General features: G+C 41.2%; 12 protein-coding genes across 25 annotated transcripts; 6 read left to right on the forward strand and 6 right to left on the reverse strand.

The window, feature by feature from the left end:
• The first annotated feature begins 3,604 nt into the window (after window positions 1–3,604).
• cpo (carboxypeptidase O) lies at window positions 3,605–14,093 on the forward strand. Of its 2 annotated transcripts, XM_085264668.1 has the most exons (9): window positions 3,605–3,760; window positions 5,091–5,130; window positions 5,846–5,947; window positions 6,028–6,132; window positions 6,585–6,701; window positions 6,988–7,081; window positions 10,512–10,714; window positions 13,259–13,343; window positions 13,460–14,093. In XM_085264668.1, the coding sequence occupies exons 1-9, from the start codon at window positions 3,693–3,695 to the stop codon at window positions 13,723–13,725; spliced, it is 1,080 nt and encodes a 359-aa protein (XP_085120794.1). In that variant the 5' UTR covers window positions 3,605–3,692; the 3' UTR covers window positions 13,726–14,093. The 2 variants fall into 2 exon arrangements, with proteins under 2 accessions (XP_085120794.1, XP_085120795.1); XM_085264669.1 differs by lacking the exon at window positions 5,091–5,130 and having other exon boundaries at window positions 3,620–3,760.
• Window positions 14,094–14,207: 114 nt separating this feature from the next.
• Window positions 14,208–15,837, reverse strand: nudt15 (nudix (nucleoside diphosphate linked moiety X)-type motif 15). Its single transcript, XM_085264670.1, has 3 exons — window positions 15,535–15,837; window positions 14,575–14,768; window positions 14,208–14,470 (listed from the first exon to the last, which is right to left on the reverse strand). Exons 1-3 carry the CDS (start codon window positions 15,681–15,683, stop codon window positions 14,361–14,363), a joined length of 453 nt encoding a protein of 150 aa, XP_085120796.1. The 5' UTR covers window positions 15,684–15,837; the 3' UTR covers window positions 14,208–14,360.
• Window positions 15,414–27,495, forward strand: trim25l (tripartite motif containing 25, like). 4 transcript variants are annotated; one of them, XM_085264667.1, is made up of 17 exons: window positions 15,414–15,563; window positions 18,863–19,466; window positions 19,864–19,959; window positions 20,088–20,321; window positions 20,732–20,891; window positions 20,972–21,004; window positions 21,124–21,159; window positions 21,252–21,296; window positions 21,416–21,469; window positions 21,551–21,598; window positions 21,706–21,768; window positions 23,194–23,418; window positions 23,555–23,668; window positions 24,573–24,608; window positions 24,732–24,800; window positions 24,930–24,995; window positions 25,754–27,495. In XM_085264667.1, the coding sequence occupies exons 2-17, from the start codon at window positions 18,867–18,869 to the stop codon at window positions 26,311–26,313; spliced, it is 2,439 nt and encodes an 812-aa protein (XP_085120793.1). In that variant the 5' UTR covers window positions 15,414–15,563; window positions 18,863–18,866; the 3' UTR covers window positions 26,314–27,495. The 4 variants fall into 4 exon arrangements, with proteins under 4 accessions (XP_085120793.1, XP_085120792.1, XP_085120790.1 ...); XM_085264666.1 differs by lacking the exon at window positions 15,414–15,563 and adding an exon at window positions 15,592–15,721; XM_085264664.1 differs by lacking the exon at window positions 15,414–15,563 and adding an exon at window positions 16,856–17,471.
• A 524-nt stretch (window positions 27,496–28,019) lies between these two features.
• On the reverse strand, window positions 28,020–48,655 carry trak2 (trafficking protein, kinesin binding 2). The gene is made up of 17 exons (XM_085263685.1): window positions 48,527–48,655; window positions 43,481–43,682; window positions 42,175–42,363; window positions 39,364–39,423; window positions 37,193–37,269; window positions 36,978–37,094; window positions 35,914–36,129; window positions 35,747–35,825; window positions 35,509–35,639; window positions 35,344–35,418; window positions 34,782–34,919; window positions 34,037–34,116; window positions 33,743–33,883; window positions 33,374–33,666; window positions 32,645–33,136; window positions 32,459–32,558; window positions 28,020–32,379 (listed from the first exon to the last, which is right to left on the reverse strand). The coding sequence occupies exons 2-17, from the start codon at window positions 43,533–43,535 to the stop codon at window positions 31,599–31,601; spliced, it is 3,024 nt and encodes a 1,007-aa protein (XP_085119811.1). The 5' UTR covers window positions 43,536–43,682; window positions 48,527–48,655; the 3' UTR covers window positions 28,020–31,598.
• Window positions 48,656–48,660: 5 nt separating this feature from the next.
• Window positions 48,661–57,458, forward strand: stradb (STE20 related adaptor beta). Of its 3 annotated transcripts, XM_085263687.1 has the most exons (13): window positions 48,662–48,908; window positions 49,294–49,386; window positions 49,547–49,613; window positions 50,218–50,298; window positions 53,066–53,168; window positions 53,260–53,381; window positions 53,474–53,582; window positions 53,735–53,858; window positions 53,979–54,150; window positions 55,291–55,395; window positions 55,487–55,743; window positions 55,858–55,900; window positions 56,033–57,458. In XM_085263687.1, the coding sequence occupies exons 3-13, from the start codon at window positions 49,602–49,604 to the stop codon at window positions 56,192–56,194; spliced, it is 1,290 nt and encodes a 429-aa protein (XP_085119813.1). In that variant the 5' UTR covers window positions 48,662–48,908; window positions 49,294–49,386; window positions 49,547–49,601; the 3' UTR covers window positions 56,195–57,458. The 3 variants fall into 3 exon arrangements, with proteins under 3 accessions (XP_085119815.1, XP_085119813.1, XP_085119814.1); XM_085263689.1 differs by lacking the exon at window positions 50,218–50,298 and having other exon boundaries at window positions 48,661–48,908; XM_085263688.1 differs by having other exon boundaries at window positions 49,294–49,613.
• A 3,821-nt stretch (window positions 57,459–61,279) lies between these two features.
• Window positions 61,280–122,426, forward strand: nbeal1 (neurobeachin-like 1). 4 transcript variants are annotated; one of them, XM_085264678.1, is made up of 55 exons: window positions 61,280–61,360; window positions 61,877–62,268; window positions 79,421–79,512; window positions 80,694–80,855; window positions 81,003–81,084; window positions 84,610–84,737; window positions 86,992–87,077; window positions 88,063–88,148; window positions 88,575–88,938; window positions 89,164–89,270; window positions 90,740–90,826; window positions 93,967–94,050; window positions 94,450–94,548; window positions 94,723–95,294; window positions 95,717–95,849; window positions 96,121–96,240; window positions 96,397–96,706; window positions 96,824–96,909; window positions 97,060–97,149; window positions 98,198–98,375; window positions 98,474–98,607; window positions 99,865–100,024; window positions 102,476–102,578; window positions 102,655–102,814; window positions 104,019–104,177; window positions 104,677–104,836; window positions 105,183–105,271; window positions 106,909–107,511; window positions 109,386–109,561; window positions 109,653–109,941; window positions 110,019–110,327; window positions 110,414–110,563; window positions 110,653–110,810; window positions 111,271–111,395; window positions 112,345–112,471; window positions 112,577–112,725; window positions 112,820–112,953; window positions 113,043–113,144; window positions 113,338–113,433; window positions 113,543–113,667; window positions 113,764–113,904; window positions 114,042–114,172; window positions 114,325–114,434; window positions 114,861–114,978; window positions 115,083–115,180; window positions 115,262–115,378; window positions 115,479–115,568; window positions 115,684–115,793; window positions 116,338–116,510; window positions 116,785–116,879; window positions 117,256–117,372; window positions 117,628–117,789; window positions 118,232–118,380; window positions 118,640–118,775; window positions 119,756–122,426. In XM_085264678.1, the coding sequence occupies exons 2-55, from the start codon at window positions 62,218–62,220 to the stop codon at window positions 119,858–119,860; spliced, it is 8,277 nt and encodes a 2,758-aa protein (XP_085120804.1). In that variant the 5' UTR covers window positions 61,280–61,360; window positions 61,877–62,217; the 3' UTR covers window positions 119,861–122,426. The 4 variants fall into 4 exon arrangements, with proteins under 4 accessions (XP_085120804.1, XP_085120803.1, XP_085120806.1 ...); XM_085264677.1 differs by having other exon boundaries at window positions 118,640–122,426; XM_085264680.1 differs by lacking the exon at window positions 90,740–90,826.
• A 55-nt stretch (window positions 122,427–122,481) lies between these two features.
• Window positions 122,482–130,817, reverse strand: LOC146547699 (uncharacterized). Of its 2 annotated transcripts, none has more exons than XM_085264684.1 (7): window positions 130,693–130,817; window positions 129,770–129,807; window positions 126,588–126,677; window positions 125,433–126,097; window positions 125,207–125,344; window positions 124,622–124,733; window positions 122,482–122,674 (listed from the first exon to the last, which is right to left on the reverse strand). In XM_085264684.1, the coding sequence occupies exons 2-7, from the start codon at window positions 129,804–129,806 to the stop codon at window positions 122,601–122,603; spliced, it is 1,116 nt and encodes a 371-aa protein (XP_085120810.1). In that variant the 5' UTR covers window position 129,807; window positions 130,693–130,817; the 3' UTR covers window positions 122,482–122,600. The 2 variants fall into 2 exon arrangements, with proteins under 2 accessions (XP_085120810.1, XP_085120809.1); XM_085264683.1 differs by lacking the exon at window positions 130,693–130,817 and adding an exon at window positions 129,925–129,945.
• Window positions 130,818–130,859: 42 nt separating this feature from the next.
• On the forward strand, window positions 130,860–136,514 carry LOC146547700 (adrenodoxin-like). The gene is made up of 4 exons (XM_085264685.1): window positions 130,860–131,572; window positions 134,529–134,653; window positions 134,765–134,894; window positions 135,401–136,514. Exons 1-4 carry the CDS (start codon window positions 131,448–131,450, stop codon window positions 135,507–135,509), a joined length of 489 nt encoding a protein of 162 aa, XP_085120811.1. The 5' UTR covers window positions 130,860–131,447; the 3' UTR covers window positions 135,510–136,514.
• On the reverse strand, window positions 136,229–168,050 carry LOC146547701 (rho GTPase-activating protein 20-like). 2 transcript variants are annotated; one of them, XM_085264681.1, is made up of 16 exons: window positions 167,518–168,050; window positions 163,584–163,669; window positions 154,341–154,514; window positions 153,992–154,141; window positions 152,087–152,128; window positions 151,913–151,997; window positions 151,683–151,760; window positions 151,194–151,260; window positions 150,738–150,911; window positions 150,478–150,647; window positions 148,817–148,981; window positions 145,105–145,217; window positions 144,824–145,016; window positions 143,961–144,075; window positions 141,656–142,560; window positions 136,229–139,066 (listed from the first exon to the last, which is right to left on the reverse strand). In XM_085264681.1, exons 1-16 carry the CDS (start codon window positions 167,587–167,589, stop codon window positions 138,284–138,286), a joined length of 3,372 nt encoding a protein of 1,123 aa, XP_085120807.1. In that variant the 5' UTR covers window positions 167,590–168,050; the 3' UTR covers window positions 136,229–138,283. The 2 variants fall into 2 exon arrangements, with proteins under 2 accessions (XP_085120807.1, XP_085120808.1); XM_085264682.1 differs by having other exon boundaries at window positions 141,671–142,560; window positions 167,518–168,048.
• Window positions 168,051–183,854: 15,804 nt separating this feature from the next.
• Window positions 183,855–201,669, reverse strand: pspc1 (paraspeckle component 1). Its single transcript, XM_085263915.1, has 10 exons — window positions 201,065–201,669; window positions 200,676–200,825; window positions 200,426–200,577; window positions 199,072–199,167; window positions 198,732–198,928; window positions 198,310–198,394; window positions 197,923–198,028; window positions 191,455–191,512; window positions 186,905–187,041; window positions 183,855–186,475 (listed from the first exon to the last, which is right to left on the reverse strand). Exons 1-10 carry the CDS (start codon window positions 201,443–201,445, stop codon window positions 186,287–186,289), a joined length of 1,551 nt encoding a protein of 516 aa, XP_085120041.1. The 5' UTR covers window positions 201,446–201,669; the 3' UTR covers window positions 183,855–186,286.
• An 18,927-nt stretch (window positions 201,670–220,596) lies between these two features.
• Window positions 220,597–233,152, forward strand: lypd6 (LY6/PLAUR domain containing 6). Of its 2 annotated transcripts, none has more exons than XM_085265070.1 (5): window positions 220,597–220,682; window positions 226,606–226,755; window positions 231,379–231,477; window positions 232,247–232,377; window positions 232,428–233,152. In XM_085265070.1, the coding sequence occupies exons 2-5, from the start codon at window positions 226,638–226,640 to the stop codon at window positions 232,545–232,547; spliced, it is 468 nt and encodes a 155-aa protein (XP_085121196.1). In that variant the 5' UTR covers window positions 220,597–220,682; window positions 226,606–226,637; the 3' UTR covers window positions 232,548–233,152. The 2 variants fall into 2 exon arrangements, with proteins under 2 accessions (XP_085121196.1, XP_085121195.1); XM_085265069.1 differs by having other exon boundaries at window positions 232,448–233,152.
• mmadhca (metabolism of cobalamin associated Da) lies at window positions 233,145–238,739 on the reverse strand. Of its 2 annotated transcripts, none has more exons than XM_085265068.1 (8): window positions 238,664–238,739; window positions 238,133–238,175; window positions 236,904–237,045; window positions 236,572–236,789; window positions 236,176–236,281; window positions 234,515–234,636; window positions 234,351–234,437; window positions 233,145–233,968 (listed from the first exon to the last, which is right to left on the reverse strand). In XM_085265068.1, exons 2-8 carry the CDS (start codon window positions 238,139–238,141, stop codon window positions 233,750–233,752), a joined length of 903 nt encoding a protein of 300 aa, XP_085121194.1. In that variant the 5' UTR covers window positions 238,142–238,175; window positions 238,664–238,739; the 3' UTR covers window positions 233,145–233,749. The 2 variants fall into 2 exon arrangements, with proteins under 2 accessions (XP_085121194.1, XP_085121193.1); XM_085265067.1 differs by lacking the exon at window positions 238,664–238,739 and adding an exon at window positions 238,398–238,641.
• Between the last annotated feature and the right edge of the window lie 49,619 nt (window positions 238,740–288,358).

Genomic DNA, 288,358 nt, shown 5'->3' on the forward strand with positions numbered 1-288,358 from the left:
GTGACGTCATCATGGTAATATAAGGATGCGGGACGGTCCATTCGCGAACCAACCTCAACAAAAGCAAACAACAAAGAGCAACATAATAAAAAAAACAGCACCATCACAATAAACTAGCTAGCAGTAGATATCAGTAGATACTAAATAATAAACGATATTGTGCAGCACGCAAGATAGACAGTGCACAATGTGCTTTGAGGCAGCAGCCAAGAAAGCTGTAGTCTGCGTCTGTGAATACCCGTGTGTACACCTGAGTGCATACCTGTGTGGATCAGCATGCTTGCATTCCAAAGGTTTCACCATGTAACGATCTGCTAGGGAGTGTGGGGGGGCCACAGCCCCTTCCTCCAGGGTATGAAGCAGGTACGGAGGAGATCAAAACTCCAGACATCCAGAGGCCCCCAGAACACAAGAGACCAAGGAAGACCAACAGAGGGGCAGCCGCGCCACTGTCCCAGTAAGAGCTGAGGAGAGTCCCAGATGAGGGCTCACTCAGCAGCCGCGGAGCAGAAGCCAGGGGGAGTTGCAGTGACGCGCCCGTGAGCTCCGCCGGCAGCCAGCCGTGCCTGAGTGACCGAGCCCCAGGCCGAGAGGCCGGGGGCACCCCACCTCCGAAGTGGCCCGAGCGAGCCCCAGGCTCCAGGCCCCGATAAGCGGCCGCCAAGGAGTGAGCCGGTGTGTACCCGGACGCCCACCCCCAGACACAAAGAACCACCAACGCACCGATACCTGAGGGAGTCCGCCACTGGCAGGGGAAGTGGTGGTGGATGGAGATAGGCCCCCAAACCTTGGAGGGCCTGAGATGTCCCCAGAGAGGTGGCGTCTGATACCCAACCTGACATATAGACACAGACATACAGGCACACACAGATACAAACATCCATTCCCACCCTCATGCTCTCATATGCACTTACTCCACACTCAACCAACGTGGAGACAGACATGAAGAGACTCTGTACACACGATCACACTCCCCAAGCGTACTCTACAAACCGGGTCTAGGTACCCTTGCCCCTGGAGGGGGGAACTGCACCCAGACCCACGTGGTGTTACCCTTTTCCCTGCGGTGGGGAGAGGCAGACCGCCCCGACTCCGTAGCAGCAGGGAGGCCCCACACTACAGACCGCAGTCGAACGGCCAACTCCTCCTCCTAGACCCCCGCTCCAGCAGGCCGCAGAGAATGGGGGTGAGAGAAGACTCCAAACCTATTATTTTCTTTTCTATTTCTTTTCCATATGGGTCTGTTCAACCTTTCCAGTTTGAACCAGAGCAAACCGAGAGAGAGAATGAAAATAGTCAATCAGTACTTAGTTTAGATGAAGATGAAAACAATCCGTCACACGAGGACGCGAGAGTGAGGGAAAACTATTCAATTCAATTCAATTTTATTTATATAAATCACAACATAAGTCGCCTCAAGGCGCTTCATAGATACAGAGAAAAACCCAACAATCATATGACCCCCTATGAGCAAGCACTTTGGCAACAGTGGGAAGGAAAAACTCCCTTTTAACAGGAAGAAACCTCCGGCAGAACCAGGCTCAGGGAGGGGCGGTTGGGGTGAGAGAAGGAAGACAGGATAAAAGACATGCTGTGGAAGAGAGACAGAGGTTAATAACAGATATGATTCAATGCAGAGAGGTCTGTTAATACATAGTGAGCGAGAAAGGTGACTGGAAAGGAAAAACTCAATGCATCATGGGAATCCCCCGGCAGCCTATGTCTATTGCAGCATAACTAAGGGAGGATTCAGGGTCACCTGGTCCAGCCCTAACTATATGCTTTAGCTACTGGTGTCTATGCGGCTGCTTGCCAATGGCAACGGCGACTGAGAGCGTTTGTTGTAAAGAGCTCAATTTTATGGCAGCAGCTATCCATGGTATCACATAACTGCATGATAAAAACATTACTAGAATTCTAAGTTTTATTATACAGTGAAATTACGATATCGTTATTTTTACAGATTCTCCATGCAACATAGTGCACCAAAACTTTGAAGCCGTCGTGCCAAACTAGGTATCCCTGCCAGAATTTGTTTCCCCTGCATCGGGAGCATACACTGGCCTTTCGAAATCATGGACTATCAGTATCCCACGTTCGTGATTTTTAGTTCTTAAACACTTCTTATAATGACTAACTACTCCAGAAATTTGGGAGATGTTAGCTCTTTATACAGTAAAGTTACAGTGGGATACAAATAATATCAGGCTGATCATGCCACAAATTTGTTCCCCTGTTCAAAGACTTAACGCTCCTGAAATTTGGGAGGTTTTGGCTCAGTACAGTGTTGTACAGTTACAGAAAGATATAAATAATGATCAGTCAAAATGTCATTGGTTTATTTAAATAATCCCGTCTGATGTTGTGCCAAAGTCCCAACGCAGGGGAAACAAATTCTGTCGGGGATTCAAAATTTGGCACGACACCTGTCGCCATTGACAAGCAGTAGCGGCATAGACACCAGTAGTTTTCCCTCACTCTCGCGTCATCGTGTGACGGATTGTTTTCATCTTCATCTAAACTAAGTACTGATTGACTATTTTCATCCTTTTTCTCAGATTGCTCTGGTTTAAACTGGAAATGTTGAACAGAAGCCATTTCCAGTGCGCTGCTAACTGTGAACTCGATGCGGTGGATTTCCAGCTCTTTTTACAGAACCGGCTCTTTCGGCTCGGCTCACTAAAAAGAGCCGGCTCTTTCGGCTCCGAACCGGCTCTTCAGGTTGTTTTGTTGCTTAATTAATTTATTATTAACAATAATATAAAATTATGCACAAAAGGAATTACTAATGTAAAAAAAAAGTGGTTTTATTTATTTCTGAAGACCTTTGCTCTGTTTTTTTATCAGTTTGTAGCGCCATTACAGTTTCCAGATTGTTATCATCAGTATAGTAAACCTTAACTCTCAAACTTCTTGATTACACAATGACATTCAAGCAGCTCTCTGCCAGACTGACACATTATAACCTGTTCTTAAAGAGACAGACACAAGGTAAATATATAAAACACCAGATACTAGTTTTACTTGTTTTCTGAATTATAACAGACGAGACACCTGCCAGGTGTGTGTAACACTGTGATCCCACTTTATACCTGAAAGAATGCTGACCTGATTCTTCATTCGGCCTCTACAAAGGGACTCGAGGGCAATCTAGCTGATAACTCACTCTGTTTCTTTTTCTGTAGGATTAAAAAGACTCTGCAGGAAGATAAACTTTGGAAGACAGACAGTTGACATCTAGTTATATACATGTATATGTCCTAGATATTTCTTTCTACATCTCATTATTACTTCTACAGGGGGGTGAATTTCATTCAGTTCCATCGTGTTATATTTTTTCCACATAACTTCCACAAATGTGTCAGTTCTTGCAGAAAATATGCAGACAAAACATGACACTGGCCAAGATAATAAGGCTGATAGCAGCAGTCAAGAATGAAAAGTAAGAAGTTTGCATTTACAAAAGAGAGCGACTTTACATGTCAGCACAATCACCGAATTTTATGGCCATGATCATGGGCAGTTAATGATATAAATAGATGACGGATACATTACTTTCCATTGTAAAGTAATTCACTTAGTCATTTCAGATCAAATATTAACAAGTAGTAGAATGTATCTCTTTACTGGGCTTCCCTGGGATCAGTAAAGCAGACCAGTACAGACAAGGACTTTACTTTCACAAAGAGACAATGCTTGACTGTGTGGGAATGAGTTTTGTGTTGCTGCTCTCAGCAGTGGGAGCAGCAACAGTGGAGAGGTGAGTTTTGTTCATTAAATAGATCTGATCAGGGGTTGTTGTTTTTTTAAATAGATAATTACCTTCAAAATATTCTTAGCATACAAATCCTTGTGATGTTGGTATAAGTTGGACAAAGCTTTCACTTTTGTTACTTCCTTCATTTCTGCTACTCTTCACTATTTGCTGACTTTCATTGTTTAAAGTGGTACACTGAAGATTAACGGCTGGGAAGCGTTCAAGACGTTAAGATGGTGTTGAGAATTTTTAAAGAGTAAAAATGATCTACACATCGACACATCTGCACATCATCAGCTACAACCTGTTTAACTAAAAATAGCTTAAAGACAAATAAATATTAAAACTGAGATCATTTTGTATATTTATGTGTACACAAACAAGGAAGTTGTCTTGATGTAATTTTTTTATTATTATAAATACACATATATTCTAACTATATACAAAAGGGTTTTGAATTGGGGACAGGGGTCAATATGGGCTATGGGCTGAATATGGGCTATTGTAAGACAGTTGAGCAGAGAGCAGGGCGTGGAGGGTTGTAAAGTATCCAATGGCCTAGTGAAAGAAACTTTATTGTGCTTTTAAATATATAATAATTTTTCATTTGGTGGTAGCAAGATTTTTTTTAAGTTTAAACATGCTCATCTTCATCCTTCTTCTCTGTAATAATATGGAGGAGGCTGGCTGCTGTAGTCTATAGAGCAGGGGTCCCGGGAGCAACTTGCAGCCCACGTCACCCCTACTTGCGGCCCGTATATTGACATGAAGAAATATAATTCAGTTTGGCCCTTGAAGTTACTTTTTTTGTTAGGGAGGATTTGTTTGTTGTTGAGTGCAATGTTAAAATAAGTTTTTTCTTTTTTGTACTACTTGAACACTTAAGTCGCCCTCACATGAGACGTCAGCGCCGGCAGTGGCCCACAGCTCATTTAAGTTTGAGACCCAGGCTCTAGAGCAAAGCATTTTCCTATTATAGCACTTCAGCTGCTCAGTAGTTCATGGCACCTTTTCTCTAATTTTTTATTTCATAATGTGTCAAACATGGTTGAACAGATTCCTTTACTAAACACCTATGTTGCTGTAATTTGTGCAGAATGTGGTTTTGTGAAAAATTTGACAATGGACCCTTGTACCATCACCGATGCTGGCTTTTTAGCTTGTACTGACCAACAGCTGGATAGACTGCCTTTGAAGCAGTTAAAAATTGATTATTGCAGGCTTGTAATTTTAAAAACTATTAACTACAACCCAGATAAAAGAGCATACTATTATTGAGGTATGATTAACGTCAACTGCTTCTCAAGATTTTCGTGTATTTTTTGTGCAACAGAGCCCAGTATGACTACTATAAATACCACCCCATGTCAGAGGTGAGACACACATAACTCAGATGTCACATCTCTCTCACACACACACATTTTCTAAAATATGCTGTTTATACAGCACTGTACAAAAGTCTTGAGCTAGCCCTCATTTTGTTAATGTTTTCCAAGAAAAACAGGAAACAGATGCAATAATTTACTGGAATATGCAACATTTATGGAAATGTGATAATTTTGCACCTCGCCCCTGACTCCTCCGTACAGATTGATCCCGATTTGAACCAAATCAACCTCATCACTCCATAAGACCAATTTTGGTTCAATTCAGTTTTATTTCTATAGCACCAAATCACAACAGTTGGCCAAAGGCACTTTCTTTGCTAAGTTGTCTATTATAGCGATGCAACACCGGTTTATCCCTTTAGATATGTGACTTTTTTAACTTCATATTTCCATAAGTTCATGGTGATTTAACAGTTGTTTAATGCACACACACACAAAAAAAAACAATACTCTTCTTGAAATGGCCAGATACAAGAACTGGACTGAAAATGGGTGAAAAAGAAGCAAGTTACCGAAGAAAAACTTTGAAGGATATCCAGAAAATCTGCAGAACTATTGCTAAAGACCCTAAGTCTGGAAGCAAATTATCAAGAAATGAGGGGTTTGATACATGTTTGTGCGTGTGTGGATATTAGAGAAAGACAGCTAACCAGTCAAACGTTTGTAAGACTGCAGTATATGTTGGTACTCCATTTTACAGATCACTAGCTGGATGGAACAGATGGTAAAGGATCACCCTGATGTTGTAACCGTGGTGAAATATGGAAAGACCTATGAAAGCAGGGATATTAGCTTGCTCAAGGTAAACAAAGTTTCAGATCACAAGCTGTCATATGCCAAACGGATACTGATGCACACGGATGTTTGATATTTGTTCTCCAGATTGGCCTGAATACTGGAAAGGAAAAGAAAGCTATCTGGATGGACTGTGGAATACATGCCAGAGAATGGATCGCTCCAGCCTTCTGCCAGTACTTTGTTAGAGAGGTAAGAGAGCTGCTGTCAATATACCTCCACCAGGACTCATAGGACCCTTCTAGGGGTAAAGTTAATGCTAGGGGATTTTGTTAGCCACATTTATTCTAGAAACAAGAACATTTCATTTTAAATAACGTATTTGGTATTGTAGTATTTCTTTTTAACTATTTTAAGTTTGAATTTTCCAGAACACGCATAAATTCTATTAAAAAGGGTGGAGATTAACCTAACCCTACCCCTAGTTTGATTGCCAGTGACCTGACCTGAGTGTGATTGATGTTAAAAGGCAATAAATATATAAATAAAATTAAGATTTACAGCAAATCTTCTAATTTGTTGTCCTGATTGTTTTCTGTTGTGAGGAGAAAACATCCTGTCTGACAAAATGAATCTAATTTAATAACTAAATGTCCTCCAGTGGGTCAGCCTGCCCCTGATGTGTGTTCGTCTGTTCCAAACAGATTCTGCAGACATACAAAACAGATGCCAAAATGGAAGAGATGATGAAGAACGTGGACTTCTACGTCACTCCAGTGCTCAATATAGACGGCTACATCTACACGTGGGAAAATAAGACAGTCAGTCCTCGTATTTGATAGATATATTAAATTAAATATTAAATAGATAGATATTTATCCAATTACATTTCTAGGGTTGTGCACTCAGGATCTCAAACCACAGATGAACAGGATATAATAGGATGATTATTGCTCAAAAACCTTCAAGTACAAAATAATTGAATGTTTTACAGTAAGACACATGGAATAATAATGAACAGCATCAATCACAGGAAGCATTTAATATCTACAAAAATGTTGTGCTGCCATTCTATTTATGACTGACTGAACATTTTGCTCCACTCAGACTCGACTGTGGAGGAAGAACAGGTCACCAGGTCCTGAGGACTGCAGCTGCTATGGCACCGATCTCAACCGCAACTTTGATGCCAACTGGGGAAGTGAGTGATGTAGCTGTTCTTCAGTGAAAGCTGATCGTTGCAGTCTTTCCTTTTTATTTATTTTTTTATTGCTGTTTTTGAAATTATGGCCAAGCATGAAACTCTCCTCAGGTCTTTGGAGAACTTTTGGCATCTTTTACCTTATTTCTGTGACTCACTGGTTTTATTAATGAAACTCTTTTCCACCAATCTGTGCTTAAACCATATGCATCACAGTTTTATGTACAATTCTAAGATTCATCAGTGTCTTCTCAAAAGAACTGGTTCCTAGCTAAACTCAGACACTACATAAACATCAAAAATGAAAGACAGACTGCCTGAGATAACTTAAATACACATCGTAGTCTAAGGAGCTTAGAAAGAAAAGCGTCTGGACTTCTTTAAGCTGCTTGAAGACATTTCACCTCTCATCCGAGAAGCTTCTTCAGTTCTAAGAGCAACTGGTGGAGAGTCCCAGATTTAAGCCCTATGGGAGTGTCCCCAAGAGGGTCATGGACCCCCTATTGATCCTCTACCTAATCACATGAGTGAAGGTGTGAAAACGGGTGTAGGTCACAATCAGCCAAGGTTTCAGGTGTCCTATCATGTGATTTCCTGAGGTGAAAAGGCCCAGGGTGTGAGTGGGCATTAAACCATCTGGGAAGGGATCACAAATCTGGATTATAGATGGCAGACAGTTGGTGTCGTAAACCACCTCCTCTGTTCAAAGATGGTCGTTCACAGTGCATATAAATGGCTTCTTTTACTCCTCTTTCAAACCGTCTGTCTTCTCTGTCCAAAATGTGAACATCGGCTTCCTCGAAAGGTCCTCTTGTTTGAGGATGCCAATGTTAATGCCCACTCACATCCTGGGCCTTTTGACCTCAGGAATTTATGATAAGGTGGGGCTAGGTTTCACAGCGGTTCCACCCAAAACCTTGGCTGATTTTGACCTGCCTACTGGTGATGGTCAGAGGGCCCGGTGGCGCCAGTGTCCGGCAGCCTCGCCTCTGTCAGTGCGCCCCAGGGCAGCTGTGGCTACAATGTAGCTGCCATCACCAGTGTGTGAATGGGTGGATGACTGAATGTAGTGTGAAGCGCTTTGGGGTCCTTAGGGACTAGAAAAGCGCTATACAAATGCAGACCATTTACCAAAGAAGTCCAGATGCTTTTCTTTCCAAGCTCTTTAGACTACGATGACCTGGATGACTGAGAACCTTCACAGACTTAAACACACATCTTTAAGTGTGCATTACTCTTATTCCCTATATACATGACAATGAAGTGCACACATTTCATTAATCAGACAACACTGTCACAACACAGGAGTCATGGTAAAGTTCTAAGTTATTACATGTCAGATGAACAAAGCTGACTCAGTGACTGCCAGGTTCCCAGGTCCTGTGGCTGCCAAAGAAGCCCAAATCATCACCTCCCATTTTGTAATGAATTGGCTGGGATGTCCTGGGAAGATTGGCAACGGTCTTGAATGTTTTAACTTGTGAATAATCTCTCTCAGTGTGGAATGATGAGCTTCAAACTCTCTGGAAATGCTATTATAAGCTCTCCCAAATTAATGGACAGCAACTATTACTTCTCTAAGAAGACTGCTGATGTCTTTTGTTCTTGGCATTGTGGTAACACACACCTGAGTTCTCCAAACCAGCAAACTGGCAACTTTTATAGAGGGGCTCAGACTTGCTGATGACCAATTAATGTAGTGAATCTGATTAGCAGGGCCTGGCTGCTACTTACTCTCTTAATTCTTATGTTACCAGGCAGGGTGTTCTAAAATTTTTAAAAACTCCGCATCTGCATTTTGGCTTACGTTTTATAAAATAAATAATGAAACAATGTAAAATGTCATGCATCGTTGTTCATCTAAGGGAGTATCTATCTAGTTTGAAGACCTGCTAAGTACCAGATTATATGTATTTTATTATACTTTGATATGCAAAAGTTAGAAAACCTTAAAAAAAAGACTACTTCTGTCAAGCGAGGGTGTGTCGCAGGCAGCGAGAGGACCCAAAATGTAGGACTTGGCAGTCAGGCTTAATTGAACTCAAACAGCTTTAATGCTGCAGCTCGCAAACAAAATACAAAACAACAAGACACACGACTTAAACTGACAACAGGAATGATGACATGGCAAAGATCAAAGGGAAACTGAGGACTTAAATAGACATGAGGTTTATCAGGGAAAGAGACAAAGCTGGGGAAAACAAGGCACAGGTGAACAGAATCAATTAAAGAGCAAGGGGGAACACAAAACCTGAAGGATAAGAGACTATCAAAATAAAACAGGAAACTAACACTAAGATTAAAACACAGGAATTTAGCAGGCCAAAGTAAACACGAAGACAAAACTGACTAAACACAGACATATCAGAAACACAAGCTAGGCCTGGGGAACATAGGAGGGCTCAATACAAAATCAGAATGAAAACCTAACCAAAGGTAATATTTGAACTGAACACTACAACAAAGTCAAATGGGAAAAATCAAACAGAAAACGGAGTCCCAAACAGAAAACGCTGGGTACAAAACCCAGGATCATGACAACTTCCTTTTTACAGTGACTGTATCTACATACATGCTAGTATTGAAGTTCAGTGTTGCTTAGTGGAGAAAGACATGCTAAAAGTAAAGATGAAAGCAAAGAAAACACTAAACTTTGCTTCCTCCAATTTGCCAAAATCAAGATGCTAATGCTAATGTAGCTTTAGCTTATCACGCTATACAAAAACCATTAAACCTCATCCGTGAATAGGAAACAATGTTAACAGACTCATATTTTGTTTGATGTTTGAACCAAGTAGCCAAAAAACGTTTATAAGTTATAGATATATGCTCCAAAGGTCAAAGTGTATATCATGACATCACCTAGAGACTTTGGATTCCATTTTGAAGCCTCAGCATTTGGTCACTTCCATTTTGTTTTTTTTAGAGTCACAAGTATTTGAAGATGAGGGTAGAGTGCAAAGTTATCTGCTAAAGCTATTGGCTTTGTTAGCAAGCTCCATTAAGTATAGACACACATATCTGTCAATTATTACTAAGCAACAAAACTGATAAAATACCAGAACTTTAATCACCGCTCATCCACGTACCAGGCTACATTACCTGTTAGATAATTCCATTGCAAATATCGCAACAGCAACAAACAGCAAAAACAATAGAGATATCCAGTTCAGTGACTTGAATTAGCAATGGTGAGACACTGTTTAACTACTTGTCTATAAAAAAAAAACAAAAAAAACAATTAAAACAGGAGTCTATGAGGTTTGACTCACTTTGGGAAGCAGCCTCAAGAGGAACTGTAATTTGTATCCTAATTCTTCAGTCCAGGGGTTACTACTACTTCAAAAGGTAAACTTGTGTTAATAGAATGTGAAAATAATCATGTTAATATTATATGCAATTCATATATTGTCCTTCTTTGCCTGCACAGCCGTTGGGGTATCATTTGACTGTTGCTCAAACACCTACCCTGGAACCAAACCAGCATCTGAGCCTGAGGCCAAGGCTGTAACTGACTTTGTAGGAAGCCGAAAGGACATCTTCCTGTGTTTCCTCACCATCCACTCCTACGGCCAGCTGATCCTGGTTCCCTATGGACACCCCAACTACACTGCCCCCAATTATAATGAGCTGGTATTTATATCAACAAATATAGTGATGCATTTTTTTACACTTTTCTGAGACACTCTTTATAGCTTGACAATGGTTATATCTGTGTGCATTTACATTAATAAAGAGGATAGCAAGTAAGGAAATGGGTAAATGCACTAGGACATTAAATTCATCCTCATGTGCCAAGAAAGAACAGTGCAGATGAGGTATTGGGTCAAAAATCTGGAGCCAAAATACCAAACTTTGGTTGGTCGTTTAGGGATTCAATTCTTCTAATCTTGTTAGGAATCCAAAACACTCAAAATAAATCACTGATAAAGACTCTCATCTTTCCCAAAGTAGTTCCCAGATTGACAACAAGATGCATGAGATCTTTTAAGTCCTGTAAGTTCCAAAGTGGGGCCTTCAAGAATTGGACTTGTTTGTCAAGCTCATCCCACAGATGCTTGATTGGATTGAGATCTTGGGAATTTGGAGGCAGAGCCCAAACCTCAAACTCATTGTTGTGTTCCTCAAGTAATTCCTGAACCAGTTTTCCATTGTTCTTCCTGAAAGAGGCCAGAGCCACCACGGAATACTGTAACCATAAAATGAAAGGGTGTACACGGCCTGCAACAATACTTAGGTAGGTAGGTAGATAGTACTGTCAGTCCTTCCATCCATGTGGTAGAACCCAAGGTTTCCCAGCAGGAAATTGCATCACACTGCCTCTGTCTGCCTCTGCATCCTGGTGCAACATGACTGGTCTACAGTTATGCCGCCCCATACAAAAGAAACTGTGATGAACCGGGTATTCTGACACCTTTCTATCAGAATCAGCGTTACATTTGTCTAACAATTTGAGCTACAGTAGCTTGTCTGTGGGAGCAGGCCAAACAGGCCAGCCTGAAGCCACATGCTTCAGTGAGACTTGGCCACCGATGACCCTGTTGCTGTTTCACCAATGTTTTCTTCTTGGACAACTTTTGATAGATACTGACCACCGCAGACCAGGAACACCTCACAAGAGCTGTAGTTTTAAGATTACCCAGTTGTGTGGCCAGTTACTCAATTACTCACTTAAGCTTGCCCACTTTTCTGCTTCTAACACTTCAATTCTGAGAACAAATTGTTTACTTGATCCCTAATACATTGTACCCACAAACAGGTGCCATGATGAAGAGATAATCACTGCTATTCACTTCACCCATCAGTGAATCGCAGATATATAGAACAGCTACAAGGTTTTAAGTTTTTGCTGTTAAATAAAAGACATATATATAGCATTCTGACAAGTTTCATTTCATATCAGTCTTGTATAATGGCAGCCTAGTGGGGCAGACATTAGTGTTGTCACACTCATCCCGGTGCCTGGTGACTGGTTCCAGCTTCCTCCCACCCTCCAAAGACATGTAGGTCAAGCTGACTTTAGATATGGGTTAGATAAAGCTTTTAGCGGTCAGTAATATTGTGAATGAGCTAATATAAACACTAATCTGTTTCCAACAGTATGATGTATAATATTTTTTTTTAACTGTATCAAAATAAATTAATGCATTGTCATGTAACCAATTTTCTACTTTAAAAAAAAAAAAGAAAAAAGATAGAGTTCATTGTTTTACCTTTACTTTGTGGTACAAAATTGTCAACAGAGCTTTAGGAAAGATCTCTGTAAAATACAAATAAGTACAGCAGTGAAATTCTGCATTACCTCTTAAAAGGTACAAAACTTACTTTGGTTTTGGAGAGTGTATTTTCTGAGATTACATATAATTTTTAAACTCCTGATGCAGATCGTTTGTTGTGATTAAGATGAATCTAGTAGGACCATTTTGATGTGGAACATTTGCAGGTGAAAAATAATCAATCACAATATAAACCATGTGACACCATGTCCCATGCACACTTGTTATTTCAGCCATCCCATACCAGATAATGTAAAGACATTTTTATATGTCTGGCTTTGCTAGATTTTATTTAGCTAGCTGATATTAAAATTACACGACTGAGTTATAGTTACCAAAAGAAAATATAAAGAAAAATAATGCTCTCTAACTTGCGTTGATGATTCAGTACTTTTAATTGCTTTTAACTGAGTAGAGGCTGGAAAGCAGCCATTATAGATGCATGAAAACTCAAAGTCCACAAAGAACAGTAAATTTTAAGAGGAGTAACAACACAGCTGAACTGATCACAGCCTGTCCAATAAATCTACTGGAGCTTACAGTACAAATTAATTTGGAAGTTTTATTAACACTAGTCTGATTTCAGTATATCTATACTTGGGTATCTTCACTTTCCAAACCCAGCATTAACTTCTGTACAAAAAGGATTAAGATGAACCATAAATCATGCAAAGCTACTCCAGCAGAATCAAAGGATAAACATATAGAATAGGATAAGGGAACAGTAGGTCACAAATACTCATGGAGCACCATAACTTTTAAAACAGTATTGATTGCCTTATACAGTTAGTGGCATCTCATATCTTTCCTCTGAACTTTTATTAATGAAAACATACACCTCCAGATTCTGTGGACTCATGTTTAAGTGACTGTATGCAAAAATTCCTTTCTAATTCCTCAGATGATGGTCGGAAAGGGTGCAGCAGAAGCAATTTGGAAGGTTCATGGGATGAACTACACTGTAGGAGCCTCGCCTGATGTACTATGTGAGTTTACAAATCAGCTGCTAATTATAATAAAATAAACTGCCCATATCTTTAAATATTATGTTTGAAGGATTTTTAGGTGGTTCAGAAATGTAACTGCTAAACTCTTTCTCCAGACGCCAACTCTGGTTCATCCAGAGACTGGGCTCGAATGCAGGGGATCCCCTTAACCTTCACCTTTGAGCTCAGAGATAACGGGACATACAGCTTCGAGCTTCCTGAAGACCAGATCCAGCCTACCTGTGAGGAGGCCTACAGCGGGGCTCTGCACATCATCACCTATGCCCACGACAAGACCTTTAGCGGTGCTGTAGCCAACGCTGCTGTGACCCTTTGGTCCATACTGTTAGCAGCGGGTGTCACTGGAGCCACCCTCATGTGAGGTGGAGAGCTGTTTGATTTCAGCCATCCTGCTGTATAAGGCACTCATATTTAGTTCTTCACCTCAAAGTCAGATTTAGAAACAGGATAAGCTTTAAAGGTTCAGTATTTGCTGGAAAGAAAAAGAACAGTTAATGTAGAATTCTTGTACTCAAATTTTCTTTTATAATAAATAGAATAGTACTTACAGAGCATCTCCTCAGCAAATGTCCTTTTTCACAAGGTTTAAAGAAAGTGATTCTCCCCAATAATATTAGGACATAAACATTGTGTAAAATGCACTTTTTTCTTGCATTGTTTGTTTGTCAAGGCTAACAAACTGAGAAACTTGAATGCCTTAAATAAAAATACTGGCAGTGGCGAGTGCAACCCCTCAGCCTCCAGTAGCTGCACCTCTGGTATGAATTTCAAAATCCTGCCTTGCCTTTTTCTCAAGTTATTGCATTCACGAGATTTTCACAAAACTTCACTCTGACCTTGAGGTCAGGGTCACTGAGATTTATTGCATTATTTCAGAAAATACAGTATGTAATGTAAAAAAAAAAAAAAAAAAGACATGTGAGACAACAGCAGTTTTTAAACAGTGTTCCTGTTCCTGATTAACAGTTTTTCATAATATAACTGGAAGTTTCAGGGTCAACTGTCTTTGTTCCTGAATGGTTGAAAGCCTTGTTGCCTCAAGCGGGCCAGTGGCATGAAGAGCTGCTGCTCTGGAGGAAAATCATCCCAGCGTGTCCACGTCCAGCCTGCAAAATGAGAAAGCAACACATTTTGTTTCATCAGCTGCTCACTGGGTGCTTAGTGGAGGTGCTTTCCCCCCACTGAAAAACAGCAGTCCCACTTCACATACCTTCATTTTTGTCTGGTTCCAGGTTTTGTGGCTCTCCTGACTGCCTGTCCAACTCTCCTTGCATGAATATGGTAACATAATGGTACTGTTCCTCCAGCTTGATGGCGTTAACTACTGATGCAAAGTGGGTGTTCACCAAACCCACCCCAGCTTCTTCCAGCACCTCTCTGTGGGCACATTCCTCCCAAGTCTCCCTTTGAATGAAATAAAAAAATAACATCTTATTTAACATTAGCTAAAGTACATTAACGGGCTTCTAAGGCTATTTCAGCTCTTTCTGCCTCCATTGTCTGCATGCATGGGAGTGCAAAAAAAAAAAATTAGCAGCACTCCTGAGTTGTTTTGTTTTCATTTTTATACTGAGAAAATGTAATCTGTTCACAATTTCCAATTTGCCAAAAAAATGTTTTTGTCCAAAGTTTGGATGTATATGGAAGAGAGAGGAATTGCAGAGCAAGCTGGATGAAGTGGTAGAGATTGTGCTCCCAGGCAGGAAGCAAAGAGGAAAACCACAAATATGACTGGTGGCTGTTGTGAAGGAGGATATGCAGAAGGTTGGTATGACAGTAGACGCATTTATGCTCAAACATTGCGTCAGACGTTAAAGTGCAACAAAACATATTGGAAATGGGTCCAGAAACCATTTTTAATTAAATATAACGTAAAAACTATTTGATAAATGAAGCTAAAAATTTAGCAGCAATCATTACATAGATCAAAACTTTTCACCATAAAGTTTTAAGGCAAATCTGAGCTGATCAAGCAGAGAAGAATGCCCCATTAGCATATATCACAGGTAATGGGATAAAGATGGTGTGGGACCTCTCGTCCCCATATTTCAGCCGGTTAGGGGACGGAACTACACCTGGTTGTCGCACGCCAACCACTTTAATTAAAGAGAAAGAAGAAGAAGAAAACTATGTCAGATTTATGAATGGAGTCTACAACGTCAATGTATACCCGAACTCCAGGTGACCTCCTGGGAGCTGGTATGTCCCTTTTCCCACCGCACTCTTCCGTTTGCCCAAGAGTACACAGCCTGGGTGAGCAGAGTCCGTTACCAGCACCCCGACCCCGACTCCAGGACGTTTAACGACATTATTTGGCATCTGAACGAAACTGAAAAATGGCTCCGAAATGAAAACAAGTTAGTTCAAATCACGCAACACCGCTATGCTACACAGTAGAGAAGCTCTTTGGATGACACAAGAAGCGTCTCCACCTTGTACTTCCGTGTTCGCTTAAAGCAAGCCGTGTCTGTTCTTGAGTTAGCGTTAAGTCGTTTTTATTCCGTCAATCTGGGTAGCAACAGCGATAAGCCGATATACTACCTTATATTATTAGTTCTATTTATCCGCTTCTTTTTAATTTAGTTAAATAGAAATGACTCGCACATTGTTCACTTTTGTCAACATTCGGCAAGTGGAACGGGTTATTTACAGGCTATTGCTTTAACATGAGTGCAGCACTGCCATCTAGTGAGTGGTTGTAGTTACACTAATAAAAGACCTGAGTTCAGGTATAAAAGTGTACAATAGTGGAGATTAGGGGCTCAGAAACTACTTTATTCATGATAAAGTTACAGTTCAGCAGTCTTTATTTATTTAAAAGATTTCAACTGACAAATAGTTCAGTTATTTGAAGGCAAACACAATGCAGAGAAAAGGTCAGGAAGATAATAGTTGGATATGTGCAACAGCAGTTTAAATCCTCATGTGGAGAGGAAAACAAATATATTTAATGGGTTTTCCGATTATGGTACAGGCTCACACTGTGTTAGCGTTGTAATTACCACTGTTTTTCCAGCATGTAGACATCAATCATGGTGTGAAAAGTCATCAGACTCTGAGCACAAAACATTTATATTAAAGAAAAAAAATTTTTACTGCCCAAAGATACCCACCACATCCTCTCTCCTGCCTACTGCTGCTTTAGCTGACATGTTCCTCACCCAAAGTTAAGTCTTATTCAAAGATGACCGTGCAAACGTGTCGGGTTTTTTTTTTTTTTTTTTTACTTTCCAGTCTGTTCCCGGTGAAAATTTGTTGGTGAGTATTATTTGTAGTGTCACATTTACTGTCTGATCAAAAGGAAGTCTGTCATTATCCAGTAAAAGCTTTTGTGAAACTGCAGATTAAAAGGAGTCAGAGCAACCTCCCAAATAAATGAGGCCAAAATAAACAGTGCATAATGGGCAGAAAGGAAGCTGGTTAAAATACACAAATTAGCTGGATTTGGATTTGCACTATTTGTGCCTATTTTCAAGGAGGCTGATGCTGGTAGTGAGACATTTTGGGAAAGTAACTGTGCCCAGTCTTTTGGACAGACACCTGAAAGTTGACTATTTTTCATTGTTTAATTGCAACACCCTCCATCAGATGTGTTCTATAGCTGCTCATGAAACTTGCAGAAAGATGCTGATATATTTTGGACAGTCCTACAAAACTATTTTAGGTTGTCAGTATTTCTCAGATGTCTTAATTGAACATGCCACAGTGCTTCAGTGGGTTACCCCCTGTATCATTTTTGATACATAGAGATTTTATGTGTTTTTGAGACTTCTACAAGTATCTTTTTTTTTTTTTTACTCCCTTGACCTTTCCTTAAAGCTAAACTGACGTGTTGCCTTTCACAAACAAAATATTTCAACAGCAGGTGGGCGGGGCTTCCTAAGATCAGGGGTGGGGGAACTCCAGGCCTCAAGGGCTGGTGTCCTGTGGGTTTTAGATATAATCCTGGGTCAGCACACCTGAATCAGATGATTAGTTCATTACCAGGGCTCTGGAGAACTTCAAGAGGAGGTCATTTAGCCATTTAAATCAGATGTGTTGGATCAAGGACACACCTAAAACCTGCAGGACACCGGCCCTTGAGACCTGGAGTTCCCCAACACTGATGTAAATATTAGAGCTATCCATCTCACTGACGTACCCCAGAGGTAACTATGGGGGAAAAAATACTGAAACTGAACAGTCAGCATGAATTTTGCAGGGATTAATTGAACATAACTCATTGTAGACACTTTCTGTGTTCAAAGCTACTCATTGGTTAATGAAAACTTTTACCACACTGTTTTACTAACAAACAATATATTCTGTCCCCAGACAACTTTCAGCTATTCTGACATTTCTATATTTATTTTTTTAATAAATATCCTGTAAACATTTAGCAATACAAATAACTTGAATAAGTGATAGCAACGTGAACACTGTAAAAATGTTGAGTCTCAGGTGGACTCGGGGAAGACAGGACTAGCACCGTTGAAATGCAAAGCCCTGGCCTTAATTCAGCATCAGTTGATATCTCAGCAACACACGAATGTCTTGGAAACAAAATTTAAATGTCTTGTTTTTATTTATAGATGTAGTTCATTTTATAAGATGTTTTAATTCATTTTCTTTTAAAACAAACTTCTACATCTAACATTCTAACTGTATGTACACTCACTGGCAACTTTATTGGTTGCACCTTGCTAGTACCAGGTTGGACCCTCCATTTGTCTTCAGAATTGCCTTAATAGACCATGACATAGATCCATCCAGGGGCTGGAAAGTCTGGTAATACATGGTACGGCTCATCAACTCTGGAAATCCTCCAGATATTTTGGTCCCTGCTGACATGATAGCATCACACAGTTGCTGCATTTCTCTGTATTTCTGTGGCAGAGGTTTTGTTGATTTGTCTGATGATAGGTCAGTTTTTTCTATATTGTAACCACATCTATTCTAATGTTTACCACAAAGCAAGGACTGAATTTTTCAATTCTTCTATACCAATAATAATCTCATTTATCTTGTGGCCGTATAGGGGGACTTAAGCGCAAGGTCATGTACTACTAGACTGAAAAGACTAGAATTAAATAAGAGTAATATGCTGCTTAGAGTTTAATACCTCAGCGTTACAATCTAATAATGTTAAATTGTCCTCATAATAAAGGAATAATCTACTCAAGTAGATTTTGCTACTACATGTAGTAATATTTACTTTCATAAAGAGCCCGAATATCTGTGCCATACTTTGTGATGTGCGGATTTGTCCACTCACACCTTTGGTTTCCTGGCATTCCACAGTTGTCCACCGACACCCGTTCTCCCCGCTAGACCTGCCTGGTGGCTCTGGTCCCGCCCAGCTCACCTGAGAGTGACAGACACTTTCCTCCTGTGAACCCAGGCTTCACACTACCTTCTGAATCTCTGGAGCTTGTTCTTCGATTCTTTGCGTGTTTAAAAGTCTCTGACTTGCTAACCATTTTGACTCTTTTTTTTTTTTTTTTTTTTTTCATTAACAGCATTATGAGTGCAAAGCTGTGGACAGAGGAGCAGTTTAACTGCCCCGTGTGTCTGGATCTGCCAAATGATCCTGTCACCATCCCTTGCGGTCACAGCTACTGCATGGCCTGCATTAAGGACTACTGGACTAAAGATGACCCCAAAGGGATCTACAGCTGCCCTCAGTGCCGTCAGACCTTCTGCCCCAAGCCCTCCCTGTCCAGGAACACCATGCTGGCAGAGGCTGTGGAGCAGCTCCGCAAAGGAGCCCTCAAATCTGAAGTGCGTCAATCCATGCGACTCGCCAAAGAGAAGCTTTCCTCCTCGGTCGTACCATGTGACATGTGCAAAAATGAAAAACGAGCTGCAGTCAAGAGCTGCCTGGTGTGTATGAGCTCCTACTGCGAGGCCCATCTGAAGCCTCACCAGACAAAGAAATCCCTAAAGCAGCATGAGCTCATCCCACCGACAGGCAACCTGGCCGAAAAGATCTGCACCCAGCACAAATACCTGCAGGAGTTCTTCTGCCGACAGTGCAAGATGTTCATCTGCTGGCTGTGCACCAGCAACCAGCACAAAGGCCACGAGAGCGTGTCCACCAAGGTCGAAAGGCTGGAGAAGCAGGTAAGCAGAGGATGGGTGCTACATAATGACTGGGGCCAGTCAGACAGTTACCAGGGTGATCTAAAGTAAAATTAAAATGACTGGTTTGGGTGTTGGGAAAAATCTCCATAATTTTGTAAATGGAAGTTTACAGTCAATATTCTATAAATAAAGCATATCCGCCCTTCTCTGTGCTGTCCATTATTGTGTATAAAAGGTTTATTTGAAAGAAGTCAGTTATTTCCTTTTGTGTGTGACGCCGGGTGCAGCCAGGCTGAAGACATTCCTAACAACATTCCTAGCCTAGTCATTCATAATGCTCCACCCTCTCACGTTGTCTTCTGTGCCACCTACACACCTGCTTCCTTGTCTGTGGGATTGTTTCTCTGATCTCGTGTCACGGCGTGCGTCTCTGCAGAAATTGCTGTCCGACCTGCAGTCAGCGAACCAACAGAAGCTGAAAGAGAGAGAGCAGGAGCTGAAAGACATGAAGAAGATGATGGAGCAGATGAAGGTTGGTCAGCGGTAGACAATTTTATTTTTTTTTCCTTTTAAATGGAAAACAGGTTTTCTGCAGGGTTTAAATAATATGATGGTGGTTGAGGGGCCTTAATTAGTTTTGTGTTTTCCTTGTGTGCGCAGCGTTCTGCTGATGTGGTGCACAATGAAGCGGAGCAGGTGCTGTCGGAGCTGCTGCGCTCCATGGAACGTCTTCAGGAGCTGCTGGAGGAGGTGATGGATCAGGCCAACCAGGAGAAGATGGGCCATGCACAAGAAGTTACAGATAGTCTGGAGGCTGAGATCAAGGAGCTGAAGAAAAGGGACACTGAGATGAAGGACCTGGCAAGCTGCGAAGACAACATCTACTATCTGCAGGTAGGCCGGACTGTGAAGCTCACTGAGTGGAAATATTGATCATGGACACAGCAGTGATTGCTTATTCTTTACACGTCTTATGACAGAAGGATAACAGCAAGAGTGTTAGGGAAAGTTTACTAGATGGTAATGAAACCTTTGGAGACAATGGCACTGTGGAAACGCTAAGGTTTTTGTTGGGAGTGACATCACATTGAGCATTTTGGAGACAAAATTAAAGCGACATGGTTAAGGTTCAAAGGTGACAGTGGATATTTTGAAGGATGTTAAATGGAGAGTTTGAGGCAGGTGGAAAAGAGCAAGACCACAGAGCAGGATATACAGTCATTTTTTTCTGAATCTCAAGACTCCTGATATCCTGATTAAATAATTTTTGTTGTGTTTTTTAACTAACTGCCATGTTTCCTCAGACGTACGAGTCTATGTGCAGTCCTCTTGAGTCTGGGGATCTGCCAGCTGTGAAAGTCAATCACGAGGCTTCCTTTGAGCCTGTACGAGATGCCATCCTGGGTCTCAGGGAGCGAGTGGAAGATCTATGCAACCAGGAGCTGGGCAAGATCACTAAACAAGGTCTGTCCAAAGAGGCCTTTTGTTCTTATTCTGTCTTATTTTGTACCTCATTTAATGTAATTATCTGTGTTCTTTTAAAGTGAATGACACAACACTGTTCGCTCTGGGAGACTGTAAGTTCCAGGCATTGTTTATAGTTTGTTTTTGTTTTTTTCCAGCGTAATTATTAATGCATTCAAGTTTAGTGTGTTTTTTTTGTTTGTTTTTTTAATTGAACTTCTTCTAATCTTAGCCAACCGAAGCGGACAGAAAGGAGGGATTTTAAAATGTAAGGTTTGAATTTTCTTATTAAATCCAAATAAACGTTTTCACATTTTGCATGATGTTGGCAGAAAGATACCGATTTTCCTTTTTCTCTAGTGTTTTCTGGTCTCAGTGCCCGCAACACAAACGCCCGTCCACAGGGTATGTTTGGTGTTTTTTTTCTGACCACATTTTGTCTACCATGACTGCATATTTACATCTTGTCGTCCAATCTTGTTTAAATATTTGAAATAATTTGTAATTTCATTCTTTTTCTACAGCTTCTACACCCACTATCTCAATTGGAGGGCGAAGTACAGACAAACGAGGACTTGGTACTGTACTCTGATGATTGTTAAGCTTCATTTGACAACGTACAAAGGATTTCCCTGACATTGTCACTTTTTTTTATTCAGGTATAGGACTCAGGACTCAAGATGTGAGGAGCAGAGACACAGCACGGGGTGAGAGTTTGTATTTGTGCCGCTGTTTAAGCATTAAATTTCGCTCACAGCAGGGATAAAGTAGAGAAAAGTTTGTTTCAAAAGTCAGTTTCTTCCTTGGTTTTTAGACAGAGCTAACACAAGCTCACCCAGACTGCAGGACAAACAGAGGAGAGAAGACAGAGATGCATGTGAGTTGACACTGGCATTAATATCATCACCCTTCATGACAGTAATCTGGTTTTTACTTCCTACTGCAAGGTGTTTTTTCTGCTTAAATGACAGTTCTTCCTTATTTTTAGTCAAGGCACATTGTCTTGAGTTACTCGACATTTGCATTTTCTGTGGCTCAGTTTCTCTTTATTAGAGTCACTGGGCTAACAGTATTCTCACTTAGGCAGAGAGTGGCTGTCTACAGGTCAGTCCTGGGTGGTGGTTCTTCTGCTGCTTAATCTTGCTAGCAGCACACCGTCATCTGCACCTGTTCTATGCTAAAGGCAGATAGCGTGTACGCATTGCGATTGCCACACACAGAGCTATGCAGATGACACTCAATTATACATACTTATTACACAGGGAGCACTTTCTTATTAGACTGGAAAAGCATTATACTAAATGCCAGTCCATTTCCATTAAGCCTCATCCACAGTGATTTGGATGTCAGGTATGACTTTGTAGCTGCTTTGTTGCTAACAGGAAGACATTCATACGCTAATACAGTAAACCTGGTGTAAATCTGGTGAACAGAGTACATCGGCTAAACATCAGTGTGTTGATATTCTCATTGTAACACATGTAAATCTATTTCATGTTGCACCATGAACGCGTTAGTAATTGTGAGGTGGGCCTTCTGCTGTTGAAAGACACAAAACTATTGTTGAAACTCAAACAGAACTTAAACAGTTTGTATTCAATTGCATTTAAGAAATATATATAACAGTAGTTATATTTAAGGATGTCTGATTACTCAGGCCTCACTACGTACCTTTACTTCAGTCTTTTCTTTTTTCATTTTCAATGTCAGTTTTAATTCTTGAACTATAATCATTTGCGTGATTTTTAGATTCCTAAAAGTCTTTTTTTGTCCTTTGTGTTGACATTCATTGTATCCACTGCCTAATGACACTATTTTAGCTTTCATTCCTATCCCCTTTTTTAAATTGGGGGCCTTAAATGGCCATGTCAGCGATATCAGCTCTCATAGTCTCTTTGCTCATACAAAACTTTGAAACTTTGTCCATGTTTAATATGACCATACCCCATCGTAACAAACAGAAAACAGGGAAAGATATAATGGTCACCTTTAAGTGACATTCTAAGATGAGACGTTTTTTATAACAAAGAAGCACTAGTGACTAATATTAAATCTCAGTGTAAACTCTGGACTCTGTGACCACTGTGAACATATTTGAAGTGACGTTAAATCAGTTGTGCATGAAGTACCATAGATAACCGATAAAAGCAGATGATGTTCTGATACCATACTGATGTTGTCACCAATCACTTATATTTGCCATAGACACTTTAAATTTTGATTTAAAGTTTATGTAAACACTTAATTTTCGTATGGCTTCGATAAATTAAACTCAATTTTATTTCATGTGTCTTCCAAAAAGTGAGGGAGCCTAACCCCAGAGCCAGCACCAGATCCAACATCAGCATCGGGTCCAGCATCAGCCACAGACTGAGCCCCAGAGCTAGCCCCACCCCCAGCCGCAGAGAATCTCAGTCACTCTGGAGTAGGTCTAGCCAGAGCCAGGCCACAACTCCTACTCCAGTCCCAGCCAGCCTCACTCCTGCTCCTACGCCTGCTCCTGCTCCAGCACGGGCATCTACTGGACGTATGTTTGGATTGTTTCCATTTCTGTTTCCATTTCCATTTCTGAAAAATAAGTTTTCAAAAATTAATAATAATATTAATACAGCTTTGACAAACACTATGACGTGGATTTGACATCTGATTCTTGGTATTCTCAGATTTTAGTCGAATGGCGTCGATCAGCAGCATCTTCCGCTCCAATCGCCGTGGCACCAGCCAGGCTACTCCAGCCGCACAGGCCAGCAACACACCGTCCGCAGGAGGAAATCCATGTAGGACCTGACTCCAACAACACTCATACTCTCTTTGCAATCTCAGTAACCAAACCATTAAGTGACTAGTAGATGGGGTGTTTCTGAAGAAAAGATGAAAAAGTGGTTAACATGGTTACATTAAAAAGTTCACTTTTTATAAAAGAGGTTCAAATTAAAGTAAAAGTAGTTCAAGTGTCAGTTTAAATGACGCTTCGTTTCAGTTTAGGCTTTGATAGGTTTTGGTGTTGATCATGAAAATGAAGGAAGACATAAATGTCAGTGCTGAATAAAGCTGAAGTGTCAGTTTGAGTTAGAAAAAAGTGCAAGCAACAAGTGAAGCTGGGAATCAGCTGAAGTAAAAGTGCTGAAAAAGTCGATCATTTAAATAGTTTAGTTGCAGTGACATTGAAGTGTAGAGAATAAAGCAAGCTGGATGAGAGGAAGAAAAGGAGTTACAGATCGCTGTGTACTTTACAGGACAGTGAGTGGAAGTGTCAGCTGATGTGTAAAAACTGAAAGTTGGAGCAAGTGTTGTTCAAAGGAGGAAGCCTGAAATGTTTTGAAGTCGAGGTGTGAGGAGTTGGAATGACGGCATGAATATCGTTTAGCATGTAAGCAGTGAAAGCATTGAAACATCAGTTGATGTTGAAAGATCCGAAACTCAGTACCAGTAATAAGGGGGGGGGGGGGAGAATCTTGCTGTTTTATGGTTATTTTTCTGCCTTTGCTTTTGTGGGAAACAAGATGATGATGATGATGATGAATGAGAAGTTGGCTAAGTGCTAGATATTTATAAGTTATTAGATGGTTTTACATTTAAATAGACAGCTTTGACTTCTAGTTGAAGTGTTTACTGACTGAAGCACTCAAGAGCAATTAGTGACATTAACAGAAGCAATCACTCTGTCTCTGCATTCAACAGGGGGCATGGCTGAGCTGTCTGAAACTCCCACAGAAAGTAAGAAGATTGCCCTTCTATATATAACATGAATGTATTGTCCCATCAACTGTTCAACCGGTTGAATAAGTTAAGCAATATGCGTTTCAGTGACGTCACTAATGCTGTTTTCTCATTGGTCAGTTAACCCCGGTCTCTTTTTGGATACGCCCACTCCGGACTCCATGAATCACGCTCCGGCTTTCCCCGCCTGTGAGTCATTCAAGCTTTAGTCATTTTGGTATTGAGAGAAGAAACATAAATGGAAATCAAACTATTTGATGTACAGTAAAAAAAAAAAAGATGCATTTAATTTTTTTTGTTGTTGTTGTTTTTTTACAGTGAGAGAAATCAGCCTTGACAGTATTCAAGCCCCGGAGCCGAGGACTAGAGAGGAGTTCCTGCAGTGTAAGTCTGTACAAAATGACAGATCTAAGCACAAACTGGGACCACAAACTGTCACTTTTTAACCATTCAGTCAGTTTATTCATTCAGTCACAACATACTACACAGACCATACAAATAATATAGGATCAGATGCTCATATATAGGTCTGGCCTGGGTTCATATCATTAAAAGTACCATATGTTCCAAGAAGAGGGGGGGAAAAAAGTAATGACAACAACAAGCAGATAAACAATATTCTTAAATGAAACCTTCAAAAACATATTTCTCGAGCATTCATTGAAGGCCAAAACTCAGTTACACATTTTTGTTCTCATATAAAAATCTTTTGTTTTGTATATAAGTGAACTGTAGTCACATAGATGAAGAACTCCTAATGACTGTGATGTTTTTCCTTTAATATAATGAGCATGTTACCAGGTGAATTTGTGATCAGTCACAACATTGAAGCATTTTTAAAGACAATGAGCTGCTCAGGGTGCTGTTAGTGAGAAATATACTGTAGTATCATATTATATAATAAACTCAAGGTATTCATGTATAGTTATTTAGTATCCATTACCATTATTTTATTAAACATCTGTCATGCTACCTTAAAATTAACACTGCCCAGAGAGTGAGCCAGCTTGGAGGAGGTTTGTGCTCTCGGAGGGCATCTTGTTCCACTGTAGTGTATCAGAACATAGATGTTGACGTACAGAATTGGCCGTGATGTCATGATAAGTTGTCAAAATATTTTGTCCTTGAAATGTCTTTCCTAGACTCGGTGAGCTTGACCCTCGACTCCAACACGGCCCACAGGCAGCTGACGCTCTCTGAGAACAACACTAAAGCCGCCCTGCAGGGGACAGCCCAGCTTTACCCCGACAGCCCCCAGCGTTTTGATGGCTGGACCCAGGTGATGTGTGACAGTCCGCTGTATGCCCAACGCTGCTACTGGGAGGTGGAGTGGAGAGGCCGGGGCTCCTCAACCGGCATAGCTTACGGGGCGATGGCCAGGAAGGGCTCGGACGCCAGGTCAGGCCTCGGATACAATGCCCAGTCCTGGACCCTGGAGCTGTCGGACACCTGCTGCACAGCCATGCATGACAATCAGAAGACGGACATTCCGGTCGTGTACTGCCCCCGTGTGGGCATTTACCTGGACCTGTCCGCGGGAACGCTGTCGTTCTACAGCGTCGCAGAGAGCATGACCCACCTCCACACCTTCCGAGCCAACTTTACGCAGCCGCTTTATGCCACCTTCTGGGTGGGGAGCGGAATCGGGGTTGGGCTAGACTTCAGTTCAAGTTCTGAGAGCATCAAGATCTGCCCCCTGTGAAGACCAGAGAGTTGGTAATTCACTGACTGACTTCAGAGCTGAACACAGGAAAAACACAAGTGTTCCTGCTGATTGTTAGAATGACACACTGACTGAAATTATTTGCAAAGTCATCTATAAATATATGTATGTGTGTATATGTGTACATAGCTTAAATGCACTTAGTTAGCTTCTACTATTCACAAAAAACAAAGAGTGCACTGTTTTTAGCAAACAGGAGATTTCAATGCCACAGATTTTGGGTTGAGGCTGTCACAATATCAGACTGCATAGTTATCATGGTGCTGATGCCATGTCTTCTATAGAAAGAGAAAATAATCTTTAACTTTATTTATTCCACTTTTGTATTTAGTTTTGTTTTGTTTTTTGGGGGGATCAAGATGTTTGGGTAACCAGGTGGGTGCAGGTGGTGGTTATGACTGAGATATCAAATGAGTAAATGTCATTATCAGAATGTAAAAAGCATCAGCAAAGTGTATAAGGGCTAAAATATTTTTTAAAAGATGGTATTTCGATGTTGTGCCTAATAAAGAAAGTAATAATAATGCTTGACTGAAGTGTGATGAACAAATGCCACTGATATGTGCATATGTGGATATCTGGCACAGGACACGGTGCTGCCTGTTAACAAAGTACCAACTGCACTTCAAGCATGCAAAAAGTCGTTTATCTAATGTAGTCAGCCATCTCCTCCTGGTGTATGACCTTTTGTGTTTTGGGTTGTTTGTTTGTTTGTTTGTTTTATAAGGCATGTTGGTTACTACTATTGCAGTTCTTCTAATGGCCACTTAAGACTGGTTTCAAAAGTAAGTCAGTCCACATGTACATTCATGTTAAAATGTCCCAATTTGATTGTTTGTTTTTTAAATATAACTCTTCCATTTGGGAACTACTAAGGCTTGGAGTTAGGGACGTGGTTGCTTTGAATTACAGGTGAAAGAGAATCAGGTGCCATATTTATCCCATATTGGCTTTTCTTCATTGGCTTCCTGTTTATCCACAATCAAATTTTAAATCCTTCTCCTCACATAGTCTTGTCTTGTATAATCAGGTCCCATCTTATATTAAAAACCTTGTTCTACCATATCAGCACTTTGTTCTCAGACGGCTAGCTAACTTTGCAGAGTATTTAAAACTAGGATGAGCGGCAGAGCCTTCAGCTTTCAGGCCTTTCTTCTGTGTAGCCAGCTCCCAGTTTGGATTTGGGAGACAGATGCTTTCTTTACTTATAAGACTTTTTAAAAACTTTGTTTTAATAAAGCATAAAGTTGGCACTGGATAAGGTCACCATGAATCCTCATTTAGCTCTGCATTTACTCAATATGTATTATTACTCTGGCTCCCTTCCACAGCCCGTCTCCCTCACCTCACCATCTGCCAGTTGTGTCAGATGGTGAGGTGTTAACTAAGCAAGTTAGCATTAGCTTAGCACTTTAGTCTCTCTTCCAAATACGGTCATTAACCCAACTATCTTTTATGTACAGTCTATGGAATCCACTGAAGTTAGATGGCAGTCTTAAAAAAAAAAAATCAAACATTTTAGTCCCAAACTTTTAATATCCCATAACTAACAGAGAGATTGTCACGAAATTTGCAATAGAATTAGTGTATTGCATACAGTGGACTGAATTTACACCCAACTGCAAACCATTTGTCTGGAATTTAAGTCAACTTCCATCAAATCATAACAAAACAGTGAGACGGGCAATATATATATATTTTTATTTATTTAAAAAGATAGACATGAATAATAGGCATGAGACATGAAGGAATCGCAGGACATTTTCTCTTATAGCCAGAGAACCTCCTGCTTCAAGGGGATGGAAGTTATCCAACTTTATGAATGTACCTTCCTTCCCCTCTGCAGTCCTGCTCTCCTATTAAACATTCAGCTGAAGCTCTTGTTGCCCTTTAAAGCATTATTGTTAATTAGCTGCTAAATGCATCACAAACACATGTATAAGCCAGAATATTCAAAATTAAAAATAATACTGAGTTTGGATTCCCTTCATGTGAAAAGCACAACAAAATGCTACTTATCCAAATTTTTATGGAAAGATGTTAGCTGATATTGTTACAACATTCACAATTATGCTAAATGTCTCTTATTTATGTAGATCAAACTCTTTCATCAATAAAATAAAGGTTAAACACAAAAAACTAAAAGTGCAGTTACTGGAGATGGGGGGGCGGGGCAAGGTCTGGTTGGGAACAATAGCACTGAAGGGTCACAGGGATAAAGCACAAAGCTCTAAGTTTCCTTATTTTTAATGCTATAGCCTGTCACATGTACGGAATGATGTCAGATGTTTTCCTACAGAACACTACCACCTGCTGGCCGATACACAAACTGTATACATCCATGAGATAAAGGAGAAACATATTTTGATCAAATCTTGATCAAATCTGAATTAGGTTAACAGCTAAAATAATAAGTGAGTGTTTTTATTCCCTCTTTACAGCCCAAACCTGAACATCTATTGTCAAAGCAAGCAGTGACCCTTAAACCTCTTAATCCCACTAAGTGCAACTCATGTCCAAATACAGCTTAAAAAAGGAACTCAAACTAGAGCAGTGCTAGTTTCCACATACGGCCTCATACCATTAAAAACACACAAACATAAACACGCACGCACACGCAAAACACAAAGACCTGAAGGAAAACTTTCACCCTATTTGTTTTTTTGCCTGATGTCCCATTTGGTTTTGTCTTTGCCTTCATCATAACTGTCTGCCAACAGGTGCATGCTGGGACCAGCAGACAAGGTGGTGTTCATGCAGGCGTTGGGCATGGTGCATGGACGGTCACTGGACATCCGTGCAACACTGTAAAACTGTTACAATAATACTGGCATGTTCAGCTGCTAAACCAGCGAGTGGTTGAAGTCTCCAAGCTTGTCCTCCTACCTGTATGTATGAAGAAAGCAACTGCTACGCTATGAGCTAGCAGGATGTTGTTCTATAACTGAGAAGCCCTTAAAACAGCAAGACCCCAGAAGCCCCCCTACCCCCTCTCCCTTATTTTCTTCTTCTTTCATGTTTTAGGGTTTCTGCCAGTGTATTACAAGCTCCTTAAACACCAGATATTTTTGTTTTTACACAACAGCTCCATATATTAATTTAGCTAATACGTCATTAGCCTACTGTTACTGTTAACCACTTTACACACATAAGACCAGCCCGAAAAAAGTTGTTCAAATTGAATAGTTTTGCTTTCTAGTTGGTATCCATCCACTTATGTCCACTAATAACAGAACTGCTAGGCTTTTTTACTGTATGCAAATGATGTTTAGCATGATTGGTGCTCTCGCTTTTAAAAGCTGGAAAGCCAAAAATAAACTCTACAGTCTCTCGTTACCTGTTGTGTGCACAGGTGTGTCACAGCTGGTCAATGGGAAACGGTGTGTTTCCTTTTAATCCTACTGTACACAAAGTGCTTGCAATTCAACTACGGCTGCAGCAGGGGGCGCTCATGGCACAGTCCTTAATGAATAGGAATGAATGCAGGTAATGCCAAAATAATTGTTTGTAGTCAAAATTATGCACATGTATAGGGCTGCCACAAACGATTATTTTGATAGTCGACTAGTCACCGATTATTTTTGCGATTAGTCGACTAATCAGATCGTCATCCATTGGACGTAAAATGTACAGCTTATTGCACCAGCATGCATCTGCTCTTATATAACTATCATTAGCTTATAGCTTGGAGTGTATAAAGTACGTGCTAACTAAAAATAAAGACAAGATGATAGTTTATTAAATTTTAATGAAATTTGCAGATTGTTTCGGTGGAGTTTAATAAACTCCTTGCTATCTAAAATATAACAGGACACCGGAGAATATTCTCGAGCATCTCACACTTCTGATAATCAGCTGTCTGCCTGATGTTTATTCAGCTGTGTAAAAACTTTAATCTCAGCCAAACCGATTTACTCAGGAACAAATAAAATACTAAAAAAAGCCAAACAATAACATTTTTAAGTTATCTAAGTGACTTGTATATGTTTAACCTGAGTAGCGAAAGACAGCGGTGGGTTTGAAAACGATTTGCCGGGAGTCCGGTGTTCTCACGGGCTCTAGTGAGCCTTGCCCCCGGCTAGCTATCGAGCTGGTGGGTAACAGACGTCTCCAAAAACGTCGGAGCACTTTTGAAAGTATGTGGTGTCTTAATAAACTGAGCAGATATTTGAGGTTTACACAGCTACATTCTCGCCTCAAAATATGTTAAACTTTATTTTGTGACCCAGAAATAATAAGAGTAATATTAAAACTAACTAGCTGTCGCCATTGTTGACAAGTGCGCTGGGCCGCACTATGAATTATGGGACACAGCTTCTTCTTCGGGGTTTAACGGCAGCTGGCATCCTTGTACATGCAGTGCTGCCATCTTCTGTTTCAGTCCGTTATTACACTCTTAAATCCTACTACTCATTCCTGCGTCCTTTGTGATCTTACAAAGCTTCAAACGATGCGTCGACTAATAAATTAGTAGTCGACGATTTTAATAGTCGACGTAATCGTGACTAGTCGACTAATCGTGGCAGCCCTACACATGTATGTTTAAACTTTTGCACACAATATTGTTAATATGTACAAACTGAATCGAACTGAACAAATTTATGACTTTTTGTTTTGTTTTTTTACAGTAAAGCTAATTTTGCCCATAGCATTCTTCTAGTGTATGCTAATGGGTCGTTAACCAAAACTTATCAATTACCAAGTTTGTACAGTTATACATTTATTACAACAATATAGATTTTCTGAACATTTTTTTAATGACAATTGTGAGAGAAAAATGCCTGCTTTCCAGCCTGGGCTACTTGAACCCCCTATGTTAACTGATATGGCGGAAACCCCGTCTTCTGACATAAACATACTGACACCCTTTTCGCCCTTCTTTCACTTCTTCCTTTACTTTTCTCTAATCAACTTCCACAAACCTTCGTACACTTACATTTTCCTTTCTTGCCCTCCTCTACCCATGCCTAACATCTAGAGCCTCACTGGAGAACTACTGAGTCTATTTAATATAAGACTGAGAAGAGGATGACCCACTCAGAGGCAAGCTAAGGCCTTTTTAACTATCAGCATGGCAGACATCCACATACACAGAAAATGCAGGGTGGCTAAAACAGTCAGTATCATTAAATTGTGCTTTAAAATTAAGTTCCAAAAAAGGACGGATTGTTCTGCCCACCGCTGCCCTGACTTCTCTCTCCAAAGGCAGAAAGGAGGAGAGATGTGGTGGAGGAATAAAGGAGGGGACTGATGTTCTGTTAAGTTCAACGGTTGGCCGAACTTGGGTAGGAGATAGAGGCAAGATGCCGCCGTCTTTCTTTTAGGTTCCCCCATGGAGGTGGGGGGATAGCCAGGGTCCTGGGGTGAGGAGGAGGAGCTGAGTGACTGGCTGACTTTCCAGCTCGGGCACCAATCATAGCCGGGAGGCTCTGGTTGCGCCTCAGGCCATCTAAAAGGCTCCCTCCACCTGCTGACACAAATGTGGCAGAATCCTGGCGTGGCATTGAAGCATCAGACTCAGAACCATGCAACACCTTAGTGAATCCCAGCTGCCGGAGCTTCTCCACCAAACCAACACTGGCCGGGTCGGGCCTGGATCTGCCTGATTTGGCGGATGAGATGAGGGCTGGGGTTTCTTGGGATGGGCTTGGTAGGTCAGGATGCGGAGCGCGGCCCAGGTTTAACCCATAAACGTCTTGGAGAAAAAGCTCTGCGGGCCGCGAGGCCAGGAAATTGTCAGCTGGGTGTTGGCGGGGCTCTGTAGGCACTGGGGAAGGGGCAGGAGAGTGGGAGGGGGAGTTGGGGGGCGTGCTTGGCAGAAGCTGGAAAAGGGGCTGCCAGGGGGCGGGTCTCGGGGTTGGAGGAGGGTTGGAGACTTGTGCAGAAATACCCCTCTCTAGGACCAGCTTGGTCAGGCCACTGGGGGGTGCAGGCAGACGTCGAGGGGGGAAAGAGTCACCCAGACTGAGTCTGCAGGGAGTCACAGGGGTGCTGGGACCCGTCCTCATGGAGCTAGGCGTGTTCGCCATGTGGGATGACTGAGAACTGAAAGCAAGAAAAGGAGAGTCTGTGTTAGAACAATAACAGTGTTTATGGGATGCTTATTTTCTTGAAGAGGACTCACCTTGGGGTGACCTGTGTGATGTCACACGGGTGCAGAATGCGGCAGGTAGTGAAGGTGTAGGTGGAAAAGGTGGAGCTCTGACACTTCCCTGGGTTTTGGACTGAACAAACAAGAAAACTTCAGAAAACCAAACACGCGCACCTTGGAAATGATGAGCAATAACAAGCTACAAAAAGTGATTTTTACCAGAGGAAGATACTGCTGTCGATGTCAAGGTTTGGCTTTGTGATTGGAGTCCTGCTCCAGAGGCTCCTGGAATGGGCTGAGGCGATTGGCCGGGTTTCTCTGTGGCATGAAGGGGTGTAGGGCAGATGTCTAACCTGATGGAGGAGGAAGCAGCTGGACTCCCAGTGGAGAGAGGTGGCACTGGGACAGATGATACCGCATGCTTTCTGTCCTTTTTCTCCTCGGGTGTAGATGAGCAGCGCACGTTAAAGGTGATTCCGCCTTCCTCCTCCTCATCTTCCTCCTCCTTACTCCGCTCTGCTGCTCCTTTCTCCAGGATACCATTCCTTCTGTTTTCTTCATCTTCTTCATCCTCCTCCATGTCAGACAGGTGGTACACAGCGTCCTGAGCCAATGGACGAAAACCTTTAGTCACTACTCCAGGGTGTGGGTCCAGGATGGTTCCCAGGTGAGGTTTGGCCAGCTGCTGCCAGTGGTGCAGTGTCAGCGAGCCTGAGAAAGAAATGTCAGCATGTGTTACTGCATACTCTGCATTTAATTATTAGTTATTAATAATCTCTGGCTCTCTTCCACTGCATGTCCTTGTCCTGTCTTCCTCCCCTCACCCCAACCAACCCCAGCAGATGGCCACCTCTCCCTGAGCCTGGTTCTGCTGGAGGTTTCTTTAATTGGATTACATCACCTTGTAGTAAACGATAACCTTCGAGGTGTCAACAAAGCAAACATTACCTTCCATGGGTTTGACAATCTGGAGCTTCTCAGGCAGGAAAGTCTTAAAAACAGTGGAGGCGATGGAGAGATCCGACAGGTTGGAGAAAGACGAGACTGCACTGCCCATTGGTGAGCTGCAGCAACTGCCTTCTCTTTCCACCCCTGCCTGGGCCTGCACCTTCTTTTCCCGCTCCGCCTGGAAGAACTGTCGCTCGGACAGGAAGTTCTGACGGCGCAATGACAGGCGGTGGAGTGCTCTAGTGAGGTCGTTTCCTCCCGGACAACCAGGCTGGCCCACTCGGCCCTCCTCCCTGCAAAACATGCATGTTATGACCTGAAATCGAGCATAAATCTCTTCCAAAACAGAAAATGCTCTTTGAAACTTACCCCTGTGTGGACTGAAACGGCTGCGCTGTCATCACCAGAGAGCTCTGTCCGGAGCCAGGGATTGGTGGGTTTGCTGAAGCTGATCGTAGTACTGAGGCATTAACGGAGCGGACTGTTTGGAAGACTCGCTTCTGGGAAATTCTATAGGAAAATGAGGTGAAAGGTCAGAGACTAGACCTAAAATATAATGCAGACACCTAAACTTTTCAAACCCATGAAAAGTCTGGAAAAAAGTACGAGTTCTCCAACACCAACTGTCATCCTCAGCAGCAAACACATTCTGCAGCTTTTAACCTTTGGTCCTGAAAGGCGGTCTCCTCCTCTATACTCAGCTCCTTCCTCATAGTTCCCTCAATCTCTGCTGCCAAGGATTCCTGTAAAAACAGGACACATACGGAGGATTAAAAGTATGCTGTGGATTCAACAAAAGTAATATTTACAGTCACTGTTCAGTTTAATTCATCCAAGCCTAAAAAATAAATGCACACAGGCCAAAAACTGCAGCTCCTCAAGTGGCCACTTCAGGCTGGCTCCCAAAAGCAAGCCAATATCAGCACGCCCCAGGGCAGCTGTGGCTACAGTGTAGCTTGCCATCACCAGTGTGTGAATGTGTGTGTGAATGTGTGGATGACTGAATGTAGTGTAAAGCACTTTGGGGTCCATAGGGACTAAGTAAAGCGCTTTACAAACACAGGCCATTTACCATTTACATTTACCAATATCCTACAGACTCCCACATTATACTCAACAAAAACTTTAAAGAATATGTCTAAAGCCAGATACGGTTACCTCCTTAAACCCTTAAAGCCTGAAATATGAAATGTGTTGTGCAGTTTATTTAGGTTTTTCAAGGGTAAAATAAAAATCTCACCGATGTTGTAGAACTCAAAAAGTCACAAAAAACTTTATGTAGCAAATACAACACACTGGGTGTTAAAGGGTTAATAGCAGCTGTATGATTCCTTGTGAACACATGTGCCAGGGACTGTATCTTCCTCTGTGTGCTCCAAATAAAAGTTCAAGGGTGCGTTTCTCTCACCATGGGGTAGAGGCCGTAGGGAAGGTGCCGGCGCATCCCAGCTGAGGGGCTGTTTTTACTGCGCAGCTCTTTGATCTCCTCCTGCGACTCATGGAGCATCTCTACACACTCAGCATTCCTCTCGGCCAGCTCGTTGAGCTGCAGCAGACACGTGCAAATAATCGGGCAAAATTACTCACAAGTTTGTATATTTATATGAATTTATTTTAAAAAGTAAAATAAAACTGGGAATAGGAGGTGGTTAGTTTGTGATATTTCTCAATACTCTGACCTAAATTTACTGTTTATGCTTTTAGGACACAGTTTTTAGGGAAACACATCATTTTCCCTTGTATTAGGAATGATGTTAGGAATGAAAATCAGATCAGACTGACAGATTTGACAACGTTAAAGCTCTAAATTGCTGTAAACCGGCTCCAACACAAACCATAAGTGTGGTTTCTTACAAAGGCTTGACATAAAAGCTACAAACCTACATTATATGATCACATTTGCATCTTTGTAGAATAATTAAACTGGTCTTGCTCTAAAAAGGAACTTGAACACTCGTATGAGACTGTACCTCTGCTGTGAGCTGTCTCTGAGCATCTTTGGAGGCCTGCAGGTGGATCCTGAGCTCCTCTTTCTCCAGAGCCAGCTGGAGATAAACAGCATCACACCAAGAGCGTTCACACACTGTGCCAGCATCTACAGTAGGTAATCAGTGCTAGCAGTTAAGCTTGCCCACCTCCTTCACTCTGTGTTGCAGCTCGACTATTTGGGAAAGCAGCTGAGCGATTTCCTCCTGGTGTCTGAGCAGCTCCTCGTTCTTCTGAGATAGATCTTCAGTCAACGAAACCATCTGGCTGTTGGACTCGCCTGACCCCACGTGTGATATACACAAACACACCAAAGATTAAATTCAGATGCCTGATCTGTAAAAGTTCCTTTTGAACATAAGTTTGCAAACTTCAAGAAAAACTCACGGAGCTCTTTGACACAGTCGCTCACTAGCTGCTGCTCCTTCTCCTCATAGGTGATGGTGTCTCTTTTGAGTTGACAAGCCTGGATAAGTCAAAAAAGCTCAGTTTGCAGCAGAGATTATACTTCAACATCTGCTTCTGATCAATTTGCTTCCCAAAGAACGACATACCTCGGTTCTCAGTGCCAGATTTTCTTCCTCTAGGTCCTGCAGCTTGCTCTGCAGGGACTCCAGCTGACTAAGTGCAGCAGCGGCGGTTCCCCCCGGCAGGTGAGGTTGCCGCAGTGGGGTCGACACGCTGGAATCGGTCTCGCTCTCCTCAGAGGCGCTGGCCACCATCCGCAGCAATTCATCCTTCTTACTGAGCTCATGTTGCAGCTGATGAACCTACCAATGTGGACAGTTTAGGAAAAGTGATTGGTGTTTACAGGATTTTAACATTTTAAAGCTCTCTTTTTCTAGAGATACAAAAATCTAACTTTCAATTTTTTTGGTTGAAGTTTAGTTTAAAGCTGGAAAGTGAATGGAATATTTGTATGTATACAGCAAACATGCATGACTTGTGGCAGAAATACCATTTTATTGAAATAAAATGGTATGTTATTTTGGCTGCAGATGCATTTAAAAAATAGTACATTATTAATGTATATCAAGCATTTTTTGGTCCATTAGATATTCAATTCAATTCAATTTTATTTATATAGTTCTAAATCACAGCAACAGTCACCTCGAGCCGCTTTATATAGTTCGGTAAACACCCTACAGCAATACAGAGAAACCGCAACAATCAGAAGACCCCTATAAGAAAGCACTTGGCAAAAGTGGAAAGGAAAAACTCCGTTTTAAGAGGAAGAAACCTCTGTCAGAACCACGCTCAGGGAGGGGCAGGCATCTACCGCAACTATTAACTAGCTAACTAACTATTAGGAAAAGGTGTACCACAGGGATCTATTTTAGAGCCCCTTTTTATTATTCAAATGTCTAAATGCTTTATTCTATTTCTCTTTTAAAAACCTATTACAACAATATCACTAGATCATGCAGACATGTTGAGGAGGTAATTTAGCCTTTAAATCAGCTGTGCTGGATCAAGGACACATCTGAAACCTGCAGGACACCATGCTCTTGAGGCCTGGAGTTCCCTCACCCCTAATTTAAATTGATCATACTATCACCCTCTCTTTATGTAGCACAAAACATTATTTACACATTTTAAAGTGAATAAAAACAGTTACCTGATCTACAGACTGTGCTATCTGCTCCTCTAAGGCCTCATTTCGCTCCTGTAGCAGGTGGTTCCTCTGTAGAAGTGACTGACCAATCCGAGCTGCCAACTCCAAATCTCTGTCCCGCTGTTCAAATAGAACACAAGGCACCCAGGGTTAATCAGTTAACTGGCTGTTGTTTTCTTAGCTGAAAAAAATTATCACAAATGAGGTCAACGCCCTACCTCAGCCAAAAGGTGTGTGACCACTTCAATGTCATTGTACGTCTTGGTCATCTGTTCCACTCGATCAGCACTGAGGACTGGCCAGAGGGAAAACGTTAACTTTTAGGCAGCAAACAAGCAAAAACACACACACACACACATCTAGGGATGGGTACCGGTGTCGGCACCGGTTCTGACATAAACGGTAGTAACCAGACCAAAAAGCAGCGCACATTTCGGTGCTTTATTTCGGTGCTTTTTTTTCCTGAGCTGTGATACACTTCTAGCCAATCATTTTACGTTTCCGAGGATAGTAGGCGGGGCCAGGTACGTACGTTCTTTTATGCAGAGCTACAGATTAAAAATGTCCAAGGCGAAGCGGTCAAAAGTCTGGCTGTACTTCACAGCAAAAGATGCAAACTCAGCAGCCTGCAACAAGTGCTTTAAGCTGATACTGTGATACTGACAAAGGAGGTAACTCCTCAAATCCGATGAAACACCTGGCGACGCATAGCGTTTTTTTTCTCTCCAAAAACCAAGAAATGCGCTGTATTTGATAGCTTGCTGCGAGACCTCACACCGAGCACATCTACTGCGGTGTGGTGCCTGTTATCGGACCCGGAGTTAGCAACATACCCAAAAACACGAAGAGGAGAGTCCTGGCCCCTAGCCCTGCCAGTGTAGCAGAAATGATGACGGATGATGATGGCAGCAGCAGCCGTTCTTCTCTGCGTGAGTAATTTACGTTGAGTAGGCTAACCACGTTATTAAATTAATGCATGTAAGGTGAACTAGCAAACATCATCATATCTACATGCGGCTGTCTTCTTGTTTGATGGCAGATACTCCCTTCACCCTGGCCAAAAAGGCTAAAATGACCAAAGAAAAAGTGGAAAACAGCTAAACATGAGAGGTTTTTGGACAAAGTTTGTGTTTTTTCCATTGATTAAGCACTGCTTCCAGCCAAGAGTGATACCATATATGCCCTATAGCTGCAGAAAAGGCTAACATTGTTATCTTTTTACAAAAACCAAATCAAATCAAATCAAATCACTTTTATTGTCACATCACATGTGCAGGTACATTGGTACAGCACATGTGAGTGAAATTCTTGTGTGCGAGCTTCACAAGCAACAGAGTTGTGCAAAATACAATAATGTAAACAAGCAAAATACAAGAATGGCTACATCTGAAACTAATAAATATATGTACAATATATAATAGTATATGCATTTCTGGATGTGTATAGTAAATATTTTCCTACGTGTGTGTGTGTGTGTACACATATTTTACAAATTAAATAGAGTAAACAATAAATAAAATATATAAAATATACAGAGTTGAGACATGTGCAAAACAGTGGCATTACTGTACAGTATGGAGTGCATAATGTTAAAGTTCCAGTAGTGAAGCTGAGGTGTCTATGACGTGTTCAGCAGTCTGATGGCCTGGTGAACCAGCTGAACATGAGAGGTTTTTGGACCAATTTTGTGTTCTCCATTCTTTAAGCACCGGTTCGAGCACCGTTTAAGCACCGGCACCGTTTCAAAAGTACCGATTTGGCACCGGTATCGGATAAAACCTAAACGATACCCATCCCTACACACATCTAAAAAAAATCTAGAATCCACACTCTGGCATGCACACTGTGCATCCAAGCAACTCCACACAAACATGAAAATAAAATCAATTACTGGACACGTCTTTAACATGCATGGTCTACTACATAATAAAGAATTCTGACCACAAGCAACGTTAGGAGCTACTTGGCTATTATAGCCACATAACATCACCATTCTTTACACTTTTTAGCATCTGATTATGGACGCGTGGTCCAAATTATGTCCACTAAATTGCTAAATGATTATTGCTGGAGCAATAATTATGCAACACGTGCTAGTGGTCTGAATTTAAAAAGAACACTAGCTTTACAAATTAATAACTGTACTACAAGCTGACTACAGTACACAGTACAGTACTACAGTTGGAAGCAGAAGACCTTTAATTTGCAAGTCTCTTGTCTTATTGTTTACATGCAAAAAGTGGAGAGGGGCTCCCAATCAGTGGCCTAGGAACGGATCCTAGATCACATCCTAGAAGTGTGTGGCCACACTTTTGACAGAAGCCCCTCTCTCACACTTGAGTTAAATGAAGTTCCAGAGAAGAACAGGCAAGTAGGAAAAGTAGGATACCTTTGGAGAGGCTCTGAGAGCCTGGGTGGGAATAAGAAGGAGGTTCCAAAGCAAGATATGCTAGTGAGAGAGATGCAGAGAGAGAAAAAGAGGGGAAAGTTCAGATGGTGTAGAAGTAAACCAGCCAGTTTTAAGACAGATGGAAAAAGAAAGGAAAAGGAAAGAGACAAACACTGGCAGAAAAATGAAAGTTTCAATAAACCAACATCATGTAGAGACATTAGTTTGTTGAGAGTCAGAGAATCTACACATCGATTAGTCTGGTCTGCTTTTAGCACCTGAGTGGGTGTCACCAGCGCTGCACAGTTCAGCGTTCCACCTGTTCAAAGAAAAGTGGCAACCCTAATCAATGAGCCATCTGGTTTCAGCTAGAAGCCCTTTAACAGAGTGATGCGTGTCCCCAACACTCATTTAGAATATTTACTTCTGTTGGTTTGATCAAAAACTTACAACCTTATTACAACTTCTTTGTGCAATCCCAGTTTACTGCTTACTGTACAAACACCTACAACTACAATAACAAAGTGTAATCCAAGTACTGTTAACGATAATCTAACCTAAAGAGCGATCGCTTACTATGACACAGCGTTGCACAGATTCACATCGGACTCACTATCTTTTTTTCTGAATAAATGTAGTGTAATAAAACAGTTTCAGCAGGGATTAAAAGTAACAAGCTGAGCTAGGCAGCTGCTCAAATGGATGAGAGCATTCATCCAGTAATCTGAAGCCTACAATGACCTCTGAATCTGGACACTGCACTCCAACAACCAGCGGGTAAAAATAACCTCTGCCCAGCACGGCTATCCTTGTTACAGTTACAGTGCATACATAATGCATATAATGTCTCAAGTTACTGTTCCACACACACAAAATCACAGACAAAAACATACACTAATACCTTTACCTGCTGCTGAAAGCATGCCATCATTGTATGGGTTATGTATGTCCATAGTCTGGCTTGATCATGATCAGATGCTGCATAAATAAATGAAACTGTTTACACCACATGCTGATCGCAGGGTGGGAAAGCAGTGCAGGTTGTATTGACTTATACAAGGCAGTAACTGAACTCTGGCCGCAATAAATTTCATAACAGCAAAGTCCAACCTCTGTTTCATTTTGACATAAATTCATGAACTACAGACACACAACAGGCCAATGGGTGGTCAATGTGTTACTTGTTAAGTAACATGAATCTCCAGAGTCATGGCTGCTTGAACCTTTGGCATCAATAAACTCAACATGTGATTATACAACAAACTCAACTTCAAAATGCAGTGTGAGGAATAAATGGTAGAATCATATGGACGCACCAATATGACACCTGGATCAAACTCAAAAAGCTTATCTCTTTCAAATCAACTCTAGGTCGCTCTATGTTTGCTCCGTCATGAGCCAGCAGAAATGCACAGGTTAATAACTCGAGTTAATAACTCATGCAAAGCTACTGGAATTGAGCATAAGTACCCTTTATTCACAACTTTGTCTTTTCCCAGACAAGAAAGTTTTACGACTCAAATCCTGGAGCGTAAAAACACTCCCAGCTCTTGTTGTCAGGCTTTGAAAAAGAGATGGGACATCATCTCGTCGAGCCAAATGACAAGATCCTCAACAGCCATTAAATTACAGTATAAACTCTTCAAATTTCACAACATGACACTAAAACCAGGATACTTGATACTCGTATAACCATAGTGGAGTACTGAAATATTTCAGCGTCAACTGCAAAGTCTAAATATGAATGTCAAAATCAGACCTCTCTAAGTGTTTTCACACATCTTAACATGCCATGCCCCAGCACATGTTATTAATAGGCTGTGTTTAACTTTGCAGAAGTGGAGCAAACAGCACCATGAAACTGAGACTCCTCCAATGTCCAATTTCCTCACATGTGCAACTAAAACACTTCATTCATTACTTGTTTTTTTTTAAATTACTATTTATTTGAGAAATGCTCAAATTGTTGGTTTGATCAAACATTAATAAAAGGAAATGACGAAACATTCAGTGAACTGAAACAATCAAGATCTGCTCACGTTAAATCAAATAATCTTCAAACGCAGGAAACAAAGCGTTGGCAATTATGAGAAAAACAGGAAGTTTATCCTGTCTCGTTCCAGCATACTGCAACCTGTTTAAATGTAAACACACCATCAGATTTGCCCACTTCCTTTCTAGTAACACACACAGACACTTTGCCCTCTACGCTGTCACGTTTTGCCTGACCTTGCTGACATGCTTACTGAAGCTGGATGCCTGTCTCTCTCTCTCTTTCTGTCTTTCAGACATGTACTGAGGACTGAGCCCATGCTCACCTTCCACAGGAAACTTATCGTACGCCTCCTCATTGTGGATGTTTAACACTGGCATGTTGTGTCTCCTCTCTGTGCTCTCTTGTCTTCATTCTCTATCTATCCACACCGCCTCTCTTGTTACTGTCCCGTGACTCACTCTGGCTTTGGTTTTGAACTCCGCTGCACTTAACTGTGCTGGATCTTTCTCTCTCTCTCTCTCTCTCTCTCTCTCTCTCTCTCTCACACACACACCCACACACACAGTGCCACAGTCACACAAGCAAAGACAAACAGACACAATGACGAACGCTGTGCGAAATAATGTCCACACTAAATCCCTGCGACTTTAATTGAACGGCGCCACATAAAAAGAATCCCTCACATGCCTAATGCACTCACACATACACACACACACACCATCTGCTCGGTTCTGTTGTACAAGGCTTAACCAATCAAAAGGACGTCTGCAAAAGGAAGCAGCTTTGCAAAAATATACCAAAATGTACACACTTACTCATGTAGCGGAAAGTCTCCTCAGCCAGCATGGGGGAGATGGCGCTGTTCCGGGGACCTTCGTCTGGGGAGCAGCTCGGGGAAACCACCCAGTCCTGACTGTCTGACAGGTACACGGAGCCAGAGCCGACCGAACCGGAGCCCAGTGAGCCGGAGCCATAATTCCTCCCGCTGCTGCCCAGCCCCTCGTCTGGAGGAAGACAGACAAAAAAACTCATCACCAACAGCTGGTGGAGCAACCATTACTGTCATTATTGTTGGGGGTTTTTTAATGTTGTTGTTTGTTTGTTTTTTGTTTTTTTATTAATCTTCTAGTCAATAATAGTTGACTAAGTCTCTGTGTCTCCTATGACAACTGGGACAGGCTGCAGCACAGGCCCTTGAATTGGATAAATGGAAGGTGGATGGATGGAAAATCTTCTAGTCTAAAATTGTCCATAATGGCAGGCATATGATGAATTCCTTACTTTTTGAGAATTAAACAATAAAAAAGTCAAACAAAAGAGCTGCTCTATCACAACAAGGTGCTTAGGCTGATTTAGAAATAGTATGAGTCCATTGGTGGGCCAGCAGAAGTTCACAGCACTCCTGGCAGTGCGTGCAGAACAAATAGCAGATGGCAGTGTGGAGTCAAGCAGCCCTTCCCATCTTGTGTTTTCCCTAACACCTGGCTCACTGGCCAGCCTGCCCTTGTAGCAGTTCTCGATACCAACTAACTGCTTCTCCAGTGGATTTCCAGTGAGTTGGATGTACTCCAACTGTACCAACTGGGACTGCAGCTCCCCTTTAACCCTAGATAGATCTCCGATTTGAACTAGAGAGATGTTCAATGTCACTAACCGCTCTCTAAGATGGTGCAGATATACTGATTATGCTGTTTAGTTATTTATTCCCCACAAAGCACTTGAAAAATCAATTATTTGCCACAAAAACAGACAAAAAGTGTGTGGGCTGAGGTATTATCATGGCACAATGGCATTCCATTAAGTTGATAAATGAAGAGGGAAGCTTTTATTTTGGCAAAGCTGTGCAGCTCCAGTGAGATTTGCGTGTGGGTTGATGAACAGTGTGTGTGTGTATATTGTCTTGGCTCAGGCACTGTACAAGCCGATGTCCTTCCACTCGAACAAATATGTGGTTTACTAGGACAAACAGAGCTAACTATAGCATCAGGCTTAAAGGCACCACATACTGTACCTCAGGGAGACCTGATACTCACAAAGCAGTATTTAAAAATGTGCACAAAGCAAATCGGTGGCTGTACTGCAGCTTTTGATATATGATATTTATACAGAAGACCATCTCACCTGTCTCCGTGCTCGACTCTTTCTTCTCCACCGCCCGGGGTTTGACTTCAAACATATCCCGTCTTTGGAAAGGGGGAGTGAGGAGGGGAGGCTCTCCCACTCGTGAAAAGAAGAAGCTGGACAGAACACAGGAGCTGCTACTGGCATGACATCACATCCTGTTCCTGTGCTGACAGGGCGGTGTGCCCATACACACCGCTACCTGAAACAGAAGAGAGAAGTGTTAGTGGTCTCACAGATAAAGACGTGACCTCCACAGAGGCTGAATGAGGGGCAATATTCATGTCCAGGTAACGTGTGCAGCTGGTAATAAAGCAGACTGACTCATTTCCTTCTTATGCTCTCCATCACACCTGTTTTATAACATTTAGAGCCACCCACAGTGTTTGATTTTTGAACCACAGATATCGTTTTCAGGCAAGGACAAATCTAAAATAAATGCTAAAATGCTAACGCTAAAAGATTTCTTCTACTTCTACTAAACAAACTAAAGGTGAGGCTCTGAGATTTTGATTGAAGAAATGTTGTGACAATAACTCCACATACAGTTTTTAGGGAGGGGTGACATTGAGCCAGCCCACATCCTGTTGCCTGTCTCTGTATGAACTCTTCCAATGCTTAAAGGGATGACCGAAGGTAGGGCTGTTCCATATAACGATATATATCGGACGACGAAATAAAAACGTCTATTGTTTCATTTTACGCTATCGTTTGTTTCGTGATGTCGCAAAATAAACTGTTTACGGCAATATTTTTTCACCGTTTTGATGGTCGTGGCTATATAAATTTCTTAAAGTTCTCTCTTTCTCTTATATTTAATATAACCACACTACCGACGACAAGAGCCTGTTTTTATGCGTTGTCGTTAGCAACAACGAGGGTAAAACCATCGCGTGTCCGCTTGTTTATTTTCTACATAAACCTTTCACAATAAAGCTCAAGATCCTGTTAAGACCTTTCAAAATAAACTGAATCACGTGAAAGAGTATGCAGAGTATTTACGGATGAGAATTTAAAAAGAGCCGCCAGGTGCTAAAAAATAAACCTCAGACTCAAACATTAGAACAGGCTTTTCCCCGCAGCACGCCGTGTAATAAATACCCACAAAGAAAACGGCAGCCGTTACAACTTATGTCTAAAAATGTGTCGTTTCATGCATCGGTTAAAACACTCAACTCCAGGTACATGACGCGCAACTGGAAACACTTCCCGCAAGTCGAGCTGCCCGAGATTCACAGAATTTACAGAAAATGTTAAATTTTTGTGATTTATATCATTATCGGGACTAGAGCCAGGCGATATGAGATTTTTTCATATCACGATATGTTTTTTTCATTTCAGGCAATAACGATATCTATCACGATATAAGCCAAATATATTTGTAAGATTTAAATGTGCCGTTGCTCACAAGTAAAATGTGAAATAATCAGCAGCTTGTTTTGATTTAAATATTTATTTCCCATAATAAGTTCAACAGGGTAGATGTACTTAAGGAACATGAGACTTTTTCAGATAAATAAAGGCAAATATTGCAAACTACACAAAAGGCAGCCGCTAAAGCGTTTAAGTTTCAAAATAGAACAAACAAAACAGGCTACTAAATTGTCAATTCCACTTAGAAACAAAATTTTAATTCTAAAAATAAATCTTAGTTTGTTTTACAGAAGAACAGACAAAATTGACTAACTTTTGTCAATATCAAATAAACTGAGAACTAAAAGGAAATTCTCAATCTCTCCTTGTTGTGTAGCTTAGCTTTTCAAACAGTTTTAACAGTTACTTTAGTCTGACAAAAGCCGAATGACGAATTAGCGCTTCCAGTCAGAGATTGAGCATGCACCACTTTATTGGATTTCCTTGTGCTGTACGTAACAAGTCACGTGACGTGACGCTGCGGCTGTGATTGGTTTGGCTCTGCGCTACTTAATTTGGATTGGCTGTTCTGTTTTTTTTTAAGAGGACAAGAGCGGCGAGGCCTATCGCAATAGTTTAATTTTTCTATCGAGAAAAAGTTGTTTCGCAATACATATCATTATCGTTCTATCGCCCAGCTCTAATTGGGACGATAGATGTCTTATATCGGGATATGAGATTTTGGTCATATCGCACAGCCCTAACCGAAGGAATGAGACAGGATGTGATGTCTTAAAGGGATGGGACATGTGCCTCTAGATATATTCTTATTTCCTTACACACATCTTTAATCTCAATTAACTGGCTGCTGTTGGAGTCATGAAAAACATAAAAAAGTCAAAAGTTTTTCAGTTTGCCAGACTACATTTCCCATGATCCAGTTTTCTTGATTTATATAGACGTTATATAAAAGGTGAACACAAATTCAAGCTCTAAAATGTGAACACAGGATCTCTGTTAACAATATGACTATGACGTCATCAGGGTTATTTCTGTGGACTCTAGCCCTCTACAGTGGACAAAGGAGATGTTATACAACTCTTTCCACGAACTGAGCAGCACTTCTGTCCAGTCAAGTGATCATCATGTGTAAAAGTACATCGGTGTTAGTACATCTTAGTAGTTTTCAACATGACAAGCAATTAGAAAGAATCTAGGTTTAAAGAAATTGCACATTGCCTAACTTTTCAGATCCAGGGGTTTCTTCTATCTTTCACATACAGTCTGTGAAAGAGACATGCTAGGAATAGGCTGAGTACCTTTTGCATCAGCAGCCTGTGCATGCAGATGCACACAAACTCTATGTGGGTGTTTATCAGAGAGCATGCCTGTGGAAGGACAGAATCCTTGGGCAACATTCATACACTCCTTACATAACAGTGACGCTTAAACAATCATCTCCATAATAGAGGAGATTAAAGGAGATGAGATGCATGCAAGCCTAAACTTGCTGCTTACCACTAAACACCTGGTAGATATACTGGACCTACCCATTAATGACCAGTTGACTCATCCTAGGGTTCAAATGATCACATTAGGCCGTGAAGCAATTTTAAGCACAGAATATTGCATGTGTCAATCATTAATATGAATCTCTATCAAACAAATGCTTCTTATTTTCTCTCCCATTTAAAATGCCAGGACTGATGGTGTCCAAGTGCCTCTGAGTCACTTCATGACTGTCACAGGCAGACAGCTTCCTGACTAAGCACTCAGAAATTAAATGGAAATTTGTGGTTCATTGGCTAGGCTCATACACACAAACACAACACTCTCTGGCTTCACTGTGACCACTGCTACTTAAGAGAGGCGACGGTATAAAGATGTAAAATCCACAGCAGTAAGGAAGCAGCCCTGAAAGTAACACTTAAACAGACTCATCACCGCATCACTACACATAGCACGAGTCTGTCCGAGCTCTTCCACAGGGACTGTCTGCTTACATCAGCCTTTCGCAGGCGTCACCTCCCTTCATGTCTGATCTACACCTTCAGCTCAATGCTCAACCTGACTTTGTTGAAGTTAGCTTAGAATGATATCTCTTTTGACATTTTCCCTTACCGGTTATTGGCCTTGCTTTTTAATCACAGCATCTGCACTGAGCCCGTGATAGAGCGGACAAACTAGGGAGGGCATGTGCACAGGGGAGGCAGCGCATTTGATTGACTGCACCAGGGGCTTTAGATGCATAACCAGAAATCCCTCACAGGAACATCAGCATTCCTTGTCATGACTGGCCAAAAGGAATTAAACCAAGTCACATACAGCATCATAAAATACTAATCTGATCTGATCTGACTGTCAACTATAATCTAGATCTGGACAGATATACTCATTGGCTGATACTGGCAAAACGTATGTCATCCAATACGCAGTTAAAAGATAATATTATCTTAACCACAACAACATGCATTAAAAGATGCTTGGGATTATCTAGAGAGTATTATAAAAAAAAAATCTCACTGAGTGGCTCCACATCCGTTGTTTACGATGCGATGTTATCAGCACTGTCTGCACCACACGGAGCAGAGCAAGATCATAAAAACCTCACCACAATCACAGCAAGCAGTCAAGCAGTGTAAAATAATGCAGAAAATTTTTAACAACGACCCCACAAATAGCCTTGTCAGTGCATTCTCGAACAAAGGTTATGGATATATATGTAAACTTTTTTTTTGCTTATATCAGGTTCAGATTCTTTTAATACCATAAAACATCGATAAACTCATATAAATCCAGTTCACTATGACCCCAAACAAACTCAGTATCTAATGATTCACCATGAACACGTTAACTAAGCAGAACTTAGTTTGAAAATAACCTTTAATTTGAAATGTTTTGCTGTTTAGTAACAGCACAGACTGCCTCCCCTACAACCCCACGGATTATGTGTTACACAAGGTGCTACATGAATTTGAATTATTATTATTATTAATAATAATAATAATTCAAATTCAAATTATTAATAATAATAATAATAATAATAATAATAATAATAATAATAATAATAACAATATTAGTAGTATTAAAATGTTTAACCACATAAATAAATGTGAAAAAGCTACGGTATTCTTCAATTTGGCATCATTCATTCAGCTGATAGCATTTAACAGGGAGTTGCTGGGATAGTTAGTTCAGCCACTGCAGACATGAAACTCTCTTGCTAGCCCAAGCTTTCCTGATATCAAGTACTTTTTCTTGGAACCTTTATCGGCTGAACTCTCCAGAGGATCCAGACACATGAAAAAAAAAAGTTAAGCTAGCGAATGAACCGTAAGATATTGCACACCTGTCTGTTTGTTGAGCTGACCATTAGCTAAAATTTACTCACTCCGTTCTTTAGTTATACTTTTGTAATAAAGGCTAGTAAGAAGGTTATAAGAGATTTATATAAATAAATGCGAACTAAAGTTAACAAAATGTTTTGCATATCGGCTAACAAGAAAACTAACAACCAAAAAAACTGTAAATACGTTAGCTAGCTTAACCATCCTGTGGCTGGCTGACAGCTTCACTGTTGCTCATATCGCGTTAGCCAACAACCGCGAGCTTAAACAATCAGCATCCCTTCCGCGTTGACCGTTATACATTATACAGCTTAAAACACATTTTATTAGTTACAATGAGGCTTACCCTATATCAGTATTATTCCAAATCATGGGCAGTTCCAGCAATACATGCGGTGTCTGTCAATCCCTTCACCAAAGCCTCAAACAATGGAGGGGAAGCGAGGGGAGGGAGGGCAACAAGCAGTCATCAAGTGGCGACAGAAAGCCTAATGACGTCTTTATTCAGCGTCAGCAGTCTGTGTCAAATTAAAAGTCCTCTCAAAACATTTTCGCTGGGGCTTATTTTGCGGTTTGTCATTGACAGTAAAACTCGTTACTTTTCCCATAAAGTTATACAAAATGAAGGAGCGGTGTGAGCTGTAAACGCTAAGTCTTTCAGTATAGCGGGGTGTCCTTGGTGTTTTTGCTTTGTTTATGTGAAAGCGCGGAGCTGCTGTGGGGTGAAGGTAAGCTGCTCCGTTTCTTTTCTCATATAACTGCCAGGTTTTACTTTAATGCTCAACCAGCCAAATATATATATTGTATGAATGTTCTTCGCTACCAAAACAAAAGCTCCCATAAATGTCCTGATATTTAATAATTTAATATTTAATCCGTGCAACAACTAATTATCTAGCTAAAATGTGACAGTTAGCTTAACATGCATATTAATTAATGGACGACAATAGAATAATAATCATCCACTGCTTTTACTGAAATGGCTGCAGTGAATGTAACCTTGAAGTGGGGATGAGTTTGATTGCGAAATATGACATGAGGACGACCTTTAAAAAAGAAAGAAAGAAAGAACTATAAACAAAGACGTTAATAACAGAGCACTCTGTTTTCCAGGATCACCCCCAGCCCTCAGTTTTCCCCAAAGCTAAAACAGCGACTCTCCTGAACGGGGACACTCTTTCCATTTCCATCAGCTGATGCAGCCAGGTAAGCTGCAGCCTGGATGGATGAATGGCCGAGGCTGGATGTAATGCTGCTGCTGGCTGCTTTCTAGTCTAGTGGAGGTGTGGGGTGGTGGGGGGGGAGATTCTCGGTGTGTCTCACATTACATTGCTGCTCTCTCTCCATCGCGATCGGTCTCCTGCAGCCTGCGAGCGGATGAATGCCCGAGTCTGTGGTTTTGCCATCGCCAAAAGGACTCCATGTCTTTCTTGGTAAGAATATCGCTCCGCATGTGGTTTTGCTTGGTTGATGCCCTCTGGTGTAGCTGAATGGGTACCTTGTTACTTGTATAGTCACGAATCAGTTGTCTCAAGCCGGTGCTGGGACATTCTGAGTTCAATCAGTCTAATGTATAGACATTCAGAAATGCATTTGGCATCAGCCGATTTCAAATCAGTTTTTTGTTAGTTTGTGAGTAACACGAGCAGTCAGCCTGTTATTATACATGTAAATCTGAGAAGGTTAGATATTAATACTGGCTACCTGTGCACATCCCTCACATCTAAATGGTGCATCTGATTATGTATGCAGCTCTTCTCTCACTCTTTTGGGACACATAAGCTGCCTCTTTGCTGCCTGTTACCATCACTCTAACTCTCTTTCTCCATTCACCATTTACGATAAAAGCCCCGGTGAGAGTGCCTCCATGGCCTCTACTTCCCCTGTGCTTGCTTCTCTGCCTCATTTCACTCTGACCCTATCCAATCCCCCGTGCTGCCTGGCAGCACATCACCCTACACTTTCCACCCCCCTCCTCCTCCTCCTCTTCCTTTAGAGCATGTCTCACATGTGCTCCTCCTCCCCCTCCTTCACTAGGACTGTTCCTGCATCTCCCACGCTCAGGTCCAGCCCATGGACATAGAGGAGCGCTATGAGGACATCAGCCACCAGTTCCTGGTCAGTAGCCAAGACTCTGTCAGCATGGAGACAGGCGTCACACTGATGCTCTTTCATCGTATTATCATTTGTCACCTGTCTGGAGCTGCTTATTACTTACTCAGTCTTGTTAAAGACAGTTTTAAAAGAGAATGAAATCATTTTAAAGATGACCTATTAATAATAATAATAATAATGGATACTTTATTGATCCCCATGGGGAAATTACTTGTTTTTCTCTGCATTTGACCCATTCACTCAGTGAAGCAGTGGGCAACCCACTAAGCAGGCACCCGGGGAGCAGTGTGTAGGGACGGTACCTTGCTCAGGGGTACCTCAGGGTAGCCGTTAAGTGGATTCGAACCGCCGACCTTCCGATCATGGGGCGACCACTTTACCTACTGAGCTATCCCTGCCCCACTTATTATGACCTATCATTTTTTTCTCTTTGAAGTTTGAAATTAAAATGAAAGATTAGATTAGAAAAATTAGGTCTCAATGTAATTATCGTTGTAGAACATATATATATATATATATTTATATATATATATATATAAAAAACAGGTTGCTTTAGGACTACATTAATATGTTTAGACTGACTAGACCTGCAGAACGGTACAAGTGTGCAGTACAAGTCCCTACACCACATTATACAACACTTCAAATATTTGTATACCAAGCTAGTAATTATGCCAATTATAACAGCCTAAATTTACATATGATTGACTTAAATTTTTATTCAGCATTTACAGCAGTCTGAAGATTTGTGCCTCCTAGACGGCCAAAAATACACTGATAAGTGTGTATGCACTCACCACATTATTAGAAACTTCATTAGACCGTATTTAATGTGGTCATTCATTGGTGAATCAATATGTAGCTTAATAGGTTCCCTTTAATTCTAATAATAATACCTGAGGCTCCAATAAATTAGCATCCTACGATTCCCATGATGCAACTTTTTTTTCTTACATTTTGAATGCTCTGCTATATTATACCCTCAGGTTTTGGGGCGTTACTATGACATCATCAGACTTTACTCCAAAGCTCCTTCCCCCACCCCTTCACCAAAAACATTAAAATTTTCCAGTCTAGATGCTTTCTTCTATATTGAGTACTTTATATTTAATATATACATTATTAGCAACTTAATAATAATTATGAATGTACAGCTAATGTGTGATATCACTTCCTCTTGCTGATGCAGAGTAAATCCTGGGGTGGAGTGTGTATCCCTGAAATCCGTCCAAGACATACACAAGTGTCTCTGTGAAACAGACATCCCCAGAAAGCCTCTGCATCACTAATACTCCCAAGCATCCTCCCCTCACTCCCTCCCCTTTGTTCCTCTCTGTGTTACAGCGCCACCTGCTGGCAGCCACCTCACACAGTGTGGAGCAAAATAGAAACCCAATGTCACTGTGACACTTCATCTCCTTTGAGGTTGTAGCTGGAGAAGATTGTAGGGTTAAGTGGCAGCTGGTGGCTCAACAAATGGAGGAGGACAGGAGGAAATCCTGCCCATTGGTATTATTTTACATTAGCTGCTTGCTTCCAGTTTGTGAACACAACTGGAACAATTTCAGTGCAGTCAGTACAGAAATTAGTGGGAAAATGTTCAGTGAACACATCGGTGCTGTGTTCACGGTAAACATATTTGAGACTCGTCAAATATGTAAATGAATGTTTCCTTCTGCTCTGGGCTCGACTGCATTCCTTTTAAAACCTTACAGATATTTAGTTGTATGCAAAGATGGGATTGCTTGAATCAGGCAATCGTTGCATTTAATTTACATTTAAATGAAATAATTAGGAAAAAGTGAAAATAACAGAATAATGATGATTCTTTTTTGCAGAAGAGATGCTTTCAAATATTACAAAGTAATGAATGTTGTAAATTGTGAAGACTGACTTTGATTTGCTCTATTTTTTCAAAGCAATTGTTGCATTTTTTACTACACAACATGTACTTGATGTCTTTAGCTGTGGTGTTCCAGGATAAACCATTGTTCCGTCCCTGCTGACCTCATACACTTCTGTTGTTATTCAGAGACTTTACACCCTCGGGCCTTATTTATCTTCTCTCGCATAGCTGTTTAGGCATGCTAGTATCAACAAAGGTAGATTTTATTCAGTGCTTAAACTCTGATGTCATCTGAAACAGAACAGACATACTTCCAGGGATTCCTCTCTTTAGTATTTTAGTCTGCTGTTTTTTGTATATTGATGGACTATCACAGTGATTTAAATACCTTAGATATGAAGAGACACTCAAAGTCAGACTCTTCAGGATAAAATGGTTCGGTCAAAAAGCTTTTTAGTCTTTCCATCAGGCTTGTTCCACATTTCAGCACCAACACTGCTTCATAAGCACCAGAGAACAGGATACAGTCTGTGTCGATTACATGTCCGTAAGGTTAATAAGACTCGCAAGTTTATAAAATCTTCAACAAACTAATTTTGTTAGCAACATATACACATTTGTGCTTATAAACACTAATGATTTATTTGGGGAATTTGTGTATTGCATGACTTTTCTTAACCTCTTAAATACATAGTGGCACCTCTGCACTATTTGAAAAGCCATTTGCCAAAAAAAACCTTAGACTTTGCACGAGTTATGACAGAAACAGCATATAGTGTTGAGAGTGAGGAGCCAAATATGAAGACAGTCAGGACTGATGAAGGTCGCAGATGATTTCCTGTACATTTTAATCTGTGTATGCTCTCTCCTGAATCATGTTTGTTTTCTGTTCTGCTGGCCTTGTTTGTGTGTACGTCTCTGCAGAGCTGTGACGGTTCTGAGTACACTCTGCAGGGCCCAGCGGGTGGCGATGACATCACAGGGTTGTCGGCCGAGCCGGCCCACTACCAGCTACTGTCAGAGCTGGGTAAGGACACACATCTAAGCATAAAAATGAGTTAAAGATCTTTAAAAAAATTGCAGTGCAATTCACTTCATGCCAACTCACCGTGTCACAGGACGGGGCTTCAATAATCTGAGCCAGGTGAACATGGCTCGCCACATCCCTACTGGCCAGCTGGTGGCCGTCAAACAGACCAACCTGGACGAGTGCACTGAGGAGGAGCTTCTGCAGCTCATGGTGATTGCAGCCCTACATGCTGTCATGTATTTGAGATATACGCGGTTGTACACGTGTCTTTATCCACTGGATATTTCTATATTAAATCCCAGAATGAGGTACTGCTGTCCCGTCTCTTCCGTCACCCCAACCTGCTGACTTCTCGCCTGGTTTTCAGCTCCTGCTGCCAGCTGTGGGTCCTGACACCGCTCATGGCCTACGGTCAGCCACAACCACACATCCACAGCTTTTTATCCTAATGTAGAAGCTTTCATGGCTTTTTTTATTTTTCCTGTGCTGTGATTTTTATAATTCTAGCACTAGCTCCATAATTAGCTGTTCGACTGGTCTCTTCCCTCTGCTTTGCTGTGCAGGTTCTGCAGATACTTTACTGAGGACATATTTCCCAGATGGAATGAGTGAATCCTTGATAGCGTACCTGCTGTACGGTGTGCTCAAAGCATTGGAATACCTGCACCGGATGGGCTACATTCACCGGTCAGTGGAATGTACAAGACACTATAAAGCTAAACTATAAGACAACATATGTGTTAGAAGGGGAAGAGTATTTGTATCTTTTGTAATGTGTATTTTTTACACCTGTATCTGTCCTCTCAGAGGGGTGAAGGCCAGTCATATCTTGCTGTCAGGGGAGGGGCGTGTTTACCTCTCAGGGCTCCACAGTGTTTACAGTATGATGCGTGAGGGCAAGAGGATGAGGACCGTGTTCGACATGCCCCACCACAGCCCGGCACTGCTGCCCTGGCTCAGCCCTGAACTACTGCGACAGGTCGGTGTCATGCTTCCCCTTCAAAGTGAATTCTGCACATCCCCAGCTCCCCAGATTTTTGCTCTGCCATACCTTGCATGATTCATACTTTAAAATAATTCAATAGTCAGTGAGACTATCTCATGTCTCTATGTTGGTGTTGTTAAACGTTGCATCTGACCAATACGATTGTATGGAGCCTTTGTTTATAGAAAATTCTCTTCTGGAACAAATGATTTCTGGTGTTTTCTTTATTAGTTTATACAATATGATACAAATATTATCAAGTTAGGTTCCTGTTAGCCAAATTTAGGTTATTCATGTAGGTTTGCTAATGATGGCTTTTCAATTCAGTTCAATTTTATTTATACAGTGCCAACTTACAACAACAGTCACCTCAGGGCGCTTTATATTGTAAGGTAGACCCTACAATAATACATAGAGAGAAAAACCGATCATATGACCCCCTATGAGCAAGCACTTTGGCGACAGTGGGAAGGAAAAACTTTTAACAGGAAGAAACCTCCAGCAGAACCAGGCTCAGGGAGGGGCGGGGCCATCTGCCACGAGCGGTTGGGTTTTTAATAGCATTAGCTAACTTCTTGGCTAATCCTAACTGAATAGTCAGACAACATGATTGGTCAGTTAAAATGACCAATGATGATGCAGAAACAACACCAACACAAGGATATCAGATCTTACTAGTGCAGCACTTTGGGAAGACTGTAAACATATGTTTTATTAGCTAAAATTTGCAGATGTTCCCTAGGACAGGTGAGCATGCCACTTCATCAGTGAGTTCCTCGCTTGTTTTCTAAACACCAAGATAGTCCAGTGGTCAAAGTCAAAGTGGCTACATATAAAGTCCCCACAACAATAGCCAAACAAACGTGTATGTGTGTGTAAGAGGGCTCCTCACCCTACACACATGCTCTTTTTTTTAATTCCATCTCCATTTAAGCCGAGTTTTGTTCTATTGGCTGATCAGTAGGATGGTTGAAGGTTCTGTGCTAGATGACAGTATTTAGAGGACCAAATACTGGATCAAAAACATCATCAAAAATTATGTTTGTTTGTTTTTTCTTTCGCTTTTGTTTTGTTTGTTTTTTTAACTAAAATTTAGCCTGTTATACGTCTCCTCTTTGGTGTTGTCCTCAGTAGGACCTGCACGGTTATGGAGTCAAGTCAGACATCTACAGTTTGGGCATTGTGGCCTGTGAGCTAGTCAGCGGCAGGGTGCCTTTCCAGGACATGCCACCCACTCAGGTAATCAGCTATACCCAAACTGCTCTAGAAGAATGTGTAGCTACACATCGTTGTCTATAGTTTGTGTCAGTGTGTGAATCTTGCCACTCAGATGCTGCTTCAGAAGCTGCGCGGTTCCCACTGCTGCCTGCTGGACGTGGCTCCCTTCCCGCTTGGAGAGCTGGGGGGTTTGAAGGTGTCGCGCTCTGGGGTGGACTCCGGCATTGGGGAGAGTGTGGCCACGGGGAGCCTGACGCACAGCACCACTGCTCCTCCCACGGACCGACCTCAAAGCCCCGGACCCAAAAACCACTCTGCCACCCTCCACAACCTGGTCCAGCTGTGTCTGCAGCAGCAGCCTGAGCGCAGGTGATTTCAGTGAATCAGCAGTCAGATGGAATTAAAAAGAAATACAACCACATTCACCTACAGCACAGACACACAGACTTTAATGCTGGTGTTGGTTCTGTTTGTCTTCCAAAGGCCATCAGCATCTGAGCTGCTGACCCACGCCTTCTTCAAGCAGGTGGGTTCCTTCAGTCGGACGTCTTCTTTGAAGGCAAAACTCCAAAAACAGAACAAAGGCAATAAATTTAAAAGAGTAGGCTTTTATTTTGAAAACTTTATGTTTGAGCAGGGACTTTCTGTTCTGTTACAGGTGAAGAGGCACACCAGTGACTCCTTCCTCAGCCTCATGTACCCAGCAGTGCCCCTCGCCAGTCCTGAGGACCCTCCAGTATCCAGCCCCCCCACCCCTTCCTGTCACACTCCAGCGTCAGCCACCGCCGACTCCACTGAGGCCGTTTGGGATTTCTCCTAACTGCAGCATCTACACTTCCATTGACTAGCAAGCCAAACACAAGACAATCAAAGAAAAGCAATGAGGCCAAATTCTACTGTGCTTTTAATTTTTATTATTAACCCAACTCTCTGAGCCTTTTTAAATTGTTTTTGTAGCTTTTTTTTATGCTTTTTGAAGGCGACTTTTTGGGTCACAGAGTGGTGAGGCAATTGTGAAAGTGCTGAAACAAAGAAGCTGCTCTGATTTTATAGTAACGATAATAATGGGCCGTCAGCGAGCGAAAGGAATAAGAAAAAAACAAGTTGCTTGCTAATAATCACGCACTTCCTCTGAGATAAAAGCCCCCCCTGTTAACAGTTGTTCATATGTTTGTGAGCATTTTGTTGTTTTTAAAATGTTATATCCATGTTTGCATTTTTTCTTTCAGGTGGGTGACTCTGGTACAACCAAGAAGTTATTTCTTAATAGTAACCACTTTTTGTAAGATATCATGTTTGTGTTGAATTTTCTTTAAAGTGGACCTATTATGCTCTTTTACAGCTCCATAGAGTTCCACTGCATGATTCACAGTTCAAAGTCTCCCTTATTTGTCTCATCCTGGGCTTTTGTGCTACTCCTCTGTTCATGTTGTGTCTACAATTGACCATTTCCATTCTACTTAAGCCTATTTTGTTCTGACTGGCTGCCCTTTGTTAACTCCTCTGTGTTCACAACCTGGGATGACGGTATTACTTTAACATGATACAAATCCAAGAATAGAAAAAAACAAAATAGGTCCACTTTAAGGCACTGTGTTTTTAGACTGTGAATAGTGAAAGGTACACTACGTGAGATTTAAACATATGTGCATATATATTCATCTGTGTTAGAAATGTTCAAGTTTTCTTCAGTGACAAAGTAAGGCAGTAGAAGTTGCCTTTATACTCATGCAAACAGAAACTGCTGATATCTAATCCGGCAAGCTTTTAACGGTTGTTTTGCCAAAGCGTAAAAAATACTGTACAGCCAAAAAAAGATTAGTCTGCATACCAGTTAGCTTGCCTGCAGCGAGCTAGTTTGTTTCATGGCAACTCTTTATTAAATGTTTTGTTGACACCAAATCTTATTTTTTTATATTCAAAAATTAAACTCTTTGGTTTTACCACAGGTTACATTGTTTAAAGAGCAGAACAACAAAACAACACATCCACAATCAGCTGTGTAAATACATTCCTGCTGTAGGCTTGAACATATATGCACATAGAGTTCCTGTATAGTATCCTTAAAACCTGTCATAAATCGGGAGGGGAAGGGGGGGGGGGGGGGGGGACTGTGCTATGAACAATAGAATACATGAGCAATAGAATATATCTAGTGTTCCATGTAGTAGTTAGAAACCATAGGTAGAAATAGAAAAACAAAGTTTCCTGTCCCAATCATGGAAAGAAGATTTCTACTGTGCTCTATGACCACTTCTCCAATAATGCCTTTCTGTTTTACTGAACCGTGCATTTAGAATACAGTGATCTCTCTGTAACTGTGATTAAGTGTACTGTGTATGAAAACTGTGACTTACAGTACATATCAAATATGGTAGCTGTATGAGCCTTATATATACATGTGTTATAAAATGATACCGAATGTTTTGCCAACTTGTGGTCATAAATCTTTTTGCAGTTTTTGTCTTTTGGTGGTGTGATGGTTCGCACTGTTGCCTCACAGCAACAAGGTCCCAGGTGGGTCAAACCTACCAGCTGCGGCCTTTCTGTGTGGAGTCTGCATGTTCTCCCTGTGCCTGCATGGCTTTCTTTTAGTACTCCAGCTTCTTTCCACAGTCCAAAGACATGCATCTTAGGTTAAGTGGTGATTATAAAATATGTTATGTGTATGTTAGGTAGATAAAGTGCTTTAAGTCATAGAATAAAGCACTGTATGAATGTATGGTGAATGCGACACTCTGAATGTGAGTACGCTGCATTACGTTGTGAGAGACATATTTAATACTAACAAATAAATTTAGATGGTTATTTTTCAAACTTCAAGAAAATTGAGTAGCAAAGTGGTCTGTTATTATATGCAATGCTCTCTCAAAGTTAGGTAGGTACTAGAGGGAACTCCAACAGGTCTCATAGATGTTCTGCTGATCATCTTGGAGGGACGCTTGGCAAGTGTGAGGAGAAAGGACTCCCTTTTAACAGGAAGAGACTCCCAGCAATGCACAAGCTACAGACGTCTGTGAAGGTTCTCAGTCATCCAGGTCATCGTAGTCAAAGGAGCTTGCAAAGAAAAGCGTCTGGACTTCTTTAAGTTACTTGAAGACGTTTCACCTCTCATCCGAGAAGCTTCTTCAGTTCTAAGGTCAAATGGTGGAGAGTCCCAGATATAAACCTAGTGGGAGTATCCCCCCTGCTACAGAAGTAAGAAGCAAACGCAAAGCAGGAGATGAAGCATGGCTGAATATGTTTCCAAACCAACTTCATTCTAAGCCAAAGACTAGAAAATATGGTGAAGCATATCTTCCCTTTGGCTTCACCTGCACACAAGTACCAAGGTAGGTCTCCCCTGCAGAATTGGTTTTCCCTTCATCGGGAGAAGCACTGGGCTGTTCAAATCACGGACAAACAGTATCCCACATTCTTGATTTTTAGTTCACAAACACTTGTTGTAATGACTAACTACTCCTGACATATCAGGCTGATCCTGCCACGATTTGTTCCCTCGCTTCAAATCAGGGACAAACATTATCCCACAGTTGTTTGTTTTTAAACCCATCTTGCACAGAGAGGCATTTTTTGAAAAATGTATTATAGCAATGTTGAATATTATTACACAGGAAAAAAACAACTACGCTTAAAATAATTACACCGTGACGCCTCTGCCTTTCTAAATGGAGGGACAGTAACTGCGTGTGTATATGTAAGTGTGTAAAACCTGCAGATAGTCAGATTAACAGTAACAGTATTTTGTCTCTATCTGCCATTCTGCAATTCATCTCATGTAAACAATAACGTGGCGCACAGCGTGACGTGAAAAAAGGCACATACCTTTGGTGACCAACTCTGTATTCCTCGTCCACGTGGAGTTTTAAAAAAAAATCTCCGTTTTCTGTGATTGGAAACGCCGTTTACGTGTGGACGAAACAGCTGCGTTTTCAAAAATACCCGTGTAGGTGTGGACGTAGCGTAAAAGAGTTAGTAGTTTACTTTCTTACTACCTGTAATTTATTGCAGATTACTTGTATTTGCTTAATTGTTTGCTAAATGTTTAAGTTGTGAAATAAACCGCAATGGAGCAAAATATGGGTGTGTGTGGTTGGAGGATGTGTTTGTGCGTGTGCGTGCGCACGGGGGGGGGGGGGGGGGGCGAACATTTTTATTGTAAAACAAAGGGGGGCCTAGCAAAAAAAGTTTGGGAACCACTGTATTAAGCAAATCTGTCCACAGGATCCATTTTTCCATTCCAACCTCTCCACCACCACGGGCAAGCACAAAGGGCTGTCAAAGGATGTCAAGGCCGAGATTGTAGTTCTCCACAAGGCTGGAATGGGCTACAAGACCATCAGCAAGAAGCTTGGTGGGAAGATGATCAGTGGTCAGACAAAACCAAAATGCTTGGAGGAAGCAAAATGGTGACTATGATTCAAGAAACACCATTCCCACAGTCAAGCACGGAAATGGAAATATTATGCTTTGTGGCTGTTTTTCTTCTAAGGGTACAGTACAGCTTCAATCCATTGAGGGAAAAATGGACGGAGCCATGTACTCTTTAATCTTGGATGAATACCTCCTTCCCTCAGCCAGCATGACAATGACCTAAAACATACCTCCAAGGCCACAAAGGAGTGGCTAAAGAAGCACATTAGGGTCATGGAGTGGCCTCAGGCCTGACCTCAGTCATGCAGAATTTTCTGTGGAGAGAGCCAAAGCTTTAAGTTTATGACAGCCAGGAAACCTAAAGGATTTAGAGAGTTTCTGGAAAGAGGAGTGGGCCAAAATCCCTCATGAGATGTGTCCAAACATGGCGACCAACTACAAGAAACGTCTTAGAGTTGTGCTTGCTAACAAGGATTTCTCCTCCAATAATAACTCATTTTTGCTTGGGTAGCCAATACTTATTTCACTCATTAACCCCCCACGACGCATTTAAGTGACAGAAGGAACATCAATTATTATTGCTATTACTACTATTACTATTATTATTATTATTATTATTATTATTAGTAGTAGTAGTAGTAGTAGTAGTAGTAGCGGCAATATTAATTCTTTCTGCATATGACCATTTCTAGAGGTCTGAAAATTGTAGTTTTTCTCTGCTCCACTGGGCGGCAATAGAATATCAAAACAAACAGACCGTAACCCAACCCCTAGCAACCACGTAGGTCCACATCGACAACGTAAGTGAGTGAAAACTGTCGCAAATACTCTGAATAGTGTCATATACATCAGAAGCATATTTCGTCACTGTTTAACAGCTTCATTTTTAAACGATAAGTAAAAAAAACACACCCTTGCCTTCATGAACGCCTTCGAGTGGCTCGTTTTTGTATTTTCGTGCTAGACGCTGCAGTCTCTTGTTTATCCGGTTCCCCCACCAAATTAAAATCCCCTTTTACGCTTGTTATACTGTACACAGTATATGAAGTACTGAGAAGTAAAGTCTAGTTTAATAAAAGTACAATATTACAATATTCCTTTTTACACTTGCTTTTGCTTTGGACTACATATTAGGCATGTCTTTAGTTCTTATAACTATAGGAACATGTTGTTATTTCGAACCATTACACTTTCCTAAATGGTACTATATGCCTACTATGACAGCAAGATAGACCACAACCCTCCATTTAGGGAGAGTAAAATTGTGGCTCCCTTGAAATAAACATCATATAAACTTAATAAGCTCCTTATAGTGTTATATTTAGCCTTTTATGTGTAATTATTTTAGTTTCATTAAAGTATTCTACTTTATTTATGACATTTTGATTATGAAGGTGTTTACAGTTTTGGCAGCTGTAACACCGGTGTTTTCCAAATTTTGGAGCTAAATAAAATATGTTTATTTTATAGAAATCAGTCGACTCTTATTTTTGAAATAAGTCAAAGCGTTAGTCCACAGGAAGTCGCTGTGCGTCCTTGTTGTCGGACGCTGGACGTAAAACCAACTACCCTGGAAACGGTGTCAGTGACAGTTGGTCTTTTCTTTGCACAGGTGAGCGGTCTGCAAGTTATCGATAGGTCTATTTTTATTTCTGGTGTTTTTATCGGTTTATTACTTTCATGTGAACCCTCTGTAGCCGGGCAGGCATTGGCGGATGAAGCGTTTGTGTCACATGAGGAGGAGGAGAAATGGTGGCTTAAAAAATAGAAAAAGGCTTCTTTTTTTTGACAGACAGCTAGCTTATAGCGAGCTTGGTCAGGTAAGGTTAACTACACAGCAGTGTTTGCCCAGGGTGGCCGAAGAGACTGTACGGAATACGCTAGTTATTCAGCTTATCAGAAGAGCACACAGTAGAAAATAGGCATGTGTATATGTATGTGTTTTGTCGCGTAGTTGACCGCCACAGTACATCTGAGCTCGGAGCCAGCTGGGCTGCTCAAAGTACACAGGGAGTAACGTTACTGAAAGTATTTTGTTGCTTGCGGTCGATAGCCTTGCCATTTGGCTTACAGTGACCAAACATCCGCCTCCATCATATGCAATTGTCTGTGTTGTTATCCTTCATAGCGCAAACGCTGCTGGGAATACCTCCAAGAAGAAGAACCGGGAGGGGAAAAAAAGTGGGAGTCGAGGCCCAGCTGCTCCAGAAATTCCAGCTATTGCACTCCGGGGGCTTCACATTTCTCCTTTGCCATGGAATATATTTTTTAAAAGTCTCCCTCTATCAGGCTGTTGCCTCAACACGTTGCACAGCTTTCCCCACTCTTTTTAAAAGGACTATCACACCTTTGTCAGAGTTGGTAAGTCATGAGCAATGAAGCCGTTTAGCTCATGACGGGGAACCATGAAGCAACCAGGGAAGTGACCTCTGTGGACACCGCAGCCCGAGGGTGCCCCTCACTGGCACCATGGCATCCAACGAGAGACTGTATGAAGTCTGGATGCTCTACTGCACCAAGGTAAGGTTTCTCCTTTTCCACACACACTTCCCCTGTGGAAATGTCATTCGTGTGAAGTAATGGACCGAGTGAGGGCATTTCCTCCCTGGCAATTGCCAGGGGGGGGGGGGGGGGGGGGGGTTATTCACTCATGCTATTTATGTTTTTTGAAGTCTAGCAACAGATTAAGCCCATTTGCTCTGACAGGCTGTGGTTATGAGAAAGTACAGCCTGTGCTGACAGACAGGTTGAAGGCAAAGACAATTAGTGCATTGCGGTAAAAGGCAGACTAATGAAATTGCTTGTAGATCCTGAAGGAATTATTGCAGCGAGACACATTATGTTTATAAATGAATAATTAATTCACTGAGGACAAATTTTGTCATAACGTCAGGTGGATGTGGTTTCTAATGAATGTTAAATTCAACCCCAGCGAGGATGCATTCTTAAATGTATCATGGTCGTGATATGTTGTTAATGCTCCCTTACTTTACCAGTAGAGATGAATGAAGGCACGCCAGAGTAGAGACAGCACCCTTTGAGTCAGCTCTTGGCAAGATTTAATTCACCCTGTGATAAAGCATGCGCGCATCCTGCCATCCAATCAAAACGGGCTGCCTGAGCCGCTCCTCACGTGAGCCTGGCTGCAGTCACACTACCTACCTCCCACAGTAATCCCTCACAATAACGCACCGTGCATAGCCCTCTGAGAAGTGTGGAGGGCTGTGAAGCTGTTACACTTATTTTTAGATTACGACATCCAATAATCCTCATCCTGAGAAGTAAAGCATTTGAATGCTGACACACACAGAGTGTTTAATACCAGCGAGCTGGGTGCCTGGGGTCTCTGAGATTGTTGCAGTCACCTGTGAAAAAGTGAGCATATACATTACATTTGCTCTAGCAGGACTTTTTCTTTGCATTGACTGCGCATTATATTGCAGGGAAGGATCATTTCATTCGAGCCTGGCTTTCAGCCAGAGTCCACTGAGCTAATCTTTATGTCTGCATGAAGCAAAAGAGATGTGGCGAGAGATGCATTCTAATATATATGATATACATGTGCACGTACAGGTGAATTGAATCATTGTTGATCTTGTTACAATGCTGGGATACACTGGAGCTTTGCATTCATACTAATGCTATTTGACAAGGACACCTCTGAAGCCCAGAGCCTGTTAAATCAACACTAGGGAGATCTACACAGTATGGGGCAGACCATTTTAATGATATGGTCTGTGTGTGGGTGTGTGGGTTGTCTAGCCTTTAGTCACATGGTCTAAATTGGTCAAGGAATGTCTCTTTCTGAGGCTTGACTCTTGTCTGAGCTCTGAGACCAGCCACACTGTCCCACCAAGTGGTCAACTACGACCGGCCTCTTATCACAATTTTCTCTTCCCAACTCTTTCTCATTGCAAAGTAGCGAAACAGTTTCCTTGTTTTCAGGGCTTCTGCAGGTCATTAGAAAATCTTAAACGGTTTGAAGGGCAGACGGTGCTCTGCCCTTGTTTTTATTCAGTGAGCTCTGCAAAAGCTTTGCGCTCCTTTATGAAATGGTGTAGGAAGCCTGATCTTAAAGGAGCTCTTATTAATTTATTAATAACACCCATGGCTGCTAAGTGAAGTGGTCTTTGCGGGCAGTTCGTTCAAACCTTTATTGGCCAAAACGGTGGACACACTCAAGTCTGCCTTTGATTATTATTCATGTATTTTTCCAGAAGCTAGGAGACCAGCTGTGTGTATATTAAGTATCAGTAAAAGAACAAGGTTGACTTGGATGAAGCAACCAGGTAGGCACTTGCTATGTAGCTAAGTTACATCTAGCTGGCTGACTGACTGCCCCCATGTTGGCTTTCAATGTGAAAAGTCGATACTATTTAGCTTTATGACTTTACATCATTTACATCCCCAACTGCCATTTCAACTCATATATGACTTTGCTAGTCACAGTGATAGCATGGCAACAGCTTGTTGAAGATGACCAGCTGAGGTATGAGAACGAGCCACACATTAGCCCAGAGACAGTATAAAAGATTCAAAAACGTAGCTACTGTGATGTCACCCAATGTCCAGTTATGAAGCCTTGATATGAGTGTTTCCTCTTTCCTCATCTTTATTTACACAAAAACAAACAAACAAAAAAAAAAAACAGGATGAAGAAGTGCAGCTCTGACTGTGAAAGTGCTCCTCTTTTGGCTAACATCTTATAATTGACAAGTGATTACCCAAAGAACATCCATTCCAGATCCATTCTGAAAAACAATTTAAGCAAGATTTACAAAATGATTATAAACTCAGGAGTGAGGTCACTACAGAGAACTATAGGTCTCTAACTCTAAATAGTTTTGTCCAACAACAGCTTATGTCATTTGGTGGTCTTCAGGATAAATTTTTCATTTATTTATTTCAGTTTTAGTTTTGTTTTGTTTTTAAATCTCTTCCACATTAACTTCCTTTTTCTGACCCTTAAGCTACAACTGTCCATTAGCCAGAAAGATGACTCGGGCATCAGGTTTTGGTCCTGAAAACCAAACAGTTTGACTCGAACACTCTGCTGACGCTAACCAGCTTTCCCCTGATGGCCAAATTCCAGGATGGGCTTTATTACATAGATATAGCTATTTTATAGCCAATTTCACCTAACTTATCTGCAAATCCACACAAATTACATAATGCCTAACTAGCAGCTAGTTGGCTAAACCTAGTTTGCTTTCTCACTAACGGTGTCACTAGCTAAGTTCTATCTGATGCCACAGCCTTTGTGTTTGTTTTGTTGTCTGTATGTGGAGCTTGTGTTGAATCGTTGTGCTGGGAGCCAGAGTAAGGCAATGGGAATAAGCATAAACGTCACATTCTTTGGATTTTCATGGAAAATTTGACTCAAGTCCTTGACATTGAAATCAGACCACATGCTGTTAGAGGCAACAAAGAGCGTCAGGGAAAATCTACTGTTTGAATTTGGTTGGAGTCCTTTTAAACATTAGCAGTAAAAAACAATTAATACATGAAACAACTGCCTAATTTGCAATGAAATGCTAGTAAAACACACAGTACTGCATTTAAGCTATAGTTTAAACTTTATAATAACCTCTAATTCAACTTTCAATGATAATGCAATTTATCATAGAGTTAGTAATTTGCAATATTATAACACTTTTAAGACTTAATGATTATCCTGAATGCTGTAATCCTGAAACTTGACTATGTGACTCAGTTAGATGACTTTGGAGGCATCTGTCATATTTGTGTACTCATCCTGATACACACCTCTTTCATGTGCCTTGCCTGGTTAATCACTGACAACAGTAGAGTCATGGCAGCCTTTAGTGTCAGAGGTTAATACTGGCACTGTTGTCTAAGAAAGAGTCATTCAGGTGAGTGGTGTTGACAGTAGAAACTTTTACAACACAACCAGCCCTCGGCTCCATTGGGAGAACCAGCTCGTCCTGTTCTGTCAGTCAGATGTCTGCTTTCTGATTATCTCTCTCTGAATCATTATCATTCACCTGACCACTTGGTTCCTGGTACTGAAAGAGGAAGAGGCAATTTTGTGTTTAGACAGACGTGTGTCTCTCCTAGAAGTTTGACTTATGGCATTAGAAAACTGCTTTTGAATACACTTTAAGCCAGAAGTGGCAGCTGGCCTTTTGGCATAATGATGAAGTCAGAAATTGTTGGTTGAACAGCTGTAGCATCAGTTCCAGTGTGGAGAAGTGTGCAGGAGTTGGTGTTTGTGTATGTACCAGGTCATATTAGCCATATCTGAACACAGGCACAACATCACAGCTTTATACATCATGTTTATTCTTTGGGTAGGGTAATTTATGAAAAAACAAATAATAAATTAGGTGCCTTCAGATTACACTCAGCACCATATGTTGCTGGTATACTGGCCTTTGTTTTCCCTTGTTGAATGACAAATGTGTGTTTATAGTGTTTTTGTTTTGTTTCATTCATTTCCTGAAACGGTTGTCGACTGTAGTTTATAACAATTGTTAGGACTATTTGCTACCACAGATTGATGCACATTTGGTGCTGTTTTCAGTATTTAGGGAAGTATAGGTGAGCAGAATGTAGTATTTTGTCCTCCAGTGTAGTTTCAGGCTGTGCACTCTAAAGTTTTGAACACTATTATGTAAAATAATATTTACATTAAAGTCAGAAGGTCAAAGGAATGCTTACTGTATCTTTGACCTTTCATTATATATTGCTAGTAGGGAATAGTTGGGAAACATAGTAAAAGCTTAGTCTGTATGATTACATTTACATTGTTTGAAAAGTACTGTTGGTATTCATTATTTAAAGCTTCTAAAGCTTCTAAATTAATGTATTGGTAGATGTCAGTTATTATGTTGTATGCATTTCAATGAGAATCTGCAGACTAGGGCTGGGCGATATGACCCAAAATTCATATCTCGATATTTTTTAGCTGGATGGCGATATAAGATGTATATCTCGATATTTTTTTTAAGCCATAAAGTAAGAACAAAAAGAGAGTTCTTAGTCAAAGCTGTGTCCCAGATGTCACACAGGCACTTTTATTAACATACAGCACAGATGTACATGAAAAATTACTCAAAATTAAATTATGAGCATTCATTAAATAATAATGCTCCATAAATAAAAGAAAACAATGTTGTTTTTGTGCTAAACAAAGAGCTCACAATTGTGCCGTCAAAATGTAAACTAAAAGACGCTGAGCGTAATAACAAAGACAGACAGATTTCACAGCTGCTCGGTTCCCAAGTTTTACTGTGTGACTGATAGCCTGGAGTTTGAAATCCGCTTCATAACCACGTCTCTTACAGGTGCCATTTATGGTCCTTATACACTAGTGATGGGATTTCCGGCTCTTTTTAGAGATCCGGCTCTTTCGGTTCGGCTCACTAAAAAGAGCCGGCTCTTTCGGCTCCGAACCGGCTCTTCAGGTTGTTTTGTTGCTTTAATTAATTTATTATTAACAATAATATAAAATTATGCACAAAAGGAATTACTAACGTAAAAACAAGTGGTTTTATTTATATATGTTTATATATAAATATATGCGGTGGCCCCTAGAGACAAAACACGTACAAACTCCAAAACACATTTCTAGCATGAACTGAACTTCCAAAACAGAGCTACTAGATCACTTAAATTACACAATTGAAAGCATGTGTGTATTGTTTGTGTATTTATACACAGGCACTCATATATATATTCAAATAATTTAAAAAAAAAAGTTCATTTACCTGTTATTACCACACACCAAATCCGGTCGTTGGTACTTGCTGGCTTGTGTAGCCACAAGATAACAAAGGCTCAACACTGCGCCCAGCATCCTGGAGCACTTCTGTTGTCTTTTGTACGTGTTTTGAGTTTTTATGTGCTTCTGAGTTTTTATATGCTTCTGAGTTTTTACGTGCTTCGGAGTTTGTACGTGTTTTTACATGTTTTGGAGTTTTTACGTGTTTTGGAGTTTGTACGTGTTTTTACGTGTTTTGGAGTTTGTACATGCTTCAGAGTTCGTGCTTTGTCTCTAGGGGCCACCGTAAATATACTTTTATTTATTCACTCCACATAAAATGTAATAAATAAATCATATAATACAAAAATCAACTATTCACATTTCAAGTTTTAACTATTTAAATTTTCAGCTTTTTCCTTTCACAAATTTAAAGTGAAAAGAACACAAAACACTGCAAACCACAACACAATTAAATATAAATTATAATATGAAAACTAAAAGAACATGCATATTCTCTGTCATATGGACCTGCATGAATAAACTTTCTCAATCCTTTATCATCTGCAACCGAAAATAGTTGTGGATGATTACTATACCTTTCTAATGTTGTTGTCCCTGCCTCTGTTCCTGTGCTACTGAGTGTAACTACCGCCCCTCCCCCCTCTGCCCAGCGTAAAGCACAAGGCCCGCGTGCAGAGTGAAGCGGGAAAAAAGTGCGAGAGAGAGGCTGAGAGAAAGAAGAAAAAAAAAAAAAACCCACGTGACGGCTCGCGATAAGGAGCCGGCTCGCGTCGTTCACGTCAAAGAGCCGGCTCTAAGAGCCATTTCGTTCGCGAACGACCCATCACTATTATACACACACACAATACGGTAATATTACGTTGAAGCACAGTACGTATCACTCCGCGAAGCTCCTCGGTAGCCGTAATGCGCCGACAATCTATCAAGCGGTGCAGCTCCGTAGCTTACCAAAGTCGTACTCAAACATTTTTGACAGATTGCTGAGCGCCGTGTACCACATAAAATCGGTTCGCGGCCATCAAGCACAACCAGAATTCATACATAAGGCGCGCTGTCAACTTTTGAGAGAATGAAAGGATTTTAGGGTTAGCGCGGTTAGCTCGTTAGCATGGTTAGCTCGTTAACACGTTGACGCTGTCCAGCCCCACGCATGGGGCGATGCACAGTAACTCGTTAACGGAGATTTGCCGTGTCCATCTTGTCGCTGCCTGCACGTGAAGCGATGGGGGAGAAGGGGGAGTTGTCTTCAGTGAAGGCGAGGCGGAGTAACGTTGCGTAGAGACAAAAGTGGACGAAAGAGAGGCAAACTTGCGGCTCCACAACTATAATTATAACGTAACATAGACTATATCGATATAAAGGATATTGTCACATCGTATATCTCGTATAAAAATATATCGATATGTTTTAAAAACTCGATATATCGCCCAGCTCTACTGCAGACTACCTCCAGTTTGCTTCTCTGAGTTATAGTGAAGCAGAGAGGTCACAGACAACAGCCAAGATGCTTATGTAACGAGCGATCCTCTTCGCTGACTGTCATTGGTTCGTGCCATAGTGTTGTCCCCCAGCAGCGGCTGGTGGCTGCCGGCATACAGTGGCGCAGTAGCTCTGCTCTCTCGCCAGTGTTTTATCCAGAAGGGCTTGTCAGACAGTGGAGGGTTTAGCAGATTCCTGAATCGTGCCAGTTCCGCTCTTAAGGCCATTATGTGCTGCAGAAAAGCCTTTTTGATTTAACCAAGCACAGGGAACATTTTACCCTCCTGTGGCTTTAAAGTTGACTCTGGTAACTTAAGAGGAACAGTCCTCACTCTCTTTTTCAACTGTCCACAACACAGGGGATTCACAGAACCATCATCCTGTGTGATGTCACCCCACACCACCCTGCTTTTTCACTGGATTGGAGCAAATGCCAGTAATTTGCATAAACCCTTGCTCTTATGGGAATCAGCATGCAGTGAAAGCATTGGTGGAAATCGGAAGCAAAAGAGTCAAGCTGGAAATGGTGCAAGGTTTCAGATTTTCACATATTTGGTCAAGTAGATTACCCAGTCTAATTTCTGCTGACACACACACACACACACACAAATAATCATGTGCATACGCCATACCTCATGCAGTCTGACAAGCTCATGCACTCAGGCTTCGGTTTACTGAATGAACTGCTCCGTGAAGTTTGCTCCCTCAGGCTAACTTTCTTCCCTGGTGCAGTTCTTGCTTCTCATTTTCCCTCCATGCTATGAATATCTCTGGCATAACACTGATGTCACTAACAGGGTGTATCAGACGTGCCTCGTGCAGTGTGGACCCCTATGCACACGCACGCACGCACACACACACGCACACACCCACCCACCTCTGGCACTTATGTCATGGCCAGAGGAGTTGTCACAGAGTGACGGGTAGTGCTGTAAGCCTGTATGGCAGCAGAAACAGAAAAACCACAGCCGTCTATTAAATCTAAAGGGAGGAGGCCTTTAAACATTGTGGTTTCAGCGACTCTATGCCACTTCCACCTAACCAGGTTCCCCTGAACTGCCACCCGACCAGCTGGCTAACCACGCCTGTCTAGCATCTCATAACAGATCAAGTCAAAACGATGCAACTAAAGATCCTGGCAAAATGACGACATACAGTTTTAGAGTTATAGAGCATTGACAGAAAAGCAGTATTTAATGCCCTAGGAATGAAACAGCTTCCCTGGGAACGCCTTGGATTCCCCACAGTGGAGCTGGAGGTGGTGATTGGTTGAGTGGCGTCTGAGCATGGCTGCTTAGACTGTACCTGGACCCAGATAAGTGGTAGAAAATAAATGGATGGTCAAGAATGAGAATAGACTCCAGAAGGAATCGTTTTGTTGTTGTTGTTGTTGTTTTTTTTGTTTTGTTTTGTTTTTAAAAAATGAGTAACAATTAGAAAATCCAGCATTGGTCTCTCTTTAGCCCTTCAGCTTTTTCTTTTCGTTCATGCATGTCTCTGACATTCGAAATGACTGAGAGCTATTGATAAATCCAGTCTGGGTCAGTGGGGATTTCTCTGTTAAGAAGGACGTGCATTGGTCTGTGTTGCTGTTGACCTTGGAAGGTTTACAGAGGTCAGTTTAAACAGATATTTGGGATTGTGATGTAGCTGGGCATAGAATTTAATATGATAATGAACTAAATCATAGAGGCATGTGATTCTCTCATGGGAACTGTCTGTATACACATTGGGACACAAGAATATTGTGGGAGTCTGGCTGGACAAGGTGTGTGTGTGTGTGTGGGGGGGGGGGGGGGGGGGGCTGTGATGAAGGCTGAGGATAAACAGGGCAATGTAGAGCAGGGTGTGTCCCCTGCCTGCCACAGTACAAACCCTCAATGGGCATCTGTGCTCCCAAGCTGCTGCCTAAAAGAGGACATTCTTTAAGAGACATACACACAGTCATTCAGTGACAAACTCACTTGAGAGGGAAACTACTGGCTTAAATCTTCATCTTCTAATTTCCTGGCAGCAGCATTCATATGTACATTAAGACAATAGACTGTTTATTGCTCTGGGCAGAGCAGTGTGGGCACCATCCAATAGGGCTGGGCCATATTATACCGTTCACGGTAATACCGGTACAATGTTAGGCAACAATAGGAAAATGAAATATCGCGATAGAATATGAGTAAAACGCACATGCGCAGTGCCTTTGTTTTCATACGCACATGGCCGATTGTTGAGTGAAACAGATGAACCAGAATTGGTTTGTAAAAATGGTGCAACTTCAGTGATGTGGAACTGGTTTGGTGTTTGTCCGTCAGACACACGACAAAGCACATTTTTTTGCAGAACATGCAAGCGGCTGTCGTTATTGTCGTATTTGTCGGACTTAGGCTACGTTCACACTGCAGGTCTTAATGCTCAATTCCGATTTTTTGATCAAATCTGATTTTTTTTGTCTGCTCGTTCACACTACAAATAAAATGCGACAGCAAACACGCTCTAGTGTGAACGCTCAAAGCGGCCCGCATGCGCAAAAGAAGATGTCACACACAAAGCGCTCTGTTTAGACCCAGAGCAACAGTATTGTTTGACTGATGGCCCTTAATAAAAAGACTTCGGAGTTCACGTTTCCCAATTTTTGCTTTAAGTTATTTTGTTATTTACATAATAATGTAAATAACCTAATAATGATCCTTATTGCTGTTTAAGAGAGGAGCGGTGCTTCAAAGGATAGCTGCAGATTTCTGTCAGAATCTGTAGATTATACAGTACAAATAAAATGTTTACGTTGTCTTCCCAACAGTTTCACTGACATCTACACTGGATGGCCAGGAAGCGTTCGCGATGTCTTCTCGGGCGCTGATAATTAGCTTCAGTCTTGTGTCGGTGACGTAAAAGGCGGATTTAATGCGACTTGACCGTTCAAACAGCAGTCGCTTTCTAAAACATCGGATATGTATCGGATTCAGTACCACATACGAAAGTGACCCAGATCGGATTTGAAAATATCGGATTTGCGCCGTTCACACTGTCATAGCATGATCGGATATGGGTCGCATAGGGTCAAAAAAATCGGATTTGATGCGCTTTCGCCTGCAGTGTGAACGTAGCCTAAGATGCTCGTAAATCTGGAAGTAATCTGGGTCCTAAACTCCGTATGCTTCAGGTCAAAAGAACACTGCAGCATCACTGAGAGTTAAAAACTGTCTAAATTCTTTCATCTTTAATAAAACGATCAGCATTGCTGCTTTACCAGGTGTAACTATGAAGTTTAACTTCCAGGCATCCATGAAAACAAAATTTATTACATTTAACGGAGTTAGAAGTTAGCAGGAAACTAGCGGAAGTTAGCTCGCTAGTTTCACTAGTTACCTAAGCATGATATTGCATGTTCTGACTGAGAGATTTCTGAAAAAACTCGAACGTACAGCTCTGCTATCACTTCCAACATAAATGAAGACAGGAAACTAAACAGCAGTGACGTTTGTAGGGTTACTGAAGTTGGGCTAGCTGGTATATAATGATGTGCTACGTGATCGCTAGCGACACAGCTATGTTAGCATAACATAAACAGTGAAGCTGGAGGACGAACACTAACACTTTTCCACTTATAAAAGTTAACGTTAAGGTTCCTGATAGAGACAAATGCAATCGCATGGCAGGATGCTGTAAACGGACCAAACTTCAGTCAGGAGAACAACTGAGATAATCCATCCACAATACAAGGTTAGTCATTAATATACTGCAACAACATGGGAATAGAGCAGTGGCCAGAGAATTCAACATTAATGAATCAATGGTACAGAAGTGGAGGAAGCAAGAAGAATGAGTTTAATAAAGTTTGATTTATCTGACTGCTTTGTTTCGCTTAATGTGCCTTATAATCCCGTGCACCTTATGGTCCGAAAAATACGTACTGCACACTGCAGTTTAATGTTGCAAAGCACCTCTTTTTAACTTCAGTGGATATTATACATGGTTATGCTCAGGATATGTCAGCCCATTTCTACTGGAAATGCCTTTTGGTTAAACTTTCAGCAAGGAATTTGCATTTGCACTGTTACATTTTTATAAAGCTTCAATGTACATAAAAACCAGCTTCTTGTTTAAGTGAAAATAAATGGAAGGTTGTGTTTTTGCGCTAGTAATGTTGTGGAGTTGTATTTTGTCTGGCATCAATTATATCGTCAGTTATATCGTTATCGCAAATTTTCAAATATATATCGTGATAAATATTTTTGACCATATCGCCCTGCTCTACCATCCAATAATAAATGTTTTTCTCTGTCATTGTAAGTGACGGGGTAACACGGGGAAAGAAGCACACACAGAAGACAGACCGTGGCCTCCTAGCAGAACATATTACACACGTGGTTCCTGCTGAGTTCCAGTCCGACATCTCTCTCTCTTTTCTTCTTTTTTTGTCTCTTACACACACACACACACACACACACACACACACACACACACACACACACACACACACACGCAGACGGAGGTCAGCGTCACAGGATTATTCTGATGACTTCACTTGGAATAGCACAGCGCTGGCTGATTCCCACTCTGACACGCAGACAGAAGCAGTCTCCCCCTCTGTAGCCAGGGGCTGTGCTGGCTAAGAAACACTGATTCTATTTTTTCCAGCTAATATTTTTTCCTTAGTTCTGAATTAGTAGTCTGCAAACTCTTTTTGTTTATGCAGTGATTTGATAAGGAGTTTTGTAAATTGGTTTATGAATTGCCTTCTCCTTCACCGTTTCACGAACATAGGTTTTATATGGGCTGGCTGCCTGTATGAGTATATTTTGTGACTTATTTTAACCCCATCCTCAGTATAATATAATTTTAATGTCCCATCTTTCTGTCACTCATAACCAGCCTCACGATTTATGTGTCAAGTTTTACTTTCCAGCTGCAGCTGGTTTGGCTAGGTTACAAATCATAATATTCAACTGCTTCTCTAGGTCTTGTGGTAGCTTGGACTACAGCTGGCAATGACAACTTCTGGCTCCAAAAAGCTAAAAGGGTGGCAGCCGAAATGCTAATTTGAGGCTTCAGAATGTAGAGTCCAAAACCAATGGGTGGCGTCATGGTAACGGCATCAGTCTTTAATATACACTCTGGATAAAAGTCACTGGAGTGAATTATTCCATTATTTATTTGTCAAGTCGGTCTTCCTGTTTGTCGGCCTTTGGAATGATGGGATGTTTTCTGAGCTCCCATATAAGTGAAGTCACAGCAATGAGAAAGTGCCAAATACAGAGTTACTTAACATCCAATCAAAATCAGTTTTATTTTACATAGGGCTGCTCGATTATGGCAAAAATGATAATCACGATTATTTTCACTGAAATTGAGATCTCGATTATTTGACGATATTTATTTAACCCTTTAAGACCTACTATAGAACCAAGTCCGCCAGAGCTTATATTATTTTTTTACATGTTGTAGTGCCATTTGTGGGAGCATTTCAAGTTGCTATACAATTGTTATAGCCCATATTTTAATAATATGTATGCATTAAGTCCATAGTAACTACATTAATTGCAAAAAAGTGCAATAAACTACAAAAAAATTGAAAATCGTTTTTGTTTTTGTTTTTTAACATATATTTCTACTTGGAGAAATTTAAGAGGTTTATCCCTCAAAACTTTAAATACAAAAAAGTTGCAAAAAATAGTTTATAACAACAGGAAATTTATTTTGAGTGTCTTCATAGTTTTATTTTGGAGATACAGCAATTTTTATATACTGCAGGAAAAACAAAAACAATCCTATGATGCAAATTTGCAAAGAAAACAGCAGGTGCATCAAAATAAACTATTTCCAGCAGTGCAATTCGAGTTCTAAGCATCCCAGCAACTATTCAGAAAAGTCAAACATGACCAGTATAGGCTTTTAAGGCCTACAAGTAAAAGAAACTACATTTTCCGCGAAAATGATGTCACTTCCGGTTTCGGGCAGGAAATGGCGGACATGTGATAGTTAGCGGTGACGTTTGTTTCAATGTGCGAAGTGTTACGAGCAGCTGATCGGATCGGCAAAGCGTGTTTCTGGAATATTATGTTTTTGTTCCTGCAAGCGCTTTTTATGCCATTTTTGCAAAGCTATATGTGGAAGGAAACCGTGACTGAGGACAAGCTGATGGCATAAGATGTAAGTACAACTCCTCCGGTTTATTGCGCTAGCTTACACGGTTCAGGTTCTACAGGGATTTAAAAATAGTTACACAAAACAGAGCGTGCTGCTCTGACCGGCTTTAAAGGGTTAACAATAACAATGTATTGAATAATGACTTTAAAAAATAATATAAAATAGTGTGCACCACCACTGAAGTTTTTTTTTTTTTTTTTTTTTTTTACCTCTCTTTTCAACCAACGGCAGTCACTCTCCTCTCCAAATAACTTCTGCTTAGCTTTCCGAGCTTCCCTCGGGTCCTCTTAATCAGCGGTCTCCAACCTTTTTTGCGCCACGGACCGGTTTATGCCCGACAATATTTTCATGGACCGGCCTTTAAGGTGTCGCGGATAAATGAGGGAGGGGATAATAATCGGCTCAGTCATTTTTAATGATTGTTGAAAGCCCAGATCGTAATCGTGATTAAAATTCGATTAATTGAGCAGCCCTAATTTTACATATATTGCATACGGGCATTGTATGATGTGAGTTCTTGTTATAGCTCCCTTTGTACAAATTTCGTTAGGCAGAAGCAACAGAACGAGAAGAGGAGTAGCATTACATCGCTTCAAAATTCTTGTACTTCCTCATGGCTTGAACGGGCTCAAACTTTTACCTCTCACACAGTTTTCACTGGATTGATTGTCATAATATCAGTAGGCAGTTCCCTAGAGAGTGAATGCTAAGGCCTTTAAAAAGCTCCGGGCTTTTTAGTTAACTCTATAAAGGGGGTCAGAGGGGTTACCACCAAATCACGATCTAAATATTTAAAGACCTCTGAACGAGTAGGGGTCAGACTACTCTACCAAATGCTCAATAAACCGAGTGTTGCTATAATCTGCCATGTTTAACTCTTCAGTTTTCCTTGACCTAGATTGCTCACTCACACCCTCCAAATGGCCCAAAGTCCTTATGACAGCATCTGTTAAGAGTGCTTGAACAAGAGATAACTTGTGTATGATGAATCAATGATGCTTTCAGAGTTACGTCTGTGATACAGAGCTGAAACGATCAGATTTGTGTGGGGGTTTTATGTTGTTGTTTGGGGTTTTTTGTTTGTTTTTTTCATTTTAGTAATTTTCTTAAGAGACATTGGCAAGTATTTAGTTGTTACAGCTCTGGTTTTTAAGCAAACAAAACACTAACTTGACATTTTCTAAACAAAGCACTTAACCAAGCATGAGCAGTAGATTAATTAGAGACAGTAAATCATCCTTAGTTGAAGTCCTGTTGCAGTGTCTGCTGTAACAACACTACTTGCAAATGCTGTTACTGCCACACACACCCATCAATTATGCTCAATGTTCGGAGATTATATGAACAATGTGAAAAATATGTTTCTGTACGCGTTGCTTGCAGCCATTCATTTTGAGTGTCCTCAGGTCAGACCAGTTGGCATCGATTTTGTGTGAGCAATGGGGAGGGACACAGTGAAGGCTTTGGATGTCCTCCGCCAGAAATTTTGAACATCAGACTTTATTTCCTGAATTCCGGATTATTACATTCTGATTATGATACATAGGTCTTTCTTTATATAAAGCAAAACAAACAAAGTCAGGCATTAGGTAAGGAAAATGTAATGTTATAGTGCAAAGGATGTAGCAGTGACAAAAAAATGCATTGTTCTAAATATGTTACATTTACTAATGCAACATATTACATGTAATACTGCATGTCACAGTAATAAAAAAATTTCCGGAGTAATTTATTGTAGCACTGTCACTTGTGTGTGTTGTCTTGTTTGTTCCTGTCTGGCCAGTCCTCATCTCCAGCTGATGCTGGTATCCCATCTTTCTCTGGGCATTGTTCCATGGAATTTAGGAAATGCCGGTCAGCCGGCTGCTAGAAATGTGACTGTTAGGAACACTGCCGGGCCTGTTTTCCATTCAGTCAGGTGCAAGTTTTAGCTTTCACACCCTAAGAAAAACGCATGTGTGTCACCATCAGTTACAGGAACCACGGCCTCTCATTCTTATTTTGCTTGTATACACTAAACCTTAAATTCAAATTCTGTTGCTTCTGAATATGAAGCAATGCTGTGAAAAGAGGTTCACAAAAGTCTGGTCAAACATTGCAGCTTGTTGTGTGAACCACATAATTTACACACACACACACACACACACACACACACACACACACACACACACACACACACACACACACACATAAACACACTGCTTGTATAAATATGAATCTATTGATTTTTTTTTTTTTAAATAAAATTTTAATCAATTTCTTGTTTTCTCCAAAATCTAGGACATGATTATATACAGGAAAGCTTGACACAGTATGCAAAAGAAAAAACAAATAAATAAACAAGCAAAAAGTTTCATAATTGTCAGTTTCATAATTTAAAATTTTTCTTTGACTGGGAACCTCTGCAACAGATATGGGAAGAACTTTCTGAAGAAGATTTGATCTCTGTTGTAGAGTGAATGCCACTGGTGTGTTCAGCTATTATATCTGCCAAAGGTCGCTACTTTGATTAGTCAAAAGTTTAAAATACATTTTGGTCTATAAATTGATTCCTTGATTTATTTTTTAACTCCAATTGCTTATTTGTACTATGCTTTCATTTCAGAGTGCAATGAGATTTTAAACGAGATGTTTTCACGTAAAATATGGAAAAACTCGGGTGTTCTAAAACATTTTGACCAGAAGTGTATGTATGTGTTTTTCTTGCTTCTAATATAACCAGAGCCAAATGTAGAAAAGGCACTGGGAAATATTTACTCAATCCTAAATGATGTGGGGTGATTAGCTAAATCTGATGTGCACATAAGCATAGAGGTAGTGTGCTTAAACTGAAATCAGCTTAGTTTTATTCTTGAGATCATTCTCCTTCTGCTTGTCTAACAGCATAGGTAAACACAGAGGCTAACAGCTAGTCCTCTCCAGCATCAGTGCTCTAGTTCAACAACCAAATCTGCGTGAGATTAATATCCTTTTTTTATCCATGTTTCAATTGAAATATCATCATGCTACATTATGTCTTTGGACTATTTTTCTAAGGGCAATTGTCATCTTATAATGGGGTGACCGTGCTCAAGGGGTTGGGAAGCGTATATGTAACCGGAAGGTCACCAGTTCGATCCCCAGGCTCTCTGTCCTGGTTGTTGTGTCCTTGGGCAAGACACGGGGTGGCTGTAGCTCAGGTGGCAGAGCAGATCAACCCCTAATCAGAAGGTCGGTGGTTCGATCCCAGGCTGCCCCCTGCCTGCATGCCAAATATCCTTGGGCAAGATACTAACCCCATGTTTGCCTACTGGTGGTGGTCAGAGGGCCCGGTGGCGCCAGTGTCCGGCAGCGTCGCCTCTGTCAGTGCGCCCCAGGGCAGCTGTGGCTACAATGTAGCTTGCCATCGCCAGTGTGTGAATGTGTGTGTGTGTGTGAATGGGTGAATGACTGAATGTAGTGCGAAGCGCTTTGGGGTCCTTAGGGACTAGAAAAGCGCTATACAAATGCAGGCCATTACTTTACCCTACCGCCTACTGGTGTTGGCCAGAGGGGCTGATGGCGCGATATGGCAGCCTCGCTTCTGTCAGTCTGCCCCAGGGCAGCTGTGGCTACAACCGTAGCTTGCCTCCACCAGTGTGTGAATGTGAGAGTGAATGAATAATGGCATTGTAAAGCGCTTTGGGTGCCTTGAAAAGCGCTATATAAATCCAATCCATTATCATTGTAAAGATTTTATGTATCTGTCTTCCGTAGTTCCTCCTACATGAGAAAACCAATCTTGATGTAACTTTGCAGAAGTAAAATTAAATATCTAAATTTCATATACAAATATTTAATAGGAATTCCACAATTGTATAGATTTGTACATCAGCTGAGTATAGAATGAAATGTCAGACTAGAATGGTGACCCCCCCAATATAAGCATACACATGTTTGCTGTTTCCTATCCCTGTGAGGACCATTCACTGGACAGTGAGGAAGAGTGGAACTGCGAAACAATTTTGAGGTACAGTTAGGAGGTCATGGGGCAGTGTTGGGGAACATTGAAAGAACTACGAAGGGATGCATGAGGTGCCAGGATTCAATGGTATTCCAAAAGTCAGAAATCTGATGTCGACCTCACATTTACCAGCAACTGCTTCCTGAAGTTCCACACAGAAAAGTCATTAATGTCTCACACATACACCACACAACAATAAATTCAATCAAATTACAGTCTGTCTGCTGTCAGCCATTTATTTATTCTAAGTATGACACATTTGTCTACAAAGGTAACTAAAAATACTGTTTCCTCTCTGCACCCTTCTGTTCTTTTCTCAGAGGGATCCAGACTACTTGAAGCTATGGCTGGAGATTTTCATCAGCTCCTACGAGCGATGTCTCGATGTAGACTTTGAAAAGACACCTTCAAGGTAAACTGTGGCAAATTGCAATGCTGAGTTCCTGAAGCTTTCTTTCAGTATAACATATATAATGGTCATAAACCGGAATTAGCATTTACACTGAATAACCCATTCTTATTCTTGTTCTTATTCTTAACACTGACAATGACTTGTCTTCTTGATGAGGAATATTTTAATAGGATGGTAATTTACGCTCTTATTTCTAGCATGTGCACCATTATTAGCTAACAATGTTTTCATTTATCAGCAAATTATTTCAAAGTAGATTGCCAACACAATTTGTGTTGTTCCCTTTTGGTACGTGCACTACTAACGAAGCCTCAAGTTTGGTATTTTGGTTGCTGCTATGTTTTGGTTTGGGTTTTATTTAAATTGTATTCAAACGAGATGTTAATATGCTAATATACTTAATAATACACCAGTGCCATCTAATCAGTTGTAAGGAGCGGGTTCAGAGCTACCTCCTCTTGTATGTCATCCACATCATGACCACACACCGTGGAGCTTTCCACAGTGCAGCCTGAAATAGCATGGCCACAACAGATGCTTTTGTGCAGAGTGGTTTAATTTTGTTGCAGGTGATGCTCTGCATCAAAAGCACCATGCCAACACAAATCAGTTAAGTGAGAGACACCCACTCATCATTGGAGAGCGTGTATCTAGGATTTTAGAGCAGCTTGGTTAACACTGTTCTGCCACTTGTGATCGCATGAACCTCAGATGAAGCCTTATGAAGTCAGTCACATTTTATGAGCAAGGCAGAGCCACAGGATTGGGTGGAGTAGGATGGCAGAATATGGGTGTTTCAGTCTAATTGGCTAAGGTTTTTATCTGCCAGCCTGTTATTTGCTTTTTTCGTCCTTTGAATGATGTCATGTTCTTCTTCCTCCTTGCATCTTTGTCCTCTCTTCCCTCCATTTGTCTTCTCCCCCATCCTCTTCATCTCATTCCCTTCCTCTGCAGCTGTCACATCTGCTTCCCTACCATGGGATTCTCTCTCACATATATGAACAGAGTGCAGCAGTCATGCAATTTTTTTCTCTAGTAATGAATGCCTGAATGCACCAGGCATGTGTACGACGCGGTGAGAGCAGATGGTGCTTTGATAATCTGCTGATCCTGGTACACAAACATGGAGTCGACATTCCTTTTCATCCAGCTATGTGCTTGCGATGCTTCTGTGTCTACAGACCAGAAGAGGTTCCCCCGGTGTTGACGCTCCTCCCAGACAACATCCTGCAGGTTTTGCGCCACCAGTTACTGCAGTGTGTCCAAAAAGCCTCTGACGGCCTGGAGCCCGAGCAGCAAAACCTAGCACTGCTGCTGCTCAAATTCCTCATCATCATCTGCAGGTCAGGATGTTAAACATACACATGCTGTAAAGTTGCTGAGATGAAATTTCACTCTAATGAAGTAGGTGTTCAAAAGTAAGTGATGGAGAAGTTAACAGTTGACTTGTCTTGTGTGTTTGTGTGTCCATGATTCGATGTTTACGAAAGGAACCTATCCAATGTGGAGGAGATTGGTACTTGCTCCTACATCAATCACATCATCACCATGACAACACTTTATATTCAGCAGGTCTGACTCCTCCCTTTTTCTTTTGCACATATTTCTGTGTCCTGTGGTCTTGAAGAATGTATTAATTTAGAGTGGAAAAAGAAGCTCAATGTTTAGAAGTTCAAATCTAATATGCATGCTTTTTGATATTAATTTAGCAGAAGATGAACCCATCTCCAAAATGTCATAGACTTAAAGATGAAACCTTCCTTAACACAATTTAAGATTATTTCATTTATTTACCTTTAAACTGTTTTATACTGAAAAAGGAAAGGAAAGGAAGGACAATGCAAAAAATGTGAGCTCTGTTTTGTTTGACCAACGTTTGAGACATTGGTGAGCTGATGTGATGGTTTTAAAAGTCCAGAGAATGTCAGTTATAAACATACAGCATATGGAAAACTTGAATGTAGCCATTGTAATGTCACCCACTGATGCTGTTTGACAGACAATTCCATAAAAATTGCACCAATTCTATTTTTTTCAAATGGTTGACATTTTTTTTATTTAATTTGCTTTATTTTTTTGTCTTTGCAGTCATTGTTCTAGTAGTTCTAGAGAAAGATACACTGCACAATCTTCTCCTTGTCTTATTATTTATTATATAGATAATGATTGTTAAGACAGCATGTCTGCTTGATCTCTGAAGTTGAACATTTTATCACAGCAAGGCTGCAGTCATTTTCATCACTTTGTAGTTTCAATTAAGTGAGATTTAAAACATCAAGAAAATTACTTTCTAACTTGGAGAACTACTTGTAGAATTAATGGAAAACCTTTAAAGATGATTTAGCAAATTAGGGGATCGGTGCTCTGCTCTACTGTGCAGTGACAAGTTTGCAAATATGACCTTTATGGAAACGTTTCCCTGCATTCTCACTAGAGATGGCACGATACCACTTTTTCATGTCCGATACGATATCATAAATTTGGATATCTACCGATATGAATCCGATATAGTGTATTTTTTAATTAATAAAACTGTTTTTTTTAAATATCTTGCTGCATTGTGTATAAGTTCATAGCAAAGTTTAAAAAAAACAAAAAAACCCACTAAAGCTATTCTGTTATACCTATATTCAAAAAGTACACTGCACCCAAGATGTTTCATAGTTCAGCAACACTCATCAAGCTAATAACCTTACACCTGCACCATCCTCCCTATTCTGGTATTTTAAAGAGTACTTAGCAGAAATATTAAACAACCTAACTAATAGGGTTGCCAACTCCCAGCAAAAAAAAACAAAAAAACAAGGGAACCACCCCCCACCCTCCGCCTCGTGATGCTTAATCGACGTAATCAACTTTAATTTAACCCCCTAAGACCCGAACTCTTCCACGGCATGCATTTTTAATTTCTCTTTGATATTTGATCTGATTGGGACCTGATGAATGTAAAAACAAAGAATTAGAAAAAAATTTATTTTATTTTTTTTTACCTAATTTTTGTTTCTAAGAAAAATAAGAGCCACATATGAGGATATTCATTTAAAATTTTGATAGAACAGTAGCAGTATAATGTCCTCGTAAGTGGATATCAGGCTCTTGCAGAGCAAAATTGAGTATTTTGGTCTAAATAACCCAAAATGTGATGTCCACATATGTGGACGCCAGGTCCTAGGAGGTTAATGCACGTGTTTAAAAAAAAAAAAAAAAAAAGCACAGAAATCAATTATTTTTCTACAATAATTAAATAGATTCAACATCTTTCTTCAACAGAATTGCAGACTGCACTGATTGTATCTTCCCAAAAGTACTATAGCTTACTAGGGTATATTAGACTTAATAGTTACTATATACAATAATGGACTTCTATACATTTTACATCAGATTAAAACTTTGGATTTAAGATTCAGATAATTATTTATTAAAAGCTAAACATTTTAAATGAGAATAAGAAAGAAAAGTATTTCTTTGTACCCCCCTTTTCCCTGTTAATGCCCTATCGGCCCACCTGGTAAAACTTTGCTGCACAGTTACCAGCCATGCGTAGAAAAGGATCCTGGTGTAGAATAATATTAAATAAATTCTAACAACAGCTTATCAAGCTTAAACGTGCTGCTGTTGTTTAGCCGCTGGTTTCCTCTTTCTGGTGCAAAGTGGGCGATAAATGAACAAGAGAGACGGGAGTCGCGACAGAAAAGCCGATCAGCTGATCATTAATCAGTTTCATGATTGAAGTAGTGACAGGAGAGGGAGGGATAGAGAAGAGGCAGTCGCTCCATATATCGGTTGTTAAGCTTAATTTGGGACAAACATTCGGAGATGAACTTACACACTTGCTTTACTCCTGTCTGGGATAACTTTCTCGGAGATGAAATGCCGGGTTGGTAGCGAGGCTACAAATGCTCAACCAGACCGCCAACAGGTCTCGCACGCCACAGCCGCTCTATCACGTGACGTATACTGCTCCGATGTACTAAGGTTATGAGCTGAGTTACGCCATGTCGCAAGTTTACTGAGGTGCTTTTGTGCTATTTAATGGATCGGATTACATTTTTTATTTCTCTCCGATATCCGATCCAGTAATTTAGGTCAGTAATAATAATAATAATGGATTGCTCGAGCTTTTTGAGACCCTCACATTCACACACTGGTGGAGGCAAGCTACAGTTGTAGCCACAGCTGCCCTGGGGCAGACTGACAGAAGCGAGGCTGCCATATCGCACCTCTGGCCATCACCAATAGGCGGCAGGTGAAGTGTCTTGCCGAAGGACACAACGACCAAGACAGACAGAGCTGGGGATCGAACTGGCAACTTTCCGTTTACAAGATGAGCTTCCCAACCCCCTGAACCACGGATACGTAATATCGGATCGATCCATCTCTAATTCTTACCCCCCCAAAAAATCACCGTCAACATAGCCTGATGCATCTCACCAGCAAATCTTTTAGACTGATGGAAAAAAACTGCTTTGGTATGTTGGGGGTAGGGGAGGAGACCTTTATTTCAATGAAAAGAACAACTCTCAAATGCTTGAGCACAGAGGAGGATGGATTATGGTTTTGGTTTATGTTGTAACTGGGGTAGGTGTAAAAGATTTCAGTATTGGATGAAAGAATGGATTCAGTTAAAGGTGACCAACTGCTGTAATATCCACCTCTGTACTTTCATTCTTCGACTAAAAAGAGCAGCTGTGTATGATTCACTGTTCAAAAAGAAGCCTGACCTTTTGGTCTTCCCATTTATGCAAACTGAACATCCTCAAAGACCTTTACCAAAAAACCCAAACAAAAAAACGCACAAACATTCTGCAAGAGTGGGTCACAATCCTCCAACCATGCAATGAGATTCTCTCCTTGTTACTTTAAAAAAGCATTTTTTTCCTTCTTTTTCCCTGTTTGAATTTGTAAAAGATGAAAAAAAATTCTTAAAACAGAAATAACTGAGTAGAAATAACTAATAGCTTTTACTTGGCTACCTACTCCCAGTAACAGAAATTTGGGTTAACTATTACACACAGCTGACTGTATTGATTAAACAGAGAAAGTCTCACTGAGACTGAATAGTATGTGCAGTATGTAATGTGGCTGTTTCTATTACAGCTGAAGAGTAAGACCAAAGAGAAGGAGATGGCAGACCAGAGTCAGGCGGAGGAGTTTGTCCGTCATGCACTGGCATTCTGCGAGAGCCTCTACGATCCATACCACAACTGGAGGCATCGAACGTGCGGGTAACAACATCTAGCTTTACTGACAATCACACCTGAGGGGAACGCGGTCCGCTTCAGAGTAACAGACTGTTTTTATTTGGCTAAAAGGAGTTAAAATAATTCTTGACAGTGAAATTTAACACCCCGTGTTTAGCAGCTATGTGCTAGCAAGCTGCTGCACTTTGGATTTTTGACTTGGTGGCAAATGCTCACTGCACATGTAGGTGTGCCTAGTCTCACAGTCTGTTTCCCCATTCTTGTGGCTGATAACACCTCATATCTTATTACTGGTAGTCATTTTTTTCCATTATCAGTCATCAGACTGTTGGTAAAACATCCTAACACACATTGTTTGTCTTTTATTTAATTTTTTTTCATCAGATTTGTGTTCCTTGCACAAGTGAACATTGCTAGAACCATAAATATAATTTATTTTCTGGGTTTGCAAAGCTAGGACTGGAAACTTTTTAAAGCTAAAGACTAAACTTTATGTTGAAACAAACTATTTTGCTTTACATAAAACTGCTTTAGATTATTTTTCTTATTTTCAAAAGTCAGACTGCAGTTTGATTTAGTTTTCACTCCTAGAACTGCAAAGGGGATGAGGGTTAGTTTGTCCTGCAACACCAACAGCAGAAATGGCAAAGAAGTCATTTCCTGAAGGCCTTATTTACAAAATATGCAATGATGGGATTTTATTTTAAAATTTACCTTTTAATATCTGATAATACATACAAACCTACTGAAGGTGCTCTCTTGATAGCTTATGAAGAAGCTTACTCCTCATTGGTCTGTTTCCTCCTAGGTGTGTCATTCAGATAATAATTTATATAAAACTGTGGCTCTGTAGTTGGCATGGTAACGCAGCAAGGAAGGTTAACTTTGCCTTGATTAGGTAATCTGCTCAGTTCGGGTCCATCATCCCCCAACCAGGCAAGACAGATGGCTGCCCTGCCGCTGAGTCTGGTTCTGCTGGAGGTTTCTTCTGTCAAAAGGGAGTTTTTTCTTCCCACTTTTGCCGAATGCTTGCTCAAAGCAGGTGGTTTGATTGTTGGGGTTTTCTCTGTGTTATAGTCGGGTCTTTACTAGGGCTGGATATCGTCACTGATTTCTAGAATCGATTCGATTCGATTTAAATTGGGGAATTTTGCCTCAGATAGTCAGAAATATTATAATTCTGATCATTTATCAGTCCATATCTATATTTTTATATCTATAAAAAGAAATCTGACATTTGTGAGACTTTATCAAAGGTGTAAACATCACAGCAGATACCTTTGTGTCAAAGTAAATAAGGATAAAACACAGAAAAACATGAAGGCGGTTTTCCTGGTCTGGGTTTTTATAGCAGATGACCTTAAAAATGTTGTGCAGTAGATCAAAAACGAAGTGAAGCAGAGCAAAGTTACAGAGGTTTGATTAGAGACACAGCTAAGCATTTTGCAATTTTGCACAATTTTAAATTTGTTCAGTATTGAACAGCAAAAATGAGGCTTTCTTGTCGGAAGTAACAAACCCCCCCCCCACCCCCCCACCCCCCCACCCCCCAAAAAAAAAAACAGCGGCCGACACCGTAGACTGGTGGGTAATAAGTAGGGGTGGGTTTTGATTATCGATTTAGAGAGAGAGAGAGAGAGAGAGCTCTACATGAAGTGTGATTTTTATCGTGGTGGAAGCAAAACAGCAAAAGTCAGAGGAAATTCGTGATGATGTTTATGTGAAGCGAAATGTGAAGCGTAGTTTGGATCGTCTTTGGCTGCTGGTTCAGTCAATATTGTTTGGAGAGAGATAAAACCTGCAGCTTCAGAATCTAGCATAAAAAGTAAACACATAAGTAAACACGTAAACACAAAGCGCTGGCCGACACTTCAGAATCAGTGATCTGTCGGCTTTCAGCCCCGACAGCGTGTCCGTGTCCACGTACGTGCCGTCGGGTGAGAAAGGCGACATCTCACTGATTCGGATGTGTTGGGTCCACGTTTTTGTGCAGAAGCCTTGTACCTGCTCTCATTTACTGTTTTGTGGTTGAAGAAATTCTGGTGTTTCGGGCAAAATAAATTTATATTTAAAAATCGATTCAGGATTTTAATGAATCGATATCATGTTCAGAATCGATTTTAATCGATAATTAAAACCCACCCCTAGTCTTTACCCTACAATGTAAAGCACCCTGACGAGACTGCTGTTGTGTTTTTTGGCACTATATAAATAAAATTGAGTTGTACTGAAAATGAACAGGAGCTGTTCCTCAGTGTGCTGTGTTTGTTCCTTCCAGGGAGCAGCAGATGGGTACGGTAGAGAGGAGCAGGCAGAAGTACAAAGCAGCTCCCCTCACTGTTGAATTTGTTCCTTTCTTTTACCGTAAGTGTCTTGCTTTTCACTCGAGCCCTCACTCCCACTCCCTTCAATGTACCAGAGTGTTTTTTAGAGGTATATGAATCAAATGTGCAGAACTTTCAGCTGCTCTGAACTTTACAGTGTGCCACTATGTGCACTTATTTTTAAATGTGTATATGGTCCTTCTTCAGAGTCCTCTTCAAGTAAGGATGTAGAAGCAGTTCTCAGTACATCCCACTACTGTTCTGATTACAGACCATAAGCTCTGCTCTCCTCTGTCCTCCCCTATCATCTCGTCTAAGAGCTCCCACGCCATCACTCTCTCCCACCGCCTCCCCCTCTTTCCTCTCTGGGTCCTGGTGAATCCGTTCTTTGTGCATTTTTTTCTGTTTACCATTCGTGGAGATGAGCAGATAGTGAATAGTATCTGTCAAGCCATTTTAAACAAATACTCCTTTCTGTCCTGTGTCAAATGTGTGGCTGCTGTGGTTTATCACAAAAGATAACACCCAAGGCTCAACCAGACTTCTTTTCCCGCTTGTGTGCTTTGGGTTGTGGGCAAGCAGCAAGTCTGTGAGAGTACTGTTCCTTTCATTAAGCATGTTTGTATATTATGTCTAAATTTGTAGGATTGTAATTAGTGTTATTCAGGGAACTAAATTGAATTGTTTTGAAATGTATGGGATGAAGGAAGTAGACATCACGGAGCCAAAATGTCGGATTTCTTTTCCCCAGCTGGATGTGTTGACAGATGAGTTAATGGGTGACTGGGACCGCTGTAAAACTAAAATTACTACAATGTGTGTGTGTGTGTGTGTGTGTGTGTGTGTGTGTGTGTGTGAGATAGTTAAGGTCCTATCTTATTTGCTTTGCCGATTTCGTCGACCCTCCTTTCATAAAAAATATGAGAATTTGCTGTTTCTGCATCTGAATTCATGCAGTGTTTACTTGAGAGGTGGAAGTTGAGGAAAGCCACACTTGTGTATTTACATGTTTGCCCTCCTTACAGAGTGCTTCCAGGAGAGCGAGCATCTAAAGGAGAGTCTGAAATGTTGCCTGCTACACCTGTTTGGAGCAGTAGTTGCTGGAGATCAGGTAAGCTTCAGCTTAAATGAGCTGGGCTTGCTGGCCATAGATGTGGTGATAGAGTGCTTTGAGATGCCATTCATCATTATTATTAGTAGTAGTAGTAGTAAGTAGAACTGCTTCTTGTTAACTGTCTCAGACTATGTTGTGGATATGAAGGAGTGACTTTTGGTTTATGGTTTCTTTTATTTCTCTGCTTTATCTGATTGGTTGATCACCAGCAAAGGAATACAGCATTGATGTTTAAATGAGCACTCTTCATCTTGAATGCAGTGCATGAGTTGCTATTGTATTCTTTATTTTTCAGTGGTATTGTTGTTTATCTTGCCGCTTTCCCACACTCTAGGACGGCGCTTTCAATTCTCTCTGATCTCAAGTGACTTGCTTTGACTAACTCACATTGTTTCCCTCCCTCCACCACTGCAACCCCGGCAGAGGAACGCTCTCCTTGCAATTTCTCCAGCCACCATGGAAGTGTTGATGCGGGTCCTGGCTGACTGCTCCATGGGTAGCTGCTCCTCAGAGGAAGGCGAGGACTGGGATAGTGAGGCCCCGGACCGTAAAGCACTGCTGACGTTGGGCTGCCTGCGGGAGGTGGTCCAGCGGCTCCTGGCCTCCAGCTCAGACCAGCGGCAGGTGGAAATTGCCTCAGTGCTGGAAAACTACTTTAAGCTGCTCAACTCGGACCCAGCAGCTGTCGTGGCTGCCCAGCAGCAGCAGCAGCAAGCCAAGGGCCGAGTGCCAACACTGGGTCGACACTGGGAGAGCAGATTTGTGGCCCTGCAAGTAAACATGCTAGGTATGATCTTAATCCACAAAAGTGTGTCTTTCATCATTTTGAAGACATTTTAAATTAGTTACCAGCTGCTACATTTTGTTTAAAGATAATTTTCAAAGATGGAAGCCGAGCTAATCTAACAGTGTTTACATTCTGTTGTCATTCATCTCTCTACTCCTTTTTTATTTGTCTCACTGTGCTTCTCTTCGTCTTTGCCCCTCTGTGTTGATTTCTCCTGCCTTTCAGACACTATCAGGGACATGTTCCTGTGTTCAGACAGGCCAGTACTACAAGCCATCTTCCTCAACAGTAACTGTTTTGAGCATCTCACACGACTGCTCCAGAACAGCAAGGTAAAAGCACAGCTCCTTTTTTTTCTGTTTCTTTTTTTTTTTTTGTCTATTTATAACCCGTAGATTCAGCTGGCATCGAGAACTGTGCAGGATCTTTGTTGTTCTTGTTAGTATCTTGTATCTGATACCCCAGCCTCCTAAGGCTGTTTGTGTTTACACACTGATAAGGAGGCCGCACTGTGATGCAATGCTTGTATTGTATCTTGTCGTTTTTCATTGTATTTGTTATTAAAAAAAAAGAGAGAGAGAGAGAGAGAGCAGGAAGCCAAACACATGGAGCTGTGAGAAGTGGGGTGATATTCAGAGAAAAACGATCATTTGCAAATTTGAAAGTCAAAAAAATACGAAGACTTTTTTTTTTTTATGTTAAGGAATTAAATCTTCAGCTTCTAAGACTGAATCTACCTCATCATACCCCAGATACTGTTGCTAAACAGGGACGTGCAAGCTCATGCATAATCATGCACACCTTGCATGAATATGCATGAGGCCTCGGATGGAGCCTTTTTATGCGGAGTTTGCATGTTCTCTCCAGGTCCTCCGCCTTCCTCCCACAGTCCATAGATGTGCATGGGATTAGATTAATAATGTTAACCCCCGAACCTGAATTCGATAAGCAGAAGAAGATGGATGAATATTTAAACACAGTATATATGATGTAAACAGCAATATGCTTGCACTTGCTGTAGTACGTGATGCAGAGCAGCTATCATCCCCACCAAATAAGAATGTTGTTGCCCTCTAAATGGGCTCATCACACAGCCGTGTCTCTTTAAAGTCTGGAGGTTTCTGATAATTTGGGGTTTCCAGGCTGGAGTTGGGTGTTTCCTTATTGCTAAATTTGTTCCAAAGTTACTTGATTAGGTTCTACAATTCAAGTGCATGACGAGCATCAGCAAACTGTCCTGCATCTCAGATATTATTCAGGATTTTACTTGTAAATATGTGACTTTTTCCTCTGAATACTACACCCATACCTGGGCCCACAGTTGCACTAGATGGTATCATATGGAATCACATTAATGTGTAATTATTTTTCAGATTATTGATTCACTTGAGTAGCATATGAGTTGATGGAAAAAATTGTATTTTTTTTTTTTAATATGGAGTTGAAGTTCACATCTTAGAAATCGGTTTTATTATTACATCTCCGGTCAGTCTGCTGCAGGTGACACATTTGAAGTTGAATACAGTTTTGTCCAGGTCTCGTCAATCCTGTTTGTCATGTTTAATATTTCACTTTCAGTGTGAGAACGAGCATTTTGCCCTCCTTGCATGTTTACCTCTGCACAGCGCAGCTGGATCACCAAACAACGCGTCCACACGGTGGCATTGCTATTAACCTAGCACCCTCTCCTCCACTTATAACATCTTTCCTCCTCCCCTGCACTGTCCTCTGTCTCTCCCTTGTCTCTTTCTATCAGCCTCCCCACATGCTATGTTGACATGTTGCCTGTTGTGTCTATCAGCTGGTTAATGCTAGGTGCACGGCGGCAGACAAGGACCAGAAAGATATAACCAACAACAGGTTACTGACAGGCGAGAGGGACACTCAGGTACCGCCGAGAAAAGCCCCACATTATCTCACCCCCTCCACATCATTCATCTGCCCTGCCCTTATTCTCATCTGCTACTGCTGCCAAATCCCTCCACTTTCATCTCACCAGAATCATGAGGCCGCTCCACAGCAAGACCCTCATACTGCCTTACCTTTCTTTATTATTATTATTATTATTATTACGATTTTACTTAGATTGTGAATTAATAGCACAATAGAGAACACGTCGATGTTTTCCTACTGCTGGTCCCAAGCCTGAATAAAAGGGGAGGGTTGTGTCAGGAATGACATCTGCCATAAAGTCTTTGCCAAATCAAACATGCAGATCATCAGGAATGAAATTTCCATACCAGACTGGTCATGGTCTGGTTGCCAATAAAGTGCCATTGGAAACTTTGCTATTGTTGGCTGAAGCCAACATGACAGAGGAAAGAGGACAAGGAGACTTTGTGGTGCAAAGTTTAAGAAAGGTAGATGTTAGCACAGAAAAAGTGGGAAAGTAAGGGAGATGAAGTAAGTAGTACTGAGGCGGGACACTTAGGAAGGAGAAAAAGACTTGTATCAATTGGCTGGGCAGAGAGATTGAACTAGAAAGGATGTGCAGCAGGTTAGGGTGATTTAAGATAGAGATGGAGAGTATGTTGAGAAGATGGAAGGAGTACTTTAACAGGCAGATGAATAAAGAAAATGAGAATGAGGAGGACTGATGGAGGTAAGTTAGTGAATCAAAAGGTACAGAGGATTGGTAAAGAGGAAGTGAGGACAGCTGTGACAAGGATGAAGCTGGTCCAGATGACATACCTGTGGAGGTATAGAGCAGTGGTCCCCAACCTTTTTTGCGCCACGGACCGGTTTATGCCCGACAATATTTTCATGGACCGGCCTTTAAGGTGTCGCGGATAAATACAACAAAATAAAACTAGTACTGGTACCGAAAAAAAGAAAATTTATTCATAACACAAGTGAAAAGACCAAGGAAAACAGAGTTAACGATAAAAACAATAACAAAATAACGCTGAAAACCAATAAAAACCCTGAAAACTATACACTTCACACAGCCTCAACTCTCATGGCCCGGTACCAAACGACTCACGGACCGGTACCGGTCCGAGGCCCGGGGGTTGGGGACCGCTGGTATAGAGATGTCCAGGAGATTTTTTTTAACACTTTCAGTCAGACAAGATTTGAGGAATGGAGAAAACGTGTACCGGCAGCAGTTTTTAAGAACAAGGGTGATGACGGGTGATGTAGTAACCACAGGGGTATAAAGCTGATAAGTCAAACAATGGGAAACAGTTGTTGAAATTAGGTTAAGAGCAGAAGTGACGATCAGCAAGCAGCAGTGTGGCTTCATGCCGAGAGAGCACTACATATACAATGTTTTAGAGGGTTGATACAGGAAGTCAAAAAAGAGGTCCACTGTGTATTTGTGGATCTAGAGAAAAGATATTATTTGGTGCCAGAGTACGATGAGAGGATGCTGGGGACAGTGCAGTGTGAGATGGAGGCAGATGATTCACTGTGGCGAACCCTAAAGGGAGCAACCAAAAGATGATTAACAGAGAATCCTCTTGCTGTCAGGGTGCTGATCATTCTTTGTGACTGCAAATGCAGCTAATGCATCATCAGGCGATAGCTCATAGATTCAGAAAATGTTTTCCTACCTTTGCTCTGCACAGGGACTGTTCACCAGCAAACCAGATCCTGCTCAGATGGGATTGGTCAATAGAACTAAAACCACAAGCAGACTACAAACCCAAACCAAAATGCTTCTGGTACCTAAAATCTTTTCTCTTGCCTACAGAATCTTTTTACACAGATATAAAGGTACATTCCCATTAATCATTCCCATAATTAATTTGAAAGGTTCATAAATGTTAGGCTCGATCAGGATCCGTAATTTGTGCCGATAATGCACCAAAAAGATGTCTCGCCAAACAATAAAGAAAAACAGCTTCCAGCATGAACAGAAAGTAACATGTAGCAGCAGGTAAGTTAACCTATCTCACCTACAGAGATGAAAGATTTGGTCTACTTTAGTGAGTCAACAAATACCAGCTGAACAGTGAAAAGTAAAACTTTACTAAGTTCACTAAGTTTTAATATTTCCTGCTCCTTCTTTTACTTCAGCTGTCAGTCAGCGCTCTTCACACAGAATGGAAAGGGGAAAAAAGCAGACGTTCGCTCAATTTAGAGCACAAATATAAATGCGATGAAGTGGGGAGACAAAAACTGATGTTTTAAAACTTCAACTGAGCTAAGGTGATAAACAACCACTCAACAATGTGATTTTTGTGGCCTTGCTGTGGAGTGACTTCGATGCCTCGTGTGTTAAAGCAATTTCCTCCCTCCCCTGAGCACCTCTTCACTCCTATACCCACCTTCTCATGCATTGTCCTGGTTTTCTTTGGTATACTAAGGGCTCCACTGGAATGCTATCACAATGGCCTGGTGTGTGTTCTCACAGAGTTCAGTGGTTTGAGGTAATCTGGACTCTGTGACGATGATCTAAGTGTTTTGTTTTTGCCACAGTCCCTCTCCAGCTGCTCCGAGACTCTGCAGAGCATTCTCATGTCAATCAAATAATGGGTTTAGTGACCCAGAATGTGTCGGGCATGAGCAGGACAAAGCTGGATGGAGATGGATCTGTGTTAAATGTGTCATGGTTTGGCTTGTGTTTTCTGGGTTGCATGCTTTGTTTTAAATGTGTGTGCCACTGTGGAAAGAAAAACAGTGAGGTACTTCTTTGTGGTTGACTGTCTGTGTGGAAGTGGGTGTTTCTTTTTGTTTTAAACTAAACCTTGATGTCCCGATGCTATTAAAAGGATTGCTTTTTACCTGGAGCAGAAGTCTTACCTTCACTATAACATCTGCAGTACAAGCCTTGATGCCAGCTCCTACTGCAGGGTTCTAACCATCATCAGTGATTTTTACTCACTTTTTACACAAACAAAATGAATCAGACTCCAAGGCATCAACTAAAGTTTACTTCTTATCTTTTTTTTATAGTGATGCATGTTGTTTTTAGGCCCTGAAAGAAGTTGGTCTTCAGTGTTGCAATAATCTGTCAGTACCAACTTTTCCTACTAAAAGAACAACTTTTTAGCAACGGGGACAGACTAGTTTTTTTTCTTTCAGGTGTTTCAAGGGCGGTTGGACTCCCTTGCCGTAGCAACCATCAAAGCCCTAACAACAGTGATGCACAAATCGCCAGCTGCAAAGGTAAAACTATTGGTAGTCTGTTACTTTTAATTTTGCAATTTTAGATTTTTAGAGATTGCTAGCGACTGTGGGCTAAAAGAGCTTAAATAGCACACCTTGTATATGAGAGCCTGCTAAACAACCATTTGGCTATCAGCGGAGTCAGCAGGGTTTGACTTGGTGGCCTCCTAATATATCCTGGGAAGACTGAGTGACTGGAGACACTTATATCTTTGTCGGTGTGCTGTTCTATGCCACACAGATGATAGAACAATTGATATTGTTTCATTAAAGAGACTTTCATTTAATGCTAAGTGAATAAAACTTGTAACGTCCTGAAACATTTCTGAAACATTACAAAGACGTTTAGTTGGAGTCAAATTGTTACAAAATTCCTTGTGGCTCTCTTGATTTGTACAGGAGGTTTTTAAGGAGAGGATCGGGTACAATCACTTGTACGAAGTACTTATCTCCCTCGGGCAGCCATCTCGACACCTCCTCAAAGAGCTGATGAATATGGTGAGACAAACACTGAAGACTTTTATTGTCTGACTTTCAAATTTCTATAATTGTCTGAATAATCCAAAGTGTTTAATGGCTGTATTTCCTAAATCGTTAATGGATGGTGACTAGAGTTCTCTCTGTGTGTGTGTGTGTGTGTGTGTGTGTGTGTGTGTGTGTGTGTGTGTCCAGGCAGTGGAGGGTGAGCACACCTCAGTGGGCCTCCTGGGCATCAGTAATGTGGAGCCTTTGCTGCTGCTGGTCCAGTGGCTCCCAGAGCTGGACTCCTCAGAACTGCAGCTCTTCACAGCCGATTGGCTCCGCCGCCTTAGTTGCCTCAACCGCCAGACCCGTGCTACCTGTGTCAACGCCGCCATGGTCATGCGCGCACTAGCTGCCTTGGAGCGCCACGAGCGACTACACAGAGCTTGTGCTGAAAGCCTTTTGGGGCTAGTAGGCTCACTTGGGTGCCAGTCTTTGAGTGCCAGGGAACTGTTGGAGTTCTTGCGTCTCCTTCGGCTTCCAGAGTCCAGCCAAGCACATCCATACGTAGGTCCTGCTCTGAAAGCCCTCCTCGCCATGGTGCGCAAGCAAGGCTTGGAAAGTGCCATGCAGTACTTTGACTTGTCGCCCAGCATGGCTGGCATCGTAGTTCCAACAGTGCACCGCTGGCCAGGGTCTGCCTTTAGCTTCCTCGCCTGGTTGTCACTGGACCAGGACCAGCTGGGCCCATCCAGCAAAGACAAGAGAAAACAGCTGTACAGGTCAGAAGAAAAGACATAAATATAGGCAGGAATAACTGGGAACACATTTCATATTTAAATCAGTGTTGAAGGATGTTTATCATCTTAAATTTTACATATAATGTTAACCTTTGTAAATCAAAGGCTTTTGACAATGGTAGGCAGTAATCTGGTAAAAACCCATCTGTAATCTGTAATTCTATAATTAGCACTCAATCTTTCAAAGCATATTGGATTATTCTGCATTAAATAGTTAAAATAAACAAAGCTGCATTGAGAAGGGAAACGCTGTTTTTACCAGGAAAAAAGGGAATCCAGTCCCTTCGTACCTGAAGTAGTAACCTCAGTGTAACCAGTGTAACCTTATAGCAACAATTTCAGTAAAAAGCTATGCATGTTAAACACTCAAAATATTTCAAATGGTTTTCTTTGATTCTCTACAGCTTTTTTACTCCAGGAGGAACAGGTTTTGAGGCCTTTATCAGCTCAGCAGGTGTGCTGGTTGTTGCCGTATGCACAAAGAAGGAGTATGTCACAGTCATGCTGCCTGATTACTGCTTCTGTGACTCTCTCTGGGTGAGTCAGATTTAATGATGTCATTTCTTTGCTGAAAGGGTAGTACCACTGAAAAATGCGTCTCCAGAGCACATGAATACATCAGTATTTATCAGAGATGAATCAGAAAGATGTGTAACACCCTTGACTGTTCCTTGAGTTAATAAATCCATCTACACAAAGATTATATGTGTAGAGTATTTATTTAGATGAATACTTCATTTGGACCTCTTGTGGAGTTGTAGTTTAGGAAGTTGACGTCTAATGGAGGTGTTTGAATTTCTGTCCACAGCACAGCATCGGTGTGGTGCATGTGCCTGGAAAGAGGCCATTTGGACAGAGTCTAGTCTACATTTATGTGGACGGACAGCAGAAACTTTCTGCCCCCCTCAAGTACCCGACCATGACAGAGGTGAGACCTGAACCTCCGTTATTATCATTATTATTATTATTATGGACCAATCAGCTTATCTGTCACAACACCTAAATTTTACAGTTTCTAAAATATTTTTGCTGTCTTATATTCTTTCTTTGTTTCCCACATTCTTCTGCTTTACTCTTCCTGCAGCCGTTCACCTCCTGTTGCATCGGCTCAGCAGGCCAGCGCACCACCACTCCTCCACCCTCCCAGATCCCAGACCCTCCCTTCTCCTCGGCCACCACCCCTACCACTCGCTCGTCACTGGGCGGCATCCTGTCCCCTCACACCTGGGGAGGCCTCCTGGGAGGGAAGCCTGAGTCTGTGACTAAGCTAATCTCAGCGGGCACTCAGGATAGCGAGTGGGGAAGCCCCACGTCCCTGCAGGGCCAGCTAGGAAGTGTCATGGTGTTTCATGAACCACTGCAGCAGAACCACATAAAAGCCATCTGTAGTGCTGGTAAGTGATGCGAAATTATGGAAGAGGTGCAAAATTAAAAATAAATGTAAAGAAGAAAAAATTGAACAAGAATGTGGTTTGAATCAGTTTTATAACTTAAGGTTTTTTTCTGCACAGGTCCAAACTGCATCTCTCCATTTAAAGCCCAAGAATCAGAGCTTGGGGACCTTTCAGCCAAATTGTTGCTGCACTACTCACCCAAGGTGCTTACTGTGATTACTGTCTCAGCCACGCCTTCTTAGAATCAGCTGTGTGTAGCAGCAGATGGGATTCTCTGGGGTTACATCACTTCCTTTTGTTTGTGTTTAGCTGAAACTTTACCTGCTAACTAAACAAAGTCCTTTTGTTAACAGGCCTGCAGAAACCCCATCTGCCTGGACCTGTCTCCAAACATGCTCCACGGACGCCTGACAGGGAACAAAGTCGTTAACTGGGATATCAAGGTGGGCGGAAACTGAAACTCGTGCTGTCATGGAAAAGTTTTATGGCCAGTGGAGTATTTGTGCTTGTACTGCATGGATGTAATATACACACTATTTTAAAATGAACTGAAGGTCCTTCTAGAAGCACATCTTTCCTCTCAGCAGCTATTTTTAGAATGAAATCAAGGCCATTGATGCTTAAAGTTTATTTTTAAAAAAAAAAGGAAGAAGAATTGAATCAATGTAAAATGTGGCTTGGTCTTTAAAGTGCTGTGATTGGTTGGTTGGCTGTGTTTGATGTGCTGCCTGTGGGAGGGTAACTTTGGACAGTGCCTGAAATGATTCTCCTTACACGTTCTGGAGTTTGTGTGAAAACTGGTCAAATCATATAGAATGTTTGGTAAGTTTGTCCCAAAATAATGTTTTAAAAGCTTTAGTCCACAGACGTTCCTGAGGATATTATGACTTTGGCTCAGTCCACAATGCTGACATCAGTTTCTGACATATCCCAACAGAGCACTTGAATAAATTAATCATCCAAATCTGTGTTCTAGAGCAGCGGTCCCCAACCTTTTTGCACCACGGACCGGTTTATGCCTGACAATATTTTCACGGACCGGCCTTTAAGGTGTCGCGGATAAATACAACAAAATAAAACTAGTACCGGTACCGAAAAAAATAAGATTTATTCATAACACAAGTGAAAAGACCCAGGAAAACCGAATTAACGATAAAAACAGTAACAAAATAACGCTGAAAACCAATAAAAACCCTGAAAACCATACATTTCACACCTGAGCCTCAACTCTCGTGGCCCGGTACCAAACGACTCACGGACCGGTACTGGTTCGAGGCCCGGGGGTTGGGGACCGCTGATCTAGAGAACAAAAAAAGCTTTTGGGTATGAAAAGTAAAGTGCCTTAAATCTGTAGTTTTTATTTTGACCACTAGGGGGAAGGCAGGGGTTGGACGACCACCATCTTTAGTGGTGCTGAATTTTCAGCTTTCTTTTTCAATTCTGAGCACCACACGTCCCCCTACTAAGCTCTATGATATTGATCTTTGGCAGGACATGATCAACTGTGTGGGTGGCCTGCCAATTCTCTTCCCAATCCTGGAGCAGTTGGCTTTCGTGACTCCTGATCAGCAGATGAATGATCCCACAGCTGGATCTGATTTCATCACCCCAGATGTGACCACACCAGCCGATGGCGATTGGGTCATTCTCCCATCTAACAGGTCTTCAGGTCTGTTCTGATACAACTGTCAAATCCTTGTCATGAAACAAACAATTGTGTTAATGGGCAGAATAAGGAAATAAACTGAGATACATTTTCTATCTCAGAGGCCCGCCTGGAGAAGAATCTGGTAGCCACATTCCTGTTGGTGCTGAAGCATTTTCTGCAGAGACACCCAATCAACCAGGAGAATCTGCTGTACTTACATGGCGTCGGGACACTGGGAGCCCTGCTACAGAAGGTCTTGGTTTAAGCATGATTTTGCATATGGCTAATTTGGGTGGATACATATTTACAATTAAATATAAAACCAAGTTCATTCTGCAAATTGTTACTTTCTATATTTACAGTTTTGTTTTGTTTTTTCTACACTTGGCTCTGTGTGATGTCAGAGAGAGGACATGCCTAATATGGTCATCTCAAGCACGCATGTCTGTCAGTGAGCACAGAAGCTCCACCCACCTGCAGTTTAAGCGTCCTGTTCATGAGGGGCAGCCAATCAGGTGGGCTGGACCAAGGTCCAGATAAATAAGAAATATTTAGAATCTCTTGTCCAAGAAAACATCCAAAGATAAAAAAAAAAACAAACAAACATATGGAGCTTGAAATGAGCAGAATAGCCTCGCTTTAAAGAATGTCAAATTTTCTGATTTTGGTGAAAGTAAATGCATTTCATCTTATGTTAGGTTTGAGCATATCCTGTCAGCATTTCCTTTAGTATAGAGGGATGTTTTAATAGTATTTTTGGTGCAAAGCATCCATTAGATTTTATTTCAGGCAGTACATTAATTAAGCCAGGCTGTGCCCAGTGACCATGAGCCTCTTTTGTTTTTCATCCTATTCAGTATGGATTAGTTTGACTCTAAGAGCTTACAGCTGAGGAATTCAGACTGTCTGGCTGACATCATTTGATTTCTGATACAAAGGACCACGTATTCTTTATAATTATTTCACCTCCGATCCTTTTTGTCCCTGTCTGTCGCTTCGTCTGTGTTTGTTCCTTGTCTGTGTTTTTGTCCTTTTGTTTGACCCTTCGTGTGCTGGTTCTTTAATCTTCAGCTCTCCAATCCAAACCCTCCTTTTCCTCCTCAGTCTTTTGTCATGTGCAAGTCCCTCTCTATTTATTTACTTAGCGAGGAGACTGAGTCAGCATTTACACCAATGGAAAATAAAAGCCTCCACAGAGACCGAGATTAAATGAAAGTGTCTTAGATGTGGTAACAGTTGCTCTAGGCGATGTAACCACACCCTTTAAATGGTATCCAAATAATCCACTAATATGCTTACTTCTTCCCTTATCTGTTTATGGGTACTGAGTTATGGGTGTCACATGGCTTTATGGTGACCTGATAACAAGCTTTTCTTTGTTTCTTAAAAGGTGCATTTTCATATCATACGTGTAGTCAACTGTACTGTGTTTCCTCTGCGTGTCATCATTTTTCATGGGTGTCTGAACATGTTAGTGTTTGAGTTAATAGTTATGTTTGTGTGTGTTTAGCTGCCAGCTGGGCATGTTGGCGTCAGCGTGCTGGTTGCTGTGCAGCTCCTGATAGAACAAGTGACATATGAGAAGAATCAAGCTCTGCTGCAGCAGCTTCACACTCATCTGCTGTTCAATTTCAACATCTGGAACAAAGGGGACTTCCCGCTACGCATAGGTTAGATCTATACATTTGTATTTGTGTGCCTTTGATAATTGTTTCAATACACATGATTTTACAGTTTCTCATCTACACAACAAGGTATTTAATACCAGGGTCACAAACGCAGCTACTCTACATTTGATTCATGCTCTGTTCATGTCCTGTAACTCTGAGCCAGACCAAGGAAGCAGAGCCAAGCTCAGCTAACAATCCAGGCACATGAGCTGATCTAGGTGCACATTCAGCTATTGCTTGTCATATTCTTCCTATTTAAGGAACTTTAACTTGCATGCAGTTTCTGCTGCCTCTGCAAGCTACTTTGCAACACACCTCAACCCTAGACTTTCCATTTCATACCATTTCTGGTTTAATCAATACATTTTTCCATGCACAGACTTTACTTGTATTGGCAGACACAAATATACAGTGGGGCAAAAAAGTATTTAGTCAGCCACCGATTGTGCAAGTTCCCCCACTTAAAATGATGACAGAGGTCAGTAATTTGCACCAGAGGTACACTTCAACTGTGAGAGACAGAATGTGAAAAAAAAATCCATGAATCCACATGGTAGGATTTGTAAAGAATTTATTCGTAAATCAGGGTGGAAAATAAGTATTTGGTCACCTCAAACATGGAAAATCTCTGGCTCTCACAGACCTGTAACGTCTTCTGTAAGAAGCTTTTCTGTCCCCCACTCGTTACCTGTATGAATGGCACCTGTTTGAACTCATCATCTGTATAAAAGACACCTGTCCACAGCCTCAAACAGTCAGACTCCAAACTCCGCCATGGCCAAGACCAAAGAGCTTTCGAAGGACACCAGGAAAAGTATTGTAGACCTGCACCAGACTGGGAAGAGTGAATCTACAATAGGCAAGCAGCTTGGTGTGAAAAAATCAACTGTGGGAGCAATCATCAGAAAATGGAAGACATACAAGACCACTGATAATCTCCCTCGATCTGGGGCTCCACGCAAGATCTCATCCCGTGGGGTCAAAATGATCATGAGAACGGTGAGCAAAGATCCCAGAACCACACGGGGGGACCTGGTGAATGACCTGCAGAGAGCTGGGACCAAAGTAACAAAGGTCACCATCAGTAACACACTACAACGGCAGGGAATCAAATCCCGCAGTGCCAGACGTGTTCCGCTGCTGAAGCCAGTGCATGTCCAGGCCCGTCTGAAGTTTGCCAGAGAGCACATGGATGATACAGCAGAGGATTGGGAGAATGTCATGTGGTCAGATGAAACCAAAGTAGAACTTTTTGGTATAAACTCAACTCGTCGTGTTTGGAGGAAGAAGAATACTGAGTTGCATCCCAAGAACACCATACCTACTGTGACGCATGGGGGTGGAAACATCATGCTATGGGGCTGTTTTTCTGCCAAGGGGACAGGACGACTGATCCGCGTTAAGGACAGAATGAATGGGGCCATGTATCGTGAGATTTTGAGCCAAAACCTCCTTCCATCAGTGAGAACTTTGAAGATGAAACGAGGCTGGGTCTTCCAACATGACAATGATCCAAAACACACCGCCCGGGCAACAAAGGAGTGGCTCCGTAAGAAGCATTTGAAAGTCCTGGAGTGGCCTAGCCAGTCTCCAGACCTCAACCCCATAGAAAATCTGTGGCGGGAGTTGAAAGTCCGTGTTGCTCGGCGACAGCCCCAAAACATCACTGCTCTCGAGAAGATCTGCATGGAGGAATGGGCCAAAATACCAGCTACTGTGTGTGCAAACCTGGTAAAGACCTATAGTAAACGTTTGACCTCTGTTATTGCCAACAAAGGTTATGTTACAAAGTATTGAGTTGTATTTTTGTTATTGACCAAATACTTATTTTCCACCCTGATTTACGAATAAATTCTTTACAAATCCTACCATGTGGATTCATGGATTTTTTTTTCACATTCTGTCTCTCACAGTTGAAGTGTACCTCTGGTGCAAATTACTGACCTCTGTCATCATTTTAGGTGGGGGAACTTGCACAATCGGTGGCTGACTAAATACTTTTTTGCCCTACTGTATATATTGCTTCATTATTGTCAGGTAGCCTTACTGCTGCTGTCCTCCTTTTGGCTTTCCATATTTGCATCGGGAACACAAGCTTCACACTTTGTCTTCAGTACTTTAGCCTTCATTGGTCTGGCTGTTTTGACTAAAGAAGCTCTGACAGAATTGTCAGTCATATTCCTTTCAGATTAGAGTTGAAATTGTAAAGTGTATGTTTGTTTATTTTTGTTTGGTTGTTTTTTGTCTTCTGCAGAACTCATATTTTGAGTCTCATAAAATGTTTGAGATTTGATACTCATAGCAACAGATGATATCAGCAGTGTCCAGTGAAATAAGATCTTATGTGAAAGTTAAATACCGATGAAAATGCATTAAAGATGTAAAACAGCGGGTCTTCAGAGTTTATGCTCCTTAATGAGACAGATCTTGTGCCCTTTATTTGTAATGCAGGTCATATCCAGTACATGTCCACTGTCATCAAAGACAACAGGAAGCAGTTCCGGAAGAAATATGGAGTTCAGTTTCTGGTGGACACCATACGCCTCTATTATGGGTAAGACTCCAGTGGGGGGTGGGTGGGGATCTGTTTGCCAGGCTTTGAACTGATTGTCATTTCTTCCATATTTTAGGAAGAACACTAACAAAGACAGTGACTTGAGCGAGGATGACGTTCGGACCATCCGCGCATCTCTGTGCAGCCTCATCAAGTACTATATTAGTAAGGGCATGTCGCAGGAGGAGATGCAGAGCATTCTGGGATACATCGCTGCCATTGGAGACGAAGATCAGGTTAGATTTAGGATTTTATAGTTGAGGTCCAGTTTTAGCATAAACCTGAGAAACATCAGAGGAAGCAGAGAGGAACTGCTTCCCTGAAATCTCAAAATATTATTATTATTATTATTTTTATTTTTTTTTAAGGAAATTGCTTCTTTTCCTCTGCCTGGTTGTTTTGCTAAATCGTTCAGCTTAATAGGATTGTCCTCAGGAAAAACCAATACCCCACCCCACCCCCAAAAATATGGAAACCTCACTGTGGGAGTACTGCATCCACCAAGAACAGAAGGTTAATCCTTTCTCAGCCTTACAGTGAGCCAGTCAGTAGTTTTGTTGGATCATAAAGACTGAAATATGTCAGGTCAGCATCTTAATAAATTTGGAGTAGGTCATGTTATTATTAGCGCCTGCTTGCCAGGTGACCTATAAATTGTGAAACTGGATAATCCCAACAATGTGCCATTTAGAGGATTTCAGTGTGAAATGAGAGGAGCTTCCACTGCAGGATATGGTGTTTCCCAATGAGACCAAAGTGCAGGGATGCCTGCACAGGAAGCTTTACGCTCGTTTCCCACCTGGCAGCTGTTCTGCTGGCCTCTCTCTTTCTCTCTGCATTATTTTTAAACATTTTCCTCTCAGTCAGCATTACCCATCAGCAGCTGTTAGCTGACACTGACATTAACCGTTTTCCTTTATGACTCTCGGCAGATAACCCTTTCACTGGACTTGTTTACTGTCAACAGTTTGGTGATTTCCATTTACCGTTCTCGTCAAACCTCCTCCTCTCCCCCAATTTTTGAGTCCCACTTCATTTAAGAAAACTTAAAAAGTTGTATGTGGAAGGTTACATCACCTCCTGTGAGCATATGGTCAACATAATCAGATGATCCAGGCATCTGCTCCCTCACTTTCTTATTTATGTCGCACTTAATTAATTTTTTCTGTGAACATTTAGATTTTTTTAAAGAGTATATCTAAAGATAGTCCTCAGTGAAATCAAAACTCAGCTAAAAGCAGGCTTAAAAAGTGTTGTTGGGTATGTACGGTTTGTAGTATAGTTTATAGCAGATAGCTTTGCTACCAATGTGAAACAGCAAAGGTTCACTTAAAGCAGAAATGAAACGTGTCTAAACCAGCAGATGATATGAAAATTGAAAGTATAGTACAGTCTTTACTGGAAGATGTGATGGGTGAACTGTGGTCGTTTGTTTTGCAGCTGTGTGCTCTGCTGGAGCTGTTGCTGAGCCTTCTGCAGAGCAGCCCAGCCAAAGACCAGCTCTTCCTGCTTCTCTTTGAACCCGCGGCGGCTGACTCCTGCTATGCTCTCCTCCTCAATAACAAACACTCAGATCGACTCCGAGAACTTGTCTTTAAGGTAGGTGACAGAAGCGTCATTAAAGCCATCTCAGTGTCTTAGCATAGATCCACAGTCATCAGTGTTGATTGTAACTTAATATAGTTAGGTGTTTCTAAAAAGAAATAATGCACCATGGTGATAAGAAAGGCAAACTTTGAAATTTGCTGTTTTATATTAAATAATAAGGTGAGAAATGGATCTTATATATAAAGATAAACTAATATCAGTGTCAGACATCAGCTGATGCATGCTAGCACTGACATCAGTGAGTTTGTGAGGTTTACTTTAGCCTTGGCCTTCCTGATCTGATCCTGTGCTCTGTTTTGTCTTGGAAAACACTCATGCACATTTTTGCGTGTACATGCTGTTTGTGCATGTAGCCGCCTGCTTGTTAATATGACATTCTGAGAATTCACCAGTACTACCGAAGAGGAATATCCTACATCCGTTTCAGCACAGTTACTTTAAAAAATGTTCAGAATCATTGATTTGTGTGATTCTCTTCCGCTTCGTGCAGTTGTTTGAGCGAATGTTGCGCTGCGACCGGCTCTATGAGAAAAATAAGCAGCGACTGCGGCTGAGGGAGGCGGGTTACTCTGGTCTATCGCTGCTCTTCTCTGAACTTCACATCACTCCCACCCTGATCCGCTGTCTCCTTAACCAAGTCCTCCATACAGGTCAGAGCTTGCTTCAGTGCATTTTAAAAATTTGTGCTTTTTTTTTTTTTCTTTAGTAGGAAAACAAGTACACATATAGGAACATAAAGGATTGGCATAATGCATAACTTGGTTATTCTTTAAAAACAAAAGCACTGTGGATTATACTTTCACGCTGATAACACACTGGTGCTAAAGGCAAAAAGCATTTATATGGAGACAGGTAAAGATACTTTGGACAGATTGGTGGGGTACAGGCTGTACATTTCGGTCACTGAGGGGAAATAATGCATTAGCACTTCAATGAACCAACCAATACTGAATATACTTGGATCAATGTAAAAGCATATGTGTCTACAATCTGCAGATCAAGTGGTAAACTACAAGGACCTGATGGCTTTGGTCCAGCTCACTCACCGGGCCGGACCCAGCGTGCGACTCATCGTCTGCAAGAGGGTGAGGGAACACCTGCACTTAAACCTGCTGCACTCACACCATTCATCATATTTATTAGCAAATTAGCACACAGGAAATGACTCCTGCAATCAGTGCACAGTATCTAATCCTTTGCACAATATTTTCTGTTTCCTTTTTCTGTTTCTCTTCATACGTTATTTCCTTTTTATTTATTGAAGTGATAATAATAATGCGTCCTCAGCTTAAGCCTGGAAAATTCCAGCACTCACTGCCACTATTTTCGCCGCCTCCACACATTTAGATCAGTGCATTATACTCACATCCATGTGAAAACATCAGCAGCAGAGAGAATACAGTGATGAATGATTTAGTCTAAAATAATTATTGAACATTAGTAGATCAATAACATATGAACAGCTGAGAGGAAACAGTTATAACTTTAGTTGCCCTGCTGTTACAGGCAGTGATAAAACATGGTATATGATCTCTGTATAGCAACTACACACATTAAACAAATCTCGAGCGTTGCCTTCTTTCATCTGCAAAATCTAAGTGCATGCATTTGTGACTTCCAGCCTGGACTATTGAAACATTTTATTATCAGGTTGTCTTAAGTTCCCTGAAAAGCCTTCAGTGTGCATCTATATGCCACTATTAACGTTTGTCTACTCTCTCTTGTAGTTTTGTGTTTTGTCTCGTTTGTTTCCAGTTCGTGCTCTCTTCCTCCCCACTGCCACCAAGTGCTTGTATTCTGGGAATCATCTGATTGTTGGGGCGCTCTGTTATACTGTTGGGTCTTTACCTGAAAATTTAAGCGCTTTGAGACAACTCACCTTCTTAACTGACAATACATTAATAAAAACACTGTTATGTCTATATGTTCTGTTCCCTGAAGGAAAGGAACGACATACAATATATATTGTATGCAATATCACGGTCTGTGTGACCTGTGCTGACATATGCATGGGCCTGCCTGCACAGCCTGTCATCATGGTTACCCCTAACCATTCACCGAGCCCACATGTGCTGCAGGGGAACCTGGTGATGTCTCTCATTCCTCTCTTTCAGGGAACAGAAGGAAGTTATAGACATAATGCTCTTAGCCTTAACAGTCAGAGTGGCACTGCATTAATCATAGATACCATGGCATGGCCAAAAACTTTACAGTTGTTCAAACTGCGTTCAAACTGGAAAGTGAGTGTGTTTCCAGTCAGAGGAAAGCTTTTTGAATGTTCCCTAGAGAACCTGGGTTCTCTGGAGCACCAAGCAGGAGCGTAACCGTCTAGATGGGCCAAAATGCAGACACCCTTGTCACTTAGGGGAGTTAATTCTGGCTTGACCCCGAGACTGGTTCTGCTCAAGTTTCTTCCTATTCAAAGGGAGTTTTTTCCTTCCCCCTGTCCCCAAGCGCTTGCTCGCTCGCTGCCTTATCCTCCTTTTTTAACAGTGATTGGGTCATAATTCACAAAGGAACATAATTCCTCAATAGCTCTGGACTCTACTGATAGTAATCATAAAGTTGCAGTCAGGTAAGTGTTTAGTGAGGTAATACCAGTGAGGTGATGTTTAAAAGCCTTAATTCAAGTTCTTTCCATCTGTAACTTACAGCTTGCCTTTGAAGATTTTTGTTTTGTTTTTTGTCATCTTCAAAGTTGAATCTACTACCTCCTCTTTAGGTGTACCAGCTGCTTCAGTCCCAACAGGATGCTGCTGCTCAGATCTCAAAGCAGCAGTGTTGGCAGGACACCCTCATGCGGCTGTACCTAAGGGGTGAAGGGTCCTTGGCGCTGCGTAGCTCAGATACTGTCAGCACCTGCAGCCTGGAGCTGAGCCGGACCAGCGGCGGTAGCAACCGTCTGGAGCTGCCGTTGGAGAGGAGGGCACGGGCGGGCAGTGCCGGGCGCTTGGACCGGGTGGAGGATGACCGGATCAGCATAAGTGATACCCGCTCTGTGGACAGCCTGGAGAATGGCGACGTCATCTCGCTGTTGGATACGCCGTCTTCCTCTGCCTCCACCGAGCCGCAGCCCCACGTCAAGCCCTGGGTGGTGGGAAAATCAGGGGGCTTGATGCTGGATTTGTCCCATCTGCAGGCATATGAGGGTGGAGAGAGCGGCAGCCAGACACCTGGGAGCATGCCCAGCACACCCTCACCACTGGAAACCTCGAAGCCTTTCCCAGGGAACTCCGGGGATCGAGACGCAACTTCCTCCCTCACTGAAGACAGCTTCCTGTTTAGTGACAACATCTCGCTGGGGGAGTCTTTCAACAATGTTGAGGTGATCCTTCGAATCTTCTACACAGCTTTGCACTTGATTTAAATTGAACATGTTATGCTTTTGCTTATTTTTCAAATAAAATAAAAAAAACAAGCCCCAGAAAAAAAATCAATAAGGAATATTAAACTGGGGATCCTGTTAAGCTGCTATATCAGAGCCCAGGAATAAAAAAAATAGTTATTTTCAACAAGTCCTCAATTAGTCCATCTTTCACTATTTATTGATATTCCTACAGTCTCTGCATTCAGCATCAAGCCTATTGGCCTCTATTACATAAGAGACTTTTAAACTGGCTCAGAGATGTTGTGTTTTAATTTTAAGGCTCCAAAATCTTAAGCAAACATTACTCAATCAGGAGAAAATGGTTCCCTTTTTAGGGGCTAATGTTCAGCGGCTTTAGTGACTGTTAACCAGCACTGTGTGTGTGTGTGTGTGTGTGTGTGTGTGTGCGTGTGCGTGTGTATTCATTGTAAGGAGCTAATGGTCAGCCTGAGTAACAGTTTTAATGCCCAGATTTAATTTGTTGTTATGTCTATTCTGTCTTTTTTTTAAAAGTGTTGGCTTGGCTTTAGGATTCATTCAAATATTGAGGTACGGGAAGAGAAGATGTTAAACCGGGGGTCTTGCCACACAGTCTGGTCCAGTACATTTTGTTTGTTGCATTTTCTTCATTCTGGTGAAGAAAACACAAAAATCACAAATGCGCACATTTTTGGGGGGACATGTCCCCTGTATCCCTTTTTACATCTACATCTTTGTACAGAGTGACAGCACAAACTGTGGCTGCTTGCATCTCCTCCTAAAACTCTCTAAAACAGAATTAAAGAACTGGAGTCACGGTGCAGGAAGCGTCTGTTCCTGCAGAGGAATAGTAATGACGTAAATGCCAACAGATGGTCTCTAAGGTAAACATGCAGTAGTGATGTCAGTCGGTGGAATCTGAGTGCAAACTGTAAATGAAAACCTTCCATCAGTCATGGATCTGATTATTCGATTGAATCCAATTATCACTTGCAAGTTTTCAAAACAACTGATCTCAACCTGCAGTCCGATGGTATATGGTAGTCAGTATTCTGATGTTAATGCTAGTAAACAGCATGAGCTTCCGACTCACTGAGGGAAATGTCACTGTCACCTCAGGGTGCCCACCGCTGACTTTTATCTAGTAAGCTTTTTTCCATCACTTCAGTGTCTCACTGCAGGGAAGAGCAGAGAGAGACAACCTGTCTCTTCCCACGGCAGGATGCTGTCAGTTAGAACCTCTAATTTGACATTTTCAAAGTGGTTTATGGAAAAGGAGTCGCTGCTTAATCTTAAGCCTGTTTCACAAACCGCTACTCAGTTTACCCAGAATTCAGTGCCCAGTAGTCTTTACATATAATTAATGGCTGAAATACTTTATATATCTATGTGAAGTCCAGTCTATTCTGAACAGCATAAAATTTGGAAACTATCTAATTAATCTGCCATCAAAGGAGGGTCATAGTGAAGCTGTAGGAAGGTTGGAGTAAAGCTTGAAAACATTAAATGGTAAAATAAAAAGTACTCTTTTACATACGAAGCACAACGTTAAGGCTGCTTAATTCCTGTTCACATTACGTTCTGTTACACTCTCCATTAGATGAATAAAAGGCACTTTATTTAATCTAATCTACTGTAATTTTGTGTTCTTAATACATTTTGCTGAAGGCGAATTCTGGAAGCTTATGTGGGGATATTCATCTTTAAAGACAATTAGCGTGTCAGTAAACTACACATATATCTCTGGCTCATGTTGTGATTGTCATTTCCGCTGTGGCCTTTAGTAAACCTGTGTTTGACCCTACTGATCTAATGACAGCTCTCTCTTTCTTTGGTCTAATGTCGCCCCCTAGCGTGCAGAAGAGGAGCTGTGCAGCATGTTGCTGGAGATCATCCTGTGTGTGATGTGGCGAGGCGTCGAGGGCTCCGATGATTCAGCGTGGTTGGAGCGTGGTCAGGTCTTCTCTGCTCTCACCAAACTGGGAACTGCCAATGAGCTGCTCCTTCCTGTTGACCAAATCAAGCTCAGGTCAGCCTTCTATTTGAGTTTTAACAGTGCTGGGCAAATTCGAAGCTTAAAAAGTGTTGAATGATCTCCGTGTGCTCTCTTTCTCCTCTAGTCTGATGGAGCGTATGTTGGAGTGGGCGGTGAGCGACAACCGAGAGGCTTCAGCTGCTACGCTACCGCAGCACACCGAGAATGCAGTTCGCCTGCTTCACATGGTGCAAGACTTCCTGCAGGCAGAGGGTCTCATCAACCCAGCACTGTGGACAGAGAAGGTGCTGGAAGAGGCGGTGACATTGATGGACAGCCTCATGGTGTGGTACTCCTCTGGCTCCCAGTGGTTCCAGCTCTCCCAGGTTGGACTGAGACTGCTCCTGGGCTTCATGGCTCAGGAAGACCCAGAGGTGAACCTTTTTTGTTCAGTGCTCCATCGTCATACTGCATCGCATGCACACACAGTAATAAATAACCTTTGTCCCAGGTGTGTGCCATGGCCACCGCCAAGCTTAACGGCATCCTGCAGACCAAGGAGATTTCCAGCCAGGACGAGGCATGCTACCTGCTAGGGAAGGTGGAGGGAATTCTGCGGCGCTCCATCCAGGAGCAGACCGAGGAGATGTACTCTTTCCTGGTTCCACTGCTGCGAACGCTGCTCTCCAAAGTCCACCGCCTCCTTTACATGGAGCTGCACCTGCCTCAGCTGCCCGACACCAACGGGAGCCCCTCCTTCTTCGACGACTTCAAGCTTTACTGCAACTCACCCGAATGGCGTGTCTACCTCGATAAATATGTAGGAGATTAGAATATAGTGCTGCTGTTGCTTCAGGACAAAAATGAAAGAGTTACTCATTTTGCCCGTCTTTTGTCTGTCTTCAGATTATTCCGTACATGAAGCAGTATGAAATCGAGATGTTCAGTCAGGGCCACGAGACCATGGCTCTGTACTGGAAAGAGTGCTACGAGGCCTTCATGGTCAGCCTGCATAAGAGAGAGCGGGAGAGAGGAGAGAGCAAGATCCGCTTCCAGGTTAGCTGGCATGTTCGTGAATTGGTGATGACTTCAGAGAGCTCCTCTTTGTAAAAATAAAAATAAATCTAAAGTCTGCTGTCTCTCAGGAGCAATTTGTGGAGCCTTTCTCACGCCGTGGCCGCCAGGAGAACCTCCGCTACAACAGCATGTTGAAGCAGCAGCACAGCCAGAATAACGCCACCCTGAGGCAGTGGAAGGCAGCGCGGCGGGGTCTGGTGTGTGAGAGAGGGCCCTGGGCTGACAGGTACTGATTTCAACTCTTGTTCTTCCATAGTATGGTTCCTGTTGCTGTAAAAGGGCAGGGATAGCTCAGTAGGTAGAGTGGTGGCCCCATGATCGGAAGGTCGGGGGTTCGATTCCCCTGAACAGCTACCCTGAGGTACCCCTGAGCAAGGTACCGTCCCTACACACTGCTCCCCGGGCGCCCAGTGGCTGCCCACTGCTTCACTGAGTGAATGGGTTAAATGCAGAGAGGGATTTTCCCCACGGGGACCAATAAAGTACACTTTCTAAAAAAATAAAGTACACTTTCTAAAAACAAATGCTCTCAATATGAGCTTCAGGCTCAGAAAGACGAAATGGAAAGAATGACACTGGTATGAGGAGGGAAAAATATAAGTGCATAAATAGAATAGAATTAGATGGGTTTAAGTTTAAGTGTGATTTGGAGGTATTTAAAGTCTCCTATGTAACATTTTTAACAGGCGCCAGGATGAGATGCACTGGAGGGTATCGAGTGCTGAAAACTACTCCCGCATGAGACTGAAGCTGGTCCGTAACTACAACTTTGATGCTCACAGAGAGGCCAGTGCTCTGAGAGACAACCTGGGTGAGATAGCATTTCTTTTTCTCTCTGAAATATCTCTCTCTGTTTAGACGAGCTCCTGCCACTTGAGTCGTCTCTGTAGAGAAATGTAGGCTTGAATATTTTTGACTTTAGAGTCTCTGTTTGGCAGCAGGCGCTGCTTTAACAGAGGCATCAGTGGGTGGATGTAACGATAGGGGAAGTGTGTGTGTGTGTGTGTGTGTGTGTGTACAGTATATCATGAACACACTCATCCAACCTACTTGCGATAAACAGATTAACAGAAACAGATATGAGAAACAAGTCAGAGTCCTTCTAGAAGCAGGTCTCTTATGCAGCCATCTTTTAAATCCATGTGTTTTAAAGATATTTTGAACCTTAGCTTTGTCCCAGTGTAGTGCATGAATACATGCTTGCATAGGATTAACAGCTCAGTCCCACCAGAGCAACACAGCTGCAGCTTTGCTGTGCACATACATCACTGCAGCATCAGAGGTTTGCTTCTCAGCTGTTTTTGGGGACACGAGCAGGGCAGCAGATTCCTATTCAGCCTCCTCTGGGCCCATGTTGTCTTCTTAAACAGTGTCTCTGAATAATGTCAGATATCATCTTGGTCTTTGTCTGCCTTTGAGTAGTTCCTCTTCAGAGATGATGGATTAGTTTAAGCACCACGTGTTTTGACAGATTTGTGGAACTAAGAGTAAAAAACACTGATGTTGTTATTCTAGGGCTTAATCTTATAATAAATCCTTCCAATTTGCATTTTTGCCCAGACAAAGTATATGAACGGTTATATGGGAACCCCAAAAACAAATTGCGTACATAAACCTGTAGAGCTGAGCTAACCCAGTATGGTTTTGTCATTTGATGGCCCTTGACAGGAGAGCACAGAAGCTGATTTTTAGCAGTGCTGCGTAATATTAATTTGCCGCCTCAATTTTTAATTTCCACCCGTCTCACTTGCTTTACTCAGGTGTCCATCAGCAGCGTTTAAACCCAGAGTCTCTGCTGCTGGAGGCAGTGAAGCAAGTCAAAGTTAGCGACCTGGAAGATGACATCCTGGAGCTGCCAGAGGACGACCCTGTTGCTGCCAACAACCAGTCAGTCACCAAATAATGACTGTCGATCAACAGAACATATTCACGTGTAGATGTGCTGAGTTATTGAAAGGCTTTCTAAGCAACATCCCACTCTGGTTCCTGCAGGGTTGAAGCAGATGAGGCGGGCCAGAAGGAGAAGCTGGTGTTGTGGGAGGATTGTGAGCTGGTGACGATAGTGGACGTGGTTCCCGGCCGCCTGGAACTCACCACACAGCACATCTACTTCTATGATAGCAGCCAGGAGAAGGAGGAAGGTGAGGAAGCACAGAGAGAGAGAGAGGTGGAGGCCAAAAAGAGAGAAAGACAGAACAGACTTAATGCTCGATGTGTCATTTTTCCCCCCCAAAGGAGTGGGTCATGACTTCAAATGGCCTCTGTCGCAAATCCGAGAGGTCCACCTTAGACGTTATAACCTGCGGCGCTCAGCTCTGGAAATCTTCCTAATTGACCAAACCAACTATTTCCTCAACTTTAAAAAAGAGGTGCTGGCACACAAGTGTTATTTTCTATGAGCAGCAAGTAAATTAGTGAAAGAAAAAAGTAGGATACTAACACTGTGTTTTTATTACAGGCCAGAAACAAAGTCTACAGCCGCATGTTACTGCTGCGATCCCTCAACCTATATGAAACCCGCTCTCCTCAGGAGCTCCTCAAAGCCTCCGGACTCACACAGGTCAGGACTCAGTAACAGTATCAGCCTTCTTACACAAACTCTGCAGCTTCTAAAAGACCAAAGACCAACAGTGTCTTTTACCACTGAGGAAAAAATCATTGAAATATTAAGCTCTGTCTGCAGAGAACAAAGGGTTCTTGGGCAACATTGAGTAGAATGAGCTCACAGGATTTGTGTCTTGGTTTGGTCACAGAAATGGGTGAACCGAGAGATTTCCAACTTTGACTACTTGATGCAGCTCAACACGATTGCCGGCAGAACGTACAATAACCTGGCTCAGTACCCGGTGGTACGTTCATCACTCAGTACAATACTGTACAGCTGTGAAACCCATAAGCCTGCTTTCTTGGTTCATTTCATTTCCATTCTGACTGAATCATTTGTGGCCGTTTGTTCAGTTTCCCTGGATTCTAGCGGACTACACCTCAGAGGAGCTGGACCTTTCTGATCCTCGGGTATTCAGGGACCTGTCAAAACCAGTCGCTGTGCTTAATGAACGCAACGCAAAGGCGGTTAGAGAAAAGTACGTTTCACTCTCGTACTGAATTAACATCCAAATGTTCTGACGAGCATCTTGATCATTGAGAGCATTAACTAACACATTAAATGTGTCCGTCAGGTATGAAAGTTTTGAAGACCCAACAGGAACCATAGACAGGTTCCATTATGGCACCCACTACTCTAACGCTGCCGGCGTGATGCACTACATGATCAGGGTGGAGCCCTTCACGTCGCTGCACATCCAGCTACAGAGTGGACGGTAAATGTCTCATTATACATGATTTATTTTCCCATCCTCTTTCCTCTTGTTTATGTGCATCTATCTGTATGGCTGTAGACTCTAATCATAGCATGAAAGCCTGCAGAGCTTAATCTGTACCACCCTGACTGTACCAGGTTCGACTGTGCAGACCGTCAGTTCCACTCCATCCCAGCCACATGGCAGACCCTCATGGACAACCCCAACGACGTGAAGGAGCTCATCCCTGAGTTCTTCTACTTCCCAGAGTTCTTAGAAAACCAAAATGGTGAGATTTCACTTTTTGGTGTATGTATGCAGAAATCTTTTCAGATATTACAGCTACCACCAGTTTAAATGTAGTCCTTTTTGTGCTCTGTGTGGCTGTCATAGACAAATACGATTAGATCCTCATGCTTTGTTCTCGTTGTCTCGTTGCAGGATTTGATCTGGGTCGCCTGCAGATCTCCAAGGAAAGAGTAAATGATGTTGTTCTGCCCAAATGGGCCAAGTCCCCTGAAGACTTCATCTACAAGCACCGCAAAGCTCTGGTGAGATGCAGTTTTACTGCCACTGCTGTGTGATGTCACTCCGTAGGGATCATTCCCACAGCAGAGACTCTCACAGTGCAAGTCTGGATGCATCGCAGACTGACTGTTTCCAGACAATAGTTGAGTTAGCTGACATATCGGGATGCTTCTTAAAGCTGCTTTAAATAGATCATATAGATTAAACAGATGGTGATAATGCACCTAGAAGCACAACATTTTAAATCTAACACAACTATCAGTCATTTGAAAGCATGCAGAAGGAAGGCAGTAATAGTCAAATAGTTCCAGGTAAAAATCAAACATATGTTTCTTGTATAAGAAAGAAATGATGCAGTACTCGATTACCTGTGACTAAAACCTGTAACTGCAGATGGACACTATCTGCTTTGGAGTGTTTGGGTTGTAATCGCATTTTTTCTGTTACAGGAATCAGAGTATGTGTCAGCCCACCTCCACGAGTGGATTGATCTGATCTTTGGTTACAAACAGAGGGGCCCTGCAGCGGTGGAAGCCCTCAACGTCTTCTACTACTGCACATATGAGGGTAACGAATCCACAGCAGCCGTCAGGCTGTCACATCTCACCGTGACTGTTGCGTTTATAAGTGCAGTAATTTATTAGTATTAAGAGAATGGTCTGGGTTTGCAGGGGCGGTGGACTTGGACGCCATCACTGATGAAAAGGAGCGTAAGGCTCTGGAAGGCATGATCAGCAACTTTGGTCAGACACCCTGCCAGTTACTCAAGGTGCAGACTCACTCTGGCATCTGTTAGTGAATATCTGCTGCTCTCAGTCTGATATTTGAGTTTGTGTGTGTGTGTGTTTAGGAGCCCCATCCAGTGCGCCTGTCTCAGGAGGAAGTGGAGAAAAGGAAAGCTCAGTTGGACTCGTGTCCTACCAGCATGTTTGAGCACCTCAGTGACCTCAAGTCCTTCTTTGTTGAGGTATTAGCTCAAATAAAATAAAATACTGCAGTTTCTTTCCTAACATGTCAGATGCTGTGAGCTAAAATTTGACCAAACGTATTACCGTGTTTTTATGAAGGGCATCAGTGACAATGTGCCGCTGGTTAAGGTTGTGGTCCCAAAGAATCAGTCACATTCCTTCATCACCCAGGGGAGCCCAGACACCATGGTGAGCCATGATTTTGTACTTGGCTTTTCTGGTTTTAGAAAAGAATCAAGGAAAGGTGAAGAGGAATGACTGATCAGTGGCAGTGATGCCTTTGTGGTGTTCATGCTGTCTGCAGGTAACGGTGAGTCAGAACTGCTTGGTGGGGACCCATGGGTGGCTGCCTTATAACAAGAACATCTCCAACTACTTCACCTTCATTAAGGACCCCACAGTTTCTAACACCAAGTAAGGACACTCCACCATCATCATATGCATATCATATCATCAAAAGTCAGCATGTCTGTTTATACTATAAAGCACTTTTACTGGGTTTGACTCTGGTTCTCAATTCATTTAGAATAGATTTGCATGTCCTGCAAGGCAGTGGGCATGGTGGGCACTGTGCAGTTATCCATGGATCAGCAGGGTGTATAACACTAATGATGATGATGATGATGATGATGATGATAATAATGGAGTTTATTTGTGTATACTTTTATTTTATGTAATATAAATTATTGTATATATTTTATAATCTAATACTTTTAGCCCAGTTTCATCAGCTTGTACAGGACTCTTAAGTATAATAACAAACAACTAAATGTTGGTAATATAACATGAAATACATATTTTAATAGAATGTAACATCTGCATTTTTCTTTACCTGTAATTGGTGAAACACCATGCAACAGCAAGCAGTGAGCAAATCAAGTAACGCCCTTTATATCTAGATGGATGGATATTCTGCCTGTAGCGTGATCTCTGTCTTCTTGTCATTATCTCCTCACAGAACCCAGCGCTTCCTTTCAGGACCCTTCGCCCCCGGTGTGGAGGTAACCGCTGGATTGTTTGTGGTCTCCCATGATGGAAAGTTGCTCTTCAGTGGTGGGCACTGGGACAACAGCCTGCGGGTCACTTCACTGGTTAAGGGAAAGACTGTAGGACAGCACATCCGGCACATGGGTAAAGAAGGAAAAGTCTTCACTCGCACCGCATTGAAAACTATGATATGACAGTCCTGCCCTCACTAGGTTAGGTTTGTAAGGTCGAGGAGCAGGCATGTGATTGGATAGCTTCTAAATTGAGAGCTTCTAAGTTGTTCTAGATAGCAAGATGGTAAAAAACCTGAAAAAGTGATTATCAACCCAAAAAGAAATGTATTGCTGTATGTGATTTTTTTATTTATTTATTTTTTTGTTTTAACCTGTGCTTTTTTTTTTTTTCATCTCTCCTTCAGACATCGTGACCTGCTTGTCAACAGACCACTGTGGCATCCATCTGATCTCTGGCTCCAGAGACACAACCTGCATGGTGTGGCAGGTTCTGCAGCAGGTTCGCACAGAAACACACTTACAACACGTTATTACTCTGAATTGTCATTGCACAGTCATACGTTTTATAATCCTACAACAGAAATCGAGTACTTTCCCACATGGGTGGAAAAAGCAAGTCAAGCACAGTGAATAATTACCATATGTACAGAATAAAATGTACACAGTATGTGCAGAAATAAGAAAATAAAAGTGCAAAAATAAATCCTAATAAGGAGCTATTAACTAGAAACTGTTTGTGACTTCTTGTCTAAGTTGGATTTAGTTTTAATTCCAGTTTGAACCTAAGAATGAAAACAATTCCATGATTTCACTTTTTAACAGAAAATGCTGATTAAAAATCTTTTGGTTTGATTGTGGACTTGTCTTTATGCCAGGGTGGAGCTCCTGTTGGTCTCCATCCCAAACCTATTCAGGTGCTGTATGGACACACGGACGAGGTGGTGAGCGTCAGCATCAGCACAGAGCTGGACATGGCTGTATCTGGAGCACGGGTAAGTCTACACGCCTGACTGCTGCTGAGGGCCTGCAGCTGCTTTTCATCTCATCCTGTCTGCTCATTTAAATTCTAATACCACCGTGAGAATGTGTGAAAAGCTATTCTAATCACATGCTGAGTCAATGAGCTGGAAAAGGGTTTAGTGCTGGAATTGTGAGTCTTTGAAGACGGGCAGACCTGAAAGGTTTGAAGCCCCCCCCCCCTAAACTAAACACATGCATTACTTTGAGCTTTGTTCTCCGTTCAACAGGACGGGACAGTGATCATCCACACTGTGCGCCGGGGTCAGTACATGCGCTGCTTGCATCCACCGTGCGACAGCTCGCTGCCGCTCTCTATCCTCCACCTGGCTGTGTCCTGGGAGGGTCACATGCTGGTTCATACCTGTCTGGAGGGCAAAGCAACACTCAAGGTGTGTGCACATTTTAAGTTTTTAGGCTAACACACAATCTAAAAGGTGGGTAGGACTCTCTGCACATCTCTACGTGTCTGTTTTTTTTTGACAGTCAGAGCAGGCCAAAAAGCTATAAGCTGACTCAGACCTCTACATTTAAATAAATATAAACTAATAATTACAACACAGTGCACGTGAAACGCAGAACAAGCCACCATGGAACAGACCTAATCTGACCAGCAGACACTTAAAGATCACATTGATAACTGGGCTTAGACTAGTAAGTATGCGCACAGGTGAGCAGAAGGGAGCGTGAGAAATGCAGCGTTTCAAGGGCATATGTGCTTATATGTTGGTTTATAGTCAGACTTCTTTTAGATTAAATCTGAATTCAGATATATAAACTCCTTTGATCTGCAGTTAAAGTTTTAAATGTTCTTCTGTTCCCCCTTCTTGCCAGGATAAAAACGCCCTCCACCTGTACTCTGTAAATGGGAAGCACCTCTGCAGCGAGCCTCTGATGGAGCAGGTGACAGACATGTGTGTTTCTGGGGAGTATGTAGTCATCGGCAGCGAGCAGGGATACCTGTCCATCCGTGACCTCTACAGGTAAACTTATAGAAACAATATTGGTGATTTTGAATCAACATTAGCTGTTGGTATTTGGCTCTTCCACCAGTTGTTCTGTTTTATAAAGCCTTTCATCGAAAGCTTTGAAGAGTAGAGGCCTTTGTGCTTTAACGTTTTAACTGTTTCGGAGCATAACGAGCGACACCGTCCCAAATAAAAATTGCTCGCTGGCAGCTGCGCGTCCTATATGCATGGAAAGGTTACAGATATTAACCTCGAGCTTGTTTCTCCTCCGCAGCCTGTCTCTGTGCGGAGAGCCCATGGCCATGAGGGTGCCAGTGTGCTGCGTCTCAGCCACCAAGGAGCAGAGCCATGTGCTGGTGGGACTGGAGGACGGCAAGCTGATCATCGTGGCCGTGGGCAAGCCGGCGGAGGTAAAGAACTCGCTGCGGAACTACATCGCTCAGAGCCTTGAGGGATCGCCGCTCATGGCGTCCCCCCTACTGGCCCCGCTCCGCGCTCGTTCACCAACACGCCTGCTCCACCAACGTGACCAACTGGTGTTCAGTCCCACCTCCACCTCCCACAAACCTTAGCAAGCTCTAGTGCTGTTCATCCCCTATAACACTTTTATTGCTATAGATTTAACACACACACACACACACACACACACAAGACCTGCTGCACATATACCCCACGTTGACCTTTTAACCCACAGTCACCTGTTCTTCTCAGGGATGGCTGTCTCACACAGTCATATGGCTTCCTCACAAAACAACTACACAGGCACACAAACACATCTGAGCCACATTCCTTCAGCCACTAGAACCACAACTGTGAAATCGAAGCGACTTCTTGTGTGCACCTCATTCTGTGTTTTTGTTTCTGTTTTGTATTTTCGAATACTCGACATCTGTGCAAAACTCCATCCGATGCTGTCTACCTGAAGTGTCATTACATTCTGTGTTTTGAGTGTGCTCTACGGACTATAACAAAAAATGCTGTGAAACAGACTAATTAACGATTCTGCAAACTCAAGCCATATTTACAGTGTAGCTACAATCGAATAATCACTAATCCTGTGCCACACTGGCTTAATATGATCATGTAAATAGTGTGTTAGCACACATGTAGGAGGTTGATCCAGACAGTCCCCCTTGGAATCACTGCGCCTTCCAGTTTTTTATCTTTTCCATTCAAATTGACTCGCACCAAAGTGACTCGAGCTTTGATTTGTTTTTCTTTGTTTGCCTCACTAGTCATTTAAGCTCCAATGAACTAATCGATCACTCATGAATCATGTTACCCCCTCACCCCCCTCCCCCTGTTTCCTTTGACTTCACGCTTTTCTTTCCCCACTCTCCCCCCCCTTCCTCCGCCTCACTTCTTCCACCTCCTCCTCCACTCTTCCCAGATGCGTTCGGGCCAGATCACACGGAAGCTGTGGGGTTCCAGCAAGAGACTGACTCAGATCTCCTCGGGGGAGACGGTGTACAACACCCAGCAAGACCACAACTGACCCGTTCCCCGCCTGTCCCCCGAGCCTTTAAACCATCCCCTTCAAGCACGTCGCACATTGTCATTTCATATCCGAGCAGATTCTTTCTCCCATCACCTCCCACGGTTTTATCAGGGGGTAGGTTTTGGGGTGCAGGAGCACCACAAAGCCTGCATGCCCACATGTGCATTTGAGTGCTCTTGCTTTAGATTGTGATCGCATGGCGCTGGCGCCGTGGTTCCAATGCAGAAGTAGCGCCAGCCTCAGCAAAACCACACCACTGCCCACTTCTCGCACACGCCACAGCTGCCCTCGTCATCAGAATCTTTACTACAGTCAGCCTCATTTAACGGTTAACTAACTGTTCTCTTGTATGTATGCAGGGATGGATGGATGTGTGTTTGCACACAGTTTTGCTGTGTGCTATTTAAAAATATTGTTTCAAGTGGCCTTTTTGCTCCCCCACCCCCTCAGTTAGCCTTAGGTGCAGACACTCGGCCTGTGATCTGCAGGCCAGGACGATTCATGGTTGCCTCAAAGCTGCCACCACGCAGCCTTATGCAGTAAGACGGCTCCACCACTCACAAGACCAAACTGTCTGCATTTTTCTATCGTTTTTATATACCCGTGTGTGTGTGTGATCTTTTAGTGATGTTTTATTGGGAGTTTGGTTTATGTGTGTGTATGTCTGTGTGCGTGCGCATGCCCAGCAGCTTGGCATCTGTTCATATGCATGGCATTTTGGTTTTGAGATTAGACAAGAAATAGTGATGCAGAAGTCAGTTTTTTGTTTGTTTGTTTTTTCGTTTTTACATTTGGGGTGTAGCTGACGTTTTTTGTTGAGAAACATCAGAAAAGGTGTTTAAAGGTACTTTTTGTAGTCCCCCCTCCCCTTTCCAAAGTGTAACTAACAGTTTCACCACTAGGTGGCAGTGTTTTTACCAAACATTATAATTTTAACATTGATATTAACATGATGCACCGTTTCCTCAAGAGGCATTGCCTGGTTAAACGATAAAATAATGACTCGCTTCATCACCTCGTGGGAAAATTGGTTGATATCTCGTGTAAACAAATCCATTCACATTCTGTTGGATGCTTCAGTTAATTTTTGTTGACGGGATTTTACAAAAAGTACTTTTAATGTTTTGTCATTAGCATATCATTTAAGATCTAGTTTTGTAAATAAAAATAAAAAACACTACATTCTCAATCACAACAAGCTTTGACATGAAGACTTATCACAGCAGTGCAACGAAAAACGACTATAACGTCACGTTTCTCTGTACTTCATTGAATGTTTTTAAGTTACTTGAATCTGTTTCTATCCATAAGTGAAAGTAGCAGTTTTTTTCACACATTGTCTCATGAGTGACATATTTAAAAACTATTCTAACTGTTTAGAAATGAAGGAGAAAGTAGAAATCCTTAAGGGCTTTACGAGATGTCAGTGTTATCAGCAATACAGCTCCTTCATCGCATGCCTGTCGGTGCTTCCTTTCCTCTATTTCTGTCCAGCATGCCTCGCTCAGTCAGATCCTCTATTTTCCAGTCTTCCTATGGCTAAACTGGGACTGTAAATGGACTCCCTCTCTTCCCCTTCTGAATGCCTTTAGCTCTCATCATTGCCTCAAACCCCATCTCTCTTTTATTATTTGTGCTTCTCGCTCGTTTTCCTGTTTATTTTAAAGTGACTGATTTCAGAGTTTTCCTTGTGTGGGGCCTCAAGAATGTTTGGGTCAACTGGGACAAACATGCATGTGAATGTGATTGCATTACTCTGTAATATACCGCAGTATGAAACTGCTGTGTGATTCATAATTTTGCACCATACCTGAGCGAGTGAGTGTGCGAGTGAGAGTTTATTTTCCGTTGCCAAATGTTTTTTTTATTCCTGTCTGATTCTGTGAACTTTTGCAGCCCTGTGGGTTTGGCACTGGGCACAGAGTCGCTCTAACGGTTTTCTCTCGTTTTTTTTTTGTTTGTTTTTTTCTGATTTTTGTATTTTGTTTTATTTAAATGTCAGTTTGGTGGATTGCAAAGACCAATCTGTGTCCTCCTTTAAGAGATTTCTGTGAAAGGTGCACAAAATGTTCTATTAATGCAGTTTATTTTTCTTTTGTTTATTCACATTTTTCATTCAAAGACCACTGTTTGAGTTATTCCACGACTGCAACAGAGTGCCTTTTATCCCAGCGTGGTGTCCACATAGAGGTAGATTTCTCCTTCTCCTTCGTCCCAAACTTTGTTGTGAATCAAGTGAAAGCAGCATTCCACACATTAGTCCGTCGCAGTTGCACCGGGAACCAAGAATATGGGACTTCCAAGAAAAATCAAAGTACTATTTTGTGTCTTAGCTACATTCTCTGTAACTGTCACCAAAATGGATGTGTGTATATCTGTGATTATTTATGAATACAGTATATAATGTACAGCATGATTTTTATTTTGGCGTCGTTAAAATGTACTTTTGCACTTTCCAGGTACTAAATTGTAACAGATTGTTTTAACTTTGCTCCCTAATCTGTAAAAACTGCTTTGTATAAACAAGTGGAAAATAATCATTAAAGTCTTGTCTAAATTCAAAGGACTTTTTACTCATTTCTTAGGGAATAAACTTATAGGAAGAAGAAACGCACAGATGAGTAATATGCTGTGTTTTTATTCAAGAATGCACAATCAGCTTGTGGCAGGGAACACAAAGGTATCGTAGGAAATGATACCCGCGAGCCCGTCTCACGTTGCTTCTTTGCGATTTCTCTTACGTAGGAATCATGTACGTACAGATGGACGCTCTCTTCAGATCACAGTTGGCAGTAGTCCACCGGCTGTTGTCTGCAGTGTGGATAGGAAAAGGATCATAGTAGATTAGTCCAGCAGGATAAAGATAATCCCAGTTTTTTATTAGGTGTCTTATCAATTTTATGTGACACAGACAGTACTCTATAAAGCTTTGTTTAAAAGGTGCTTTTATGACACATGCCTCACAAAAGGAACCCTTGTCTAATATAGCACTCATTACTGAGATGAATAAGAAGATCAGGCATTTTAGTTGGCAAACTATTATTATTTTTAAGTCTCTTACAATTTGAGGCGGGAAAAGTTATAATATAGAACCACTGCCTTTCAGTGGTAGAATCCATAATTCAAACGCTGCTCAAAAAAATGAAATGAACACTCCTTAATCAAGTCAGCTAAACTTTTGGTCTGGTCAGTTCGGTAGCAGAGGGGCTTGTTAATCAGCTTCAACTGCTTGGTGTTTAACAACAGGGGCAACAATGAAACAACTGCTAAAAAAAGGAATGTTTTCACAGCTGGAGACCACTGATGTTTTTTTTACTATTTTTCACTAGTTTTGCATTTAGCTAGGCTCAGTGTCACTACAGCTAGAATTAGGTGAGACTTGGACCCTACGGAGGTTGAACAGGCAGTCCAATTCCTCCAGGATGGCCCATCAATCACGCCATTGCCGGAAGGCTTGGTGTGTCTCCCAGCACAGTCTGAAGCATGGACGAGATTTCAGGAGACAGACAGTTACTCTAGGAGGGCTGGACAGGGCAGGGGAAGGCCATTACCCCTTAAGAAAGACTGATATCTGCTCTTTTGTGAAGGAGGAATGGCATGAGCACTGTTAGAGCTACAAAATGACCTCCAGCAGGTCACTGGTGTAAATGTCTCTGTCCAAACAATCACAAACGGACTTCATGAGGGTGGTCTAATGGCCTGACGTCCTTTAGTGGACCCCGGTCACTCCTCAGCACCATGGAGCCTGATTGATATTTGCCACAAAATGCCAGAATTGGCAGATCCGCCACTGGTGCCCTGTGTTTTTCACAGATGAAACCCTGAGCACATGTGACATATGTGAAAGCGCCTGGAGAACGTTGCTGTAACATCATTCTGAATGACAAGTTTGGTGGTGGGTCGAGAGAGGCACACAGACCTCTACAGACTTGGCAAAGGCACCCTGACTGCCATTACAGATTAGGATGAAATACTTGGGTCCACTGTCAGATCTATACTGGTGCATTGGGTCCTGGATTCCTCCTGGCCTGTGATGAGAGTATGCAGGCAGTTCTGCATACTCTCACTTGCCTGACCTAAATCCGACAGAACACCGTGGGGACTTTATGTTTTCATCCATTAGATGCTGCCAGGTTGTACCTAAGGCTGTCCAGGAGCTCAGTCATACCCAGCCCCCAAATGTCATCTCATTAAGAGCATTTCCCTAGCATTGTCAGGTATGCTTACAAGCCAATACATACTACAGATTGCCGTTCTGAGGTACTGCAATTAATTACTTTGATATTTTGGTGTGGCTTTGAATTTAGCCCCCTGTAGGCTGGTAATTTTCAATTCCATGAAACGACGTGCATCCCTTCATTCCTAACACATTAACCAGTCCATATCAGTATAGATCTAATCTTATCTGATGTGTTACCAAAGTGTTGCTTTAATTTTTTTGAGCAGTGTATAAAACAGTACTGTACTTTTGCAAGCAGGCTATTAAAGCATAAAACGGCAATATCGAGGTCTAAAGTTCAATGCCATTACCTAACAACTCACACCAAATTAAGTGAGGCTGTAGCTACAACACAAAAGTGCTGTATTATGGTGGGGTCTTTATCTTACAACATAAAGAGCCTTCAAGGCAACTGTTGCTGCAATCTGGCACTATAAAAATAAAACTGAATTGAATTTAAAGCAGAGGTGTTTCAAAGTTACTCTCTGGAAAATGCTGGAATAAATTAGTAATTAGTGTGAGAGTAGCGTGGTTCTTACCTAGCTCAAACATCTCCACACAGACAGGTTTGTCAGTGTGAATGTTGGGGTGGCCTGGCATCCAGTCGCTAAAACCCCACTCTGACCCGTCCACCCATGACGCCTCTTGGTTCTGTGGAGTGCAGAATACATATGAAAGGTTAAAACAAAATGTAGTCTTAAATAACCCAATTGTTTGTAAACTGTCAATAAAAATAAAATGTTAGCATATGAGACCCTTTCTATGAAGAAAAGTATGGCTAATATGACCATATTACCACTTCACTTGTTTTAAAACATCACTTAGTCACAGGACACAACAATTGCAATACTTTAAGATAAAAGTTTGAAGGTCAATGTCTCATCAAGGTAAGAATAACACTATGAGTCCTGCTGATAAGATATCTGATGACACTCTCCTTGGCCTCCATTCATTGACACAGCTCATGACCAGACTGCTGGCATTACAGCCACTAAGAACTGGAGTAAAATTGTGGTATAAGTAAGTAGAAAACACCCTGAAAAACACACTGTTGTTTTAGCACCACATGTTTTGAGAAAACCTTATATACCTATATAGGTCGCCAATTAACATGATAAACTTGCCGTGACTGTGGCTCCCAGCCAGGTTAGCACAGGGCTCTTCTTACCACCCATGGTCACCAGGGAAATCAGATGGGAATGCAGATCACCACTGGTTACAGAAGCAAGCTCGGCATGTGGGGCAAGAGTTCTGCATTTGGCCTGTAGATTGAGAAACATTTAATTTACATCCTTTAAATGAACAGGGGATTAGCTTTTTATATGTTTTTGGAATGGTACATAGTCTAACCTGAGCATCCTTGAAGGACAGCGGTGTAGGGTTGAACTCATAGCACTTGTTGTTGATAATCTCCCCCTGACATGCCACTTTTGCTCTTTGGATGAAGCTGTAAAAGGGCTCGGTTCCCTGTCTGAAGCCTCTTTGGAGAGGCAGAAATGGTTCGGTTCCCTGTCTGAAACCATCTCTGAGTTTCATAAAGGGTTCGGTTCCCTGCCTGAAGCCATCTCTGAGTTTCATAAAGGGTTCGGTTCCCTGTCTGAAGCCTCTTTGGAGAGGCAGAAATGGTTCGGTTCCCTGTCTGAAACCATCTCTGAGTTTCATAAAGGGTTCGGTTCCCTGCCTGAAGCCATCTTGGAGTTTCATAAAGGGTTCGGTTCCCTGCCTGAAGCCATCTCTGAGTTTCATAAAGGGTTCGGTTCCCTGCCTGAAGCCATCTCTGAGTTTCATAAAGGGTTCGGTTCCCTGCCTGAAGCCATCTCTGAGTTTCAAAAAGGGTTCGGTTCCCTGCCTGAAGCCATCTCTGAGTTTCATAAAGGGTTCGGTTCCCTGCCTGAAGCCATCTCTGACTTTCATAGAGGGTTCGGTTCCCTGCCTGAAACCATCTGGGAGATGAGAAGGATTTTCCACACGGACCCAACTACCACCACTCCTTTGGACCGGAACATCAGCATCGGCTGAAAGACAAAAGACATTGGAAGTAAACAAGCTTCTAAAATCATAACGATACTCTAGAGGTGACTTAGAGGGTACATTCGCTAAGCTAAATGTGATCAAAATCATGTTAAACAGGTTATCATGTTCATTTCTTTGTTCATGATGAAAAAATACCTAACAATTTATTTTTAGTTAAACCTCAATAATGTCCTGGGACTGAATAGAAAGGCAAAGAGTCATTACAATAAAAAAAATCATCCTGAGGGGGCTCAATAGCTCTACCAAATTTGAGAGGATAATATGTTAGTTCTTGAGATGTCAGCTACTGGCTGCCCTAATAGAGGATGACCATTAACCATTAACCATTTGGATTCATTCACTGGGGAACGTGAATAAATGTGAAAAATGTAATTTGAATCCAACCAAAAGTTGTTGAGATATTTCAGTCTTGGCCAAATTGGCCTGTGTCAGTAGGATCATGTAGGTAGGAGGTAAAAGTAAGCTCTGTACCTTGTCTAAAGCCATCAGGAAGGAATTGATGGACATCACTTGATGACTTCTTCAAACCTCTAGGGGTTTTGATTGGGACAGCTTGGAGGCCTGCAAAGGATTACAGTTACACTATATAACTATAATATACATGAAGCTGCATTTGCACACCCTGCCTTCGACACTGGTGTTCGACTTGATTAACATTATAGCACTAAGCTTGCCAGTTGATGGATACATAAATGTGTGGCCTTTTAGGTCAATTATTAACTATTGTGCAATGCTGATATATAGGCCACGACCTTTCTTTAACAGTGTGATAAATCAATGATAACGGTCAAAGTCTACGTTCTGTACTTCCATTAGGGAACTACAGAATGTTTACTGTCAGTTGTTTTGCTGCCAAGCAGGGGCGGAGCGTGGGGGTGGCTTACTGGGCTTAAGCCCGGGTTGTTTTGTCAGAAGCCCGGGGTCTTTTGGAGTGTAATTTTTTCATAGTTAGATGCCTGGCTGACAACTGTATAAAACAAAAAGTACACACAATATTCGAAGCACATAGTGCACACTGTGGGAATTTACGACTGTGCGTGAATCCCCCCTGATATTGGTATGATCCGAGCTCAGTCACTAAGCGACTGAGAGAGGGGGTGGGGCAGCTGCTGCCAGCAGTGAGTGCGCTGTTGGAGAAACGGAGCCAGCCATACTAAGGAGAGCTTAAGTTTGACCAGGTACCAAAGCAAATCATTCCTACTGTACAAATAATGTAAATATGACGGTGCATCATGAAAGATTGATATCAAACTGATCACTTGACCAATATTACGTTACTCGCTCTTCAAGTGAATCAACAAATGGCGAAATGAAAAGCCGAACAAATGCTATTTTTTTAAGAGAGTCTTAGCTTACGTGTGTTTATTTCATATTTTCAGTTCTTACCCTCCCCGACTAAATCGGTTTCAGTTATGTACTGAAATATAAGAATGGACATTAGAGGGTTCTTTCAAAGAAAAAACTCAGGTAAATGTTATTTTATATATTATGCTTTGTATGTTGTTCAGTATATTTCTATGCAAAACAAGAGGGGTTTCAGTACACAGCAGGATATTCACATTTGTAACCAGATATTTACATACACTTTAGGGAGAAAACATAAAATATTTTTACTGTACAACATCAATTTAGAGTAAACTTTTGTTTTAGATAAATATTGAAATATATTTTGAATTAGTTAAATGTCAGAATAAAGAGAGAGAGAGATCTATTTTTATCACTTTCATCAAATTTAGGAGTACATATACACTAAGTTTATTGTTAATTAATAAGAAAACTCCAGACGATTGAGCTGAGCTGAAGAAGCTTCTGATAGGTTAGTAGAGTCCATGTGAGTAAAGTGGTGGCACAGCTGTGGATGCATATAAGGCAAAACACAGAGCCTGTTTCTTTGAAATGGGAAAACCAAGCGATATCAACCAAAACACCAGAAAAAGAACTGTGGACCTCCATAAGTGTGGCTCAATTTTGAATACAATTTGGTGCCATTTACAATTAAGAAATACAGATAGTTTCTCTCTTTACTCTTAAAGTTAACAAATGTGTTTTTTATATTTATCAATCAAAAAAAATAAACATTTAGTCTGATTTGATGTTGCAATTAAAAAAGTGTTTGTGTTTTGATCTGAAGAGTTTGTAAATATCTGGTTTCACCTGTATATTTGATGATTGTCAGCACACAGAGGGAGAGAGAGGAACAGAGAGGGAGATGGAGAATGAGGACAGAACAGAGATGGAACAAGAGCAGGTGAGACACACATGTTAGTCAAATGGTCGTTTGCCAAAAGTACCACCGTATCATAGGTACTCATGTATCTCGTACCTAGTGTTTCTTTTTAGGTTTGTTATTTTTCAAATTCTATATTTATTAAGTTTTGCCGGCTTGTTTGCACAACAAGGCTAAATAATTATATAAACTTTTCTCAATCTAAATAGTGTACTTTGGTAGAATTAAACAAGTGTAGTGCAGGTCTATGATGATTTTTAGTGCTACTATCATCTAGTTCTGATTGTGGTTCTGTCTTGGTTAAATCCCAAGTACTCCTGATTTTGAACTCTTGTAGTCCTGTTTTAATTCTGGATCAGTTCTGGGTCTGGTTGAATTGGGGTTTAGTCCTCATGTCTTGATACAGCCCTGACCTTGTTCTGCCTTGCTGCTTAATTAAAAAACTAGTTTAAGGTGTCCTGCACATGTGATATATATTTTTCCCTATAAGAAGACATTCTTTTTTGAACAAAACTCAAAACAGAGCCTATTAATCTTTCACTCATTTCTAACCCCCCCCCCAAAAAAAAAAAAAAAAATCCCACATGCATACTACCCTTTTGGGCTAAGCCCCGGGTGTTTCAAATGTCTGGCTCCGCCTCTGCTGCCAAGGCAAGAAACAACAGAGCCAACATTAATTATGTCAAGGACACCTCAAAATAAATAAAACATTTGACACTGACCAGCCAGGAAAGTTAATATATTGACTGAACCCTACTGATGTTTCACATAATTGTATTAGTTTTTAAAGATAATTGAAATATAGGGATGGAAGTTTGGATATCAAAATGTTTTTATATCTAGATCTGCTGTGTCGGAATTGCATGATTCTAAGATAAAATCTGTTCTGTATTTTGCACTTATTTCATGAACTCATCATAAACTGATATGTAGAGAAATAGGCCCCTCTTCCCCAAGGATTCGGGAGACTGTAACCTTCTTTATGTTGAAGATTAGGCTTAAGAAAGCGTTCTGCATTTAAACATTAGTCATTATTAATCTCGGCCTCTCTTCCACAGTGCATCTTTTGTCCTGTCTTTCTCCCATTACACCCAAGCGGTTGCGTAAAATTGCTGCCGCCACATGAGCCTCGTTCTGCAGGGGGTTTCTCCCTGTTAAAAGGGAGCTTTTCCTTCCCACCATAACGAAGTGCTTACTCAAAGGGGGTTGTTTAATTGTTGGGGTTTCTCTCTATTATTGCAGGGTCTTAACATTACAATATAAAGCACCTGAGGCAACTGTTGTTGCGACTTGGCAACAACATTTGCCTCAGAAACACATCATCTGAAAATTAGGTGAGCAGTAATGATATGAAACAAATATCTAGCCACAAATAAATAGGCAAGTTTTACTGCACCAGTGAAAGGTGAAGGCAGTGAGATCTTACCTGACAGTGCCAGGAGCAGTAGCACTAACTTGAACATCCTGTAAGGAAATTGGAAGAAAATGTTTTACTTCTTCTTCATAAGCCTATACAACCTACAAATGTATCCAGGCTCTCCTTAACGGAGTTGTTTTTAACCTCGTTTGTATCCTGCTTACCTGAGGCTGTAATGAGGAATGCTGCAGCAGTTCAGAAAGAAAAGGCCACCTATTAATATGTGTCTTTCTTGGTCATAAACCTTTTTAAAGAGATTACTGATTAATCTAATCTAAATCTCCTGTAGCTCTTTATTGACTGATATTTGATGACCTTTGCCTTCACTCTAAACTGATAAAGATTTGAACTCAGCACTAAATGTTGGCTGTCACTGTCAGCCACTGGCCTCTGACCCAAAGTTATCAAACACCTAGTTTTCCTTGACATCCTATGATACTGTATGCATTCTGTTTTCTAGGGCATGCAAGCATGTGAAGGGTGAATAGCACTTGGTTTAATCAAGGGAGCTCAATCAATATTTGTGAATGTGGACAGAGAGGTTACAACAGATGGTAAACGTGACGCTGGAGGCCACTAAAGGTTGTTTTGGGGGTGACTGAGGTATTTCACAGACCTTTGATGTTGGTGTAGAGCGCTTGTTCAACTTTGTAACCCTGTAGCCATCAGGACATGGGGTGTAGATGGTGGTTAATATTCACTTTTTATTAGCAATGATTAAAAAGCGAGTAACTTCTAACTTGATTCTTCTGAAATGCCTCAGATTTAATATCTCTCGTGAACTCGTGGTGCTTCAAAGATGATTTAAAAAACAGTTCAAAAGTTCAAGGTCATTTTTGACATCACTGCGCTTCTTCGCTGGTCAGAGTAACGCGTGAAGGATTTGACCTTTATTAGGAAACACACTGAACTTTCTAGATGTCTATACTCACACACACGGCGGGGCGGTGACTCCGTAAGCAGCCCTCCACTCGGAGACGTGCTAACTCCGCACTACCGGCTGACGCGGTAATTTAAAACGAGCGTTAGTACAGTTTGATTGGCTAGTTTACACACTCACGTAAGCGGGCACGGGGACGTTTGTTCTTACCGGAATCAAGTTAGCGCCAATGACTTTCAAACTAAAAGCAAAATAATACATTTCTAATCATGAAGGGAAGCCAAGACGTTTGTTTTTTTATTAACTCCCACTAGGATAACGGTCTTATTTTATTTTAAACTGTGGGTATCAAATTATTATCCATAGATGGACACAATATGTTAGTAGCTAAAACTTTTATTTTGACGACATGGCAGGAAGTTGTACTGCGCCTGATTGATCTTTGTTTGTCAGGAACTACACACAGAGAGTCATGTTTGCGATTTGACTGCATAACCCTGGGCGGTGTTGATAGTTATCTGTCAACTTTGTGTTTTGTTGTGGAGTATCATTGGTGCTCCACTGCGTTGTCAGGTGATTGATTTGGGGTCTTAGACAACAAGCAGTTGCCATATGTTTCACGTTATGCAATGACAGTGACAGAGTGACTTTTTGCAGCTAAAACAAGCTAGCCCCACTAGCCTGCTCGATCGGTTCAGTCAAACTTCTTTAGGTCTCTGCTGAGAAGTTACGCGCTCGACAGGTGTCTGCCATTCGCAGCTCGTAAATCCTCTCCGCTATTTTTCCAGCTTCATTTTTGTGCTTCAAATGGCTTTGGTAACAACGTTAAGACGGCTGGTTCAGAATAGTCTACGTGAATATTCGAGGAAGGCGTCGGCAGTAACCTGGCCTACGAAACAAAGGAGTTTTTCCATCGGCACTCAGCCTCTCAGGTAGGTTATTTTACTAAAACACCTACTATTAACAGGACTCCCTAACCTGGTGATGGATTGAGCCGCACGCCAAACTCCAGTCAAAAAATGTGCAATTTATTCGGGCTCTTCTTTCCAGCGCATTCCTGGCATGCAAAATCATGTAGAAAAGAATGTCCCTTTCACAGAGCAGGGTGTTTTGTGTCGTGCTGTTTCAAAACATTTGAAACTAGGCTCATGTTGTTTTTCAAAACGACAAAGCAGAAACACTTAAATTCCAGCCTAGCGGTGGGCCATTTACTTTAAGTCAGTTTAAATGGACAAGCGGGGAGAAAGCAAAGGAGAGGAAAGTCTACGTGCTTTTAGGTCTCAGGAGAACTAATTTGCAACTTAAATGTGCCAATATTCCAATATGTGTTGAAATACTGAGGGGCGAAATGTGTAGTAAAATATATGTGAGTGTGTAATTGGGTTGATGAGGCAAGATGAGTCTTAATATTAGTTCCTAGAAAAAGTGGTGCTTGAAGTCAAAGTGATTAAGAACACCACACGTGTGCAGCTGATGTTCTTAGGAGCAGGCTGAAGCCTCACGTGTCCCCAAGGTGAAAGTGAGCCATCTTCCCACTCAGGTACAAGGCTCTTACCACAGCTGGGCTTCCCAGTGCCAGCCACCCTGTTGGAGCGCACCATGACTGTTGACCTTGTGCTTAGGTTGAAGGTTTGTTTTTGTTTTTCTCCAGGCTTGCCTTAAACTGACTGACACTGTCCTTGTGTCCTCACGTCGCCCTCCCTTAACTAACCAGTTTAACGTGATTGATGCCAAGTGCGAGTGTGTTTGTCCTGAGAGGTCGTGCAGTGCAGGGCCCTTTCAGGAAAGAGCATGAACAAGGTTTTGTTTTTAAAGCGGATTATAGGGGGCTTGTGCGTTAAATCTATGTTGTAGGTACGTCATTACCCCAAACCCCTCTGAAACTACATCGTAACCTGACATGCACTTTCCTTGAAATCTCAGACCATAAAGGACTTATAAATGGGAAATTTTAGAAAGTAAAGCGATCGATTGCATTTTATATATTTGTGCCATATCCATCCATCCTCAAAAGTGTCAAAACAGCAGGGCCATTTAAAAGCAGGAAAGTCCATCACAGGATTTTCAGACACACTGGGCACAGCCACTATGTCAGTACAGAACATCCTGAAAAGGAATGAAACCTCTTGCACTGAGCTACATGTATTACATGGATTGGCTTGTCCAAGGATGGCAACAATAAGGCTTGGAGAACAGCGAGAGGTCATACTGCAATTTGCACTCATCAGCTGTAAAAATCTGAAAGCCTGAATGGAATTTGCAGAACGAGCAGAAGTCTACAAAAAGTTATTGTTTGCCAGTTTACAGAGAGCTAATCTGGAGAAGTCCTTTATTAAGAGAGGACTTTAACCAGATCTTAACCTAAATTAACCCACACTTCACTTCCCGAAGAGAAGCATGAAGGGAGAAATTGGTATGATGTTGGGAATTTAATTGCAACAAAATAAAAGCATTAAGCTATCTGTCATTTAAAAAAATTGTAGGAATATGAGAAATGGGTGTACTGATTTATTGATTTTTCACTCAGGTTCTTGTGTAACTTGAAGTACCCCAGTCTTTTCTCCCTGTCTCTTCCTTAAGAACGGCTTCTTTGTGACAGCCACATTTACACTGAGAGCTTTTGTGATGAGGCTTCATTGGACAGTAGATGGATGAAGGTCCATCTATCAGGTCCTGTGTCAGTTACAAGGTCTGGACTGAAAATGAGTGAGAGAGCAGCCAAAGCAAACTTTGAAAGACCTTCAGAAAATCTGAAGAACTGCTGTGAAAATGACAAGTCTGGCTCCTTGGAAGCAAAATAAAATAAACATGGAGGGTAGCTTAAGACTTCTACACAGAACTGTAATTAGATTGGTTGCAGCAGATGGCCGCCCTCCCTCAGCCTCCTACTTCCTACTGTCACCAACTGCTTGCTCATAGGGGGTCGTCTGATTGTTGGGGTTTTCTGTATTATTTTAGGGTCTTTACTATATAACCTTGAGGAAACTGTTACTGTGTTTTGGTGATATATAAATAAAATGGAATTGATTGTAAATAGCAGAGAATAAAAGTGCTGATTTCATGCACACAAGTCTTCAGTGCACAGCACACATATACCCCCCACCATGCAGAAGAAAGGTGGTTAAAGAGAGCTAGACAAGCTTATTTCAGGATGACTTAATGAGCTTCACTATGGACCAGTATAATGTAAATGATGAGTATTTACTCATTATCGAATAATGAAATTATAAGTTTAGAAATTAGCATAATAGGTTGACCTCAGTGTTGGCATCCGGTATCAGTTTTTAGACTAAAACTTGGGACTTGGCAAAGTTTGTGCTGTAGTTTTCTCTTAGAGTGATAGACAGGAAAATTCATTTGTACGTGTTATTTTTAGGTCCCTGCTGTTCCTTCATTGTGGCCTTATGCTGTAAATGTAGTTAAATATTGGATATCATGGGATAGACCCCGCAACCCTGAAAATGATAACCAGAGAAGGATGGATGGTTAAACAAGTTCATGATCTCTTTGTGTGTGTTTCTTTACTCTTATTCTTTAGGATGCAGGTGGGCGGAGCTTGTATGATGCAGTGTACATGAGATGAAATTTTAGGGATCTCATTATCTGTAGCTGTTGGTCATGAGTCTCCACCACAGTAACAGTATATGACAGAAAATAAGGAACAGTAGATGTTCTCTTTAGGGCACTGAGGCATCTTTTGACTTGAATGTAACTATCAGTAGTGGCCACCAGAGGGCAGTGACCTCTGGCAGTTGGACTGTGCAGTGCTATGTAGGGGAAACTGGATAACGTACGTAAAATACGTAAAACCTGTAAGTTTATCAGTCCAACAGTTGGGTTCCAGTGTTCCTGTCAATCAAACTAAGGTCATGGTTTTTTTTGTCTCAGATCGGACAACAAGGTGACGGTCAACTTCATCAACCGAGACGGGGAGAAGATCACAGTGAAGGGATTGCCTGGAGATTCTCTGCTAGACGTTGTCATCAATGAAGACCTCGACTTTGATGGTTTTGGTACGCACAGAGCGAGTTTCACAGGCCTGGACTTATCAGAGAGCTGCATGTATGTGCGTGAGCTACTTCTCATCCATTGTGTGGAGTTCTAAAGGTGTGTGTGTGTTGTAGGAGCGTGCGAGGGAACACTGGCGTGCTCCACATGCCATCTGATCTTTGATGAGGAGATGTATAAGAAGCTGGGGCCCATCACAGACGAGGAAATGGACATGCTAGACTTGGCCTACGGCCTGACTGACACGTAAGGAAGCACACGTGAACACTCACAAGGCCACTGTGCTAAACTGTCATTACACTGATTTTAATTGATGTGATAGTTTATCGACACTCTGCTTATATAACTGCAAGGCCATGTTTTAAATAGTGTTTGGAGAACGTGGATCTTGGCTATGTCAGCTTTTGTGTGATTCATTCTTTCTTTTTGTGTTAATTGAAGGCAAGTGATTGGATAAATGATTAGAGGCTGAAGCTTTTATCACAGTAGTCCTACAGCCTGGCTGATGCAGAAGAATCAGTTCTGGTGGATTTGTCAGGGCTGATCAGTTAATCATTGAGAGACAAAGGACTAAACATGAGAGCTTTCTTTCACTTGGGATATCAGCTTTATTTGCAAACAATGTTGGACACTGTTGTTAAAGCAGCTTTCAGTTTCAAAGCAAATGGCACATTCATGGCTGTCTAAAAATGAGAAGCATCCTTCATCAGACTTGAATTTAACATGCTTCTCATCTCCCCTCCCCTTTGCAGATCTCGTCTGGGTTGCCAGATCTGCTTGACGAAGTCTCTGGAGGGAATGGTAGCCAGGGTTCCAGAGAGTGTAGCCGACATCCGACAGACCAAAGATGGATCATCTTAACAGGAAACATGTGGCTGAGAACATGAGTGTAGAAAGTGAGGGTACAACACATGCGCACAGAGACGATGGTAGGTGGAATCTGTCAGTACTGCTGTGGGCTGCCATAGAACTCTTTCCCACTTTCTTTTAATAATAAAGTCATAGCCTACTAAAGTGAGCTCTCAAAAACCAGGAAGCTCAAGTATGCAACTTTGACTTTCAAATTAATTTTTTTATAGAATGTAAACCTGCAGTACGCAAGATTTTTTAGACTAACAAGGCTGTAATGCTCGGCTTACAGGAGAAACCTGCAGCCCTTAGTGTGGAATCAAAATATTTATGAGATATAAACTGCTGTCTGTTCTGTTTATTTGAATCACTGCCTGGGGAAAAAAAATAATAAAAACGTTACTTACTTGTTGTACCTTTTCTTCCTGCCCAACTTCCTAATTGTGACTAAATTTACAATGTGAGCTCACGTTTATATCTCAGCACAGAGCTGGACCTTCTGGAAATGTACACACTTCCTCACATGAACAGTTAGTCATGTTGGCGGAGGACCCAAACTGCCAAAAGAAATGTGACTTGGTATGTAAAATCATGTAGAATCATAAACCTCCCATATCACACTTTGACTGATTTCAGTTCAAAGTGTCAGGTATTTAAAAAAAAAAAAAAAAATTATGCCAATTTTGTCAGTTTTTCTAAACACTTTAATAGTTTTGTTGCATTTACTGGAATTCTTTTTTTTTTTTTTTTCGGAACTTTTTGATTTTGGTATTTTTGGACTTCCATAAATGTCGACTCAACAAGGCTGAAGGAAAAGGTGGTACGCCTCACTGAAATGTTCATGTATTGAACAACAAGAAGTTCAACACCTTACAGATTTCTTCTGCTGTCCCCTGAAAAATGTTTATTTTTGATCAGATTCTTCATGTAACCTTAACAATTTCATCTTGTTTGTGTACACACAACCATCTGCGTTAAACAATGAAAGAAAAATAATAAAACTTCCTCTTTCTAACAGCGTGCTGAACTGTTGGTTCTTTAATGTCACGTTAAATGTGCTGTTTGTACAAAGAAAAAAGGACAAAGGGATCCATTCCCATGAAATCTCCCCAAATTAAATTTCAGCTCATTTTATTTGCATATGCAAAAATATAGTGACAGCGTATAAATACATGTACATATATAACAAGGAGGCAGTAGACAATATTAGGAAGCAACAGTCCTGTGGCCTGTTTCGGTGTTTTAAGCTGCATAAGATGTAAAGCTCATAAAACATGATTAATTTCAATCAGTACAGGCTTATGTGAACAGCATTGTTGGCAACAAAAACAAAACAAGAAGCTCTAAATGTTGCTGCTGCAGTCGTCAGTATCACAGCAGGCTGATGTGAGTGTTAATGCCAAGAAGCATTACAAATGCACACATGAACAAACACACACATCCACACATATGCAATAACACTAAGTGCAATAATCTTTTCTGGCATCGTATTTTTACTCAGTTGTATATAGCATTCGTATTCTATTTTTATCTTATTGTATATTTTTATTCTATTCTACAGAATATTTTATTCTATTCTGTACAGCTGTGTACTGTATTTATTCTTATTGTATTCTAATTTTTGCGTCATAACTTTTGCACTGTCCACTTCCTGCTGTGACAAAACAAATTTCCCACGTGTGGGACTAATAAAGGTTATCTTATCTTATCTTAAATGAACTGCTCAGCTGACTGTAATCAGAAACGTCTCCATGTTAATATTTATCCAAACACTACATCTGTTCACTAAAAAGCATTAACGCTGGAAAATAGTTAAGCTGCTAACAGTCGACATGATCCCGAGCAATGCTTGATTTCTGGGGAGCATTCTTCACATATACAGGATATACACGTACGGTTTGTTTAAATATACTGAATGATGTCATGCTTTTATACCTTTCCAACATGTCACAAACTAGTCTACCTACACATTTACGATACTTCTGAGTATTGTAAACAACTGCGCTGAAGCCAAACTACCGATCAACACACAGACTGAGCTGTAGTTCAGAACCAGACTATTAAAACGTAGAGGCAAAGTCACAGTGTGTACCCAGGCTGCATTTACACTATTTATAATATGACTATTAATTTCAATAAACATGATTGTACCACCTGCTTTCTGCAAAACTGTGGTTGAAGTAACATGTGATACCAAATACTGCATGTTGCCCATAATCTGTTTAGGCTGCTTGGGTGGGACTTGAACCAAAACAACACAGTTTTTCTGAGCTGCAGTTAACCAGAAGGCATTTCTCTGAGTGAGTCTTTGTTCATTATGAAGAAGGCAATGCCAGGTGTGTTTTAGATTGGCAGGTTTTAACTTTGGCCTGATGTACATTGGAAAAAATAAAAAAAAATCAAGACAAATTTTTCTGCTTTGATCAGAATGAATGTTATTTGAGCTTATTGGTTATACATTAGAACACTTTTTGCATGTGTAAACCCAGCCTTTAGGACATTTAAGCAAAGGGTTAGGGGGAGATTCACTTTACTTTATTGGCATTAAGCACTAAGCAAAAACTCAAACACACTTTTACTTTTTGCTCCATGTCCACCTTAGCCAACAGATTACATTTCATGTGGTGTTCCAGATAGCAAAATGCTCCCAGTGACACCAAAGCCTTAGTGTGTGATGACGGAGTTCATTTTAAGGTTATGATACGACCACTGTGCTGAAACTGAAATGCTCTGTTTGTTCCACTTGTTGGAGCGATGCTGTACTTCAGTTTGTTTTCACCAACTCATCAAACGTAGGATTCTTCAGCAAACAGGAGCTGGTCAAAGTCTGGCTCTGCTGTGGGATCGCTGCATCTCTTCACCCACTCCCTGCGGCTTTCCACCAGGGCAAGCGCCACCTGGTGGCTGCTCTGGGGATTGCTTTGGGGGTGAGAGGAGAAGTAGTCCCGCACTGCTTTGGTGGCACAGGGGGAGAGGCAGTAACGGGCCTCTGATGTGCCTCCTTGTGAATCCACCCCGGACACTTTCAACCCCGGGTCACTGGGCAACCTTTCCCGGGTGAAGGTGGCGGCTCGGTCCACAACTTGACGTCCTGGTTCGGAGCCGCGGCGCTGATATAGCCGGGCGTTGTGGTCCTGCTCTGTGGATTGAGACTTGGGTCGCTTGAATAGGGACAGTGATGGCCCCCCGTGCTTGTAAAACACAGACGGCAATGGCTGCTTCTGTTCAGTCACATCACTTTGCACAGCACACTTCTGGGCGCTGGTATCACTCCTGGGATTTTTCTGTCTTAAAGTTATTGGGGCCTCTGGGGAATGGAACCAGGCAGATTTAGGGAACTGGAGGTTTCCTGTAGAGTGATAGTGTGAAGGGGGACTGGAGGAGTCCTGCTTGAGGAGCCCTGCTTTTCCCTTCACATGGCTCCCTCCTGCTCCACCTGCATCTTTGGGAGGTCTACAGGATGTTCTGGGTTTGGTTTGGCTGCCTGAGATCAGGTTTGCAGCTCCTTTCTCACCTGCTTTTCCTTTTTCTGGTTTCCCAGGTGTGAGCGACTTATCAGAAGGCCCTCCCTGGGTGGAGACAAAGGTAGATCACATAAACAACTGTTGGAAGTTTTAGTTCTTGAGCTTTGAGAGCTAATGTAGTCCAGAGAATCTAACCTCTAAGGTTCATCTATTCATCATTCAGGCTCTTCTAACTCCATCTTACAGTCTTTATACAGTAAGGGGAGCTGGTTCAGGCAAGTTTCTGAGGGAATATTGCTTCCATCTGTTACTTGGTCAGCTTTAGGTCAAACGGTCCAAAAAAGTTTCTAATATTATCAATACTCGTAATAATGCAATACAACAGGGATATAAATAAAATTGAACTGAATTATGGCAAACCTTGACGTGGACAAAACTGTTGGTAACTTTCCATTATAGAAAGAAAAACCCACAACAGTCACTGCAATAACTTGAAAAGGACACAAGCAGTATCCATTCATCCAGAGTAATAATTCATATTGGTTTACTGAAAATTAACCGCTCCAGCGGTCTCAGGTTTGAAGGGTGCACGTTAAACTTTAGTCACAGGAACATCAAGCTGTGTGGAGTTTTATAGCCTTTAACCACAATTCAAAAGTGGTCCACACATCAGGGGTGTCAGTGGTGTTCGGATAAAGTTCAGCAGAGGATAAAGTCTAGGCTAGGTGAGGTGTTATCCAAATAAATGTTCCAGCTATCTGGCACCAGAAACACTAGTTTGTCTCATTCATGTCACCAGTGTAACACAGCACTTCATTTTTGTATTAAGCTGCCACCTGTCACACAAAACAGCTCCCCCAAAAAGGTTTTGGACAAAGTGAATGGTTGCCTGTAGGTCAGTGGTGTGAGACGTTTACATGGTGGGCCACATACAGCCCGCTTTGATCTTAAGTGGGCCGGACAACTGAAACGCTGCTTTCTGTCAGTGTAAAGAAGTCACATATTTAACTGTTTTTCTGCATCATAAAGAGAAAGCTGCTGTCAGAAAGGAAGACCTGTCAGCATAACTATTTGGACTTAAATTGTAAGAATTAAATGTGTAAAATTACAGAAAAGGTTCTCTTAGCTGATCGCCCAGACTGTCCAGTTTTTTTTGTCTTGTTATTTTTTTAACTGTAGTCATAAAAAAAACCCAGACGTTTCTATAGTAGAAGGTGAAAAACAGAAACTTTTCTGTCATTTAATTGTTTATTGCTTAATGACTTTGTGTAGTATGAATGTTCATAAATTATAAGTCCAAGATTTCTGCTTGTGCTTGCTTGTGATGTGCCATGGCTCTGTGCTACATGCAGACATTTCTGCATCTCTGCCATTCAAAGACACTTTGCATATAGTTTATTTTATATAACATTCAGTACAGAACTCTACATTTTCAAGAAAGCAATTTTGTATTCAGTGTTTTCATAAAAGCCTTATTTTTATGCATTTATTAGGGAGAACACACGTGAGGTTTAAGGCCTGGACAAGTTTAAACCTTTTGTCCTCCACAATGGAAAAGTGCCTAATTGTTTGACACTCCTACTGTAGGGTTGTCAGAACAAATAACTAAACTGCTAGTGCTAGTGCTGCTAATGGTAAGCATATACTTGGCTTTGGTTCTCTGGATCGAAACTTCAATTCCATTCAATTAAATTTTATTTATACAGCACCAAATCACAACAACAGTTGGTTCAAGGTGCTTTGTATTGTAAGGTAGACCCTATAATAATGCAACAGAGAAAACCCAACAATCATATGACCCCCTATGAGCAAGCACTTTGGCGACAGTGGGAAGGAAAAACTCCCTTTTAACAGGAAGAAACCTCCGGCAGAACCAGGCTCAGGGAAGGGCGGGGCCATCCGCTGTGACCGGTTGGGGTAAGAGAAGGAAAACAGGATAAAGACATGAAACTTGAAATGAGGATCCATTTTTTAAAGTGTTACCTTCCTTAATCACAACTTTTTACAGGCAAGCAGTCCACACAGCAGAACTAAAGTCAAAATACTTGCTATTGCCATGTTTCACAGCTCACTAACAGCATCTGGTTGATACTGCCCTCTGGTGGTGTGTTGTTGCAGTGCATTACACAATACCTTCTGGGGTAGCAGTTAAACAGTGGGCGTAGATGTTTTTAGATCTTTTTCCCTCAAGAAACATTCCTAATTAGAGGCCACATTTCAAATGAGAGAGCGAGATCTTAATGATTTGCCTGGATACATTTAAAGGTACAAAGTACAGCCGGAACTTCATTCACTACCTCTTTAACAAACTATGTTTAAAACCCCCCCCCCCACTTATGTTAAACTATGTTTAATGTCCAGAAAGATTTTTAGGACATTAAATCACACGGGTTGATTCTTCACATTTTTTGATTGCATAAATTCATTTTGAAATTCTGGTAGGAAAGGAAGGGTGTGTGACTTGAACACAAAGGTTCCCTGGTCAACTACTGGAAGAGGATAAGGAACTGTAATCCACTGGAAGAGGTCAAATGTCACTGACCAAAAGCAATTCAAAACAAAGGCATATGATTGAACACAACATTTAAATGGGACTGCATTTAAATGTTTTGTTTTGAATATGATATGGGATGAAAATGTGGATTTGAATGATTTTACACCCAAACTGCGGTTTTACATAAAAACATCACATACCACTGCTTCACTTACTGCAGTCTTGTCCTCTTCTTGCTTCTCCAAGTTGTCTTGTTGGGTGAGTGAAAGTCTCCGGTCTTTCTTCAGCCATGAATTTGGGTGGAGACCCCTACAGCCCATTAATGTCCCCCAGCTGACGGGTTCTTTGGGTGGGGAATTTTTGGGGCAAATCTCCTGCTCTGCATGTTCAGTGGAGGCCAGTACAGAGCTGATGGTGAGGGGTGTAGAAGGGACAGAGGTGGAAAGAGATCCAGAGGAGGAGTTGGATGGCAGATACGTCTTTTTTGGGTAAAGGCCCCTTCTGGTTGCCCAGGTCTGGTCACCACTTAGGGAGTCTAGAGAATCAGGGGAGGAGCGGGTTGGTGCAGGGGAGGTGGGGGTGGATGAGAGGCTGGAGGAGCTGGCTTCCAACCCAGACTCACCTCCATACCTCCTATTTTGAACTCTGGAGTACATTCTGGTGACTGTGTGGTTGCTAGGCTCCTTGGAAAGCTCTTCCTCACCGTCTTCATCCTCACCAGTGACACCATCTGTGCTGGCTGATGCGCATGGCCGAAACTTGGCCACATATGCTATAGCTGGTTCTGAACGCCGCCGCTGCATGTTCCGACCCTCTAGGGACAGCGACTCCAGGGTGGAAGAGGTGTCCACAGTTGCTGCATCCTGCCTGGGGCTGGAGAGGTCTAGTTCCTGTCTTCTGTGTCTTCCCAGTGGATTGAGACCTGGTTCTGGTGCAGTATCCTGGTCGTAATCACTGAATGTGAGGATGGAGTCCAAGCTGCCTTGTAGGGGTTTAGGCTGGAGGCACCTTCTGTTGCAAAGGCCTGGTGAGCCACCACTGCTGTTGTCTAACTCATTCTCGAGACTGTCATAGGATGAATCGGTCAGAGGGTAAATCCATGATTCTGATAATCCCCAGGAAAATTATGGATAATTGGATAAGAAGAAGAAAAGAGAAGGAGGACACACTATAAGAGATGTATGTAGGTGGGTGGAAAACAAGAAGCATAAACAATATTGTTAAATACTCTATGCAGTGATGTTTTTGTTTTCTGAGACCTTTATAGAAACCACAAAGTCCTTTGTTCTTGACTGTCTGTGAAGACATTTGTTCACCTTTATCTTAATTCACCTTAATTTACCAAATCTGTACTTGCACTCCTCAGTGAAACTGGAATATACTTCTCAAAACAGAACAAAAGTTCGTGAGAGCTACAGAGGGAGGAGAGTAATATTTGCTGAATATAAGACACAAAGATACAACGTTACTAGCTTAACTTAAAACCTTTGTGAGCCTCTCACAAAAGCATCTTCATGTTGTTATTCAACACTGTGCACACAACGGTTAGCAACATCACAAAGCACTTCCATGTACTTTGTACAAAAATCTTTAGTATTTGATCATAAAATAAATAACATTACACACCGAAACAGCTTTTAAAATACAGCTGTTAATGGAATTCGGATTAAAAGTGCTAGATAATGCTACAATACATTGTTTAGGGTTTTAGGGTCTGTTTCTTTTCTTTGACTTTAATAAATACCTGTAGACTCACATGGCATGCAATAAAACCAACACAAGAGCACTGTGTGCTGACAGGTATGCTCTTAAACACAGATTTCAGGTTTATATTAGCAGACTCATTTGTAATGAAGTAACTCTTCTTTGAATAAATATATTGGTCTACCTGATCAAGTAGCATTTATTTTGGGCAAGCAAGGCAATTAGTGCTTGTCCAGTGAAATCTAAAGATAGACCTCAATTAAAAAGTACTAAGTGAAAGCAGTTTATCTCCTTTCTTCTCAAACAGAACTCTGCTCGGTTCTCAGGATGTTTGCATCTATCCTTTGAAATACTGTCATCTTGTGGCCACAATTGGTTATAATCTTTTGAACATAGCACATCCCTCTTAGCAGTAACTTGATGATTGTCTGTAGCTGATTCATTTAGTGGACATCTGTAAATTGTAGCTACATCAAAATAACCTGGTTTACACTCCCTCAAATGGGCTCGGCACTCCTTCTTTAAATATTTATACCATGTCTATGTCATGAGGAACTTGTATGAGTATACAATGCATAAATGTATCAATTCAAATGCCATTAGACACACTTTATCCGTCAAATAATAGCACTCTTACCAATTAAGACTGTAGACATTTTAAACAAGCATTCAAGCATTCAGTGGCAACACAATTATTCAGGGTGATGAATTAGACATAAAGATAACAGAAAGTTCATTAAAGGCTCTCCAACTTGTGAGAGTTTAGCCTTGAGCAAACATTTGTCTCATTTGTTTGGGTACCTGTTCCCATCTCCTCACTGTTGAGTCGCTGTGGAGGCCCTCCGAACAGGGAGGAGGGATCCTCTCTGAGAATCTCCTGACAGTGTTCAATCATGAACTTCACCAACTCACAAACCTACAGGCAGAGAAAAGTGGATACTAAGCCAGTGTAGTAACATAGGTCGGAATGCCAGTCTTCAAGGCTGCGTGAAAGCACTTTAAGCATTTACAGTAAGCCAATTATCTGAGCAGCTACTTGATGTTACAAAACTTCATACTATGTGGAACATTTCTCAGACTTTGCTCCGTTCCCGTCCCAAAAACAAGAAGTCAAACTGGTTGGAAATGAGAGCTTTCAGCCTCTATGAAGCAGACATTCCAGTAAGAAAACCTTGAAGGTGTTTAGTGTTATGCTGCTCTGACTAACACAAAAACAACTTTCAGTTGACTGTTTAATCAACTTAATACGTTCTGTAACTAACATAGTAAAGACTTGAACGTGGGTTCATTTATCCTAGTCTCCATTAGGAAGATATTTTCCCCCAGACCAGCAGATCTGAAGTGGCAACTTCTCTGCTCTTTGTCACTGTTTTTGTTGTCTGCAGGTAAAAATAATGTTTTCCTTGTGAGTGAACTGTGAAGCTGCCCAGACTGATGTATTTAATTATGTTGCACTGATCCTACGAGTCAAAGTCATCATAGGAGTGACAAACTCTGTCTGAGGTTTGGGTCAATTTGCAAAGATGTTAAATTGATATTTCACCTTAGAGAAATTTTTTTGAACAGGGCCTTGAGGAGAGACTCAGTATGGCACAATTGCATTCATTTAGCAAAACTTTGCTAACAAAAATTCTGATGTGATGCTGTTGATCTTCCACACTCACCTTCTTGGTTCCTTCTCCCTCCACCTCAGGGCTACACGGCACTCCAGGTGGCCAGAGCATGCTGGGAGCAATGCACACTGACAGATTAAAAGTAGTCATTTGGTTCTCCTGGGCATTGCCTTGGATACCGTGAAGAACAGCCAGCAGGTAGCGTAGCAGGAGTGCGTTCTCTTTGGGCAGCCGGCAAATCATCCTTCAGGGAGACAAAACAGTGATTGTGTAAAATGTGTTTTAGCTCCTGTGATTAATGTTCAAGCAGTACAGAGCGTGTTGTATGTTACCTCTGTACATCTTGCACCTGCTCCTCCTCCTCCTCCTCTTCTTCCAGCACCTCCATCCAGTCTTCATGGAGCTCACAGCTCAACAAGCTGCCCGGGATGCTGCGCAGGAAATCCTAAAGACAAGCATGCACCAACAGTAAAAGAAGAAAGAACATATCAATCGTGAAAGGAACAATTTTTTGTTCCACATAAGAAACCCTTTTGCTCCTCCCTGAGCCTGGTTGTGCCGGAGTTTCTTCCTGTTAAGATGGAGATCTTCCTTCCCACTGTCGCCAAGTGCTTGCTCATATGGGTCCTGTGATTGTTGGGGTTTTCTCTTTATTATTGTGGGGTCTTTATAACATAAAGCCTCTTAAGTTGACTGTTGTTATTTGGCACTAACGAGCTCAAGCCTTTATAACATTACATAATCACACATTCTGATTACAGTTCTGAAGAGTTCATACAGATCATACATCCAATCCACGACAACCTGTTTCTCAACCGAATAATTGGGTCATTTTAGATCAAAAAGAGGAGTGATCTGAAGTGTCAAACTTGGATCTCCAAGGGCCAAAACCATGCACTCTGAATATACTTAGAAGGAGCTTACCACACAACAAACTCACAGCAAACAGTTTCAAAACCCTTAAAAAAAAAAAAAAAAATCAATAAAAAAAGGGCAATTTAAGAAAATTGCAATACACCCTGATGCAAAAAAACATAATGACATTTTATTCTGATCTTGTGGATACATATCTACCTGTATCACCCTAAACCCTCGAGGGTTGGTGTCCTGCAACTTTTCCATGGCTGTATCCCAATTCAGGGTCTGCAGCCTTAAAGGCCTCATTTTAAGGCCGATTACGTCACAGTGGCGCGCCGAAGGCTGTCCCAGTTCAAAGGCTGCTCGAAATGCGGCCCTCAAATGCGTCCTTCATTTCCCTGAATTTTAAGGCTGTGGCAGTGTAGACTTCGTGGCCCAACATATTCCACAATTCATAGCGCGGCAGTCGGTCTGGATAATTTTGTGGAGCGGCCGAAGAGTAAACTGTGAAAAGTAAGTACTAATAATAATAATAATAATGGATTGGATTTATATAGCGCTTTTCAAGGCACCCAAAGCGCTTTACAATGCCACTATTCATTCACTCTCACATTCATACACTGGTGGAGGCAAGCTATGGTTGTAGCCACAGCTGCCCTGGGGCAGACTGACAGAAGCGAGGCTGCCATATCGCGCATCGGCCCCTATGGCCAACACCAGTAGGCAAGTAGGGTAAAGTGTCTTGCCCAAGGACACAACGACCTGGACAGAGAGCACAGGGATCGAACCGACAACCTTCCGGTTACAGATGCGATTCCCAACCCCCTGAGCCACGGTCGCCCCAACTGAATATTATGTCACTTATTTATGTGCAAATGTTTAATAATGAAGAACATTAAAACATTACTGTTGGCCACATGTCGGCAAACTTATTTGCCATTAGCGATGTTTGTACGTTCAGCTTTTACTTGCTTTTAAAGCCTTTAAAATATAATAATACAATAGCTGACCTTAATCTTACAGAGAATGTGATGATTTTGTGGATAATTAAAGTCAGTCATATATCCACAAACACAACAAGCTGAAAGTCAGTGATGCTGCTCGGTTTGCAGTCCTGAATATCACGGCACAAGTACGATTCACTGCACTGTTAATGTTAGCTATGTTATATTGCTGCCTCTGTTCGGTGGTGTCGAGCCAAACGGACTTAAATGTGTGTTTGAACGAGCTGACGGTTCATTCGTCAAGCTGAAAGAAAGATGCTTTAATCAGAGGAGTCACACATGTGTCCACTGTACCATCTGGGAACTCTTCTTGTTTAGCACTCGTAATAACACAAACACTAAATCCTCCTGTTTGTAGCAGTGTATACACCTGAGACTGTCACCTGTCTGTCTGTCCTGCACTCTCTCTCTTTTTCTTTCTCTCTGATTGTGGAATAAAAGTATGAACATGTATTTATAAGTCACACTTGTGTTTGAATCCTGCAGCTTATCACACATTTGATTTCCATGTGTGACAACTGCAAGTGTCCAGAGTGAGGACAGACTGAGGGACCCACTGCTGCACATCATCTGTGAGGCTTTGCACCCCTGATACATACTGAAGGAACAACATTTGTCTCTTATGTATAATACATCTATATATACACACTGTCAAAGATACTTGAGTGTCTTTGAGTGAAGATTTAAGGTGTTAGGACTTATGAATAGCTGCAACTTGAATCTTTACTGAAGCTCAGTATTTGACACAGAGTTCACTCACATGAATTTCACTCACATGTGCTGTACCAGTGTACCTCCACATGTGATGTGACAATAGAAGTGATTTGATTTGAGAGTTCAAACTCACTGCTGCAATAACTAATAATGATTAATATAATAACTATCATATTGGCCATATCATATTTACACTGACTTTAGTCTCATGAACAACATTAACTATTTGTTATTTACTAGCTAATCTTATATGATTGTTCAGTACAGATATGAAGCCCAACAATCATGTTTTACAGTCCTGTGGTCTCAGCCTCAGATACTTATTAAATCACACAAAGCTCTTGTAGAAACAAACAAACAAATGAACAAAATATGTTCTCCTTCATTTCTGTCAACCACACGTTTCCAGCTATCATGGTTGCTAGGCAACCTGGGCAGCGCGACGGAGGCTAGACCGTCCCATTTCACAAGCCTCACACTTCCGTCTTTGAGTACGCGGCCCTTGAGGACCGTTGAGGCTGCGTACTTTAAGGCTGCAGACCCTGAATATACAGCCCATGTGTCCCTGTTGATGAATCTAACTGCACATTCAAATTAAACTTGTCTCTATCAGTTGAGATGTGAAGATGTGATGGGGTAATAGAAACGTAGCTGTAGTTGAGAGTTTTTCTTTTGTGCTAAATGTACTTGAATTGAAATCACTATCGACTGCTTTGTTGTCAAGCTGTGTAAGCTAGCCTGTTAGCTTGTAGGTGCTGTGGAGATGACGCAGGCTACAGGAGCACCGATTGTATAGATGTAGATAAGAACCTATAGGTGGTTTAGGGCATTCTGCAAATTAATCATCCTTTAGTGAGTTGAGCGCCTTAGGAAACAAATCCACATTGTAATCTTGAGTGTGCCCGTTGGCTCATGTGACAATGTATTCAGTCCTGTGCTATGTTGTTGTTGCAACAGATACATATTCCCAAGTCTGAAATTGTGCAACAGCACAACAGTGAAAAAGACATTCAGATTAATTGATGGGAGTGCATGTATGAAGAACTTTTGTTCCTGAATCCAGTAGGTTCTGGTTGGTCTGTTTAAGTCGGAGTAAAAAAGTCCTCTTACATAAAGTAGAGAAATTATTACAAGAAATTATTCAGTGTTAATTGGAAGTAACAATTAACACTGAATAACACAGAATTATTTCGAATTAACACTGAATGCGCTGTGTGAAGACGTTGTCGAGTTTAAGCACTCATGCACAGAGGCTCTGTTATCCCTCCAGATTAAACAAGATTATAGTCTAGATTATATTAACAAGCGTACTATGCTCCTCTGCTATGAACAGGCTGTCCTGCAGCTGCGTACACTACAAAGATGCAGAAGAAGCTGATTAATGCCGTCTTAACAGATGTGGGTCAGTAAGCGTCAGAGATTCACGTACACAAAGAGCACACCATGGTGCTGTAAACCAATCTCCCACCTTAAAGACTCCAGCTATGATGAAGATGTGGTCTCGCGTCAGAGGAAGCTGAGATTCTCCAGCATCCAGAGCATCCCGCAGCTCCCTGACAGCTCGGGCGCCTGCCGGCCGACGGAAAATCCCACGTGTCCACGAACCCTCGTGGTACAGAAACGTCAACATGTCCTGTGAGAGAGAAGAGATAAAAATTAGAGAGGGCATCCTTGTTTATTTTTTTAAAGGTACAGTGTGTAAAATCTCACCACTAGATGTCAGTAAATTGCAGATTGCTGTCAGCTGTTATTTCTCCCTTCCGAATTCAAGTGCATAATCCAGCCAGCCTGGTTGTTGTGGGACAAACAAGTCAGGCCATGGTTCTGTACTGAGTGTAGGGTATAAGTCCATTGTTTGCCCCAGCTAGCAATATGCTGGTGTTCATTTCTATTCACTCTGAAGGAACGTGCAGAATTTCATAAAAGGAGTTCAATACGAGTTGATGAGCTAGTGAAGCTCATTTCTTTGACACAAAGCAAATAAACTCACAGGATGTGAGTATCAAACTGTTTATCTGAGCAAAACCATAATTTTTTAGGACACTTTTTAAAAAAGTTTTTAAATTTGAGGTTATTGAGTTATTGAGCTGTATACCTACTTTGCCAAGATGAGGAAAAAGGCCCAAACTCAAAGCCAGTGAAAATATGCAGCCAATGCTTAAAAATAAGCTCTTTTATTGCACAAACCAAGTCCAAAGAATTGTCTTTAGACCTCCGAGATCTGGGGAAGTTCCCAATAAGCACAGAGGCCTCCATGATCCATAAATGGAAGAAGTTTGGAACCAGGAAGACTCTTCTTAAATCTGGCCACTCTGAGAGATAAGGGTAGAAAAGCCTTAGTCAGACAGGTGACCAAGAACTCGATGGTAACTATGACAAAGCTCCAGCTCTGTGGAGAGAGGAGACCCATCCAGGAGAACAACCACCTTTGCATCCATCAGTGTAGATTAGCGAGATGGAAGCACGTGATAGCTGGCCTGGAGTTTGCCAAAAGGCACCTGAGAGACACTCAAACTATGAGAAACAAAGTTTTCTGGTCTGATGAACTCTTTAACCTGAATGCCAAGTGTCATGTCTGGAAGAAACCAGGCACTGCCCATCACCAGGTCAATACCATCCCTAAAGTGAAGCACGGTGGTTTCAGTAACATGCTGTGGGAATATGTTTATAGCAGCAGGGTCGAGGGAAAGATGAATGCAGCAATGCACAGAGACATTCTTGATGATAACCTGCTTCAGAAAACCAGAGCACTCTGGACCTTAGACTGGGGAAAAGCTTCATCTTGCAACAGGACAACAACCTAAGCACACAGCCATAACAAAGGAGTGGCTTTGGGACCACTCTGTGAATGTCCTTGAGCGCCCAGAGCTCAGACTTGAATCCAACTGAACAACTCTGGAGAGCTCTGAAAATAGCTGTGTACTGACACTACCCATCCAACCTGATGGAGCTTGAGAGGTTCTGCAAAGAAAAATGGGAAAACTGCCCAAAAATAAGTGTCAAAGATTGTATCAACAGGTTAAAATTTCAGGTTAATATTTACATTCATGCTGATCTGTAAGATGTCAATAAAAACGTCCATGAACCAAATGAAATGTGTGCTTTCTGTCACTCAGTGCACACGCTCACCATGACTGGCTTTGGCAGAGTGTCCCCTGCACAAACGGAGCTGAGTGGCTGGCCGAACAAACAGCCTCGTGCAGTGCTGAGGGACAGCTCATTCAGGTTCGAGGAAGAGCCTCGCCAGAAGGCCCAGGCGATGAGCGAGCGCCTCCTTTTGAATGGCTTCCCAGAGAAATCTGAAGAGATGACAGCAGCCCAGAAAGCATGAAATTGTAATGCTCTAATTTTTATTTTGAATTTCTTTGACACAGAATGGATGATTTTACCTGTGTGCTGTTGTGGCGGCTCAACAGGTCGAGGCTTGAGGATGAACTGAAACTGCTTGTACACCTGCAGCTGCTCTGCCTTCAGTCTGTCTGCAGGTGGAGCAGCAGCATCCCTGCCTCCTCCCTGAGAGTATCTCACATGACTCATGTGGATGCTGAAGGGAAACTCATGACCTAAGAGAGAGAGAAGAAGAGACAATAGTGCTCCCTGAAGGCTCAGTGTTGTTGCTATAAAACAAGATCACATTATGAGTGAGCACACACTCTCTCTGGAGCTACATCACACTCGTCTCCAGGGATGAAAGGTACTAGTGTGCCTAAAAAAAACCATCTCACCCCTGTGTCATGCACATGAAGATCAAAAGGAAGAGAATCACACAGCTGGTTCAGGAAACAAACTAAATACAGAAAAACAACTGACAGTCTGTTCAACTAGTGTGCCCCAAGCTCACCTACCAATTAGAGGATAAGGGGCGTTGTCCCTTTTGGAGAGGACCCACAGCTGGAAGTCTTTGATATTTCCCTAAAAATAGAAAAGAAAAAGAAAGATGAAGAGTCAAGGAGTCAGGAAAACAAAATACACAAAGGAGTCCTGAGAGAAAACCACAGCAGGCAGAGCAGAGATGCGTATTCTTTTTGACTTTTCACATGCTGTTTGTGTTCACACAACCGTGGGGTAAGTAAGAAAACACAGTACTGAGCTTCACTGGCTTTTTGCAAGGTCGGGCACTGTTTCTTTCATCAGATGGCCAAAGTGAGTATTATAAAATAGGTAAAGAGCCAAACACTGGACATTTGAATTGAAACATGACAACTTAATAATAATCAGAGGTGCGGTGCTGTGTATTAAGGTAAAAGAACACCGCTCATACTCAACTACAAACAAGCACATGGCTAAACGTTGGATTGACTTTATGAATAAAGTGTTTTTGGATTATTACTTACGATGATGCCAAACTGCTGCAGGGCCAGGCGGATCACCTCATTGGTTGAATCTGAGTTGCTGACTGGGATCGTTTTGGCCTAATTACAGGAAAAGCAGCACAGAAACACAGGAGATACTGATGAGGAGGATGAACAGAGCATCGCACTGCACTGCGAGTTGTAACAACACCCTACAGTTGTACTAGTATACACAAATAAATCAGCTGTAGGCCCTACAGTTTAAAACTTACAAGAGCAAATGTATTGATTCCTTTCCCGTACACCCTCACAGGTATGGTTTTCGGTTCTTCTATCTCTTTTTCTTCTTTTATACGACTGGAAAGGAAATAGTGCCTGTAAGAATAACTCTTTCTCTAACACACACAGTAAATACGATACTTTGTTGACACATGAAGGAAGTGTACCTCTTAAGGAGGGCGAGCCATTTCTCCTTCTGTTCTGCTGAGCTGAAGGGAAGCACAAACATCAAAAGAGCATCATGTATCACTGCAGACTGTGTGTGTGCGTTCATGTGCGTCAGTGAGTGGGTCATAATACTAACTGTTTTGCTTTTTTTAAGTACAGCAACTTGCAGCATTCTGCAGAATTTCAGGTTGCAGGTCACAAAGTCAAGCTTAGCTAGAATCTCAGCCTACCAGATCAGCTGATCTCAGCCCCACCCTTTCGCACATCCACTTCACGCAGGTAGGGTGTGATATTTAGTTGCTTTGGTCTGCACACAGTTGCCGCAGATCTGCAAACCACTTTGCAACCCACTGATCTATGTGTCTGTTCTGTGGGTCTTGCTGGTGCTCATGCCACACGCAAAATATGCAAACTACTGCAGACGGTGTTACTGCTTAATCCATGACTATAAAACTTTTACAGCCACAGTACACCCGCTGCTTCACAGTCTGTTGCTAACGTTCTCAGCAACCACTTCTAAGCCTGCTGTTAAGGCTCAGGTAGCTGCTGCAGTATTCACCTGAACGATAGGTGTCACCACACAGACAATACCAACACATAACCGCCGATATAGGAAAAGAGGAAATCCAAACTGAAAGCCAAGACATTGCAGAGTGCAGAAATAAGACCTAAACTGCGGCATGTCCCAGCAGTTGTGACGTCAAATTTGTCGCACAGCTCCAGGTGACAAGGGGTCAGCGGTGAGCATAAAAAACAGCCTTAGTCTTCCTTCAGAGTAGGATTCCTGCAATGACTTCAGGCAATGTGGTGTTACTTCTCTTGACAACATCAAGTTGATGTCTCCCAATTTTCTTTTTCTTTAGTGAAGATTTGATGCAAAACATAAAGGCGTTACCCTTTTTCTCTTTGCTAATGGGTTCTTCCAAGATTTCCTGGAGCAAAGCAACACTCCAAAACATACTCATTTAAACCCCACACCCCAAATTCTACAGATTCAAATAAGTCCAAGACATTTTGACTAACCCTGCTAACAAACAGAAGAACAAAGAAAAAGTGTCACATATCTAACAGAAAATTTACTTGCCCTTTGTTTCTGTCCTAACCAAGCTGACATGATTCAGGGTGCATCAAATCCTGCTTTGTAGCTCAATCAGCGCCTCTTGGCCTATATTCTTACTCTGCTGCTCAAACTTCATCAGCTCCCTGGACATATAGATAACATCACCTGGCAACTGTGGCAAAGATCAGCATGTCTCTCTCTTCCAAGACACGTGGAAGCTCGAAACAAACAGAATGCTAAAGGCAAAAAAGTCTCTTCTTCCACTATTCAAATGTTTAAATTGACACTTATATATATATATATATATGTATATATATATATATATATGTATATATATATATATATATATATATATATATATATATATATATGTGTGTGTCAATATCGTGAACCTCAGTTCACGATGAAATACTTTTACTCCTCATCATAAAAGCAGGAATCAGAACTTCCTTTTGAAAATAATGGATAAGAACAAGGCCTGATGTGTTAATGGTTGCACGGTAGGATGTCACTGAGCTCTTTTGCCTCATCCTGTCTGTTTTCTGTTCCTTTGGCATTTAAGGTCAAGTTTACAGCATCAGCAGCATATTTTCTGTGGAAACATAAACACCTTCACAGCTGTTGACGTGAGGCAGCGTCAGCGTGAACAAAGTTTGTACAAATGTCGTTTCTGGGTCAACCACATCACAATGAGCCCATGTTAAGGACTTCTAAACACCTTGGTATAAAAGAAAATGTGTTAAAATAAGTACAATTCACCACCGTGTATGTGTGTGTGTGAATATTTGTGTCCGTATGAGTGCAGCATGTGTGTAGTACTGCTGTGCATCTTTGTGTGTGATACCTAAAGGTAGCGACACAGTTGCAGGTGGGCCACCCCATTACAAAGCTCCTCTCTGGGTTTGTGCTACCCTCACACACCTCGTCCATGCAGCCTGCCGTCCACATCTCACACACACGCACCTGGGCTTTCTGCTTGAAGTGGTTGGCTGACCTAGGAACAGAACACACACACACACACCTTACACTTAAACCTTACACCCAGGCATTAACCTAATTACCGTGTGAAGGACAGGAAGAACAGCCAAAATGTTCCTAATCTGCTTCACAGAAAGAAAATTTCTGGTCCCCACAAAGATATGAATACATGCTCACACACAAACACGCACACAAGCACACACACTTGTGCTTACTTAGCTTTGGCAACCACCAGAATGTCAGTAAAGAGGAAGAGGTGTCTGTCCTGAGTCTGCATCCCCGTCTTTAACTGAGCATGTCCTTGGAGAAGAAACGACCTATCAGAACTAGTCAGGAAGGACTGGATCAGCGGACACGTCTCTGGACACATGGGAACCAGGAAGCTTTCTCTGGAACATGAATAAATGGAACAGATTAACCTCAATACACTGCGACAACTTATGATACATCTCTTTCACTTAATCAGTGGGGTTCTCTATGAGTTTGGTGGTTTTTCCAGCAGCCCTTCACATTAAAAGCTTTGGCTCTGTTTAAACTAGAAGAACAGCAGCTTCTTCCTGCTCTGCTGCTATTCCAGCCAATAATATCAAATATTATGTGTTAATTGTCTGCTGTGGTTCAAAAGCGTGCAGTTTGGGTAATTGCACCAAGGTCGAAGACCATCAGCAGTACATCAAAGATGACAAGCAAGTGATGTCCTTCAAGGAGAAGCTGCTCAGTTACATGGCAGGCCCTCCCCAAATCACTTTACTCTGAAAGTTTTACTTGGGGAAGACACTAAACCTCAAGCTGCCTTGAATGCATCACAGTGTGAGGGTGCGTGAAGGTTCTATAGGCAAAACAGAAGTGCTTAGCTGAAGTAGAAAAGCATTGTATAAGTATCAATCCATTTATCAAGGGTGGAATTTCAAAGAAAAGTAAAGAACACCAGTTACAACAGTGAAATTCTCTCCACTCATTTCTTCTCACATTTAGTAATTTAATATGACTAAAGATCTTTACAAACAGAGCATATTTAAGCACTTTCACAAAATGCTAACAAACTTATGTAGCACTGTACTGTAATACTTTTAAACGATAACATTCAGAGTTCATATGTTGGTTTATAACATTTTTGAAAGTTGAAATGATCTCAGCATATCAGTGAGTTATACTATCAGATGAAAAACACAGCATTAATTTACATGATGATCTAAGTCACCTGTTAATCTTTCGAGGCACTCAGTGTCACACTGTAGGACGCTACATCCTTCTTTTATATACAGTCTATCACTGCGACCCCATACAGAATCCAAAAGTAATTAATGTTTGCTTTTTTTCCCTTTTGAAATTAAATGTTAATTTTTAAGATAAACTGTATGTCATCTGATGGGAAAGGGGAGTAGGAACCATGAATTGTACTTGTTATTAACCTCTGGCTCTCTTCCACAGCGGTTCTCTTATCCTGTCCTCATTATCTCACCCCAACCGGTTGCAGCAGATGGCCGCACCTCCCTGAGCCTGGCTCTGCTGGAGGTTTCTTCCTGTTAAAAAGGAGTTTTTCCTTCCCACTGTTGCTGGAGTCGCTAGAGGAGGTCATATGACTGTTGGGTTTGGCCTTGAGGCGACTGCTGTTGTAATTTGGCGCTGTATAAATAAAATTGAATTGAATATAAATATTGTACCTGAGACAAAAGAGCAAACAGCCTTCACCTGAATGCTTCATGCCTCAGGAATGTTCTACTACAATAATTACTTTGATATGACCTGTGCTACCACTTCTTATTTAATAGAGTAACTTGTTTTTGAAGCAGCGTGACTCACTTATAATGCTAAGCAGCAGCTAACTCATTGGTCGAAACTTTTCTGTCTTGTAAGAAGACATTAGTTTATCTCAAAGCATCTTTGGACGTCCCTGTAGGTAATAAAAAAGAGTCAGCCTCTGCCTCTTAGGCCGAGAGGTTAGTGTCTCTGTTATTAGATTATTCACTTCAGATCTCTGTCTCTTTCTGGCATCCTTAATCACCCAACACAAGATAGCCTGCAAGTACATCAAAGCACTCTCCCTTATGTAAAGTTCACGGGAGTCACTGGTGAGTAGGGTGCGAGTGAAGTACTCTGGAAGCCAGAGAAGAACTTTTAAAAGTTTTATTGATGAAATTTTTGTTTTTCCCTCACTGGTCTAGCCCTTTTTCTTCTGCTATTTTTACAATATAAATTCCAATTCGTATTAACTACTAATTAATTCTCAGGCATCTCACTTATACTGTTAATTGTTTCACATTTTATATGAAGCATTACTCAGTTAATATTAACTAAAAAAAGAAATAGGATGGAGACAAAAGTACGTAGGTAATATAAGTTAGGAACATGAACCCTAATTAGTGAAAATGGGATTCCTGTTAACAACCACACTTGTAACGCACTTGAAAAGTATTTAATATTCCTAAAATGTATTTGAGTAAAAACAGAATTACATGATGAGACAAGTCATAAACAGTCATGTACTTAAGATGCTGCTGTATAAAGGAAGTGGATACCAGATTTAAAGAGCCCATTAAACTGCTTTACAACTGTGTGGCTCACTGCACATGTACAGTGTTTCTAGTATGCACTTCCATTCGCTTCTTAAAACTAAATAAATTTTTTCAGACCTTGGAAAGGTTTTATATACCCACACTGAATACAATTATGTGCAAATCATTTAATCTACACTTGAAGTTCTGAACCCCACTGTAACTGGGTTTGTTGTTACACCACAAATGCACGTTAAAGCTCAAGAAGACAAGAAGGATTTTATTTTCTCTAACTTTCCTACCGCAAATTGTTATTCAAACAATTTGGGAAAAAGGCCGAGTGGTGCTGCTATCTCTCTTCATAAACCTGTGCCAGCATCTCAGAAGTCCACTAATTAATCCTATTGTTCCAATGGGAACAAGAGTCTACGTAGTAAAGGCACCCCGCCAAAAATCAGTCCTGTACCTTAAGTCCTGATAAACCTTAAATTCTTGAGTTTTTGTAAGGACCAAACAAGCAAAAAATAATGTGTTAATTAGTGGGTTTCAGGACTGCTTTGAGCCTATTTGGTTACCTTTGGACAGGACCAGGCAAACGCTTTACCCTTTTTCCAGTCTTTATTTCATGCCAAGCAACCCTATGAGTAACTTAGAAATGGTGTCATCACCAGCAGAGCAGCTCCACACCTACTGTGTACATGATTTACACGTTCAGCACTATCTGCAGCACATTTAGCATAGTAGTATCACAGCTACTCTGACAGAGTGCAGTCAGGTGGTGTCTTCATTGTAACTTGCTGACTAGTTTTATAAAATTCTTTGTTGAAAATCAAATAAATAACCCCGTCATCTTCTCTTTTTATCTTTATTTATTATCACACAACATACAATATGAGCTCATACGTTGATATCTGAATTGACCCACCTACTCTGTAGCTGATGAATCTAAATTGGATATTGATGTGAGATGGATAAAGTGTATAAAAAACTGTATGAATAAATGTTTAAATGTGGTTTGTCTAAAGGTGCTTTGAGTGGTCACTGGAAATGTGCTATACAAGTGCCAGTCCCTATAAATGTATGTGCCAAAATGTAGAGCTACAGTTGCTTTATAGTTTGCATACACTCACCAAGGGCATGAATGTCATGACAATTTTGGCCTTTTAATCATTTCTTTAAACGGTTCCTGTTGTAGAGTGCACTGATTGCACAGCAAACCTATTTAATGATTTGTCAAAACTTTGCAAAAGTCTGGGACAAGTCCCAAACTGTCATCCTCAGAGAGAAGAAGGGAGGAAATTGGTTAAGATTGGTTAAGATCAGGGGTCCCCAACTCCAGGCCTCGAGGGCCGGTGTCCTGCAGGTTTTAGATCTCACCCTGGGTCTACACACCTGAATCAAATGATTAGTCCATTACCAGGCCTCTGGAGAACTGGAGAGGTCATTTAGCCATTTAAATCAGCTGTGATGGATCAAGGACACATCTAAAAACTGCAGGACACCAGCCCTCGAGGCCTGGAGTTGGGGACCACTGGTTAAGATGTTCATGAACTTCAAGGCTTAAGCCTGCCATGAACTGGAAACTGCTGGAACACCAGTGTCCTTGTCCACAGTGAAGCGACTTCTATAACACCATGGACTGAAAGGGTGCCTACAAAGACAGGAGCCCCTGGTCCAAAGTTGACACCTCCAAGCTTGAGTAAAATTTCAGCTTCCAATTAGGGCAAGAAAAATGTCTCTGATGAAAGGTTTTATGGTCAGATGAACAGACGTAATGCTTTCAAACATAAGAGCGTTGTGCCAGCTGCCAAGCATGTTGGTAGTGGCATCATGCTCTGGGGCTGTTTTTCGGCAAATGGTACTGGTACATTGCACAAAGTAAATCAAATAGTGTAAAAGGATGAGTCCACCTAAAATTTCTTCAACTTCACTTCAAACCAAGAAGCTAAACAGTTGAAACTTGGAGACAACTGGGTTTTACAATAAGGCATCCTGAATACACAAAGAAACTGGTTTTGGAATAGATAAAGCAATCATACATTTCAATTGGCCTTATCAAATCCCTGATCCCAACCCTGTTGATGTATAAGTATGCTTAAATGCTGGGTCCATGCCAGGAAACCATCCATCCATCTTCATCCGCTTTATCCGGGGCCGGGTCACGGGGGCAGCAGCCTAAGCAAAGAGGCCCAGACCTCCCTCTCCCCAGCCACCTCCTCCAGCTTATCCGGGGGAATACCAAGGCGTTCCCAGGCCAGCCGAGAGATATAATCTCTCCAGCGTGTCCTGGGTCTGCCCCGGGGCCTCCTCCCGGTGGGACATGCCTGGAACACCTCACCCAGGAGGCGCCCAGGGGGCATCCTTGTCAGATGCCCGAACCACCTCAGCTGGCTCCTTTCGATGTGGAGCAGCAGCTGCTCTACTCTGAGCCCCTCCCGGATGGCCAAACTTCTCACCCTATCTCTAAGGGAGAGGCCAGCCACCCTTCGGAGGAAGCTCATTTCTGCCGCTTGTATCCGCGATCTCGTTCTTTCGGTCACTACCCACAGCTCGTGGCCATAGGTGAGGGTAGGGACGTAGATTGACCGGTAAATTGAGAGCTTCGCTTTTACACTCAGCTCCCTCTTCACCACGACGGACCAGTGAAGCGTCCGCATTACTGCAGCTGCAGCCCCAATCCGTCTGTCGATCTCTGGCTCCCTTCTCCCATCACTCGAGAACAAGACCCCGAGATACTTGAACTCCTCCACTTGGGGCAGGAACTCATCCCCGACCCGGAGTGGGCACTCCACCCTTTTCCGGCTGAGAACCATGGCCTCAGATTTGGAGGTGCTGATCCTCATTCCCGCTGCTTCACACTCGGCTGCGAACCGTTCCAGTGCGAGCTGGAGGCCCTCACCCGATGAAGCCAACAGAACCACATCATCTGCAAAAATCAGAGATGAGATTCTGAGGCCACCAAAGCGAAAGCCCTCCGCCACTTGGCTGCGCCTAGAAATCCTGTCCATAAAAATTATGAACAGAACCGGAGACAAAGAGCAGCCCTGGCGGAGCCCATCACCCACCGGGAACGAGTCCGACTTATTGCCGGCAATGTGAACCAAGCTCTTGCAACGGTTATATAGGGATCGAATGGCCCGTAGCAATGGGCCAGACACCCCATATTCCCACAACACCTCCCACAGGACACCCCGAGGGACACGGTCGAATGCCTTCTCCAAGTCCACAAAACACATGTAGACTGGTTGGGCAAACTCCCATGCACCCTCAAGTATCCTGGAGAGGATAAAGAGCTGGTCCAGTGTTTCGCGACCAGGACGAAAACCGCATTGTTCCTCCTGTATCCGAGGTTCGACTAACGGACGAACTCTCCTTTCCAGCACCCTGGCATAGACTTTCCCAGGGAGGCTGAGGAGTGTAATCCCCCTGTAGTTGGAACACACCCTCCGGTCCCCCTTCTTAAAGATGGGGACCACCACCCCGGTCTGCCAGTCCACAGGTACTGCCCCTGATCTCCACGCAACATTGCAGAGGCGTGTCAACCAGGACAGCCCTACAACGTCCAGAGCCTTCAGGAACTCGGGGCGGACCTCATCAACACCAGGGGCTCTGCCACCAAGGAGTTGTTTAACTGCCTCAGTGACCTCGCCCCCGGAAATTGGCGGGTCATTCCCCTCATCCCCAGACTCTGCTTCCTCCTCGGAAGACGTGTCAGTGGGATTAAGGAGGTCCTCGAATTATTCCTTCCACCGCCTGACAATTTTCTCAGTCGACGTCAGCAGCGCTCCGCCAGCACTATACACAGTGCAGGTAGAGCACCACTTTCCCCTCCTGAGACGTCTGACGGTTTGCCAGAATCTCTTCGAGGCAGTCCGAAAGTCTTTTTCCATGGCCTCTCCGAACTCCTCCCACACCCGAGTTTTTGCTTCAGCCACTGCCCGAGCCGCATTCCGCTTGGCCTGTCAATACCTGTCGGCTGCCTCTGGAGTCCCACAGGCTAACCAAGCCTGATAGGACTCCTTCTTCAGCCTGGTGGCTCCCTTCACCTCTGGTGTCCACCATTTGGTTCGGGGATTACCACCACGGCAGGCACCAACCACCTTGCGGCCGCAGCTCAATGCAGCAGCTTCGGCAATGGAGACGCTGAACATGGTCCATTCGGACTCAATGTCCCCAGTCTCCCTTGGAATGCTGTTGAAGCTCTGCCGGAGGTGTGCGTTGAAGATCTCGCGGACTGGGGCCTCTGCTAGACGTTCCCAGCACACCCTCACTACGCGTTTAGGTGCACCAGGTCTGTCCAGCGTCCTCCCCCGCCACCTGATCCAACTCACTACCAGGTGGTGATCAGTTGACAGCTCAGCCCCTCTCTTTATCCGAGTGTCCAGAACATATGGTCGCAGGTCTGCTGATACGATTACAAAATCGATCATCGACCTACGGCCTAGAGCGTCCTGGTGCAATGTGCACTTATGGACACTCTTATGTTCGAACAGGGTGTTCGTTATGGCCAAACTGTGATTAGCACAGAAGTCCAATAACAAAGCACCGCTCGGGTTCAGATCAGGGAGGCCGTTCCTCCCAATCACGCCCCTCCAGGTCTCGCTGTCGTTACCCACGTGAGCATTGAAGTCTCCCAGCAGGACAACAGAGTCTCCAGGTGGAGCACCCTCCAGCACCCCTCCCCCCAGGGACTCTAAGAAGGCTGGGTACTCTGAACTGCCACTCGGCGCATAAGCGCAGATGACAGTCAGGACCCGTTCCCCGACCCTAAGGCGCAGGGAACAAACCCTCTCGTCCACCGGGAAAAACCCCAACGTACCGGCAGCAAGCCGAGGGGATATTAGAATACCCACCCCAGCCCGCCGCCTCTCACCAGGGGCAACTCCAGACTGAGACAGAGTCCAGCCCCTCTCCAGGAGACTGGTTCCAGAGCCCAAGCCATGTGTAGAGGTGAGCCCGACTATATCTAGCCTGTACCTTTCAACCTCACGCACTAACTCAGGCTCCTTCCCCACCAGAGAGGTGACATTCCATGTCCCTATTGCCAGTCTTGGCAGCCGGGGGTCAGTCCGCCAGGGCTGGGTCCATGCCAGGAAACCAACCAATTAAAATTAATTTCAATTTTCTTGGCAGAATGGTAAAAAGTGAATATTTTCTTAATCAGAGTATAACATCAAGTCAATTAAACTTTGGGATAAACTTCTGGTCAGTTAAATAGCAGAGGGGTTGTTAATCAGTTTCAGGTGTTTCGGTGTTAATAAATGAACCACAGGGGGACCAGAGGGGGAGCAATGACACAACCCCAAAAACAGGAATGGTTTTACGGCTGGAGACCACTGACCTTTTTTCTCCTCCTCATCTTATGTGACTGTTTTTTTTTAACCAGTTCTGCATTTAGCTAGATTCAGTGTCGCTACTGCTACCATGAGGTAATACCTGGACCCTACAGAGGTTGCACAGTTAGACCCATTAATCAGTTTCACTCAAATCACATGTGACAGATGTGAAAGGTCCTGGAGAAGCTGTGGAGAATGATATGCTGCCTGTAACATTGTTCAGCATGACCAGTTTGGTGGTGGTCAGTGATGGTCTGGAGAGGTGTATCCATGGAAGGATGCATGGACCTCTGCAGGCTGGGTAACGACACCCTCACTACCATTAGGTATTAGAATGAAATCTTTGGGCCAGTGATGCTGGGTTCCTTCTAGTGTATGACAATGCCTGGCCTCATATAATAAGAGTATGCAGGGAGTTCCTGCAGGATGAAGGAATTCATACCATTGACTGGTCGCCGTGCTTGGGCTAAATCCAATAGAACAACTCTGGGACATGATGTTTTGGTCCACCTGGAGCTGCTAGATTGCACCTCAGGCTGTCCAGGAGTTCAGTGATGTCCTGGTCCCGATCTGGGAGGAGATCCCCCAGGAACATCTGTCGTCTCATTAACTCAGATGTCAGGCGTGCACACAAGCACATGAGACACACAAACTACTGAGTATCATTTTGAGTTGCTGCAATGAGCAGTGACAGCCTGCCACTTCTTTTTTCATTTTGATTATCAGAGTTTTCTTTGAATTGCCATCAAACGATCTGCCATCCTTTCGTTCCTAACACATTACTCAGTCCACATGTCCAGCGTGATTTTTCCCCCCACAGAACTCTGATGTGTTCTTTTATTTTTTTGTGCAATGTATTTGTGGATTAGAGAAAAAACTAAATAATTTTGGACAAAGAACAGTTCAAAGAAAACATTAAAAGCCCAAAATTACCATGACATTTATGCCTTTGATAAGTGTATGTAAACCATCCACAAGTGGTGAATTTGTTGGACAAAATCACAGTGAAGCTTGGAAACATGCTAAGAAGGTGTGAACCAGCTACTATTAGGTTTTAACAAGGTTTTCTTCTTCACTTTCCCAGTGCATATGTTCAAAGACAGAGGCTATTAATAGCTACCTGATCCTCTGATAAGTATGGCAACAGGAGGATTATCTATCCTAACAGATCCAACACCTCACTTAGGGCGTGTGTGTGTGCACGTGTGTGAGAGTGTGGCTTCAGGGTTTCATCAGTGGCCTGGGCTGCAAGAGGGTTTCTGAGAGGGTTGTATGTGACTCATTCACCCTACTTTGGAGACACTAAATCTATCTCTGCTCAAAGACTTTCAACCTCAAGTGTTTCCGATGACCAGTGTCTTTACTGTTCTTTGTCAAAAGGTGTCTACAAAGGTTTAAAAAACAAGGCTAACAATTAAATTGTATTAGTATAATTTTAGACTTATATTTAATTTACAATTAAAGCTGTTAACTATCAATGCAGATGGTTGTTGCTTTAAATCACAAACACTGTGACATACAGGTGCCGCATATTAAGATCATATGGTGGCTCCAGTAACTAGCTTTACAGTGAAAAGTAAATGAAACATAGATACCAGAGTCAGCCTGACCATGTCTTTTACAGTACCTGGAGAGAGTCTTGGACCTGGTCAGAGCCTTGGTGATGACCAGAGATGGGGCGGACTGACGCCGGTAACTCTGAGACTTTGTGCGCTAAAAAAGCAAAAGAGAAAGATGGCTGATGAAGGGGGAGGGAAACATTTCTAATATTAAAATTGCATTATTAATGCAAAGCTACAAAGCTCGATACGCAATATTTTTTCACATTTTTACTGTGACATTCATACCACATGGCATCCATCAAAGAAACTATTTTGCAATTAAAAATTACGACTGTGTATGGTATATGGAGCTTTGTTGTTTCTGATTGGCTGGTAAGAGAATAACACCTCACAAGAAATGAGAATGGTAAAAAAAAATAGCAATGGTGGAAAAAGTATCGTAAGAACAATTGCGAAGTTGTCTGCCACAAAAAAGAGACATGCTTGTCAGCCTCGATAATCTACCTAAATAATGTCATTTAAAGTTTTGGTTTAGTACTGCAACTCACACAATATCTGACCACACTGCTTAGTGAGTGCTTACTGAGAGTTGGACTCGATGCTTATGTGATGTTTACACTCTCCTCATTTGTTATGCAAGTGTCCTAATGTTCAACACATTCATCACAGCATCAGGGCTGACTATGGCCTCCAAAAGGACAGGGACAGCAGAACTGAGCTTAAAACACAAAGGAATGCCAGAGCATTTCACAGCAGCCTCTGTTTGTTTTTGCCATGACAGTTCTGACCTTTCTCACATGTTAGTAAAAATCCAGTGTGTGTAAAAACAACATTTTTCATGCTACCTTCCTACTTTCACTTGCTTGGGACCATGTTGATATCCTGTTTTTCTTTACAGGATCTGATTACCCAGGTTTCCCACATAAGGATAATTAAAGTTTCATTGAATCTAATTGTAGAAGGATTTGTCAGCATGAAACAGGGCTGCAAACAAACATTACATAACTACAGTTCTTTCACTGGATGTCAGAATACCACACTGACTAACACAATCAGCTAATACATTGATCAGTGGTTTTTGGACAGGTTAAGTGGGTTAAGGTAGTCTTTTGTTTTGTGTAGTTATTACATGTAAGTCATAGATATGTGAAAAGTGTGAAAACACATTTTAAAGATAACAAGCTCTTAATCGTGCTAGCAGCTCCATCATTCTGTGATTTCATAAGTCTACTGCTAATGTCAGCAGGCTAAAAGAGGTTACAGTGGTTCCACTGACCATAATTAGCTTGTCATTAGTGGTATTTATCATGTTTCATATAAACAGTTTCACATATAAATGTGTCTCAGGAACAAATGTGAGCAGCATATTTAGCTAAAAGTGCAGTCAGGTTGCATTTTGGTGACTGTGAAAATTTTTAAAGAATGGTGCAACTGTGTTAACTGCAATAACTTTTGGGGATAACGCCGCTAAATTAGCCTAATATCAATGATATTGGCTTTTTGAGCCATTGGCTTATTTCAAATAAGAAGACATCTATCAGTAGCAGTGGCAAGTTCTTCTGTTGTGATGCATTAATGTGTTTCTGGATGTTTGAAGAAAGTGTAATTATTAGTTTAGCAGTTAATTTATAATGGTTTGTTTCCCTGACAATCAAGCAGATTAGCTTACTAGCTATAGTGCCAGCTTGGTCATGTGACCTTTCCTGGCAGGGTTGTAGCAATCCCTTGCAAAGCTTGACAGGATTCATCCTCTGGGGACCACGAAAGCCTGTATCATTTCGTGTTAATTCGTGATGTCACTCTGTCCAAACACTAACCTTAGAATTCTAAATGTGGGAAAACCTCAGTCCGTCTTCATCCTACATCCACCATGCACGTCCACACATTTTTCACAATGTAATAACATTGATTTAGCTAGGTCACAGGCTGCTGAAACATTCCTTGTACTCCAGTTACAATATTACAATGTTACCTTTCAGTCCTAAAAATACACCAATGTTAGCTTCCGTGAAAAAGTGGGTTTACTGTGGGAAACAGCGACTATAAAAACCCCCAATTTGTCTAACATAAACATAACCTAAAAATAGTTTAAAAAATAACTGTAGTGATGATGAACTCACTAATGTAACAGGACAATTGCTCATGCAGCTTTCTGCCCTTTCCACCAGAGTTTATAGTATTTACACAAACCGTTTTCCTTACACTGACACCGTGTTTCTGCATTTTTGCATTTTTGACTCAGCACATTCATCAAGCACAGCTGATGTGTAACAGTTATCACTAAACCAAGGACAGAGCGCTGGCTGTGCAGTGAAGGAAGACTTTGTACCACAACTTTTTACAGTAACTGCAGAGAAGAATCACTGGGAAAAAATACTTTCAATGAATGGAACAATATGTATACCTATAATAATTAAAAGCTATTTTTATTACTGATCTAATTAATTGATAGGTTATTTTTAGTGGTGGCAGTAATACTGCGTGGTCCATTGAACACAACAGTCTGATATTTGATGGGTAACAGTTTAATTATTTCCACTTTTCTGTCTCCTCCTCACTTCAGTAAAGGATTAAAAAAGCTTTAAATAAATGAAGTGATGTTTGATGTATTACAGGGCAGCCTGTACAGGACAGTGTGCCTAAGGAAATAGCTCTGAAAAAAGCAGAACACTATATTTGGTGTGTGTATAATATCATCATTATTAACTTTTAAAAACGTGTTAATCTGTGATATGAATTCTCTCGCCATCTGCCTTTTGTCTTATTTTCTGCAAGTAAACCTCCACTCATTTATCGGATAATTACCACCACAAAGAGTCACAAAGTAGTGACACTTCTGAGTCTAATTGTCAGCGGGATAGTTTTAGACCATCATGAAATACAAACAAACACAAAAACAATTGATTTGCGACACTGGCATAACAAACAGAGTCAAATTCTGTCTGCACCACATAAAGCTACAATTCTTCACAGTTTCTATCTTTACAAACTGAAACAAACAAACATTTGATGCTTTTTACTCCAAAATAAACTTGAATGACTACCTGATGATCAGAATAGATTAGCTGTGGACTGACAGCTACTGTTTCCAATACAGAAGACACTGCATTTATCATAGAAATGGTTTCGGTACACAGAGAATAGTTAATACCAGTAAAACTGAAACGCATGCTTTGACTAAACAGCCTGGGGATGATAATCGATAACAATAAAACCCTTTAAATCTGATTAGCATTTGAACACATGTATGAAGTAGTTAGCCTGCAGAAAGAGTAAATGTGAAGTGTATACAAGACACACCACATTTGAACACCTCTTTAACTCACACGTACCGTTTAAATGCCACAATTATCTAAACAAATACAGGAATTTATGACATTTTAAGTGTTTATTTTGTCGACAAGGCCATGACTAAAATTTACGTCTATAAATCTATTCATTCTATAAGTTCATGTATTAATGTCTGCATTAAGAAGTTTTTATTTCTTAATAAGTAAAATAAATTGATTAAAATAACTTAAAAAGTTATTTTACTCTTCTTATGACCCATGAGTTAAAAAGAAAATTAAAATCAGAAAAGGGGCAGAATATCTTGAGATGATGTAATAATGACATCACAGGCTACCAACGTTAATAATCAGTAGGTTATTAAAACAGTCTGATGACACACTTTGTTTAGATCAGTGTTTTACTGGAGCTTGAAGACACTCATTAGTTTACAACCTTGATTTATTTTTTTAATCTTATAAGTTGACCTCCTGTAGAACTGCAAAACTATCACTGACAAAATTTCCCAAAAGCTGCTTCGGCTGTTTGAACACCTGTCACACTGATCTAACCTCCCAACCGACACACTCATTCATAAAGTGAGTAGGCTGTCCCTTTTCACGCGATGTAATTAGACAGAAATGAATTAGAAGGAAGTCTGTCTTTACTTTCAAAAGAGCAGAACTGTCTGCTAAGGTGAGTGAAAACACAGACTCTTACGCGCAAACGTACCCGTTTGTGTTCCTGCTGCGCGCCGCCTCGACTGAGGCTGTCCTGTTGCTGCTGTGGAGACATGTTGTCCATCCAGCCTCCAGACGCCCTCCGGCTCACTGTCCAGCTGTCCTCGGGTGATGCAGGAGTGAAAGAAATCCCATTAATAAACTCCGACTCCCGGAGATACGAACCATTTCACCACAAGCTAAAAACTTGTTTGCGATTAGATCGCGTGAAGGAAAAACTACACGAAGGAAATTTAATATTAAAAAAAGAAATAAAGAAGGAAAAAAGGTCGGGAGGAAAACTAGCTCAGGTTTCGTCTATCTCTTTGCCATCAACGAATAGCCGTGCTCATGCGTCTCCTGTCTAGATTATCAGTTGCTTTGCCACTTCTTAAGGCGTCTTTACGCATAGAACGGAGGCGGCGCCATAACGCTGCAAAAAATAGGTCCACCTATTTTTAACCAAACTGTTTCATTTACTCAGCGAACAATCAGATTTACCCGAAAACAAACAATGCTAAAGGTATGATAAGCTGTTTGCTTAGGGGATCAGCTTTTATCGAGAATTCTACAGGGATTCAGCAAGTGGGCCAATGAAGTTTCATTACTCAAGCAAACAACATTAGAAAAAAGTCCCGTTATTTTTACTGTCAGCTCGTTACTGTGTGCTGAATGAGATCTCTGTAAATGAGTTTATGTGTTAGATTGGTCTCTTGTTAAATCAAGTGACACAATTACCTCATTATCTAATCTGAAGTTAAATCAGAGTGTAACAGTCTGAAGACCTAACGTGCATCTTTTCAAAAACATCCAAAACCCAGTCAGTGACACCTTTGTAAGGCCAAAATGTTAAACTTTTACGCATATCCCAATCTTGAGATGCCATTTTTATAATGCTAGTTGTTAAAAACATTGGTTATCAGTCATCACGCTGAGGATTTTCTATGAGTCTGTGGTGGCCAGTGCGATCCTCTATGCTGTTGCATGCTGGGGGAGCAGGCTGAGGGTCGCAGATGCCAACAGACTTAATAAACTGATCCGTAAGGCCAGCAATGTTGTGGGGATGGAGCTGGACTCCCTCAAGGTGGTGTCGGAGAGGCGGATGCTGTCCAAGATAAAGACAATGTTGGATAACACCTCCCACCCACTCCATGACATGTTGGTCAGTCACAGGAGCACGTTCAGTGAGAGACTGAGATTACCGAAAAGCACCACTGAACGACACAGGAAATCATTCCTGCCTGTGGCCATCTCCCTGTACAACGCATCCACTTAACACACTGTTTGCTGCTACAACTACACATGTTTCTTTTCCAAATATTTATTTATAAGTGACTTATGTATGTATGTATGTATATATATGTATATATTGTACTATTCTTAGTTAGCGTATTGTCTGTCTTGTCTTAATGTTGGTTTAAAATGGAGCACTGTAACAAAAAATAATTTCCCCCAGGGATCAATAAAGTATTCTGATTCTGATTCTGATTCTGATCACCTCATGTTATGAATATGAGATAAGTTTCTTTTGTTGCAATGTCCCGAGAACTAAACTGATATAAAAACATGAAAACAGGAGGCTACTCAGGCACATTTGGGAGCTTTTCTATGTTGACTAGGTATGTTGGTATGAATTATCCCACTTTTTGTCAGTCATATGGAAAAGAAAGTTTTCACAGAACCCTTTAATTACTTAAAATAATAATTTTCAGTATGACTTTATCAGTCTCTCACTTCATTATCGGGTCACATCAAAGGTCACATGACTATAGCTAGTTAGCTAATTTTGGTCCACTGTTGTGTACAACATTGCTTCAGTTCACTGAGGTTTGTGGACATCTGTTTATACATAATTCTCTTAAGGTCTTCCTGCAGGATTTCAATCCGATTGTTCAGTCTGACGTCACTAACCGTGTCTGGACCTAAACTCCGCTGCAGGTCCATATATCAAACAAAGTATGGCATTACTGAGAGTTGAAAAACTGTCTAAAGTCTTTCATCTTTAATAAAATGATCAGCGTTCTGCTCTACCAGGTGTAACAATTGAGTTTAACATCCAGGCATCCATGAAAACGGAATTTATAACATTTAACGGAGTTAGAAGTTAGCAGGGAGTTAGCTCGCTAGCTTCTATCTAAATACAATATAGCATGTCCTGACTGCGGGGTTTTGGAAACAAATTAAAACGTACAGCTCTGCTATCACTTCCAGCATAAATGAAGACAGAAAACTAAACAGCAGTGACGTTTGTAGGGTTACTGAAGTTGGGCTAGCTGGTATATAATGATGTGCTACGTGATCGCTAGTGACACAGCTATGTTAGCATAACATAAACAGTGAAGCTGGAGGACGAACACTAACACTTTTCCACTTATAAAAGTTAACGTTAAGGTTCCTGATAGTTAGAGACAAATGCAATCGCATGGCAGGATGCTGTAAACGGACCAAACTTCAGTCAGGAGAACAACTGAGATAATCCATCCACAATACAAGGTTAGTCATTAATATACTGCAACAACATGGGAATAGAGCAGCTGTGATAGAATACAGCATTAACGAATCAATGGTACAGAAGTGGAGGAAGCAAGAAGAATGAGTTTAATAAAGTTTGATTTATCTGACTGCTTTGTTTCGCTTAATGTGCCTTATAATCCCGTGCACCTTATGGTCCGAAAAATAGGTACTGCACACTGCAGTTTAATGTTGCAAAGCACCTCTTTTTAACTTCAGTGGATATTATACATGGTTATGCTCAGGATATGTCAGCCCATTTCTACTGGAAATGCCTTTTGGTTAAACTTTCAGCAAGGAATTTGCATTTGCACTGTTACATTTTTATAAAGCTTTAATGTACATAAAAACCAGCTTCTTGTTTAAGTGAAAATAAATGGAAGGTTGTCTTTTTGTGCTAGTAATGTTGTGGAGTTGTATTTTGTCTGGCATCAATTATATCGTCAGTTATATCGTTATCGCAAATTTTCAAATATATATCGTGATAAATATTTTTGGCCATATCGCACTGCTCTAGTAGTGAAGACAGTCAGGGGTAAGAAAACAGTCAGCTATGTTAGCATAATATAAACAAGCTAACTTTTTTTCCACTCAATAAAAGTTACCGTGAGTGTTCTTGGTGGTCAGGAACAAATGTAATCGCATGGCAAGATGCTGTAAAAGGACCAAACTTCAGCCAGGAGAACAACTGAGATAATCCATCCACAATACGAGGTTAGTCATTCATATACTGCTGCATGGGCTGGGCTGTAGTTACATCGTAAGGTTTTAAAAACTGAGCTTAAATAAATGATTAGCGGTAATAAAAGCCGAGGGAGGTCAACAGTGATCACTGTCTGTTTTAGGAGCTTTTTCAGATCAAATATAAGAAAATACATAACATTGAACATGTTAACAACACAAAAGCCATATTAAACACAGACTACTTTAGGCCTGGAAGTAGGATTCGTTGCATCATCACTGAACAACCGGATAGGGTTGAGGTCAGAACTTTGCATCATTTTAACACCTCGATTCTTTTATTTTTCAGCCATTGTGTTATAGATTTCTTCTATTTCATGACCCAATTTCATATTTGACTCTAAAATACTCTGGTTTACAGAGTTCATGATTGACTCAATGACCACAAGGTGCCCAAGACCTGTGGCTGCAAAACAACCCCAAATCCTCACCCCGCCTTGCTTGATTGGTATGAGCCATTTTTGCTGATATGCTGTGTATGGTCTTCACCAAACATGGTGCTGTGCATCATTACCAAACATCTCCACTTTAGTGCAGTCGGTCAAAAAGACATTGTTGTAGAATTGTTAAAGTTTGTTCAGACTTTGCTGTCATGTTCTTTTTAGAAAGAAGAGGCTTTCTCCTAGGAACCCTTCCAAACAAGCCATAAGTGTTCAGTCTTTTCCTGGTTGTATTGTGAAAATTGAACTTTAACATGCCAAATGAAGCCCATGAAGTTTTTTTTTTCTTTTTTCACTTTGTGCCTGTTCTGACCAAACTCAGCACCCAGGAAATCCACTCATGGAAAGATTGCCAACTGTGTTAAATGTTTTCCACTTATGAATAATCTTACTGCAGAAAGTTTGGATATGGCCTCATAAACCTTCCCAGATTAATGGGCAGCAACAGTTCATCATTTCTGATGTTTTTCATCCTTGCTTTTGTGTTAAGAGGCATCTGAATGCTGCAGACCTACAAACTGCCAAAACCTCTGCATGTTTCGAGGTGCACACACTTGATGATGAATTAATTAAGGATGTACTAAGTTTTTCACAAGACTACAGTCTTTTTCCACATGAATCTAAATACAAGTAAATCATAATTTAACAGTTTTCATTGTTTTTGAATATCAATGTACATCTATAGATAGAAGATTTAAGGGGGGTTTAGGACTTTAGATTAACTTATTTGCTTCCATTTCTTACAGTAATAGCTCTGCTCTCAACTGGATAAGAGGCAATTTTATAATGTCTCCTTTAACAAACATAAGAAAGCTGGCTAAAATAACATTCTTAAAAATATATCTTTATCCTAACTTCCAATCAAAACTGAAAATTAGAGGTTAACACTGAGTCAATAACGCTATTGTTTTTTTTAAATTTAAAATAGGGTTTTTTTTGTTTTTTTTGCAAATGGGTTTAAACGTTCTATCCAAGTACTACTACTTTGTTTTCACATTTTACAATTTGTCAATGGTTACATTTTTTTAAATTTTGTCCACACTGGGGGAAAATGAGAATTTAAGTAATGTCATATTACAATTTAAGTAGAAAAACATGAAATTCAATTTTCCTGTGAGAGCGTTGACAGGCCAGCAGGTAGAAATTTATTTTAAAACCCCAGATTAGTCTATTTATGTTCCTGTTATCGAGTCTTTCATAGTAGGAAATATAGCATACAACACTTCATTTTCATTTATTTTAAATCCCACTTAAACTGAAAGAAGTGTTCATCAGATTGTTGATACGTGTTGGGCTTGGTACAGAGTGGAAAATACAACGACAAGTAGAATTTCACAAGAAACAAAAGCAAACTTGGATAAGAGTACGAAACAATACACTTAATTCTGCTCAACAGGTGTTTTTCTTTCCCTCTTTATCCTTTTAATCCTTTGGCGACCTCTCCGTATTGTTTTTGGACCGTTTCCTGCAGGTCAGGAACTATTGCTTCAGGGTCATTTAAGTATGTTAAGAAATTTGCATGCAAGAACAACGGGGGCCGCTTCAGAACATTCGTGCTGCATGTTTCACAGTAATTGTTAAGGCTTTGGAAAGCAGTGTATCACAAAGTATTTGAAAGTAACTCCAGTTTCAAACAAAATGAACTTTTGCCACATTAACAGATGTTATTTAAATCCAACAGACATGAGTTATCAGAACAGTGCGAGTGTGACACTCACATTCGGCTGAAGACATTATTAGATTCCTGCGTGTAACAGTGAAACAGTCACGAATAGTACCGACTGTAATCTAGGCCACAAGGTTGTAATGTAGTATATTCAGGGCTTAAAGATTATGATTTGCCTTCAATTGAATTTCACATAAATATGTAATCTTGCATTCATAATGCAGTGTATAAGACCATAATAAAGGTTATTGTGGCTAAAGTTGATTTAATCTCAGAGTGCTTGTTGGAAACAGAGCAGGGAGTTAAGTTAATTCAACGCAGCACGTAGTCAAAAGGAAAAATTACTATTAGCCCAAAAATTGGTTGTACTTCTAGAACCAGAAGTGGGCCACAAACTGGGCTAAAGAAGAACTAGGCCACAGAAGAAGACGAACAGAGACTAGGAGTATTCATTCCCCAAATTGGCCACGATCAGCCCCGTTAAAACTGGATCACTTCAATGATTACCTTCCTTCATGTTGATAATGAACAGCCTTGGGCATGACAAAGAAAAGCAACATGCCCCTCCTTGGCGGTTCCCAACCTTTCTGCTACAAACACACTTTTTCCACCCTCAAAGCATCAACCAGCTCTGACTGTGTCAAAGATGTACTCACATTTTACTGCAAGTCTGCCAGACCTGAGCAAGACTGGGGAAAAAGCCTTTTGGTAAACTGAAAAATGACGATCAGTAATAAACTGTATCATTTTAGGAACCATTTGTCAAATGTGATAACTAATACGTTCTGAATAGGCATTGTGTAATACATGTTGAACTAACAAACAAGCTACTATTACATGCCAGGACTCGTGCTTGTGTGACAGCTAAAGATATTTCCTGTCCCTGGGATCCTCTGACACACCAAACTCTTTTCCTCCTACCTGCCAGCTCCATATTCAAAATCATTACATATATGATACCCAATAATCAATGATCCCTCGTCTGGACATCTTTCATTTTTGTTTTATTTAAAGAACTTTTTTTTTTTTTTTACCACGTTTGAACTTTCATGTTGATCCACTACAAACATCATTTTGAAAAAGTTGGGACACTGTGTAAAATGTGAATAAAATCAGAATGCAATGACTTGCAAATATTATAAACCTATTTTTAAATCCACAATAGACCATAAACCACCAGTCCAACCACTCATCATCCTAGTACACATCTAGGATGATGACATCGAGCTGTCAAATATGACAGCTCGATGTTGCTCGAGCAGCATTCTAAGCAGCTGGTCCGAAACTGTTTTTATCATTTACGGAATATTTCTAAACTCAGACTAATGGTATCAAAGCTTGAACTTGAGATGATTATTCATGCTTTTATTTCTTCTCGTTTAGACTATTGTAATGGCCTTTTTACTTGCTTTAACAAATCAGCCTTAAATCGTCTTCAGACTGTGCAGAATGCTGCAGCACGTCTCTTAACAGGCACCAAGAGAAGATCGCATATCACTCCAGTCTTGGCCTCCCCTCACTGGTTGCCTGTAAATTTTAGGTTTCATTTTAAAATTTTAGTTCTAACCTTTAGTGGTCAGGCTCCTTGATATTTATCTGACCTGCTGAAACCACATACATCTTCTCGGGCTTTAAGGTCATTAGATCAGAGACTGCTGGTGGTACCGCGCTCTCGTTTTAAAACCTGTGGTGATCGGGCCTTTCAGACTGTGGCACCACGGTTGTGGAATTCTCTCCCACTGTCTCTTCGCTGCACGGACGCCATTGATTCTTTTAAGAAACAGCTGAAGACATTTTTATTTAGAAAAGCATTTGATTAATTTCTTCTTATGCTGTTTTTATAGGTTTATTGTTTTACATTGTTTTATTTACTGTTATATTGTTTTTATATGCCCATTTTCTGTGTTGTAAAGCACTTTGTGATTTTTATCTGTGAAAAGCACTATATAAATAAATTTTACTTACTCACACACATATATGGTGTCAATTTCAAAATCCTACGCCGTTTTGTTCTCAAATAATAGCATTCACGAGGTTTTCAGAAAACATAACTTCTGAACTCCAGGCCGAGGTGACTGACATTCGAACTCATCCGAGATTTTAGCAGATGCACCTATGGTATCAATTGAGCTACCAATGAAGCTCCTACGTCGCATCATTCTTGAGTTATCGCATTCACAAATTGAGGTGTCCATGCTGTCCAGTGGGGTGATGACAACACCTCCCATCAACAGTTGAGGGGTGAAAATGTATTTTGAATTTGGTGGCAGCAACACATCTCAGTAAAGTTGGGATAGAGTTTTAGTTACCACTGTGTAGCATCCAGACTGCAAATGTGTGGGAAGGTTTGGCTGCAGGTTTCTACTACGACAAATCCATTCTGTAGCAATAGGTGCAGGATCTGGTTTGGCATCGTCTTACTAACATAATCAAAACCTCTAAAAAACAAAACCATCATAAGCATTTGTTGCTCTAAAACCTGTATATACGTTTCAGCACTGATGGCGTCTTTCCAGATGTGGTATATGCGACTTCCAGTAAAAATGATGAATGAATGAACTTGGTGTTTATGACAAGCCACGTTGCATCTCTCCTGTCCAGAAGATGCAGCAACCATGTATTCCATAACAAAATTCCAAATTTTGATTCCTATGAGCACAGGACAGTTTTTCACTTTGCCGCAGTCTGTTTTAAATGAGTTTTGGCCCAAAGAAGGTCAGCAGAATTTCTGGATCATGTTCAAATATGGCTTCTTTGCTTGATCTGCATTTATGGATGATACAGCAAACTCTCTTCTTCTAGAAGTGTTCCTGAGCCCATGCTGTATATTCAATGAAAACATACTCGTTTTAAACGCAACGCTGCTCGAGGACCTGCAGATCATAGACATTCCACATTAGCTTTTGGCCTTCTGCTGTGCACCGAGATTTCTCTGAATTTTTCAGTGACACTGTAGATGATGAAATATTCAACGTCTTCACAATTTTACACTGACAAATATTATTCTCAGTACTATTGAATTTGTAGGGGCTTTTTTCCCCCTCTTTTTTTGCAGATTGCTAAACTCCTGCCCATCGTAATTAATTAGTTGCACATATGTTCCAGAAGAGTTTTCTTTTCAGTATCATTTACTTTATCAGCTTTTTCTTGCCCAACAAAGACACATGTTGCCGCCACCTAATTTAACTATATATATGTATTCTTGTTCAAAAGAAATTTTTCTAAATAATTCGTTAGTTTTTAAGCCTTCCTGTCTTAAAAAGAAATTGACTAAAAGTATAGACAAAATATGAAAAATAGCGATTACAATTCTGTAACCAAAATGTCCTCTGTTGAAGAGATAGTACTTAGAATTGAACTCCGGCTGGGCAGTGGGTCAACGTACCTCTTATTCTTTTATTTATTTGTTTGCCTGTCTTGTCTGGCAGTGTAGCAGTGAGAATTGTTGTCTGAAGGCCAAACAAAAAGCCCAACAGATTTATTTTCACAAGTGGACCATTACGTCTTTTGCTACAAATGGTCCACTTGATAGTCGTAGTTTATTAGAATTTTTTCATTTTTATTTTGAGTTATTACAATCATAACAGACAGGACTGGGGGATGGGAAAGAAGAAAGGAGAAGTTGGGGAGAAAGTTAACAGAAGACGAGGAAGAGAAAGAGAAAACACACACACACACACAGAAAATCTGTTTGACTACCAGTTGAAAAAAGCAAAGAAAACAACACAGTAGGGAAACCACAGCAACAACCAATATATGCATAAGTAGCAGTAAATGATAAATATTAAATGTTAAAGAACACCATAAAGTACTGATGATACATAACATGTTTAGAGGCAGCAGCCAATCCAGACAATGTGAACACCTGTGTGTGGGAGCGTTTAAGTATTTAATAGTAGGTACATGGAGCCACAGGATGGAGGAGACCCAGGGCCCAGACATTCAGATAAAATACTCCCTTGTAGTTAGACATTTAATGACAAAAAGTGGCTTTAAACCCCAGGGTAATCCTTCATGCTGTATCAAGAATAAAACAAAAAGACTATTATTAAAAACTCAGATTTTATACAGCTGAGGCCATATTGCTACTGTGACACAGAAAAAATAAAGAGTACTAAAGGATGACTGTGTAGAACCTAGAGGTGGGAATCACCATACATCCCATGATACGATATTATCACAATACTTAACGCACGATACGATATTATTGCAATTTTTAAAAATATTTTGCGATATTCAGATTCTGTACATAAAGGTAAACTTTATCAATATTCATTTTATCTAATATCAAAGTCTCACACTCAGTCTTTCTCTCATTTCAGTCAGTTTTATTGTTGACAAACTGAACGGTTTGTATTACAGTCTAGTCCAACTTAACTGAATGCAACCATCTGGTACAATTATAGCTATTCTGAACTATGAAATTTATGAAAACTATGCAGCCCATTCAGCAACTGAAGAATTTGAAAGTAAATTATTTACCATTAAATTAAAACAAAATATAATTTTACATTAAATAAAAAAGTTTTAAACTTAATTAAAATAAAACATGTCTTAAATTAAAATAAGTAAACTGTCATGTTTATTGCTGCCAAAAAACAAGTTAAACACATTTGGACAGTGAAGGAATGTCAGGATTCTTGCTCAGAAAAAGGATCAACATGCTCTGAAGTCAGAGTTCCAGTCCACAAAAACTTTTTTTGTAACAAAGTATCGATTTCTGCTGTCCCTGTATCAATACATTATTAGCAAACAAAATATCACGATACTACACAGTATCGATTCCCCCCCCCCACCCCTAGTAAAACCAGAAAGTGAGAAATCAGAGTCATCAACAGCACTGTGGTTTTACAAATCTTTTTATTTACAGTAAATCATTTAGTGGGAGTAGAAATTTAAATGCATTTGTTTTACTGTAACAAGTCCACCAACTGATATGAACCACCTTTCATATCTAAAATCTTTTATAACTACACAATGCTGGCTTCACTTAAATCATAATTCAATGGAAAAATTATTAATGACATATGACTAAGACTAACAAGACTAAAAATAAGGGGTTCGGAAACAAGAAGTACTCAAAGCACAAACCTCAGCTAAGGCAGCATTTACTTTTAAGGGAATATAATTGTAATTGCTGTGTTTCCCTTGTTCTTTTTAAACATACTTTAAGAAGACTGCACAACAAAGTGCAGCCTTTTGCTATTTTCTCTGTTGAAACCCATTTATATATACTTCCCATCATTTTTTGCATATTTATTTTTTGTTTTAAGCAAAATTCATTTAGTAATAAATATCAGTGGAAAAACATTTGTGATAACATGTTTATTTAAAACAAAAATCTGGAACATTTTACATGTTTTCAAATTCTTATGTATTAAAACAGTTATAACCTGTAACTGTAATATACTTAAAGGCATAATGTAATTATCAATGATACTCAAAGTCTCCCAGGCCAACATGTTTTTGCCAGTCTGGAAACCTACTATCATTTTAAAAGGCTGTATGTAACATTAGTATCACTTTGTCCTTCAGATCAATCTATTGACATTCAAAGAGAGGTCAGAGGTCGAATGTGACATGATATTTTAAATATTTTTCCTCCAGTTCTATATGTTGACAATAATCACAGTTTCTAAGCTATAATGTTTTTGGTCATTTTTGACCAATAAATCATGAAGTCGACATCCAAGATCTTTGTGGATGTAACTCAAAAGTTTTATTTATTTATCAAATAGAAATCTTTAAACTAAGCATACACAGACAGTTTACCTGTTGCTTGGCTGGATCACTGGAATCAGTGCAGGATCTGTAAGACATGACAAATACAGGAAATAAAGCAAATGTTTTCCAAGACTGAAAGCATGACTAAGGACAACTCTGAAACTTTAAAGTTGTAAAACATAAGTGCGAAGTGTAAACAATGTATTTTCACTCAGTCTGGAGTAATGTAGATGTGAAGCCAGAAAGTAAATGAGCCAAAGCTACCTCAAAACTGATGGTTTTGGACCAACTGAGAAGTCGACTGATTTTTGTTTTCAACAAAACTTGCACTGGAATCAAACAGGAATGTGTGCATCAATATACGTGGACACGTGCTAAACTAGCAGTTATGAAGAGGATGAATGGGTTGGTTGTTAAGAAGGTCCAACTCATCTTTGTTAAGAATCGAGGTGTGGTCAATTTCAGCTCAAAGGTTTACTTAGAAAAGCAAACTGTCTTTAGCAAGTAAGTAGTAAGAGTTGGTGCTGCCGCCCAGTTACTACAGGACAATTGGTTCTCATTCACACACAAGCTCCGTTTGAAATACAGAGAACCAAACGGGTCAAAAAGCCAGTGCTCGGTAGCAAATTTGGTTGTCACGTCAACTGGCACTGAAAATTTGTCTTCTCAACTTGAACATTGTCTTTTAAAAGAAAAATACAAAATAAACCATTACTAGACTATGGGAAGATCTCTTATCTGGTAGCAAATAGAACAAAAATGTCAAATAAGTTGTGAAATCATCATCTTACTATGATAAGATATACTGAGCAAAGACTCACTCTTGATGCTCTGAGACATCAGTTGGACCAAATCCTACACATCTCAAATCATACAATTTAGGTAAGGGCAATCAACTATACAAGTTATACAAAAAAAAAAACAACAAAGAAAAAAAACAAAAAAAACAACAACACACATGCTGATGGATCAGTCATGTGACCTGCATTTGAGCAGGTGTCCACAACACAGGGCCCACTGGGCTGCCCTTAACTGGTCCATTATAGGGTCCAAAACCAACTAACAGAGCAGCCTTGTGTGGCGGAGGTGTGGTCTTTGGCTCTGCTACAGGGGAGCGAGCGGTGGTTATGTACAGGACAGGGGGTCGACCACCTGATCCTGTACATCAGCCGGAAGCTGACATGTTGTGGCGATATGGGAGTCCATGCTGTCCAGGAGCGTGCCTGTTACCGCGTGGGTACTGAGAGCAGATTGGAAGCAGCAGCTGCCCCATCAGCCTCCCCGGCACCACCCCTCCCTGCAGCAGAGCCAAAGACCATACCTCCACCACACTTTGCAAACTGTATCCAATAGCATTATATTCATTATATACAGTGGTTTGCAAAAGTATTCGGCCCCCTTGAACTTTCCCACATTTTGTCACATTACAGCCAAAAACATGAATCAGTTTTATTGGAATTCCACGTGAAAGACCAACACAAATTGGTGTACATGTGAGAAGTGGAACGAAAATCATACATGATTCCAAACATTTTTTACAAATAAATAACTGAAAAGTGGGATGTGCGTAATATAGTGGTGACAGCATCATGCTCTGCTTCTCTTCAGCAGGGACAGGGAAGCTGGTCAGAGTTGATGGGAAGATGGATGGAGCCAAATACAGGGCAATCTTGGAAGAAAACCTCAAGTCTGCAAAAGACTTGAGACTGGGGCCGAGGTTCACCTTCCAGCAGGACAACGACCCTAAACATAAAGCCAGGCCAACAATGGAATGGTTTAAAACAAAACATATCCATGTGTTAGAATGGCCCAGTCAAAGTCCAGATCTAAATCCAATCGAGAATCTGTGGCAAGATCTGAAAACTGCTGTTCACAAACGCTGTCCATCTAATCTGACTGAGCTGGAGCTGTTTTGCAAAGAAGAATGGGCAAAGATTTCAGTCTCTAGATGTGCAAAGCTGGTAGAGACATACCCTGAAAGACTGGCAGCTGTCATTGCAGCAAAGGTGGTTCTACAAAGTATTGACTCAGGGGGCTGAATAATTACGCACACTCCACTTTGCAGTTATTTATTTGTGAAAAATGTTTGGAATCATGTATGATTTTCGTTCCACTTCTCATGTGTACACCACTTTGTATTGGTCTTTCACGTGGAATTCCAATAACATTGATTCATGTTTGTGGCTGTAATGTGACAAAATGTGGAAAAGTTCAAGGGGGCGAATACTTTTGGAAGCCACTGAAAGTGATAAAGCTTCAATCACGTCGTAATCTGTTGGTGGTTGCACTCTACTTATCGTATTATTTATTTTATTGCTTTATTACTTATTCTGTTTGTAAAAAAACAAAACAAACCAAACCAAAAAAACCCAACTATTTATTTATTACTTTAAAAAAAAATTAGTTTTTTGTTCATTATTTTGTTTCTTTTCGCTCCGTGACCGTGCGTACATAAGTTTGTTCCACCTCATGTTAACATGTGATGCAAATGACAAAGCTCCTGAAGTGTGGTGAGACAGAATCACTGAGAGACTTAAATCCTTCTTGCTGACAGAAACCTCATTCGTGGCTTATATCACACCCAAGATGGTTAGGTAAAGGAGGTGAGCTGAGATGCATCGTTGATCTACAACAGCCTCTTATGAAAAGACAGATTAAAAGTGGAGAAAAATTAAGACTGTTCAGTGGTGATCTTGTTAAACGTATTTTTCGTAAAGGTCCTTTTTAAATTGCCCATTAGAAAATCCAAGTGCTTAATTATGTTGTAGTCTTACCCCATTTGTGAGTCTTTCCTTTTCCCCTTTAAGAATCAAGTGTTAATGACTTGCACCATCTTGTGCTCACAAGTGGTGTTACATGAGTGTAAACGCTCATGTAACACCATCCTAACTTCAGTGGATATCTGTCAGCACAGTAGAAATGCATTGTGGACATGAAGTCATAGCATATGGTAATGCTAAAGGTTTACGATTAACTAATCTCAGGTTTAGCTTTATTACATTAAAAGGTTGTCAAATCTCCAACATCAAATTGATTCTGTTGCTTCCCATAAAAAAAGAAAAGAAAAAAAGACTTGACAATCATGCTTTCAATTATGATTGCAAACAGAGAATGGTAACGGCACACACATAAATGGATCAAGTCCACAGTTTTACACCCCAAAGTGACTTCATAATAATATGCACACTGTTAAATATATTCACATAGCCTGCACCAGTGAGCAAGGAAAGGCAAACTTATACATACAGAGAGTAAACTATGAAAAGCACACAAGTCATTTATGTATGATTTAGAATACAAACATGAAGAGAGGAAAAAGTTATTTACCTGCTGTAATCTATTCTTTAGCACCGGTCACATTTCCCAGATCCACTGACACAGAACCAGGAACATCTTTTGTTTTTTTAAACAAAGTGAAGCACGTGATTATGTACAGAATTGCAACACATACCCCTTTAAAATTGACAGGGCACACAAAGACGCAAAAAAGCAATCTAAAGAGAAGGGTCTCACCCACACCAAAACAGCAAACAGGTGACAACAGTACACACACACACACACACAGACACACACACACACACACACACACAGGGTGGGGCTTAAAATGTTAATGCAGCATACCAATTATTGTTTGTGCATCATTTACAAAAATTTGAACGTCATTGTTCACTGCATATTAATATTTAATCTCTAATTTAAAAAAGTTAAAGAATCTGTTTAACTAATTTTCAAATTTTAATTTAAATTATTACAATTTAATTGATATTGTTTATAGTAACTTGAAACAATTTTCACTAAAGCTGAACTTTGACATTCAGTCATGTATTTAATTCCATGTTTGAATTAATCTCTGTTTCTCTTCCACAGCATCTTTTATCCGGTCTTCCTTCTCTCGCCCCAACCAGCCGCGGCAGATGGCCCCGCCCCTCCCTGAGCTTATTTCTGCTGGAGGTTTCTTCCTGTTAAAAGAGAGTTTTTCCTTCCCACTGTCGCCAGAGTGCTGCTCATAGGGGGTCATATGATTGTTGGGTTTTTCTCTGTATGTATTATTGTAGGGTCTACCTTACAATATAAAGCGCCTTGAGGCGGCTGTTGTTGTGATTTGTATAAATGTATAAAACACAGCTCAAACACTGAGTCACTTAGAATATCCTTGTTTTTGAAAGAAAACTCTTTTCTCTTGCAAATGTAGAATTAGAAATATTTCAACAATAAATGATTACCCAGTCTTTAATATTTACAAAAGTCCTTTTCTAGTAGGCTTAATTCCTTTGGTCCAATGACACGAATCACCAACTGCAATCTTTCTTTAAAGAAAATTTCAATTTTTGTCCATAATCTACAATAAAAGCCAATTTATGAATCTACGTTTTTCTGAGCTATACCAGTTCACAAAGTACTCCAGATTCCTGAATCTCTCTCTCTTTTTTTTTTTGTCCAAGTGAAAATGAACTGCAGTCAGCTAAATAGCAGAGCGTTACTACGCTCTCTTCTGCTTCTTTGTGTATTTCAAACAATGTTGATGGAGCTGAGATCATTTTGGAACTTGAAACAAATTAAAAACATAAAAAAAAAAAAAAAAAAAAAAAGCTGTTATAAAGGAAATGACTGCAAATGATATACTGCCAAATTAGCATTATGAGGAAACCGATATTGGAGCCAGTACACACTTTACTTTAGAAAAATCATTTTTTCACTATTGTATTTATAGAGCAAAGTGCTGCATTATAAACTTGACCTGCATTAAATTGGGCTTTACAAGAATACAAAGACACAGCAGGATGAATTGAAGTCTATAGCTCGATCTGCACTTAACATGTCTTCAAGTGGTGGCTTCATTAAACGGTTCCCACAATACAATACTTTCGAAATAAAGAGTGAACAGGCAACTCCACAATGATGGGTGGTAACATATATTGGAAAGAAAAAAAAAACAACAACTTCTGAGCCAAAATGTTAAAAGAACAAGAAAAGTAAAGAAACAAAGACACTGGGCAAAAACAGGGGGGGGGGGGGGGGAATTGGATGACAATTAATGACGAAACAAAAAGATGCTGGACAAGAGGCTTGACACCCTTTCAGGTATAGTGGAAGAGGTTTGGAGGGGGCTCTGCTAATGGAAAGAGAGATTTGGGTGTTTTATTGCCACACCGTGTGGATACTGCTTGATGAGGCACACTTCCCTTCAACAGGAAGATGACCTTCACTATGCAAAAACTATCTGGAAAAGAAGCAACAGCACTGTTCAACATAATTTGTGCTCATGGATAAGTAGATCCACTGTAATTTTATTAAAAGCAGTACACATTACTCATGATAGAGTCTTAACTACACAGTAAGTGAAAGGAGTGCTTAAAAAAAAAGAAACTTTTTGATTAAAAGGAAACAAGTTCCTACAAATGTTTTATTTCTCTTCACCATCAAATACAGGATGATTTAAGCTGCTGAAACATTCACTCTCCATTAGTCTGAACAGCTCCTCAAAAATTGTAAGAATGTACAAAGGAAACACCACGATCAAAACACAAAGGAAAAAAAAAGTATTATAAGGACATAAAAATTTACCTTCCTAGCAATTTACCTTTGCTGGATATTTATCATTATAGCACTGACAGGTAGCCACAAAAACCAATACTGACTATAGGTCAATGTGAAAATTCAGAGAACATGCTAGCACGTGTTCTTTAATGGTTTGTAGGTTGGAAAATGTCAGAAAAAGCAAGTACAACCGACAGTCACATGGAGATACACTGCATGGACAGAAGTACAGGGTTAAACGCTGGCAACAAGGCAGCCTGTGAAAGATCTTGCCTCTGATATATCACCACAATGATACGTGGTATTATTGCAAAGAGGAAGCGTTTAGCAGGTCCCCAACCTTTATTGGGCCACGGACCGGTTTATGTCCGACAATATTTTCACGGACCGGCCTTTAAGGTGTCATGGAAAAATACAACAAAAATAAAACCAGTACCGGTACCAAAAAAAAGATTTGTTCATAACACACGGGAAAAGATCCAGGGAAACAGAGTTAACGATAAAAAAGAAAATAGCACTAAAAACCAATAAAAACCCTGAAGACCATAAATTTCACACCCGGTCTGTGGCCCGGGGTTTGGGGACCACTGATTTAGCAAAAACTGCAACTTAGCAACAGTTTCTTTTTGGAGCGGGGTCACTGGCTGCATGGATACAAAGTGTGGAATATTTGCTGACAACCAAGTTCCAGACCTCCTCTACCATTAACATCAGCACAAAAACTGTAAGCCAGGAGTTTCATGGCATGTAGTCCCATGGCTGAGCAGCTCCTGTAGATGTAATCTACCCAGTACTTTTGTCTAAATACTGTACTTCAATATTTGACTCAAATCTAAAGTAACAAGTCTAAGTTTCAGTTTGCTATGCCAAATTATAAATATTTCAAAAGGTTACCACTTGTTAATCTTGATAACCCAGTCTTGGAGAGATATTCAAAATCCCATGCTGGTAAAGCTCGTCAGCTTGTTACAATGAACATAGCAGAACACGTAACAGGAGCTGAAAGCAGTTCCTAACATCTCGAGACAAACATTTTTACCGGGTGTCTGACATAACTGGAAGGGTGCGGTGGGGGACCCAACAATATATCAATATAATAATATATCGCTTCCCATACCAATGTCTTGATTTGGTGCTGTAAGGTAAATGTGTAGTGAAGAAACAGAAATGTGATGCATCATAACTGTCTTGTAATGAATAAAAACAAACCAAAAATAATAATCACTGCTGAATCACTGCATCATTCAACTGTTTTTGTAGGTGAAACATCACCATAGCATACTATAGTACATACTGTACAGTTCCTACCCATAGTTATCATCGTTTACTCATTGTGCCTGCATACAGGTCAGAACACACTGAGGACGGCAACATGTTATCATACATTCTTGTGTTCACTTAATATTTGTTATTTAAAACTGTAACATTTGTTTTAAAACGTCTTGATGCATTCTCAATCATCCAGGGAAGTAAATCTCCAAAACGTTGATTCTGTTTATCTGGACGTAGCGTTTTGTGGGAGAAACGTTTCATCACTCATCCAAGTGACTCAGTCTCAGCTGACTGCAGGTTTCCCCAATCTTATAAACAGTACATCTGCATAATGACTGAAACCAGCCCACTGAAGGAACAATGGGTTGGGAGGTCAGGAACAGACCACTGTTCCTTCAGTGGATGCAGATGTGCTGTTTCTCGTAGTGTTTCTCCCACGAAACGCTACGTCCAGATGAACAGAATCAACTTTTTGGAGATGTAACATTTGTTGGTACTGACTGTCAAATTGCAGGAATAACACCACTATTTTTTTGAGAACTTTGACTTTGTGTTTTTGTAACCTTATTTTAAAATTCCCTTAAACCAACTTAAAAGTTTATCTCACACAATAGAAGTCATTACGACTGCAAACCTGCCTACCCTTAAAAGCATCCCTTAAAATGCTATGGAACTATGGATCCACAATGAAAACCCCCCGCTTCATTCGGACCACAGAGGGAAGAATCATATTCTACAAAAAAGTAAACACTGAGGACAAGTTTAAATAAAAAGCATGTTCTGTAATTTTATCAATTACAAAATAAATGCCCAGGAAAGGTAGCGGGCTTGTAAACTGTAAAAACAATAATTAGGGCTCATTAACACAGATCCATGAATACCAAGAGAGGTTAGTATCTACGACGCTTGTTATTTGGTCCATCAAAGACTCCCCCCACAGGACTGCCCCTCCCAAATCCTGGAGCTGGTCCAGCCTGGGGGCCCAGTGGTGCTGGCTGCTGCGGCTGCTGCTGCTGCTTTGGAGAGCCAGCATCGGGTCGCCCCACCATGGGTCCGCCTTGTGGGTATCTATCATTTCGCTGTGTTATCATGACGTTGGTGTTGTAGAAATGGTGGGAACATTGAAGGATTGATATAAAAGTTGTGTTGCAAGTATGAGAGAATTTTCCCCCCACAAAGACATGAACAGAGGCCAGAAGAGCAATGATGCAAGGAGCAGGATTTTCAAGAATGGGTTCAGTCAGTGTTTAGTTTGATCCAAGTGTCATCATCCAACAGTAAACGGGAGAGAAATAAACCACGTAGACAAAGGGAGAGAGAGGAATGAAACTGTTAGTTAGGTTTCCAGTTTTAACAAAGCTCGTAAAATCTTAATTTTTCCCAGTATAATGTTTTTAAGGCTTGGCTGATGTTCAATTACTTTTTAAAATCATTTTTAGAAATTTCTTGGAAGCCAAATGAAACTTTTCTTCTGGAAAAACATTTCTTTATTTCTCTATATACATTACCATGGCTCCATTCTCTGACATCAATGGTGTCCCCATTTTTGCTGTTCCCTCCGGGCCAGTGGGTCCTCCCCTTCCACTCATGCCCATCATTTGACCTTGGTTACCACTGGGCCCCGCAGAGGCCTGGTTATAGCCATCTACACGCAAAACAACGGAGCATTGGTTGGTCTTTTGGTAGTTTAGTGTAATTAATGTAAATCAACGGTAGCTTAAAGACAGAGCTATTGTTAATATTTTAAAAGTTAACATTGGTTTTTGGTCAAAAGGTAAAAGATCCTGGAGTCTACGAGATGTACTCGAGCAACAAAAAGGGAATTACTATTTTGAGAAATTTCATAGGAATCCATCCAAATCTTCATCAGCATCACAGTTAAAACCAGGATGTCAACCTCAGAGTGACATAAACAAGATAAAGCCAAAGTCACCAGAATAATGAGGATACATCACCCAAATGTTTTTGCAGAATTTCATGGCAATTCAACAATGAACCAACTAAATGACCGACAAGACCATAATACTTGAGATAAAATAAATAAATATATTTTACAACCAAAAACCAACGTTAAGTTAAAATAGTGGACAAGGACTATGTTCCGACAGAATTATAAAGGCTGCCTCATGGTAAGTAAAAGACAGAAAATAAATAAATAAAAATAACACCAACTCCTAAAGTCCATAGATTTCTAATAACCCTTGGATTGCACATCACCATAATCACAATAAATACAGAGCTGGAGAAGCTAGATAGTAATAGTCAACTACCCCCCCCCCAAAAAAAAAAAGACTTCTACAAACATGTGATTCATTATTTAACCCCCACCTCAAAAGACTGTACATTTCTGGAGCTAATAATCAACTTGACTTGAAAATTACTCTCAATTCAGAATCAATGATCAACATAATCCTATTTACTGAATTAGGCCAATATTTCTTTTACATGATAAAAGATGTGAGCAAAAAATAAAGAAAATCATTCTTTAAGAAAATCAATCATACTTCTAAATTATAGGAGATAGAAAGAGCATTGTACACAAGTTTTCAAGCATTTTGAATGAGGATTAATCACCATTTGAAAACTGACTATTATCAGAATACAAATAAATAAACAAATAAAACGCATACTACATATTTTACTTTGCATTCAGGTATAATCAACATGACTAGATCAGCGAAGGCAGTTTAACTAACACAAACATCTACATATCCCCCATCAATAGTTTCAGAGCAACATCATAATTCTGCCAGACTCTTATTTACAAACAATGCCATACATTCAGTGTATTCATATATTATTTCATTTACTGGTTAAAGTAGCATACTCAGAAAAGAACTTTATGGAGTTGTCACTGGGACAGGCGAAAGTGATATCAAAGAAAACAAATTAAAGAAAGTTGTTCAAAGTGTATCTAACACCATTTATATATTAAAACAAATGACATGTGTTAAAGAAGCAGTGTGCAGGACTTGGTAGAGATCAGGTAGCAGACTGGAACCAACTACAGTATTTGTACTTCACTCTGTACATATATATTAGAAACATAGAGCTCAGTGTTTGGGTATTATTGGACACTGCAGAAAAATGACACTATGACAGGCCTAGTGAAAGTGGATCTGTTGTTTCCATGTACAAAAGAAGCGTTTCTTCTAAGCTAACAAAAATATACGAAATTACATGGGTTTCTACACTAATGAAAACACGATTAAGGATACTATTCAATTTCCTCTTACTTACATAGTAGTAACTTTAATTGTGAGATTTTGGAGATGCTACACATCTACCTTAACAGTTCCCCAATTTTTCCATCTTGTTGCATTAAAATGTTTTCTGTGACAGCTTGCACACTGTTTTAGCATTAGCTAAACCTTGATGGAACATAAAAGACTGTCATACATAGGGATGGGTACCGGTGTCCGGTGCCATGATGGCACCGGTTCTGACATAAACGGTAGTAACCAGACCGAAAAGCAGCGCACATTTCGGTGCTTTATTTCGGTGCTTTTTTTCCCTGAGCTGTGATACACTTCTAGCCAATCATTTTACGTTTCCGAGGATAGTAGGCGGGTCCAGGTACGTATGTTTTTTTAGAGCAGAGCTACAGATTAAAAATGCCCAAGGCGAAGCGGTCAAAGTCTGGCTGTACTTCACAGCAAAATATGCAAACTCAGCAGCCTGCAACAAGTGCTTTAAGCTGATACTGTGATACTGTCAAAGGAGGTAACACCAAGAATCCGATTAAACACCTGGCGACGCATAGCGTTTCTTTTTAAAAGCCCAGAAATGCGCCGTATTTGATAGCTTGCTGCGAGACCTCACACCGAGCGCATCTACTGCGGGTGGGTTGCCTGTTATGCAACATCCCCCAAAAACACGAAGAGGAGAGTCCTGGCCCCTAGCCCTGCCAGTGTAGCAGAAATGATGAGGATGATGGCAGCAGCAGCCGTTCTTCTCTGCGTGAGTAGCTTAATGTTGTTCGTGTGTAATTTACGTTGAGTAGGCTAACCACGTTATTACATTAATGCATGTAAGGTGAACTAGCAAACATCATCATAGCTACATGCGGCTGTCTTCTTGTTTGATGGCAGATACTCCCTTCACCCTGGCCAAAAAGGCTAAAATGACCAAAGAAAAAGTGGAAAACAGTTAAACATGAGAGGTTTTTGGATAAAGTTTGTGTTTTTTTCCATTGTTTAAGCTTCCAGCCAAGACTGATACCATATATGCCCCATAGCTGCAGAAAAGGCTAACATTGTTATCTTTTTACAAAAAACCAGCTGAACATGAGAGGTTTTTGGACCAATTTTGTGTGTTCTCCATTCTTTAAGCACCGGTTTGAGCACCGTTTGAGCACCGGCACCGTTTCAAAAGTACCAGTTTGGCACCGGTATCGGATAAAACCTAAACGATACCCATCCCTAGTCATACATTATAACACTGCACTGGATGTCATGGATCTCTTACAGCAATCCACAAAGTTACCAAAGACAGATTAAGGTAGGGCAGGCAAGTTACAACTAGCTAGCTAACGAATCGTCACTTGTGTCTTGGAAAATTTTTAGTTATTAAAGTAAAAAAAATATATTAACCATTGCTATGTACAGTTACATAATTGATTGTTAATTAAAATCAATACTGTTTATTATTAAAGTTAATATCATGGATCACATTAGCTGATAAAGTAATTTGTAAAGCTACTCAACTAGCATTTCCACTCACACAGCAATAACGTTAGCAAGAATTGATGGTGCTATAACTTAGCTAAACTACATGAATTTGATGGTGCCAACAATGCCTGATGACCTGACATTACTTTTACAAAGAACATGAATTTAGCAGCTGATGAGCTCCAGAAGTGAAATTCATCCTGTAACAGAAATCACTCACCAACATTACCCAATACAAGGCCAACTATAAACTGAAGCCCCTGCTTGGGTCGCCCGTTTTATCTAATACATTACAACACTAATTACTCTTGCTTTTTCGAGGCACTAAAGAAGGCCGTTATGGAGCAAGCACAGACAAAATGGCTTTTATTTTTGCAGAAAAATTGCAAGCTCCATTAAGCTTCTGTTAAGCTCCATTATAGTCTGTTCACAGATTGCAGAATTATTCATGTATTCAGATGCTTCTATATTGGCAGAGTTAAAGTACCACCAGACGCTTGCCCTAAATCTACAGTGTACCAAAAGCTTTGTAATATTAAGCTTCTTTAAAAAAAACTGAGGAATACTTTGACTTTTTAAAAATAATAGAGAAAAAAAAATCATGTCAAATGTATGACACCTGCAAATCATTTTTTTAAAGCACTGTAGATAGTTACACTGAAAAGCACACATTACGAACCAGATACAGTACTCTCTTTAAATGAAGTTAGCTAGACATTTTGCTATGAGTTATTGAGTTGCTATGAGACATTTAAATGAGTTACTGCAGAATGGTTTATAAGGTGATGTGCAATCCTAGGTTATAGTCTTTATGCTAAACAGCTAACATTAAGATTAATGTGTCGAGTCTATATAATGAGAATCCACAGTCCCCAGCCCCTCATCCTGCACTCAGAAGATCACAAATTGTTGAAGACATGATTTGTATTCCCAACATGAAAGAAAAAGAATTAAGTCTGCATGTACTGCAAGGCTAAAGGCCAAGACTTGTACAACTTAAAATATCACATAAATGAATATGTTTTTAACATTTATTATCTATTATGTCAGACCCACACAGAGCTGAGGATGAAGGCTCAGAGACCCAGTAGTTCTCAAACTATCAACCCCACCACCCTAAGAGACAGTACCCATTCAGCACACTGTAAATTCTTGTTAGTATCAAGTCCATGTTATTGTGAGGAACATAGTTTATTTTTACTGCTGTGTACTGCATCCCAACTGACTCCATTTCCAACTGAAAAAGCATTAAAAACACTCCAATATATGTTAATTGCAGTGTTGGAAATAAGCCACTAGGAATGCAAGAAGAATAAACCTGAAACATGAAAACAAATCACTTGATCTGGTTTTTGTATTAACCAGTCCTTACACAATGATGCCCATACCTCCCATATTAATGGCTCCACGAGGGCCCAGCTCACCCACTCTCATTTCCTGTTCTCTCTGGAAGAAGTGAAGAGAAGCCTTCAGAATAACACTGCTAAAATACAAACGCTCAGCGGAGAGCCAACTGCAGAACACTCACACTCACAAATCATTACATTTCCACACAATGGCAGACAAGCAATCTCACACTTGGATGAATAGCAGTTGTAGTAAAGCTAGAATTTAGTGTTAGCTTTAGTGCTTCTTTGACTCTATTCAAACAAGGACAAATTACTTTTGTAAAAATATGTATCAAATAAAACTGTTAATATCTGACACACCAAGTTGGCAAATTTCATAAAGCACGTTCTTCATATGTGAATCCAAGGACGGCATGGTGACTGCAACAATACTGTAAGGGAGCCTTCATTTGTAGTAATTTATCAAGTTACAGAATGTCAAGGATGGAGAACAAAGTAAATAGAGTCCATTTTGCCTCTCTCTCGACCAATAACAACAGTTTTTGCAATACAGACCCGCGTCAGTATAAAAATGAAAGCACTTGGACATATCTGAGTACAGCATGTACAAGTGCATTTCTCCTTTAAATAATTAAAAATATTATATATAAATACAATATAACTGGTTGGTAATTTTTGTAAATCCAAAAATGTTGTTCTGAAGTTCTTTCCTTGTTTTTTTTTTGTTTTTTTTTTTTTTACATAAACATATCATATAACAACTAGTGTTGTAATTTTTGGTTTGCATTGGAAGCTAAGCACAAAACGCACACAGTCACCATATTTACCCAAAGTCAAAAATCTATGTACATGTACATTAATGGTAGCAGACAGGCGAGGATTTGGTGATACCCGCTTAAAAGGTCATTTTGGTGTGTCCGACCCCATGGTCACGCTCGCTTTTCCACACGCACACAACACCCCTACTAAGACATTTTTACACACACACACACACACACACACACACACACACACACACACCACCCCTACTAAGACATTTCATTTACACACACACACACACACACACACACACAACACCCCTACTAAGACATTTCATTTACACACACACGCACACAACACCCCTACTAAGACATTTCATTTACACACACACACACACACACACACACACACACACACACACACACACACACACACACACACAATCCTGCAGACACAAAAAGTAATTAAGATTCAAAACAGACCAAATCTAGTATGAGAAAACAAAAAAAAATAATGTTCTATTTTAATATAAAGTAAAACTTGTATGAGTAGGTCGATATGCACATTTCCACAATTAAATCACAATCTATACAACAGACTTTCATAATACAGTTCAACAACAATCATGAATGTGGCCTACATCAAAGATATCATTGGAGAAGGTGGGAGAGGAAACAAGTTACTGGAAATACTGTGATTCTAAACTTCTGTACCATTTACTGTACTTACCTTTTAAATGGTCACTATGAAAAACTGACTGACACTAGAAAACTGACTAAAATTGCACTAAAGTATCTATCAAACAGTGATTATTTTACTGCTACTTTAAACTCTAGAGAGCAACAAATGCAAGATTTAGATTCTTGGGAGACAATAAAACCTACAACATTGTACTACAACCTACACCTAAGTACTACAAATTACAAGGACATGAGCAAGTTTAAAAAAATATTTTACTCATCATTGCAAGATATTACTATTATGTGGATATATACTATATCCACATTAAGTGGCAAATGTCCTGACAAACAAAACATGAAACCCTCTTAGTTGTCTGGTTAATACAAAGTGGTTTCTAATTGCTCTTTCTCAGGTATTCTACTACAAAAATATTCATGTTCATTGACACTTCCATTTTTTGTACTGTATTTTTTGATTACTACTCTGACTAAAAGTCATAAGAGACAGATGGCAGACATTGGTAGGTCTAAGTACATTTGTTCAGCATCCATTTGCTATGTGAAAGTAAAGAGACGCCAACAGGACCTTTAAACACAGCAAAGGACACGAAGAGAAAAGTTATAACAGAAATCAATAAAATGCAGTATCATACGAACAGCTACACACCTACATGACAGCATAGTCAGATCATTACAAATAGTCACTGCTGTTAACACTAAATGTTGCTTTTTACCAGCTGATCATATACAGAGCCCTCAGCATGTTTAAAAACGAGATATTTATAGACTCTGTAAAGATATTTTCAAAGTTAAGCCCTACATGTTACACTTTAATAAGATAGAACAGGTTGGGGTGGATGTCACATGTTTTATTACATAACTAATATTTTCTTTTTAAATCGTAGCAAAAATGTCTATGTAGCAAAAACTCTATTCACACAACCTGTATTGAGATCATGAGAACTTAATTTAGAAACTGGCAGTGCAACAGAGCTACACTATTTGACTTCAGATTTTGTTTAGTGCATGTGCATCCTGCTAACTGAAACGAAACTAAGGCACATCCTTACAAAAAGGTGGATTGCCACATAAGACTGTTGAGCACTAAGACATTAATAGCTTAATTACCTAAAACAACACTTCTGCAAAAATATTGCTAATACTTAATTTTTATTTTGTATAAAAGCTTTTTGTAGTTCTTTAAGAAAATAAAAAATTAAATAGACCCCTTTTAAAAGATAAAAATAAATCAGCTTAAAGTTTTGAAAACATTGTCATGATCTTCTGAGCTCAGCATCTGAACTACACAAAGTCTGAGACGGATGTAGTTTCTATGAGGGTCCTAACTACGACCAGTCTTGCAGTCATATTTTCTTCCTTCATTACAATTTTATTTATTTAAATAAATAACTAAATAAGAACAATCAAAAAACGCCAAGAGTCGATTAACAATCCTCACAATAGTGGAGCAGTTATAGCTGCATATACATTTGGGATGTGTTTGTTAAAGATAACACGTTTAAATAACAACACATCTAAACCCAGTTTCTTAAACCATGCTGGTGGTTTACAGCGTAATGTGTGATTAGAGATTTAATGATGCATTGGACAGATTAGGCTATGTTATTCCATACTGTTAGCAGACACATAAATGTGGCACAGCCAATTAATTTTTGCTTTATGAGGAAAAAGAAAAAAAGAAAGAAAGAAACAAATTAACACCAACATGCTGAACATGTATCACTGACTATGTTACGACAACAAATAAGGCTTACTGTAAATCCTTTATTATTTAACTTAGGAATAAATATACATAAACTACATATACATTAATATGGTATTAAAAAAAATATTGTAGGTCACCATTTATTGAGTACTAACTACGAACAAACAATTTTCTCTATACATATTTACATCGTTGAAATGCCTAATAAGCATTTCAGGAACTATGTGAATTCTACATCAATCACAATAATCATGCATTTTGAACCCCCACTGACAACTCTGAGTATTCAATGGCTCTGACTGCAACTAATAAAGCATTACAAGCTTTCATAAACAGGAGATGAAGTCAAATAAAGCTTGAAGTAGAGCTGGGCGATAGAACGATAACGATATGTATCGCGATATAACTTTTTCTCGATAGAAAAATTAAACTATTGCGATAGACCTCGCCGCTCTTGTCCTCTTAAAAAAAAAAAAGAAAAAAAGAACAGCCAATCCAAATTAAGTAGCGCAGAGCCGAACCAATCACAGCCGCAGCGTCACGTCACGTGACTTGTTACGTACAGCACAAGTGCCAAGCCGCACATGTGTATTTGTTTGGGAAGCAGCCAGCCACCGTACCGCCCGGGTAATGGAGGAAATGAGTGTGCTGACTAGAAAAATCAACCGAGCATGACCGAAGAGAAAACAGATGATGGTTCCAATGCCGGAGAGATTGTCGAACGGAAGAGCCATAGAAGTTCCGTAGTGTGAAGGTATTTCGGCTATTTCAAGTCTGACAAAAAACAGAGTAGCGTGCACTGTAAATTGTGCCGAAAGCAAGTCTGGAAATACAATAAACTGGTGCATGCGCTACGTCCACACGTACCCGGGTATTTTTGAAAACGCAGATTTTTCTATCCGTTTGCGCCTTTCGTCCACACGTAAACGGCGTTTTTGGTCACTGAAAACGAAGATTTTTCAAAACTCCGGCCAGGGTGGATATTTTTCAAAACTCCGTTTTTGCATTTACGTGTGGACTAGAAAAACGGAGAAAACGCAGCGTCAAAGGTGTGCGCATTTTTTGACGTCACACTGTGCGCCACGTTATTGTTTCGGTGAAATGAATTTCTACAATACTGTTACTGTTAATTCTACTCTCTGCAGTGTTTAAATGCTTACATATACACACAGTTACTGTCCCTCCACACATACGACTGGGTTCTGCTTCTACGCCCCAGCTTTGTTTACTTTTTCCCACCGAGGCTTCTAGACTTCTGATTGGCCAACATTTCTGCACGGTTAGGAATCTAGCGCCACCTGCTGCTTTGGCATGTTCATAGCAGCGTTTTCCTTCATTTCTGCCTTTATGTGTGGACGGGATTATTTTTTAAAACGAAAACGGAAAATCTCAGTTTTCAAAAATACCCGTGTACGTGTGGACGTAGCCTCAGTCTCTGACTGGAAGCGCTAATTCGTCATTCGGCTTTTGTCAGACTAAAGTAACTGTTAAAACTGTTTGAAAAGCTAAGCTATACAAGGAGAGATTGAGAATTTCCTTTTAGTTCTCAGTTTATTTGATATTGACAAAAGTTAGTCAATTTTGTCTGTTCTTCTGTAAAACAAACTAAGATTTATTTTTAGAATTAATATTTTGTTTCTAAGTGGAATTGACAATTTAGTAGTCTGTTTCGTTTGTTCTATTTTGAAACTTAAACGCTTTAGCGGCTGCCTTTTGTGTAGTTTGCAATATTTGCCTTTATTTATCTGAAAAAGCCTCATGTTCCTTAAGTACATCTACCCTGTTGACTTATGGGAAATAAATATTTAAATCAAAACAAGCTGCTGATTATTTCACATTTTACTTGTGAGCAACTGCACTTTTAAATCTTACAAATATAGTCATTTGGCTTATATCGTGATAGATATCGTTATTGCCTGAAATGAAAAAAACATTTCGTGATATGAAAAAATCTTATATCGCCCAGCTCTAGCTTGAAGTCAAATAAAGCTTGTAGAAAAACTACAAAAAAAAATATAGTGAGTCAGATTCTTGTCAGTTGAAGTGACGCAAAATGAATCCAAACAGGAAAAACATGTTCTGCTCAGCAAAGACCACAGGCTGTATATAAAATATAAACACAGCCACCGGGTCAGGGAAGTGAAGCTAATCTTGACGTTCCCTCACTATCACTGAGGGCTGCTACATGTTAGCTATTTGTATTAACTTGTTAGTCGTATAAACTGGGTACAAAGTTAATATACCAGTGAACTCCAGTCACAGAAATGTTTTGAATCATGAAATTTCATCAGTGTCGTCATTTGTTAGAAAATTTGTGTTTTCTGCTTATTTTTGCACAAGTTGGCTTATTTTACAGTTACAGAACGAAAGATTCCAACTTACAGTTTTGGCAAATAGAAGGATTTGAATGCTATTTATATATCTACAATGCACACAATAGTGTTGGTATGACCAAGTGCTGTGACCAGAGAAAGGGAAACAGTTATCATTCCTAATAATATCACTTATTAAAGTTAGCAAGCTAGCCTGTGATACCTGACCTTTAAGTGGTGTAACTTCTTGTTCCAAATAACCACTTCGGTAACAGCCACATGCCAAGCTCGCAGTTTCCAAAAAATAATATTTCTTTCACTAGTTTGACAAAAGAGCATGCAGCACTTTTCCTACTAATCAAATTTGCTGTCAAACTAGATTTCTACACAAGTCTGACTATAAAAGAAATGTCAGTTCTGGGGATGTTTCTATAAGGATAGCGACCTGAAGCACAAACTAAACCCAACATTTGTGCATGTGGTCTGACATACTCACACTACTTCTGCTCTTAGAAGCCAAAAATGATAACTTCAACCAACCCAGCGTGTTAAAATTATGGGTTATTTTGGAACTGATGTATGAAGTACAGGATACATCGTCATATTAAAACTACTTCCTCAAGAAAGGAATAAAAGTGATTGCAACAGATAAGACACACTACTAGTAACAAAGTCCAACAACTGAAGGTTATGAAGTAAGATGTAAAGGTACAGCTCTGTATTGATGGCTATACAGGGTGTATCACACTACTTAGGTAGTTTCATCAAAGTCAATAAGTCAATCTCTTTATATTCCTACATTTAGACCTTTGAAAATGAACTATAAAACAAAACAAAATCTATGGTGCGATGTGACATGCATAAATATACAGGTTGTGTATGTAAGTATTAAGTAAGAAAGTATTAAAAAAAACACCAGCCTTTAGGTTACATTACTGGCAGATGCTATTAATTTTAGGTGGCTGTGAACCCTCACATCAGTATAGAAAGTAACCAGGCAGGTGGATGTATGTGCTCCATCTGTACTCACGTTTTCCATGTAGTTTGGTTTGAAGCCATCTGGTTGGCGTCTCAGGTCCTCCTGCTCTCTGTGCCTCATCAGCTCCTCCTCCCTCCTCCTCCTCTCCTCCTCGTGCCTACAAAGCAAAGAGTGAACAATGTGTGAACAATTGCAGATCAATTAACACAAACCTCAATGAGCTTTAAAAGAAAGCATCTTATCGTCAGATTGATTCTAGTCCAGTAATTTTCATTTATTTTTAATATGTAAACAACCAAAATAAATGGGACAAGTGGGGTAAAAATGAACCACGACTTTTAACCTAACAGATCTGTGCCTCGAGAGAAGCAAAACAATATCATTTGGCCCTTTACAGTAAATACTAATCACATTAACCGCTTAAATAAAGAAGCACACCTCATCTCTATCTGCTTTCGTCTCTGTAGCTCTTGGTTGCGAAGCTCCTCAAGTCTCCTCAGCTCCTCCTGACGTCTCATTAGGTCTAGATCAATGACAGTAAACGTAAAAAAGTTCATCCAAGAAATGAGAGACTCACTGGAAAGGCAACTGATTGTAAGGCTACATTATATTGCATGATATTTATTTTCACCAAGTTCTGTGAAATAACAATTTTTCTTTCTTTAAGTTTTTAAATCAGAGAAAACACTAACAGTATTATTAACCAGTTCATTTCGGAAAGGTCCATATACTTTTCTTCCATCTAAATATATGCGAAAAGCTGATTAGCATCTCCAAAACATTACTAGATATTATCCACATTAGCAGGCTGGTATTAAACTCCATATGTAAAAATGAGCAATAAAGGTCACAGATCACACCTTGTCTCATTAACATGAGCTGATGTTCATGCTTGGCTGACTCCAGCTCGGCCTCCAGTTTCTCTTTAGCCTCTTTAATGTTCCTGTCCACCTGGTCCCTCTGCTGTTTCTCCATCTCATCAAGAGCTTTCCAACGAGATGAGAACTCAAACTCAAACGTCCCGGGCTGAGCAAAACGTGGCTTCTGTTCTCGTTCCCTGAGGAGAAAATGCAAGTACTGTCAATAAATCCGAATTATAGCATTCCTCTGATACGGACCTTCAGTTGTCTACAACAGTATCAAAGGAAGGAAACAAATCCACTGAATTACGATGTGACTGCAAAATGACTCATTGCTTACTTATAGTACTTCGGAGTCTTTTGGAGCAGTTTTTCAGAAAGACCATCCTCATCATCAAAGTGTTCTGCAGGTTCCACAATGGCAGGACAGGGTGTTCTGAAAAAAGTGAAGAAACTGTTAATTCTAACATTAGCAGATATTATCGTATGTACAGAATGATTATTTACACAGAACTACTGTATAGCTCTGTGTAAATAATCATTCTGTACATACGAAAATTTTTTAATCCTACAACCGTTTATAACTTGCATAGTTCACATTTCTGTATAACTGTATATCTCATATTTCTGTATAGTTTTTTTTATTTCATATTTATATCCTGTTCATAGCCTGTACATAGCTTGTACTCACTACAGCCTGTACATACTTATAGTTATAGAATATTCACAACATACTTCATACCGTGTACATTGTAACATACCATAATAGACCCATTTCTGTAATATACTTACATATCTATATTATTGCTAATATATATTGTAATATATCTATATCACTAAAGCACTTCTGGATGGATGCAAACTGCATTTCGTTGCCCTGTACCTGTGCATTGACAATAAAGTTGAATTCTATTCTATTCTATTCTATTGGTTAATAAAATTTGGGAGATCCGCATATATGCATTTGGCAACCTGTTTTGCCAAATGCCATGAGGACAGTTAATTTTCCACTGGACAATCTCCTCTTATTTTAAAAATTCAGTCACTTCTCACCAGCTATCCCCAGCCCTTCTTGGCTTGCATTTTTTGCACAACTGCTGGCTCACTGTCCATGCTGCTATTCGAGCATTTCTCAGTACCCTTCAGCTGCTTCTCCAGATGGACTCCAGCTCCATTATCTTGGACTGCAGCTTCTTGACATCTCCTCCATGCTGTAGGGTCTGTTAGAATGTTCAGTAGGAGGAAAACTGCTTCATGTGATGCTAAGCTACTACTACTGTCACCAGCTGAAGTCCCAGGAGATTTAGTTAGGATTTCATTTGTGTGACAACTCTCACCGGAGAATGATTTGATTATATTGCTCACATATTTGTGACAAAGTGATTATGGAAATAAGTTCTGAAAGCATGTCCAATTTGTGCAGACTCATGTATCTGTACACTCAGACTTACTGTATTAATCCTATGAAACATCGCCACAGGAAGTACTGGGGATACCGATGAAGGGTGACAAAATTAATCCTAAAACCATCTTTTTCACTTCTATAATGGCAAGGACCTAATGTGGTGTTGCTGCATTTTTAAAATAAAAACAAGTTACTTTAAAGAACCGAATGTAATTACAAACTCAACACCAGAATGAACATATTCAAATGTTTTCAGCTCATTAAATAGCCTCATCCCTCTGCTCCTTACGTGGTCAGCAACAGTGCTCCCTCGGTGCAGCGCTCCAGAGCTTTACGCGCTGCTACTTTGCTTGCAAACTCCACAATGCCTCTCCCAGTGGGACGACCTCGATCATCTGTCACAGCAATAGCCCGTTCCACTGGTCCAAACTGGGAAAACGCCTGAGGATACAGCGAAGTTAGGTAACCATAAATGCATAAATCATTGTAGCAATACATGCAGATTTTACTAAGTAGTTTTCTTCTCTTGTCTACTCTACCTGTTCCAGCAGTTCATTTGTCACCACAGGCAGCAGATTGCGCACTGTGAGCGCAGAACCGTGTGTGGCAAAGCGGACTCTGATTGGTCGATTATTCAAAATAGTCCCATCCAGCTCGACTTTAGCGATCTCTGCTACAGTTCGGGTTTCCTGAAGGGATAAAGACGCATTCCCTCAACATTGCTTTCACGCAACATTGTTAAAGTGTGCCTGACATAACGTATAGGATGTAGAATTGCAAAAAAATAAATAATTTACTCTCAAATATAAGACGCTACCTTCCAATATATATTAATTAGTAATGCTACATAAAAGCTTGCTATATGTGTGTGTGTTTATTATATTTGAGGCTTCACGTTAAAACCAACAAGTAGAACTATTTTCCATACCAAACGAATGAAGCCGAAGCCCCGCTCTCTGTTGATGAACACCTCGTTGACGTTCCCATATTTAGAAAACAGGTTTTTGAACTCCTCCTCTGGAATATCCGGCGGGAGACTGCCGACAAAAAGACGGGAGCGCTGAGTGAACGTCTTTTCACCGGGCTTTCGGAAACTAGTAATGTCTAGGGTCATTTCTGTCGGGCCTTCGCCGCTTCCTTCCACAGCTCCTTCCATTTGTTCAGTAACGGGGGACTGCCTCGGCGGCGGGGCCGGGCTGTCTTTGTTCGCCGATGTCTGCTCCGCCGCCGGTGAGTCGGTTCCGCGTCTCGCCGGTTGAGGAGAATTGTTGCTTTGCATGTTAACTTGTTGCATATTTCGATTAGCCATGCTTGGAATACCTTTGTAGAAATTTGCCCAAGTTTAATTAACTGGCTGCACACCAGCAATGCCTGCAAACGCCTCCTTCTAATTTTAAAGATGGCGACGGCTGCGTGCGCAACTTTCTTCCAGTTCTCGTGAGATTTGTGGCAGACGCATCGGGTAAGCGTTACCATAGTCACTACAAGATTTGATGGTTCGTTTTAGTGTAAAGAAGTATTTACCAATTACTGTAGAAAACAGTGAGAACTGTGAGAAGAGACTTTTGCAACTGACCCTGTTACTAGTAACAGCACGTTTGAAGCTGAAGCTCCGGCGCATTCAACACACTTACGAAACGAGGCTTGGTTCGTCTGAACAGAGTCACGTGACCAATGACGTCCGAAACTTCATTGGACACGATTCAACAGAACCTTCATTCACCATGGTACACGTTTTAACAAGGAAGGTTAATTAATCAAAATGATTTATTATAAACATAGACATAACGTCATTTTTTCACCCCAAAAAATACATGTTCAAAGCACCATATCAGCCCAATATCCAACAGAAGCTGTTAATTCAGCTCTGTAGAGTGGGCATCATAATAAAGCAGTTCATTTTAAGTTGTAGATTCATGCTGCTCTTCTTATTTTTGCCCACCAGATGTCACCAAAGATGACTGTGTTGAAGAGCTTCGAGTAATGAACCTTTTCTCAATACAAGCTTTAATGCTTCAGAAAGCTACATTTGGCTATCACTATTACACATGTTGTATTGTATTGTTGCTGCTGCTGCTGCTGATGTTACTCACATCATCCTCAGATACTCAGTCTGTAGAAAGTTATATATTTAAAATATATACTCTACCCATCAAAACTTTGGACACACCTTCTCATTTAATGTTTTCTTTATTTTTACTACTTTCTACTTTGAAGATACATACTGAAGACATCAAATATATGAAGCAAATATATGGAATTATGCAGCAAAGAAAATATATATATATAAAAAACTCTGAATTTGTCTTATATTTTAGATTCCTGAAAGTAGCCACCTTTTGCTTTGTTGATAGCACTGCAAACCCTTGGCCTTCTCTCAGTGAGCTTCATGATGTAGTCACCTGAAATGGCTTTCACTTCACAGGTGTACCTTGTACAGTGTTCATTTGTGGAATTTCTTGCTGTCTTAATGGGGTTGGGACCATCAGTTGTGTTGTGCAGCAATCAGGTTGGTACACAGCTGACAGCCCTATTTGACAACAGTTAGAATTCATATTCAATTCAATTCAGTTTGATATTATTTATACAGCGCCAAATCACAACAACAATTACCTCAAGGTGCTTTATATTGTAAGGTAGAGCCTAAAATAATACATACAGATACATACAACAATCATATTGTGGTGTGTTGGAAGCGGCTAGTTATCTCCCATCATGCCTTGGGAATATGTGTTGCTGTTTAAGATGTTTATTCGGGTTCTTTTTTCAATTATTGACTCTGCCCTGAATATTTCCCCAGCTTCTTGTATTAATAGTTCCTCAGACACCTGTGAAAGGTTTTTGAAGTTTTTTATCAATAAGATAAAACAGCTTCGATCTATGATCGCCCTACCCTCACATGACGTGTCTAAAATATTCACCTGCTCTGCTGTTTTTGATCAGTTTGAGCCTGTGTGTCTTGATCAGGTGGAGGAAGTATGTAGTGGCACAAAGACATCATCGTGTCCAAATGACATTATTCCAACACATCTTCTAAAAAAGATTTTTAAGGTTGTCAGTTCTGACATTTTAGCTATTTTTAATAGCAGCCTTAGCTCAGGTGTTGTGCCAGCCTGTTTTAAACATGCTGTTGTACAGCCTGTACTTAAAAAACCTAATCTTGACTCCTCCGTCCTCACTAACTTCAGGCCTATTTCAAAGCTCCCCTTCCTGTCGAAAATTTTGGAAAAGATTGTGTTTGTTCAGCTGCAATCTTTTCTAAATGGACACAATGTTCTTGAGAGGTTTCAGTCTGGTTTTAAAACTCTTCATAGCACAGAAACTGCACATTTAAAAGTTCTTAATGATCTTTTATTAGCCACTGACTCAGGTGACTCAGCTGTGCTTCTGCTTTTAGATCTGACCGTATTTTAATCTCACGGTTGGAGCATTGTGGTGTAAAGGGCACCCCATTAGAGTGGTTCAGGTCATACCTGTCTGACAGGACCTTCTCTGTGAGCTTTGGCGATTTTATCTCTTCCTCAGCTCCCCTTACTTGTGGTGTTCCCCAGGGATCTATACTGGGGCCAATATTGTTCTCCATTTATATGCTGCCTTTAGGTCAAATTTTTAGAAAATACAACATTTGTTTTCATTCATATGCCGATGATACTCAGATCTATCTTCAATTGAAGGGAAACAGTCCTGCCTCACTAGAACCCTTACTTCAGTGTCTCGGTGAAGTTAAATCCTGGATGGCCTCTAATTTCCTTAACTTTAATGAGAACAAAACCGAAGTGATAATTTTTGGACCAAGCGGTAATCCCAACACTTCTAATTTTAACCTGCACAGTTTTGAGCCTTTTGTCAAATCACATGCCAAAAATTTGGGGGTTATACTTGACAGCAATTTCACCTTTGAAAAACAAATTAGCTCAGTTGTACAGCGGTCTTTCTTCAAACTGAGGCTTTTATCTAAGGTGAGATCATTTTTATCTTTTAAAAACTTTGAACGAGCGATTCATGCTTTTATTATATCCCAGCTGGACTATTGTAACTCCTTATATGCTGGAGTCAGCCAGACCTGCCTGGCAAGGCTGCAGTTGGTCCAGAATGCTGCAGCTCGTCTTCTGACACGTACTAAAAGATGTGAACACATTTCCCCGGTACTTGCCTCCCTTCATTGGCTCCCTGTCCGCTTCAGAATTAATTTTAAAATTTTATTGTTGACTTACAAAGCCCTGAATGGACAGGCTCCCGGGTATTTGTCTGACCTCTTGCAGACTTATACCCCCCTTAGATCTCTTAGATCAAGTGATCTTTTGCTTTTAGCTGTACCAAGGTCGAGGCTGGTTCATAGAGGTGATCGAGCATTTGCAGTCGTAGCGCCTAAGCTGTGGAATAATTTACCCCTACACATCAGACAGGCTCCTACTGTCAATCTTTTTAAATCTTATCTTAAAACGCATTTTTATTTACTGGCTTTTAATACAGCATGAGAGTTATTTGTTATTTGTTAATTCATATTTGGTGTTTGCTTTTAATACTCTAAGTTGTTTTATTATGTATGTTGTATTCTTGTACAGCACTTTGGTCAACGCTCCTGTTGTAATTAAATGTGCTATATAAATAATTAAACTATTAAACTATTGTTTATGGTTACGTGACTCTTAACTGTTCTTGTTGATGCTGCAGTATAAATTCCCAGACAGTTATTGTTAATGTAAAGAATGTAGTGCCATGAGTGAGTTCAGGCTTGTAGTTATTGACCCTCTGAAACACAGTGTAGTAGAGGGAAGTGTACAATAAAGAGCTCTCCCTATCCTTTTGGGGTAGAACAGCAAGCTTAATGTCTGTGTAGGTGCTTTGTTGTTAAGGTTCCTCAGCTCGACACAATATGACCCCCTATGAGCAAGCACCTTGGCGACAGTGGGAAGGAAAAACTCCCTTTTAACAGGAAGAAACCTCCGGCAGAACCAGGCTCAGGGAGGGATGGGGCCATCTGCTGCGACCGGTTGGGGTGAGAGAAGGAAGACAGGATAAAAGAAATGCTGTGGAAGAGAGACAGAGATTAATAACAAGTATGATTCGGTGCAGAGAGGTCTATTAATACATAGTGAGTGAGAAAGGTGACTGAAGAAGAAAAGCTCAGTGCATCATGGGGATCCTCCAGCAGCCTTTACCTATTGCAGCATAACTAAGGGAGGATTCAGGGTCACCTGGTCCAGCCCTATCTATGTGCTTTAGCAATAAGGAAAGTTTTAAGCCTAATCTTAAAAGTAGAGATAGTGTCTGTCTCCCGAATCCAAACTGGAAGCTGGTTCCACAGAAGAGGGGCCTGAAAACTGAAGGCTCGGCCTCCCATTCTACTTTTAAATACTCTAGGAACAACAAGTAGGCCTGCAGTGTGAGAGTGAAGTGCTCTAATAGGGTGATATGGTACTACAAGGTCATTAACACAAGATGGGGCCTGATTATTTAAGGATTTTGAATTCAATTCTGGATTTAACAGGAAGCCAATGAAGGGAAGCCAATACAGGAGAAATCTGCTCTCTCTTTCTAGTCCCTGTCAGTACTCTTGCTGCAGCATTTTGGATTAATTGAAGGCTTTTCAGGGAGTTTTTAGGACACCCTGATAATAATGAATTACAGTAGTCAAGCCTGGAAGTAATAAATGCATGCACTAGTTTTTCAGCATCACTCTGAGACAGGATATTTCTAATTTTAGAGATGTTGCGCAAATGGAAGAAAGCAGTCCTACATATTAGTTATGTTTAAAAATAAATTTCCATCCCATAGACTTAAATCCAGGACCCATGAAGTGCCAACTTTATCTAGTTATTATTTATATCCAGCAGAGGTCACCTTTGTTAAAAACTTGAACTCTTCATGCTCGTTGGTTCAGTTTCTGCAGCCTGATTAGTTAAATAAATAAAAAATAAAAAAAACCAAATGCACAGTGATTTATTATATATTGTGTCACTTTTTTCTTCCTGCTTCCATTCATCACACAGTTGCTGATGAGTGTTATACATTTGCAGTCATTTTTTAAGACTTTAAAACTCTTTATGCAATCAGTCATAACACTCACATCCTTAAATCATTCATCTATATGATTATTGTCCAGCTGTGTTGTAATGTTCATCGTTGCTCTCCTGGAGTGTCTCGTCGGAACAGCAGGCTAGCATGTGATGTCATCAGCATATATATTAAATATAAATTTTTGTGCCTTGACCTGTTTTGACTGGGGAGATAGGATTGGTGTTTCAGTTCGTGGGACTTTAAGGACAAGTCTGTGATTCAAAAGTAAAAATCTAATGTGTCTTCTCTTCTAATAACCATCAGGAGTCTGAGCTGCCAAGGGATAACTCTCCACATAAATGTCTTTCTCTACTTCATCCTTACCTTGACTGTGCCCGTTATTGTGCTCACAACCTTAGTGAAGTTAAGTTAACTACTTCTGGATGCTTTGTGAGGGCATCTACCTGCACACTCTGGTAGTTCTTTGCAGAAAAACAACATTTCCTTTAGTATTACCTGCTGGGCTGGGGTAAGTTAAAGACATATTAGACCAGGGGTGGGCAACTCCAGGCCTCGAGGGCTGGTGTCCCTGCAGGTTTTAGATGTGTCCTTGAACCAACACAGCTGATTTAAATGACTAAATTAGGTCCCCAACATGTCCTGAAGTTCTCCAGAGGCCTGGTAACGAACTAATCATGTGATTCAGGTGTGTTGACCCAAGGTGAGATCTAAAACCTGCAGGACACCGGCCCTCGGGGCCTGGAATTGCCCACCCCTGTATTAGACATATATACATCCATATTGACGCATGCATACTTTCTGGCCAATAAACATAAATGTCACACAACATATTTGATTTCACAGGCTTTCCAATTATACCGACAGTGATATACTCGATAGCGCATAACTTTGGAGCCACAGATCATTTCAACAGAAATCACGTGTCAAGCAAAATTGGGAGGAAAGGCGATTTAAGTGACTTTGAATGCCTCCTTTTTGTTGGTGTCAGACGGGCTTGTCTGAGTATTTCAGAAACTGCTGATCTGTTGGGATTTCCCCACACAACCATCTCTGTGGTTTACATAAGATGATCTAAAAGCAGCAGTTCTCTGGGTGAAAATTCCTTGTTAATGTCAAAAGTCAGAGAAGAATGGTCAGACTGCTTTGAGCCGACATGAAGGGAAAAATAACTTGTTACAACCAACGCACCTAGAAGAGCATCTTAATAGAGGAGAAGACTACATCAGATATCACTCTTGTCAGCTAAGAACAGGAAACTGAGTCTACAATTCACACCGGCTCACAAAATCTGGACAACAGACGGTTGGGCAATTGTTACCAGGTCTGATGAGTCTTGCTTTGAGCTGCAACATTGAGATCAAAGGGTCAGAATTTGGTGTAAAGAACATGAAAACATGAATCCATCCTTATAGGATCGCATTAGATCAATGCTTCAGGGTGCTAATGGTGGAATATTGTTGCCGACCATTTCCATCCTTTTATGACCACAGTGTATACGTCTTCTGATGACTGCAGAATAAAACAAAGTGTAAAAAAGCTTAAATCATCTCAATATGGTTTCTTGAACATGTTCACTGTACTCTGGCCTCTACAGTCACCAGACCTTAATCCAATAGAGCATCTTTGGGATGTGTAGCTGATAAATCTGCCATGGACCAAAATCTCTGAGGAATGTTTCAGCCACTCTGTTAAATCTGTCCCATATAGAAATACTTCGGGGTGGCTGTAGCTTAGATGGTATAGCAGATCATTTACTAATTGGAAGGTTGGTGGTTCGATCCCTGGTTGCTTGAGAAATATCCAAATATACTTGGGCAAGAAACTAACCCCAAGTTGCTTGTGAGTGTTAACATTATATAGAACGGAGTATAGGAATAGGTGAAATAAGTATTGTCACCCTTTGAGTCCTTAGGTGGAGTAGAAAGTACTACACAAGAAACAGTCCATTGCTTCTCAGTACTTCCATACTAAATAAATGCACTGAAGGCAAACAATACGGGTTTATATCAGTTTTTTAGAATTCATCCATCCATCCATCTTCATCCGCTTTGTCCGGGGCCGGGTCGCGGGGGCAGCAGCCTAAGCAAAGAGGCCCAGACCTCCCTCTCCCCAGCCACCTCCTCCAGCTTATCCGGGGGAATACCAAGGCGTTCCCAGGCCAGCCGAGAGATATAATCTCTCCAGTGTGTCCTGGGTCTGCCCCGGGGCCTCCTCCCGGTGGGACATGCCTGGAACACCTCACCCAAGAGGCGCCCAGGGGGCATCCTTGTCAGATGCCCGAACCACCTCAGCTGGCTCCTTTCGATGTGGAGCAGCAGCTGCTCTACTCTGAGCCCCTCCCGGATGGCCAAACTTCTCACCCTATCTCTAAGGGAGAGGCCAGCCACCCTTTGGAGGAAGCTAATTTCTGCCGCTTGTATCCGCGATCTCGTTCTTTCGGTCACTACCCACAGCTCGTGGCCATAGGTGAGGGTAGGGACGTAGATCGACCGGTAAATTGAGAGCTTCGCTTTTACACTCAGCTCCCTCTTCACCACGACGGACCGGTGCAGCGTCCGCATTACTGCAGCTGCAGCCCCAATCCGTCTGTCGATCTCCGGCTCCCTTCTCCCATCACTCGCGAACAAGACCCCGAGATACTTGAACTCCTCCACTTGGGGCAGGAGCTCATCCCCGACCCGGAGTGGACACTCCACCCTTTTCCGGCTGAGAACCATGGCCTCAGATTTGGAGGTGCTGATCCTCATTCCCGCTGCTTCACACTCGGCTGCGAACCGTTCCAGTGCGAGCTGGAGGCCCCCACCCGATGAAGCCAACAGAACCACATCATCAACATTTTTTAGAATTCATTCCTCCATAATCATTCTATCCACTTTGTGCAATGTGCCAATACCACTGGCAGCAACACAGCCCAAGAGCATGATGCTACCACCACCATGCTTGACAGCATGTTCTCATGTTTGAAAGCCTCACCTTTACCCCTCCAAACATACCTTTTATCACAGTGGCGAAACAGCTCAATCTTTCTCTCATCTCATCAAAACCTTTCTTCAGAAGGTATTTGGCTTGTAAATATGGGCAACTGCAAATTTCAGTCAAGTTTGAAGGTGTCGATTTTGGAACAGGGGCGTCTTTCTTGGTCAGCACCGTCTTAGTCCATGGTGAGGTAAAATAAGCTTCACTGTGGACAGTGATGCTGACGTTTCAGTAGTTTCTAGTTCATGACAGGCTTGAACATTTATAGTTCCTGAACATCCTAACCATTTTCCTCTCATCTAACTAACTTGTACTTTGAATTGTTTTAACTTTAAATCTACAGTTGTACAATCCTTCTTTTTCCACTTTGTTCTTTGGATTTTCCACATTGTTCTGAGTATTGGTCAATCCAATGAGTCCAGTCAAATGAACCCTTTTAATGCACAGAGAAACTACCAGCTGTAATCAAAAATAAGTAGTAATGAAACATTAACAAGCCTTAGCCTTGTCAAGTTATAAAAGACACCATAGAACTGCTGTTACAAAATATATTTGAATCTATCTATCTACCTACTTACCTACCTACCTACCTACCTACCTACCTACCTTTGATCCATTGTGGATTAGAGAAAATCCAAAAATAAATTAACATTTGTGCATCCTGTTCTTGTTTTTGTTTTTGTTGTTGTTGTTGATTTAAGTTATTACACATGTATGGTACCCTGGAAAAAGAACAGTTCAAAGAAATCATTAAAAGAACAGAATTGGACAGGTGAGAGATGGCAGCATAGTAAACAACCTCCAGACGAAAGTCAACAAAAACCATTCCGAAGCCAATAAAAACAGAGGTAAAAACCACAGTGCCTTAACTTTTAGAAAGGGGTGAAGATGACAACCACCTCTGAGAGTAAGAAATCTGTTCTACCTGTCGATAAACTCAACGAAATACAACCCCCTGAAGAACCTAATGACAGCCGCCACACAGCAAACTTGGTTTTAGGCAGCACCAGCAGAGGGGAGGATCTGGTGGATTTATCCATGATTCTCACAGAAATACGCAACTTCAGGCAAGATGTCAAAGCATAAGTCGACGATATTAAAGGAGAAACAGCGAAAACCAACACAAGGCAGGATGAGGCGGAAGCCAGAATCCTGGAAAATGAGGAGAGGCTGCAAAAAACGGAGGCTTTATCGGAGCTGCTAAAAAGGCAGCAGACCCAGCTGAGACTAACCGATCAAGAGGGACGCTTAAGAAGCGAGACTGATGGACTGAGCAGTAAAGGAAAGGAAACCCAAAAAACAAACTTGGTTTAATTATGCAAATAATCTAAATCTTGGGCCCATAAAAGAGGTCAAAGTAACAGAACTCCACTCAAAAGCTGGCAACAAAAACAACTACTAACTCAAACAAACTGCCCTACCCTTACATAGTGGCTGATCAGCCCACAAAGACACAAAAGCGGTATCATACAAAAAAAAACCTAACTGAAACTAACATAACAGATTCCATTTGCCCCCCCATGATCAATTTGCAGGTCTCCATATGGACTTTCTCCGCCCCTTTTCCACTTCTTTATTCCTCAACCAAAGAACTGGGAGCAGCTGCTGCTGAGATTAAATCATACACATAACAGTGAAAACTAAAATATGAGCACTTATTTTAGAAGACCGTTTTATGTGATTGTATATGTAAATGAATTCTAAGCCTAAACCAATTCTTTATTACCCCATATTTAAAGAAAGAAAAATGTAATTGTAGTGTTATGTATAAGTCTATTGTAGCACTGTGATGTTTGATAACTATTACCCAATATATGCAACTGTAACTGCAGCCATCACAGAGAATATAGACCATTTGACAGGTTGTAAACAGTGATGACGTAGGCAGTAAAGGGGTCTACTGCACCGACATTTAACGCGGAAAAAAATGCAACTGTACATCACTGATGAGCGCTAATTGGATATATTTAGAACAAGTGTGAAAATCTGTACAGGGCTTAATATAAATCAGCACCCAGTGTGAGGTTTATGCTGCAGCTGCTTCATATTGGCACAGTGTTGGTAACAAAATCTTTTTTGTATGTTTTTGGTTAATTAACAAGTGGATTAACCATGAGCTTTTTAATTAATATGATATTTTTAATGCTAAAATCTAATTATTGTTGTTGACCATGAATTTCATACAACAAACAAAAATAATAGTAAAGCGCAATTTTATAAAAACATTTTTATTAAAACTTCTCCTTGAATCGCTACCTTATCGTGGTGGAGGGGTTTGTGTGTCCCAGGGATCCCAGGGGCTATGTTGTCTGGGGGCTTTTGCCCCCTGGTAGGGTCTCCCATGGCAAACTGGTCCTGGGTGAGGGACCAGACAAAGAGCGATTCAGAAGACCCCCATGAAAAGAATATCGAGGGAACAGTTTACCCTGCCCGGGATAGGGTTACCGGGGCCCCGCCCTGGAGCCAGGCCCGGGGAGGGTGCCCGAGGGCGAGCGTCTGGTGGCCGGGCCTTAGTCCATGGGGCCCGGCCGGGCACAGCCCGAAGAGGAGACATGGGCCCATCCTCCCGCAGGCCCACCACCCGCAGGAGGCGCCATAGGGGTCGGGTGCATTGTGAGCCGGGTGGCGGCCAGGAGCGGAGGCCCTGGCGGACCGACCCCCGGCTGCCAAGACTGGCAATAGGGACATGGAATGTCACCTCTCTGGTGGGGAAGGAGCCTGAGTTGGTGCGTGAGGTTGAGAGGTACCGGCTAGATATAGTTGGGCTCACCTCTACGCATTGTCTGGGCTCTGGAACCAGTCTCCTGGAGAGGGGCTGGACTCTGTCTCAGTCTGGAGTTGCCCCTGGTGAGAGGCGGCGGGCTGGGGTGGGTATTCTTATATCCCCTCGGCTTGCTGCCGGTACGTTGGGGTTTTTCCCGGTGGACGAGAGGGTTTGTTCCCTGCGCCTTAGGGTCGGGGAACGGGTCCTGACTGTCATCTGCGCTTATGCGCCGAGTGGCAGTTCGGAGTACCCAGCCTTCTTAGAGTCCCTGGGGGGGGTGCTGGAAGGTGCTCCACCTGGAGACTCTGTTGTCCTGCTGGGAGACTTCAATGCTCACGTGGGTAACGACAGCGAGACCTGGAGGGGCGTGATTGGGAGGAACGGCCTCCCTGATCTGAACCCGAGCGGTGCTTTGTTATTGGACTTCTGTGCTAATCACAGTTTGGCCATAACGAACACCCTGTTCGAACATAAGAGTGTCCATAAGTGCACGTGGCACCAGGATGCTCTAGGCCGTAGGTCGATGATCGATTTTGTAATCGTATCACCAGACCTGCGACCATATGTTCTGGACACTCGGGTGAAGAGAGGGGCTGAGCTGTCAACTGATCACCACCTGGTGGTGAGTTGGATCAGGTGGCGGGGGAGGACGCTGGACAGACCTGGTGCACCTAAACGCGTAGTGAGGGTGTGCTGGGAACGTCTAGCAGAGGCCCCAGTCCGCGAGATCTTCAACGCACACCTCCGGCAGAGCTTCAACAGCATTCCGAGGGAGACTGGGGACATTGAGTCCGAATGGACCATGTTCAGCGTCTCCATTGCCGAAGCTGCTGCATTGAGCTGCGGCCGCAAGGTGGTCGGTGCCTGCCGTGGTGGTAATCCCCGAACCAAATGGTGGACACCAGAGGTGAAGGGAGCCACCAGGCTGAAGAAGGAGGCATATCGGGCTTGGTTAGCCTGTGGGACTCCGGAGGCAGCCGACAGGTATCGACAGGCCAAGCGGAATGCGGCTCGGGCAGTGGCTGAAGCAAAAACTCGGGTGTGGGAGGAGTTCGGAGAGGCCATGGAAAAAGACTTTCGGACTGCCTCGAAGAGATTCTGGCAAACCGTCAGGCGTCTCAGGAGGGGAAAGCGGTGCTCTACCTGCACTGTGTATAGTGCTGGCGGAGCGCTGTTGACGTCGACTGAGAAAATTGTCGGGCGGTGGAAGGAATACTTCGAGGACCTCCTTAATCCCACTGACACGTCTTCCGGGGAGGAAGCAGAGTCTGGGGATGAGGGGTGTGACCCACCAATTTCCGGGGGCGAGGTCACTGAGGCAGTTAAACAACTCCTTGGTGGCAGAGCCCCTGGTGTCGATGAGGTCCGCCCCGAGTTCCTGAAGGCTCTGGACGTTGTAGGGCTGTCTTGGTTGACGCGTCTCTGCAATGTTGCGTGGAGATCAGGGGCAGTACCTGTGGACTGGCAGACCGGGGTGGTGGTCCCCATCTTCAAGAAGGGGGACCGGAGGGTGTGTTCCAACTACAGGGGGATCACACTCCTCAGCCTCCCCGGGAAAGTCTATGCCAGGGTGCTGGAGAGGAGGGTTCGTCCGCTAGTCGAACCTCGGATACAGGAGGAACAATGCGGTTTTCGTCCTGGTCGCGGAACACTGGACCAGCTCTTTGTCCTCTCGAGGATACTTGAGGGTGCATGGGAGTTTGCCCAACCAGTCTACATGTGTTTTGTGGACCTGGAGAAGGCATTCGACCGTGTCCCTCGGGGCGTCCTGTGGGAGGTGTTGCGCGAGTATGGGGTGTCTGGCCCATTGCTACGGGCCATTCAATCCCTATACAACCGTTGCAAGAGCTTGGTTCGCATTGCCGGCAATAAGTCGGACTCGTTCCCGGTGGGTGATGGGCTCCGCCAGGGCTGCCCTTTGTCTCCGGTTCTGTTCATAATTTTTATGGACAGGATTTCTAGGCGCAGCCAAGTGGCGGAGGGCTTTCGCTTTGGTGGCCTCAGAATCTCATCTCTGATTTTTGCGGATGATGTGGTTCTGTTGGCTTCATCGGGTGAGGGCCTCCAGCTCGCACTGGAGCGGTTCGCAGCCGAGTGTAACGCAGTGGGAATGAGGATCAGCACCTCCAAATCTGAGGCCATGGTTCTCAGCCGGAAAAGGGTGGAGTGCCCACTCCGGGTCGGGGATGAGTTCCTGCCCCAAGTGGAGGAGTTCAAGTATCTCGGGGTCTTGTTCGCAAGTGATGGGAGAAGGGAGCTGGAGATCGACAGACGGATTGGGGCTGCGGCTGCAGTAATGCGGACACTGCACCGGTCAGTCGTGGTGAAGAGGGAGCTGAGTGTAAAAGCGAAGCTCTCAATTTACCGGTCGATCTACGTCCCTACCCTCACCTATGGCCACGAGCTGTGGGTAGTGACCGAAAGAACGAGATCGCGGATACAAGCGGCGGAAATGAGCTTCCTCCGAAGGGTGGCTGGCCTCTCCCTTAGAGATAGGGTGAGAAGTTCGGCCATCCGGGAGGGGCTTAGAGTAGAGCAGCTGCTGCTCCACATCGAAAGGAGCCAGCTGAGGTGGTTCGGGCATCTGGCAAGGATGCCCCCTGGGCGCCTCCTGGGCGAGGTGTTCCAGGCATGTCCCACCGGGAGGAGGCCCCGGGGCAGACCCAGGACACGCTGGAGAGATTATATCTCTCGGCTGGCCTGGGAACGCCTTGGTATTCCCCCGGACAAGCTGGAGGAGGTGGCTGGGGAGAGGGAGGTCTGGACCTCTTTGCTTAGGCTGCTACCCCCGCGACCCGACCTCGGATAAGCGGATGAAGATGGATGGATGGATTTTTATTAAAAGTTTTTACACACTAAATGTATAAAATTTGTACAATTATTTTATGCGTTATTTTTCAGACTCATCTATTCTTAATGCAGCTGTTCTGAAATATGTACAAAAGTGGTCATGATTAAACGCTTAATCCCAAGAAGAATTTTCTGCTTTAGTCCCAGTTGGTTTCCAAAGGAAATGTTGATCACTTCCTGTCCAGGACTCTGCTGTCTTGTATCAGATAAATCAATGGTTTGTTTCAGGAAAATATTTTTCCTGTTAAACATCTAGTCCAATTTTGTTAATAATACTGAATTTAAGAAGGTTTGGTCTTTGCTACAGAAGTGAAGTTCCACTCATTTCTAAAGTAAATGTTGCATTTCAATTGCCAGTCTTGGTAGCTGGGAATCGGTCTGCCAGGACCTCCGCTCCTGGCCGCTGCCCGACTCACATGCCACCTGACCCCTATGGTGCCTCCTGCGGGTGGCGGGCTAGCAGAAAGATGGGCTCATGTCCCTTTTTCGGGCTGTGCCTGGCCGGGCCTTAGTCCATGGCAGGCCCTGGCAGGGTGAACTGTTCCCTCGATGGTCTTTTCATAGGGGTCTTCTGAATCCCTCTTTGTCTGGTCCCACACCCAGGACCAATTTGCCATGGGAGACCCTACCAGGGGGCAAAAACCCCCAGACAATATAGCTCCTGGGATCCCTGGGACACACAAACCCCTCCACCACGATAAGGTAGCGATTTGCGGAAAAAAGTGTGGAGTGCCCACTCCGGGTCAGGGACGAGACCCTGCCCCAAGTAGAGGAGTTTAAGTATCTCGGGGTCTTGTTCACGAGTGATGGGAGAAGGGAGCAGGAGATCGACAGATGGATTGGTGCAGCGGCTGCAGCGATGTGGACGCTGTACCGGTCTGTTGTGGTGAAGAGGGAGCTGAGTGTAAAAGCGAAGCTCTCAATTTACCGGTGGATCTACGCCCCTACCCTCACCTATGGTCACGAGCTGTGGGTAGTGACCGAAAGAACGAGATCGCGAATACAAGCGGCGGAAATGGGCTTCCTCCGAAGGGTGGCTGGCCTCTCCCTTAGAGATAGGGTGAGAAGTTTGGCCATTCGGGAGGGGCTCAGAGTAGAGCCGCTGCTCCTCCACATCAAAAGGAGCCAGTTGAGGTGGTTCGGGCATCTGACAAGGATGCCCCCTGGGCGCCTCCTGGGCGAGGTTTTCTGGGCATGTCCCACCGGGAGGAGGCCCCGGGGCAGGTGGCTGGGTGGAGGGAGGTCTGGGATTCTCTGCTTGGGCTGTTGCCCCCGCGAGGATAAGCGGAAGAAAATGGATGGATGTTGCATTTCATATTCTATTCCATGTAGGGTTTAAGTAAGATCCTTCTGTGTAGCTTGTAAATGTGCACAATGCATTGAATGAGTCTACAGTTCAAAGTCTGTATCTCTACAGATGCATTTTCCATTGATCAGTCAGTACCAGTCCATATTTTAGAGCACACTGACTCCTACTGACTTAAAAAAAAAAAAAAAGTTAAAGTCTTTATGTCCCCCGATTTGCAGCAGGTGTCTTCCCCACCCTGAGCCTAGTTTAGTCAAGTGGTCTCTTCCTATTAAAAGGGAGTTCATCCTCCCCAATGTTGCCATGTGCTCACTTCTAGTGGATCATCGTATCATTGCTGTCGTATTGTAGGATCTCTACCTTACGGTGTGACAAGCTTATGTTGTTTTGACCTCCGGTCTGCACAGTTGCTTTTAAAATGCTCATACGGCTCATGAAATATGAGCCGTATCCAACATATGCTTTATACTCACTGATTCAGATTCATCACAGTTGGTGCAATAGGAACCACAGTTAGGAATTTTCTGCGTGTCTCTCCTGCTCTTACTTTTTGTCATTTGAATAGTGTGCATATTTGTGAGGTGCTCTTTCAGCAGTAGCCATCTGTCCAGACTTTATAGCATATTATAGCATATCTGTGTGCCTACTACATAAATTCCTCTATGTGCCAAGGATCTGAAGGGCTGCTATCTCACTCTGTGCTCTTTCTACAACGGATCACATAACCAGTCAGGTCAGAAGGCTGCTGCCTGTCAGTGATGAGCTTATCTATCTGTCGCAGCATACCATGTGTTTGAGTCAAGGAATGCGAATGAACAAGCAGTTAGTGCGGCTTGTATCTCAGTAATTTCCTCAAGAAAAATGCAAGCCCTGAAATTTCCATCTTTGACTCTGAAACGTAATCTGAAAGAAACACATTCATGCATGCTTTGGTAGTACAGACTCATGAAACAATAAAGGAAATGCAAGGCATTGGACCAGCACTTACCAGAACACCATTCCTCCAAAATTATTGCTTTGTTTGGTGTTTTGTAAATTGCGATGTTTAACATGTCAGCCCAAAAACCTCCACAGGCCCAGATCCTTCTGTCGCCCCTCACACTGTATGTATTTACCCCTATACTCAGGACTGTATTATCACAATTGATCTTTCAGAACAATTATACTTTGACTAACGATGCTTGTCCACATTTAAGAGGTATTGTGGAGGACTGCAATCCCGAGGTCCTTAATCAGCAGGCGCAGTACAAGGACATTATGTCGGAGCTCTACGGATGAGGCAGCTATTTTCTGTCTGGGGGAGGGTTTGTCGAGGATGAGGGTCACTGCTATGAACCTCATGTATTCGCTCTTTTTTTAACCTGTTCTGGACTAATTTCCACCTACTGTATAGTTATTCTGTTCTTATCATTTAAGGTGAATGTGCACTTTGTTTTTGTTCTATAAATCAACTGAATATAGAATGTGTCATGTCTGGCATTTCTTAAATCTTCACAAGAGAGACTACTACTTCCCACATGTGCACCATATTCAAGAAATAATTACTTTATCACTGACACTAACTGTCTGCAGCAGGTCCACTCCTGTGCCTACCATAGCATAGTTATTTCAGATCATGCCCCACTTACTCTGTCTCTGCCTCTTCCACATCTTCCTATAAAAACTGCACAATAGGATTTCAATTCAACCCTTCCGTCAGATGACAGTTTTGTAAAGTTTCGCCAAGATGAGATATGCTTTTATTTTGCCACTAGCTCCTCCCTTAATACTTGCAGCCTTGTTGTATCACATGTCTTTAAGGCCTATATCAGAGGCCAGATTATTGCTTATTCAGCAAAAATTGAAAAACAGTCCATTTATGAGCGAAATAAGTCAATGCAACAAATTAAGGCGGCTGATGACCAGTATGCTCTCAAACAGAGTCACGAAATGTTTAAAAAGCATGTTGAACTCAAAACAAGACTTGACCCACTCACAACTTAATCAACTGAACGTTTGCTCTTGCTTGACAAATCAAAATTCTACATGCATGGTGACAGACCCCACCAATTACTGGCAAGCCTTCTCAACAGTTCTAGGGCAAGGCAAAGTATTCTTGAAGCTCGACCACAAGATGGCAACATGGTTACAGATCATGAAACATTACTGAAGTATTCAGGGATTTTTACTCAGAACTTTAACACCTCAGAGTCACAAACTGGCTGCAATGCAATTAATGACTTTCTACCTAAACTTAACATTCCTGAAATTCCACCAGAACTTAAAACAAGGCTGGATGACTCTACCTCTCAGTCAGAAGTTTCCTTAGCTACAGCCTCAATGCAATCTGGCAAGTGTCCAGGTCCGGATGGTTTCCCATCAGAATTTTTAATCAGAGCACTACATTACTGTCTGCGCAGCTTAGTATAACCCTCACCGACTGCATTAAACAAGGATCTCTTCCTCAGTCATTTTATGAAGCCTGTACCACACTTATTGCAAAGAAAGGAAAAGATCCGATGGAATGTGACTCTTTTAGACAAATTTCTCTTGAACACAGATGCTACAATATTAGCCAAGATTCTTGCCCGTAGACTACAATTGGTTCTCCCAACAATTATTTCAAAAGCCCAAACAGGCTTCATTAAAGGTCACCGTTTTAATGTAAGAAGGCTATTTAGCATAGTTTATTTCAGCTCTACAGATGCTGATGAATATGTTGTCTCTCTGGACACTGAAGAAGCCTTTGATCGAGTTGACTTCGACAATCTCTTTGCAGTCGTTCACAGATTTGGTTTTGGAGCAAAATTATGGATGGAATAAACTGCTCTACTCTCAGCTATCTGCTACAAAACAGACTAACGTCCAATTGTCAAAACCATTCAAACTTCACAGGGGCACACGCCAGGGATGTCCTCCCAGCCCCCTGGATTTTAATCTGGCCGTAGAACCCCTTGTCATTGCGTTTCACAGTTGCAAAGAAGTACACGGCATTTGGAGAAATACCATCGAACACAAGGTCTCGCTTTATGCAGATGATCTCCTGCTTTTTATTTCTAAGCCTTCAACTTCATTACCATCTACATTAAATCTGCTTGGTCAATTTGGTCAGCTTTTGGGTATAAACTGAACCTTCTGAACACTTACTGAAAATATGGGGCCAGTATAAGAAATACTTTCATCTCTGTGACTTCTCCCCTCTCAGCCCCACTGCATCTAACCATTTCTTTAAACCTTCTACACAGGACAGTGGGTTTGTGGAGTGGCACAGAAGTGGAATAACTTGCTTTAAAGACCTGTTCATAGCCAACAAACTAGCATCATTTGAACAACTTGCTAATAAATACAATCTACCACCAACACACTTTTTCAGTTACTTGCAAGTCAGGCACTTTATTCATTCCCAGATTTCAGGCTCAAGCCCTCTACCAGAGCTACACTATTAGAAACTATCCTACAACTCAATCCGACCAATAGAGGGCCGATCTCCCTGCTTTACGATAAAATATTAAACTTGACACAAACCCCTTCATCCAAACTCAGAACATTATGGGCAGAAGACTTAGACATGACAAAACATGGGCCTCCATAAGCTAACATGCATCGGTGTAACTTTGTGCTGAAAATGGGGGGCGGGGGGGGGGGGGGGGGGGGGGGGTCAAGATCTCTGTCTAAATAAATAAATTGGGTAAATTCCCAGATGATTAAACATGCAACTATTTTGCTGGTAATAACTGAAATGAGTAAAGAAAATCAACAGCCTATTTATGCAAGGTAATTCATAGTTTTATTGGGGGGGGGGGGGGGGGGGGTCATAGCCCCCCAAACCCCCCTGGAAATTATGTCCCTGCTAAGATGTCAACACAACATCATTATGTGCCTGCCACTGTTTAATCCAGTTTAAAGTGGTGCATAGAGCCCACTTCTCAAAATCCAGATTATCTCAGATCTATTCTGAAATCACTCCATATTGTGATAGATGCAAAACTGCTGAAGCCTCACTGATCCATATATACTGGTCTTGTCCCAACTTGACCAGTTCTGGACAAAGGTTTCCATACCTTGTCCAGGATTCTCAGTGTGATGCTGCCACCTGGACCCCTGCTTTCTCTCTTTGGCATCAGTGGGAATGAGGCACCTCTACTGGCATTCTGTTCCCTCTTGGCCAGGAGGGCAATTCCACTGAGGAGGCTGGACGCTGCCCCTCCCACTCACAAACACCTGATGTAGCGGCTAAAACTGGCAAAAATAACACATTCACTTAAACTTCAGCAACACTGTAAAAAGTATTTTATCAAATTAAGAAAAAAAAGGGAAAACAAAGAAAAATAGCGTACATATACTTATTAATTCGTTTATGAAAGTAATACATTTTGATAACTAACAAAATGCATATTTTAAAAAAATCATAAAGGGAAATTTTTGTATATCAGTGCATTGCTATATATAATATATAAATCCCCGCCATGAAAAAAAGGTGAATTAAAAAACATTGTTTTTTTTTATGATCCATTTCTATTTGTGGGAGTGCCGATGTCTGTGACGTTGCAGCCTCCCCCTCCCCTCCTCAGCCGCGCCGAGCTGCACTTCACTAGTTTCTGAGCTTCATCCGCGCCGAATGGAGAGCGTCCTATCGAGCATTTAAAGCTGGTAAGTTCTTATTAAAATAGTGTTGCGATAAAGTCGTAGAGTCAAGCTGTACTAACACATGTAATTTTAAATCAATTCCGTGCGCACCAGTGCAATTGAGAAGCGTTACGTTTAGATGAATTGAAGATATGATATTTCATGAAATGCTGTCATGTTTTTGATCGTGAGATTTAGTTCATATTCACCATTTCAGTGAAGAGCAAATATAGTTGTGGAGACAGCATATGATCTTAAACTGAACTATGTGGGAACCCAGTAAATCTTTGTACCTTGTTAAAAGTTGTAAATTTACTGTGATTACACAAGTTTCCATGGTGCTTTTAATGTGGTAGACTTTGTGTGAAGTGCTACAGTCCGTAAAGTATTATCTACATACATTATATTCTGCTTAATGATTGAATAATTTTGACAGCTATAAGAACATTACATTTTAGTTCATGGGCCGCATATAACCCAGTTTATTCTGAAGTGTTGCCAAACCAGTAAAGCTATATTTAATCTGCCTTTCTTTTCAAAAAGTACAGTTTATACTACATGTTTCATTGCATGTCCTTCAAAGTAGATGTGCCAATGAACAAAACCTGGAGTTTTTGGGTCAGTTCTGGTCCTGACCTACATGTCTCACACCCCTATTTTACATATAAATATGAGCAGCTACATTGCAAAAATATTGTATTGGACTCAATTAAATCCCTCCTTATAGTGTGGAAGCTATGCTACCCAAATGTTGATAAAAATTTTAAATACACACAAAGTCCAGTTCTTTAGACTTGACCTCTCAGCACGACTGCTTTGTGGTTTTAAAGCCAAGTTTTGTAGTTTGGTCACAATAGGTTACAGTTTAAAGTTGGAGCAGCTTTAGAGATAACAAGAGATAATAATCCAATTATAAATGTTATATAGCACAGGTCACATGTACTTCTAAGGAATGTCTGCTTGTCATATTATCTTGATTTATGTATCATAATGAATCAGCTAATACAAATAGGCAGTAAGGAGACTACATTCATTTAGAGTGTCTGGCCAACTGTGACCTTTTTGGTCATGTTAAACAATGTTAAAATGTCAGATGCTTTATGAGCTAAGCAAAAACCTCACAAAAATCACGCAGTGATGTAGTGTGTCAGTAAATCCAGATGGCAATGCTTGGGAAGGGGACTTTATATTTATGACATTTCAACCACCTAATTATACAAGAGAAACAAGAATTTTGTGAATGCAGTCAATTATCTCTGACGTGATAGATAGGGAGAAAATCAGTGGAATGAAAGAAGTTAAGCCCCTGCCATATGTGTCTGGTCAATAGAGCTGAGCTGCTGATCTTCAAAGTCAACCCTGGTGGTCTAAATGTTGATCAAGTATTCTTTTGAAACACATGACCAATTTGGAGCAATAAGCCAGCTATTTTTGTCAGGTCAGACTGCAGAGTGAGTTAGTGGATTTTACTAAATTAGATCTATTAGCTCAACAACTGAGTTTGCCTGGGTGTAAACTAAAGGAAATGAAGACATTCTGCGTCAAGTGCAACACTAGAACATTAGGATTTTGGTAAAGAAGGTTGTAGTTATTTGCTAAAAATTGCAATAAAAACTTAATATACATTTCATTATGATAGTTTGGCACTGGATAATGGTTGCCATAATGGCTAATAATTAGCCATCAGCACAGATAATGGTTAAAATAAACAATTTATATTTATATATGGGTTACACTATTATATACTATTAGTTCATGTCTAAACGTAGTAGTTGAAATAGTAGTGGAAAATACTAATAAAAAAATCTGTGTATAATGAATATCTAGTATCAAGCTAACATTACTGGATTAACATTTAACATTTAAGCTAGCTACATAGCGTTAGGGGGCAGGTGGTTAAATAAAATTGTTCAAAATAATGGCCAAATGATATATGTAAAAAGCTAATACAGTGACCACACAGATAAATTATGATGATGTTGAAATGGTTGTACTACAAAAGTACATAATTTAACTAACCCTGCATTCAAGTTCAATTGTATTGTAAATATCACAGCAAAATTAAACATTGTTCAATTTAAAAAAAAAATCAGGTTAAATTACACTGAAATGATCTCATCATCAGTGAGGTGATATTTGAGTTTATTTGACATAGCTGTGGCTGTGGAGGTATAGTTAACTGAAATGGTTTGGAACCACTGGAGCCGCCATTATTATTAGATCAATTAATGTTTTGCTCTTTTTTGTTTTGAACTTTTTTATGTGACATATTGTAGTTTCCAGTTGTGTTCTGTCACTAATTAGTCTTTCATTATATTTGCCTCCACATCTTCTCTTCTAAGATGTAACAAGTTGCACATGTTTCTGCACATTACTTTCTTTTATGCCAAAAATGAAGTGCAAATAATTCTAATTATGAACTTCATGATGTCCATAAGACAGTTTAGGTCTGTCGCTTTTTTCATTAGTGCATGTCAAGTAATATATATTCATAAGATTCATCTTAAACTCCGAGCCATTTCTTTCAATTTAGCCCATATATCTGCATCACATTAGTTTTTTTGTAATGTGTGGATGCATCCAGATGTGTAACTAAGCAGGTAACAATCTACAGTTTACACTATCTCTGAACTTCATCCCCTGTTGTCTTGACGGACTCTCCTTCAGATTCTTTTAGCCTTCTACAGCCTTTTAACCGGGACCCGAAGGAGTTGGTTGGTGCTGATTGAAACCTCTCCATCCCCCCAGTTATAACAGGGAGCCTTTGTATATAATCCCTGCACTCCTGCCTTCTCCTCTCAGACCTAAAAACAGATTTTACTGCAGGCAAAGCCAGGGATCCTTCAGACAGCTCAAAGTTTGGGACCTAATCTCAAGTTTTTCTTTCAGCATACAGCGTATGATTAAGAGCTATACAGTAGCACTGTGCTTCGAGGAGCTTGATGAATGCAATAGGAGGAGACCTCTCTGACGACTAGGAGACCGCTGTGAAGGCTTTAGATTAATCCTGTTATTAAGCCTGATTTACAGACCTTTTTGTGTTTTCGTGTGTTTATTAGTTTCTCACATGCTGAAAAGACATGCAAATCTAGAGAGGAGGTTTTAATTATTTTAATCCTGAATATTAACTACCACTTAGACACTGTGGCATTCATTTTCACATTTGAGAACCTGGACTCATTGAAAATTAACATTTTAGCCTGAAAATGTATGTGGTCAATCAGTTACTAAGCTTCCTTTTAATGAAATTATTTTAGTTTCAGGTCTTATGACTTATAATCATGTCTTTGTGTTGGAAGTAAAACAAGTGTGTTCTTGTAGCACTTTACATTATGGGTGTTTGGACCAAAGTAAAGATGTGGATCCATTTTACTGGGGCATGCATAATGCAAAGAAAACAAGCATTTACAGCCCCACAGTCTGGCACAGTGCCTGGGGATAAAACATAAAAGTCAGGGATAAAACCAGGTCATCTGGTGTGTAATTCACTGATTGACGTCTCAGTGAATCTAAAAAGAGGGAGTGTTCTGACTGGACTCTAACTGAAAGCTCAGGATTGAGATATAATATCAATACAATCTCAAAATCCTCTATGAGGCTTTAATTATAGCAAAATAAATAGCTTTACTACAATGACTCTGACTTATTGTTGGCAATGTGGACCAAACTATCACTGCGGTTGAGCGGGGGCTGAATGGCTAGTAGCAACAAGCCAGATACTCCATGCTCCTGAAGCTGCATGTTGTAGCTCTCTTCACGACACAGACACTGGTCGGTTCTTTGAAACAGGCGTTTATTACTTGGGCTTTCTCTCCTCCTCAGCTTCACCATCACCAGTACACCAGTACGCCAATACGCCATGAGAACTGGTCACGAGTGAACAGTACAAACCATTTAGCAACTTCACAGTACACATATTAAGTCCAAACACAAATAAAAACATTTCTCAAATGACAACTACCTCACTGACTGTTTGTCCTGAAAAGAGGTCCTTAAGTCCTTGTGCTGCTTTTCTTTTAATAAACCTTTAGCTTAACACGCTTCATGAGAGACATCTGCTCCCTCGCAGTACACGAAAGGTCTCGCTTACTCTCGTTAAGGGTATTCTCATGAGACACCAGCTCTTACACTTTACACATGTACATTTCAAATAAAGATATTTTTAACACTAACTATATATATTCATGAAATTTTGTAATCCATTATAAATCAATCATCCACATCATGAACTCTACACAGAACATTATTTAACAGCATTTACACATGTGACTGAATACAGTCTCCAAGTCCACAAAGCACATGTAGACTGACTGGGAAATTCCAACACAACCCAAAGAGTCCAGAGGTCCATGACCAGGAAGAAAACTGCTTTGTTCCGCCTGAATCCAAGGTTCAGGACATAGTCTCCTCTCTTGTACGTTGACGTACATCTTCCTTTGGAGTCTGAGTAGTGTGATCCTCCTGCAATTTGAGTACACCCTCTGGTCAACCTTTTTAAAGATGGGAACATCCACCCCAGTCTGCCAGTTCAGAGGCACTGCCCCAGATCTGTATGTGATGTAGCAGGGGGATGTCAACCAAGAAAGCCCCATAACGTCCAGAGGTTTAAGGAACCCTCCCCACTGATCCTGCCACCAAGTAGTTGTTTACCTGCTTCAATGACCTCACTTCTAATAATGGGCAAGTTGTCCCCATCGTCCCCAGACTCTGCTTTCTCTAAGCATTGTCACTGGGATTGAGGGGATCCTTGAAGAATTCCGACTGTACCCTCAGCTGAAGTCAGCAGCACCCCTATAGATAGATAGAGCACCACTTTTCTCTTGTGTCATCTGGTGGTTTGCCAGAATCGTTTCAACGCTGACCAAAAGTCTTGTTCCACGAGCTCACCAAACTTCTCCCACACCAGACTTTTTGTTTCAGCTACTACATAAGCTGCAATCTGCCAGCTGGTACCTGTCAGCTTCCTCTGGAGTCCCACAGGTTACCCAAACCATACTCTTTTTTTTCAGTGATTACAGGAAGGTTGTGTGTACCTCTGAAGTATAATTTGGTGCATAAGCTGAAGTAATAGTCAGGGACAACTCTCTTCCACGGGGAGAACCCCAACATATAGAAAGTACTCCAATGGGGGATACAAGTATACCTACCTACCCTTGCCCGCAATCTCTCACCAAGGGCAACCCCAGACTGGAGGGAGCCCAGCCCCTTTACAGGAGACTGATTCCAATAACCTCAACCACTAGCTCAGTCTCCTTCTCCACGAGACAGGTGACATTTTGTGTCAATAGAGCTAATTTCAACAGTCAGGGGTCGGCTCATCAGGTCCTCTCCCATTCCAGCTGATATGCACTACACTTGACCTCTATGGTGGCTCCTGCAGGTGGTGATGCTGGTCAGTGGATGCTGGGGCGCATAGTCCACAGAGGATACCAACTTTCTGCAGGGTCAATTGCTACAGACCTATAAACTTCATATTACCTTCAGATTAGTTCAAGAATAGTTTCTAGAGAGTTTTATTGATTGGCATTAAAATAATGAGAGCATTAATATAGGTTTACATGACCAGTGTTCAGTTTCTTGAGTAAAATATGGAAATATCAGCACTTTCATTATCTGTTAAATCCAGAAAGGGATGCTGAGGCTTAAAGCTGGCTCGTAGAGTTCCTTTGACATTTGATTAATGAAGCAGGCTCACAGCATGAGAAGGAACACAGGTGGTCACATTTATAGACTTATTGGTTCTATTATTAGCCACTTGAAGCCTTTTGTTGATGTTTCGTTGAGTTCAACTGTGGTTTAATCATGCTTTCTTGTACACCAAAAATAACAATACATTAAAAAGACTCTGTAGTATCTTTAAAAAAAGCTCAGGGAGGCTGAGTGTTTACATTCTTTATCCGTTTAAGATTCTCTAATATTGTCATTTTAATCCACTCATGTTCAACAGGCCTAAGTGCATGAAGACACTCTGGTGCAATAATGGAGGCCTGGCCAACAGTGGCCTGGGTCCTGCTGCTGACCACCATCACTGACTGGGTGAAAACTGCGCAGTCACGGGACTTCACCATGAAGGATATCATCCTGCTGCACCCCTCAAGTAGGAGTATAGGAGTACTATTTTACATCTCAATTTGTTTAAAGGTTTGATACTGAATATGACTGAATAACATTAGCGGCATTGTTTTTAAATAGCGTGCACTGAACTTGAATGGAACATTTTAATAATATCTATCGGAAACAAGCTGCAAGAAAAGCAGAAAGCAAGCACGGTGTAGAAAACAAAACTGTTGTTTTATTTAAATAAATAAATGTTACAAAGGTACAAAAGTCATGTTAACTGAATGAATAACGAGTGAGTACAGATGCATTTAAACGCTACACATGCACAAATAAAACTTAATGGAAAGTTTCGTTTTGTATTTAAATCAGTTGTAGCTGCCAAAACAACAGTTTATTACAATATGTTAAAATATAAATATATAAAAGTATAGTTGGCATCCTTCTCTGATTGTAAGCTGGTTCTGCAGCTTTCATTCTCTCAACCATTGACGTATGACAGACAAACAAAAGCAACAGATTAGGGCTGTTATAACATAGATTACACTGATTGAAATGTGTGTTCTTAAAACACTAACACATATTAAGTAAACTTATTCCAGTTATAAGTTACAGTTCTGCTATTTAACTTGCACCTTTAAAAGATCAAATGTATTTCATCTTTATTTGGAATTAATTCTTGGAAATAACACTGATGAATCCCTTTTCAAAATTCCTGAAAAAAATCTTGGAAACTTATTACACAAGGATGTGGTTCATGATCATCAAAGCGATTGGTTTGTGTCTTTGTTGAGAATAACAGGATTGTTCTTTGACTGAAAAGTGGCTGGTCCTTGTTTGATCCCTGAGTCAGAGACGTGGAGTAGACTGATGAGTATCCATAAATCTTTGGAGAGCATCTATGACACAGGCTACAGATTTATTGCTTCTTTTTTAGTAATCAGTATAATTGTTAAATAAGCAGAAAATCAGAAGGTGATTGACCAAATGACATATTTTTAATTAACCCAAAGTTTCACAACCAGAAGCGTGTTTGTATAGTTTTTGTGTACCTGCCAGAGCCTTCATGTAAAAACGAGCTGCAGGACTCACATGAATAGAGACAAAAAACTGAGAGGTTCACCTGAGCTGAATTTCCATTACCAATGATTTTTCCCTAGCTTAAAACACCTTTCACTCGTTAGGTTACCTGTATATTCGGATTCTGCACTTTACAACTCTTATTATTATTTCAAAATGCGGATCCATATAAATGTATACACTTGGGTAATTTCATCTCAAATCAGGAAGTTTTTACATTTTCCGCTTATCCATCTCTGATTTGCATAAAAGTAGGGACTGTATAAGGATGTGAAAGGAACAAAACAACTGTGATATACTATACATGTTTATTCACACACTGAATGAATTAAAGAACTAATAGTTAAAAGTCAAAATACAAATATTTAAATGAATATATGAAATGTGCTAAAACATAAATATCCAGTAAAACCGCTAAAGTGTCTTACTTTAATGAGAAACATGTTAGACAGTAACATGATTTGTTTTAATTTAGTAGTTTTAGTGGATTTTTCTCAATAGACAGAAATTTCTGCCTAGAATAAACAAAAAACTGGACAACAGCTTGTTTTATTTTAAATGATTAAGTGTCCAATGTATTTACCAAGAAAGTGCACCTATGCTAATGCCACTGCCCTTTCTAAAGTAACAGTCAGATGACAGTCACAGTTATTAACACAGTTAGTAATATATGCATAATTTACATGTTCTCCACTGTGGTATACAAAGCATTGTAGACCAGTGGGTTTTGTGTTACTAATGACCAAAAAAAGCAGTTTTGTCACTTGGTATTCACACATTTCAATTGCCCATCGAGAACTTATGGAAGTTATTTGTCTACATCAATCATGACTTACTTACTCAATAACTTTTCTTTTTTGGGGCAAATCAGAGGTTACTGATAAAACAACAGGGTGTTTTTAAGTGTGCAAAGAAAAAAAAGCAGCTAATTTTAGCCTGCTTCTAGGTGGTTTCTAGGTAAAGTGATAGTGTCGTAATATGCCACAGAAAACTGATGTTTTGGGGATAAAAATTAAATGTTAGTATTGTGAAACAAAAATAACATGATGTCATCTATGCCATTGTAGGTGCACAAATTGCTCGGCCTCGTGGAATTGTGAACAACACAAACACAGTCTTAAGACTCATAGCGACACACTTTTTTCAAAACCTTTTCTGCAACAAATAATGTTAATATAAAATGAAATTGGTCTGGGATGAACTTGCAGTTAATTTGAACCAAAAAAAGACTGGTATATACATTTATTTACGTAACCTTTAAAGTGCACTATACTACAGGCCACAGTCATACAGCACTTTATTTTAATAAGAAAAGCATCAAACCTGAACAGTGTGAACATTGTGACATGTGAATTAAACAAATACATCAAAATAGAAATGGTACAAGAAATATGAAAACAGTTTTACTATGTACAAACAGCAGCAGTTTTGATTTGATTCTCATCTGTGAGAATACTTACAGTGGGGCAAAAAAGTATTTAGTCAGCCACCGATTGTGCAAGTTCCCCCACTTAAAATGATGACAGAGGTCAGTAATTTGCACCAGAGGTACACTTCAACTGTGAGAGACAGAATGTGAAAAAAAAAAAAAAAATCCATGAATCCACATGGTAGGATTTGTAAAGAATTTATTTGTAAATCAGGGTGGAAAATAAGTATTTGGTCAATAACAAAAATACAACTCAATACTTTGTAACATAACCTTTGTTGGCAATAACAGAGGTCAAACGTTTACTATAGGTCTTTACCAGGTTTGCACACACAGTAGCTGGTATTTTGGCCCATTCCTCCATGCAGATCTTCTCGAGAGCAGTGATGTTTTGGGGCTGTCGCCGAGCAACACGGACTTTCAACTCCCGCCACAGATTTTCTATGGGGTTGAGGTCTGGAGACTGGCTAGGCCACTCCAGGACTTTCAAATGCTTCTTACGGAGCCACTCCTTTGTTGCCCGGGCGGTGTGTTTTGGATCATTGTCATGTTGGAAGACCCAGCCTCGTTTCATCTTCAAAGTTCTCACTGATGGAAGGAGGTTTTGGCTCAAAATCTCACGATACATGGCCCCATTCATTCTGTCCTTAACACGGATCAGTCGTCCTGTCCCCTTGGCAGAAAAACAGCCCCATAGCATGATGTTTCCACCCCCATGCTTCACAGTAGGTATGGTGTTCTTGGGATGCAACTCAGTATTCTTCTTCCTCCAAACACGACGAGTTGAGTTTATACCAAAAAGTTCTACTTTGGTTTCATCTGACCACATGACATCCTCCCAATCCTCTGCTGTATCATCCATGTGCTCTCTGGCAAACTTCAGACGGGCCTGGACATGCACTGGCTTCAGCAGCGGAACACGTCTGGCACTGCGGGATTTGATTCCCTGCCGTTGTAGTGTGTTACTGATGGTGACCTTTGTTACTTTGGTCCCAGCTCTCTGCAGGTCATTCACCAGGTCCCCCCGTGTGGTTCTGGGATCTTTGCTCACCGTTCTCATGATCATTTTGACCCCACGGGATGAGATCTTGCGTGGAGCCCCAGATCGAGGGAGATTATCAGTGGTCTTGTATGTCTTCCATTTTCTGATGATTGCTCCCACAGTTGATTTTTTCACACCAAGCTGCTTGCCTATTGTAGATTCACTCTTCCCAGTCTGGTGCAGGTCTACAATACTTTTCCTGGTGTCCTTCGAAAGCTCTTCGGTCTTGGCCATGGCGGAGTTTGGAGTCTGACTGTTTGAGGCTGTGGACAGGTGTCTATTATACAGATGATGAGTTCAAACAGGTGCCATTCTTACAGGTAACGAGTGGGGGACAGAAAAGCTTCTTACAGAAGACGTTACAGGTCTGTGAGAGCCAGAGATTTTCCTTGTTTGAGGTGACCAAATACTTATTTTCCACCCTGATTTACGAATAAATTCTTTACAAATTCTACCATGTGGATTCATGGATTTTTTTTTTCACATTCTGTCTCTCACAGTTGAAGTGTACCTCTGGTGCAAATTACTGACCTCTGTCATCATTTTAAGTGGGGGAACTTGCACAATCGGTGGCTGACTAAATACTTTTTTGCCCCACTGTACGAGAGTCATAGTTTATATACTTTAAGAGCTTTGTCTATCTTACATCCAAACCTGAGCCCAGTATCCAATCCCCAAAAACCTAACACACGTCTTTGCAAGGAAGTCGGGGCACCTCGGAAAAACAAGCCTCAGGATAAGATGGAAACTCGTTTCAGGAAGATTCGTACCAAAGTGCACCTGGTTTTGGGGCCCCTCCAGCTTTGATTAACAAGCCCTTCACATCTTCTGGTCCTATCTGTGCTTTGAGGGCAACTTCATAACCATGTCAGAAGCAAGGGAAAAGGCAGGGGTGGTCGAATTTTAGGACATTCGTCTCTCTTATGATTCTGAAATCACCCAGAAACACAGAGAATGTGTACAGTGATTGAATGAGCTAATTAAAAAAAACACCCCAGAAGGTTGATGAATGAAGGTCCCTTTCTGCAGGAATGATATTACACACAGGACGAATGAAAACACGCCTTCTTCACTTATTGAACTTAAAACTGAATACAGTTGTGTCTCCACAGCTACTCCTTACCCTGGCGGATTCAAGTGCTTCACATGCCAAGATGCTGTAGACAACTACGACTGCAACCGCTGGGCCCCGGACGTATACTGTCCAAAGGGTACGTCAGCTTTTGATTCATCTGTGGCTGCCTGCTCAAGGAGATGTCAGTTCAAGTGACTTCTCTTGAGAAACGTGTTTCTTTGGGAATGCGCTACAAATGAACATCAACAAAATGATTAAAATAAATAAAATAGATTGATATAAACAATATTTATAATAATTTGCTAGGACTTGGTAGGAAGGAAGAACTTTTAAGCGGAAGTGGCTTACAGGTGGTTTTGGAGGTGAGTGGAGGGAGATGCTAGCCCCCCCTTCTCCAAAATCTCATTTGCATGCCCTTTTTGCCAACACTTCAGCAAGGTGTGACGACTGATGGCTAATCTTGCTCATCAGTGTAGAACGTAGTGATGAACAGGTGTTCCCACAGTTATCTTTCATCAGAGGAACTTTGCTTCCTTCTTCTTGGAATTTTACTTCGCACGTTCGGTCGACTTCACGGGGATCTACATCTGCTTGGCAACTGGAACACATTCTTAATGTGCAGTTAGAGTTGATGGAAACACGTTTTCCCAAACTCAGTAGGGCCAGAGCCCACTGTGGAATCTGAAAATCATCTACCTGCCATCCAACTCTCTAAACAAACTGTGATCACCAAAAGCTGAAAGTGTCATGCACTGAAGAGTACCGTTTGGTAGTTCTTATCTTTCTAAATTTAAATATTTGTTGGCAGTTTTAAACTTTGTACTCCTCATATTGGGGCCGCCTGTGAATCTGTCAAGTTATTAAGACATAATTGGTCACATGAAGGGAATTTTACTGTCCTTCAGATACTAAATACTGCTCCACCCTCCACATGATGGATAGAAGTGGGGAAAGTGTGTCTGTGACCAAGCGCTGTGCCACCTTGGAGGAGTGTCTGTTCACTGGCTGTGCTGACGTTGCCGATACTGGCTACCAGGTACGTGGAGAGCTCTGCCTTCAGATGTCTCCTCAACCTTAACGTGATAGGCTTTCCTCTCATCCCTCAGGTGTGCTCTTCCTGCTGTGAGGGGAACATCTGCAACGTGTTGGTGCCCAGAAATGACAGCAGTGCCCTTTTCTCCTCCATTTCTCCTTTGGTTAGTTTGAGCGAGAGTCTTCATTCTAGAGCGCTGTGCTTCATCATCATCGCCATCATTGTTGTCATCTTCACAGCTGGACGTGTTTGAGACACGTAGAAAGAGAACAGCTGGTATGTGTAGTGGCAGAACTGGGACCTGTGTTGGCTGCGTGTTTCAGTAACTGAAGGTTTAAAGACATTTTTATATGCAAGACAACTGATTCAACTTTGGTTTCCTTTCTTCTTTTCCACTTTTTTAATAGTCGATCTGCATTTCTGTGTTTTCTGTTATATTTATAATGTTACTTTGTATATAGCTCATAATAAACATCTCTGAGTCAAAAGCTCAGGCTTCACAATGATCTAAACACTGTCTCAGATATGTCTTCTACTCCTGGCTCTGCGTGCCGATGCTGACTATCCCTAATATGGTAGATCATTATAGACTTAAACAATAATAAGAGAAGACATCTGGATTTTTAAAACCTAAAGAAGTCCAGTTGCCTCCCTTTTTCAAGCTCTCAGGACTCCCTAATATGGTCATCAGAGCACTGGTTGACAGCACTGAAGCTCCGCCCACTTGCTGTTCAAACCTGTTTGCAAGACACAGCCAGTCACAAAAAAGCTGAAGTACATAAATATAATTTAATAAGCAGTGTGTCCATGTTCATCCAGGTCAGTGTGCATTCTGGGAGCTGTTCCCATAATAAATTGAAATCTTCTGAAACTATTTATAATATTTCTCCATCGTTTCTTTACACTGTGTGCAACAGATCAGAGAAAACCAACACTGTACTTGCTGCTGTAAAAAGAATATGAGCCGCTAACATGTTAAGGTGTTTGAAACGGAGAGATTTTCCTGGTAGTTAGCACCAACAGCTGTAGAACATCTGTCGCAGTATTTCATAAATACTCAAACTGTAAAATATGAACATTGTCTACAGATGAAGCACATGGTGAAATTGTTTCTTCTCTGAGTGTCTCCCTGCATGCAGAGCAGGGTAACGCTTCTGTCAGTCAGACACAGCACTGACGTTCGCATTAGAGTGTCAGTTAGATCCTTAGCAACACAGAGGTCTGCACAGATGCTTTGTGTTACAACATTACACAACTTCCCATTGATACAAACCAGCTCCATAACAGGAAACGTTAGCGGCTTCTCCAAACCATAAACAGAACCCTTCTGTTTGAATTTGATTCTATTCTATTTAAAAAAAAAAAAAAAAAAAGTTTATTCCTCATCATTGAGTGCGTCTGAAAATCCTTGAAGTCTAGCAACAGCAGCACTTTGAACAGGTGCATTGGTGAAAATAGTCCCCACAAACAAAGGAGTCCCCCTGAGGATATGGCGGATGACTGTGCAGGAGCTCGACACCTCGATGTGAAAGCCCCGATGTCCCAGCTCACTGTCTGTTCGCAGTGTGGTTTCGCCCAATGGAGACGCAAAGAACTGTTGAGGAAAGGGGGGAAAATTCCATTATTAAAACAATATTGTTCTGTTTGTTGTCCTCAGTTTTCACAGCTGAACTACCAGAATTTGAGTTGACAGGAAGTTTAACGGGAAAAATCTCTAGAAATGTTACAAGGGAAAATACATTTTTCCAGATTTTCCAAACAATGTAACCAAAAGGTTTATAAGCAGGTGTGGTTTCACATCATAATGTGTTTGGGCTTTTCCCACCCAACAGACAACTACTTCAATATAACATTTTTTCTATCAAAGAAAATTAAACTAACGTAAGCTTCATTCATAGAATAAGTATATGCTTTGTGAGTTTAGATTGCAGATTGAGACAGTAAAGAACAGGCACAGTGAACACAGAATTACTCACTGCTGCTCCCGTTGTTGGGTCAATGAAGTCCGCCCAGTATCCTGCAGTCCACAGAGCGAAACACATCTCCTTTGCCCCGCTCACAAACTGCAGTTAGGACAAAGTCACAGTCACCAACTGCTACAACCTCTGAAGTCTGTAATGGGAAACACACGAGGACTTACTTTACTTAGCAGCTGGTCTCTATCCAGCTCTGTCTCCTTGTCCTCTGACCGACCGCTCGTCTGCGTGACCGTCACCACTGTGATGGAAACTGTGGGCGCCGAAGGAAACAACTGCTCCAGATCTGAGACACAGAGGCGCACGTATGTTAATAAAGCAAATTATAACTCTTTTCATCTCTGTATGACATGCCTCAAACTAGAGCTGGGCGATAGAACGATAACGATATGTATTGCGAAATACATATATATATATACATATACTTTTTCTCGATAGAAAAATTTAACTATTGTGATAGACCTCATCGCTCTTGTCCTCTTAAAAAAAAAAGAAAAAAAAGAACAGCCAATCCGAATTAAGTAGCGCAGAGCCGAACCAATCACAGCCGCAGCGTCACGTCACGTGACTTGTTACGTACAGCACAAGTGCCAAGCCGCACATGTGTATTTGTTTGGGAAGCAGCCAGCCACCGTGCCGCCCGGGTAATGGAGGAAATGAGTGTGCTGACTAGAGAAAAATCGAAGAGAAAAAAAATTTACCGAAGAGAAAACAGATGATGGTTCCAATGCCGGAGAGATTGTCGAACGGAAGAGCCATAGAAGTTCCGTAGTGTGAAGGTATTTCGGCTATTTCAAGTCTGACAAAAAACAGAGTAGCGTGCACTGTAAATTGTGCCGAAAGCAAGTCTGGAAATCCAATAAAGTGGTGCATGCTCAATCTCTGACTGGAAGCGCTAATTCGTCATTCGGCTTTTGTCAGACTAAAGTAACTGTTAAAACTGTTTGAAAAGCTAAGCTATACAACAAGGAGAGATTGAGAATTTCCTTTTAGTTCTCAGTTTATTTGATATTGACAAAAGTTAGTCAGTTTTGTCTGTTCTTCTGTAAAACAAACTAAGATTTATTTTTAGAATTAATATTTTGTTTCTAAGTGGAATTGACAATTTAGTCTGTTTCGTTTGTTCTATTTTGAAACTTAAACGCTTTAGCGGCTGCCTTTTGTGTAGTTTGCAATATTTGCCTTTATTTATCTGAAAAAGTCTCATGTTCCTTAAGTACATCTACCCTGTTGAACTTATTATGGGAAATAAATATTTAAATAAAAACAAGCTGCTGATTATTTCACATTTTACTTGTGAGCAACGGCACATTTAAATCTTACAAATATAGTTATTTGGCTTATATCGTGATATATATCGTTATCGCCTGAAATGAAAAAAAAAAACATATTGTGATATGAAAAAATCTCATATCGCCCGGCTCTACCTCAAACCATTCTGTTTGTTGTAGTTGTGAACTGAGTTTTGTAACCTTGGAAACGAAAAAAATCTGAAAAATGTAAGTTAGTAGTTTTTTCCCTTGTATGTGTATAATCTTTTTTTTTTTTTTTTTTTTTTAAAAATACACAGACGCAAATTCTCATCTATAGGTGCACAAACATCAATCTTTTAGATATTTTGGTTTGCAAGGTTACAAAACTCAGTTCACAACTACACAGTCTGATTTACAAGTACAAAATATTTATGACCACAATATTCAGTATTTTTTCTTCTATATCATCAGAAATATTGTTATCGTAAATTCTTAAATATCCAGATATCATTTTGGCTTGTGTTGCCCACACTCACAGTCAGCGAAGGTAATGCTGGGTGAATCTCTCTTACCTTTCCTCAGCAGCTCTGGGCAGGAGTTTATGGCACAGTCTGTTTCTGTCTGATTAAAGTACTGCTCAGCTTTGCTTACTCTCGTGGAAATAGGCCCCAGCTTTCCCTGAAAAACAAACAATCACACACCCTCTCAGACAAAAGTGGTAAAAATGTAGCTCTGGCTTATTTTTTCAATTTTTATTTATTTATTGTTAATTGTCATACTTGGAATCTTACAATGAAGTGTTACTGACATCTGTGTTTCTCCTGAAACCAATGAGCCACAGCAGCTCACTTACATTTAAAATAAATCAAAGACATTGACTTTAATTTGTTCTCTCTGCTGCTCTGAACTGTAGTCCTAAAAGCTCTGACTGTGTTACAGCTCATAATGTAACTATTCAAAAATCTTACATGGAACTCGTTGACAAACTGGGCCAGTATGAACTGGTGTCTCTCTGTGCTGCTTGGAACCGTCAGCACATCAGGCACCGTCTTGTGAACCGGAGCCTTCTTTTGGTCCTCCATGCCCTCCAGGTGGCAGTCAAACCCAGCGTTACCAGGCAACTGGAAGCGCTGGTCCTGAGGTCCAAATGGTCCCATGTTCTCATCAGGCCACACAGTCCTTGGGCCTGGAGTGATGTGACAAAGATGATTTGTCAGCGTTTGCTGCCACAGGTGCTAAACAGTTTACTACTGAAAACTGCATTGCAACACTGCCTGACGTCCTTTCCTGTTCGACTCACCTGAGTCTGTATGTGATACCGCTATGTAAGGCTCATCTGAGCTCGCAGCAGAGAAGGTTCTGGTTGTTCCAGCCCTGAGAGAAGCTAAAGCTCGACAGCCAGCAGCACGAGACAGGACCGCCCTGCTTTGACCACACAGCACCTGCAGACAGACGACGACATGTGTTAACAGACAGATACATGAAACAGGAACAGCCCTGCCCACGGTGGACTGTCTGCAGCTTCATACTTTTACTGTATGTTTTGTTTAGGACAAACTGGATGCTGCCATTTAGTTCTGGTTCTCTGGAAATAAAGAGACAGATGCATCTAATACGTTGGAGTATTGAGGAATTTAATGCTTTCCTGTGATCAGACTAAAACTTTTCAATTTTTTTTGGAATTGATCTCATAAAGAGGAGAGGATGACACAGTTCAACACATGGACTTCCTATATAACATAGCTTCTAAGACCTTATCACTGCAGCTGACCTCTCCAATCTTCTAACAGAGGTCTCGTAACTGTCTCTCGCTCAGATTTTAAAACCAAAGATTAAAACCAGTGCTTTTGAGGTAGTGGCGGGCAGCCAAACTGTGAAACAGCCTCCCTCCACCAAACAGGTCAGCTGATTGTGTCATTTCTTTAGACGACTATTACAAACTCATTTTTATGAGTTAGCGTTCCCTTAATCTTTTCTCTTTTATGTTGAGACATCGTTTATTTGAAATCTGACAATTTTAATGTTATTTCAAGCTAACTAAGACGTTTGTCTGCATAAAAAGAGCTTTGATTTTTATGTTGTTTTTATTCTGACTGGAAACAGATAAAAACATATTGTTCTCTTTAGCATTTAAACAATCTGAACATGTGGTTTGATGAAGTTTTGACCTTTTAATATGAAAATACTGCCAATAAAAAATTTTTAAAAAACAAACAAAACCCCAAAATACTCATTAGCGAGGAGTGGTTTCAGACAGTGTGCTTTAATGCTACACTTGAGTGGTGAATAAAAATGTTACTGGCCTGAATGGGCCAACAGCTAGTACTGCCTGTAACTGAAACCCTATATTTAATATCAATATAGGGTTTCAATGATTTCAAAATCATTGTGCAGCGTTTTAAAATGATTTAAAGTTATTTCTTGGACAATCAGACATTCTTTTTAAAATCTACTCTGGCCTAAGTGAATAGCAGTACCCATAACATTAGCATGAGCCATAACATTAGCATGAGGAAAATGGTCACTTACATTAGACATTGTGCTTAGTTTCCCTCGCCTTTTATCCTTGAACCTGTTTGATGAAAGAGTAACAAGAAGAAGATAGAAACTGTTATTCCCAACAGAAAACGGAAAAGAAAACTTTAAAACTCCCAAATGTTAGCTTTGCTAACCAGCCGAGCTAAAATAGCTTGTATGATGCAATGACTGCATGTGTCCCTCCATGAAGAAACACATGTGACCAATACACTTATTTCACACATTAATCTACACAGACTATAATCCTCTAAAATACCTTAGGTTCAACTATCAGCTAGCTAACAACACAGCTAGCTTTGGCACCAGCTATCACAAGGAGAGTCGTTCGGTCAGCTGATATCTACTCTTATCACTTTCTCTTTTTTTAAATAAGAGTTCATCTAAAGCACTTCCTGTTTTCACGTGACCTTAAAAAGACCACTGCACAGTGCAAAGCACGAGCGCCTTCGTGTTCATAATAAAGAAAACAAATGTTATTGTGTTGTTGGGAGTACAGCAGGAAAAGTACACACTGTTCCGTACCTGGCGACTTGCACGTACTGTATGCTTTTACAAAACAAGGACGGAAAGTCAGGAGGGACAAATGAATCCCGCACGACTTCCGTAACGCCCTCCTCTTCTTCTACACGTATGTATGCTCTGTGTGCATTGAGCGCCATATAGTGGGCGGTTTGCAGTTGTCTCCGTTAGTGAGTGAAAATTTTCTACGATTACTTCTTGTCAATACAAGAACATTTGCTTTATGCTTGTTGTTTAATTCTACAGAGTTTCTATTCTTCTTTCTTTGTCAGAAGCTCGGCCTTGCTGGGTGCATTTTCTTAACTTGTTACGCTGATGTTTAGGTCTATAACTGGGCAAACACTAAAGAAGACAGAGGAGTAAATCATACCTGTATCTGTGCTGAATGAGAATGAATAATTCCAAATCAAAATCAATGAATACACAACACTTTTTTATTACGTCTTTCTTCACCCGCTCTATATTCTTAGATGCACTGTATCAAAGACTCTTAAATCAGCATCACTTAACACAAACTTTTTAACAGACATTTCCTCTCACTCCACATCTCATCCAGGCATTTCTTTGCAGCCCACATAATTGCATAGTCTCCGATCCAATCACAAGATCAGCCTGGATGTGGAGCGGAGATTTTGCAAAGCATACAACATTTCGACATGGTGAAATTCAAATGATCTTTTTTAAATCTCAGCACAAGATGGCAGCAAATCAACAGTTAACAGAACCAAGGCAGTATTTATAACAGCAGTACTGATCTGCTTCGCCCTGTAATGTGACACTAATGTGTCTGTCTGTTACCTTGAAAAGTTTTCATGATATTCATGATAGCTGCCACATTGCAGCTGCTTTTATGTTCAGCACATGCTGTTCGTGAGAGATAAACATGAAGCAGGGAACCACTGTACTCACAAATGCATTTTTCTAAATGATAAAACCATTCACTTTTGTTGATTTTAATGGGTCTCGGTGTGATGATAATTGTGCTTTGGTGGTGATTTGCATTCATTAGGATGACAAATGACAGAGTGTCAGTAGGTTTTATTTCTGAAGACAGAGCTCTGGTGTCCAATGGAAGCACCTTAAACTCATTTTCACTTTGACTTTAGTCCTTTTAAGGTTTGGCTTGCTGAATTTCTGAGAATTACCTTGAAAAAAAATGTTTGTACTGGACCTTTCCCAGGTGGGATGATGTGAAGAAACAGTATTCACTTGTTCAGCAAAATCCCCTCCCTTGCATGATAAAGTGTAATAATCAGAATGAAAGAGCTATCTTGGCCAGAGGGGCATTATTTACTGTCAGAAGTAGCGAAGGACAAGGACAGGCAGTATTTGCTGGCGTAGACACATCCCTTTAGCTGACTTGGATGAGCTGATTGACACTTTCTCTGAGCTGACGGGATATGCAGTGGGAGTTTACCCTGGGACCAGCACGCACTTGTGTGTGAGTGGTGATGAGGCATGCGGAGCCATGCCGAACGTGGCTGTCAGTACGTCTCCCACAGGATCATTTGTTACAGCGTCTAGGCTCGACGGGGCTCCTGTGCATATTAAAGTATGAGATTTTTATTTGGCCAGCAGCAACTAAATTACACATTGCATTTAGAATAGAAAATGCATTAATTTACTTGTTTACTACTCTAGGAAGTACTTTAGTTACACTGTTGTCACATGACTTTTATGTTAGCCTGCCACATCACCTATGATACTAGAGGTCACATGGGTGATGTTACACAGGCGATGTTCAAAGCTAACTAGCGGTTAGCAACTTAACATCCATTTTCTTCTAGCCCCCAACAACCCGTGTTGTTTGCCGTAGGGCGAGAGGGGGGCACACTCAAGACAGATCACCAGTTTGTCACAGGGCTAACAGAGCCAGACACCCCTTGGCCCCTCCCATTCAGACGTATGGTCAATTTAAGATCACCAATTAACCTAACCCCACTAACTGCATGTCTTTGGACTGTGGGAGGAAGCTGGATGATCTGGACAAAACCCACACAGGCATAACAGTGGTAACCAGGTCACCTTATGTCCACATATCTGCATAAATCCCTGTACTAATATAGAGGTAATACAGAAGCACTCTCAGTTAGCACCATGTTTAATGACCCAGTCACAAAATCCTGGTGGTTGCCTGGCGATTGCATTGAATTTTTTCATATTCGGTAACCAAGTGCAAGTAGTTGCGGTGTCCAATTTCGATGGCAAGGTGACTGCAGAGCTTGCGGCAATGCTTGGTGGGAAGCAACCTGTCTCCCACTGCTTGTAGTCTGACTCAGAATGACTGCAATCATTCTCAGACAGACTGGAAAAGATCTGCAAATAACTGCCATTGGCTTTTTAAATGTAGAAAGATTGGCAAGACTTTGTATTGGTTTGCAACAGTTTGCACCAAAGAGCACATCTGCAAAAATAAAGAGCCCAACTCAACTGGTTGCCAGCTATTTGCATTCCTGTGATATTCCTGTATTCCTATAAAGCAAGGTTGCTGAGCACCTGTGTCATTTTGGACTTAAACATTAATATTGATGGAGGAATTTCGGTTTTAAATCTATGAAGTTCTTGCTGAAGGCAACAGATTTTCACTGATTAATTACAGTTAATCACTGGATGATCACAAACAGATTGCATGTAATTGCCAATTTGACCCTGTTCAAACACAGAATGATAGCAGATCGACTCCATCTTATTTGTTTACTTGTTTTTACTTAATTTTATCTTTGACTTGATGCACCAAAGATGAAAACAGCAACTCACTATGAATGATCTCAAACATGGTCCCTGCCTTGGAAGCAATCATTTTTAGGCTGCTGGGGGATTCCCATGATGCATTGAGTAATTCTTCTTCAACGTCCTTTTTCACTCACTATGTGTTCATAGACCTCTCTGCCACGAATCATACTTGTTATTAATCTCTGTCTCTCTTCCACAGCATGTCTTTATCCTGTCTTCCTTCTCTCACCCCAACCGGTCGCAGCAGATGGCCCCGCCCCTCCCTGAGCCTGGTTCTGCCGGAGGTTTCTTCCTGTTAAAAGGGAGTTTTTCCTTCCCACTGTCACCAAAGTGCTTGCTCATAGGGGGTCATATGATTGTTGGGTTTTTCTCTGTATGTATTATTGTATGGTCTACCTTACAGTATAAAGCTCCTTGAGGCAACTTTTGTTGTGATTTGGCTTTGTTTAAATAAAATTGAATTGAATTGAACCCCCAAGACTGAATGTCACCCATTGGTTAGTGCAGCCTCAAGCTCAACACTCTGGGTGTCACGTGGCGTTCTGAAACTGGCAGTAATGGATGAATGGATGGAGTAAGGGACACTCCACGCTTATGCAGTAGCGCATTGTCAATCACAAGGTGGAACTGCTGGTTCACAGTCCTTTTTGACTCTGAAGGAGACCATAATTTACAAAACGAACAGCATGTTACATTCAGAAAGACTCCAATAAGACCAGAAACTCACCAGGAAAATGTTTACTGACTTCATAGATTAGATACGCCATAGGGTACATGCAAGCCATGTCATTATTATTCATAAAACACACTTAGTATAAGGGTTATGTTGTAAAGATTGGATAGAAAGCACTAAGTTGTAGAAAGAAAGGCGTTGTTCTTAGGTGTGAATGAGCTGTGTTGTATAAAGCACTTACCTAACCTCTTAACATCCACTTTGTCACCAGCACCATCACCATTCATGTCAATCTCTATCAGGCTTTTTGTGCAACTCAACACAATCACCTCAAATGTTCAAGGAAACAATTACATGAGGCAGTTAAGTCCAATTCAAGGTGCATTTTTCAGTCCGTTTGTCTGTGGCTGTGGTCAGTATTAAACCTCCACCGGGTGCTGGACTCACTAACACACAGTGTAAAGTAATAGCCCACTGTCAATCTAGCGAAACACTTTTCTCTGGACAGCACTGTCTGGCTTTGTGAGAGGAATTCCAAAGTGCAGCACAGCCTTAAGAGCTCCAGACAAAGTCATGAGTCAGTCGAGGTCTTTTTTGTTGCTGTGCTCTCAAGCTGCACTGGATGTTGTCTGGAATCAGCAATTTTCTATTGCCTTTTCATCCTCTGTCAAAAACCATATTCCCATCTCGCACACTGTGAGCTACCTGCCTGTGTCAGCACACCGTTAACCGCACTCACTCCTTAACTAATGATAAAGTGAAGGCCATTAAGGGTGTGTTTCCCCATCTCCTGGGTATGTGGAAAGGACAAACCAATAAAGATGGGAGAGTTACAGGTTTTGGTCACCCCTCACAGCCCATGCATGCTCATACTAGATATAAAAGCTGGTGCTTATGTGTAAAGTGTGTAAAGTCAATTTGTCTCCAGGCTACAGTACAGTCCTTCAGGTTAGTGACTGCTTTCTTTGACCAAACTGGAGACGTAGGCTTTGGCACTCATATCTATGATATATTTCATATTACCAAGCTCATCAATGAATTATTTAGGGTTAGGGTTGCTTTTTAACCACATTCTAAACAAGCAAAATTTCATTCTGAAACCATTCGGTTAAAGTTGAATGTTCTTAAAGACTTTAAACAGAGAATAGTCTTCATTATAAGCTGCTCATTGCAGGTGTCTGAGGCATAATATGCTCTGATTTATAATGAAATCCATTAGCATTAACGTTTACATGGAAATTCACTTCAGGGACTTCAGGAATTATTTTTTCCACGTAGCACCAGATAGGGTGCTAAGTGCCATTCTCCTGCTTTTTTTGTTTATCTGCACTGTAGACAAACTCATCAAATGGGGAAAGATGGATCCCAGAATTGTACACTGTTTCACACAATGATTTTAAGCCACTTGAGGTTGGCATCAAATGTCAGTTTATCCCTATAGACTCCCTTACTAAAATGACCACGTTTATAGCATTAAAAGGACTTTATAGCAGAGACTGATCTAACTAATCCAAAAAGTTTGTATTTCAGTTTTGGTGAGTGAAGTTTTAGCACTTCATTAGCCTGTTAATTAGCACTAACTAGCCAATATATACATGCACCTTGTTAACCAAGATTGCTAGCATTAGCTGGTAACTTGGTACTTGGTACCCTTTTATCTGTATAACTTCTGGCTTCCAGGCCAATAAATCCTGTCGTGGAAGACATCTTTTACACTTTCTGTGAAAAACATGTATGCACAATTGTTGCGCCCCGAACTTTAGGTCTCACTTAATATCCAAATCTGAAGCACTGGCTGAATTTTGTGCATGCATTTTTGTTCAGGGCATTTAAACTGCTTTACTTTAAGTGTCTCTCTTGGCATTATCTGCTGCTTTCCAGGGAGAGAGCTCGGAAATGTCTGAAATTTACAGGGCTTTGGTCCAATTAACAGGTTTCTTTGATGAGGTTAATCATTTAAATATGCTAAACCAACTTTCATTTTTCTTTTTTTATGTCTTCCCTGATTGCGCCAACTTTGTGAGCATGGTCACAGTGGGCACTGATGCAAAATGCATGAACCCCTCCAGAAACATATGATTATATGAATACAGAATAAGCGCACATACGCGATGCTACCTCATTAATGACTGTAAACCCCAGGCTTACACTTGGGGAAATAATGGAGCATTTCAGCACTACTGACACTGCTCGCAGCATTTTGGAATCGATTTTAATAAACAAGCAGCAGGTGCAGGCACGGAGGAGCGGTAAATTTTAAAATAAGTACTGCAAAGTCTCGAGCAAGTGCAAAGGATATGATTTATGGTAATTTTTATAACAGCACACAAACAAATGGAATTCTACAGAGAAATGAAATGATAATATCATTTACAGATTTTTAAAATCTTAATTTAAAAGACCCAGATGAGACAATTCCTATGCTAACAGTTTCTCAGCAGCATGGTATGTGGTTCACTTCATATTTAACAGTTCAATGTCCAATGTTCTTTATTCATTTCTGGGTTTACTGAGTTTAAACCTCTTGACAACAATGAGGCAAACACAGGGTTAGGGTTGTATTTAGCTGCATGCTAAACAAGCATAGCATCATTAGCATAATTTACTATGCGCGTTTAAAAAGAAAGTTTAAAAAGAAAATGTGTAAAGAAAGTGACTGGACTTCTTTAAGTTCTTTAACTTAAAGAAGTCCAGTCGCTTTCTTTCCACACTCCTTAGACTACTATGCCGTGGATGAGTGAGAACCTACACAGCAATACTATGCTTGTTTAGCATAATTTAGCATAGCATAGCATTCCAGATAGATATGAACCTTAAACCAACCCCAAACTGCCGAATCATGTATGTTGAATGCTTCTAAATGACTTTTATAAAGTGCTGATTTGTTTCTGAATGTACTTTTATTTACCTATTGTGGACTGTCAAACTGAATTGTGGGATAAATAGTTTTTTGAATCTGAATCAGAAACCAGGCAAATGTTAATAGGTTGAAAAACATTGTTACCTACAAGTCTTACACCAATGTTGATTAAACAAAATAGCTAGTTGAGGGATGGGGGTCAGCCATATCAGCAAAAATTATCATTAGTAATGTTAGCATTATGGAGAGGAGCAACCTTAGAAAACAGGTTTGTAAAATAAACTGTAATTTAAGTTGTTGTGTGTTTAGTTGATTTTCTTTCACATTTTCAAAGTAAAGTTTTTGCTTTTTTATAACTCACATATAACTGACTGCCCTGACATGTTTGTGCTGTTGTTGCCTTTTTGGGCATTTTACAGTGATCTTAGCATATGTGTGTATATATTTCCTCATTAATTGGTAGGCTGAATCCATTGTAATAAACAAGCAGCAGGTGCAGGTACCGAGGAACGGTAAATTTTTAAATATGTACTCTAAAGTCTCAGGGAAGTGCAAAGGACATGATTTATGGTCCAGAAACATCCCACGAGAGGATTCTGCTAGTTATCTATCATTTGGGTTGTTGTGTGGTCCAAATATGGGCACTTTTAGTTCCAGAAAGCATGGCAGTGTTTAAAAACTCAAGGCTTCGAAAACCAGATTCCAAAAACAGCAGTCAGCTCCACAATCAGTAGTTTCATTTTTGATATGCCTACTACAAGTGTGACTTCTGACCACTCAGCAAAGAATAAGAACAATTAAAGAGATGTCATTATGTCAGAGCACAAAATGCAGGGTCTAGCTGCATATGTGAGAACAGAACAGATAATCACATTTCAGGGAGATGATGAATACGGAAATCAAAGAACTGAGATTTATAATAAATGATATACCTGCTGTGGCATGCACTGTAACATGCATTACATTTATACAATGCTGGATTGAAACACAGACTGCCATTGCCATCCATGCTGTTAGAATAGCACAAAGCATCTACGACTACGGTGAAGCTTACAGTCCAGAGCAACACACCAACACAAACCTATCAAAAAAAGATTTAAAACCCTGCTCCACAAAGTTTTTAACACACAGTGAGTCTAACTTATCTGCTCTCTGTGAACTCCAGCGATTTGTCTGGTCCCTTGGTGCTCGACAAAGTTAAAGTAACTCACTATAAGCTTAAGTTGGCAGTAGCAGCAGTGACAGGAAGGGTCAGAAATAATAGAATATCACTGTAGGTGCTTGCACCTGATGCTCATTTGTCGAAGTCTGTTCCAAAACGCTCTGAGCACTGTCAGCGCTGCTGAACTCTGCAATTACGCCCTTTCCCAGTTGTGAGCCTCGGGGCTGCAGTCACTAATGAGGCAGCAGCGTGTGTATGTGTGTGCTGTTACACTGCGCACATAAGATTATGTATATGTAGCGACGGCCCCGGGTATGCAGCTGCAGCACCAACTGATGTTCTACTAGCGACTGGTGGCAATTTAAGGCGGATTCTAAATGTGCAGGTAAATCTTCTGCAGCTTGACATCTCTTATGGCTGTTTCGCTTTGTTCAGTAACACCAGCGTCACAGCTGAAACAGCTTTTTTATACAGCAAGGGGTTCATTAAAATTCAGGTGAGTAGTAATTATATGGAAGATAACTACATAGCTTGCATATGAGAACACTCAGGCGTGTGGCGCTCTGATCATTTATGGCTTTTTACATATCTTTACATCTTATAAATCCAACACTGTGTGCTGTAAAAGACTCAAACGGGCCTCTTCTAGCATTCAGTTTTGAATGATACTCCCAACACAGTTTCTCCTGAAGTAGCAGCTATAAATAAAAAATATGATTACACATCTATTTCTGACCACCCTGCATGCTTTCATTGTGAAGCAATGCTTCCCCTCCGTTTCAATAGCTTTTCCACCAGGTTCCTTTTGAACGGTCTGCATACTTCAGAGGGAATCTGGCAGCACAGAGAGACTTGGAGTCTCAGTATTAACCACATAAAAAATGTTGTGGAGCAAAAAGAAAAAAAAAAGGAATGCAAGTAAGAGTTGTGGTTCAGTTTTGTCATTTACCTCTTAAATTGTGAAAATCTTTTCATCCACCTGCTTTATAATGCACATTTTTCAGTCTGTGTATTTAAAATCTTGACTAAAATACTTAAATATGAGACAAGTAAATCAGACAAAATGCATGGCACACATGGCACAGTTGTCATGAAGAAGAAATTAATCACAGACACCAATAACTGTTTTTCTACAACCCCTAAACATGCTTTTTAATGCTGTTTCGTTGGCCTTTTTTCACAGCCTGAGGGGAATGACTTGGTTTTAGCCAGCCTCAAGTGGCCAATAGAGGACCTGCAGTAACCAGCACTGCTTTGAGTTCATTTTTCAGCCCTGGAGGTAACCTCTTCATTGAGGGCAGAACCTCCAAGAATTAACATACAGTTCAACATGATTACAACAAAAGCAACCTAATTCCAGTAATACCATTTACATGCAACTCAGCAGAACTTGACAACTGGTAATTGTAACTGTGTATCAGTGTATTCATAAAAACATAATGACTTGATTTTCCATCCAGTATATAGGTATAGTATTGAATTGTATTATGTAAGTCATTGTGGAGGGTTTGGTCACAAGAGCTATGTGCTGCTCACTTTGAAGGTCAGCCAGGCAATGACAGTATCCCTCTTTTTTCTTTCACCTTTTTAATCAGGCAAAAATGATTAGAAACCCCTAGCTGCTAACATTTAGCTGACATCCAGTGACTCCTGCTAAACCTGCAAAAATGTGTTTGCGTAACTAAAACATTGTCAGTTTGGAAACATTTGTGTGAGTCGACGCTCATCATTTTTGAGGCACCAGAGGCGAAGCAGGGTGACATTTCTGTAGGCACGTAAAATGTTGCCACTGTTTCACAGCACTGTCTGCTTAGATTACAGCAGCAGAATGTGCTGTGTCGACAGGGAAAGCACTCTGAAAGTGTGAAAAAATATCAGAGTTCTGACATGTCTGATTTACAGGAAATGAAACTAGACCACTTCACTTCAGTGAGTATTAAAAGGGCCTGGTGAGTAACAGCTTATGTTAAACTGTGTGTGCTTTTTGTGCTGTCTAAATGCAGGAAAACAGCCTGAATACTAATGAAGTGATTATCCACAATTTGACCGCTATGACAGAGAGAACTGCTGTTTTCAGCCACAGAAGTAGACTTCACTATCATCCTTTACCTTTTTATGCAGAGCTTTTTCACAGATGCTATCTGCAGTGTGTGAAACCACACACTGCAAACTGTTTGTTATGCTACACCATGAGGAAAGGACAGAATTCCAGGTCACCGGAGTTGTTCTTATGGTTGTTACTCGTATATCACATTGTATAAAGCAAGAGTGGGCAATTCATTTTTCCAAGGGACCACATGAGAAACTAGGACGGTGCAGGTAAAGGCTACTGCACTACTCCTACAAACCCATCCCACAAACACGTCCTCCCTTTCCCTGGATTTCAAAACAGGTTGGTTGTATACTTTGGCCCGCAATGAATCTTGGGATAGGGTGAGCCGCAAACGGGAGATTTGTTCTTGTAACGTAGTCTCATCTCTGTGCCTTGTCCTCTTCATGTGATACCACACAGTGATACCCTGTGGAAATTAGTCATGTCTCTGTGTTTGTTTACAATCATGTCCCAGTTGTGTCCTGTATCTGTCTGGTTTCTCTGTGTCCTGTCTCAATGGTCCCCTTTTAGTTCTTAGTCCTGCTCACTGTGTTAGGTAATTCCTGTTTTATTTTGATGGTTACTCATCGCGTATGCATTATGTTCAGTTTTGCTTCCTCTGTCTCATTCGTTCGATTCTATTCAGCTGTGTTCCCCAAGGCGTTTCCACTGTCTGCTTATTGCCTCTTGTGCATTTAAACCCCCAGCTCGCATCTGTTCTTTACCATGTCCTCATACCCTCATGTTGTGTGTTCTGTTGGCCTGCCTGCTTCTCATTTCCAGTCAATTTTTGCCTGCCCGGCTCCATTATTGTTTTGTTTACGCCATCCGTTGCCAGCAATAAAGCTGTGATGTTGAGTTTATTTCTGTCCCACATCAGGTTGTCTTCCTGCCTGCCACACAGCGGTCCCATGACAGTGGGATGTTTAACAACAAGAAGTGGCAGATACAATCATATCATTTTGAATCAAAGACTGAACTTTTAACCAATCAGTAAAGGATATAACAAGGTGTGAAAGGTTCAACCAAAGGTTCAACCGATCAAAGATGAACTACAAAGCAGTGGGTGACGACTGAATTGCTTTACAGGTGGACAGGCCTTAAGAGCCACACTTGTAACATAGTCAGATCACATTGTTGTGACAACTCTGCTCTAATGAACTGGCTGGGTCTCTGCTTGCTTACGTTCTGATTATAATGCCATATAATGACAAATCTGATCATCTCAAAGAAATATCTGCTATCTACACATGAGAAGAATAGCATGTAAAAGAAACATGAGTAGAAATAAACAAATTCCCAGTTTTACTCATTATATAGAGGAACAATAACGTATCATTGTTTTAATGTGACGTCCTCACATGATCTGCTTTCACTTTATCCACCAGGCCCTGTGAGAAAAACCTCCACACCTCCTGGCTGACTGACACAAGACGGCATTGCAGTGACTGTGTAGGTCACAAAGGGTGTGTAAGAGGGCTTGGCAATACTGCAGCTTATAGTGCCCTGCTAACTTGTGCTTTCAGTTTCCATTCAAAACAACAGAAGATCATTGTCCTTGTCAGACCTAGGGGGGTAGCATTTTTGGGAGAAAGGCGACAACACTGTGACTCTAACACAGTTTGATAAAGGAGATGAGTTTTTACACTCAGTGCCCAAAGGTGGCGCATTAGCTAATCTCACTGTTGAATGCCTCCATTCGTATTAGAGAAACACTGATGTCTGATAAAGTCATGCCACAGGGACTTTTCATGCAAGACAACAATATCAACAGAAAGGCAAGTTGGTGGCTTTGTAGTACATTGAAACATTCATTTGGCTTATGAGCACTCGATCAAAGAGCTACATGACACCATATTGCAAAGCCTAATATCTTATTTTAGTTAATAATTCTTAGAGTAGCAAGGCCTATGAAGTCTTTAAGCTTACTGTATGCTACATATCTGTGACACACGTGTGAACTCGCCCTAACCGGGTAACACTGAAACAATTAAAAGCATCAATTAGCCTCCAGAAAAATGACCACTGCTGTTAAACAGGAGGGCAGATAATGTTAGCAGACAGCTGGAGGTGTTCCAGTGAGATCGTCACACACCATGAACCCCGGGGCTTATTTAACTCTTCATGCTTGGATTACACACATCAGCATGATATGATGTCTAGAGGCAAAGCACCTTTGAGAAACACGTAGCCTCACGCTGACCGAATAACCTCAAAATATTAAAGGTCAAAAGCAACAAAGACCAAAGATTTTTTAAGTCGACTAATGTTTATACTTATAATATGTGGACTGCTGCATTGTTAGCAGGCACTCATGTATATGTGATTACATTGTTTAGTGTAGTGGATTAAAAAGTGTGTTTTTATAATAGGATCTATTGTAATCTATTGTGGTCACTTTGACTGACAGAGCCAATTCAATCTTCATGACCATTTTCATTCAGTTTTCATGCTGGATTGAGCAAATATGCCAAGTTTTACCACAAAAACACAACTATCAGTAAATTGTCCTGTCCCAATAGAACAAAAGTTTGTAGATGGTGCTCTAATTATAACTCAGAAATATGTGCATTTTGTCATTCAAGACCTAGGTCACTCCAATATAAACTTTTAAGGATATATTTAACAAAATTATATTTTCAGTTATATTTAATTTGCTCAATACAGCATGAAAGTCAAAGGAAAATGGCATTTTCTATGTGCTTTATTTTTCAGTATTGTTAAATTCAACTATATATGATTCAGAAATCACTAATTGTCTTCTGCAATGCATTTTTTAAAATCAGATTGTGCTCAATATGAGACTTTGCAGGAATGCTGGACATTTTTTCATATTTTAACTAGTCAATACATTTTTTGATGTAGCTGTCCCACATTGCAGGTCCTGATTCAATTCGATGGTAAGAAGGACCAGTTAAAATTTCAGGGTTCTATCTTTAATAGCTTTTAGGATATTCATGTTCAAACATTGCCACAAGTTTCAATGTGTGAAAAAAGGGTTTGAAAGAGGGTCAACAGACCATCTCTCAAAAAAAAAATCTTGAAAAGTATTTTATAAATGAAGCTAATATCAAACAGCATGTGTACAGTGGTCCCGCGTTTATCACCGGAGTTACGTTCTAAAAATAACCCTCGATAGTTACTTCGCGGATTTCACCTAACTTCATTTTTTACAATCATTACAGATGTTTTAAGGCTATAAAACCCCTCAATACACACTTTATACACTTTTCTCAGGTATTAACATTTTCACACTTTTCTCTCTTGCTTAAATACCCTCAAAGTTCAAACCTTCGTAGAAAAATTTGCATCTTCTTCTGCCTTTTGGGTGCTACCGCAGGTGCCGTTGACGCTGCAAATGTTTTGTCGACATTGTTGTGCTTGTTGTGGAGAAAAATTACAATCATACAATCGTGCAGCACTTCACAGTCACACTGCTAGCGATTGAAGATTTATGTAAATTTGACAAGCTGAACATATTCTGTACTGTACAGGAGAGACAGCACAGAGGAGATTGATTGACAATGGTCTACAGCCAATCAGGATGCAGAAGATGTAAAAAAACAAAAGAACAAAATTGCACAAAAATAATCCGCGAAACAGCGAGGCCGCGAAATGTGAACTACATTATAGCGAGGGACAACTATATCTTAAAACTATATCATAAAAAAATGTACAAAAACTGGAGATAGCTGGAGATAGAGGAGGAGGTTTTCTGATCTTAAAACTAGTTGTCAAGCATTTCAAGTTTAGAAGTCTTACTAGTTAGGTAAGCACGTCCTTGTTTTCAGGCAGCCTCAGTAAAATGCACATGAATCCTTATAAATCATTTCAGAACATGAGCAGAAATCTTTTTGAAACACATCCAAGGTTTAAAATCCAGAGGGAAATCGATTAATATTTAATTTATCCTTTAAATCTCAGCAGGATGCTTTCCCTAAAGACACAACAGTAGCTTGATACTCAACAAACCTTTTGTTTTTTCACTTATTACATTGTGACTCAGGTAAGCACAAAAACAGACAGAAGACTAAATTATGTGTGCTGGCACAACAGGGATAATATTATGTGAGAGAAGTCATGAATATTTCATTAATATTTATTCTAAAGCAATAAAAAATACCAAAGAGACTGTGTACATGCTGAATTGTTATCTGCTTCCTGAAATTTGTGTTTTACTTCACACAAATAAATAAATTTACAATAAAAATTGATCCAGACAATAGGAGAAGAGAGAACTCCCAGACTTTCTGCTTAATGTCTGTCCTCAGATAATCAATCAAAATCTACTACTAATCAATCACCTGCTACTGTTCAACAGTGTACTGCCATCCTCAAACATGGATTTACAAGATACTGACAATGCAAGACAGATAACAAATCAAAATCTTTATCACTGGGCAAGACGAGGTCATACAAAGATGTTCGGTAGACAAATCAGACAGGAGGCAAAAAAAAGAGAAAATGCTGAAATGTAATAAGGAAGGAAATGCGAGAAACATACAGTAGTTCTAGCCATAAAGCTTAACTGCTTTGAACAAAGACAACTGAAAGGTGGATGACAGCTGTTGGATGTAGTGGGAGTGACTGAACACAGGTGGTTCAGAAAATTAGAGGGAAACGGTGAGGCAGACGCTGAGTTAGTGGAAACTACAATTTAAGACAAACAAGGATTACAAAATTAAACAGGAAATGGTAGAAACACTATTTAGCATTTTTTGGAGATTTTTTTATGTCTACTTTCACATTTAAATCACTGTAAGTCTTTTCCTTTTCCCCGCCTCTCGTTTCTAGTTAACGTACATCTTACTTTATTTAACTGCCTCTTTGTGTAGTTTTCATTATGGCACATTTCTTTCAACAAACAACAGCCTCTCATTATGAACAAATCACAGTTTTCCACTTTTGCTTTGCTCTTAGAATAATGACACACCTCTCTTGTGGGGTCTTAATCTCGTTCTATTGTCTCACAGAAGCTGGCGTCCCTTCGGGTGAGTTCTATGGCTGGCTCCTTCTCAAACCATGCTGCTGAACTGTTGTTAATACACAATTATTGATTATAGCAGCTTTCATGCAAATCCATCTTGAATGTGCAGTTATATTAATCCTCTGGGCAATTCGCTGTTCCATTCTCGCGGTGTCGTTAACCTTTGCTCTACAGAATCGTTAATTAAAAGCATTGTGACATATTAAAGTGTGCATGCCATTTTCCCTAAACAACTTATGCTATATAAATCCACCCGCTGCCACACTTCACCTGCTTTTGTGTTTTCCAGTCTGCAGGCAGGGCCATAGTGGGGAGCACTGAAGCGGTGTCATGCTGCTGTGCTGTTAGCAGACTTTGTCTCCCAGCTCTGTGCCTGCATCCTGCACAGGATGAGCAAGGCATGCCAGACAAGGTGAGAACGCTGACCTCTCTCAGTCCGACAGAAGCAATGATCCAACCACTGCTGACCTAATTTGGTGGGGTATCTCTGATCCAGTCATGTTACTGTCAGCAACCACGCCACTGTTTCAGATCCCTGCAGCTGTTAACTTGGCAGGTGGGGAGATGGTGGTGTGTTAGGTGATACAGGTCTGCCGTGTACTTCTGTTGCTATCCCATAGTTGCTATCACATTTAGGCTGTGTCTCAATCTCAGCATTTGTTGTTTGGTTTCCTAAACTAATGTAAAAATGCACTAACCCTATGCAAAAACATGGTCTGACTTTAGCTTGCTGTTCGTAATAAACTAGTATGCTTGTCTTTCAATGTGTTTTCAGCAACTGGTTTCAGATCCCAAAAATTGTTGTGTATGTTGTCTATTATGTGACATCAGGTGTTGATTTGGGTTCAACAATCTAAGCAGAACTATTAGGAAACATCTTTATATGCCAAAGCATTCAATAAGTCTAGTCTTTGCTCTCTGGGGTATTCATGAATAGGAAAAGTTATACACTGTATTTTCTGTGGTACTGAATGAGCAGCTGTTTCAAAAGGTCAGCTGGAGTAGCCTGAACACTCTGACATTAAAAAAAAAGAAGGGGTATATGTAGATTATTTCATTACCTTTCTTTATAGTTTGGGGTAGAAAAATAAATGTGTAGAGTAAAGCCAAGATGACATTAATTATCCTTATTTATTATTTAAGGAATATACGAGATTCATTAACCACAAAAGAGGACAAATGACACCAAAAATAGAGAACTAACCATCTCATTTGTTTCCTCTCCCACTGGATTAAACCAATTGATTCACCCAGAGTACTCGAGGTCAAAAATTGGCTGTTTGCCCAATCAATAGCCACCTCACTGCTACCTATCTGCCAATCAATAAGCCTACCTGCTTTAATCTTTCCACAAATCCATCCCAACATACACTGTCCACCCATATGGAAAAGATATATATAAATCTTATAAAGTTTGTATCTGTCTTGTGTGAAACTTGTATGAAAAGCATACAAGGGTGAAAACAGATATAAGATCCCTTGAAAAATTATATAATGAAACTTGTATGTTTTATAATAATAATAATAGATTGGATTTATATAGCGCTTTTCAAGGCACCCAAAACGCTTTACAATACCACTATTCATTCACACACTGGTGGAGGCAAGCTACACTTGTAGCCACAGCTGCCCTGGGGCAGACTGACAGAAGCGAGGCTGCCATATCGCGCCATCGGCCCCTTTGGCCAACACCAGTAGGCGGTAGGGTAAAGTGTCTTGCCCAAGGACACAACGACTAGGACAGAGAGCCCAGGGATCGAACCGGCAACCTTCCGGTTACAGATGCGATTCCCAAACCCCTGAGCCACGGTCGCCCTTTTGGATATTTACTAAAACAATATATGAAAGTAATGAGAAAGTGGCCACTTTCATGAGTAAATCATACAAGTTTTTACTATTTCTTTTCCATATGGGCATCCTCAGTGTGGCCCTGCATCGTCTCCAGTGGCAAAAAACTCATAACAGAGCCTAAATCGGTCTCAATTTCCTGAGTTTAAAATCAATAAAGAGAGAGAGGTGTTCATTTGTTCTTGTGATTCTAATTGCAGTTTCTCATTTTCTGCAATACAATGTTATTTCATTTTAAGATTTATATCTAAAAAGGCTAAACTAAATCTAGTCTGACGACTAGACAAGATACGCACTAAGTGAATAAAGACAATAGCAAATTTATTGAGCAGTAGCATCCGCAAGGTTAGATAAGCTGATATGGGATTACAAGGTCACACTGAGTACAACTGAGAACCAATAGTAAAGTTTTCTCATAAGGTAGCAAACCATCAGTGGCTATTATGTCACAGCTAAACTAGCTTCTGGTTGTTAAATTGCTTTAAGCATAACCTATTACAACCCATATTATCACCTCTATCAAGTGACGCCTATGTGTATGTATTCTACAGACATAGAGTAACATTCAAATTGATTAATAGTCTTGTTTCTTAGCATACAAGAAATATCTCTTTTCTTCTGAATCTGACAACACCAGTGAGCAAAAAGAGTCATTCAAAATGTAGTGAATCAAAGAAAGATGGACAAAAAAATCAATAAAATAATATACATCTCCAAACTGCTAAAGTAGATTTGGGTCAAAAAAATGTCCTTGAAAAACACATCTGTGTAAAAGCTAGATATGGGACTTTTCAGACACCTGGTGGCAACTAGAATGACGTGTAAGTGATATTAAAGTTGATATTACAAATGTATTGTATTTTAGACTCTAGCTTATGTCGAATCATGTTAAAATAAATCTGAATTTTAATGTTGCCTGTGTTAGCTATATTTTCTGCGTGCTCATATCACAAAAATATCTGTTTACCTGCTAAGTTGAAAGTCAGAAGCTTTTAGGTTTTAACTGAATAAAAATGGTAAAGATGCAGGCAGAAAACATACTGAAGCTGGAAACAAATTTCACTGAGTGAAAGATATTACATTCATGTATTTGTACAAATGTAATAGATGAATAATATCAAATATCTGAACAGCTAGCCTGAATTAATCCAGTTAAACAGATTCATGTTTATTCTCTGTGGGTTTAACTGACCGGCTTCTCTAATATAAGGTGGATAAAAAATGCTGTCTAAAGCAGCTTTAGTGATATATTGCTGGGTTCTATGCCTGATGGACTCACAATTAACCATAAAAAATTTCACTGGTTTTACTGAAAATGTTGGAAGAAAAAGGCATTAAAAAACAGGCTAAACCAGACACAGAAAATCAGTCTGACTCGATAAGTGCTTTTTTGGAAAGAAGAACACCAGAGAAATATCTGTTTATGAGCAGTGAGGGAGAAAGAGAACAAATCCAAGTGAAAACATAAAGAGAGAAAAGGAATAAAGGATGAACTTGTGGAATACTCCACAGTAACAGACAGTGACAGATCCAAAGTACCAAACCCACTACCCCTACTGTGCACTCACAGTGTAGCAGTGGGGCCAAATAACGGAGATAAATGGGCTTTGACAGCACATTACAAAGCCTCTCGGCTGAGCTGGGCATTGTGTGTTTTAAAGGAAGGTGAAGGACGTGCAACACAGAGAGAGACGCACAACTACGTTCGAGCCTGTTCAGGCTCCCCATATTATCATTGACAACATCTCTTATCACATTTTGGGAAATATAAGTCCATCAAATTCTTCTTTAGAATTAAATGTGCAGATTGATCCTACTTCAATGTTTTTAGTGAAGCAAGCAACGTGTTGCTAACCTGCCTTGTTGCTAACGACCACAGCTGAAACACCTACGTACAAGGCAACGAAAAATACATGACTGCAAAGTAATCATGTCACGAAATGGTTGTGAACAGACAGCTACACAACATCCATGTTATTACTGAACACAGTTTTTGTCTCAGCAGTTTCTTAAATGTTAGAAAAAAAGTTGATATTCATTTAGTTTAGCTTAGCATAAAGATTAGCTTAGCATAAACATAAGATTAGCATAAAGATAAGATTAGCATAAAGACTTAATGCTGTTGGGAATGGGTGACCTCACAATACTAATGTTAAAAGTTTTCAAAAACAATCTGACTATGCATCTTGTTAGTTTAACTTTTCACCCTAAACAATGTTAAGTTAATAAAGAGACACTATAGCTGTGTCCCAAAACCTAGGCCGCATCCTTCGGAGGACCCGGCCTTCGCGGTCTACGTGGGCCGGGTCCTTCGAAGACTGAGAAGGCCGAAAGTGTGAGGCTGTGAAATGGGACAGTCTAGCCTTCAGATTTGTGTCACCGCTGTCTCAGTGGAGTTTAATAAACTCAGCCGTCTGCTCCTTGCTATCTAAAATATAACACGACACTGCCGTAAATTCTTGACCATCTCACACTTCTGTTTAATCAGTTTTCTGTTTGACGTTTATTCAGCTGTGTGAAAACCACGGAGAAACCCATCCGAGGGATTAATAAAGTTTTATTTAATCTAATCTAATCTAATCTAATAACTTTGATCTCAGCCAAACCGATTTACTCCAGAATAAAACACTGAAAAAAGCCAAACAATAACATTTTTAAGTTATCTGAGTGACTTATATATCATGTTTAACCTGTGTAGTGAAAGACTGCGGGGGTCTGAAAACGATGAAGCCGAGAGTTCGCTGTTCTCGCCGGCTCGAGTGACCATTGAACCCCCCGGCTAGCTATTGAGCAAGTGGAGAACAGAGCACTTTTTACAAATACGCAATGTCTTGATAAACCGAGCAGATATTTGAAGTTTACACGGCTACTTTCTCGCCTGAAAATATGTTAAAAGTTTACTTTGTGACCCAGAAAGATTAATAAGAGTAATATTAAAACTAAGTTTCCATTGTTGGAAACTGGAATTGGCTGGGTCGTGCTATGAATTCTGGGATACGGTGGGCCACGAAGGATACACCTGACCCATCCTTCAAATCTGGGGAAAAGGAGGACGCATTTGTCAGCCAGGTTCGGAGGAGTCTACAAATTGGGACAGCCTTCGTCGCATTGCTGTGAAGCTACATTTTAAAGTCAAAAAACGTCTTTTAGACATGAATAATTATCAGATCAGATGTCTGTTCTTCTTTTTTAACCTTGTTACATCCACCAGGTTATTGGCAACCCATTGAAAAGTTGGGTCTAAAAAGTTAACATCTGCCAGTCTTTACAAGTCTTTTCGGATGGAGGAAACAAACTACTGATAAGACTGTTGAGTCACCAGTTAACCACATGTCTATGGACGTGGCTTTTCTAACACTAGCCCCAAGAAAACATTAAGCTTTACCTTTGGTGATTCCCAGATACAATTTGATAGTTTTCTAAAGTGTAGGCCAATATCTATGTTATAATTATATTACTATAGCCCCCAAAGGACCCGATGTTATGTGAATACAGGACCCTGGGAACACAGTAGGCTTTGACTTGTTCCTATTATGTGCCAGTTGGGAGACACAGCACCCTTGGAAAACAGGAATGGCTACATTCAGGTTAACCGTCTGTTGCCCCTAGCTTCATATTTATCATACAGACACAACTGTGGTAGCAATATTTTTCCTAAACTCTCAACAACAAGATAATAATTTTTCTTTTTAAAAAAAATCTCATCTTATCTCTGCTGTGAAAACACAATACATTCAAGTCAAATTAGGCCTCTGCTTTGTGAAGACAGTTATTTCATCAAGGTTGCACCAACCCCGCTCAAAGTAAATTAAGCCAGCCGTCTGGATGTGCAGGCATGTGTGGAATCTGTGTAATTATCTTCTTGCTCTGAGGAACCTTGAATGATTGTTGGCGTAAATTGCAGTGATGCGCTACTTCTTCATTTTCTATGGAGTGGTTCTTGACCAACCAGGATTCAGCTGTTTTTTTCAGGCACTCTGCAAAGGATAAAAAAAACCTCTTCCCTTTACCTCTGTACATACACAGTGTCACCCTCAATTGCTTATTCCTACACATAACACTCACACACACAGCAAATATGGTCAAGGACATGTGGGACCTCTGAGAGACATTGTTGAGAGCTGATGGCCTTTCAAAAACAAACGCAGCACCAGGGATGCAGAGAGACAGGTCTGAAAGAAAGCTATCAGAAGGAGCAGCTGGATTGGTTGTGACAAGACACTGATGGGATAGAGAGGCTCCACGAATATAGAAAGCCTTGCCATCAGCAGTTCTGTGCCTTCAGGTAATGGGCAAATAACATGAATTCACTTCCTGGCTGATGCACTTACTGCGACTGTGTGGCACTGTGTGGCACTGTGAGTCCTGCGAGAGTGCTTTCTTTTGTCGCCTTGAAGGGCAATGAGGGTTAGCAAGGGGAAGCGGTCGCATCTGGTTGCACCACTCCTCCCAGCAGATAAACTTCCATTTTTGCCTGCCTCTGCTGCCTTGAATGTTTCTGCTGAGCATCCAAAATAGACGAGCGGAGGAGAAATTTTGTTCCTCGCCACACAAAACCAGCAGATATGAAATAGTTCCGATTCACTTTTACTCCCAACAGATGGAAGAGAGGCGCCTTTTTCCGATCTGCAGCTACCAGGCGAGCGTCACTCAATTACCCAGTGGCAGTTTTGTGACCTTGCACAAGATAGGAATGACCTCGCCAGCCTGCTGAGCTCGTCTTTTTCCTTTTTTTCCTCTCTTGTTTTTACAGGGGACGGCAAATCCTCCATCACAGCATGAGCAGATTGATGCCCTAAGTGCATGACCTCATGTTAGACATGAGGGTGACAGCGACCCAGTCTGCCATCTCTATATCAACGTCTTTTGTTTCATGATTGGAGAACCAAAAAAACATGAAACCTCCCTGATTCTAAAGAAAAAAGCTCTTTTCATAATGCAAAAACAACCAATATGCTGCGTCGTTTACGATCTCTTTTGCAGAGAATAAAGCAGTGTTTAACACAGGCTTAAAGCCACTAACACAGATAATAAAAGATAAAGGCGAGATCATTTAACCATGCTAAATTCATGCAAGGAACTACATTTCCCCCATTTTATCTGTCAAGCTAAAACTAATTGTACAAAGTCAACAGAACATCAGATACATGGCAGTGTGGTTGCATATTAGCTCCATGCATGCATTATGTATGTTGCTTCTGGGTGTATATGGTAATAGAAAGAAAACTGTGTCACACCAAGCAGACTACACAGTAACACATTTCTCTTTTAAATGAATGTGAAATAGCAGCTACAGTAGATGCAACAGCATTCAACTGTTATTCAGCGCACCCAGTGTAATCTACTAGAACGCTCTTATTTAAATTTAAAGTAACTAAACTGATCAGGGACTATATTGGTTAGACCTGTTCACAGTGATGGTCCCTGAGATTGATTCCCTCCATGCATAACCTGAGATTCTCTGGTCAAAGGGAGGAATGCAATATGAATGAAATGGCATAGGTTTGATATCTGTGGTTTTCTGGTGTTGGTACCTGGAAAAACATGAACGTTTGGGAACAACTGACAGGAAGAACTCTGTATCTGCCTAAATTAAAAATTCAAGACTTTCTAGTATGCCATGAGGGTTTTTCAAACAAGTCACGTTCTAGACTCAGAGAGGGTATAAATGAATACAATCTGGAGCTACGGCAGAATGTTGGAATCAATGCAAAGTTGCTCTGAGTAATAACCTTAATCTCAGGGTGAAACTTTCTATCCCAGTGAGAGTACTCATTGGGAGGATGATAATGCCTCCATAATCACCATGAGCAGTCACTGAATGAAAATTATGTGAATCACACGCTATGGCAGTGGTTCCCAAAGTGGGGGGGCGCAGAGCCATGAATTAAAAATAAAGAATGTTTGGACACTGCTAACATAATGGAGAGGTTTTTGATGGGGCTCACACACAACGCAAAGCAGATGATGAAGCATCGCTAAATATGTTTCCAAACCAACTTCCTTCCAAGCCAAAGACTAGAAAATATGATGAAGCATCTTTTGCCTTTGGCTTCACCTGCACAACAGCGGTGCCAAGGTAGGTTTCCCCGACAGAATTAGTTTCCCCTGCGTCGGGAGCACAAATCACAGACAAACAGTATCCCACATTCTGGATTTTTAGTTCACAAACACTTCTTACAATGAAATTTTGGCGATGTTAGCGCTTTATACAGTAAAGTTACAGTGGGATACAAATAATATCAGGCTGATCCTGCCCCAGTTTGTTCAAATCACAGACAGACAGTATCCCACAGCTGTTTATGTTTTTAAACCCACTTTGCACAGAGAGGCATATTTTGAAAAATGTATTGATAGCAATGTTGAATATTATTACACAGGAAAAAAACATCTATATGTAAAATAATTACACCATAAAGATGGTTTGTTTAGTGGTTTATTTAACTGCAACCTGTAATTTATTGCAGTTTACTTTTATTTGTTTAATTGTCTGCAAAAGATTTGAGGTGTGAAATAAACGTCAATGGAGTTTTAAAGCAAAATATGGATGTGTGTGGTTGGAGGATGTGATTGTGGGGGCGCGGCGAAGATTTTCTTGCAAAACAAAGCGGGGCCTAGCAAAAAAAGTTTGGGAACCACTGCGCTATGGCCTTCACAGTCATCAGATCACAACTAAACTGAATACCTGAGGGAGATTTTGGAGCAGTACAATGACAATCATTAGTTTTCTGAGTCACATCCCATTCTTAATTAACAGGCTTTAATATGATGCTGTCTGTAATTCACTAATGCATCCCAAAAGTGTTCTATTGGGTTGAGGTCACGACTCTGTGCAGGCCAGTCAAGTTCTTCCACACCAAACACACTCATCCATGTCTTTATGGACCCTGCTTTGTGCACTGGTGTGCAGTCATGTTGGAACAAGAAGGGGGCCAGCCTTTGTGGTAGTACCACTAACAGCTGATCGTGGAATATTTAGTAGCAAGGAAATTATTCCTGAGAGCGACCCATTCTAGGTGACTGATTTTATACACCTGCGGACCTGAATTCAATGATTTGGATGGGTGACTGAATACTTTTTGCAACACGGTGTATGAGGCATTGATGTTTTCTCAGTTTCTTTTTGTTCTTATGCACATTTAGTGGAAAAACAACTAAAAGGTTTTTTGTTTTGTTTTGGTTTTTTTTCTGGAAAGTGATGTTCAGAAAACTCTGAATTAGATGATTATAGTTTTGTTTATAATCACTTACTAAATGAGTTTTCTCAGTCAGACCACATTAACGCTGTTTGATGCTCTTCATTTCTAACTCCCCCTCCTCACATTACTGCACAGCAAATGGCTTCAGGCAGCACCCGCATTAAACTATAATGCCTTGATGAGCAGTGACAGTGATTGGAGCACAGCCTCTGATTAAAACACACACTCACCTAACTGTCGACGGGCAGTGATATGAGCAGCAGCCATCATTGCTGTGCACTGTCTAATGAAGTACAGCTCCATATTTAATATGTCAGCATGCATGTGGGTCAATCGGAGACTGAAGTGTTGTGACGCTGAAATCAGTCTTGATACAGTAGCTTTCTGGTCGGCAGTACTACACTGACACCCTGAGGCCTCTGTGTCACTCTTCCACTACATGATAATGCTGAAGTCGTTCATAGAGCACAATTTCTGGTTGAAAACATGCACGTCTTACTTTAATGAAATGCAAAAATAGTGCAGTTTGAAAAAAATGCAACCATGCCTCAAAACATTTGACATAACAGAGAGCGCATTGCATTCGTGTGGTGTGATAAAGCATGCACCGAACTCGCTCTAAAGCGATGAAACAAATTAATTTAAAGGCAGAAAGTGGTGTTATCAACATTTTACAGAGCCTGCAGAACGTTGGCTCGGTGTGATATCATTTTCAGCTTCCTAGGGGAATATGCCACTGTTCATTTAATCTGTAGCTCCCTGTGACTCTTCTCTCAAAGAGGCAGAAAACAAAGGAGGCAGAGAGAAAGGAAAACACAACTCGTGTTTCATTAAATCAACAGGAAACCAGAAATCAATCAATGCATGCCATTTTTGCCATTTTCTTATCAACATACACAGAAATAGAAGAAGAGGCATCTTGCAAACTGACGGCTTAATATTCAGTTTGAGTGACAGGTTCGGCTGTTCGCACATATGTTTATGAATCCAATTAGGGTCGCGATTATTTGCTACCATTATGTCAACATTCAGTGTAAAGAATAGATCATTTTTCACCTGGAACTGAGTGGAATTACATAAAACGCTATAAGATCCCTTGTGGTTAAGATTTGATCATTTTGTTCACATCTAAGCGATAATAAACCTCAATCAAATGAAATTTCTTTCTTGTAAACCAATTGGCTTATGTGTAGTTTTCACAATATTTCAAAGACATCTCTGCTGAGTGACACAGGATGTGACAGCTGGCTGTGGAGCCCTCTGTGCTCCGCAGTGACACTCTGTCCACTCGCATCAATGGCACCGCCCCCCACTGCAGCCTGTCACTACTCTGCCTTTAACCACCTGCTCGAGGGTGAGCGAGTGTGTGGGTGGGGGTTGAAGCAGCAATGGCTTCACCTGTCTACGTCTGGCCACTTCTGCTGCCACCAAATCTCTGTTTTTATGGGTCACAATGTTGATAGCTCCTTTTTTTTCTTCTCGTCATTGGGTACAAAACCCCAAAAGGCTAGCAAGTGCTTCTCTTTCTACAAAGAGAAAGAAGCATGTTTATGAATGATATTTGATTCTGTATTAGCTCACAGTATCAAAGGATTAGGAAAAACTTTTAAGAGCCAATAAAAATATGGAAAGACTTCACTTTTTAATTACAGGTTTCAGGCATTGATTTATATGTCCTGTATGTATCTAGTTGAAAAATCTGTCGACAGTTTTGTTCTGGTTTTTTAAAGCCTGATAGAAGATGTATTGTTATTAAAGAGAGAGACGCAGTGGCCCTGACTAAAGTTTATACAATCTGCCAACAAAACTTCCGAAAACTCACTAATTAGGTATTAAAAAAAATTTAAAGGGAAAGTTTAAGTTTTTGAACTCTTAATTGGGCCCTCAGGGTAAAACTCCAAACTCCAACATTTTTAATGTTCTCACCTCCGACAATATAAAGGCAGAAAGTCTAGATTTGTTTTCTTCTGCTATGAGTATCTATGCTAACATAAGCTAAGCTAACACCTACTGGCTCTAGCTTCATATTTAGTGTCTAATCTGAGTTCTACACAGAAAAGTAGCATTACTGTATATACTGTTACACTACTTTTTACAGTATGTAATGTACAAGCACTTTTAGGGTCTTATTGACCACTCAAAACACTTTATAAGTCACATTTTAACGTTCATATAACACTGTTCTGTACACTTTGAACACATCCATGACTTTAGAATCACCAATTAATAACAATTATGTCTTTGACATGACATGACAGCGCTAACCTCTGCACCACCACTACCCAGTATCATTCATATGTAGAACCTCATGTACATTTACACTTAGTGACTCATTTATAGAGTTTATAGCATTTTACTTAGGATTAACATAGTTATTAGTAACTAACAAGAGTAGTTAGTAACTAACAAGAGTAGTGTAGCTTTAAAATTTACATCCTTACCTGTAAAAACAAGTCACTGCAATTGCAAACTAAACCACATCTCACCTCTATCCCCTAAAACGGCAAAGAAAAGACTGGGTCAGAGAAAGCAGCGCATTACAACAGACTTCTCAATTTCGTCTCCGCTAATTGTTTTGATTTTGCAGTCTGTGCCCTTAATTTATTCACTATAACTGTTCATTTCATTTCTTAATTTTCAAATACAAGCAGATGTCTGATAAAATAGATCTCTGTGCTGCAAAGTGAACACATAGTGCAGACAGAGAAACACTGATTTGCTGCATGAAATCTGACACTCTTCTGACACTAATTTGGGGTTGCTTCACTCTAAAAAGTAATTCAGAGACTTAGTAAATATCACTATAAATATAAGTTAGATGAGCCTGATAAAATCTATGAATATCCTTTTAATAATTATTTGAGTTTGAGAAGTTGAAATAAATGTCTAAAATATTAACGTATGTGTTTGTGTTAAATTAAGGTATTCATTTACATTTATCTCAGACAAAAAAATTCAGTATGTGGTTCACAGAATACCTTCTTTGCATGTACTTAATATTTTTGTTTAAAATTGAATCAAAATATTTGAGAGAAACGGGTATCTATACTCATCAGTATCCTGTACTAAAATCATTAATTATTCAAATCAATATTATTTATTGTCAGCAACTACAACTGAAAAGTGTAAGTAAAACATGATATCGTAGAGTAATTGAGTACCATGAGCCTTTTTCATTGTTTAGTTCATTTTGTTTTTTATATTCTGAGCTTTTGTGTTTGCTCTCCTGGTTTGCCATTTATCCTTCAAGTATGTAAGGCTTTGAGCTAAAAGGGGAAAGGCTCTTGTCTTTTTAGTGCTTGTTTATTTTGAGTTATTGCCATGTTTATGAAAATTAAATTTTCATTTGGAAAAATGTTTAACATGTGGTCATTTTTCATACATGTATTATGAAACACACAACTAGATATTAGTTTGTTTGGTTTTTTAGACTTAGACTTCCAGTGAAATACAATAACATTCCTATTTGAATGTTAGGGGGTGATCATGGCTCAACAGTTGGCAGTTCGTCTTGTAATCAGAAGGTTGCCCCGGGCGCTGACAGTCTCGGTTGCCTACTGGTGGTGGTCAGAGGGCCCGATGGCGCCAGTGTCCGGCAGCCTCGCCTCTGTCAGTGCGCCCCAGGGTGGCTGTGGCTACAATGTAGCTTGCCATCAGCAGTGTGTGAATGGGTGGATGACTGGATGTAGTGTAAAGCACTTTGGGGTCCATAGTGTCACGATCTGGTACAGGGATTCAAACGCAGAGCGGTAAGGTATCTCCAAGGTGTAGTTTATTTACAGTGCCAGTGCAATATATGTACAGTGAAGGGATCCAAAACTCCGGGGGAATCACAGGGTAACTCGCTCACGTCTTCTTCGCTCACACTCACACACGTTCCCGCAGCAGGGAGGTCGCAGGTCCCGGGGGGGGGGGGGAGATCTGAGGCAGACGAGAAGGCAGGTCACCAACTAATCACAAATCACGAATATGAAGCACAAGAGCTGTGAGAACACTAACGTTAGGGGTACAATCATCCAGCGACGAGAGGATCTGTGTTCCAGCCTCAAATAGTGCTCCCGGTGATGATGGGTGAGTGTTGTCAGGTGTGTGTGTGGGCCAAGGGCAGGAGCCCACAGTGAGCTCCGCCCAGGCAGAGAGGGAGAGAACAGAAACAGCAATTGTAGCCTTGTGGGGCCGACCGGGCAGGCACGGAGACCATGACACATAGGGACTAAATACAGGCCATTTACCATATTTAATATTAAGTACAATTTTGATTACGTTCAGTTTACAATATTAAGTAAATGGAACAAAATTTTGGATTAACTGACCATCTATATTTCAGTTACATTGACCAAGTGTCATGGTCCTGGGCCATGTGGGCCCAGTATTCGCAGTTTTGTGTGTTTTGTATTTCATTCCCTAGTCATGCCTTGGATTATTTAGTTAAGATGGTCCTTATTTGATTACCTTCTGTGTGCCCCTGTGTATCTGTGAGCCCTCGTCTCTCCTTGTGTTTATTTCTATGTTTTCCCAGCCCGTTATGTCTGTGTTCTCCCCGTGCTCTCTCTCCTCCTGTTTGAACCTCTGTACTTCCTGTTTTACTTTGACAGTCTCCCGTCAGTGTTGTTTACTCCTGCCATGTCTTGTTATGTTCATCTGTGTCAGCTGTGTTCCCATGTGTGGCCACTTCCCCTGATCATCCCTCTTGTGTATTTAGTCTCTGTGTTTCATGTAGTCTGTGTCGCGTCGTCTGTGTTACCACCCCCTGTGTTCCGGATCTCCAGCCATAGCTTTTCCTTAGTTTATGTCCAGTTTAGGTTTCTGTTTGAACTATTACTCTTATGCTGCCCTCACTCTGTTTTGTTCCTTTCATCAGCCAGAATAAAAGGCTCGCTTTTGTTTTACTCCACTCCTGCATCCTTGCTTGTGTTCGCTCCTGGGTCCACCACACACATTTCCGCACGGTCTGCCTCCGCAGACCGTGACAGACCAAGCATGTCAGTGTTATTTACTCAATTTTTTCATGTTTGTGTAACAACTACAATTATTCATTTCAACTTAATATGTTTAAGTTATTTTAGTTATACAATTGATCAATTATATTTAACAGATTTGACTGGTTTCCAATCTACTCAATATTTTTCAGTGTAAAAGTGTTGCCTCAAAAATCTTAAGTAAATGTCAGTTTTATTTTTTAGAGTGTAAATCAAAATGTGTCCTGCTTCATGGTCATGGTCAAAACCGAACGTGAAACTCAACACAAGATACAGATAACAGTCACCAAATTAAAATGGGAAGTGAGATATAACTAAACATGGGAGCGTTGAAAGATAAAGGAATCATTAGTAACTTAACAGAAGCCTCAAATAAGAGGAATAGAAAATAAATCTGTCATGATCCAGCTGTGTGCAGGCAGGAATTAGACCCAAACGCAATTCACCAAAACGGGGACTTAACTCAAAACATAGCTTTATTAACAGAACGGACGAGGCGATACAGAAATCAGTACAAAGCTAAACTGGGAAAACTAAACTCACTGGGAAAGTCACACAGCTAAGAGGGAGAACGCGACACCGAGCTGAGGGAGACTCGGACATAAGTACACAGGGGTAAACGAGGGAAGTGGGGGCACACGGGGAACACAGGTGACACTGATAATTATAACGAGACATGGCAGGATAAAACACAACACTGACGCACACTGACGGGAGACTGTCAAAGTAAAACAGGAAGTACACAGAGGTGCAGACAGGAAGGGAGGAGAGAACACGGGGAGAGCTCAGACATAATGGGCTGGGGAAAACATGGAAGAAAACATGAGGGGCACGAGGCATGGGGGAGGACACAGGGTAAAGACATGAGGGGAGTTCTAATAAACTAAACTGAACAAGCTAGGAACCAAAGCATAAATAGAGAACAAAATACAAAAACACAAGAGACCTTAGAACGCTGGGTCAAAATGACCCAGAACCATGACAAAACCATAATAAAATCTATACAAAACTTAATGAAAAAATAGCTCTATATACTAAATACTGATTTAGTTTCAAAACAAACAAAACTCAAACATGAACCATTCTCAAAATCAAAAGGCATAATGAATTTAAAAAACTGAGACATGACACTATCCACCTGACATCTATTTACATTTAAGTGTCTGCTGCTGTGGCCGTCTTTTATATACAGTCTATGCAAATCCAAGCGGTCAAAAAGAAGAACAAAGAAATCAATGCAGCTTTTATGTCTACAACATATACTAAAACATCTGATTATAAAACAGCTATTAATATTTTTACATTATCGATCATCAGAGCCAACAGCACACCAGCCCCTTGTTTCTGTGTGAAGACTGCAGCGCACGATGGTGATTAAATTACAGCAGTTATCTTTATCATTGTCACAGCTGGGGACACATATTCATCACAAGATTAAATCAACTGGAATACTGATCTAACTGTGAAGAGATCAGTGTGCTGTGCTGTCTGACACACGCTGAGAATCAGATGCTGTGAGATAAAAAGCATAAAATGAAGCGACTTATTTGTGTAATAAACTGGGACGTTTTGAAAGCTGATTTGATTTTCTGTTACTGTTTAAATGTTTAAATCTCTAAGAAATAACAGGAAAAACTGTCAAAGAGAATGGTCTGTGTTTTTTTTGTATTGCACTTTTCAGCTGTGCCCTTATGTGGATTTAATGGTAGCTGGTTTCTTTTAACTGCAGTTTTGTGCATGAGCCCAGTCAAATAAACTGACTGTGTAGGGGCACATGTGGAATTTTGATTCAATATCGTGTGGAAATAATATCGCCCACCCTGTCTTAGGAGTTACTATTACATATAAAATGCTTCCAGTGTTTACCGCAGGCAGGGAAAATCAGTTTTAATCCAAGCACACAGAGATTACGTTTCAAGAGCACCTTTGGGTTGCTGCAAGTACGACTTGGACCGACGCTCTCATATGTAAAAGTTTCCAATGCACGTACAAAGAAAAAGCTGCAGTTGGCAGAACAACGTCAAAGGTTCTGTGAGAGTTTCATTGCTTGGGTAATATTATTTGGAAATCAACCAAAGCGATCTAATAAAGGTGAGTAACAATGTTTCCCCTGAATCACAGAACTCCCAGGCAAACATGTCCTGCAGTATATTAAATTCCAAACTTTTCCATTTACAAAATGGGAGTAGAAACACCAAGTAAGAGCTCCAGGGACACAAGAGAGCAGCTTAGAAAGAGCGAAACAGCAATAATAATAAAGAAAACACGATTACCTGGATTTTCTTTACTTCATTGCTGAGATATAGAAGGCAGTTGTAGTTCAACACAAATTTCAATTAACACTATATTCTTTTGCGCTTCTTCCCGAGGAAGTCGGGATTTCAGATTTTGCAATTTCACACTTTACTAATTTAAAAAAAGAAATTCATGAAATCTCATTTCCTAATCTAATGCCCTCCATCATTCTTATCTCGCTGACAATAAGAAAAGATTATATGGTGCCAAATCATATGCCAAAAATAGAAAACTAGGAGATTCGATTTTCTCTTAGAGTTCCACAAATGACTTTAAATGTGGAATGCTTTGATAGATTAAATAGTTTACAACGGAGCCAATTAGGAAAACACATAAAAAGTAAAGCTAAGAGATAATAGAAATACCCCATGCACTATATTTCATTTATTTTAAAGCTATACATACTTGGGTTTTTCCCAAAGCTTTAAGCATAAATCCACAGGAAATAAAGCAGAAGCAGCATGTAAGAAATAATAAATAATATACCTTTAATGGTCTTTAAATATGAAAATGACATCTCTGGATAATGAATTCCTTTACTTTTAGGTACTGTAAGTATATTTGAATATTTGGACTTATGATACCAGCAGGTGGATATTTTAAAAGTCTGTGCTAAAATTCACAGTACAATTAAAGTTCCTTTAATTGTCAGTTTTTGCACGTGAAGTTGATGGACCATGACAACTCATTTGATTATATGACATTAGAACAGAGGCCTAAAATGATGAGGCATTGCATTTTGATGCAAAACATCTTTAGTGATGGAGGTTTATATAAGTGATCAAGCTATTTGTTGGAGGGAATTTGGCCCAAGCATGTGCTGTGTGGACTTGAAGGGCACATGAGCGCATCTCTGAGGGTGCTTCTGTGATATCGGTTGTTCTCCTTGTTGTTATGACCTCTTCAGTCCCCTTAAAACTGCAGCAACCACTTGGAACGCATCGCACTGGACTCTCATTTCATTCTTGCTAACCTCTTTTACAGGCCCACTCATTTCTTAAAAATTGGAGGGATGAAAACCTCTTATTATAAAGCCCTTTGCAATCAATAAAGGGTGGAGATGCTTCCCTTATTGAAATATGCCTCCTCTTAGGTGAGGTGTTTCATGCATGGCCTATTGGGAGGAGATCACGGGGCAGACCCAGCTGAAATTATGTTTCAGCTGTCTTGGGAACCGCTTTGTGTCCCCCTGGATGTGGTGCCTGGGAAGAAGCCTGGTTTGGTTTGTGCATTTCTGCTGCTGACCCAGATAAGCTGAGGGACATGCATAGATAGGTGGATGGATTTGTTCACAGTCTTGTCCTTTTCTGTAAAAAAAATCTCAGTTGTATTATTACAAAGTGCAGATCTGCTTGTTATATCAGCATATGACTTTTATATTTCAAATAGTGTGAATGTGAAATATGAAGGAAAATGTAAAAATCATACAAACTACTTCAGGTCATTACTAAAATATTTTGCTGAGACATATTAACACTACAGCTCCCTACAGGCTTCCAGCAGTTTGTAATCTGCATCAACTAGCTGCTCGCTGTTGATCTGAAATGAGAAGAGGAGTGAAAGCAGAGACCTGGAATGGCGCTGACTTTCCTGTGTGGATCTCCACATCGGTTTTTCTTTTCCTTCCTGTGTCACCGGCTTGGTCAGTAATCAGTTTGTTATTAAAAAAAGAGAGAGAGAGAAAAGCACTTGCCTTTTTATGTGCAGACTTGCTGCACAGCAGGACATTCATGAGCCCAGCGACAGTGACCTGCTGCCTCTGTGGAATAATCTGTTCCACAAAGCTAGAATGTCATCACATTTCAGGAGCAAGCGGCTTAAATGTCTTGTATGATTAGCTGACTACTGCTGTGTCTTCCTCTTTCCTTTTTGCATTTGCATGCATGTTATATCCATGTGTTTTTGTTTTTTTCCCACACATGCAGCATATAGACATCATAAAGAACTCCAGATGTCCAAACACTGGGAGTGAACACCACCAAAACATCTAAATCTGTAAGATGCTTAACGCCCACACAACACCTGTGCGTTTATTTTGTGGCTCAGCCAATCTGCTAGCTCAGTTCCTCCGACAAACATCATCTATGTAAGGAGATGTAAAGGTGTGTATGCCTCTCTGTCTCTCTCACGCACTGTTTGCCTCATTCTGTTCAACACAGTGTGGCAAACCTTCTCTTTGACTTAATCCTGATTCATCTGTCTTCTTCTGCATATGAGCGATATGCAGCTTGCTTTTGTTAGAGCGCTGTCCTCTGGCTGTAAGAGAAAAAAAAAAACAGATTTATTCTTTACTGCCTGAAAGTACAAAGCAAAACATACAAACTGCACAAAGCACAAAGAGCCTAAAGCGTCAGACTGGCTGCTTTTATCATGAAAAGGCTGCTGCTGGACTCCAGCAAACAGACTGCAGATACACTTATTATTATGGATGGCAACACTGCCAAAGAACAACTTATTTGTTTCTAATTTGTCTTCAGACAAAGACGATCATTGTCTTTGTCTGCAAAACTTGAAGTAATCAAGTCATTCAGAATCTGTTTCAGGTCATGTGTTATGCCCTTGCTTGTTGCTACGATAATAGAATAGAATAGAATAGAATAGAATAGAATAGAATAGAATAGCCTTTATTGTCATTGTACAGAGTACAACGAAATTGGAGTGCCACTCCCTTGGTGCAAGTTTCAATAATAAATATAAATGTAAAATATAAAAAGTACAAAAAAAACAATCGTAAGTACTCAAACAATAGTATGTACAATATATACAGGATAGCAGCATTAATATAATGACAGTGACGGTATGGAATAGGTTCAATTGTTTTTGTGCTTATTTACTACGGTGATAGCTCTGGGAAAGAAGCTATCCCTGAATCTGTTTGTCCTGGTTTTATGTGACCTGTACCGTCGGCCTGACGGTAATAGTTCAAACAGTTGGTTGCTGGGGTGAGAGTGGTCCTTGATGATATTGCCAGCTCTGCTGAGGTACCGAGAGTTTGCAGTGACCTCCAGGCTGGGCAGAGAGCAGCCAGTGATCTTCTGGGCTGTGTTGATGACCCTCTGCAGTACTTTCCTGTCTGCAGCTGAGCACCCTGCATACCATGTTGTTATGCCGTACGTTAGGATGCTCTCTATGGTGGCTCTGTAAAATGTCACCAGCAGCCTCTCCTCCAGGTTGTTCCTCCTGAGCACTCTCAGAAAGTGGAGACGCTGCTGGGCCTTTTTAACCACCGCTGTAGTATTTGCAGTCCAGGAGAGGTCATCAGATATCTGCACGCCCAGAAACCTCATGGAGTGTACCCTCTCCACACAGCTCCCGTGAATGTAAAGTGGGGCCGGGTCTGCTCTGCCCTTCCTGAAGTCCGAGATAAGTTCTTTAGTTTTCGTGGTGTTCAGTTGGAGGTTGTTAACTGAACACCACTCAGTCAGTCTGTTGACCTCATCTCTGTAGTCCGACTCATCCCCCCTTGAGATGAGTCCAACCACTGTGGTGTCATCCGCGAACTTTATGATGGTGTTTGAGAGATGGGTAGGGGAGCAGTCGGATGTGTAGAGCGTAAACAGGAGGGGACTCAAAACACATCCTTGTGGAGACCCGGTGCTGAGTGTGATGGTGCTGGACCGGTGGGGGCCGAGTCTGACAGACTGTGGTCTATTTGTCAGGAAGTCCTTGATCCAGAGGCAGATGGGGGTGGAGAGTCCCAGGTGAGACAGTTTCTGGACCAGGATCTCCGGGATGATATGATTGAATGCTGAGCTGAAGTCCAGAAAGAGCATTCTCACATAGCTTCCTCGGTGCTCCAGGTGACTCAGCGCAGTGTGGAGCGCTATGGTGATAGCGTCCTCGGTGGAACGATTTGTCCTGTAGGCAAATTGGTGGGGGTCCAGAGTGGGAGGCAGACCGGCCCTGATGTGCTGACAGACCAGTCTCTCAAAGCACTTCATCACTACAGGCGTAAGTGCAACAGGCCTGTAGTCATTTGGGCTGGCCACAGCTGTCTTCTTGGCGATGGGGATGATGGTGGAGGTTTTGAGGCAGGGCGGGACGGTGTTTGATGACAAGGAAAGGTTGAAGATTTTAGTGAAGACTCCGGTCAGTTCGTCAGCACATGCTCTGAGAACCTTTCCATGTATTCCATCAGGACCTGCCGCCTTCCTGGGATTCACTGACCTTAGAACACACCTCACTTGGTGCTCCCTAAGTGTTAGTGTGCCAGTGCTGGGGGCGGGTGGAAGTGGTGTGGCAGCTGAGGGCTTGGTCGTCTCAAAGCGGGCGAAGAAACGGTTTAGATCCTCAGCCAGTGAGGCATCAGTCCTAGATGTTGCCTGGTTATTGCTTCTGTAGTTGGTAATGTGATTGATCCCCTGCCACATTTTTCTGGGGTCGTTGTCAGCAAAGTGATCTTCAATCCTCCTCCTATAGGCAGCCTTAGCTTTCCTGATGCCTCTACTCAGGTCTGCCCTGGCCGCCCTATACGCAGCCCTGTCCCCTGACTTGAAGGCAGTGTTGCGGCTTTTTAGGAGGGATTGCACTTCGCTATTCATCCAGGGTTTTTGATTTGGAAACACCCTGACCCTTTTGTTGACGGTGACATTGTCAACACAGTTCCTGATGTACGAGAGTACAGTGTCCGTGTACTCCTGGAGGTTGTGGCTGGAGAATAAATCCCATACAGTTGTTGAGAAGCAGTCCTGCAGTTGAGAAAGGGCTCCTTCAGGCCAGGTTTTTATTGTCTTTGTCTGGGGCTTTGTTTTTCTCAGCAGGGGGGGTGTAGGTGGGGGTGAGGGACATGCAGAGGTGGTCAGATCCAGCCAGGTGGGGGAGGGGTGTCGCTCTGAAAGCATGCCTGATGTTTGAATAGACATGGTCTAAAGTGTGTTCTCCTCTCGTAGCAAAGTCCACAAACTGGATAAATTTAGGAAGCACAGTCTTTAGGCACGCTTTGTTAAAGTCGCCGGCGACAATAAAAACCCCATCGGGGTGGGCAAGCTGTTGTTTGTTTATGGTGTTGAGCAAGAGGCTGAGAGCCGTGCTAACGTTAGCATCCGGCGGTATATAAACAGCTATCACAATAACTACTGTAAACTCCCTCGGGATGTAAAAAGGTCTGCACGAGACTGCCAGAACCTCCAAATCAGGAGAACAGTGTGTGTGAATGATCCTGCTGTTACAACACCACTCGTTATGCAAGTAAACACATAGCCCCATAGATAAGTCAGAAGATCAATTTTACTTGTGCCAGGAAAGGCTGAAAACCATCACCAAGTGGCGCGAACCATTATGTAGTGTCAAGTGGGTACATTAGAAAAAATAAGCTCATAGCTTAAGGTTCATATCATCGTCCAGTCCTGTTAAAGCTTAAGGACACGTCCATTTAAGTTTGACTCTCTTGTTCAATGACTTCATTTCCCAGATGACTTTGTGTCATCTTTAGTTTCCAGAATTACTGCAAAAACAATTTCATTTGGCAAAATGTCTTAATTCTCCACCACCCCTCCTGTAATATATTTGATCTTTAAATCAATTAAATGTTTACATAAAGTGGAAAAAAGGGAAAAGTCATGCTAACGTACACAAATAAAAAGATTTAAGTATATTTTGTGAATATTTCACAATAGCTGTATAACTTTCAGGAACCAGTATATTTAAGGCTGGCTCCAAAAACAAGTCAGTTCCCGTAGTTTTCATCAGTTTACATCATGTTCACAGTCTGATACACAGGTTTTTAGCCTCTGCGGATAGTTTACACCTTTATAACAACTGTGTGGTGCATGATTTGTTTCATATCCTGACACTACAGCCTCCTTGTCCATTAGTATATTACTGTTTGCCACTGATTTCAGGGTTTACCATTAGGTCATAGTACCTGGTACCGGGTACTTTTTTAGTCTGACAAAAAGCCACAGAACGAGCAGCAGGTATATTCTTGCCTCGACGTCCACCTTTGTTGTAGCGTTCGTGTCGCATATTAATTACATCGCGGGACAAGCATTGCTATGATGACAAGCACATACTGGGTTGTAATGGAAATGGAATGGAAAAGGGACTAAACACACTGAACTGGACTTTTTCATCATGGTGGTCCTTCTAACGCCTTTTGAAGCATTTTTCATTTAATTATCTCACGAATAATATTACTCACTGTTTGGTAAAGCTGTGCAAGAAGTCTGTGCTTCAGTTTTTGTGACTTTCATTATTTCATAAATCTTTTGCTTAGCGATAATTAGCATATATATATATATGTGTGTGTTTGTATACATTTTATAAAGACTGCCTGTTAGCAAAGCTTGCTAGCCTGTGCTGATAACTCATTATTTAATATTCTTGTCCAAATATTGTCATTTCTGGCTCCAAAACACTGACATGGCAATGGTGCTAATGCTAAGGCTACGAAATGTGAAATCCAAAGATGACATCACAGTGGCTTCAGTATCTCCATATTTTAGTTACAGTTTATGGCTTACAGTTATAGTTAGGTGAGAAAATAACAAAGTAGGTTCAGTTTTTACAATTTCTGGCAGGACTAAATAACAAATAAACTACCTCTTTACCTTTAAGTTTTAATAAATCTTCATAAACCCATGAATGGAAACATGTCTCTAAGCTAAAAGAGCCTGTTGGCTGCTAAACCTTTATTTTGGAGGTCATGATACAAACTCAGATTGTGCTGTATCTGATAACATCATCTTATTCTGTGCTCTCCCCTCACACCTAGATAGATGCTTTGTTTTGTTTACTATAGCACAGCTGTGATGAACAGTTAAGTAATGGATAACAAAACAAGTATTTTTTTTCATTGTTTGGAGTTGTTGTTAAACAGCTTGGCCACAGTGCCAGAATCACTGCAGAGAGATGTCGTCTGAAGGCTTTATTCACAGTAAACATGCAGAAAGCTCGTAGCTCGCGGTGAACATGCCGCCACACTTTCAGCCCATCTGAAAAGGTCGAAAAAAGGCAGAAAACAATCTGCTGCAGAGACAGACACAATCAAAACAACTGAAATGTACTTTTCACATCTTCTCGACTGCAACACTATAGGCAACATTCAAGTTTTTATACAGCACCCTATCCGTTGCTTTTACACCCGTTACGTGTCTTGGATCCACAGCTACAGCCAACAGAACATTCTTGCTGTGAAGTAACACAAAGACTGAAATATATTTAGACAACTTCAGCTTTATGATTTGAATTACATCAAATCATAGTCACAACCGCTTTGTTTAATGGTTCATAAATACAAATGTTTAATCGGCCAATCACATGGCAAGAACCTCATGCATTTAGGTGTGTAAACATGGTCAGACGATGTGCTGAAGCTCAATGGGGAAGAAATGTGGTTTTGAATGTGGCATGGTTGTTGATATCAGACGGATTGATCTGAGTATGTCAGAAACTGCTGAGCTGCAGGAATTTTCCAGCACAACCATCTCTAGGGTTTACTAAGAAGGGTCCGCAAAATAGAAAACGTCCAGTGAGCAGCAGTTCAGTGGGGAAAATGCCTTGTTCAGGCCAGAGGTCGAAGGATCACAGACAGACTGCTTTGAGCTGATAGGAAGGCAGCAGTAACTCAAATATCCACTCATTATAACCAAGGTATGCAGAAGAGCATTTCTGAACGCACAACACCATGAGCCTCCTACAGCAACAGGAGACCACATCAGGTGCCAGAGAACAGCACAGACTTTAGAGAAAAGAAGAATTTAGAAGGGAACAAGAAAGCATGGATCCATCCTGCCTTGTATAGCATCACTGATCCAAGCTGCTACTGCTGCTGGTGTAATGATGTGGGGGATATTTTCTTGGCACCCTTTGAGCCCCTTTGTACCAACTGAACATTGTTTAAACATCGCAGCCTGCCTGAGTATTGTTGCTGACCATTTATGAGATAGCTGCTTTCGGGCAGGATGAAGCACAGATTGGCTTGTTGAACAGGACAGTGACTTCATTGTGCTCAAATTGGCTCCACAGTCACCAGATCTCAATCTAATAGAGTGGAATTAACATCATGGATGTTCAGCCAGAAAATCTGCAGCAACTGTGCGACGCTGTCGTATCAACATGGACCAAAATGTGTGAGGAATGTTTCTAGCACCTTGTTTTTCTAACATAACATGACTTAAACAGGAGGCTATACATTTATTGTGGAATATTTCCAGCTGTGGATTAACCCACGTGTGGTGTTCTGGCCTGTCTTGAACCAATTAATTTATATTTCCCTAGAGCCAGAGCTGTGAGAGATTTTGTACCAGTTTAACTTGTTTTCCTTTAGCTGTAGTTCAGCCTGCAATGTCCAACTGTTTTGTGTTGCTTTATTTATGTAAATTATCAATATCAGCATAAAAAATAGACACAAAGTAAAAGAATGGCATTTAAAAATGATCAGGTCATCACTAGTTTGATTGGAGGTGAGGTTCTAAACAGAGTTTTTGTTATTATAGGTCATGTGGTCTTACACATACACAGCGACATTGTTAACAACAAGCAGAGGGCAAAGTCTGTATACGTGTCCACATATTTACAGTGCATGCATTCTTGTTAGTGTGCATGCAGCTGTGTGTCTCTCGTGCAGAGAGGAGGGCGTCAAGTTTACACAATCTGACAAGCAAATCTATGGCCGAGGAAAAAAAACAACAAAAAAACACCCAGCCACTGGAGTAGAGGTCTGAAGCCTCAGAATTCAAAAAGATAAGTCTTCTATAAAATGCATCACAGATATGACATATCTGGGTCTCCACCAGCGTGGAAAAATTGTCTCAAGCTCGTACAAATGAAGTCACAACAACTCGCTGTCGTATTTCTGCTCCGTGCCGGCGTTGTTGAGTCACTTCTGTTCAAGGATTTCAGGTTTAAATTAGTCAAGCTGCTCCTGCTGTGCTGGATGGTTTCACAAACACACATTAGGACTATTTCTAGGCGTTCAGTCTCACTTTAAGCAACATACAGTGCCTGAGTCTATCTGCTTCACATGTCAAAGACTTTCTCTTTTTACCGTCATTTAAAAATTCTCCAATTTTAAAACAGTCACCCACATGTACAATCACAAACAAGCGTGCGTTGTTACGTAAATGCATTCTGCACTGGTGCCACTGGAATCGCTGCACCAGCATGTGCATGCATATTCTGAGAAAGTCCTCACGAGAATGCAAAGATCAAACATGTGGTGACATATTTGGGTTATTCAGGGGTTTGAATTTATGCTCAAAATCAGAGCTGGAAACATGATTTACAAGACAATTTTAACCTCAGTTAGACATCACACACTTTTGAGTCAGTCACAGTGTGTGGAGGGTGTCTCTCTCTCTGATTAGGCATCCAACATGTGGAGCAATTTACTTTTTTATTTTAGGAATGTTTTTAGGAAATGCAGTTCTGTAGTTTTGTTGGTCAGTTAAAGAAATAAAGTGTGGCTTTTGCATAGTAAAAACCCAGCTAAAATACACACACACTCAGAAAGAGTATATATATATATATAGATATATATATATATACTCACGTGTATATGATGACTGAATGACCTTTGCGATGTAGATGCTGGAGGAAAAACAGCTACTGGAACAGTCTTGATCAAGAACATCAGTGGTGTCGAATCATGTATTTAGTATCACCTCATAATAATATTTCCAAGCACCGCCCTAAGGGATGGTCTGAAAATGACTGTTTCATTTACAGACATCTTTTATCCTCCTGTCTTTACAATTACCAATAAAAAGGTCTAAAACTTACAATGTATTGATGGTATATGTTGTGCAATAACAATCAAGCCACACCCAGAAACAGAGATCGTGTGTTTAACGTGTCGTTTGCTTAAAAAAAACACTTTTCCAACATGTCAGCAAGTTTCCCCTTCACCACTCTACCAAGAACCACTTAAAAGGAGCATCTGGCTATGACTTTGCTTGATATAAGCCTCTGGATAGACTCCCACTGCCTTTCCCTGGCTTTCACAGTGTGTAGGAAGCCAGAGGAAAACACAGAGGAGATAATAACTAACGTGCCAAACCTGGAGCGAGATCAAAGCAGCCAGGCTGACATGAAACCTTTTTAACATCACAGCAGCAGTAAGCAAGTAGGTGGTGAACGTTATGTTACGCAATGGTGGTGGCTGTCATATAAGGCTCCAAACACACCCAGAGGTGCTCAGTGAAACGTTTCTATTTACCTCACATTGAACCTGACAACCTTAAAATCCCTGCACAGAGGTAATTCAGCCCCATGTAGAAACAAAGGCTGATTCCCATAAATGTCTGCCAACTCTATTATGTTATATTATATCCAAATGGCACTTGGAGCGGCGTGAAGAGAGTTCGTTGTTAATTGATCTTTTATGGTGGCGCTGAGCAATTTCTAAAAGCAATTAAATGCTTTTCAGTTTGTTCTCCGCAGCTGATGAGTTATTGTTATCATTGCGTGCAAGGTGTGAGGATAGGAAGCAGCTGCAGCACATTTTAATTGGTCACGTGTCTGAGGCAGCATTAAAAATACTAATATGGAAACATGCTCATGCCACGATTCGTTAGGTGCAGGACTCCAAAACTGGTGAAAAGTGAAGGGGTTTATTTACAGTTGCACACCAGGTGAAATATATACATATGCACAGTGAAAAAGGGGAAGATGGGCTCCAGGGAATCCAAGGGAGAAAGGTCCAGGGCAGGGAAACGTTAACACTCCTCTTCACACAGTCCGTGACTCACTTGCACTCCTAATCTAATCCACGAAAGTCGACTCGCGCTCATTCACATCCACAGAAACAGGCTGGGGTCCAGGGAAGTCTGTACAAGGAGAGGAGAAGGTCGTTCAAGGACTATGAAACTACAAGGAATTACTAGGCGAGCTGGTGCTACACTGACACTAGTTAGCACAACGATCCAGCAAAGAAGCTCCACTGAGTGTGAGGAGCAATAACCCACAGTGAGTGATTATAGTAGATGGGCGACAGGTGAGCATTTGAGCAACATCGGGTCCTCCAAAGGCCGGGTAGGCTGGAAGTGAGCAGCTGTGAAATCGGACAGTCTAGCCTTCAGATTTGCATCACCGCTGTCTCTGTGGAGTTTAATAAACTCAGCCGTCTGCTCCTTGCTATCTAAAATATAACAGGACACTGGCGTAAATTCTCAACCATCTCAAACTTCTGTTTGATCAGTTTTCTGTTTGACGTTTATTCAGCTGTGTGAAAACTAACTTTAATCTCAGCCAAACCGATTTACTCATGAACAACTAAAACACCGAAAAAAGGCAAACATTAACATTTTTAAGTTATCTAAGTGACTTATATATCACGTTAAACCTGAGTAGCGAAAGACCGCGGGGGTATGAAAACGATGTGGCGGGAGTTCGCTGTTCTCGCCGGCCCTAGTGAGCCTTGAACCCCGGCTAGCTATCGAGCTATTGGTAACAGACGTCTCCAAAAACGTCGGAGCACTTTTGCAAATATGTGATGTCTTGATAAATCGAGCAGATATTTGAAGTTTACAGAGCTGCATTCTCGCCTGAAAATATCTTTAAAGTTTATTTTGTGAACCACAAGGAGTAATAAGAGTAATGTTAAAACTAAGTAGCTGCCGCCATTGTTGGAAACTGGAATTGGCTGGGCCGCGCTATGAATTCTGGGATATGGTGGGCCACGAAGTATCCGGTCTTTAAGTGATGACGTGATGAATCCTACTTCCGGGCCTAAAGTAGTCTGCGTTTAATATGGCTTTTGTGTTGTTAACATGTTTAATGTTTTGTATTTTCTTCTATTTGATCTCAAAAAGCTCCTAAAACAGTCAGTGATCACTGTTGACCTCCCTCGGCTTTTATTACCGCTTAGGAACCTTAGGATGTAACTGCAGCCCAGCCCATGCAGCAGTATATTAATGACTAACCTCGTATTGTGGATGGATTATCTCAGTTGTTCTCCTGGCTGAAGTTTGGTCCTTTTACAGCATCCTGCCATGGAAGAATGATTTTTCAGTTCCCTTTATTTACTTCATGGCTTTATTGAAAATGTTCTTATTGTCTTAAAGGGCATGGCTATCTTGTGAATAATCACATTTTCTTAGTCCAGTCAAGGTCACAGAGCTCAGCTCAAGGCTTCTATGGGACCTATATCCATCCTTTATTTACAGTATTAAATGAATCACAAATATAGGCCTGTTTATTGCAGTGTTCAGTTTCTTTCGTTCTCTGTTTTTAAGCTACTTGATAATACCGGTCATAATATGCACGCAATTTCAGCACAGTGCTTGACCCTTGAAGGTCAATATCAAAAAGAAAAATAACAAAGCCACACAAGGCAAAGGAACCATCCATCAGGTTTTCCCTGGTGGAGCATTTTCCTTTGATCCTGCGATGTTCACGTCAGCTAATCAATATTCTTTGATTTATGGTTATGTTACATGCATGCAGTCTCTTTGTTTTAGTCAGAAAAAGAGCAAGACACATTTTCATGTTTTTGGGCCATTTCTTTGTCTTTAATAACCGAAATGTATTTCTTTATTAAGTTCAATTATATGTAAAATATTGGTTGATGTTAAGTTTAAAATTCACTTGTCAGTTAAATAGTCATAAATACCAGGGGACAAAACAGAGTCTTCAGTTTTCTCATTTGTCTAAACTGACCTTGAAATTCGTATTTCAGAAAGGTATTAATGTTGCAGACACTGCAAACAATACTCCCTAGGAGATGAATCTGCCTTCATTAGAATAAAAATGGCTAAATGACATTTATGGCAACAATAACAGACAGATTTCAAATAAGAGCTCTCAAGGCAATCAGCATAAGAAAGCTTTCCAGCCATCTGTTATGTGCATATTTAATTTGCACAGTGTTTCCACCACATTTTATATTCTTCCTATAGGTTTTAAAAATGTCGGTTTACGTGCTCTCTGTAGTTCTACGTAGATCGACCGGTAAATTGAGACCTTCGCTTTTACACTCAGCTCCCTCTTCACCACGACGGACCGCCGCAGCGTCTGCATTACTGCAACTGCAGCCCCAATCCGTCTGTCGATCTCCGGCTCCCTTCTCCCATCACTCGCGAACAAGACCCCGAGATACGTGAACTCCTCCACTTGGGGCAGGAACTCATCCCCAACCCGGAGTGGGCACTCCACCCTTTTCCGGCTGAGAACCATGGCCTCGGATTTGGAGGTGCTGATCCTCATTCCCGCTGCTTCACACTCGGCTGCAAACCATTCCAGTGCGAGCTGGAGGCCCTCACCCGATGAAGCCAACAGAACCACATCATCCGCAAAAATCAGAGGTGAGATTCTGAGGCCACCAAGTATATATATATATATATATATATAAGATCTGGGCCATCAGCACGTACGCCCTGCCTGTGATCAGGTACCCTGCTGGGGTAATAGGCTGGCCAAAGGAGGAGATAGAAGCCACTGACATCAAGACAAGAAAGCTCCTTACCATGCATGGAGGGTTTCACCCCAAGTCCAGCACCCTGAGGCTGTACGCTAAGCGGAAGGAAGGGGGCCGGGGACTGGTGAGTGTCAGCACCACAGTCCAGGATGAGACAACGAACATCCAAGAATACATTGGGAAGATGGCCCCAACTGACCGAGTGCTCAGTGAATACCTCAGGCAGCAGAAACCCAAGAAAGAGGAGGGAGACGAGGAACCATCATGGAAGGACAGGCCCCTGCACGGTATGTACCACCGGCAGATAGAGGAGGTGGCTGATATCCAGAAATCCTACCAGTGGCTGGACAAAGCTGGACTGAAAGACAGCACAGAGGCACTAATCATGGCAGCACAAGAACAAGCTCTGAGCACAAGATCCATAGAGGCTGGGGTCTATCACACCAGGCAAGACCCCAGGTGCAGGCTGTGTAAAGATGCCCCAGAGACAATCCAGCACATAACAGCAGGGTGCAAGATGCTAGCAGGCAAGGCATACATGGAACGCCATAACCAAGTGGCCGGCATAGTGTACAGGAACATCTGTGCCGAGTATAACCTGGAAGTCCCGAGGTCAAAATGGGAGATGCCCCCAAGGGTGGTGGAGAATGACCGAGCTAAGATCCTGTGGGACTTCCAGATACAGACGGACAAAATGGTGGTGGCTAACCAACCGGACATAGTGGTGGTAGACAAACAGAAGAAGACGGCCGTAGTGATCGATGTAGCGGTTCCGAATGACAGCAATATCAGGAAGAAGGAACACCAGAAGCTGGAGAAATACCAAGGGCTCAGAGAAGAGCTCAAGAGGATGTGGAGGGTGAAGGTAACGGTGGTCCCCGTGGTAATCGGAGCACTAGGTGCGGTGACTCCCAAGCTAGGCAAGTGGCTCCAGCAGATCCCGGGATCTCTGTCCAGAAGAGCGCAGTCCTGGGAACAGCTAAGATACTGCGCAGGACCCTCAAGCTCCCAGGCCTCTGGTAGAGGACCCGAGCTTGAAGGATAAACCGCCCGCAGGGGCGTGCTGGGTGTTTTTATATATATATATATATACAGGGAGTGCAGAATTATTAGGCAAATGAGTATTTTGTCCACTTCATCCTCTTCATGCATGTTGTCTTACTCCAAGCTGTATAGGCTCGAAAGCCTACTACCAATTAAGCATATTAGGTGATGTGCATCGCTGTAATGAGAAGGGGTGTGGTCTAATGACATCAACACCCTATATCTGTCACGGTCCGGGGCAGCGGCCGTGTGGAGAGCGGAAGGAGGACTCAAAACACAGCACTTATTCAGGTGTGAGGGTGATTTATTGATAATATCCAATATAAAGTGGGGATGGTAAAACAGAACTAAGGATGAACTAACTGGGAGAAACTACACAAAGAAATAGCAAACCTGAGCATGAAGGGAGAACAGCAGGGAGAGCACGCAGGGGATTACACCAGGTATGAACACAGACGACGCGACGAGGAGCAGAGGAAATCACACACTATAAGTACACAGAGAGACACTGGGAAATCACACACAGGTGGGAGACACAGCTGGACCTGATTAACCTGACGAGACAGGGGAACACTAACACCAGGGACCAATAGAGGGAGCACAAACTCAGAACCCAGTACCTAAAATCCCAAAACACAAACCATCCCAAAACAGCCCATGAATAATAAAGAGAATAATAACAATAAAGAACATAAACACAAAGTCACTGAGTCATGGCCGCAGGACCATGACAATATCAGGTGTGCATAATTATTAGGCAACGTCCTTTCCTTTGGCAAAATGGGTCAAAAGAAGGACTTGACAGGCTCAGAAAAGTCAAAAATAGTGAGATATCTTGCAGAGGGATGCAGCAGTCTCAAAATTGCAAAGCTTCTGAAGCGTGATCATTGAACAATCAAGCGTTTCATTCAAAATAGTCAACAGGGTCGCAAGAAGCGTGTGGAAAAACCAAGGCGCAAAATAACTGCCCATGAACTGAGAAGAGTCAAGCGTGCAGCTGCCAAGATGCCACTTGCCACCAGTTTGGCCATATTTCAGAGCTGCAACATCACTGGAGTGCCCAAAAGCACAAGGTGTGCAATACTCAGAGACATGGCCAAGGTAAGAAAGGCTGAAAGACGACCACCACTGAACAAGACACACAAGCTGAAACGTCAAGACTGGGCCAAGAAATATCTCAAGACTGATTTTTCTAAGGTTTTATGGACTGATGAAATGAGAGTGAGTCTTGATGGACCAGATGGATGGGCCCGTGGCTGGATTGGTAAAGGGCAGAGAGCTCCAGTCCGACTCAGACACCAGCAAGGTGGAGGTGGAGTACTGGTTTGGGCTGGTATCATCAAAGATGAGCTTGTGGGGCCTTTTCGGGTTGAGGATGGAGTCAAGCTCAACTCCCAGTCCCACTGCCAGTTTCTGGAAGACACCTTCTTTAAGCAGTGGTACAGGAAGAAGTCTGCATCCTTCAAGAAAAACATGATTTTCATGCAGGACAATGCTCCATCACACGCGTCCAAGTACTCCACAGCGTGGCTGGCAAGAAAGGGTATAAAAGAAGAAAAACTAATGACATGGCCACCTTGTTCACCTGATCTGAACCCCATTGAGAACCTGTGGTCCATCATCAAATGTGAGATTTACAGGAAGGAAAACAGTACACCTCTCTGAACAGTGTCTGGGAGGCTGTGGTTGCTGCTGCACGCAATGTTGATGGTGAACAGATCAAAACACTGACAGAATCCATGGATGGCAGGCTTTTGGGTGTCCTTGCAAAGAAAGGTGGCTATATTGGTCACTGATTTGTTTTTGCTTTGTTTTTGAATGTCAGAAATGTATATTTGTGAATGTGGAGATGTTATATTGGTTTCACTGGTAAAAATAAATAATTGAAATGGGTATATATTTGTTTTTTGTTAAGTTGCCTAATAATTATGCACAGTAATAGTCACCTGCACACACAGATATCACCCTAAAATAGCTAAAACTAAAAACAAACTAAAAACTACTTCCACAAACATTCAGCTTTGATATTAATGAGATTTTCGGGTTCATTGAGAACATGGTTGTTGTTCAATAATAAAATTATTCCTCAAAAATACAACTTGCCTAATAATTCTGCACTCCCTGTATATATATATATATATATATATATATATATATATATATATATATATATATATATATATATATATATATATAACACCCAGCACGCCCCTGTGGGCGGTTTATCCTTCAAGCTCGGGTCCTCTACCAGAGGCCTGGGAGCTTGAGGGTCCTGCGCAGTATCTTAGCTGTTCCCAGGACTGCGCTCTTCTGGACAGAGATCTCCGATGTTATTCCCGGGATCTGCTGGAGCCACTCGCCTAGCTTGGGAGTCACCGCACCTAGTGCTCCGATTACCACGGGGACCACCGTTACCTTCACCCTCCACATCCTCTTGAGCTCTTCTCTGAGCCCTTGGTATTTCTCCAGCTTCTGGTGTTCCTTCTTCCTGATATTGCTGTCATTCGGAACCGCTACATCGATCACTACGGCCGTCTTCTTCTGTTTGTCTACCACCACTATGTCCGGTTGGTTAGCCACCACCATTTTGTCCGTCTGTATCTGGAAGTCCCACAGGATCTTAGCTCGGTCATTCTCCACCACCCTTGGGGGCATCTCCCATTTTGACCTCGGGACTTCCAGGTTATACTCGGCACAGATGTTCCTGTACACTATGCCGGCCACTTGGTTATGGCGTTCCATGTATGCCTTGCCTGCTAGCATCTTGCACCCTGCTGTTATGTGCTGGATTGTCTCTGGGGCATCTTTACACAGCCTGCACCTGGGGTCTTGCCTGGTGTGATAGACCCCAGCCTCTATGGATCTTGTACTCAGAGCTTGTTCTTGTGCTGCCATGATTAGTGCCTCTGTGCTGTCTTTCAGTCCAGCTTTGTCCAGCCACTGGTAGGATTTCTGGATATCAGCCACCTCCTCTATCTGCCGGTGGTACATACCGTGCAGGGGCCTGTCCTTCCATGATGGTTCCTCGTCTCCCTCCTCTTTCTTGGGTTTCTGCTGCCTGAGGTATTCACTGAGCACTCGGTCAGTTGGGGCCATCTTCCCAATGTATTCTTGGATGTTCGTTGTCTCATCCTGGACTGTGGTGCTGACACTCACCAGTCCCCGGCCCCCTTCCTTCCGCTTAGCGTACAGCCTCCGGGTGCTGGACTTGGGGTGAAACCCTCCATGCATGGTAAGGAGCTTTCTTGTCTTTATGTCAGTGGCTTCTATCTCCTCCTTTGGCCAGCCTATTACCCCAGCAGGGTACCTGATCACGGGCAGGGCGTACGTGTTGATGGCCCGGATCTTGTTCTTACCATTCAGCTGACTCCTCAGGACTTGCCTGACCCTCTGCAGGTACTTGGTGGTTGCAGCTTTTCTAGCGGCCTCTTCATGGTTCCCATTCGCCTGCGGGATCCCCAGGTACTTGTAACTGTCCTCTATGTCTGCAATGTTGCCTTCTGGTAGTTCAATCCCCTCAGTTCTGACTACCTTCCCTCTCTTTGTTACCATCCGACTACACTTCTCCAGTCCGAACGACATTCCAATGTCATTGCTGTATAGCCTGGTAGTGTGGATCAGTGAATCGATGTCTCGTTCACTCTTGGCATACAGCTTGATGTCATCCATGTACAGGAGGTGTCTGACAACTGCTCCGTTCCGTAGTCGGTATCCGTAGCCAGTCTTGTTAATGATCTCACTGAGGGGGTTCAGGCCTATGCAGAACAGCAGTGGGGACAGAGCATCTCCTTGGTAGATCCCGCACTTGATGGTGACTTGTGCTATGGGCTTGGAGTTGGCCTCTAGTGTTGTACGCCACATCCCCATTGAGTTCCTGATGAAGGCTCTTAGGGTCCCATTGATCTTGTACAATTCTAGGCATTCCAGTATCCAGCTGTGGGGCATTGAGTCATAGGCCTTCTTGTAATCAATCCAGGCAGTGCACAGGTTGGTCAGTCTGGTCTTGCAGTCTCGGCTGACTGTTCTGTCTACCAGTAGCTGGTGTTTTGCGCCTCTGGTATTCTTGCCAATTCCTTTCTGTGTCCCGCTCATGTATTGACCCATGTGCCTGTTCATCTTAGCCGATATGATGCCTGACAGGAGCTTCCATGTAGTACTGAGGCAGGTTATTGGTCGGTAGTTGGAGGGGACCGGTCCCTTCTTGGGGTCCTTGGGGATCAGGACCGTCCGACCTTCGGTTAGCCATTCCGGGTGTCTCTCGTTAACTAGCAGCTGGTTCATTTGTGCTGCCAGACGCTCGTGGAGTGCAGTCAGCTTCTTTAGCCAGTAGGCGTGAACCATGTCGGGCCCTGGTGCTGTCCAACTCTTCATACTGGAGACCCCTTCTTGGATATCTGCCACTGTGATGGTTACTGGACCCTGTTCAGGGAGGTCGCTGTGGTCTGCCCTCAGATCCACTATCCACTGAGCAT

The sequence above is a fragment of the Mchenga conophoros genome, linkage group LG23 (genome assembly GCF_057382185.1).
Source record: "Mchenga conophoros isolate Kocher_MC1m ecotype Shallow Benthic linkage group LG23, M_conophoros_male_GT1.1, whole genome shotgun sequence".
NCBI lineage: Eukaryota > Metazoa > Chordata > Actinopteri > Cichliformes > Cichlidae > Mchenga > Mchenga conophoros.

Excerpts from the sequence above, each read along its gene's own strand:
- cpo (XM_085264668.1), top strand. The coding sequence starts at position 3,693 with ATGCTTGACTGTGTGGGAATGAGTTTTGTGTTGCTGCTCTCAGCAGTG. Across the intron at positions 5,948-6,027 it reads GGGATATTAGCTTGCTCAAG|ATTGGCCTGAATACTGGAAA; the intron begins GTAAACAAAGTT and ends TTTGTTCTCCAG. Across the intron at positions 13,344-13,459 it reads AGCCTCGCCTGATGTACTAT|ACGCCAACTCTGGTTCATCC; the intron begins GTGAGTTTACAA and ends CTCTTTCTCCAG.
- nudt15 (XM_085264670.1), bottom strand. The coding sequence starts at position 15,683 with ATGCCAAATAATGTCGTTAAACGTCCTGGAGTCGGGGTCGGGGTGCTG. Across the intron at positions 14,769-15,534 it reads GGAGGTCACCTGGAGTTCGG|GGAGACTTGGGAGGAATGTG; the intron begins GTATACATTGAC and ends TTTCATTCAAAG. Across the intron at positions 14,471-14,574 it reads GGAACCAGACAAAAATGAAG|GCTGGACGTGGACACGCTGG; the intron begins GTATGTGAAGTG and ends CTCATTTTGCAG.
- trim25l (XM_085264664.1), top strand. The coding sequence starts at position 17,398 with ATGTGTTGGATCAAGGACACACCTAAAACCTGCAGGACACCGGCCCTT. Across the intron at positions 17,472-18,862 it reads TGGAGTTCCCCAACACTGAT|CATTATGAGTGCAAAGCTGT; the intron begins GTAAATATTAGA and ends TTTCATTAACAG. Across the intron at positions 21,599-21,705 it reads GAGCAGAGACACAGCACGGG|ACAGAGCTAACACAAGCTCA; the intron begins GTGAGAGTTTGT and ends CTTGGTTTTTAG.
- trak2 (XM_085263685.1), bottom strand. The coding sequence starts at position 43,535 with ATGTTTGAAGTCAAACCCCGGGCGGTGGAGAAGAAAGAGTCGAGCACG. Across the intron at positions 33,137-33,373 it reads GATTGTCAAACCCATGGAAG|GCTCGCTGACACTGCACCAC; the intron begins GTAATGTTTGCT and ends TTTCTTTCTCAG. Across the intron at positions 32,380-32,458 it reads ATCACACAGGTCACCCCAAG|TTCTCAGTCATCCCACATGG; the intron begins GTGAGTCCTCTT and ends TCTTGCTTTCAG.
- stradb (XM_085263688.1), top strand. Across the intron at positions 53,169-53,259 it reads CCAGCTACTGTCAGAGCTGG|GACGGGGCTTCAATAATCTG; the intron begins GTAAGGACACAC and ends ACCGTGTCACAG. Across the intron at positions 55,396-55,486 it reads AGGACATGCCACCCACTCAG|ATGCTGCTTCAGAAGCTGCG; the intron begins GTAATCAGCTAT and ends CTTGCCACTCAG.
- nbeal1 (XM_085264677.1), top strand. The coding sequence starts at position 62,218 with ATGGCATCCAACGAGAGACTGTATGAAGTCTGGATGCTCTACTGCACC. Across the intron at positions 87,078-88,062 it reads ATTTGTTCCTTTCTTTTACC|AGTGCTTCCAGGAGAGCGAG; the intron begins GTAAGTGTCTTG and ends CCCTCCTTACAG. Across the intron at positions 114,979-115,082 it reads CTACTACTGCACATATGAGG|GGGCGGTGGACTTGGACGCC; the intron begins GTAACGAATCCA and ends CTGGGTTTGCAG.
- LOC146547699 (XM_085264684.1), bottom strand. The coding sequence starts at position 129,806 with ATGTTCAAGTTAGTGCTACTGCTCCTGGCACTGTCAG. Across the intron at positions 124,734-125,206 it reads GGCTGGGAGCCACAGTCACG|AACCAAGAGGCGTCATGGGT; the intron begins GCAAGTTTATCA and ends TGCACTCCACAG. Across the intron at positions 122,675-124,621 it reads TGTGGAGATGTTTGAGCTAG|ACAACAGCCGGTGGACTACT; the intron begins GTAAGAACCACG and ends TCCACACTGCAG.
- LOC146547700 (XM_085264685.1), top strand. The coding sequence starts at position 131,448 with ATGGCTTTGGTAACAACGTTAAGACGGCTGGTTCAGAATAGTCTACGT. Across the intron at positions 131,573-134,528 it reads ATCGGCACTCAGCCTCTCAG|ATCGGACAACAAGGTGACGG; the intron begins GTAGGTTATTTT and ends TTTTTGTCTCAG. Across the intron at positions 134,895-135,400 it reads GCCTACGGCCTGACTGACAC|ATCTCGTCTGGGTTGCCAGA; the intron begins GTAAGGAAGCAC and ends TCCCCTTTGCAG.
- LOC146547701 (XM_085264681.1), bottom strand. The coding sequence starts at position 167,589 with ATGGACAACATGTCTCCACAGCAGCAACAGGACAGCCTCAGTCGAGGC. Across the intron at positions 163,670-167,517 it reads CGCAGCAGGAACACAAACGG|CGCACAAAGTCTCAGAGTTA; the intron begins GTACGTTTGCGC and ends TTGCTTTTTTAG. Across the intron at positions 142,561-143,960 it reads CAGTGAGGAGATGGGAACAG|AATCATGGATTTACCCTCTG; the intron begins GTACCCAAACAA and ends GGGGATTATCAG.
- pspc1 (XM_085263915.1), bottom strand. The coding sequence starts at position 201,445 with ATGGCTAATCGAAATATGCAACAAGTTAACATGCAAAGCAACAATTCT. Across the intron at positions 199,168-200,425 it reads GGAGCACTGTTGCTGACCAC|AACACCCTGTCCTGCCATTG; the intron begins GTAAGGAGCAGA and ends CACTTTTTTCAG. Across the intron at positions 198,029-198,309 it reads CGAAAGCAGATAGAGATGAG|GCACGAGGAGGAGAGGAGGA; the intron begins GTGTGCTTCTTT and ends TTTGCTTTGTAG.
- lypd6 (XM_085265069.1), top strand. The coding sequence starts at position 226,638 with ATGGAGGCCTGGCCAACAGTGGCCTGGGTCCTGCTGCTGACCACCATC. Across the intron at positions 226,756-231,378 it reads CATCCTGCTGCACCCCTCAA|CTACTCCTTACCCTGGCGGA; the intron begins GTAGGAGTATAG and ends GTGTCTCCACAG. Across the intron at positions 232,378-232,447 it reads TTGCCGATACTGGCTACCAG|GTGTGCTCTTCCTGCTGTGA; the intron begins GTACGTGGAGAG and ends CTCATCCCTCAG.
- mmadhca (XM_085265068.1), bottom strand. Across the intron at positions 236,790-236,903 it reads GGTATCACATACAGACTCAG|GCCCAAGGACTGTGTGGCCT; the intron begins GTGAGTCGAACA and ends ACATCACTCCAG. Across the intron at positions 234,637-236,175 it reads CCCAGAGCTGCTGAGGAAAG|ATCTGGAGCAGTTGTTTCCT; the intron begins GTAAGAGAGATT and ends TCTGTGTCTCAG.